At 45.9% G+C, this 288,358-nt stretch overlaps 2 protein-coding genes across 2 annotated transcripts; both read right to left on the bottom strand.

Annotated features, from left to right (window-relative positions):
- Window positions 1-17,235: 17,235 nt before the first annotated feature.
- Window positions 17,236-83,978, bottom strand: LOC310922925 (glypican-4-like). Its single transcript, XM_083883899.1, has 9 exons — window positions 83,585-83,978; window positions 53,278-53,436; window positions 39,254-39,645; window positions 27,858-28,023; window positions 21,901-22,031; window positions 21,553-21,699; window positions 21,027-21,163; window positions 18,663-18,838; window positions 17,236-17,824 (listed from the first exon to the last, which is right to left on the bottom strand). Exons 1-9 carry the CDS (start codon window positions 83,961-83,963, stop codon window positions 17,616-17,618), a joined length of 1,896 nt encoding a protein of 631 aa, XP_083740025.1. The 5' UTR covers window positions 83,964-83,978; the 3' UTR covers window positions 17,236-17,615.
- Window positions 83,979-101,441: 17,463 nt separating this feature from the next.
- On the bottom strand, window positions 101,442-236,082 carry GPC3 (glypican 3; the record flags this gene model as incomplete). Its single annotated transcript, XM_083883198.1, has 8 exons — window positions 101,442-102,513; window positions 127,372-127,531; window positions 143,696-143,816; window positions 154,468-154,593; window positions 157,664-157,797; window positions 177,890-178,584; window positions 233,905-234,069; window positions 236,049-236,082. 8 exons carry the CDS (start codon window positions 236,080-236,082, stop codon window positions 102,338-102,340), a joined length of 1,611 nt encoding a protein of 536 aa, XP_083739324.1. The 3' UTR covers window positions 101,442-102,337.
- Between the last annotated feature and the right edge of the window lie 52,276 nt (window positions 236,083-288,358).

Below are 288,358 nucleotides of genomic sequence, written 5' to 3' on the forward strand. Positions count from 1 at the left end.
GAGGAAAAAAAACCTGTTGAAAGGACCATTACCACGCGCACCATCCCACAACCTCCGGTGGCACTGCTGTACTTCCCAGCCTGTTCTTTCCTCTCCCCAAAGGGAAGTCACAAATAAGCAAACAAAACAAAACAGAACTAAAACGAACAGGCAGTTTATTAGGCAGAACCAGACTAGTAGGAAAACCCAAGGATGGATTCTGTTTGAGCTGACTGGCTGGAGTTCACTCAGAACGATTTTCTTAGGAGGATTTTTTGCTCTTAGTATCTGATCCTGCTCCAATTAAAGTCAATGGAATTGTAGTTATTAACTATCCACAGCATTGCAAGAGGGTGAGATGCCTACATCAAAGAGACCTTGGCTCTTTTTCACTTTATAAAGTCACAAAACTCAAATGGGTCATACTCAGCCTTGCTTTGGGACAGCACAGCAGGATGCCAGTCAGCAGGAGGAAGTGGTATTTCCAAATATCCAAAATCCCAGTGGTATTTCCAGCTGCAGGAGCATAACTGTTAGCTTGTTCACCATCACACTCGCCTCTGGCTTTTCAAAACCCACTCATCCATCATGAAAACTACCCAGAAAGTGTCTTAAACCAGCTCTGGAATGCCCCTGCTCTCCTCTGGGTATCCAGGGCAGGGGATACTGGTCTCCACAAGGTAGTGCCATCTTGGGGCAGGTTCAGCAAAGACAGGAAAAATCCAGTTATGATATGCTCAGCCTCCTGGAATGAGAGGCACTAGGAAACCACCAGCAGTTGTCACTGACAATAGACTTTATTCTTTTCCTATAATACTCCTTTTAAAATAGGAAGTGGTTTTACAACACACAGCCAAAATATTCCACAAGTAGACATGGTGCTACATAAGCCAAAAAAGCTATGCACTGGTGAGATTTTGTGGTCTTCAGGCTGAGATTCCTAAGCAGCTATTTATATGATAATTTATTTTTTAAACCACAATGACTCAAGGCTGCCCTGAATGGCAGCAGATTCATTGTTAACAGTCCTTCTGTGCCATCTCACAAGGTACTAAATAGCTCAGAGACAACTGAATCCCAAATATGCCTCAACACCACCCTGCTCCCTGTCTGGGAATGTACAGCACATCCCTGATGATAAACTTGGCCTAAGGTTTTCCTCCAGCTATGTCCAGCTCCTCCTGCTGTTATTTATTTACCCTCAAGTAACTCCCTTTGCAAGGCAGGGGCTTTGCTTGCTACACATCCCATTTTCAAGACAAGGTGAAAATGTGTGAAATGGAAAGAGAGAAAGATAGATGTAGGCCTGTTTGCAGACACACTTACAAGAAAAACAAGGAGACCTGTGAACAGTTAAACTTAGGAAACCCAGTTTTCTGCAGCTTTCACCCGTGGGTTTTCTGAAGGCAACTGTAGACTCACACTACAGCCTTGTGCACCAAGGGTCCGGCTTGAGCCCTTCTCCACCATTCTGCTGCTTATTTTCATAAAATTTAGAAAAGCTTGATCTCTTTGGGTTAACAACCCACTTGTCAAACAGGGCTGGAATCAGGCAATTGGGCTGAAAGTGTTGCCTTTTTTTATCTAAGCACTGTTTCCGTATGAAAACAAATGAAAACTCCAAGTCCCTTCCTTAGACTCATGAGGAAGCATCACACTGTATCTTCATGGAGTCATTGGCTAGTCTCTGGATCCTGTGGGCATGCAGAGCTGCTGTACCTACTATAGGTATGGAGTGTAGAAGTCTGTCCTTGCTGCAGTGAAGAGCACAAGGAGCTGGGCACCATGCAGGTGTTTGGCTGTCATGGGGAAATGGGTGCTTTGGGAGGCAGGACACACCCACACCTTTCCAGACCTCTGAGCCACTGCTCACATCAAGGCCCAGTGGTATTTAATGCTAATAAAATGCAGCAATGCATTTAATACCTTTTTTTTTTTTTTTTCTCAGGCCTAAGCTCTGAGCACTCCCACTGGACATAAACCCAGAGCACAGCTGGGGCAGCATGAGAACCGCTGAGAAGAAAATACACGACGACAAACAGCATCTCCTTGAGGAGCTTGGCAATACTCAGAGCTGTCTTTTCCAACATCCTTGTGTTCCAAGAATCTGGCCTCCAACCCAGGGGGTTAAACCCAACTGTGCCTGCACCAGGGCATTGCAGGTGAGAGCTCAGCACTCCCCCAAGCTTCACTTTGCCCATTATCTTGCCTGCAAGCCCCAGTCTCTGCAGTATTTGCGAGAGGAGAGCTGGGAAGTGCTCATTTCTGGTCAGCAGTTACCAAATGAAAATACCTCAGATAAAAAGAAAGAAGCACTGTACTAACACTGTCACTCTGAAAGATAAACAGCAGCCTCTGGAGTCCTCGGGGGCTCTCAGTTATCTGGTTAAACAAACGGCCCCACCCCATGTGCCGAGAACAAAGCGGGGTGCGCGGTCCCGGGGCGCTGAGCTCAGCCTGACACCCCGCCAAGAGAGACCACCACACCCAGGAGAGGCAAAACCCTTCAGGAAACATGATTCTCCTTCACTGGATTTTTTTTTTGTTTTAATAATTTGATTTTGTTTCCATTTAGCTTCCCTGCCCTGCCAGCAACACTGCAGGGTCAAATCTGTTTTCCCAAAGCCACCGGCCAAAAGCTCCTCCTTCTCTCTCGCTCCTTCCTCCATATCTATAGATTTATTTAAAGAAGGGGGGAAGACTTATAGCACAAGATAGCTTTCATTTTAACGTCATAGTCAGCACCATACACAGCTATTTTGGAAAAGCACAAGGAAATATCCTGGTCTTCATACTTTTGCCACTGGACCCCACTGTCACCTCATCCCACCCGAACACCATGAGCTGTCAGAGTCACACAGTGTTTCATGATCCTTTGGTGGAGCCAAAAAGGGACCTGGATATGGCAAAACATCACACCCATGACCTCAATCTGGCTGGGCTTCTGGGCCAGGGACCAATGCCCAAGCTCAGCAAGCTCCTTGGTCCCAGCTGCAAATCTTCCAGAGCATTAGTCTTTCTCCTTCACTAATACTTTTGGCTGGATTTGGACTACAATATTTTGGGTTAGAACTAAATATGGCAAAATTTTAGCTCCAAGGGCCAGCTTCTCAAAGCAAAACACACATGCCAGTGGACACAGAGGGAGGCCACAGTGAGGACATCAAAATCTAGCCAAAGGGGGTTTCCTTGGCTGGAAAGACACCACCAGCCAAAATGAGTACTCAACATATTCCTTGCAATACTTCTTAAATTTTTCTTCTATCTTTTTTAAATGTGGTGATTTTGGGGCATGGGGAAGGTTTGCTATCAAAGTCCACCTTGGGAATCCACCCTCATTACTCCTGCACATGTGGCACAACACAACCACATTATCTGCACACAGGAGAGCATCTCTGAGCCTGGAGTGCACAGAGCACAGGAGCAGCCATGGGAACTTCCAGCAGCTCCATGGGCCTTGGGAGAGCAGCTTCACAGGAAAGGCTCCAGCTGAGCACACAAGATTTTCCTCAAGACAAAATGCCTTTTTTTTTTTTTTTTTTTTTTTTTTTTTTTTTTTTTTTTTTTCTTTCTTCCTTGCTGGGTTGATGGGAAACTGTTTGCAAAACTAGAAATATCCCCTATGGAAAAGTCTGCAAGAACTCAAAAATGAATGAAACAGCTGCATTATTTAAAAGTCACTGGAGTGGAATTTGATGGAAGGTAAGGTCTACACCATAGTGTTTTCTAATGCCTTTAAGAATTCAGTGGCAGAGATCTAATTTTCTGTTAAGTTCCACAAGGAGGTTATGAACAAAATCCATTGAGATAAAACTCAGTATCATATGTTCAGTATCATATGCTTAAGTTTTTGGGGTTTTTTTTTCCTTTCTTTCTTCCTAGATAATCAAACCTTCACCTAGATTCTAAACTGCAGAGGTTTAGCTGTAATTCTAAGATAGAGCTCACACAGTGAAAGACAGATCATGTCTTGAGCATATTCTGAAACATACTTTTAGGTATTAATTCTGTCATGAAAACACTAACATCAACCCTTAAATTCAGATGAAGCTGGTTCTCACTTACAACAGAGTTAATCACATTGATACATGTGAAAAAAAAAAAAAAAAAAAAAAAAGGAATACCTTCTCCAGGCATATGGCATCAGGAGCCTCCAATTGCCAGTTTGCAAGCTGGACTTGCAGGTTTGCTCATCACTGGGATAATTTAGGCCTTATTGCTTCATTTCTGGAGATTGCTTTTAGAAATTAATAGTTTGTGATCAGACCTCTTTTCTCTTTAATTTTAGTGCCAGAAGGGCACAGCTCTGCTCTAGTTCCCCCATCCAGAAACTCTGCCCATAAGGGTGGGAGAGATGGAGGGGGACATTGTGTACTAGCAAATGGACACTATTCTTCAATACAAAATCATATCCATAGCAAAGCAGTGACTTTCTTTTTTATCTTCTGAGAATGATGCACTTTTTTACACTTTCAGAACAGCAGAAATGTAATGGATCACTAAAACTCAGTATAAATAAGCCTGTGCTATAGAACAGTGATACTACTGGGGAAGACCATACTGGGAATTAAGCAGGAAGCTTAGGGTCAGACCCTTGGGAAGAGTTTCTAACCTGCTTTTCCAGATGAAGACACATGTGGTCCTGACAGCTCCAGGGCAAGTCTCATTAAGAGATTTTCTCAATGAGTAAAGTGCAAGGAAAGTCCAGCCTGGCAGAGTGAGGGCCAGCTGAACACTCAGGCAATTTAAATTGTAAATATGAGTACCTCACTTGTTATTTACCTGGCAGATGAACACTTCTTGGAGTGCCTGCAGTAATCAGAACGTTTGGAGACTGGCATTCCCAGTCTTGCATGTGCATAACCAGCTTCTTTAATAAAGCTGATGAATGAATAAATCTCTCTTACCCTCCTACTCCAACTGCTCATGCTTAGAGTAGTCTCTAGGATTGTGTCCATACATATTCTTCCTAATTCATCCCATTAAGAAGGACATTACAGATGCTGCTGGTTTATTTTCATTGTCTTAAAGATACAGGCTGTGCTGCTGGAGGCCTGGTTTGCACAGGAAACATAACTGGTTTGAGATCACATAAATCTAATGAGATTTCTTTCCTATGTGAGCAGTAAAAACCACACATTTCCTGTCCACCTCACAGCCTCTGCTACAGATGTTTGGTTCTCTCAATACACCCCAAAACACAGGTCTGCAGGAACACCAAGAAGTGAGTTGCATTTCAGGTTAGTCAAAAAGATTGACAACTTTTATAAAGTCAAATTTATATACATTATGATGGCAGAATTTTTGGCTCCTAAAACAACGCTTGCCTAAAACTTAAATTCTGCTCAGCTTTATAATATGAACTACCAAGTTTTTACTCAGCATCCCAACCACAAGACCTGGCACACAAGGGTGGCTCATGTTGACAGGAGAATGGCCATAATCCATCAGAAATGTCAACACATGGCACTGGTGGGGCTGCTGGTGCAGGGCAGTAAATCAGAGGGTTAATGGGAGTAGAGAGTCCTGCAGCAGCACTTCCAGCTCACAGCTATCTTAGTTCTCTCTGTTTTACATCTGTACCTCTCAGGGGGTAAAGGATAGAGAAGAGACTTGCCAAAGATCCTACAAAATATCTCATACAAAACAAGGCACAAAACCAAGAATTGCTGACTGACAGTCCTGTGATGGCCCAAACAACACACTTGGGCCAAGTCCTCCTTCCGGGAGGCTCAGCTGAGCACAAATGCTTCATTTTCTAAGAGCAGCTCTACTTCAAGCCTTGCATCTCCCAGGCAGGAAAGGCAGCCAGGTCCCTCTCCATGGAAACTTGAATGCCCAAAGTGGTGTGAGCAGCTCTCTCCGCAAAAAACCTCTTAGTTACATGCAGAGAGAAGTATTCTGAAAGGGAAGCGTTGCATCATGAAGTCTCCCACATCACCAGTTTTTTAGAAGTTTCCAGCAGGAACCAGGGGGAGATTTACCCTGAGCATTTTCCATGAGCATTTCTGCAGTGCCAACGTTGATCACACAGCCGAGCAGCACGGAAAGTCACAGGGAGACTTTGAGATGCTAACACAACACAAATAGTATTTTTGCTGATCATTAGATCCGTTGGCAGCCACACACCAGTGCCCTGAAGGACACCCCAGGCAATGGAGGGGAACTCTAAATGAAAAACAAGCTGCCAACCCGCCCGAGGACACAAGGTGGAGACGGCAGACGTTTCTAAGGGAGAGTGTCCCTCACTAGCTGCCATCTGGGAAAGCAGGAACTCTGTTTGACTTGAATGCTGCTCAGGATTTAGTTTTCAAGAGAAACTGCAAGGCAGGGTAACAAACAATGGCACGTTTGTCCCAGTGAAGCCTTGGGGCTGACACTGGCAGGGCAGGAGGTGCTCAGAGTCCTGGAGCACAAGAGGGGCACCAGGCAACCCCGGCTGCTTGTTCCCACACTGTTCAGCATTCCAGAGCTGCACAGTGGGGTAGATGCCCTGAAGAACCTGCCCTGGGGTGGGTTTCCTGCTTTCAGGGATTTGACTGTGCTGCAGATCCAACACAGGCACTCCTTCTTGATTTTTATTGACTTGGTGAGCTCTCTGCAAATGGATGTAAGGCTATAAAAAAGCCAGCAACATACCTTTGGCCTTTAAAAAGCAGCTCAGAGTTCAAGGAGCAAGTGACAGTTTAGGAAGGCTCCCCGGATTACAATTCCTCCATTTTTGGCATGCTTTCATGTTTTTCAGGCATTCAGTGCCAGCTGCTGTGGACAAGGAACCAGGTCACAACCTCTCAGGTGCACCCTCCTCCCACAGCTTTCTGCTCAGCTTCAGTGTCACTGATCCCAGCCCAGAAAGCGCAACCAGGGGAGAAACTGGGACAGGGGCAAGGCTCTCACTGGAGACAACAGAAGGGAATAAACAGCCTGAATGGGGAATCAAGAGGTGCTGCTGAACTCCTGATACCTCTGGCATTCAGGTTTCTCCTCCAGATCGCACAGACCTGGCCTTTCTTGTATTTGCCTGCCTCACTTGTGGCGGATTTTGGCAGCAGAAAAGACAATTTCTTGCTGTGTGCTCAGCCCGTGGCCAAAAGCAGGGTGCCAGGCTGGACCTTTACTAATGGGGACAAGCACAAGGAGGGCTCCAGACATGCCTGCAGTGGCAGCAGTGCCCAGGCACCGGCACCCGAGCTGCCCATGCCAGACATGCCGCTATACCGTGCCCTCCCTAACACAGAGCACGTTAAAAAGTTAAAAAAAAAAAAAAAAAAAAAAAAAAAAAAAAAAAAAAAAAAAAGTCACAAATGATCATCAACAGTCCTGCAGATGCTCCCCGCCGGAGCCCACGGGGAGCCCACAGTCCCTCTGTAGCCAAGTTGGCAATGCCATCTAGTGCATGCAGGCAGAAATAGCACAGAGCCACAGGTGGGCAGGTGTGCACGGCCCCAGATGTGCGGCCCAGATGTGCCCCCGGCCAGGGCAATGGCACCAGGGTACCCCAGCCCTGCACATTGCCCGCTCCAGACTTTTCCCACCCAGAAAGAGCTCAGCCTTACTCAGATATCCCACTTGCCTCCCCTTTCCCCAAAGGCTTTCAGCTGAATTTTTCCAGCTACATCAGCCTGTGGTCATTACTGCCAATACAGCTTCACATTTTGGCTCTCTGGCGTCACTCAAATGTAAAACATCTCCCACACAAACATTTTTTTTTTTTTTGGAGGAAGGCAAACACTCTCTCAGTAACTAGAACCATTTCTCCTAAACATGAACAAAGGGTGAGGTTTCTTCAGACAAAGGAGCTGAAGATTTCCTTTTAATGAGAACATTCTCTGACGCAGACCAAAATCTGTGGCATTCTAAAGTTTGGTGTTTTTTTTTTTTTCCTGAATGCCTACTTTTAAAAGAATTATATCTAGGCTGATCAGTTGTTGTGCAACTTTTCTGTAATTTCACCAGTGATTTAAAACTTTTCTTTTTAAAGGGGAATAATTTGGCTTTTAAAAATAATTTTAACCAAAAAATGATACGTCTTTCACTAAAAATGTGTGACCTCTACAAGCAAAATATTTCAACAGCTATTGAAAACAGATATTTTGTTAAGAAAAGAATAAGTTATGCCTTTTGTGTTTTGTTGAAAAATGTGTCAATTTCTAGCTCTTTAAGATGCAGCTCATTCTCCAACTGTTATTTTAAGTTGTTCTTCAATCCAATTTAAAGGAAAGAAATTTTTCCTCAAAGCTTTCTGTATTTTTCCATACTTTTAACAAAACATTCAAGAAGACTCTGTTCCTCATTACAAACCCTTTGCCTTCTAACTGCCTTATACATTTAATAGGCATAAAAAGTCAGAGGAGGAGGGGAAATGGGTCTACCTGGGCTTAATTTAGAAACAGAATTTAATATATAGACCAGGTCCAACCCAGTCACTGCTGCTGGGTGTAAGAGCCAAGATCGACTGGAGGTAGAGCAGAGGGGATATTTCAGTGGCTGCTGGTGTGCTCCAGGGGTTAAATCCACCCTGGCCATGCAGGGACATGTAAAGCCTCTCTGCAGCTGAAGCTGAAGCCGCTGGGGCTGGATGAAGCAGGACTGGGGCAGTTTGAATCCCACTGCTGCTGGAGTCAGCAGGAGTCACTCTGCAGGCTTGGAGCTAAGTCAGAGCTTAAATAGGAACTGGAAGGATAAAAGCTTGTGGGATCAGGCCTTAAACCAACAGCTCCCGACTCAGTACAGCCTCAGAGAATATCTAAAATAACCAGTACCGTTACGGGCCTGCATGTTAAAATAAATGAAAATCAATAATGTTAATAGACATTAATTCATGCTAATAGAATCACTGCTCCAAAAAGCAGAGTTAATAAGCCCAGTTAGACCACTACCACTGGCTACATATTAAAAAGTTCCAAAATATTTAAATATTGACGACATTCCTTTGAAATTAATACTATTTCCTTCGGATTACGCATTGATCTTGGCTGAGCTGTGCTCGACATCTGGAGCAGTTAAAATAGCAACCTGAACAGCCACAGTCTGCCACTAATTTTTAAAAGTTAAAAAAAAAAAAACCTCAATTTTAACTTTTGTGCTCTCATTAAAACGACTCTGCAGCGCAGCGCCCAGAAGAGGAGAGCCATGGATACACTGCATGGATTAGCTGAGGCACTGCCAGTGCCACCACAGCCCTGATTGCCCCAGGTTAAACCCCAGGGCTCCTTACACAGGTCCTGGAAATCCCTGTCTTCCTGGAGGAAAGGGACTTTGCACAGAGTCTGGATTCTCTCTCATGGTGGAAACATCATTTCACTGCTCATTTTCACAGAAGGAGTCTGGGTTCATCCCAGCCAGGACTATTCCTGTGCTCCAAGCCATGTTCCTGTCTGCTCCTGGGGATGTGCAGCCTCAGCACAACCTTCATCATTGGTGGGCTGGAGGGTTTTGGGGTGTTGGTGGGCTTTTTTCTCCCTTTAATGCTTTTGAAAACCAAGGGTGGAATCCATTGCTTCCTCCATTCGTTGAGATAGGATAAATATATAGGTTTGATCCTGGTTTTACTCACATTTTCCATGCACCCCACAATCATATGGGTTAAGCAACTCCTCACAGCTGGGATTCCTACGTCTTTAATGTTCCATGTGTGAGCAGCAAGGACAGGATAATGAGGAAGGGAGCAAACCACCCTCTGCAAAGCAATGGGGACAAAATTGCTGGGGGGAGGTTTCTTCCTTCCAGAGGCTTCAAATTAATTTCTGATTCCTGTGAATACCTGGACGATGCAGTGCAAAACTCACATACAAACCTGGCTCCTCTGGCTGGCTGATCCTGCATCAATCTTCCACCCAGGCTCCAAAAATCCTGCTCTGCTCCCACTCTGCAGCAGGACTCAAACACTCTGCAAAAAGCTCTATGGGGTGAGCAATGGGCTCTATTGGGAGGGTGACAAGCAAGCACCTTTGCAATGCTGGGTTATAAAGGTGGTCAAAAAGCTGAAACCCCCACTGCCTTTTGATAGAGAAAACCAGCAGAGGAATGTGGGATAAAAGATGCTGCTGCCAAGCCCCTCTCAGGAAAGGAGCAGGGGCTAATGCAACCACCAGGAGAGGCATCTAATGCACTTTAAATAACAACAGAGTGAAAGAAAGGACAGGAAACAAGGATGTGGCAGTGATACAGCTCGAAGCGCTGCTCAAGGCACTCCTCTCCTGTCTCTCTCTCATTTCTAACCATCACCTCTTGGTCCAGCACAAAAACTCTGTGAGTTCCTGGATGAGCCTGCACCAGTACGATGGAGCACACCTTCATTGAATGGAATTTCTGCCGTTTTTCATCACCAGTTTGCAGTCAAACATGCTCTGAGTGGCAGGACATCCTCACAGCAGGAAGCAGGGCAGCTCTGCCCACCCACCATCCCACTGGGGGATTCACCCCCATCGCTCTGGGAGCACAAGGCTCCCGACAGCTTCTCCTGCCTGTTACTCTCTGTGCAAAGAACAGCCCACAGCTTCTCCCCGGGTGCCCCCTCCCAGGGACAAAGAACAAGCTGAGGTATCTCTGTATGCACATTATCCCTTTCCCTAGGAAGCCAAATGTCAGAAGTACTTAGCACGGAGCACACCTAATTTATTTGGCTAATTATTTTCAGACAGCTAGGCTCCAGAAGCCCTCTGAAAAGACAACAGCTTCTTTGTAACACTGACTCTCTTGGCCTCTGGCTTGCTCAGAGCCCTCGCTTGCCCACATAAACACTGACCCCCAACCCTTCCTGCTCAAAACTGAAAATCCCACCACTGTTTTGTAGCAAATTCCTGTTCAATACTCAAGTGGTTTTGAATGCACAACCATCCAAAGAATTTAACAATGAATAAAGAGTGATCGTGCTTTTGGGTTTTTTCCCCCCCAAATTTGGTATTTTTTTTTCTATGAGAAAAACAAAGGAAGAAGGTTGTGGCACACTAGCTAAAGTCTCCACTTGTCCCAAAACATGAAAGGCCCTGGAGCCATTCAGAAGTCATCACCTTGTCTCATTCTGTGAGGCATTTTACCTGAAGCATCTTCCTGGAACGAAGCATGGCCTATGTTAGTACACAGGAAATTCAGAGCAAACAAGGTCACTTACGACTGTTCAAGTGAGAGTCACTTAGTCTCTTACTCCACTGTCCATTTATAAGGGTGCCCAGCCCCTCACCTGTAAATAAGGCAGGGTGGCTGCTCACCCAAAATCAGAGGGGTGGCATGAGGACTCATTTATTGAGAGCAGCCTCCAGGGCCCTTCCACACAGGAAATGATGTTTTTAGGATTGCACATACCAGCTCCAATACAAACACTCTGAGGACAAGCAAAGGCAGCCATAAAAAAAAAAAAAAAAAAAAAAAAAGAAAAAAAGAAAACTCTTGGTTAAATCCAAAATGTGTTTCTGGTGCAGGAATCCTGTGGATATGTACCTGCGACCTTGCTTCCATCAAAGAATCCCTGGAAATGCAGATATATCTGCTGTCAACACCAGTGAAATGCCCTTCTGTGGACCAAACTGTCCTCAGATCTGTGTCTTGCACAAGACAGCAAGTGGTGTGTGGTAGTGGCATAGGGGAAATGGCTGAACGTGTACAACAATTAGCTTTAAAAATGTTAAGATTCCGGCTATTGTTTCAGTTGCCTGTCCCTGGGGATCCTCAGCAATGCTGTATTATTGGTGATGCTAAATGAGGTTTTCAACAAAGCTGGTCTGAAGGCTCATGAATGCCAAAACAGCATTGCAACCCATTAAACTTCACAGACGAAACAATTTCTTCTAAAAATAATCATCAGTTCTTCCCACCAGAAAAAATAAAAGTCTGGCCAATTCCTACTGTGCCAAGTTTTCAGGCAGGCTTGATTTTCATGGCTGAGCTTATTAAGCTCTGAAGAAAAGCAGGTTAATAATGGAAACAAACCAACAGAGCCGAGCTATAGGTGAAAGAGAAGCCACCCTACACAACAGAGCTGCCAGGAACTGCAGGCAAACTCATTCCACCTTGCTAATCCTGGATTTTCCTGTTCAGACGAAAAGATGTCTTAGCTCCTGCTAACATCCTTGCCATTATGTTGGTGCAAATACAGTCACGAGGCAATTACCAGCCCAGCCAAGGGCCAGCCATTGTAGGGCTGACAATAGCTTGTCAGAGGAGAAAAAAATACCCTCAACCTTCTCCAAGATTTTAAGTCTCATTAGTATAAATCAGCAACCCAATTAATGAGGGGTTTAGCATATTGATTTGCATCGGATTACAGGAATTAACGACACACGTGGAGGGAGACAGTGTGGCAGGACAAGCTGGGGAGATAAGCAGCTGTGTAGGGGAATTGTGTTGCTGCAATACATGAACGAGGGGCACAGGCACCCCAGATTTTGTGAGAGGAATGAAGCCTCTCCCACTCAGCTCCTGTGAAACCATCAGGGAGACAGACATTACCTGACTGTTGAAATGAATCATAGACTCGTTTAGATTGGGAAAGGCCTCTAAGAATATTAAGTCCAACCCTTAACCCAGGAATTTCAGGTCCACCACTAAACCATGTCAGTGACTAACAAGTGGAGCAGGCTTGTTGATGCAAGTAAGAGCTGCTTTTAAAATCAAAACTTCTGTTTCGGCAGTTGCAGCCATCTCTGGCTGGTGTTGAGTGGAGATTGGTTTGCAAAGGAGACCACCAAGGTCCATGGGTGAGATACATTCCCACACTGCTCCTGCTGGGACACAGGCAGTGTGCAAGAGAAACCACTACAAAGAGCAAAGGTTTGGGAAAAGGGAGCCAGGGCAGCAAGGAACTACAGGGCCAAATTGCAGTCAGCAGGCTGAAAGGCAAAAGGGTCTCCTTTTGGTCCAGGCAGAGCAGGTCCAGGGAGGAAAAAACATCCCCAGCAGTTACTCACCCAACAGCATAGGGATAGTAAGCAGAGGAAGGCAACACCACATCAGGACTTGCCATCAGCATCCCCCAAAACCTTCTGGGTTTTAGCAAAAGCCTCTTTGGCACAGCTGCCTGCTCCTCCTGCACCCAGCTGGGTCCCCAGCTGTGCCAGGCTGTTCAGCCCCTGGAATCATGAAAAGGGCAGCTCTCCCAGAGAAGAGGGACAAAGGGACCAGCAGTGCCCAGGACACCTTCCCTTCCTCCCAGGGCAGGCAGCCCCTCCTTGCTCCAACAGTTATAAAAGGGCTCTCAATCCATGTAATCCATTAGATACAAATTACAGCAATTTGAGCACACTTAACCTAGAATTACAGCAGGCCCATAAAGAGCTGTGTCTTCCCAGGCAATTTACACTGCTACAAGTGATCAAACAAACCACAGCAGAGGATTAAGCAACGAGAAAAGCAAACCAAACCCAGAAAACCTGATTCCTGAAATAGCATTATGAAGAAATGCAAACTATGACTATGGTTAGTTCACACTCAGGTGGTCCTAAAACCACCACTATTGCATTATCTCTAACCAACCTGTGTCTTTCAGTTATCTTAAACCATTAAATCCCAGCAATTTGAAAGATGCCATGAAGCACAGCACACTTTGCCATTTGGGATCAGGATTGCAGTGTTTCTGCATCAATTTCCACCCCCTTCTACACATTTTTATATTTTTTTTTTAAATTACCACCAGTCCTAGAGAACAGTCTGAGGAAGAGAAGCAGCAGAGTCAGGTAATCCTCCTGCCAGCCTGGCCAGATCTGCAGTGCTGGCTTATGAACCACTGCAGGCAGGTATCCTCTGGCCATCACATCTGGCAGAGACATTGCAGTTATCCAAGTTGAGCTTACATGGAAAAGGAAAGCCATCAGCATTAAAAAAAAAAAAAAACCCAAAAGTGCAAGTAGCTTTCCTCCAATAAACAGCTGGATTTATCCAGGCTCTGATTTCCTGCAGCAGCAATACCCACCAGCTTACACACTCCCCCAGTCCTTGGTTCTCAGGGTCCCCAGGATGCTCCAGGCTTGTCTGCACAAACAAAACCTGGTGTCTCCAGGCTGTGGAGATGTGCCAGTGGCATGGGCTTCCCCAGGGACAAGAGAAAATGCCATGGCTTTGTGCTGGCAAGTGAAGGGCACAAGCAGCAGCTGTCACTGCTCTGGTCACTGCTGTCACCAATGGCGGACTCTGCCACATTCACACAATGGGCTGGACGTAGGAGGGAAGAGGGTGACATTGTGAGAAAGGTGACAAACACGGCTGGCAACTACTGCAGGACAAATAATAAGTAGAAGCATCCATTTTAATGGAGGGGATTTTAATGTGCCATCCTCTGAGATGCCCAGCACCAGATGCTGTGATGAGGAAGGAGCCAGGACCAAACCAGAGGGCTTGCCTGATCCAGCCAGGCATCTATCAAAGCAATTAGGGGGTGGTGATAGAAACAACAGCACAATCTGGTCTAAGAAATGACCACTGTGCTGAGAGGTTGCACCCTCCAGAATTAATATGCCACCTTGCCTGTGAGGACAAATCCAGGTTGGCTCAGCCAGGACCCTGGCTGGAGTGTGGAAAGACTCCTCTTGTTGCTCTGGCCATTTGCCCTGACTTGGCAGGGGGGGCACCAACAGAACACAAAACATGAGACTCTGATCACAGAGTCCCATTACATGCTCTCTTTTTTTACTCTCCTTTCCCCCTCCACGTGTCAGCTGTGAAGCCATTTCAGGACAGGCACTGAGCTGTTAAAACAGGTCCTGTTAAGAGCTGCATCTTTTCATTCCAGTGCTTTGGGAGAGAGCACCTCCCATGCTGCCAAGGACACCACCTTTCTGCTTCATTTTGCATTTGAAGCGCACTTACCAGCTCCATTAACTTTAATAATTAATTCTATATATGGGAATTTTTCTTTAAATCATGCTCATAATGGCACTGGTCATGTGGGGAAAAAACAAAACAAAACAAAACAAGAAACATCTGAAAGAGGGGAGCACATGCATTCCCCAAAGTGAGCAGGCAGCATGTCTTATCCCTACCCGTATGGTTTAGTTTACAAGCTCATGTCAGAGAGCCAACTTCACACACAAACACAAAATAAAAGCAGGAACACAACTTTTGATCGTCCTACATTGATGTTTACTCTTGTTTCCTGCAGCCCCAGGTGACAAATCTGTCCTTTATAAACTGGAAATCTCTTGTGCTATGAACAAAGTAACTGGACACGCTTAAAAATGACAGGAGGTCTTTGCATTGGTGACTTGTACCAAACTAAGGAATAATTAGTGAGTAATTAGTTGTAAAAGGATAAATACAAATTCAGAAGTGTTGTTTTCTGAGCAGAAATGCTCAAAACCAGGAGAATTTACAAGCAACTTTCTTACACATGAACACTTATGCCAAGAAGGGAGATGTTGGAGCAGGCAGCCGCTCCGAACATAAGGGCTTTTGTTCCACCAATCTCAGAGCTCTGAAGAAGTTTTATTTTTTTATTCTTTTTTTCTTCATTTAACTCTGCTGGCCTGCCAGCTGGGTGTGAGCCAGAAGGGTTATCCAGTCAGACCTTACTGTGATATAATTTACAATGGTAGTGCATCTAAGGTTTGTTTATTTCGGGGTTAAAATTCAAATGGCTCGAACCATTTAAATAATTAAAGGGCAATCAGAAAATGCCATGAAACCAAACAAATCAGGAAAAGTCATGGAAACCATCAGCAATATTTAATTCAGAAATTCTCTTTGTTAGGGAACTTTGCTGAAAGAAAACAGCTGGATGTAGTTCAACCCTCTAAATTAAAAACAATCTAACAAGGTCTACAGGGATAACTCTTTCAGCTACATATTGGAGACCAGATTCACTTCTACCAAGTAAATGCAATAGCACTCAAAGCTAGAAAGGAAATTCCTCAGAACTGAGGTAGTTTCTAAGTATCAGCACATTTTCCAATTCCTCGCAAGACAACTTAGCTATTTACAATCCATTTTTTCCCACACATAAATTTATTTTTTTTTCAATTTTATGGTTCCATGATTTATTTTCTAAAGAAAAATAATCTAACCAGAATATCCCTAACTCTACTAACATCATGTTTTAATAAATAACTGGCTACTTCTAGTAAAATTAAGCCTCCAGGATTATTTATACCAGCCAAGAATACTCTGTCTTTATAGCTTTGCAGAAATTTGGTGTGAAAATAAAGTTGAGTATAATGCTGACCCTGAGCTAAGAAGTAATTAATGCTTCAATATAAAAATAGAAAATTATCCTTTATGACACAAGGGTGGAATAGAGCAAACCTTTTCTGGATTGCTCTCCTGGCCAGATCCAGGCATCCAGCCAGACCTAAAGGCTATCCAAAGCAGGAAGAGACGTGCAGAATAATTTTGAGTCTTTCAAAGATGTTGCTTTGGCTAAACTCTTTTAAAAATTATTTCATCTCTTTTCTTAAAAATATACATTTCTTTTATTCATGATTTGCTGTTTACCGTGACATTGTTCCAACTCCAACAGCACAGGTAGAGTGAGGGTATCTCAGGTGGTGCCAAAAAGCTACAAGTGGTGGGCATCAGCTCCCAGGAGACCAAACACACCCAAAATGAGACATCTTCAGCCCTGCCAGCTTCTGCTTCCATGTACTTGCAACAGTGCCTGCTCCCTCTCTTTTGCCCCCACCAGAGCAGAAACAAAACTCTTGCAAGAACAAACCCAACCCCTCCCCACCTGCCCTCCCACACAGGATTCCTCAAAACCAGAACCGAAATCATTAAAAAAATCAATCCAGCATTCACCTAACACACGTGCAGACAAGATACATGTTGGCATTTGGATCTGCGAGACAACAAGTTGTTTCCAACTGAACAAGTTTAATGCCTCATCCCCATGGAGGATGCACATTGGGAACTGACCCACAGAAGTTACAGCTAATTGCAAGGATCTCAGGGAACAAACGACAACTCTTCTCAGAGTCTGCAGAATGGGAATTCTCTGTAGTCCCTTCCAATTTAACCAAATCTCCTGTAAAGCAAGCACAACCTGCTCCTGGCATGGATGCCCTATGCAAATGGGGCCCTTGGCACGATGACCAGTTCTGCCTTCACCTTCTGTTTTACCGCTTAATAAAGACAAATCACTTCCACTTCCCTCCAGATAAGGCAACTAACATAATGTGGATAAATGGGAAGTTAACTACATGAAACATTTTCTGCTTGTTGGGCAATTATTTTTTCCTTGTAAGATAACATGATAAATAAAACCTGCTTCTGTACAGATATTTCTCATTTCAGAAACACATACTTGTTACAGGCCAAGAGAAGACCCTGGGGTTTTTGTTTTCTTAAGAAATACAGTAAAAGGAGAAAAAAAAAAAAGAAGTGATAAAGACACAAATGCAGAGCTAACTACAGGCTTGTATATACATTTTTGTTATCCACCTCTAACATGGACTCTTGGTGAATGGGATAGACTAGTACTTCCCATTCCCGTTATCCCCACAATAGCAAGGAAAAAAAAAAAAAACAACAAAACAACAGTATCTTAAAACCAGTGGCAACATAGTAAAAACTGTACACTGTTGTCCATTAACTTAAAAAGCAAAGTCTCTAGATGGTATAAAAGTGAAAGCAGGTGCCTTCTACCTTTGATAATAAAAGTCTTTTCCCCTCCCCCTATGCTGCACATATCACCATTATCTCCATTATCTCCATTATCTCCATTGTCTTTGCATGGCCAAGAACAAAACGCTAATGAGCAAGGCTGCTTGTGATAGACCACTTCTGGTGGCAGCAGAAGTGTTCACGGTCTTGTCACTCTTGTTGGAGCTCCCAGTGACCTCGGTGGCGTTGAACTCGAACTCCGGGGAGCACTGCTGGAGCTCGCAGCCGCTGCCGCTCTCCTCCCCGCTGCTCTCCTCACCTGGGGAAACAAACACACCTGCTGTCCTCCTCTGCTGCCTGCACGAGACAGCTGGGGGAAAAAGGGAAGAGCGTGGCTGTTCTGGTGTTTGTGACAGGTAAGTGCGGGTCCCCTGGTTAATGTGATTTCTGCGTGCAGTTGTCACGTCTGGGTGATGGTTGCAGCCCAGAAAGTCAACCACATCCTGGGCTGCACCAAAAGCACTCTGAGCTGCAGGTCAAGGAAGGGAATTCACCCCCTTTACTCCACTCATGAGACCCCACATGGAATTCTGCATCCAGCTCTGGGGTCCCCAGCATAGGAAGGATTTGCTGGAGGGAGTCCAGAGGAGGACACAGAAATACTCAGAAGCTGGAACACCTTTTTTCTGAGGATGAACTGAGGGAGCTGGGATTGTTGCATTAAGACAAGGGGTAATGGTTTTAAACTAAAAGAAAGTAGATTTAGATTTGATGTAAGGGAGAAATGGTTATATGATGAGGGTGGTGAAACACTATGGCAGAGGCTGCCCAGAGAGGTGGTAGGTTCCCTGTCTCTGGAGAGACTCAAGGTCAGGCTGGTTGGGCAGGGCTCTGAGCAGCCTGATGCAGTAGATGATGACCCAGCTTATTGCAGGGGTGTTGGACTAGATGACCTTTAAAGGTCCCTACTAACCCAAACTACTCCATGGCTTTGTGGGAACACCCCTCCCCACACAGCCTTGCCAGAGACGCTGGTTCCCGCCCTCTTCACTAACACGCTTACCCACAGCTGAAGCTTAACCAGCTACCCCTGTTAGCATGAAATCCAATTAAAAGGGGAAAAAGAAAAAGCAAAAGGCAAACAACAGCAAACATACTTATGTCAATGAAGTCGACATCATTCCCACTGTAGGCATTCTTCAGCTTGTTGGTCATCACCCGCAGAGCCATGATTTGCCGGCGAATCACCATGTCTGGCTTGGTAATGTCGACTTCAACCTCTGGGTTATTCACTTGACTTGCTAAGCCATTTCCAGTCACTGCAAACTCATACCTGAAAAGAAACCATTCCTTGCTGGTACCAGAGTCGCAGCTTGGCAGGGTCCCGTGGCAAAGGGTGACACCATGGGAACTCTGCAATGCCATCCCTTCTTTTCAAGTCTGGGTGATATTCCGAGCCCAACAGCTTCTTTCCACATGCTAAACCTCACATCCATCTCCCTGGTTTACCCCATCTCCCTTCCCTGCAATCTCTGCAGCACGTGGAATGAAGAAATGTTTTCATTTGCACTGCGCCACAAGGGCAGGGGAATGACAATTTTCTCCCCAGCTTGAAAAGAAAAGAAGATCTAGGGTTTATATTAATAATGGCTTTCAACAGGATAAATCAGCTTGCTGCAGGCTACAGGGCAATACAAGGTGCTGAGATGCCTTGATGCCAGTTAGATGACACTTTTGGGGACACAACCTCGGAGACCATAGTTAGCCCAGAGAAACCTATAGTAACTGTTGGAGGCAAGACTGTCATTCTAGCTTTCAGTAATGCACCTTAACCATCAAGCTGGGATATTGAATGTGTGCTTCTCACCACACAGACATGAGATGCAATTTCCCTAATAACCCCAGCAGGAGAAACATCTGTGATGCTGAAGATTAAATTTTGTAGCCCCACACATCAGAGAAGGGGAGAGCCAGTATGTTCAGCTTCAGAAGGTGTACATGCTCAGGTCTGAGCACATGCATAGCTTCCTGGTTTAAAAGACTGACCAACAAAACCCAACAGAATACACTTCCTGACACAGGTATTTAGATGTCATCTTACACAACAGAGTTAGGACACATTCCCCTTCCCTTCAATTACCTGACTTGCTAGAAAGATCAGTTTAACAGAATAAAACATTACTTTTCTTAGTTAAGATGCCAATATCAGTATCACAAGAGAGAGAAAAGCCTTTAGCACAGTCTACTGATTCTGGACACCAGGCAGTGAGTGAGCTGTAATCACACTCTGAAAAGCATGCTCAAACCCTGTCCTATATATGAGAGTGACAATGATGATGATAATTAGTGGTGACAGTTTTGTTACTATTTGTGATCAATATTGTATGTTTCAAAGAAGTCTGAGACCAAAGTGTGTAAGACTAACAAACTTCTACCTTATTGGAGTCATGGAGAAAATAGTAATGCAAATACTCTTCCCAACCCATAAAGGATATCCAGCCTGCCCTGTCTCCTTGCCAAGTGCTGCCAAGTCTTCATCTCTCCTTGATGCTGATGCCCCTGCACACATTAGGGGTATCTACTAAGAATATCCCCTAGAAGCTGCTGACAAACAAGATTTCAGGAGGCAGAGTCATTTCTTGTCACATACATCCAAAACATTGCCCTAAAAGTATGACAGAGTTTTAGGCACACACAAAACAGTGCAAAAGTTATGGGACCTGGCTTAGTGCCGTGGCCTGAAACTATCAAGGGCAGAACCTGCTGTAACTTAGAACCCCAGACAACTGGGGTTTTTTTTGGGTTTTTATTTTGTTTTTTACGGAACATCTTGGATTGTGCTTACTTCCTCAGTAAGCAAACAGGAAAAAAAAAGAGAAACTTTTATTTCCAAAATAAAAGTTAAACAGTTACATAAACCATATGACAGAAAAACTCTGTCTTACTCATATGTTGGCAATTTCTTCCTTACAAGAGAAAAAAAAAAAAAAAGAGTTTTGAAACTCTTTTTTCCATAAAATGTGTGACCTAAACCATTGGCCCCCTTGTGCCACTGACCTCAGCAGCAGAGAAGGTCTCCACCCTCCATCGCCCCTGCCCTTGCTCAACAAATAAACCAGTTTTTGGTGGAAACACCAACTGGGGGTACTGGGACAACAGCACAGTCAGACAACACAAGCACCTCTGCTCTGCGGCTGCAACACAGGATTTTGCACAGATCATCTCCCCAGTTCCATAAACAACTAGTAAGGGGCTTAAGTCCAAGGAGAGATTGCCTATTTGGGTATCTACACTCTGCTCCTTCCTCTAAAAGAAACCCCCCACACAAAGCTTGGACAACACTTTGGTGTTACATTCCAGTTCTCCCATCTACGAAAACAAAAGGAGTAATGGCAGCAGCCTCTCTTGGGAGAGCTGGGGTCACTCTGTAGGAGAAAAGGGCTCAGGGAGAGAGGTCAGGACACAGGGAAAGTCTGGGGTGAGAGGGAAAGGGTTAACCAGGGGCAGCAGCATCACCAAACCTGCTCTTGGCACTCCCATTCCAGCACTCGTTCTCATTGACGCTGCCTACAGACATCTTTTCATCATTGCAAATGTTGCCAGGGAGAGATGACCAAAATTTTTTGGCTTGTTTCAGCTTCTCTTTCACATCAGTAACCTATTAAATAAAAGAAAAAAAGGAACACAAGACATAATCCAGAATACCAAATACTCAGTAAAAGTGAAGTTGGGAAGGTATTTTGTATCACAACAGACATGTACAGGCCAGATCTTCCGGCTGTGAGTTTTGATGGTTGATTTACTTTTTTAATACAAAATTAAACACTGCTCCTCAAACACACATTATTCATAAGCCAAGCTTTTAACACAGGCACTCCTCTGACACAGAAGCATTGAGGTAATTAATGTCTAGAGCTATGGGCAGATTACACCCCTTAGAGAGTTTTAAGACAGCCAAGGAATATTAAGAAAGCCTATCAATTAAAAATGGTGTATTATACACTGTGGTACCCGAGTATGAAGCCCCTGTGTGGCACCAGCACTCACCAGTCGGTCCAAGCTCGTGCCAGCAGCTGTTGTTGGTCTCTCCTCTGGGTTGTAGGGTCTGAAACGAGCAGTGAAGCCACTTTCAGAGACAGAGCGAGCAGTCCGGCCTTGAGCGAGGGTTTTTGGCTGGCCACATCCCTGGAAAACCTATGTGAGAGAAGGAAAGGATTTTATGAAATAAGGTCATAAGAGCCTCCCTTTTCTAGGCTCCAACACAGCCCCATCCCAAAATAATACATTAGCTTTATAGATACTTGAGAGAGCATTCAAGAAAAAACATATTGACAAGAATAGGGAAATAAAGCACATTAAATAAAAAAATCCCAAGCGTCCTCTGGGCTCATTTACCTTCTGAGACACCTGCATGCTGTTCTCCTGCATATTCATGATCGCATCAGAAATTTTCACATCAATGGGATCCATGACAGACTCAATGTTGAAAGGTCCCTCCAGCCTCTCTGCTACCAGCAGCATTGAATCTAACAGAGAGAGAAAAACAAAGGTTTGTAATGGAGCAGAATCTAACACAGAGAGAGAAAAATTAAAGTTTTTAATGGAGAAGCTTCAGGAGAAAGAGTTAAGAAGGATAACAGTTTGAGCACATGGATATTAACCACTGCAGTGTCACCTCTGACCAGCACACATCTCCAGGAAACATTTTGCTCAGTTCCCAGAGCACACACCTTCACCAGGCACTTAGATGCTGCCAGCACCAAACCACAGGCTCATGTACATCAAAAGCCATCACAGCCTGCCAACAGCAGCCTGTAATCAGCTCCTCCCATCAGAACAAGCATTACTAACACTCTCCTTTCCATGCTCATTTATTAAAGGTTGCCTTGTGTCATTTGTTTTTCAAGACTGCTTTCAAAGCCATCAGCTTCCTCATGCTGGCTTTGAGCACAAGGCAGCAACATACAAGAGGGTCCAAAACAATCCCTGATACCATCTTTCCCTTATGGACAGCTACAGGCTTTTTCCTGCCTGGGAAAGCCAAGGGATTGCAACTCCTAGCATTACATGGACAATTTGCAAGAGGGAGGGAGTCTGTGTGAGATCAGGATGAATGCTGTGCACTTATGATGTATTTGGCACATCTCTAAGCAAGGGGAGATGGAAAGTCTCTCAGCCAACACTGGGTCACTCCTCCTGTGCCGACATGCACGTCCTCATCAAATGCATCATTAAACAGCAGCTACTGGACCATCCACTGCTTCCTCAGGGCAATTATTACTGGCATTAAGGCTTTCACCCTGCACTGCATTTAAGCCTTCTCCCCTACAAGGTGCCTCCAGGAATTCACCTGGCACTAAGCCCTTGTCTCTTCTCACCCATCACAACCTTAATTCACTGTTAGCTTTCCTTGTGGTCCCTCAATCCCAAAGCATTTGCTGATCTCTCCTCTCCTGCATCACTTCATGATGCTCTGCCACAAACTCATCTTTTTCCAGTTGCATGTAAATTCTTCAATTTTTCCTAGCCTGAGTGATGAGGACAGAACAGCCCCTTTGGCCCCAAGGAGCTCCTCCCTGCTCCTAAGATATGCCTGGTCCCTTCCATTAACGAGAAATGGGTGTTTCACACTCAGTCTATTAATCTTTCTCATGACATTCATCCTCCTCCCAAGTGCAGAAGGTACTTTGCACAAACAGAAAACTTCTGGGGGCTCTGGCTATCTGGTAAAGTCCTATAAAGAAATTCTTCATACTGAACATATAGTAATAGCTCTGCCTTAGTGCCCAAGTCATGTTAAATAAACTACAATAAAAACCCCCACAAATTATGAAAAATATACAACTAAGCTATTTGAGTATGTAAAGTTATTATTATTATTAATAAAAACAACAACAAAACACAAACCCTACAACAATAATAATAATAATAATAATAATAATAATAATAATAACCCAATGCCATAACCCCCCACAACATGAATTGCAGATGCTTTCCTGGCCTGTAAACCCACTTTTAAAAGAAAACTCAATATTCTAAAGATTCACTGGGTGTTAGTTAAAGGACTATCATTAATTAACCCCCTCTCACTCACTCCACCAAGGTGTGGGTGTTTAGGGAGTGAGCTCTGGTGGAGCTGGAGGCCCTAGGAAAGGCAGTCACTCTACAGACACACACACCACCAGCATCAGTGTCAGAACTCTTGCAGGGTATGGCTGGAATTTCACCGTCAGGAACTACAAACAGGTCTGAACTAAATGCATTTTTTAAAAAAAGGGGGAAAAAAAGAGGAAAAAAAAGGAGACGGTAATAACAAATGAAACAAAGAGTCTTAGACTGTATTGTGGTGGGCTCCAATAAAGTGATGCTTCAAATCTCTGAGTAATGACTGCTAGCATGAATATACCATTGTGCCGGAGGAGAGAAAAATGCTTTTGATGTGCTACCAAATGGAGACTTTTGTAAACAAGTGGAGCACAACTTAAATGTGTTCATCATTGTCAAAGCTTTTGGGGTTTTTCACGTGCATAAAGAACATCCCAGTGCAGTGTGCAGGAAGCCACTCATTTCAAATAAAAATATTATGAATAGACAGATAATAAAACACACAAAATGCACAGGAGTTTTGCCTTTTTTTTTTTAGAAGAAGAAAAATCATTCCATTTTGTAACTACTTAATTCTCTGAGTTGCCAGGAAAGGCCACAGATCAATAAAGTGTTTGTGAAAGACTGAAAGGAAACATAAACCCCAATTCTTCTGGCTGTTTGGCATCTTTGTAAACTTTGAGCCGGGCAGGCCATCCACAAGACCATGGGAATGTAGAGCGAATTGGGCCCTTTGTTAGCAGGGGTGCCATGGCGTTCCATGTATCACAGCCCAGGAATGCAGCCTCTGCTTTGACTGCCGATAGAGAAAATGCATTCGGCCTCCAGCAGAGCTGCCAAAGCTGGCAAGAAAAGATAAGGAAAGTAGTAATTGGAGTTGGGATTGATACTGGCAAGGAACACTAAACGAAATAAACTTTCATTAAAAAGGGGTGGGGAGGAGCAAGGGCTGGGAGGGTGGGGGGAGGGAGTGGGCTCTGCCTCATCCGCAGTTTTGATTTTGGAGGCATCCTGCAAACTTTTACCTCCCACCAGGAGCTGGCTGGTGTCCCCACAGCAGTGGTGGTGAGCAGTGGTTCCCTCTGGCAGCCCCATTCTGATGCTGCTAAGGCTGGCTGGGGTTCAGGGCACCGCCAGCACTGCTGCCTGCAGGAGGGGAGGCTCCTGCTCCAGCTCCAGGAACCAACCTTCTCAACAACTCATCTCCCAGAAAAAAAGATTTTCCATTATGGGGAGGGGAGGAGAGAAGAGCTGATTACAAATAACAATTATTTGCCCCAGCTCTCGTGCAAAGCAAATTATATTTATAAACCACAGTGAGGTGGCTCAGCTTTGCTTCACAAAAAAAACCACAACTCTGGTAGACTGAAGAAAGTACCCAGGCCGTGTATTACAAACACACAGCACGACAAAGACTGTCTCTCCTCCCTGTGATGGGGAGATAGAAGTGGATTTAGGTGAAAAAAAAAAACAACCAAGACATACCATCTAGCACCATCCCTTAAAGACCCTTTTCCTCTTGCATACATTTGTCCTTGCTACTGGCATTGAGACAATCCGTGGCAACAAAGCACCTCGCTCTCATGAAGGAAAGCAATTCTTTCTCATTGTGCCACCAATAATCAGAAACCCACATCTTCAGCCTCACTGTCTGACTTGAAGAACAAAAGGCAGTTTTCAGTCTTAACCCCAAGATCTGATTTAAAAGGAGAAGGAAGGAGGGGGAAGACCTTGACCATTCATTAACAACAATCTTTTTTTTTTTTTCTTTTTAGTGTGGGGGGGGAAATTCTTTGCACACAAAGTAGTACTCCAGATATGTATATGGAGCCTGAATTCAACATCTTTGAGCGGAGTAAACCTTTGTGGAGAAAAAAAAATCATGAAAAGGCACTGGAGATTAACACTGTTCATTCAAGAAAGCTTCAACCCCCCAACAGCCTGTTTGAAACAAAGTATACCCCTGTCTAATTGGTGTACAATTGTGTCAGGAATAGAGGGAGAAATAACTCAGATAGTTAAAGGGGAGAAAAGACTACAATTCGTTCATTATTTCATACTCCTCAGCTTTAAATGGTACTTTGGAGAAATAAGGAATTACAAAGTCTTCTTGTCTCAAAAAACCTACAAACTTTACATCCCAGCTTTACATAATTGACTTACTTATAGACCCACTAGCACACACAAATGCGTATTTCACATGCACCCACATTCATATAGACTTGCAGCACTTGCTACAAGTTCTCTAATTTAAGTATTTTTAAATTGATTTGATAGGTTCAAAATCTGGTTTTGACTCGTAGTAAATCATTGCCATAACTTACTTGGCACTTAAACCCACAATGCAGAATCTCACTGAGACCACGGAGGCGGGTTTTTGGGATTTTGTGAGGTGGTTTGGGGTGAATTTTTGGGGTGCTATTTCTTTAATTATTTAAACCTTTAAACACACACGCAAGATATTTGTGGCGTAATGCCCTGCCCTAAACACCAGATATATTTAATTTAATTTGTCTTGAGTAGCAAACTGAAAGAGAAACCAAAGTCTGGAACACAACCAGCACCTGTTCATTTATTAAATTGTCTAAAGAAAGCACAGCTTAAGTTTTCTGTATCTGTACTCCACTGCAACCATCAACCCAGAGTGCAAGAACCAAGCGAATACTGCCAATAAATGTAACAAAGCTTAATACCATACTTAAGTAATGAGTGGGCAAGAAGCCTTTTGAGGAGGAAGCAGTGCAAGAAGAAAGCTCTGCTTCCAACCTGGAATCACACGTATTTATTTTGTCTTGTTAAATAATCTTAATTATTGTATGCAGTCCCTGATAAGTCTCGTGTGACAGGGCTTGCCGGCTTCCCCCGAGGTGGCTTCCCCCGAGGTTCGTTTTTAGCCACATACCACCTACAGCAATTAGCTGCTTGTGCTTTTGTCTGTTTTCTGGCATTATGCCCTTCCCTTTCATGGGATTCTTCTTTTCTGCTTGGACTAGATGTTTGCAAGTCCCCTGGCTTTGAGCTATTTCAGCAACAATTGTAGTTGAAATACTTAATATTCTCATGAGAAAGGCGGCTGTGAGGAATGGGGGGGTGGGGTGTCAGCCTCCCAGAGAATGACTTGGAATCCTAACTTAGTGTCACATTTAGCTCCCTATATGGAATACACACACAAAAAAATGCCTTCTGAAAGTAACACCCTGCACACATTCAGTTGGCATGGGCAGCAAAGTGAAAATCCAGTGCACAAAACAGAGGAAAACAAGTTCTAGGACACATATGTAGCCTGAAATGTCAGCTCGCAGCAATTTCTTTTCTTTCTTTCTTTTTTTTTTTTAATTTTGCAACTTAGTGAAACGGAAATCTTTTCTAACTTTTTTTTGTTTCCACAAGTGGAATGGGAAGAGTACCACAGCCTTTTCAGTAGCAGCAGATACTTTACATGTGCACTTCATCACACATTAACTAGAGCGAAGCGACTGCTCCCCAAGGATGCCCGATCACAGATAAATCAAACCTCCTGGAAAAGCAGCACAAACGAAAACATTTAACATTATCTATTGCCTGTGCCCCAAAATCTGATGCACTGCCAATTCTGATGAGCCTTGACCCAGGGCAGAATTTAACATTTCAGTCTAAATTCTATGTATTGAATGATACCGTGTATAAGCACAGAAGAGAAATAACAAACAGGAGGAAGAGGATGGCAAAAATACTCGCACAGTATCACACAAGACCTGCTGACATCCCAAAAGGATGGTGGCCGAGCACCAAATAAGCCGCTTAAAAACAGATTCAGACACGTTCTATTCATTTTTTTTAGTGTAAAATCCAGGCCTACAACTTTTCCCAAAGCTCTTCATGGCTGGCAAGGAGAATCCCAGGCTGCTGAAGGAGAAAACTGACTTCAGAAAGGACAGCTGTATGGTGACAACAAAGTATAAGCAGCACAGAAAAACCAGCTTCTATACATGCTTGGTCCAGCAAGAATAAAAATTCCAAGCCTACAAGCCCCTGCCACCTCCATCCTCCTACAGCTTGCTGTAACAAAAGTCACTGGCACAACATCCTCACTTATTTAGAGGTTAACGTGAATGGCAAAGGGTGTGCTGTAGACAGAGGTGTGGAAGGAAGATACCCATCACAGATACCTGAAAAACCTGCTACAGCTCAGCACAGCCACTCACACTGCTATTCAAGTATCAGTATCAGTGCAGACTTACATGCAGTTTTAACTCATACTGCCTTACCTATAAAGATATTCCACTCTGCATCCAAGTCCCCTTGGTTGGCCAAGCAGCCTCTCATGACATTAAAGCAGTAGTTGTAGCAGGGCTTCACCGACACCAGCCCTCGGCAGTGTGGGCAGTACATCATCTTCAGCAGCGCTCGCGTACCCTGCGGTGTGGGGTTTACCTTCATGAGAGAAAAAGACAAAAGGACAAGAAAATTAGCCCTCAGCCACTAAAGCAAAAAACCCCACACAATTACCCCAAGGTGCACGGGACAGAGTTGTGCAGGAGACACAGCAGCGGGGTCAGCCATCGCTGTCTGGTCCCTGCTTATGTGGTCCAGAGATTTGGGAAACAGATGAAGGGGTCTGGCTCAGCCCCTTGGGTGTATCTGCCACTCCAGGGGATGTAGACAGCCCCTATCTCTGCAAAACATTATTTGCACAATGCAGTATACCCTGTATGATGTGGGACCTCTCCCAGGGCTGCAAGAACAGGCACCCCAAGGGGACAGGCCACACTCAAGCTCAGAGAAGGCAGTAAAATGCAGCCAAGTCAAAAGATGTCACAGAAAGCTGCACTCTCTGAGCCCTGCTGCAAACACATGTTGAAGATGATAATGCTGGGATTTTTCAGGAAAAAGTGGGATGTCAAGATGGGACGTCTGACATGATCCCTGTACCAAACCCACTGGGAGCATGCCCTCCTCCTCAGCAGAGCTGTGGCCCTTCCTGGACAATCACCCAGCAGGGCCCTCCAGCACAGAGACCAGCTCCTTTATATCACATTCAAGTCCCTCAACACAGCATTTACATGACAGATACCCGGGTTCATTTATACTCAGCACTCATCATGCTCAGTAACACCATTCCCCACACCAGAAGGAGGTGGCAGCTACAACCCTGCAGCTGAGGACAAGCCATGAGGACCCTCAGAGCCACTGAGCAGTTGCTGGGCATGTGAGTGGAGCTGTCTGCAGCAGGCACATCACCCCTGAGCCCTCAACAGGGCTGTTTTCCAAAGTGACTCATGGTCATTCATGTTTGATTCACTCTCTGGCCCAGCTTCAAAACATTCATTGAAACCATTTCCATCCAGCCAGTCCAAGGAGCATTAGCTCCATGCCGACCACATGGTGGGTCCATCTGAAGCACTGAACAGAGAAGTTCCCTCAAGAGAAAGTTTAAGCCTTAATTAGCCACACGTGAAAACAAAGAATTAAGATGCAATTTATCAGAGATACGTTGACAAAACCGAAGTGGTGTCTGGTGTTTTAAACAATGCACCTGAGACTCCTTGTAAGGCATTTAGGGAAGTGCTCTAAAGAGACTGTGATCCAAGATTGTGCTGGAGGAGACACACATCTCTGAGAAAGAGCAAAGTCACTCAACACAAACAGATGGAGATGTCATCTTGTGAAGAGGCCTTCACATGTCATCTGCTGGAGGTCTGAGAACTGACCTCATGGCAGAGAGGACAACAGGACTAAGGAGATGAATGTACATGAGGAAGATCTGGTACCACACATATGCTGAGGACCACATTATCGCCCATCTCAGTGCGAGGACTATGGAGAAACTAAGCCTCATCTTTTGGAGCAAAAACTTGTTGACAACCCATGAAACTAGGAGGAAACCGATTTTAACAAAAACAACCAGAAAAGAAAAAAGCATTACATAATCAGGCTGGCTTTGTTAATAATATCAACATATTTTTAAACCCTTATGGAAAGGCACATCAGATAAAGATCTGCTGTGTTTCTGACAAAAAACATGATTTCTCTTCAGCAGGCAAGTGAACTGGTTAGAGAGACAGAAGGACAATTTTCTGCAGCTGATGTACCTCAGCACTAGATTTTGGCTAGCCAGTAACATTCATAAGACAGCACTTCAACTTTCTTTTGTCCACAAAAAGCCCATTTGGCTGAGAAAAAGGAAAATCCATGTAGAAAGCTGTTTGTGGTGGCTGTGGAATCTGATTCAGATGCTCCAAAGCATATACACATTTTATATTATATATATATTTGGAAGGCACAGTGGGAGCAGGAGCCCCAGCAGAATGCTCCCTATTGGGACAGCATGGCTTTAAAGGAGAGCTGGATCAAATGCTAAGAGCTCAAGCAAAAGAAACCAACTAAATCAGATGATTTATAGTTGGAAAACTGGAAACAGACAAATGTAAAGGTATCATCTGCTATCCAGATGCTGCAGGCCTTTCAGAACAAAAAAGTGGCAGGGGGAACTAAATAACATCTCACACCCAGAGACAAGAGCTCTGAAGGACGCTCAAGTTCAGTAGTTTAGTTGTTTCTCTGATAAAAATCCCTTCCTGTGTCACTCAGTGGTAGGTGACAAGGCTTCCACGCTAAGTCCAGAGGTTGATCCTGGCATCCTAGCACTGGTAACCCTCAAAGGAGTGCCCTGTATCCTCCTCAGGAAGAAAAACTAGGAAAATGTTGATAGCATGAGCCAGGTGCAAGAGTAGTTTGATGTGGAATGAGGAGCAGGAGAATTCCCCAACCTTATTGTGGAAAGCTGCAGCTTTATGAGAGGGATTGCATGGCAGCATGCTACAAAATCCCACTCGCAGGGCCATGACCCAGGAGGCCCCTTCCCATTTTAGGCTCCCACCTCGCCCCACGGGTGCTGAGTGGCTGCAGCCCTGCAGCATCCCCTGCTTTGACAGCCTGTAGGGGTTGATTTTTACAAATCCCAGTAGATGCAGGGGAAACTGAAGCTGCTTTCCTGCATTCCACAGCAGGCAATATGCAGTGGTCCCTTGGATTAGGTGCTTTGAGCAAAGACATGGGACAATTTTAAAAGCAAGACAGGTTTTGCTTCCTTCCCCACGTAGGTTCGAGTCCTGCACAGAGCTGAGCAGAGGGTGATCACAAGGGGGTGATGGAAAAGTCAGCCTGTAGTGACTGCCAAAACAAGCCCTTTACTGATGGATGTAACCCACAGGGAAGCTGTTAGTGTGCAATACAGTTGTAGGTAAGGAGGAAGATAATGAGCAAATTTATCAGTCTAGAATTGGCATCTTATGGTGTCAAAATACAACAGGAAGGCACAATCAGAGATCACTCTAAGAGAGGGTTTTGGGGAAGACTATGAGCAATTACACCTCATTATAACAGTGATAAATGCTTAACTGCTGAGTATCACTGCAAGGAGACTCTTAACCCCTGGCACGGGGCCCATACCCAGTCCAGACCAGCTCTGGCTCTGTCAGTGGGGTGTGCCATATGTTGCATTGGCAATTCTTCACAAGCTTTTAATGTTGGCCCTGCCACGCCAGGTGCAAGCTCTTAAAACACCATTGTATGTAACAGTAAACCCAGATATGCTTTGTTCTGGGGTTGTGTTTATCTTGGAAAGCAACTCGAGTTCATTCAAACTGTACTCTAGAATGACCCTCAAAACCAAGTAATCTCCTTTCTAATAAAGCAGAGTACCAAAGAAAGCTTTATTTGCTGGAGGGGATTTTCTGTGGTAGATTTGAGCCCAGGTAGTAGTAGCTGCAGTGCACATAGCCCATAAAAGTTTCTGATAGAAGTAAATGCACTCCAGTCCCCTCCTTTTATCTTGTGAAATTTATTTCCTTTCCATGGCGTTCCACGCCACTGCAGCAATCCATCACCCTGCGGTTTCATCATGTAAATTACAGTTTGTCCATATCTATATGCTTTGTCAAATGTGAAAATTAAAAGCTGCTAACAGATGTGTTTTGGCACCAATCTTCATATCGAACTTGCTCCTTAAAAGTACAGATTTGCACACAATTCACAAAAATTAAGTGAAAAGCAAACAACTCAGGGCTTAATTGCAAACATTTTGTATTGCATTTGTTGGGCTAACATCCCAACTTATATTGACTGGTGAAGTAAAATCATGTTCCTGTAAAAATGACATGCTCTTTGCATAATAAAATCTGTTTTTTCTTAGTACCTTGTCATACCCATCCTACTTCAGAGTTTCACATGAGGGAAACTGTAACACCCTTTGCCTTTTCCAGCTTGCTGGCAATTGCAGCTGGATGCATTCCCCAGGCAGAAACATCATCGCTAAAGTACACACCTATGGAGTGCAATGCCTTATTCAAGGCTACCACAAAACCACCAAAACTCAAGATAAGAACTGATCTGTTCAAGCAGATGAAGTTCAGAGAAGCAATCAGATTTTTTTTCACCTCCTTCCCAAGGCAAGGAATAGCTGAGGAAGGATGACAGAGCTCCAACCATGGACAGTCCTGCAGGGAGCTCCCACCAGCTGTCAGACAGCCAGAGCTACATTACATTCTCTCATTCTACCCTCCAGTTAACATTAAGAATGTTAATAATAACATTTAAAATCCTGTCAGCTTTAATAACTATTTATAATAACACTGATAACTCAGGCTCTCTTATTTTCCATGCTTGCACAACAACAGCATTGCCATGCCAGCAGCACAGCTGCCAGAAAACATAAAACCCTAACAATCTGAAAATAAATGCAGTGAAATTACTTTTGTTTTATACTGTGTTTTCTTTGCAAACAAATGATGGCAATATTGGCTAAAAGACCGAAGGAGTAACTTCTCAGTGACATGGAAAGATGATTTCAAAAACATACTCTGAAGCTGCCCATGAAATGCTCTAGGTGAGCAGTCATCTTAGACAAGTGAGTTGTCATTGATTTTTGGGACCAACACAATCCTACTTGCATCATCTTTTCCTTCTCTCAGTGTTGTGCAAGAGCATCATCTTGGCACACACTGGTCCTGACGTTCAGCTCACTGTGAGGCAGAACATCACTAGGGAGGCTCCTAGTTTGCTTCCCCATCCCAAATATTCCAATATGAGTGTTTTGGAATCAACTACATATTTAACCAATTTTGCTGGCCTGGTGCTAGAGCATTAATAATTTAAACAGCATCTGGTTCAACCACAGATTTGGACCTCCGAGGTCTTGCATAAGGGAACACATTTAGGAGTGATTTTGGGAACTACATGACTCTATCTCAACACTTGCTACCCACAGCGATGTCTGCTGCAGCCTTATCTCGTGCAAGGAAAAGTTCAAGAGTACATTTATGCTCAATTCCCTACTTAGACCGTGCTCCCCCCACTGCAGATGTGACAGTGCCAAGAGGAAAAGCAGAGCTCCTGAGAATCACACCACCAGGCACTCAAGCTGCTCAGTCTCAACATTCACATGCTTGTGTTCCCCACCAGCAATCTCAGCCTACAAGGGCATGGGGGACCTCAAGGTGTCAGCCAAGTGGATGCCTTTCCCTCTGAACACTTACATAGCAATGCCAGGCTCAGCATCTCCTGCTCATAGTCCTCGTGGGACCAAAAGTCCTTTCACATCAAGCTTGTTCTCTGCAGGAACAAGCCTCTCCCTGCCTCAGACACCAAAGATCATGAGGAGCATTCCATTTGCTTTAATGAGCAAAGCAGCAGGGGCATTTATCTGGGCATCTACAACCAAACCCATCCTTAATTATCCCTCACATTGTTTTCAAAATTAGCAGCAGAACCACAGTGCAGGGCAAAGAAAGAAAAAGCCAAAACCATGCCAGTGAACTGAAGTACTCCTGCATGACACCATTGGCTCCAAATCCACAGTCCTATCCACACACTCCCAGCCCTAAATCTGAGCTGACTGCTGCTTCAGCGTGCTTTGAAGGCCTAGCACAGGCCCTCAGATGGCTGGAACTGAGGCAGATGCAGTCACATTCTTGGCAGGTCTTCTCAGGGTCATCTTTGATGTGGAGAAGTGCTTGGTATTGTTTTCTGCATTGATGTTTGCCCCTGGTATGTGGAAGGAAATGTCCTTGTGCACGGCAGCCCCTTGGTCTGGCCTCGTGTCCTGCAACCTGCTGCCTGGACAGCACTGCCTCTTTGGAGGACCCTTTGCTACATACTAAAAAGGCTCCTTAGCTCCTCTGGTTGTTTCTTAGTTACCCACATAGCAGAAGTGTTGTCCCCTCCATCCCTTCCCAATGCATGCAAGCAACATATGTCATTTCTGTCACTTCCCCAGCAAGGCTGGCTCTTGCCCGAGTAAAGTATTTTAGCCTTTGGATATAGGAACATTAAATTCCTCCTGAAAGAGGATTACAGTTACATTCCCATTAAGTCAAACCAAGGGCAGAAACTGCACAGAGGGAGGATGCACTTCTGATTAAACTTCTAGATCCTCAAATGGTAATTACAAGGGGCACAACTGTCACCAAAACCAGATATCAGTGCTGTACTCTTTGTGATGACACAGGCCTTAATTCTTATTCATTCATTGCTTTTTTTATTATTTTTATCACTGCTTCTCCTAAGGCAGTGGCTGGTCCATATTCAGCACCCATGACAAAAATCACACGAGCCATAGTTCAGCTTGCTCATGCAGACCAGCAGGTCAACCAACAGCTCAACTTGTGCTCCACAAGTGTCTCATTCAAGATGAGGCAGCTCAAAGCAAAAAGGGGTAAAAAGCCACTGGGTTCCCACTCCAGCTTTGGAGCATCTGCAGGAAAGCAATCACCTGTCCCCCTCTGCAATTCTCTTCATAAACAGTTTGAAGGAAATTCCCTCCTCGACTGCTACCATTACACGTCACTAGGGCAGAAATGGCAATCCAAAGAAAGCTGACCTTCTCCACCCACTGAGAATATCTCCAGCCAACTCCTCTTGATTCCTAATATCAGCAGAGGACAGCAGATGAGGAAGTAGGTGTAATACTCATACAAAATTGCATTACTTCGGTTCATAACACCAAACTAAACACCAGGTGCTTCCAAACTAAACACCATTTCTTGCATATAACTTTCAAGCTGCTGCCTTTCTCAGGGTTCCCAAGGACAGGCTGGAAGATCCTTGCCAGTGGCCCCGATGCTTTGGTGGCAGTTACATCTCATGTGGCATTCAGCACACAAATGCTTGTTGAGGGGGTGATTTGAGAGCCTCCTGAGCTTCCAGCAGTTCTGCCTCAAATTATAAGACAGAAGGGTGAGAGGGAAAAGTGGTAAAAGAATCCCAAAACAACAGCTTATCAGTATAAATTTCCTGGGGAGCTCCAGGAAACTCTCACCACCACTGTCAAGTGCAGGAGGTCACATCCACACATCCAGGTCTGCAGAGAGATGGTGACACAGACAAAGGGATTCAGTGCTGGGTGGCTGCATGCTTCAGCCTTCATGTGCCTCTGCTGCTGACCTCCAGCCAGACCTCCCCTCCCAGCTCCTCCTGACCCTACAAAATGCTGTCAGGGAGCCTAGCCCCTGATTTCACTTCTTCCCTCACAAACAGGGACCTCCACTCCATACCTGTAGCTGACCTGCACTCTGTAAGCCCCAGTGCACTTCACCCTCAAAGGTGTCATGACCCACCTCATGGGTTTAATGGCATCCAATTATGACAACATCTCAGCAGCCTGAGAACTGCTGGGTTGCAGGTTCTCATCCATTTTCAGTCACTCATGGCTCTGGCTTGTATTTGTTCCTTTTTTCCAGCCCTGGCCAGGGCAGGAAATGTCACTGCTGGCAGCAATTTAACTCGGCTGATTTCAGTGCTTGTCCAGGGCTTAATAACAAGAGAGTGATTAGGGGACAGGCAGATTTCCATCTCCTGAAGGCAGGGGCAGGAAGGTCAGGGAGCAAGCACCCAGCACCAGCACAGAGAGGCACTGGAGGCCCTCAGCCCCTTGCACCCAACCTCAGAGGCAGAGCACATCTCCAACAGGCAGAAACACCATCCTGTACAGATCTGCTGTTCAGAATAGATCTAGAAAATATTGTACTTTTTGGGCCCAAAGAAGGGAATTTGAGGGGTGAAGACTTGAGCATTGAAATTGTGGGGTTTAGACAGCTTGAAAAAGTCTGTGCTTTCTCTCAAAACCATACAGCTTTCTCTCTGTTGTGTATTTCGGCACAGTGGTACATCTTTTGATCCATTCAAGGCTGAATTTAAAATTATTTTCTAGTATTCTGGCTCAGAAATCAAGCGTACTTACAGCTTTTCAACAATATTCTTTCTTCTTTTGCCCCTTTATTCCCAAACTCACACAAGAACATGTATCCTTCTAAATGCAACTCCCTAGTGAAGATGTAAAAATATCTATGATCATTAAAAAGCTATCAAGGCCATTGCACTGTAGAGTGCTCTTTGCTCTCCTGATAGTATCCCGGGAAAGTACACAGCTGAGCCTTGCAGTAGTTTGTATTTCTCCACCTGAAGATTTTCAGTTAAACGTTTTTAACATACTAATCACAAAGCACATTAAAAGTAAAACTAATTTGCATTCCTTTGGACATTTTTTCATAAAGAAGAATGAAGATTTATCCCCCAAGTTAATCCCTGGTATAAGCAGTCATTTCACTACAACTCCTGAGTAAAACTAATAAGGAAGAAAAGTCAATGGAGTCATTATATAGAGCTCAGCAATGTCAGGCTAATCTATATGTAATGCGGGAAGGCCCAAAACACAACCACAGAGCAGCAGGCATAAAAACATCAGCTTTTAAACTCCCATCTAGGATTTCCCATTGTGTCTTGCAGAAACATGATGTTAGATTCCCACTGAATGAGATTAAAACACTACACTAAAGATTATTATTCCTTCTACTGCTGCAACTAAAACTTAGGTATTCAACAGCAGGGAGTTTCCTTAGTGCTTGGAAAAGTCAATCCGCTTTTGGATTTCCAGTGAAACTTGTGAAATTGAAGTGGAAAGTAGAGCAACTGTGATTGTCCACGGCATGTGAGCTATTTTTGCAGCTGCGTGGGACTCTGGGTAGCTTTCCACACTCATGCAATTAATTCTAGGGTTGAAGGCAACTCTACACTCAAGGATCTTCAAAAGGGAAAGAGAAATCACGACGCCACCTCGGGTTCACGACTGATTCATAACAGATGCAGGGACCGTAGCCCTTGTGGTTCCGTGTCAAGTCTGGAGACGTTTTGATGAATTCTGAGCAGATGGAGCATAAACACGATCCCTCACCCATGCACGTTTACTGCCTATCAAGTAATTGCACCGTACACAGGCTTAATGGCCAGACCTCCCACCCGAATATTTCATCCACACTCTACAGCAGTGAAAACCCCATCCCCTGACCACAAGAGCTGCCACAGCCACAAAACAAGGGCCACCAAATCTGAAACCACAACCAAGAGTCAGCAGGCTTGTCTCTGGCCTGGCACAGAGACATTTCATCTGCTGCCACCCCTCCCTCCCACCAGGACAGCATCCCTGAGGCTGAAAGGTTTTGTGATCTCCTAAGAGTGACCCCACTTGTCACACACAGAGCTCCACATACCCATCCTCAACCAGCAGCACATTAATCTAACGTGACAGTCGTCTATATTAGGTGGGGAGTCAGGGTGTCCAAGGACCTAAACCTGTCACTGCTAACTTACAACTCACTCCTGGAGTCCGGGTATTTTAGTTAAGCAACTCCTTCCTTGCTGATATTCTCTGCCCTTCCATACAAGTTCAGGCCTATTGCCAGCTGTTTGCCTCATTTCTCTTAATGAAAAATTAACATGGAAGCAGACTTCTTTTTTCCCCTATCCTCAGAGACAGTATTTTAATATTATTCCCATAAGTCAAAGAAATCTGAATTATTATCTCATTTAAGAATGCTGTTTGTGCTGCCTACAGAACTGCATTCTGCTTTTAATAGTATCTGAACAGCTATTCTTTTTTTTTTTTTCCTGGCACTTGGGGTGATTCAAACTCCTGCCTGCTTTTTCAGCCTCATGTTTTATTACTCTATAACCAGGTAGAGAGAAAGTAAACGTCTCTCTGCCCAATTAAATTATTGCAATAAATCTTCCACAGTCTACAGGAAATGAGTTGAGTTTTTTAAAAGGAAATCACTAGTATTTGTTATCTTACATAATCACTTCAAGGGGATTATTGACTGTTCCCTAAATCATACAACTCAGACTAAAATTAAAGACAAATCTCAAGTCAAAAAAGCAGTCACCCCACTTAAAAAACTGCACAGTGATTTATATGAAGAGGGAGGTAAACATTTAAGTGACCAACACATCACAGCTGTTTTATCCCCCTCAAAAAGTGACTTTACTATAAAAGTGTGAGATCTAACTTGTGCTGCACGTGTGGCACCAAGTACAAGTGGCTTCTGCCCTGTGCAGATGGCTCTAGCTTTCTGTTATCACAGAAGTGCTGTTTGCTCATGTGAACTGCCTCTCCCCATGCCCTGGAGCAAGGAGCAAATCATCAGCTGCTCCACAATAGATGCCTGTAGCATCCGTGACTCACTGTAATTTAAAGGCAATATTAAGAAGAAGATATGGCCATTACACAAGCAAACATGGTTATTTCCACTGCAGAAGGCATTTAATTTCCTGCTGTTGTCGTTCCCTAGACAGGAGGAAAGCATCCATCTGGGGATCTGGGCTGCAGCACTGGGCAGTGGTGTCCTCAGAAGGTGAATCTATCACACAACAGCACAGATGGAGCATAGATGGAGCTGGGTCCCATCTCTGCTCAATTACCACCACTGCCTTTAGGCACAGGACAGCAGGGAGAAAAGCAAGCCCACCATGGGCCTGAGGGACCCTGTCGGGAAAGATGGGACAGGAAGGACTTATGGATACGATTGTCTAGTAAGAAATACTACAGATATAAAATCTGTGAGTGAAATAGAAATGGAAAAATGGAAGCCAGCTTTGAGATGTAGGCATGGGAGGCAGGAAAACGATGATTAGCTGGAGATAGGTTGAAGGACAGAAAAACAAAAGGACTCAGGAATGTAGCCTCTTTCCACCCTGCCAAGGCATCAGGGAACAAGTACATAAGAAAGTAGTCTTCAGAGTTTAGAATATAAAATTATACGGTAATATAGCAGTTCCCATAGGCTGCATGCAAAGTTTGTAGGTTTTGTATCTTGCGCTGGTTGGTCGCTGTAAATTAGAATATTCAACACAAAAAGAGATATAACGTATTGTAACAAGGTCCTCGTTCTCTCTTGCCCTCGCTCTCTTGCTTGCTCTCTTCCCCCTACTCTTGCTCCTTTCCCCCAACTCTCTCTTATCTCGCTCCTACCCCTCTCTTTCTTTCTTTTCCCCCAACTCTTTTCTACCTCTTCTTCCTCTTGCTTTTACTCTCTTCTATCTCTCTCTCTTTCTTATTGCTCAGACCCCTGCACTCTTGCTCTTACCTCTCCCTTTCTCCTGTTAGCTTTTTTATCCCTCTCACCTCATGCTCTCTCTCTCTCCCTTTCTCTTTTGGGGCTTTGCTGCTGCCAAGGCTGGTAGCTGAAAGCACGCCCTCTTCACCCACAACCCTTGCAATAAAACCATGTGTTTCTAGAGTATCCCAGGTCTGCAGAATTCCTTTCTCCCTGCCATCCACGGATGCTGCTACAGGACACGGGGACAACAAACAGCCAGGGGGGACGGAGCTCACCGCGGACACTTTGCTGACGACATCCCTGGCGACGGCCAGACCCTGGGCGAAGGTGCGGGCGGCCACGAAGGCCCGGGTCACCTGCAGCTTGAGCTTCCTTGGCACGTCCCCGAAGGGCTTCAGCTGCTCCGTGTACTTGCTGACACACTCCAGGTACTCGTCCGTGAAGTGGTACTGGGGGTTCACCAGCCGGAACATGCGCTCCAGCAGGCGCGCCCAGAACTCGTTGAGCATCTCCTCCAGGTTGACGTTGCCGCCCACGTAGTAGCGCTTCAGCTCCACAAAGAGGTCCTTGAAGAGCTCCGAGTTCTGCATGTACAGTCGGCCGTACGTCCGCACAAACATGTCATTCAGGGACTTCTCGGCGTTCTCCAGGAGCTCTTTGAAGAATTCTAGGGAAGAGGGAGAGATTTGGTAAACACGGGCGCTGGGTTGTGTGTTTGTACACTCCTACAAACCACTGCTTAACTGGAGGATAACACAACGAGACCGTCATCAAATTGAAATGAAAAAATTAAAAGACTTCCCCAGAAATTTCTATCGATGTCTATATCTCAAAATTTTTGATTACTCTTCTTAAATCAATCCCTGAAACTCTCTATAGACTAGAAGACTTGTATGAACGAAATCTCTCCTGATACAAATATGAATATCATGATTAAGAGTCAGCAAAAAGACAAAAAAAGCACAGAAGTTTCTGATGTTTCCATTTAGGCATCTTAAAAGATGTAATTTCAAAGAACATATTGGAAAGACAAAAGGTGATTTTGTTAAACAGACGTTTTGCACAAATGAGTCCTTCTTTCCAGTTCTTGACAATTCATTTTCCAAGATGATCATAAACCAGCCTCAAAAATGAACAGATTTTAATACATTTAAAAAATCTACCTGTGGGTTCTTTCTCCCATCCTGCAAGCTCATAATTTCTCAGGGCAGGGCCTGACCACTTACCAATTGGTCCTGACTGCAGAAGGGGCTTCAGATGTTTGTGGCAGTGTGAAAATCCCCACAATTATACCAGAATTTGCTTAAAATCTAAGGGCTAAACACTTGGCACAATAACAAGAGATTTTTCAAATGACAAAGGACAGATAGGGTTTGTGATTTTTATCACTTTCTAAAGGCAAATCCCCACTTTGGTTCACTCTCTGGAGTTCACTCATTGAACAACCCAGAGAGTGGCTGCTGCCATGTCATAGCAGTGCCACATGTGTCTTCAACTCTGATAACAAGCTGACCGATGATGATACCACTGCAGAAGCAGTTTAAAGAACACACCCTCCAAGAATGCATCACCACAACCTTGATACGTGGGTCTAGGCACAAGCCACCCTGCCACAAAGGCTTTGCCTTGGAGATTGGCATAGATGAGATAAAATAAAACAAAAAATACGGGAGGAGTCCAATAGGCCACAAAAGCACTTGGGCCATTTTGGAAAAAACCTCCCTGCTCTATGCCCCTGGGGACAGCTAAGGAGAGCCAGGTAGGTGACACTGGGACAAAGCCTCCCGTGCCTGTTTGTCCAGCCCTGCAGGGAGCACTGGCACCCTCAGGAGTGGGCACAGCCAGTTGATGACACAGATTATTTTATGCATGCCACCAGCAATTGAAGATTCTGACCTCTGCTTTTCGGTGACTCATATTCAATAAATACATTTTAATAAAACATGCCTCTGTGGTTCCCTAAATCCTCAAAGGAGCAATGCTTAGAGCTAGAAGTTGTTATAAAGGGGGGGGGGGGATGGAATATTTTGGCCCAGTGCGAATTTAAACCTTGTTAAAAGACATTAAAAGTATGCTGAAGTTCAGATTTTCGTCTTCAAAGTGCTCCAGTACAAACAAAGCCTAACACAGAAAACATTTTCTGGAAAAACTGAAACATTCCATGAGTTCCTGACGAACAAAGTCATGGGGTTCAGTGCCTGACATGGCTGTATATAATGTGGCCTCTTAGGAGCACAAGAGAAATGATCCAGGGAAGAGGAGATTGATTTCAAACACCCAACACGTCCTCTGTCCAATATCAGCAGGAACCTCCACTTTCGTTCCCATGACTGGCATTTCCTCTCCAGGAAGATTGTTTTTCTGTTGAGTTTATACTATAGAGATTAGCTTGGTGTATATTAATTTCTAATTCACTTAATCATTCTGAAGGCTCACTTCCTTCCTTTGCTCAGACCTTTTAGTATCCCCAAATAAGTTGTTTATTTAAATACTTCTGTACCAGGCACAAAACCTGCTAGATGTGTCAGCAAACTCTTCAAAAAGAATTAGATTTTTGAAATTATCTTGATAGCAAAGCTATCAGATAGCTCCAACCATCAGTCTAAAGAATTCAAAGCAATGTTTTAAGCCAAGAAAGTTATCTTAATACATTCATATTACCATAAACAATTTATTCTCCTGCCCAAACTCATTTTATCCGTTACGTTCCAAAGCTGAATAAACTTTGAAGTTGAATAAACTGTATCCAGGCTTTAAAATTCTTCATCTCTTAGCAATTTCTCATGTGGGCTAGAACCAGGTATGTTCATTAATTACCATGAAAAAAACACTGCAATCTAATTAGCAGCAAATACCAGCGCACCTGCAGCCTTCCAGCCAGCAGCTTTTCCTTGCCCGAAAGGAACGTAAATAAAGGAAATGAAAACTTCCCACCAAAACCAGGCACTTCCAAAAGCCCAACACAGCACTGCTGAAGGAGGCAGCACGCAGGCAAAGCGCTGTTGTCTCTGGCTCAAGCTTCAACCATCATTTTCATGAACAGAAAACTCTGATTCTCAAGTGCCACTTCCCAAAGAAGAAGGGGAGGAGGGCGGAAGAGGCTGTGTCTGCAGCCTGGAGTCAGCATCCTGCCAGCACATGCCTGTATCCCTGAACATGCCAGATGTGCCAGATGTGTCCTGGTGACCTGTGGCTTGGCTACTGGGTGTCACTACTGGCACCTCAAGGTTCCTGGGGTGGAGGTGAGGTTGGATGTTGGAGGGGTGATGTCAAGTGTGGCACTGGGGACGATGAGCAACTCAACACCAGCAAGCAAGGGATGGACTCAGCAGTGGGATGTGCATGGCATCATCCTCCATGCAACACACAGCACTCTTAACCTGGTCAGCAGCAACAATTAAATTATATCTCTAGATATATTTTAGTGTAGCTATTGGCACAGTGAAAGTCTGCATCCTCGGCTTCTATCTCCACATCAAGAAATCAGCTTGGGCGCCAGAAGGAACATTAATCTTTTTTCTGTGCAAACTATGGGCATAGATGTCTGCTAGGAAAAGAAAAAAGCCCGGAAGTCCTTTTTATGAGTTAAATGCTAATCTGACTAGTAATTCCCTATATCTAATTAGATACTAATTCTCTCCTTCACAGAAATGAGCTGATTAGCAAACACCAACATAACCCAGCATTAACCTTGCCACCACAAGAAGAAAAATGGCAGGTTTCCTCTCTTACGTCTTGACTGTTTGCTGGGTAAAATAAATGACCACCTTTCATTTGTATTAGAAGTTGACTTGTTCTCAAACAAAGCAAACACACAAAGGCCTCGGTTGCTTATTTTACAGCACTGTAAAAGCACGTTTTACAGCTGTGTTGCAAGCAATCTGTACTCATTAAATTATCACTCTGACAGGCTTCCTGTGAAAAGCTGTCAAACGCAACCATTTCTCACACACGACAAATCATACTTTGCCAGTGCTCTCTCAGACACTGCTATCTGGAGGGAAGGCAGGCTCTCTTTTCCCTCCAGTTATCTTGTTTAAACTCCTTGGACAAGGCCTGGCCCCTCTTGTCGACAAACAGGCACACACACGGTTGGAGAAGGGCTTCACAAACTGACCTGAGAGAGCAGCACGTGGCTCCAAAGTCTCCCTGGTTCTCCTGAGTAAGAGCAGAGCCAGCAGAGAGGGCTGGGTTACACAGAGAGGATGAACTACACACAAGGCCTTGGGAAAACATGGCACAGCCAGCTCTGGTCCAACCTGACCATTTTGTACTTCTTCAACACACCTCAGCCAAATCCTGCTGATGCAAAGTCACCTTCTCACTCAAGGTGATGCTCAGGAGGACGAGCTCCAGGCTGAGAGAACCAGCACTGGTAGGACCAGAGCCACAAAACCCTTCCTAACATCAAGAAACAATTTTTAAAATTGTCTGTATTGCAAACTAAATCCTGTGCATGCTATGGGCTTTGATGCTCAAAGGAAGATGACATTTCCAATGCCATTAACTTTAAGAGGCAGAAAAGGCAGTAATCTGCAGTCAGGAAATCTCCAGCTCTGGGCTCTGTTTATTCTTTTAACATTTTTGAATTTCAGGGTAGAATTTCAATGTCCACCACTTGGTGAAAGCCTAGAGATGTCATGAAATGGTAAGAGAGAAGGGATGTGACATATGTGCCATCTCTGCAATAAAAATCCTGGGGAAAGAAGTCTCTGCTTTTGAACAAATCTTTCTTTAAACTAGCACATTGAGAAACATAACTATAGTTACTTGGCAATTTCCTTTTTTTTCAAGTAATAAGATGTATTACCTCTTTGCAGCTTGAGGGCAGACCAGCCCTGCCAGTAACCCAGTGCAAGAGAGCATTTCATCTCCCCAAGGTGCTTCCACATGACATCAGATTCCACTGCCAGAATAATTCAAAACAATCTTTCTTCCAAATTGCAGATACATGAGCTAATTGAAGAAACACAATCACTCCACCCACTGCGAGACAGAGTAAATCCCACCTCCAGACAGCACATCTACTTCTTTTGACTTTCAGACCCAATATATTTTTGATCTTGGATTCATAGGTGTCACCTGAAAATATTCTCTTTTATTTTTTTTAAGTAAGAAGGGATGCAGTGTTTTCCTATTCCTTGTGCTAACATTTTCAGATATCTCAGCTGTGGGATTTTCATACAAGAGGGCCTTCCTAAAACAAACCTAAAATGAAGGCAGCTCCTGGAAATGAGATGAACACACCAAAGGGGCACATTCCCCTTCACCCACAGACAGGTTTGGCATTTCCATACATGTGCTGGCAACAAAGGAAAATGCAGCAAAAACTGCCTTACTGCACTGCCTCCTGCCACCACTTGCCCTGTGTCAGGACCTGAGCACTGGTGTCCTCAGCCGTCAGGGCTGAATCCATAGCTGACCACTGCCAGAGTACAAAGCTGTGCTTTCAATTTCTTTATCTTCAGGAGCAAAACACATTTTTTCCAGGGAATACTTTCCAACAGAGAGGCACAGTGCTCCACAGCACCACACTTACTCCACTGATAGCACTGGGAAGAGTCAAACAATCAGTGACCCAGGGCTCAGCACCTAAAACCCCCACATTTTATAGAACAAAGGAAACCTTAACTGCAGTGCAAAAAAAGGTCAGGTCTTACCCAAGAGTTCAGCAAGGCTTGCTACAGACACACATCTGTTGGCCATGTTCAGGTGTGCTGGTGCCCTTCCAAAAGGGCACCAGGGCTGCCACACACCTTTCTGCTCCCAGAAGCCACCAGACATGCTGCATTTCCCATGCACCAGGTTTCCTTGGTTAAGAGCTGAGTTTCCAATTGGCCTTTCTCTGTTTGAGGTTTGCAAATGAACTACACAAACAGTTCCCAGGTAGATGTGCAATTACTCAACCACTTTAAAAAACAAATAAAACCAGGTTCAAGCACACATATGGAACATGCTGAATTTTTATAGGCACAATTAATTAGTTTCAGATAATTTGCCACCCAGCTTTTTGAGCATACTTTTAATATATTGTCCAGATTATGGTTAATTAAGGACCGTCTGTCTTACCAAAACCTTTAATTTGCTTGTCTGTATAGACAATTATGCTTTCTAGTGTGAGAACACTGCCACAAAGAGATTAATTATATTTTCTCTTTAAAAGGTCTACTCATAAAATGTCCACAACATCAAGATGGATTCCCAGACAAATGCTCCTGCTCAAGCCACAGCCCAGTAGGCTCTGTCCCAGCATTTTCCTGAGGTACATCTGCAGATCCAAACTCCACCCTGCAGCTGCTCCTACCATGTGAGGCAAAATTCAATCCAGACAGATAAATGCAATTTGGGAGAAAAGAAACAAATGTTTCACAACTCTCTTCACCTGGAGGCTGAAGCCATCCACAACCATGCCACCTAGTCCAAAGGGAGGAAAGCAGTTATTTTTTTCTGAATGCACTTCATTATTTTTAATATGCCTTCACTTCCTTTATTGCATATACAGCATTTGTAATTTCCACCAGGGAAAACCAAATCCTAGCTTAACAACCTTTTTCCGGAAGTGTTGAGAAACCGATGAACACATAGTGTTAACACATTTATTGAATATGAACTCAGAAGGGCAGGGCAGATCCACAAGCTGTTTATCTGTCCTGTTTTCAAACATGTGTTAGCACTTACTGACATGGGAAGAACTCTTTCACAGGGCTTGAAGAAGAACAGGCTTAAATCTTGCCAGTGTCACAGCAACAGCCCCAATATGAACAGTGCAGAGCTGGGAGGAACAACATCTCCCTAAACTTTGCTTGATTAGTGAAAATCAAGACAAGGAAAACAACTGGGCCACACCCTCATAGGTTGAAAAAGAACCAAAACCACCAAACTCCAAGATTTTTAGAAGTGCTGGTTTCTGGAGCACTGTGGGGCTGGTAGGAATCCAGAAGAGCAAGGAAGAAGGCAACACACAGCACTAGGCAGCACCATCACACTGAGACTGAGCTTGTTAGAAAATCAGGAACAATGAAGGAGGAGGACAATGTGGAGATTGCTGTCTGTATCAAGAAACAAACAGCAGCATATTGCATCCTGCTGTATGTACCAGTCATTCCATGAATTAGGAAAACAGTGAGAAATGCCCTTGGTCACTTCTTAATCCATCCTGCTCTGCCACATCCCATGCAGCATGATGAGCCCAGACTTTGCAGCCTCCTCATCCCTGTTTCAGGGACTGTCACTGCTCACACACCCCATTTTCTCCCATAGCTGTACTGAGTTTTCTCCCACTGCTTCCATACTGCCTCCTCCCCAAGCAGCAAGTCCATCATTCCCAGCACTTCCATCCCCCTCCCTGCAACAACTCTTCCTCAATGCACCTCTCTGCAGCTGTTTCTTCTTCCTCCACTGTTTGCTCTTCCCTCTATTCCCCCAGGTCTAATTTTCACTGCACTGGTTCCTCAATCTCTTCAGACACACCTGTGATTTCTCAGGTTCTTCAGCTTTTGCCCCACATCCGTTTGGTACCAATACACCAAGTTCCCAGCTCCTTCAGGCTGCCTCCCACATCCTCCCAACTCAAATGAACTTTCTGGGACACTCTCTAAGGTATTTCACAGGTACATGTTTACCCAAGCCTCCCTTCCTACTGCTGTTACAGTGTGAGGAGGGCCTGCACTACTGAACAGTGGGGATGCCTCTCGTTCCCATTACCTCAGTTACCCTCATCTCATTACACTTGCAGGGAGAGCTCTTCCAGCTGGGGCTGCCTCTTATTTGTTCAGCCAGCATGTGAGTGGCTGGACTTTAAGATATTACAGCACATTAAACACTAACAAAATAGCTCCAGCCCTGCACCAGTGGGTTATCACACCCCCAAGCCAAACCACCACCACCAAAACGGGCATCCAGGGGAGCAGCTACCAGGACTAGGCACACAGGCTTGGTGCCTCCTTTGTGCAGAAGGGAGGAAGAGAGAGTTAATTTTAAACAGACAAACAATAGCTCATTGACTGGTTGACAGCAATTAGTAACCAGAGAGCACCACGCACATTTCCTGTAGCCAAGTACAAAGCCTGTTGCCCGCATCTTTGCTTTTGGGGAAAAACCCCAAAAGGATAACAGCAGTTTACCTGTGAGCTTACAACAGGAGAGACCTCCAGAACTGCTTTGACCTGAGATAACATAAGAGTGTTTGATCCCTCCAAGCCCATACACAAACTGCTTCTGCCCCTTGCTGAAGTCTTTGCTAAGTTACAAGATCTGGTATATATATATATATATATATATATATATTTTTTTTTTTCCCCTAATCAACTGGGCAGGAACCCCCTTCACCAAGCTCCATGAGATTCCCTACTTCTGAGGCAACTTTGACTTCAGGATCTTTCCAAGCCTCCCAAAAGAGAGGTCTGGTTTTCACCACTGTCAGACAAGCATCATCCCTCTCAAGACTAAAAATCACGGTGGTGTATGTACCTCCTTAAAAACATCCGGATGGAAAGGAGCCAGCTGAGCAAAAACAAAGAATAAACAAACTTCCAAGGCACAGACAGCAGACAATTTGTTTCATTGTTGTTGCATGAAGAGGGAAAGCACAAACAAAAACCCACAAGTGGGATTTTCTAAAGGAAGCATGTTGGTGGTTGCTCCCTCCAGCTTCTCCTCAGTCACTCCCTCCCTATCCTCAGCAAGCACCAATCCAAAACCAAGTCCAAAGGATTGCCTCTCCACAACAGCTTCTTTGAGGTATTTATTCCAAACATTTTCTGCCCTGGTTGGTATGAGGTTAGGTGCCATCCATTTCTGGAGAGGGCAGAACAAGGCTGTGCCTTCACCTCAATGTCAGTGGCAGAACAGACCAAACCACCCTATTATTTGTCCCTTAAAAATGTCATAGTCATCAGTGCACTCTCCTGAAGGCGGGTGGCAAGGGGAGAGCTCTCTCCACCACACAGGTTTATTCAGAAGCTCAAACTCCACACAGCTATGGCACAGCAGAAATCCATCTGGTCTGTACTCAGTGTTCCAGCTGTGCCAACACACCTGGAGCTGCTTCCTGCAGATACGAATGTGCTGGCAGCCAGCATTGACGCCATGGGTGCCATGGACACAGGGAGACACTGCCAAAGGAGCAGGATGAGAGCCCAGGTCTCTCCTCTCACAGGCAGTTTCCAGCAAAAGAGTTAATGTGAAATGAAGGTCCCCAAAGGGCAGTTATTTTGGTAAGGCAGAGCACCTCGATGGGCTGCCAAATTCTAACTATAGGAGCAGCAGGCCGGGCACCTGTGGGGCTCATCTTTCACTGTTTGCCTCCACACTGCCTTGAAGCAGCAGAAGGAGACTACCAAAAGCTTTCCCTTGTCCCTTCTCTGTCCTTCCCAGTTACTAATACATCCCAGCTATGCATCCCACTGCACCAGCACACCTCCCTGATAACTTGTACCAGCAAGCTGGAAACAGCATCTGGAAGCAAAGGGTTATCTGAACAACAAAAACTAAATTCAGAAATGAATTCCAGGTTTTTTCCTCCCGTTTCAGCAGAGCTGGGAAGCTATCCGGCCAATGTTCTCCTGGCCAGTCTCTCAGATTCAGCTGCAAGCCAGATACTGGAAGAAATTCATGCACCCAGAAGTAACACAAAGCTCACACTAGAAGGTCAAGGGCACCCTGGGATGCTTCAAAAATGCTCATCACAACCACACTGTGTACCTGTAGCTACCCTGTCCAATACAAACATGGAGCCCACAAACAGGAATCCCTCTCCAGCCCCTCTGCCTGCTTCCTGTACAGCAGAGGGGTTGTGTGCACCATGGACTGGGGGACCTCTGGCCACCTCTTTCTTCCTGGATTTCTTTCCACTTATTGCCCCCAAAGGGCTTCCTTTTACACTTCTGTATTTGTTTTATCTTAAATACTAATGTAAAATTCAGGGAGAGTGGATCAGAAATGGAACTCTCGACATTTAATCGCTTCCCAGATGCTGACTCGGGCTGTACCATTTGATACAAATCCTTCTGCCATCTGGGCATTGGGAACACCAAACCTACTGCCAGCCCAGCCCAGGCACACACTTCCCATCTCACACACTTCCCTCCTGCACAGTGTGGGTTGCAGGAGTTTGCTGCCTTGCCTAAGTCTAGAGTGCACAAAAGAAAAGGACACAACTTGGTTTAAGTGCAACAGCAGAAGTGCTTGTGCAATACAGGGGCAGGAGAAACAAGGAGCCTGTGGGACTCAGCAGCCTCTCTATTCTTCCCCCCAGAGAAGGGCTTGGCACAACTGTTACACCTTCCAAGAGATTCAGAATGTGCCTTTAAAAAGTAAAAAGTAGGAACACCTTATCTAGGAAGCAACAGAAGAGCGGAAACACTGCGGAAGAGTTATGGGCTATGTCCTGTCCTGGCTCCAATTCCTCAAAACAGCTGAGCAGTTTCCCCAAAGCAATGTTGGCTAGCACAGACCCTGGCGTGGAAAACTTCAGCCTCAAAGGGCAAAAGAGGTGAAAGTTTGAATTTAATACATGAAACTGAGCTTTTATGCAGTCTTAACGTCACCATTAATTCTATTAACGTTATTAATCCCCGAGAGAGTGAAAGGGAGGGCACTAAGTTGTGAAGATAAGACAAGGCACAAGACATTTTATGAAAAAAAAAAAAAAAAAAAAAAAAAAAAAAAAAAAAAAAAAAAAAAAAAAAAAGGAGGGGGTATTGAATTCTCTGACTGGTATAGGCTGCTTCTGTGGCATGAGATGTCACCACACTCAGTTACAGCTTTCCCATGAATGTTATTGTCATGGAGGGAGACACTTACATGGCCAGAAAATTTTGCCCATTCTCAGTGAAGCTCATAAACATATCTGAGATTAACCAGCAAATCTTCACCTCTAAAATCATTTAGCAATGATGAATCCAACAACTCACAAAGTATTTTTTATTTTAACAAAAAAGCATTTCCCTTGCTGCTGAAAACACATCTCTTACTGCTACGCTGGCATCAGGTTAGTGGTTTAAATTACAACAAGGGAGACCTCCAGAAGCATACATACCTGTACTGTAAGCAAATATTTAGACAGGATATGTAAGATATAGGACTCCTGAGCTCACAAGTTTTCCCAGTTCCTGCAAACCAAATATGCACAGGAGGATCTGATGCTGTCACATTATGCACTGGGAGCCGAAATGACTCCTGGTCAGCCCTTTTGGGATGGATAATCGGCAGATTGTTCCGTGCTCCTGATTAAAGAGGAGATAATCCATTTCTGTACGGCTTTGGTGTCAGATCAGAGCAATTCTGGCGACAGTTCCAACAGCACACAGCGCTCCAGCAACAGCTGATGCAAACGCTCCAGAAGCCACAGGGCATCCCAGCCTCCATCCAAAGGACATGCCGCCACTTGGACTGTCCTTCTGCAGCAGCAACTGCTGCAAAGGTCAAGCACATAACGGAGGCAGGACAGGTTTGCCTCTCCTCCCAGACCTGAATGTCAAGGCTGGGAGATTAGCAGCCAGAGAACCCACAACAAACATTTCCAAAGGGCTGGAGGACAGGGTTTGCTGTTTGGGCTGCATCCTGGAGTGGCCAATCACAGCCTGGGGATGTGTCACCCCACAAGGGAAGTGTCCACTCCACTTAAAGTGGATTTGGTCTCTGTAATAACTCATCCTGCCTACTTAGTCACTCTGCAAGGCTGTAGCACAGAGGATTTCATGTTAAACTAAGGAAGGTCTAAAGCTCATTTTTGCCAGTTTTATTTCTATTTGAATGGATTTGGCTACAAGTGATAAAGAAGCCCTGAAGAGCTGCAAATAGTAATATCAGAGCTTGGGCCTATGCAGAAGAGCACCTCTGGAAGGGATTGTGTCCTTTCCAGTTTCATCCCTAAGGATCAGGACAAATACATGGGTCTCAACTGCCTCTCCTTCCTGTAGTCTGGGTACATTAGATCAAAATGTTGGATGAGTTATGCTGAGCAAGAGGCACTCAAATGTGCAAGACTCAACTGACCGCAGCTGATCTGATGACCAAGCACCAAGACCAAAGGAAGGAAATCCCACAAGCAGCCAAACATTCAACAGCAGTCTTAGGGCATGGAACTATAACATTTTTGCAGAAGAGTCTGAGAACCTCAGCAGGAAGACTCCTTAACCTGCCCCAGCAACCAGCAGGAAGGTGTGCCTCCAGCCTGCAGGTGACTGGGCTAGAGGGAGAGAGGCAGTCATGATTAAAAGCCGCCCAAGAGGTAAATGATGGAGGGTGGTAATCAGTTCATCTCTACTTCCACCCCAGGTAAGATTTAAAAAATCCCTAAATCAGCTTTGTCTGCAGCAAATGAAGATTTAGCTTTGATATTAGCACTCAAAGACAGAGTCATTAGGCTTTGGGACAGGCTGAGGAGGTAGCAAATTCTCCTTCATTAGTTTCACATGAGGCAGAGACACACCCTTGAGGGACAGGCCGGGCACAGTAAATCCAGCTTTCAAAAACAGCTGGACAACATCACCCCCTTCCAGACTTGCCACTCAAGGACTTCCCAGTCTGAAGTGAGAGTGAGACCAGCACAGAGGATGCTCTGAGGGGCTGACAGGAGAACCACAGAGCACAGACAGAACAGCTTGTGCAGGCTGCCTTCCAAAGCTCACCTATTTTGAAGCCTTGTCCTTTGACGGGCATCCATCTCAGCTTGGTTTAATGACCCCCTGCCCTCTCACCTCCCTGCAGCCATCCCTCCCCCACAAAGGGGATGTCTGCTCCATGTCAGGGATGCTAATGCAGAGACCCTGTGCATGCTCTTTGTTTTCAATGCAGCATTTCAAAAAGCCTTGTCGTTCATTTAAGGTGAAGCAGATGCTGCTCCTCTGGTCTCTTTGAACAAGCTTATCTATGGGCTGGATTTCATTAAGTGTCTTGTTCTGCATTTAATAAGCTTGCAAGTCTAGACACTTTGGTTCTCCCTCTATCACCCCTTTGGTGTACCAGCAGGTAGAGACAACAGAGGTTAAGAGGGAAATATTTAGCCAGCAGATTTAGATGCTATCAAGATGATTGCATAATTCTACTTTGACTCACTGCAATTTCATACCCAGGGATTTTTTTCTCTCACCCTAGTGCCAACCCCTTTTGAAAGCAAGAGACTGCTACCCACTGTAGTGGCGCAGAGGAGGTTGCTGGAAGGTTCAAGGCAGAGACATTGGGATATTCATAGAAAACTCAAGTTGAACCAATGACCAAACAAGGGAACAAATGTTCAGAGGAGCTGCATGGGGGAACCGTCCTTTACCACAGAGTGTGACAGAGATGTACAAGCAGAACTGTGTGAGCAACCCAGTCCACTTGAAGTATGTCAGATACTTCCATATGCAGCTGGCTGTCACCTCACTCCCCCAGCCAACAAGGACAATCCAAGCAGCAGCCTGACATCTTGTTCCTCCTCCCCAGGTGCCCAGGCAACAGGGGGCTGCAGCGTCTGGGAGCACTGAGACACCTACAAAACCCCACAGGAACCAACCAAGAACTCAAAAGCAAGGCAAGAAATGCCCTAGGACCTCAGCCAGCTGCTGTGCCCAGTGTCTAGGCATCAACTTCAGCTGTTTGCAGAGGTGCTGTCAAAGGAAAAGCACCTGGCTGCAAGGTGGGCAGAGCTGGCTGTGTGCCAGCCACCTCCAAAGGGAGCTTCTTCCTGCAGCTCCCATGAGCTAGGCTTGCCCCATGGAGAGCCAGTCTGACAGGACACAGTGGACCCAAGGGCAATACCCAGACCAGCCATTTGCTTATCTGTCAGCAGTTATCATCACTTCAGCGATGGGAACTCAGCCGAGACTTGTTCATTATGGTTCTGACCCTGCATCATACTTGAACCCTCAGCCTCCACACAAAACCACTCTCTGTTTATCTGCTGTTCTGCTTAGCCCCAAAGGCTAAAAGTGAGATGGATACAAATCCTGTGGGTTCACAACATGCTGGGAAAGATCAGCATTGTTGTGGATGGGGGCTGCAAGATGTGCACGTTACAATTACTGCAGGGATGTACCAACAAAACCAACTGCAATCTTACATTAGAGCAAAATGGCTTTTCAAAAGATTAATCAGAAAGAAAGATCTCTCTCTTTGGGAAACAAGCAGCCATAATCAGCAAATACTTCTCTCTCACGGGATTGCAAAACAAGGCATGCTCTGCCCCCTGAGCCGAGTCATGAACTTTCCCAGCAAAGAGGGGAGAAAAAGCAGAACAACTGCATAGAAAACAACAGGATGGGGATTTTTCACATTTTTATCCCAAGGAGAGAAAGTCTGAGGTCTCTGCACTTACCATCAAACTTCTTGTATCGGGAACTGAACATGTTTTGTAGGTGATTGCTAAGCTCTGTGACAGCGTTTCTGAAGTCGTGTTTACTCTGCTGACTGTACTTCTCCTCCATTTCTTGAGAGCAGCACGTGTAGCCTTGCGAGCAGACTTTCAAGTGGTCACCTGAAAACCAGAGAAGAAAAAAATCACAAGTTAAAAGGATTCTCTATGCCAGAGAAAAGAGGTCTCATGAGGCAGGGCGTGTGAAAGTTTGCAACACCATTTACTGGCAAGGAGATCCCCCCGCTGCGAGTGCTGGACCAAGCACATCATAACCTGATTCCTTAGAGAAACTTTACAGCAACACATGTAAAAACCTCTTTCTGTGAGAACATTAAAAAGTGTCTTCTTACTTATTCAGTTAATAAACAGAATGAACGGATACTCATCCTGTAGAGTGTAATTTGAAGAACCAGAAAATCGAACTATATGTAGATATATTGTATATGGGTAACTTGCATGAAGTTTTTGCTGAGTATTTTTAATACTTCCAGTTCATTCAGTTAATACACAACATCAGTGGCAATGGCCCTTTTTGTCCAGATATGTGCTTTTTTCTTCACCCCTCCCCAGTCCAATTATCAGAGGAGAAGAAGTCTCTCTCAGAAGCACAGTTATCGCTGACACTAAATTATACTTCCTTTATGGAATGGCTCATGAAAATGCTTCATGTTTCCCAGCTCCTAGTGTTGCAGTTTTCTGTCATCATTCTGGAGGTAACAGGAGGTTTGTTTTTGGAGACTTCAAACAGATTTTTTTTTCCTTAAGATAATTCTTTCCTAAGAGACATCTGGCTCAAGCTGGCTTGGTCAGAGGGATCATCACCAAGTGTTTCAGCATCTGCAACAGCTCCATTTCAAAATCTCACAGACAATCTGGACATAGGATCTGGACCCATATAGTTTGCTTTTAGATGCCTTGCAGCAGTGTGAGATGAAGCTGTGGCCTTCCTGCACCACCCAAAAAACGCCATTGCCAAGTTTTGTGGACCAAGAGAAACCCTTGGCACAGCAGTCCTCAGCTCCAGCTCTCTGACAGACCCCACAATACAGCACCAACACCAACTAGGTGGGCTGATGCCAAAGTGGTTCAAATTTAGGCAAACTGTGCAAATCTTTGTCAACACAGAAGATATGATCAAAACAAGAAGTCAGAATGAGAAACCCGTATTTACAAGTCAGATGGTATTTTAAAAGACACAGCCAACATGTTAGCTGCTGCCTTCTCTCCTATTTCACACCCTGCTGCCAGACCTTGTCCTTCATTCTAAGGAAACAGATGGAGAAAGGAAAGCTCTTCCCTGCCTGCTCCCACCCTGGAAGTCACCAAGGACCTCCAACCACCGTGGAGGTTCAAAGACTCACTGTCAGAGCTGCAAAGGACTTGTCAGCCCCCACGCAGAAAATAACATCTTCCTGACAGGCAGTGCACCACACGTTTAAGGAAGAGCCATCCATTCTACCTGCTAGAGCATCAGAACTGGGTTTAGAGAAACAAAAGCAGGTTTTGTACAGTTCAAAGCCTGCCCATGATTAACACAACAGGTTGATGCTCCGCCTGCCTTGTGCAAGATTTCTCAACAGTGTCTTCTGCCCAGGTGGTGCAAAAGACAAAGGTGCCCCTTTGTATTACTTTGCATGACTTTCTAGTTCTTTCTAGCCATTACTTTGCACGACTTTCTAGCCCTTTCTAGCCATTACTTGGCATGACTTTCTAGCCCCTAAGGTTAGTGTCTCTCCTTACAGACAGTTCAGGGCCGTCTCAAAAAATGACATGAATATTTTTATCTCTCTGTCTATATAAAGTTCCTGAGAACCTCTCCTCCTAGAATCTATTTCCCTGTTGTGCTACAGGGTTTGTTTGTTTTCTGTGACATTACACAGAGACCTTGACCAGCAGATAATTCTGACATGGCTAATTTATTGCACAAGACCATCCACTGCTCTTCAATTATGGAAAGCTCAAAGTCTGATACGGGAAACAACACTGCTTAAGCACAGCTTTCAGAAAACACAGAAAAATCTCGCTGACTCCTTACAGATATATCTTTTTTCACAGACAATTTCTTTCTGTCTCAGAGGAGCACCTCCAGCAGCAAATATACAGCTCTAAGGGAGGCAGCTCCAGGTAGCTTTGTAAGTCATTTAAACAAGTGGAAGCAGTGCACCCCCATTTTCAGATCCTGCTCACTGAATACATCCTGGAGTATGCCTGGGAACTCCTCTCTGAGCCCACCTCACCAGCAAGCCTCAAAAGAAGAAAGTGCCCAAGCATCACTGCTTTGTTTCACCTTCAATCTCTGCTCCAGTTCAATTCAGGACTAAGGACTCTGACACAACACTAACCATGAATCGCCACAAAGCAAATTCAGACCTACTGATATAGTGGGATTTCTTTTCCTAGTTACACTTCATAAACACTTCTGAAGTTGTCCATAGATGCCCTACAATCCCCAACACGGTGGTTTTAACAATGTCTCAAATTTATTTATTATAAAAAAAGCCCACTGTATTCCACAAATACAGGTATCAGTTTCATATCTATTTACATTATTAAACTTCAGTTACTATCCTGCCTAATGTTACAAAGCAAAATCATTTCCTCTAATCCCCTTTGTCCCAGATTTGACAGTGCCTCCCCAGGACACACGTGCAAAGCCAAGCAAGAGCACTACTGACAGTAAATCAAGCTTGCACAGATCCCATTTGGTTGATCATTAAGAAATAATGCTCCAAAATGTAACTCAGACATTCAAAAATGAATGACCAAGCAATCTAATTATGGAAGATATTTCTCAGTCATGTCAGCACTATGTGGTCTTGGCTCATGATCAAGAATTAGCTCTGTCTGGAACTGAAGAGCTCTGGCTACTCAGTGCTAATCATAGGAGGATGTACTCTGCTACCCCGCATTTAAAAAAGAGAAAGTTTAGATCTGTGGGCTGCTTTTCTTGCAGTTTTCTTATGCCAAAGTGGGAGATATCACTGGAAAGTCACTGGGGGTCCCAGTTTTCCCACACAGAGGTTTGTCCTTAGCACAACCGCATCCCTAAGAATACATCCAACCAACACCAGCACAGTGTGTGAGAAATCTCATGTCTGGCCTTTTGAATCTGCTAGCAGAGCTGATCCATTCAGGATCCATCCATGGGACTCATCCCACAAAAACAGACCCCGATGCAAGACACCATCAAACAGCTCTCAAACACCATGGTGCTAAAACCAGGGGAATGGAGGGGATGAAGGCTGGAGAGCTCCATATGAGTATGGACCAGTTATGCACACACAAACACTGACCTGGAGCCAAGACCAAAGCCAAAGCCCTTTGTCAAACTGGCAGTGAACTCCTCTCAGGAAAATGAGTGAAAAATATGTGTATTTAGGCGTACTTAGCAGAGATCTAAAGTTTATGTATACTATGTAGGGAACACTCATGGTGTGCACTCTCTGTCAAGGACACATTCGGCAATAATTATTTCCCAAGCTAAAACTCATCAAGCAATGCCCATACAAGGAAACTCTTCATCTACTGTTGAGTGTGAAAACCTCGGCAGCTTTTGTAATTTATCACCATGCGAGCGCAGCAAAAATATAACTCTGCCACAGCCTCCTTTCAAGTCAGGCTTTTTATTGAATTGTTTGGCAGGGTGTGCAATCATCACATCAGGGGCTGCATGGCAAAAAGAGCTCAAGTAGCAGAGATTGACTCCAAATATCTACTGCATGTGCACAGCATCACCGCAGCTTGACATGGATTTGCAGCAGATCTTTCTCATGGCCTGTTGCAGCAAGACTTTTACTTATTTTAAGATACATGTGAGTACAGAGAGAGAAATGAGGGACCAAAAATTATGAAAGAAACTTGCTCCTTGGCTGGTTAACAGCACAGCTCTGGGGAATGAAGGTGGTTGTTTAAAGACAGAAATGTGATGGTACATGATGTTAGCATCTGCACATCCAAACAAATGCACTCAGAAAGGTAATCTTGCAAAATTATGATTTAAGCCATTACAGAAACACTGCATTTAGCAGACTCCAGGCACACAGAGTTTCTTCTAAATTAAGTAACTATTTTGCAACGTGTTGAAAACAAGTTTTCACTAAATAAGTGAGCAGTTCAAATTCTGGGGCTACACAATACTGAAAAGCAGTTCTCTTTACCAAACAATTTTCCAAAATGCTGTTTCTGGATCTCTAGCACACCTTCCCAACTTCCTCCTCACCTGCCCAAGTTCATACTTTAGGGAGAACTAACTGCAGAACTAGCTAAAGCTCCAGGAGAGGTTTACTGGGAGGTAGGGGATGAGTATTTCTTTAAAAGGCTCTCCCCACACAGCCCAGCCCTTCACTGGAGCTCAGCAAACAAGCCAGAAGTGGTTTACGGTCTGAGACGTTACTGCTGGACTTTGCTCCCATGTGAGAAATTAGGCTGGGGTAAGGTTGGGTGGTGGAGGAGCAGGAGGCAAACACTGCTGAGGACCTGAAATGAGGGCCAGCATTTCAGCCTTTGTGCTCTGCCTCTCCCCTCTAGCACACATGGGCCTGTGTCATCTTTAAAGGAGTTTTATGACTTCCTCTGAACCAACTACCAAAGGAATCCCGGACTGTAATGCCGGACCCTAATCCAATTTCACACTAGACTTGCCTTCTAATTATCACAGAATATTAGGCTTCCACCCATCATATATAATTGACATGCTACCGAGGCTTTACAAAACCCCCAACAAAGATGACAAGAAACACTAGCATCACTCCTGAGCACAGCTCCACTGCTCTGGCCCCGCATTAGCAAGGGGCAAGAAGAAGAAAGAAAAGCATGAGCCTGTGAATGACTCTGGCCAAGTCATTGAGACAGACACATCCACCAAACTGTCCACTCAATCCAATCACCTTTGATTTATCCAAAATACCAAAAATGCCCCCTTTTCCTGGCTATAAAATGATCTGGGGATGCTCAGAACCTCTGGGAATGGACCATGAGCTCTTGTCCATCTTCAGTGGTGCTGCTGTAATCCCTAGAGGATGTTGGCACAGCCACAGCATAATCACTGCTTACACGTTGTTAGATATCTGCTAATGAAAAGCACTATGAAAATGCAGAGAGTCTTGGCATTTAACTGTTCGCAGGTGAAATTACACTACGCTGTGAACGCCAAAGGGAGAAAAAAGGCTGCTTTTGCACCCCCAAAGCAGCCCTGTTGCCTCCTCCCTCTTCTGCCACACACACACACACACGCTGCTTCAAGGCATGCTTTCTTCCTGGCAGAAGCAGCAAACTTGAATTTTTAGTTGATGCCTCTTATCAGAACTCTCCTTTTTCACTGGGTGGTCAGTGTTCTCCGCTTGCTTTAAAGCTGTGGTGCTGCCGGCCTTGTGTTTATTTTACTGGGGAGAATACTCCTGTGGAGATGGTCGCGTGCCAGGAAGGAAGGGATGTAAAACAGCATTGAAGTCCTGCTAACAGTGGTGACACATCCACCAAGGGCAGCAGTTAGAATTCTATATCTGGGGCTGTACTTCCCTTGATGCTGCTGAGTGCATGGTGTTACAACCATCTCAAACCCTTATTGCAACTACACACTTCCAGGAGAAGCACTTTATGCAGCAGCTCCCTACAGCTACCCCCAGACACATAACAACATACCCTCCCTATTTTCCAATGTGAATCACTTCCCATTCCCATTCTAAAGGCTCATGAACCATTGTCAGCTTTCCTTTCTTCCCTCCTTAAAACACTAGTAACTCCTGTTGGGATCTCACACCTAAAAAGCACCAGAAGAGTGAGCACACCCCATGTTCCCTAATTCAGGTCCTCACCATCAAGGTAAGCAGCCACCACCACTCTCCATCCAGGCATGGGGCTCCAGCCTTTGATCTTGGTCCTGGATTCAACCACCATGGATTCTCATCCCCACCTGAACCATTTTTTCCAGCCACACGGGATTTTTTAAGCTAGAAGACATCTCCACCACGTAGCCAGCTCCCAAAGCTGACTGGTAGGGTTATGAAACTACCACAGTTTGGCACCATGTGCCAGCATGCAGCATATTTAACATCCCACCCAATTAGCAACCATTTTATATAAATGGTTTATTTGCCTTATTAATGTTAAAGCCACTTGTTTCCCCTGCACTTCCACTTAGGTTATTAATCAATGTGCATTTCAGTCTTCTGCTGATTACTCTAATGGCACAAAAAAATTCCCCAGACTCACAGAGAAAGCTCATAATGGTGAAATGATTTTTTTTTTTGACTTGTCAAGCAGTCAAAATACACTCTTTGATACCCAAACCAAAGCCCTTTCACCTAACACTTAACAACAGTGAACTATTTTCAGTTGAGCTCTACTGCATCTGTTAACTCAGCTGCTAATCCATCTTGCAGGCACAGGAATGGCAGTGCACACAATACCTCAGTGACATACCTCCCTTCAACACAACAAATAATCCTAATTATTTCCATAGTGTGTACCTACAGTTACTTAAAATATCGTATACAACCGAGGTCTGTCTGGCTTCTATTTTTCCATTTTGCTTTGTTGACAGCTTTGGGTTCCCAAATTTACTGCCAAGAGGGTCAGGGAGTACAGAGAACAAGAGAGATTTATATCCAAGTGTGCACATTAAGCCAAATGCACATTGAGAAACTTAATTTTCTACTAGAAAGAGCAACTTAGGACACAAAGAGGGCTCCTGCATCCACCCACTCAGGTTCAAATAACCACTGCAAAGCTCATCCTGGACCTGATGACAGAGCCAGCCCCTGAAGGACCAAGTCTGGGTATCTGCTGAGGTCAACCAGAGTGATCCTGGGACATCCCTCCTGGGCAGGGATAGACCAGGAGAGAGCCCTTCCCACACTCCTAACCCAGCTCTTCAGCCCAAAGCAAAAGTTAAAGATCTGTCCCTACTCTCCACAGCAGCCCAGAGAAGCATCACTGGTCAACTGAGATCCTCTCCTGCCCAGATCTCAAACTGAGGTTGGGGCAACAGAGGTTCAGGTGGGAAGACCCCAAGGACCAAACCCAGAAACCCTCTACAGCATATCTGTAGGTGATGTCTAAGCAAGGAGGATGCAGGATCTTGCCTTCAGCAAGGTTTAAAGAGTTCATTAAAAGCTGAAACTCAGCTCACCTGAGGAAAAATACCATCACTGCTTCATTTCCACAGCACTGCCAACAACTTCCTACCCGACAGGGTGGCCCAAATACTGCAAGGTTTTACACCCTGGAAAAATATGCCATGATAAAGCCTGCTTTCATTCCAACAAACAGGATATTGAGTCAATTAGTGGCACACCAAACACAAACCAGACAGATGAAGATAATACATTTCTGCAAACATCAAAAGAGAGAGAAACCACACAAAGACCTGAATATACAAATAAGGCAAGGGGAAAAAAAGAATATTAAAACATTACATAATTAAACATATTATTTAAGCAAATCTGAAAAGGAAATAACTCTGGCTAACTACAGGATTCTCCCTGGCTCTGGCTGAGACAGAAATCTTCAATGAAAACCAAGAGTTGTTCCTTAATTAAAAAAACAAAACCAAAAAAACCTCCTTGGTATCTCTGAGTGAGAACTTAGGAAATGCAAATTTTCTTTATTATCACTAAATTCTTCAGGCATGAAATAGTTTTCATAACATGTCTCTGCCTACACGCACTGAGTGAGTGGTGTTATACAAGGGTCAAGGCATGCTGAAAATTACTGGGTTTTTCTCACTTCTCTGGTGGGGAGGTTGGATACAGATAACAGACCAACTCACCTCCAGGATGACTGAGCTCCTCTATCAGCTACTAAAGAACACCTAAAAAAGCTCAATACCTGCAGTCAGTAACTCTTACCTTTACCTAAGGATAAAAGTCACAGGAAAAAGAAGTTGCATACAGCCAGTAATTAGACTTCAAAATCCAACAGAGATTGGCCAGCAGATTTTACCAGGGAAATCCAAAATACTTCACCAAGTATAATTTCATGCAATTAAAGGGGGCAAAAGGGGTGGCAGGGAAGAGAATCCATCTGGAATGGCAAATATACAGAATTACTGAAGCCTCAGGCACAAGAACCAGCAAATAGAAGAGCTGTGGCTGGGAGACAGTTACTTTTGTTGTGAGACTTCTCATTTTTTTCCTCAAATTCCCCATTAAGAAGGCAAAACAAAGCCAAAAAGACCTGCATGTTTGTAATTTTTTTTTTCCCTAAAGCTTTCGGCTGTTTGCCAGAATAAAGCAGCCTTTGACCAAAACTGATTCCATCACAACTAATGTAATTTAAATTGGAATATTTTTCCTCCTTAACATTTTCTCCCTCTGCTTTCGGCCCCTCTGCATGCCCCAGACCTTCCACCAAGCACCTCCACGGATGCTCACACCACTGTAGGGTGGCACCACACATGGGCAGGAAAGGAAAAAGCAGAAATATGCTGATGGCAACCACTTTTCCAGTATTTTTTTTCCTTTTTAACAGTGTCAATGCACAAAAACACATTTCAGAGCCACACAGTAAGTTCTTGTGAGATGCACCCAGGCTCACCTATTTGTGCCAGTGGACTGGTCAGCCACTGGCAAATCCCAGATCTGGCAGTAGATGACCCTTGTGATTCTGAGAATTGTGCTTTATGTGGGAAAATATCCCCAGAACAAAAAAAAAAAAAAAAAAAAAAAAAACAAACTCGGAAGGATGTAAGACATCCATGGTTTTGTGGATGTACTCTGTAAGACAGATCTCCTCAGAGATCTGCACTAATCATGGGAAGCTGCTGTTGTCCCAGCTGGTGGCACTGGCACATTTCAAGGCCAGCACCACTGTCCCAAGGCACTGGAACTGCGGTTCTGTGTAGCAAAACCCACAGAACAACCCCCCTTTCCAATGTTATCAGCTACGAAGGGGCTCAACAGAAGTGAAGCTTTCCTGCTTGCACAAGCAAAACCATATGTGCACCACGACACAAAGCAGAGCCACCCTTTCCATGAGTTCCACAGCAGTGAGAGCACTAAGGGCATGTAAACTGGCAGCTGAGACCCGAGCAAAAATTTTTTAAGAAACCCCAAAACCTAAAGATGTTTTTAATTCCTCAAATAAGAAACAAAGCTTGTGGAATTCAGCCGCAATTTCCTGTTTTTGACTTAAAATAAAATTAAAAAAATGTCCCAGGCTTTATACAAACAATAATCTAATCTACAAACTGGAGCACAAGAGAGATGTTAATTAACTTCCAGTGAGATTAATTCCCTGTTGCGGGATCCAAATTCCCTATGCGGGATCCTACTGCAGAACCTGCTGCAATTCTGAGACCAACTTTACACAGAAGAGAAGGGAAGAAAAAACAAAACAAAACAAGAAACAAACCAACCCAAACAAAAACACAAGACCAACCACAAACAACTATATTAAAGGGCAGTGTAGTAATAAATACACAAATATCTGGGAAGTAGCAGGGCAATATTTTCCACTTATAAGGACACTCTCCTTGGGTGATTTTGGGCAGGGAGAAGAGAAAGCTGGATGCAAGGGCTCAGCAAAGAGCCAGGACTAGCCAGGGCCACCCAAAAGTCTTAAGTGACATGGACAGAACTGCTTCTACTCCCTTTGCTTTGACAGCAAAAGCCATTTGAGCTCCCTGTCCCACACAGCTGCCAATGGCAGGGCTCTCTTCCAAACAGCACAGGCAGCCTGGACTACAGACCAGAGCATCAACTCCTTATCTCCTTCCTCCTGCATGCCACCAGCCATCCCCACTGCAGCACCCACTGATCCCAGGAATCCCACTCAGGGAGGGAGCAAAAGCAAGCCCAAGCTCCGCACCAAGGAGAAACACCCTATCTTTTCCATTTGCAAGAGTATTGCTTGCTTGGTGTTTCTAGGGGTCAGGACTTAGGACTTGTGGTAACTTGGAAGTATAAATGAAAAGACGGCAAGCTTTAAGGGTTCAAGTGTGGCAAAGTCCAGCTGTAATCTAATAACAGTTGAGAAATCAGGCACCTCTCCCCCTGTCTCTGCATATCCCCAGTGTCACCCAAGGCACCTCTGTACAGAAAACTGATCTTTGGACTTCCTCTATCAGGAACAGCTAAAACTCAAGGTCCAAGGATGAACGAGTTCACTTGGGTAACTTGTCCATCCACACCTGCTGGGAATCACAGGCTCTGGTGTGCCCAGACCCCACTCTGATCCCCTCCCTTGACACAAGGCAAATAAACAGGGGTTTGCCTGCAGGGTCCTGCAGCCTTGAAGGGCATCATCTCTCCATTCCCTGGCTGGGACACTTGCAAACTTCACTTTCTTTCAGGCAAGGACAGATCTTCCCCAAAGCACAGAAATACGATGGGAATAACTCTTTTAGGTCTGGCTGCCCTCTACTACCACTTGATGATGGATGGTTGGCTCCAGACAGCATTTCACACACTCTGGCTCGCTGAAGACCAACCCTGAGGGCTTTTGCTTCTTAAATCCCCCCCTTATTCAAGCTCAGAGATACCCATGGCCTTTCTGCAAGACCTGATAACCAGCCTGACCTACGAGGGGAGGCAGGGTCCTCCTCTAAACACCTCCAACAGCATTGCTCAAAACAAACCCATTGGCACTCAAAGTCCTTTGGAAGGGGCTCCTGCCAGCCCCAGGACGAGCAGCCGGGGACATCCTTTCCCTGCACAGAGCAGCATTTGTGCAAAGCCAGCAAAAACACAGCCGGGGCTCGCCCAGAACCAGCCATTTGGATGGAGCATGCAGAAATATTTGCTCTAACAGCCTTGAAGTCTTTAAGGGAGTGCTCAACTTTTTTTTTATTTTTATTTCCAATCCGCTATTTTCCGTTTCTGCGCGCAGCAAACAACCAAACCAACCCAAACCCACCTGAGCCTTCCACCAACAAGCCCCTCAAACCACCAGACCTTCCCCCCTCTCTGGGCAAGAAACAGAGTCGCTCCCCGCAACGGGGCCACATCCTGCCGCCCCTCAGAGGACAATTAGCCTTAATCCTCGTTAGTTCTGTACGTTTTCCTTTAAATCCTGTTACCGCATTCCTCCGTGCACTGGAGCGCGGCCCGGCCCCGGCCTCTCCTCCGCGGCGGTGACGGTGACCCCGCGGGGCCTCCCCGGCTCCTGACCCGCCGGAGCCACAAAAATGCTCCCGGACTAATCTATCTTCACTGATTAGTTCTTAATCAGGAAGGCAGACGTGAACAAAGGGGGTGCGGATGAAAAGAGGAACGGGGAAGGCGGGGTGGGGGGGTTCTCTTCAAGGAAAGGATCCCCCTTTCGCTGCAACTCGCTGGAAACCTGGTCCCAAAAAAAAGCGGCGTTTGAAGTGGAGCTAACTTTCGTATTTATAAAGTTTGAGTCACTCCAGAAAATACACGCCAAGGCAGACCAGAGTTGGGACTACTGCAGTCATTTATTTTGGAAGTTTATCCAAGCCTTGGTTGAAGATAAACAATGTGCCTGGATGTGGAAGAACATCAGAGCCAAGGTTGCCAGAGCAGCAGGGAGCTTTGATAGCACCAAGGCATGGGATGGTATCAGTTCAGCCCAAAATGTACTTACTCCTTCCTGCAGATCCATGGGGAAGTTCTTGTTTGTCATTGGGAGGCGTTCTGGCCATGCTAATGCTATGCAAAGATTCAGCTTAAAAATCCCAGGCAACAATCAAGGCATTTAGACCCGACTCATTAATGGCCAAGAGTTAATAGGCTGGAGCTGTAATTCCTCTGTCTGGGGACTTGAGGGTGTTTAAGCCAAATCCATAAAATACATATTAATATATATTACAGCTGCACTGTTGAACTGTTACTGAAGATAGGAAGCGCCTCTACGTCCAAAACACTCTGAAAAACAGAAGTAAACCAAGACTTTTCCAGGTCTCCACTGATTTCCAAAGCCACCATCAGTCTTCCTGCTTCCTAAGTAAACCTGCTTCCTAAACCTGGGAAAAAAGTGATCAGCAGCACAACTTAGCACTAAGTAAGAGTCCAAGGAAAATCCTCCATGAACCAGAAGTTTAACAGAACATAATTACCTCTAAAGCAGCACTTGAATGTCACAATCACAAATCAGTCTTTGGAGCTTGCAACCCTCCTTTCCATTCAAAGTTTAAGGCAACACCAACACACCAAAAACCAAGGTCTTTCTTGTGAAAAACTGATCTGCAAACACATGGCCAACATATTGCCAAATTGGAGAGACACCTCAAAAGAGTGACAACGCGAACTTTTGGGACTTCAAATAAACAAATTTGAACTAATCAATCTGGAAAGTCTGTTTTCTATTTTGTGGCTTTGGATTTGCTGTTTTATGTTTCTTTCTTTGTCTTAGCTGTTTGTTTGCTTTCAATTACGCAGGCCCCTCCTTATCCTAACCTCTGAATCTCCCTGTGCCTTGCTGGCCGGGAGGGAAGCAGCAAGTCATGGAATATCAAATGTGAGTTAGAGGATAAGGCCAGAAGAGGCTCCTTCTTCAAAGGCTGTTTGCTCTCAAATCAGCATTTTTTTTTGGTGCTTCCCCTCCACGACACCAAGGATACGGCACCAATAGTTGTCCTTTCCTCTAGAGTGGGGGCTATTTGCTGTTTCACAGGTCATCAGGAGGTAGCAAGCAAAGTTTACCAGATGTGGCTTTTATCACCTCAAGTGGAACTATTTTCTTTATGGGAACCCTGGTTTTTAAGGTTTTATCAGATCACTGCGATTACAAAAGCCTCACTTACATGCTCGAAAGCTCCTATAAAACCTGTAGTTCAAGGTTTATTTGGTCTAGGTGGTTTTCAACTTGGGGGAATGACTTGCAGATACAAGTAATTTGTCCTATAAGCTTTGAGTGACCAGTTACAAAGTACACTCAAACTGCGCCTGCCTCCTGAGCAAAATTCCATCAACTCACTGACCAAAAGATGTTCTTTTAAGAATATTAAAAAAAAAAAAAAAAAAAAGAGGGAAAAGAAGGGGGGAAAAGGGCTTGCAGCAAAAAGGAAGTTTCAATTACTTTGTGAAATCAAGCAGAAAAATTAAGATCCAAGCAAACTTTATTAGCTCTGACAAGCAAATGCTGATGCCTTTGTTTCCTATGTGCGCAAAACTTTTACTAAGGAGGGGTGTGTGTGGTTTGGGGTTTGATTTTTCTTCTTTTTAAGCCACAGAAATATGCTGCCTTTTTTTTTTTAACAACATGCTTTGCTACAACTGGGTTTCGTAACTATATTCGAACGAGGGAACTGGCACAGAGCTATCACGAAGCAGCTGATCCTTCTCTAAGCATCCACCAACATTTCCATGTGTCAATAGTACTTCACAACCACATTTATCTATGTAAAAACCCACATTAATAAGCCCTTCTCCTGCCTCCAGAGCATGCCAAGCAGAGTAACAGTGCAGATAACATAAGAACATGGAGCGGGTTAAGAGGCTCCAGAAAGAAAATACACAAAAGGCCAGATTTTTCGAATTAATTTTGCATCCACACATTTTTCAAGGCAGTTTGGCTCCTATTAAGCATTTCATATTCAGTTTGTAGTCTGCAGTCTGGGGGGTGACTGGAGGGGTCTGTGGGAGCACAGCAGTACCTTGAAGGTTGCAATATGGGGAGCTGTGATCCCCTGAAAACCAAGATTTTAGAGGGCTCACAAACTGCCCACTGCCCCACTCAAGCCCTACAGTGCTCCTGCTGAACAAACCATCTCCTCTGCCAAAACCCTCCACCGCCTGCCAGGCCCCTGAGGGCGGGTGGGCTGCAAGCTGGTGGAGCAGTTATTTCCACCGCCTCAAGGACCAGAAAGTCTCATTTGCTTAGAAAATAAAATTCGGGCCAAGAGCAGGTCCTGGGCAGACATAAATGAGACTTCAGTTCTAAGTGGAAAGTTTTCCACAAGACATTTTCATAGCAACACAGGGACTGTTTTGGCACCAGAGGGAAGGCTGAGAGCACTTCTGCAGCTCTACAATTCCAGCTCCCTGGTTGTCCCCCCAGTTTAGCTGAGTGCAGGATGACCTTCTCAGCCCAGACACAGGCAGTGTCCCTTCCACAATGAGCCAGTTTGGGGCCAAATATTCTGGCTGTGCAGCTCCACTGCAGAGCAGCTTTCCAGTAGTCTGGAAGAACCACTGTCATCACCCCAGAAATGCTTAGCCAGAGCATCACAGCCACAACTCAATTTTGAGGAACCCATGCTACATCTCAGTACACAGCTGCACACTATGAACATCCAGTAAAGCAGCAAGCTTCTGGAATCCTGCATTTTCCAGCCTTGCCCATAAAGCCACACAAAGGCCTTTCTTGCTTCATCAATGACCCCAGGGATGCTGTCAACCCCTTGATCCAGCCTGCCTTCCTGGGAAGAAAGATGATGCTGCTCTGCCCCAGGTCTTCGCTCTGCTCATGACTGTACAAACAGCTGGACCAGAAAGAGCCACCAATTAAAGAGGTTTCAGAAATAATTAGCTCACATGAATCTGATGCAAAGCAGGGTTGGGGAAACAAGCCCAGATGAAGGGCTCTGGGACGGATAACCAGCAGAGCCTAATCTTGCAGCAGCTCTTCCACTGCAGATGCAGGACCAAGGCACAGAGCTGTGCATCCCACTCATCCCCTCCCTTAGACAGAGCTCCCAGGGGCTAACTGGGACATGTAATAGGCTCTCTGTGGCTATCAGGCTACCTTGGCTTGCCAGGCCATCAGAAGAATGGCTACATGGTAAAGTAATGAGCAATCTGTGTATCTGATATTGCATCGGGAAAAAAAACCAAAAAAACCAAAAAAACAAAACAAAACAAAAAAAACCCACAAACAAACAACAACAACAACAAAAAAAGAAAAACACCATTAAAAACAAAATCATACACTGCTGCCTAGAGCAGGACACCACCATTTGATGGGACTTTCCAATTTAAAAGTTAAAAAACACACATCATGAGTTACTGCAAAAGGCAGGAAAGAACACGTTGCTAAAGGGGATGCCAGCACTGAAAACGAGGAGGTGGGTCAGGTTTAAATCTAAACAGGTCCACCGCACATCCATCCTAGGGCCACTGTTTATAATCACAGAAAGGCAACTTTATACACAAAGATCACACACTAGTGGTTCCTGGCTGTTCCCAGGAAAAAAAAAAGCTGCTTTTCAGCTGCACTTTCCGAGAACTGTTCATGTAAATAAGACAAACCTCCAGAAATGTACATGGCCAAGGCTGAAGCAACACATGGAGAAAGGCAAATAAGCAGCACAACAGGAGGCAGGGGATGTCCAGTGCCAAAAACCCAAGGTGCAATTTGCCCAGGACCTTTGAAACTCCCTGAAACTGGGCTACCATACAGAGGGAGGGTGTCAGTGGAAATCTTCCCTCCAGCCAGAGGCAAAGCTCCAGGTTCCCCCCCCCGCCCAAAAAAAAATCCCCCTGGAAAAAAAAAAAAAAAAAGGAATGGTGCCTGGAGAGGCAAGAGGCACCAACCCCAAGCACAGAGCAGGACATTTGCCCAGAGATCCCAACAGTGGAGTCACTGCCTCCCCACCCAGGGAGCAACAGCTATGGCAGAGGAGCACAGCCTGTGCTCTGGTGACATTCAGAACCATCCCCCATCTCCCACCTCCCTGCTTTATCTCCCCTTGGACAAAACACCTCAGAGCTAAGACCACAGCTGAGTTTGTAAATAAAATTTTTTGACCTGAAAAACGTGCTTTTAAGCCCTCGACTGCTGCTCCTACCAAGTGTTACTTTTCCAACAGCCAGGTATCCGTTGCAGAAGCCACCCAGCTCACACAAGCACTGCACTGTGCTCTGCTAGCACAACACCACCTACGTCCAAAAACCCATCCCACTGCTGAAACAGACTCCCAATGTATTCCCAGGTCTGGAACCACCAGCCTGCCAGTGTTTGTGGAAAAGGCGAGGCTGAGCAGTTTAACCTACCCTGGACGAGGCAAGAAGGAGGGTGGCAGAGAGGGGAGAAAGGATTAAGATAAGGATATCGCAAAATTAAAAATTCCTCCTTCTCCCCACTCCCCAGAATGCCCTATCTTTGCTGCTTTCCTTGGCGCAGCTGTGAACACCAGCCTTATCTGCTGCCAGCTTCACACAGGCACTCCTCCTCCTCACCACAGCACAGATAAATCCCAACATCTCTGCAACAATTCCCAAGCCAATTTCTGTGCTGCCACCTTTGTTCAAGGAAATGCCTCCCAGGAGTGCAGGGGGCCACTTCAACCTTTGAAAATTAAAGCTTTTTGAGCTCCCTACCCTTCTTCCAGATATCTTTTACAGTGTGTAAGCATGCGCCTTCTCATTGCTGCTCCACATGGGAACACAGCACAGGGTTATGTTTTCTTAGGTATTTTGGAAAAAGCAAGTTTAGGAGACACCTCAGCCCTGGTGTTGCGCAGACTGTCCACCTGCAGACCCCAACTCTGATCTCTTGTCTTGAACAGCAGCTGGGCTTTGGTGGGATGGGGAAACAACACACTGGGCTTACAGCACCCACCTGCCCCAGGGGACAATTGCACTGAGGTTTTGCTAGCAGGCAGCAAAGGGATTTATTTTGTCTTCTTAAGCACAGTCCTGAGCAACCTGCGGGGAGTAGGCAGTGCAAACAGGACCTTTGCCATCCACCTCCCAGGCAGGACCATCGACATCCACCAGCAGGAAGGTGAACAGCCCTGGCACTGTGAGCCCGAGGGAGAGGATGGCTGATTAGAAGGATGGGATGGATTTACCAGATGTGTTAGTCTTTCTGAAGCAGGAAGAGGACCTCCTCTCCCTCCCAACAGCCACTGCTGTGTTCTGGCACTTTCCATCAGCAAAAATACTCTATGAAATACACTTTGCAGCTAAAAAAAAAAGCCTGGAGGAGCAATGGGCAGCCCCTGCAATGGAGAGGCACCAAACAACCCGCCAGCTACATAGGGAGATCCTGTCAGGGCTGAGACAAGGCTTTGGTGGGAGGGCTGCCCTCTGTGGCAAATCCATTGGGTTGGGTGTCTCCAGTGGATGACTGTGTTGTGACCAGAGCAGCTTCACACTGTGGGCACAGACCTGTCCTGGGGATGCACCCAGACTAAACAGGCCAAGCAGCACACAGACAAGGGCCTGCAGCAAAGCTGTGATGGCCATGCTGGTTCAAATCCATGTGCTTGGGGCTCAGCCAAGGAGATAAATGCAGGGAGCAGAAAGGACACAGAGGGCAGAAAACCAGGAGCCAGCAACTGTCCCATGAGAGACCAAGTGCTGGCCACCACCCCCCGTCAGTGTTTCTGTCCAAAAGCCAAGACTTACTTTCCTTTCTAAACTCTATCCCTCCTGCTTAAAATAGAAAACTAAAAAACAATAAAAATAAAGTTCCCCATCCTTACACTGCCAAAGAAACAGGCAGGAATGGAAGAAGTATAGCCCTCCTAGCCTGAATACCCTCAGACAAAAATCCAAGCTAACACTTAAGCCTTGAAGCTTCACTTGAGCCCCCAGGTAAGAAGAAGATTTCCAAGACTGCCAAAGGCTTAGGGACAGCTCCCCTCCTGCTCTTGTGCTATTTTCAAACAATGACATTTCTTCCAAAACAAAGTGTTTTGCAATCCTTGAGCAATTCTTTCCTTTTCCAATAAAAAGTGAAATTCTCTTCGTTCTCAGCCAGTCGAGACTCCCAACCACAGGCACAACCACCAGCTCCAAATCCATCCACCCTGCAGATGGCCACGTCAGAGCCCTCACCCCAGGCTCCTGCACTGGGCTGGCTCCAGGCAGGACTTGCTGTACCACTGCTCACAGAAGACTGGGAAAGGTTAAATTTTAACTCGAAAACTCCTTCCCTAAACTGCCTGACTTGTCTTCTGAACCTCCCGCCTGTAATTGAAGGATTTCACTTAATTTATTTAACTTCCAAGTGTGCTCCTTCTGCCATAACTTGCTTCCCCAAAAAGAAATTGCTTAATGTCTTGCAATATTAATATATATATATATATATATATATATATAACTGAAAATCTATGGAGTTGAGTATGACCTATTTCTCATAGCAATGTAAGTATTTCCAGGTCCTAGCAAAGGCACAGTAAAAGTAGCTCTACAGCAAAATGAAACTGAAGCCAATAAAGAGATTTGCTTCGAAAGAAATTAATATGAATCAAATCCAAGAAAGCAGATTTCGTGGCACAATCTGCCTATGTTAACTGCCCAGTAGTCTCCCTAGCTGCCAGTCCAAAGGCAACACACAGTAAAATTTACATTCTGTGGTCACTCAGACAGACATCTGGTGCAAAGGCTTGCACTTTAAAATAAAAACCCATTGAAAGCACTTCTTAAAGAGCTTTGCAGTTTAAAAACAACACCTAGGAACTATGTGGGACTGAGCAATTTAATCCCAAAAGAAACACAGGGAGTGCCAGTGCTCATCCCTGGATCCAGCTGGGAGAACACAAAGGGTTAAACATGCAGTGAGCTCTTGCAGCAGGAGCATGAAGGGCCTATTTAAAAAGAAGAACCAGAAATAAGGAATTTTGCCAGTTTTTACCCCTGATAAATCCGCATTCCAGTCTGTCAGCTATCTTGTTATCCCCAGAGCTGCTGAAGTGTCTTTGGCTGTAACTATGCATGACTCCAGCTTTGAGTAATGGAAATAAAGTATGTGCATTGCGACTGCAGCGTTCCTTTCCCAACCCCAGAATAAGAAAGACAGAGCAGGAGGAGATCCTAGAGAAGCTCAGGAATTTTGTACAAAGAAGTTGTTCACACCCTACATCAGCTGCCCATTTCACCAAACCTGCCTGGGGAGAGATGCCTACAGCTTGTACAGGAGACGCCAAGTTTTAGCCTAACACAGCAGCTCTTACTGTCTGCAATAACAAACAAATAAATACTCTTCCAGATTCACAAGTCCAGTTTAGCTCACAATTCATAGTCAGCAAACATTTGGAAGCAGTATTGTAAAATTAAACAAAGCTATCATTTACAGGAAACCCTGCCTCAAGTACAAATTATAGAGTTGTTAAGTTTATCTGGGAATGCCTTGCCCCTGAGTGCTGTATAATTATTCCTAAATCTTTCAGGAAAGAATGCAAATATTTTCAAGCCGTAATTCATTGACGAGAAGGAAGTCTCATTTAACCTTGTGTGCATATTTTGATACATAGAAATTAACCCTTACTTTTCACAACTATTTTTCAGGATCCTACTGAGCCAGCTGGGCAGCAAGTGGACCCACAGCCCTTGTTTTGGCAAGGCTGGACAGGAGCATCAGGCTCGCCTGGCACCTTTGCCCGCTCCCAGACTGCTACAACAGCAGCTTCAGGGCTGGTTTGGAGCAGTGCCGTGCCAGCCAGGCTGCTCCCCTCACAGAACTTTCCCCATAAGGAAGGCTGCTGAAAAGACTGGCTGTTCTCACAGGAGTTACGGCAAGAAGAGGTATAAAGGAGCCTTTAATAATGCGGAGAGCTGAGTTACGTGGAGTTTTCACTAGCGAGGCGCCTGCACCAGGATCCCCTTGGTGGGCTGGATTCAACAAGGCTGAGCAGCCCTGAGCTCTGTCTCTTCCAGCCTCCTCTACCTACCAAGCCACAGCTCTTCAACCAGCCCCAATTAACTCAAGATAATTAGCAGAAGCCACATGGCCAAAAGCAGTCGCGCCTTTCCCAACCTCCCCATAAAAGTGTTTTGTGTTGCAAAGGTGAAGAAGGTCAACTCATCCTCTGCTCAGGACCCTCCAGCAGTGGAAACCCTAATCTACCAATAGCAACAAATTGAGGCACATTTCTAAAGAAAGCCACTTGCAGCCAAAGGGGAGAGGGCATGCATCCCCCAGGACATCTGCAAAGCCACGCACACAGACCCCCACACTCCCCGTGGCACCCCTGGGTGAGCACCCACTGCTCCATGGGGACCCATTCTGCTCCAGCCCAGTGCTGTGCCAAGGTCAGCCACGTCCTGCCTGCCAGCACTCGGCTGCCCTGAAACCCTCATGCACCCACTACTACACTACAAAGGAAAAAACAAACCCGCCCAACCAAACAACAGCCAGCCTTACCTTCTCAAAAGGTAGCACTCACACTATTATGTTTTCCTCCTAGTGACATTATTAATTTAAAAGAGATCAGCAGTAGGTGTTATCTCACAGCAGCTCCTTGGCACAGCAGCTGGGTGCTGCAGGAGGCAGGCACTTGCAGCCCGGGGAGCATCGCCACCGTTCACAACTCCTCAAACGTGGAACGCAAACAAATACGACATCAAGGTTAGGCTGCAGCAGCTACAGACAAACAATATCCATGGTGCACATCCACTGTCACGGATCAGTGCTTCTGATATGGTGGAACTTGGAGACAAAAGGGCCTGGCTTCTTCCTCTGGGTGGAAGCAGGTCACTGGATTCCCTCCCTCGCAAACAGGTAAGACCAAGAGTTTTCAGTACAAAGATGAGAGAACCTCATGCAAAATGGATTTAAACCCAACTCCACTAGGATGCCATGATGCTCCAAACCACTGTGATGATGCTCCAAACCACCACCTGGGTCCCAGCAGTACAAAACCCCTTCACCTCCTCTCCTTTCCAGGGAGCAGTTGTGAACTTTCTTCTATGCCTGGAGCTGGGGAAGGGGAAGCCAGGCCAGGCACAGAGCCCTTGCACTCCCTCCTCATCCCACTGCCAGGCTCGGGGAGCAGGGAGGCAGGAGCATGTAAAACCAAACCAGCAAGTGATTGCACTGGAAGAAAGCAATCTCATTATGAGAGCTAATGAAAGCGAACCGCAATTATTATGTAAACAGCACTGAATCATTAGCAGACGCTATTAAAGCCATTTTTCCCCCCACGGAGAAGAAAAGCGTATGGCCCTATGGCACCCTCAATTTTGTCTCTAAACGGAGCCAAAACTCTGGAGGAAGCCTGTTTGTTTTCCTCCAGTCCAAACTAAACCAGCAGCACCACTCTGACCCCTGATCTGCGTGCCGGGTGTTTGCCAGCTGCTCCCAGTGCCTCTGCCCAGGCAAAGGGACATGGGCACTATTGCCTCACTTCCCTGGCTCACCAGGCACCCTGTGCTCTCCCAGGACTGCTGGCCACCACTGGCCACTGCTTAGGAATCCTAAGGTTGGCAGGTACACAAAAAAAATCCAGCCACACTCTTCAGAGCAAAGGCAAAGCCCACCTGGGCGCCCATACATAGCTGGCAAGGGATTGATTTTCCATCAGGCTTGTAATTGTGCCCATTTCTTTGATCACATAAATGCTCTGTCTCTCCCATGAGAACGGGCCAAGGAAAGTCAAAGAGGGTGCAGGAGATTATTTACTCCCCTTACTGCATGGCTCTCTCGATCTCTAATTTCTTTCCAATAGCTGCACTCACCAGAACTGTGTGAAGGTGCTTGGTCTTTAATCCTCCATGGGACACAGCTACCTTCAAAACAAACAAACAAACAAACAAACAAGCCAGCTCCCTTGCAAAGAGGACACTGCCAGCCAGTTGGCTATAAAGACACTCAAACAAGATCCTCATGTTTGTAGGAGAAGCAAAAAACTCATGTTTGTAGGAGAAGCATTTCAGCCCAGTAAAAATCCTGGCTCCGTCTTTATGTTCCAAGAACGCTGAATCAAAACAGGCTCAACTCTTTAAAAAGAGGGAGTACAAAGAGGCAAAAAGTTTGTATTAAAACCCATGTAATCTTTTTAAAACACCATTATTGGAACCTGTAGTACCAGCCAAGAGTGATTTATCACCCCCTGTCATCACAGCCTGCAACACAGAGCTTTTTATACCAAACTGTCAATGCTACAAAGCTAAAGCCCCAGCTCATAATTTCTTAAAGCTGGCCCTCTGCTGCCAGCAAATCCCCTAAACCCCAGGATTTGGGGGTCCAGAGCACTGCTGCTCCTCCATCAGTGCCACGCAGGGCGATGTGACCCAACACAGAGCATCCAGCACAGGTTCTGCATGGTGCTTCCAAGCAGGAGGATGTTTTAAGTCAGTGTAGGTAAACAAATCACCCAGGGTTGTTTCAGCTTCTTTCAAAAGGAAAGTCAACGGGCCATAAAGGCTTTAACAGCATTTTCCGATGCAAGAAGGGACGTACCTCGAGGTGCCTGGTTTTCACAAGGCAAGCGGTCAGAGCTCTCTGAAAACCAGACACCCTGACATTTGGGGTTTTCCTGTGAAGTTGTTACTCTAACACACCCCAAATCACCAGTAATTTCTAGAATAGCACTACAAACCACAAGAGGTTAAACTGACTGCACATTACTTAAACTAACCTGAGGGTGACCCCTGGAAAGGAACAGCTATTGGATGTTGTGGTTCTGTAGAAACTCAATTACCAAAGCCAATTTCCTATGAGCATTTTTAAAAAAGGAAAAAGAAGGGGGGGGAAAAAAGGCAGCAACAATGCTGACAATGTGTAAGGGCCACATATTTTCACCTCCCGAAAGCTGCAGCCTCGGCTGTATAAGAACTGCTCCTATTCCCACAAAAATGTTCAAACATATTTTAAACATTTCATCATTGCTTGCTCCCATCTGAATTTGCTTAAAATCCAGACAATTCTCAGCTTCTAAATTGGAAACATTAAGAGAAACACTCCTTCAAAATCCTTTGCTCAGGGTAGCCCCTCTCAGCCATCTACATACCTTTCCAACACCAAAGCTTGGAGAGGGAGAGAGAGAAGTCCTTCACAGGGAACTCCCACAAATCCATCAGCCACTGGTTGTGTAAGCCACAGAAAATAGGAGTAGAAAGGAAACTAACGGACTTTACTTCTCTGCTTAGAAGATGGACAACAAAAAAAGTATTTCTAAGAGTGTTTTTGGGGAGGTGGGGAATCTGGCAATGCTTTACATTGGGAAAGAGGTACTATAGTTCTAATTTCACATTAAAATCAACACTGAGTAGCCTTTAATTAAGATTGATCCCATCAGCTGGTATCGCCCCACACACTTTTTAAGCACCATCTCCATCCTTTCAAGCACTTTGCCAGTGAGGTGATGCACTGCTGCCCTTGAGGAACATCACCCCATCCCACCTCCCTCTTCTCCCAGGACCCACTCCCAGGGAATGAGAGGTGACAGATTGCCAGGCATGAACTAGCAGGGAAGATGATTGTGCCAACCACGACCATTTTCAAACAGAAAACACCATCCTAAGAAAACTACCACAGCCACAGGCAAAGCCTGCCAACAGCCCACATGGCTGCCACCAGCCCTGCACACATAAAGCCTCCAACACTTTCTCACCAGGTCCCCTCTTCCAACATGCTATTTTTATCTGAGCACCTTTCCTGGACCAGAAAGATGTAAACAAGAAAATTCTCTGGCATAAACATGGTGCTTCAACCACAGTCTCTGCAGGCTGCACGTATTCTGCACAGGCAAAGAAAAACACAAAAAATCTCTCCTAGAAAAGCAAAATAGTTTCATGAAAAGCTTCTTTAACAAACCAGGAACCAGGTAAGATGGGCTACAACAAAGTAGTAATCTATTTTAATTAAAACACTTGGCAATGAAAAAAAAGAATACACACAGCACACTTTCTTCCTGAGATGCACAAACCCCAATGCAGAGCACCAACTGCACCTTGCCAGGCACCAGAGGGGTTTGCCATGGGGCATCTTGAAACACACAGGGTAATTTAGGGAACAAGAGGGAAACTTACTGGGTCCTCGAATTGCTTAGCAATGGGAGAAGGAAGTTATCTTCATAATCTCAAAAGAAAGAGAAAGCAGGAAGAATGTGAGGAATGCAAGGAGGTTATTGCCCGGGAAACTGGGACTGGCAGCTCACACTCAGCCCGGCTGCAGAGGAGACACACATCCTGACCTCTCTGGCTAACAAGAATTTCCTTCCCCCAACCAAAAAAAAAAAAAAAAAAAAAAAAAAATTGAAAAAGTCAGGTCCCTGAGGATTGCTCCTCTTCTGGGAGGAGGCAAAGAATTTTACAGCAGACTGAATAATTCCGATTCTCCATCCTGGTGCTGCCCACAGCCGTGGGAGATGTCAAGGACAAAGCCTGGGCAACTCAATACACATTCACATCCACAGAAATCCATGGGAATGGCTATGTGTGAGAAGAGGACAGGAGACAAGAACCACACATCTGACACCTCTTGAGAACCACTGGCAATCCTTCCCCATCCATGCAGGTTCCAGGGCTGGCAATCCATTGCACAGAGCCAGACAGTGGGGTCTGCACAAGCCACCATCCAACATCAAGAGCAGGCTAAGACCACAGACATCCCCAGCTCGAGGAACTGGGACCTTTCCAGCCTCCTGACAGAGGTCACAGCCCTATTGGGCAGATGCTACCTGCATGTCCAAGACAGAAAATGCTCATCTGGAACCCTCTCCCATTGGAGCCATCTCACACACACAGCAGTGATGCTTCATCCTGAACTTCCTTGGCTCCACAGGTAGTAAGGAAATACCATGGCTGAGAGGAGATGCAGGGACCCAAAACAGCGCCTCGCTGTCGTGTTGGCCCTGCTCTGCTGCTGTTTCAGCACGAATAAAAAGCCTGTTGACATACGAAAGCCACAGAAAATCTCCCTGAAACTACAAAACAGCACTGAAAACATTGCGCCGCTCGGGCCTTCTGCACAATGTACACACGCCTATTCAGCCTCTTAAAAAACAGCTACACGTCTAAGGAAACATCTGATAATTAAGGCAGTTTTAACAATAGATAATAATTTGACTACGAATTGTATGGAATGTAATGACTGCTTATTCTGGCAGGAAAAACAGAACTTTCTATGAAGTGTCTGCCAAGGAAAACGATACTCCCAACTCAGCCCCCGGACCACTGCAAGCAGCCGCTGCTAAAAACCACATGCTTCGCGCTGCTAGGACACGGTACACCGCTGCAGCCGGACAAAACCCCGCGCTGCACATTCATAGAGAGAGAGAGAGAGAGAAAGCAGCATCCCAGGCGAGCGGCGGCTGGAGCCGTGACTCAGCCAGGAGCCAGCCTTTGCCAACACTCCCCAAGCCCCACGGCCGCCAGTGCCGGACGCCAGCGCTCGCTCGTCGGTGGCCTGTGGGCAAACTCGCACGCTTGCCAGCTCTCCTCCCCATTCCCTCCCGCTGTTTCCAGTTGCTAAATGACATTAGAAGCGGCTAAAAATACTTCAAGCAGCTCTCCCGTTTAGTTTTCCATGCCAGCAAGTTTGTGTTTGCGAGCGGGGATGTTCTGCAGTGGTCACTCCGCCGCCACCCTTGGGTGGCCGGGAATCGCTCCGTTAAATGCGTGGAGAAAACTCCCTGCCTGCCAAGGACTGCTGCCTTCGCTGGACAGGAGGCATGGCAGATAGGTACAGCTGGTGGCCAGGTCTCTCCAAACAGACCTCAAGGATGACCAGGTGTAATCTGGTACTTCTCATAACACAGCAAGTCCAGAGCTGCCTTGTGCAAACCGACTGCAACAGGCTCAGCAGTGCCAGACAGCCCAGTAACGTTGGCCTGGAGGGGATCCAGAATCCGTTTCTCAGTTGGAAGGGGCCACATGGAAGAGAAGCCTGTGAAAAACTAAAGCAGCATTTGCTGGACTTGACATGTAAAACAATGGGCTGGATTTGGCTGGAGTAGAGTTAATTTTCTTCGCAGTGGTTAGTATGGGACTGTGTTCTGGATTTGTGCTGAGCATAGGGTTGATAACCCAGGAAAGTTTTTGTTATTGCTGAGCAGGGCTTACACACAGCCAAAGTCTTTTCTGCTTCTTGTACTGATATGCTGGCAAGGAAGCTGGAGGTGCACGGGAGATTGGGAAGAGACACTGGGACAGGTGATCCCAACTGACCAGAGAGAGATTCCAGACCATATGACATCATGGTCAGTATAGAAAGTGGGGGGGAAGAAGGAGAAAGAAGAGGACATTTGGAGTCATGGTGTTTGCCTTCCCAAGTCACTGTTATGTATGATGGGGCCCTGCTCTCCTGAAGATGGCTGAACACCTGCCTGCCCAAGCAAACGGTGAATTCCTTGCCTTGCTCACATGCTCAGTTTTTGCTTTCCCTGTTGAACTGTCTTCTTCTCAATCCACAAGTTTCCTGCCTTTTACCCTTTTGGTGCTCTCCCTAATCCTTCTGGTAGGGAAGTGAACGAGTGACTGCGTGAGGCTTGATTGCTGGCTGGGGTTAAACCCCAGCAAACAGCAATGCAAACAAAGCAGCATTCCTGACTGACCAAGGGCAGCACACCAAGGCATCTACTGACAGCCATAAATACACTGGGGACATGTGAGCAGCAGGACATCAGGACACACCTGCCCACAGTTACTTTGGGCAAAGTCCCAGAAGTCCAAAAATCAAGGGTCAACCGATTTCCTCTGCCATGGGGAAAAAAACTGCTCTAACAAATAAACACAGCTATTCAAATAGTTTGGTTTAAATAGAGATTAATTACATTGAACACTTCACTAAAAGGCTGCTTGCACCCAGCTCCCTGCAAAGGCAGGCTCCAGGTTTGCTCTGCCAGGACAGCAGTGCCAGGGAGAGCAGGATGACACTGCTGCACTGGCTACATATTCCACCAACAGGCAAGATTTTTATTTTTTTTTTTCCCTTTTCAATCCAGGAAAAGAAACATCTAGTTCTTCCAATTAGCAGGAAAAGGGAAGGAATTTCCGTCTGTTTAACACCTGAGGGCAAGAAGCAGCCTTTTGAAAGAAAGGTTGGGTGAGGGCTTTTTGTTTTTCAAATCACAGCCACCTACTGTGGGTCTCCAGATGCCACCTTTGCATTTCATTCTGCAGCCCCACCAGACCAACCAGGGGAAGCAGCCCCTTCAGATGGTCACTCCAGGGAGTTTGGCCCCATCACCATGACAGCTTGGAGACACATGGAATCCACAAGGAACAGCACATTCTGGGTAGGGTTTGAACAAAGCCGGTGGCTCTGGGACCCAGAACTTCCCAAGACACGACTCATCCCTGGGAAACTGTCAAAGTCATCTTAAAACCAGCAGTTACAGGCTGGTGCTCTGCCCACACCACCTACTATCTACACACTATCAGGAGTCAGGTTTCACAAACCAACTGTGCAGACATCAGGTCTAGGAAAGCACTGACCTCTCCAGCTGCAGCAAGATTGCATCTCACCACTGCCAGGAGCTGTGCCACACACACATCACAGGGCTACAGGGGCAGCAGCAGACACTGAAGAATACTCAGGTACAAAGCAGCACCAAAGGGACACGGATTATTAAAAACTTCCACACAGATTCATAGCAGTAGTTTGCGTTTATACCTCTAACACCAAAGCTACATAAAAGGAAACAAGTTCTCTGTGTCCAACACCACAAATAACCCATTTTACACCTCTTATCAAGCAAGCAGTGAGTTGAGCAGCTGTGTGCTTCTTTCAGAAATGCCTAGATGCTTCAGCAAGATATTAACCTGTTACTTATGCATACTCTAATTAGGTCCTAAACCTGGTCTAAATAAATATCCAAGTGAACTTCTGGGCAATTATGGTGAAGGAGTGGCCTTTAATGCCACCGAAATAGCAATGATACAAGATAAAATGCCTGCTGGGATGGGCATTTCCTTGAAAGAAAAAAGTTTGCATATCTACTGCTCCAGAAGAAAATAAATGTGGCCAAAAAAATCCACATGAGATGCTATAAAACCCCAAATGACTCCCAAGCCCTTCCAGTGAGGATGAGTTTCACTTACTGTCACATAGCCCAGCGCAGGGACACATCTGCCTGCACCACACAGCTGCTTCACTTTGACAATTCAAGGCCAACATTTTATAGGATCAGTAATCCTCAACAGCAAAGAAATCACTACACTTACAGAAACAACTTTGCCACAGCTTTTAGGACACCTTTTTACAAAGATGCTAGGAAGTTTCTGTCTGCACTGTGAGCTAAAGCAATTTGCTAAGAGAATGTGAGAATAAAGCATAATCCATCAAATCAATACAAAAATCTAACAAAGAAGTTGATGCACTCCAGACATCAACAGCCATGTGTCCACTCATCATTCCATCAGCATCCATGATTCCATTTGTTCTACTAAAGCCTCCCCAACCTGTCCCCCACCAGTTCTGTGAGCAGAGAGGTGCCCCCAAGCAGAAATCACCAGTTTCCCCCATCACCCCAACGGGATACTTGTCCAAGCACATGGCCCATTCCCTCACACACATTTATCTTATTCCCACGGATAACCAGGCGCCCAGGTAACGGCCTTTCCAAACCACTCACTCTCCTGATGGAAAACACGCCACTTATCACCTGGAACACCGACTGAAATCAAAGCTTTGGCAAGTGACTCTTTTCTGGAGACACAATACACACCACAGACCTCTCACCCTGGTGCCAGACCTCAGCCTCCAGCATTATCACCTGGCCCGTGGGACTCCAGTGCCCTGTGCTGATCCCACGGGGGCAATTCCAGGTGAAGTTCTCCACTCTGACAAAGTTCTACACCAGAAGTGGGACTGGTGGTCACATCTGTGCACACCAGCTGAGCAGCAAGAGGGGAGATCTGGAACCTCTAAACACAACCCATGCCAAAGCCACATGAATTCACAGGGGGAAGGTGAAACTGCAGCAGGTGTAGCACCCCACTCCAGGTTTGATTTTAAATTCAGTCGCACTTGAGGTACACCACACTTTAAAGCCGTACACAGCACGCCTCCTTTAAAGACTTCCACCACCCTCTCTGAAATACCCTGCACAGCAGGGTTACGTTTAAAACTCAACTTTGCAAGACCTGTTGCTTTCCAAGCAAGGCCAGACACAGACTCCTTGTGCCCCTGGAACAGCAACATAACCCAGCTGGTATTTTCAGCTTGTCATTGCAGAAAGCTCTTCTTTTGTCAAATAATCTTACCTTGCTCATCACTTTTCTCCAACAGACAACAGCCCTGTCAGCATGATCTACTCCTGACATTCTCCAAAGCTCACCAAGTCATCTTAAACAACAATATATAAAATAAGGACTGGGTCAAACCTTCCCCAATACTGGACTTCAGAGGCAGTCTGCTCACATTTTGACCCTACACTGATGAGGGCTGGGCTCAAATGCAACACTATTTATTAGAGACCATTTCACAAAGCAGGCAGAGTGAAGGGGAGAGAGAGTATTTTAACTGCAACCAGTCAGACGTTTCTCATTAAAATATTTCTTGGAGAAGTAAACGGGCCTGCAATTTTTATTCAAACAGATGTAGGCTAAATGCATATCATTAGTCTGACAATACAAAAGCACAAGCGGCTGAAATGATTTTAATTTTGTCAGTGAAAAGGATAATGTATGCATATCTGGAGGGCAGAGCAATGGTAAAGATTACCCCCAGCTTCTATCTGAGCCGTCTAAAGGTATTTACTTGGGGTCTGTCTGTGTTGTGACAGTGTCCCAGACCGAAATGAATGCCTCCAACACTCCACATTTTTGAGCCATTCAGTCATGCATTTTTGTTATTGTTGAAAGTAGTGCGAAATTGCAGTGCATGAGCTGGAGTCCTTGGTGGTCTCCGAGGATTCCAGCTAAAAAGGCACTTCCTTTGTTCCGCGGAGAATGCGGTCCAGTAGGTCATTCAGAAGGGGAAATAAAAGCAGCGGCCCTGGGAGGGAGATGAAGGATGAAACAAAAAGAATAAAATGTTTTGGGTGTGAGCACATTAGCTACCATTTCCTACTGCTTGCCGGCTGCGAGCACTCCTGTTCCCCGGGATGCGCCGGGGACGGAGGTGGAGGGAAGGAAAAAAAACAGAAAGAAAGAAAAAGAAAGAAAGGAAGAAAAAGGAAGGAAGGAAGGAGGGGAGGAGGGAAGGAGGGAAGGAAGGAGGGAAGGAAGGAGGGAAGGAAGGAGGGAAGGAAGGAGGGAAGGAAGGAGGGAAGGAAGGAGGGAAGGAAAAGGAAAAAGGAAAAAAAAGAAAAATAAAAAAAAAAGAAAAAAGAAAAGAAAAAAAAAGAAAAAAAAAGAAAAAAGAAAAAAAAAAAGAAAAAAAAAAAAGGAAAGAAAAAAAAGAAAAAAAAAAAAAAGAAAAAAAAAAAAAAAAAGAAAAAAGAAAAAAAAGAGCCATGTCTCAGCCGCTCCGCCAGCCGCCGCCGGGCACGGGCCGGGCCGGGCAGACCGGCAAACCCAAGGGCAGGAGCAGGAGCGCCCGCCCCGCCGCCGGTCCGGGAGCGGGGCCGGCAACAGGCGCGGTCCCGCCCGGCACTGCCCGGCACGGGGGGCCCGCCGAGCTCCAGGAGCCGGGCCGGGGGGGAGGGAGCCGGGCCAGGGGAGCCGAGCGCACCCCCGCTGCCCGGCGGGGCCGCCCCGAGCGGAGCCGAGCGCGCACAAAGGCTCGGGCAGAGCGCACGGCCGCGACTCACCGCTGATCTCGTGGCTGGGCGCCTCGCTCTGGCTGAAGCCCTTGGCGGCGTAGAGCCTCCGCACTTCGGAGCAACTTTTGTGCCGGGGCTCGGCGGCCAGCAGCAGCGGCAGGCTGAGCGCGGCCAGCGCGCAGAGCAGGGGCGGCAGGCGCCGCGGCATGGTGCGGGCGGGCGGGGGCCGCCGCGGCCGGGCCAGCGCGCCCCGAGGCTGCAGCCGCCGCCGCCGCTCCGCCGAGCCTGCCCCGCCGCGCCCCGCTGCTCCTGCTCCTGCTGCTCCTGCTGCTGCCGCCGCTGCCCCGCGCCCCGCTCCGCCGCGCCTCCGCTCCGCCGGCCCGCCCGGCGCCGCCGCTCCGCCAACTTGGCCCGGCAGGAAGCACATGGGGTGGTGGTGGTGGTGCTGGAGGAGGAGAGAGAGAGGGAGGGAGGGAGGGAGGGAGGCGGGGAGGGGAGGGGCGGTAGCCGAGCGGGATGGCGCAGGGCCGGGACAAGCCTCTGCAGCCCCCGGGAAAAGCAGGAGCCGGGATTCGCCCGCCCAGCGAGGCGGAGCGGGGTGCGGGGCTCCCTCCCGCGGGGAGACACGGCTCTGCCCCGGCACAGCCTGCCCGGGGAGTGCCCACCTTCCCACCTTCCCTCCCACCCAGGCCAGCTCCCGAGTGCCCCGCCAGGGAGAGAGAGATGCCCCGGAAAGGCTGGGATGGCTCCCGGGCTGTGCCTCCCGAGCTGGAGCTGTGCAGACACGGTCCAGCCCTGCCCCAGGTTCAGTGGGTTCGCTGCGCTGATGGGTTTTGACACAGCTGTGACAGGTCTGAGCTGTGTGCGTGGAAGGCTTGTCAAAACCGACGTTTTTCCACCAATCTTGTGTTTCCAAGAGTTTAGCGGGGCGAAGGCCTCGGGAGCAGTGACATCAAAGGTGCTCCAGTCACTCCCCTCCACACCCAGAGCAGTGCACAGATGTAAACACGCCTTGCTGGACCCTTGGACCAGAGTCCAACAGTTGCTCCTTGCTTCTGTTGACTGAAAAATCACAGACATAGCATTGCAAGAATGACAGGCACCATGGTAAATTCACTGGGCTGCGATGTCACTTAAAGCAATGTCTGCTCAGCCCTTGCTCCCTGTCTGGCATGGTGAGGTCTCCGTGTCCTTGTCCCCTGGGTGTCCTTGTCCTCCGTGTCCTTGTCCCCTGCATGGGGAGCTCTGTCCTGCTGCAGTGTCCGTGTGTCTGTGCTCAGGGCTGTGTCTCAGCACAGATCCATTTGTCCCAGGACAGTGTAATGGCTTGGTGATAGCATAATTTAAGATAAATAAGTGTGCAGTGGTTTACTATACAATGCTCCTCTATGAGCTTCATTTCTCTCATCACCACGATGGGGAAGGAAAAGCTGGAACAACAGCAAAGGAAGTTGCTAGCTTCACCCCCTTGCTACCAAGCTTTTGCTACCAAAAGTCCAGGTGGGTCCAGAGGAAAAGCTCCACTGTTTATTTCCCCTGTGAGAGCAAAGCACAGCCACGCTGTCCTCCTAGGAACAAGATGCTCATCCAGCTCTGAGCTTTCCAGCAGCAAAGCTGGCAGCTCACCACAGCCTTGGGGCAGCACAGGCTGCTGCACTCAGGAATCACACCAAAAGCAGGGGAAAACCACATTACCACAGCCCGGGCTGCGCCAGCCACGATGGAGAGGCTCGTGCTGCAGCAGGGCTTCCCTCTGCCTGGGTGCAGGGAGCATCCCCTGCCTGCACAGAAAATGGGCCACACCATCCACAGGGCAGGAAAAAAAAAATTAAAAATAGAATTTGCTTTATCATGGTTTAAAAAGTCTCCATCAGCCATCCTGATGGAAAGCAATCTCAGTCATCCTGCCATCCGCTGGGGCCACTCACACTAAGCTGGTGAGACAAGCCAGGCCAGAAGTTCTCATGAAGTTATAAAGTGTCCTGAGAGAGAATAATCCTCTAGGATCTGGCCCTGCAATGTATGACTGAGTTCTGGTTTTCAAAGCACTACCTCACCCTCCCAGCCTTTATTTGAAGAGACAATGTGAATTTTAAAGAGAACTCAGCAGGGAGCACTGCATTTTTTATTCCAAAGTGAGAGAGAAAACGAGAGTGAGAAAGTCTGTGGGGTTAGAGACAGCTTGCCATTTGTTGTTTCTCATAATCCCATACCTCGGTGGGATTTAAGAAACCTCCTGAAAAACACGGAGGGTTTTGTCAAATACTTGCTCAAGTAGTTAAATCAAAGGCTGAAGCAAAACAATGGAACTGCCTGAAAATTTTCATGAAAAACTCTTTTTTTTTTTTTTTTCTTTTTTAAGGAAAAGAAAAGTAGCCTCTCTCAAAAGAGAATTTTTTTTTCTCTGAGTTTTTTGCTTTCTCCAGCATTTTTGCACATCTGGCAGACCCTCCCCAGCCCCCTCACCCCAAACTGCTCAAGCAATTTTCCTTTCCCAGGAGAAAAAGATGGAGAAAAGCAGAGGAAAAAAAATTTGTGGTTCAGTTTTAAAAAGACTGAAAACTTCTGACTTTGTGTGTCCCCCAAAACTCTTTTCACTCCATTAGTATTTCTGTCCCCAGACTCTGTGTTTCTTTTCCAGCTCTGCCTCAAGGCTGGCTTTGGTGACACAGGACCTGGGGCCCATGTCTCCATCTCCCCTACCTGGCAGAGAGTGCTGCCTGCAAAACTTTCAAAGCTGTTTCATCTCTACCTGCTCACACTCAGCTGTGAGTTTCCTCTCTAATTTGGGAGGATCCCAATGTGTCCCTGTCACCAGTGCAGGCGCCCTGGGCTGGGCAGAGCCAGCTGCAGTGAGGACCTGCTGGCACAGCCATCACTGGTGACAAGGTGACATCACCCACATTGCATCTGCATGGAGCCTCTTCCAGTGTAATGCCATGCACCTTGCACCACCTGGCATTTCAAATTTCCATCTCATTCAGTCAAAAAGTTCCAGCACCGCCAGCTTTTCAGAGAGAAGGAAAGGCAGGGAGGGAGAAGCCAGAGAAGACATGTTTCTCCACAGTTTCTTCTCACCTTCCTCCCATGTGCTGCCTCTCTGTTCAGCTCAGACCTCCAGCTACACTGCTCCTGCCTGGGCCTTCATCCACACAGCAAAGTTATGTTGTTTAATTAATAAGTTATGTGGTTTAATTAAAACCACTTTAAATCCACTCTAAGGGAATCAGCAAAAACCCTCCATGGGGGTGTGGTTAAATCATGATAAACCTTATTGGTATCAGCTGAGTCCACATCAGCAATGTACAAAATTTGATACAAATAATTGCCAACTGCACAGGATTCCCAGGATCAATTGTAACTTCAGGTTGGCAGGAGGGAAGCAGTTCTCTAGCACTGGCAAATCTTGGCAGCATATAGAACACCAAGCCCAGCTGCGGCACCAATTACATCCAAAAATCCCTCTGGATTTATATGAGGGCTTAAGCTTTTGGTCTGATTTAATTCTGGTCCTGGCCATAGGTCTGCCACAACCCTGCAGTGTTTCCAGTCATTTGTCAGGGAATTTACTGGGGTGTTGTATTCGGACAAAGATTTCAGATATAGCTGTTCAGGAAAACCTGGCTGAATGCTATCCTTGGCCTGGCTATCATTAAGGATGATTAAATCCTACACTCTGGTAGGAAAGTCTGGGCCACGAGGAGGTTAGAAAGTGTTGAAAGGGAACTGGACAAACACGTCTTCCCAGCTCCAGCTCATCAGCAGGAGATGGCTCATTGTAAACCCGAACCAGGCGAGTTCCTGTGGCAGAGCAGCCAGGCTGGAATGAGGGATGCTCAAGTGGGAACAGTCTCCTTTGATAAAACCCCAGATACCACAAATTCAGGGGTGCTTGATCCAGGGCATCTGTCATGAGGATGGGGGATCCTGCTAGTTGCAAAATGATGGTCTGAATCTGGTTTCTGAATGTCAACAGCCTGATATTTTAGGGCGAGCCGATCCAGTGTTTTGGCACGGAGTGATACCTCTATTTATTTTTATCACCTATTTTTATCCAAGGGCTACTTCACCCTATACAGAAGAATAGAAACCTCCTGCAGTGACTTCTCCACTCTGGGGCAAGGGGTGGTTTAGCTCCTTGTTGCCTTCTGTAAATGGGCTGATGCTAGCTGGGTGCAAGGGGCTCTACACACTGAAGAAAGATGGAAAAATGCTGAAAGGACAGAGGGATCAGGCTGGCTATGCAGTGAAGCTGCTGCCAGAGTGTCACTCAGCTTCCCATGTCTGAAACCGCTTGCATTGCACTGGGGTTGCTCTGCAGAGCTCAAGACCATCTCCATTTTAGGGAATGCAAGAGTTTGTCTCTTTCCCAGAAGGACAAGAAGCCATCCCAGCCCTGTCCCCAGGCACCAGAGGGAGGAGACCTGGGGACACACAGCTTTGAAGGGCAAGGGAATGCACTCACTTTCACATATTTTCATGCCTGCACTTCCTAGCTCTCCCAAAAGTGACTGTGTGGCAGATGGCCCTGACGTGTAGCACACTCACACCCAGAGGATAAAAATATTCCCCAACAGATTCCTGGCAAGTGAATGTCAGTCACCATTGCTCCAGAGCTGGTCATGGCTTCCTCTCCTCCTCAGTCCCCCATCTGGGGGTGCAAAGAGGATGCCCAGGCTTCATCTCTCCAGTGGCATCACACAGATTGATGCTGGCAGCTGGGCTGACATCCCAGATCCATGCTGCCTCACCTGCACGTCTTCCACAGCACAGCATTCCTGGGGATATGTCCTCATCCTCCCTGCCCCAGGTGACCTTACAACTGGCTGCCACTGAGGAGGGGTGAGAGTTGAAATGGGACCCTGTGTCTGCCTCACCCAGGCCTTTCTCAGGCCGTGATGTTTAATTCTCCATCCACACTCACATAATCTTCCTATGGCCATGAAGTGGGGCTGGAATGGGGATTGCTTGAGGCAGGGGGATTGAGAGGGACCAGTGGTTGCAGGGCAGAGAAGAAGATGGATAGCATAATTCAAGGATGACAGAGGAAACAAACCCCCAACTCATTCTTGCATTTTCATCCCTTCCCAATAGCAATCCCCTGCTCAGCCCTCCCTCGGACATTCTGAGCTATATTTACAGCAAGTATCACTGCCTGGGCTGATTTATCTTGCTTTTATTCCACTCCTAAGAATTGGTTCAATGCTGGTGCCAGGCTGGGACAGGGTGGGCACTGGCAGGGCACTGGCAGAGTGAGGTTTGTGGGTGCTGTGAGCAGTGGCATGGCCAGCCCACACACTCCAGAATGTGCAGCCTCCTGTTCCACAGATAAGCTCATCACCCATCTGAAGGGGTCACAAAACTCTGGAGCTGCAGAGATCAGGACTGGAAAAAGCATCAAACACCTGATGCCTTCCTCCCTGACCCAGAAAAACTGACCTCAAGCTGTCCTCTCCCTGTAGTTCTCAAAATCCCTCCTCAATCAAGACTGCAAAGTCTGTCCCAGCTACTGACTCTGTATTTCATTGCACAAAAGCATTTCTTAATGGCTAACCTAAACCTCCCTGGCCACAATTCAAGCTGTCTATCTTTTTCCTCCTATCTCTTGTACATGGAGGAAAACATACTCTGCTATCAGCAGAGCCCAAAGCTCTGGGCACATGTGGCTGGCACAGCACAGTGTGGCTGGAGATGGCCCCTGTTGCTGTTGGTGGCCCCACCAACTCTGGGCCTCAGCCCCTGCAGACCTGGGGCAGAGGGAACAATCCCAACCACTATCCCAAGCAGCAGGAAATACTCTCCGACATGGAAAGAAGAGAGAGAGGGAAAGGCATGTTCAGAGCAGCAGATAACCCAGACAGTTGGCACTACTTAAAAATGAGTAATAGGTACGTATCACCTGAACTGCCTTGTGCCAGCTAAAACACTGTGGAGCAGAGCCAGGAGAAGAGGGAGCCTGTTACCCCATAGTTGTCAGCAAGGCCTTCCCAGTCCCCTCTGATGCTGGGCAGCACCACTGATGGCAGTTTTTACCTGTGGGCAGGCAGCTGGTTTCCACCAGCAGCACTGGTTTCTGTGCTCCAGGCCATGCTGTGCTCATTCAAGGATGGAGCTGCACTGTGATGGTCAGCAGTTTTTGAGAACTTGGGAAGAGCACTGTGAGCTTACCAGGGGGAGCTCCAGAGGTTTTAATTACTGCAACCAGCACTTCATCTGGGGCCTTTCATTCCCCTCAAAGCACTTCCACCTGGGCACCAGTCCAGCAAGTGTTTGGTTTGTAGACACCTGCCTCGTTCCAGCAGGGATGCGCGTCACTGCCTTTGAGGTTTTTCTTAGCAGAGGGCAGCAGAAGTGGCCAACCCCTTTAATATCACCTGGAATGCAGAAGGTAAAACAGGTCAAAGGAGAGCAGAGGGAGCATCAGCTCTGAGTGGGACATGACCCAGTCCTGTTCTGTACTGGGCTTCAGTATCAATAAAAGAATTATATATTAAAAAAAAATTATGAAACAATTTTTTTAACCCTCAGGCACTATTTTAATTCTGTTTATAGGCTATTTCAAAAGAATTTGTAAACACAGAGTGGAAAATGTGTGTGCTACACAGGTGGAAGTAAACAAAACCTGCTTAAAGCACCCACTGCTGCAGGCAGAAGATACTTGGCAGCACACACTGCTCACCATCCGGATCACCTGGCTGGACAGGCTGATGTGGCTCCTCTTCCCAACAATCCACTGCTGGAAGCAAAACCCATGAAGGAGCAAGCTGGGAGACTGGGATGCAGGATGAGTGATGGCTCAAGTCCTGCTGCTTGAGAGGACTCACCAGACTTTGCCTTGGACCAAAGTGGTCACAGCTCCCTTCTCCCTCCCAGGTTCGATGCCCATCAGAGGGTATAATGTGCTGGCTCTCCCAAAAGTGACTCTGTGGCAGATGGCCCTGACATGTAGCACACTAATGTTGGTCCCAGAGGGTGTGCAACCTTCCTCACCATGCCAGTCCCTAAATGGATTAAGCACCATCCATACCACAGCAGGGATGTACATCCCTTGCCTTTGGCTCCATCCTCCTTGTCCAGCAGGGCTCGGCCAGCTGGACATTCATGGTTATATCATAAGTGCTTGAAATATATATTTTTTTAATCTTCTTTTTTCATTCTCCTTCATTCTTGCCTCTCACTCCCCCTGGTTTAAAGTTTTCAAATTAAAATATGCAAGTTGTGACTTGCAGATAGTGAGTCGGGGCTTGCAAGGAAAGTGGGAGGGAGGAGGGAGGAAAAGAAAGAATGATCGTCTCAGAGTGCCAGCAATTGTTTTTATCCTTTCCAGATGAAGGAAAAAGATCATGTTATTTGTTCAGCATACAGTTCCAGATTTTCAGGAATGAAATCTGAGAGCAACATGTCAACGGTCTGTCTTGAGAGCTGGGGTGGATGGCGGCCTTTGTGCTCCCAAACACCAGGGCCAGTACGCTCAGCTGAGGGAAAAAAAAGGCTCCATTCTCACACTCTGAAGTGGTGGCATTAGATATCAGCAAGATAATGGGCCCAAGGCCTAGCCCTATTTCTTCTCCCAACTCAACAGCCCCAGGCTGCTGGCTTTGATGTGTTCATTTATTTGCCTTTTCCTCTCACAGATGATATTTTTAACCGATATTGCGGTTTGGGCATAGACTGGGGAGAAAGGAGGGGGAAAAAAAATGAAAGTCATTTTATTGCCACAGCTGATCAGGAGGAAAAAAAGACAGAAAGAAAAAAAGATGGGAAAAAACCTCCCCCAGCCATTGGTCACCCTGCAGGTCGATGTTTCCTGCTGTAAATCAGCCAGGACACGGTGGGCTCACAGCTGGAGGGAGATCCCACATCAGCCCGGGTAGACATGGAGGGCTGAGGCCAGTGCTAGGGGCTGTACAGCCCACGGCCCAGGGCATTTGCACTTGAATCCCAAGGGAACAGGAGGAAGATAGTGGGGTCAGGGAGGTGGCCAGTGGCGAGATTCAGGCAGGGCTGATTGATGTGCAAGGCGGTGTGGGTGGTCCTGCGCCACGGGGCCGGAGCGTGCCCGCATGGGATGGGAGCACCACTGTCCCTTGGATGTGCCCATCTTGTGCCTTCCCCTGGAAATCCAGCAGCACCCATGGCCTTCAGACACATCCAGGGCAGGATGGAGTGAAGAACTGAGAGAGGGACAAAGCAAAAAAAAAAATTAAATAAAAAGAAGAAGGACTTTTCTTGATACCGTATTCGACTTCCTACAGTCTATGTAGGAGCAATGCTCAGCATCCCCATGTGCACAGGCTGGGAACCTCCCAGGATGACCAGTGCAGGGCTGGGCACAGCCCCACATCTCCTTCCTTGGGAAAAAGATGTCTTGGAGGAGGTGAAGACTTTGCAAGGAGTGAAGACTCTGCAAAACACCCTCTACAGAGCCCTTCACTGGAGGACCTGGCATCCCACTGGCTGGTATGTCCACAATTTTCACTCTCTTGGCTCAATCTTGGTCTAAAAGAGCAGCTCCAGGAATGTCCTCTTTGTGCTGTGCTCAGGCCTCGCTTCCAAAAACTGCCTCTGTGCAAGATCACCATCTCTCCTCCTTGCAGCACCCTCTCCTCCTTGTCACCACCCCAAAAAACAACCAGCTCTCGTGGATCCCGTGCAGATGCTCACCACAGATTCTTGTACAAGAGAGAGGAAAAAAATCCCACTCAGCTGTTTTTGCTATTAATGGGCAAAAAAATGTTCCCTGTGGAAAATTTCCTTGTGACTCACATCTCTGTTTCAGTTGAGAAAGCAAAGCATCAGGTAGCTCTGTGCCTGCTCTTCTCCTGTGCCATGGGTCTTTCTGCCTGAAACTAACCGTAAGCAATGCTGAGATCCTGCAATTTTAGGTTTCACAATACTTAATGTAAGTGCCCAGCACTTGAAATTGTTGTCTCAGCTCTTTAAAGAAGTTTTGTTTGTTTGTTTTTTTTTTCCAAGTCCCACAGCTGCAGTGGGAAAACTGAAAACTCTCACCCAAATCATGAGAAAAAACAGATGGAAGGAATGGAAATCCAAATTCATTATTTCTTAATTTAAAAATTCTTTAAATTTTAATTCCATTTCTAAGGCAGGCCTGGCTCATTCACCAACTCTAATACTGCTGGGATAACAATACTGTGACATTTAAAATGACACCAGCTCCTATGGCTGTTTTGTTTTTTTTTTTTCCGGAGCCTCTTAGCTGGCACACATGTCCCATATACACAGACATGCTCCTAAGTCACCTAAGCCACACCTCAAATGCAAGATCTGGTGCAGAGTGGGCTCCTCCTTTGCTGGGACATGGTGCAGCCTCAGTGTGTCTCTTGCCAGAGGTGGGTTATGAAACGGCAATGCTGGGGTAGGGGATGTTCTCAGCCTCCAGAAGAAGTATGCTTCAAAAGCAGGAGCATCTGGCCCCTCTCAGAGAGACATTTTCTAGTGGAAAAAATATAAAAACAAAGGCCTAATTAACCTGGACATCACCATTGGTACATACCTGCCCAGGATCCCATAGAGGAGAGTCAGCTGAGGGGAAAAAGAGCATGAGAACATGACAGGAGGTGAAGCATCAGCACCTTCCCTCTTTGTGAGTACCACAGGGCTCATCACACTCAGGAACACTGAGCAAATTACGCTTTAACACTTTGTCTGACCATGACTGTTTTGGGATGGAGCACCACAAACTGCACAAATCCCTTGGCCAAACACTACCCAGGGACAGGTAGCATTGGTGGAGACCCCTTAAAAGAGGCAGAGCAGGTTTGGCTAGATTGACATGCAGAGCATTCCCTCATCCCTTCCTGCATGCTCCAGACACCCTCTGAAAAGCACTCTGGCCATGGCTGGCTCTGACCATCCTTTGCACCTGTGGTAGCAGTGTTTTCACTGCCTGAGTCCCTGCTCGTGCTGCCAGCTCTTCCCTTGGGTTTCACAGTGATATCAGGAACAAGCCAGGAGCTCTGGAGCAAGTCCCTCTCCAGCAGCCCAGAGCCCATCCAGGCACTCCTGACAGCCCTGCAAACCATCCACACACCCATCCCACGCTGTCAGGAACAAAACCAAGAGCAGAATGTTGACCAAAATGGCATGTGAGGCTGTGTAAAAGAGGTGGTAAAAGGGGAATCCACTAATCCCACAGTCAGCAGACAGGAACGTCAGGATCTTGAGTTACTCTTTTAGAGATTGGATTAACAGGTCAAGACCACAATGACCAGGAGCTTCTGCCAGACAGTCACCAGAGATGGAGCCTGGCAGTCCATCAGGCAGTGGGATCAATCAGTCTCCTTAAAAATAATTAAATGATCTGTCTATATCATGCTTAAAATAATCACTCTGCAAAGGCTGTAAAAACAAGTTTCAGGCAAGAAACATGGAAAATGCAGAGTTTTGAGTGAGTGCTGGACGAGCTACAGAGCAGTGGTTGTTTTTATTATGTTGTTACTATCATTACAGCTATCATTATCATGCCCTCACATAGAAGGGCTCTTTGCCCCCCTAGGATTGAGTGGCTGTTATGGATATCTCTGCAGAGGGAGGTGACACCAAGACTGTCCACACACAGAGCAGTTGGGGATCCCCTCCTTCCCTTGGTGCTCACACCCACCCTGCACTCTGTGCTGAGACCTCTCAGTGCTCCTGCCTCTCCCTCATCCCTTGCTTGGCTCCCCAAAACTGGGGACTTCAGCTCATGCCACCTACAGCACCCTCTGCCATCTCCCCTCTGTGCCTGTCACCTGCACCCCCCGAGGCAGTGGCCCCACAGGGGGATGAGTTAGTCCCCAACTTCAGTGGGCTTCTTTGTCTGTCCCTGGAAAAGACACAAATTATTAGTGGTGAAACCCTTCAGCCTTGTGACGCAGGAACAGCATGAGGGGAAGCAATAGCTTCCTCCTGAGCATTGCCACAGAGCTGCAGCTGGGACTCTGATGACGAGAGGTTTTTTTATCCACTTTTCTGCTCTTTTTTACATTTTTCAAAAAAATGGGTTTTTTTGCGGTCGCACATTTGGTGTCTGCAGGGTGGTTTCCATAAACGTGGCACAGCTTTTACAATACTAAATAAAGCAGCATGCAAATCCCATCTCTACATTTGCAGACTTGGAGTGTTTAAAAGGTGCAAGACCCGTGTCTCTAGTTATTCTTTCACCAGCAGATATGCTGCTGCTAAACATTTGTCTCCAAGCTGTGTGACACAGCCACCCCGTTGCAGCCAGGCTCATTTCCCTGTTCAGTCTTTCTGCTGGATCACCTCCAGCTTTAAGGCAATCCCTGTTATGTTAATGAAATTTCTTCCTCCCAAAGTAGATTTGTTATGGCCCTCTGGACTGGTCAAGCCCCCAGCACTATCCTCATATGCCACAGCAGAGGCTGGTGCCACAGATTTCTTCCCTATTGTGACTCTCAAAAAGACATTATCTCTATCATTTTCTAAACCCAGACCTTGGTGTCCCTTGCTCTGTGTGGGAGCATCTCAAGACAGTGAAAAGGCAAGAACCTGAGCCCACACAGCTGCTATTGCCCCTCACCCCCGTGCCATGGGGAAGGAAGACAGGGCTGCCCTGTACCCCAGCCTTGGGCACTGAATTGCATCCAGCTTAGAGCAAAACACCTCCTGTTCCCCAGACTAGTGGGAGCTCAGGGCAGCAGTGCCCTGGATCCTTTCAGAGCTGTGCCTTGGGAAGAGGCAGCAATTAAGGAAAGAGTTGCTGGTGACAGGCACAGAGTGGCCCCCTTTGCTGCCACAGGTCCTTCATTAACAAACCAGTGTCACCCCACCGGCCTGGTCTGACCCTCTCTGCAATTAACCAGCCCAATTAGTGCCTTTACTCCTCCATAAGACAGCATCTCCCTGCCCCAGGCTGCCCTGCCTGGCCCTCTGAGCCCCCAGCATTTGCTGGAAGCATGGCCAGGGCTTCCATGGCCATTCAGGTGGCAGTGCCCAGCCTGGGCTTGCAGGATCAGCAAGGTGATGAGCAGATCCTTTGCAGGGGGTTTCACACCACCAAGAGTGGTGACACCAGTGGAAAAAATCCCCTTCCCTTGCTCTCCTGTTCTATCATCCTTGTCATGAGCAGAACAGTCAAGAATCTGGAGAAAGGCCCTACTAGAATGGTTCAAGAAAGCAAGATTCTGGTGCTTTGATGGGTTGGAAATAGTACTGCCCTCCTCTGAGGTGGTCACAGGAGGCTGAGCACAGCAAAGCCATCCCTGATGCCTGTGTGGCACTGCCATGGCAGAGTGTCTGTGCTGGTTACCACATTCAGGAGATACTTATCCCACACATGGTGACAGGCAATAGCAGTAACTTACACCATGGATCTGGGACCCTAGGCCAAATCCTGGATTGTTCCACAAGTTTCAGCTCAACATCATGAGTCACTAATGCCACCATTCTCCCCCCCCCCCCCTTTTTTTTTTTTTCCATAAAACTTTGTTTTTCCATCAAATGGGAACAAATACACCCAATACCAGGAATTTTGCTAGATGGAGTCCAGATGACAAGTTCTCAGAAAACTCTGTCAGCTGCTGAGATTCAGATTCAAGAGAGACATCATCCAACATTAACCATAAACAACAGGGGCAACAAAATGTCTGGCAGATCTTGAAGTGACATGAGATGCCTGAGCTCCTCAACAAACCCGTTTCACACCACAGGAAAGGTCACCACTTTAATCCACTTCTGGGTGGAATGTACACAAACGTCATTCCTCCTCACATCTGTAATTAAACAGCCTCTTGCTTTGCGATCCAGCCCCTTGTTTATTTTCCCAATTGCTAACGTGGTGGATGGTAATATAATATGACACTGAAGGGATGCAGGCTGTTACAGGCAGGCTTTCCACTTCTTTCTAGTGATTTGCCTGCAGAGAGCTGCAGGACTGAAGGGTGGTTGTGCTGCTGTGATCCAGCAGTGGTTTCCTTTCTGGATGTGCAACATCTTTGCACACTGAAATAATAATAGCAGAAAAGACAGTGAAAGCAAACAAAAACAAATGGCAGAGATCCCCAAATGTGTTGACTCGTTGCAAGAAGTTGCTGAGGTCTCTGCTGGGCTCCTACAAGGGAGAAGACAGCAAATAAACTGGGAGGTTGAGGCTAAATCTGTACTTCTGCTATGAAAAATCTGGTTTTCAACACTGGTAATGTGCTGGGAGAAGTCTCACTTGGGAGAAGTCTTCCTTCTCTCTGTGGCCACCAAGGAGGATCTGAAATAATGCTGGATAATCTCTAATGGGGCACTTCCTTCCTCACAAAGGGCTCTCGGGTACCAGCTCCAGCTCCTGCCCCACCACACAGCTCCCAGGAGGAAAAACCCCACTCCACCAAGAATGTTTTTTCCATCTCCAAACCTTTTGGGCTGCAGTGCAGTTCACGGGGAGCCTCACCAGGATCTGGACATGCCATCTTTGCAGGGAATGGCCTTATCTGTCAGGAAGGACTGTGGGACACGTCACTTTGCAGCCCCAAGGCATGGCCTTCAGATCCCAGCGCATTCTCAGAAAAACAACACCAAGATGTTTATTTTCAAAAGGATACAATGTCTGACAAAATAAATGATATTTGATTAATACCCACTGCTTTTCTGGGATTTTTTTTGAAGGCAGTAAATTTGCTGATTGTATAAACATGCCACAGTGCTTCATCTTCCTATGCCAAAATTTCAGTTACCTCATCTCCAGGGAATGCCCTTAGTAACGTTGTGACAAGCCTATTTAGGGGTTTGTTTTGGATTTGGGTTGCTTTTTTCCCCCAGTTTTTACTTCTTAGGGAGGTCTTCCATGAGCAAGCCATAGGCTGAAGCTGAGCAGAATCCACCCTTTCTCTTCATTTAGGGATCTTCACCATGTCCTGAAGAGAAAACCCAAATTCCCACACTAAGGACCAGCAAGCATCCTCCATTGTCATAGTTTCACCCAATTCCCTTCTGGCTGCAGATTTCATTGCCCCAGTACCTCCATACCTAACTCCTTGCTAAGGGAACAAATAACATGCTGGGACAATTTGTGATTTTGCTGGTGCCCAGCTGTGGAGCCCAAACTTAAAAATCTCTGGGTTTCTGGGAATGGACACCTGTTTCTAGGGGGTGTGGTGTGTGATCTGGTAAAGTTTTAGCAGCACTTGTCAATCATTAAGCTGCAGTGCTGCTGGAAAGGTCAAGGAAATTCCCACCAAGGCATCCACGTGTTTGGGAACCGAAGGATATTTCTGGGCTGCTTTAGCTTAGGTGAGATGGAGAGCCTGCAGGGAAGGGCTTGTCTGGTGGGCTTGGCCAGTCCCACCACTGAGCTGTGTGCTCCAGCATGGGAAGGAAGCATCTCAGCAGCACACCTGGCTCTTTGAAGCATTTTAAGTGTTTGTGTGGTTTCATATATTTGACTTCAGAGATGTATGCAATATCCCATGTGTGTTCCCTGCTGCAGCCTGCTTGTCTCCCAGCTCCCTTGGCACCACCACCTCCTTCCACCCATCTCACCATGGACCAGCAGCTGCCGACGAGGCAGAGCAGGAAGCAGTGCAAGACAGTCACCTCCTCCCTCCCAGCACAGCAGTTCCCAGTGTGCCACTCCACCAGGACCCTGAGCCGTCCACCAACCGAGCTCCCTCCAAGGCTGAGGAGCAGCTGGGAAGTGCCCTTTTGGTTGGTGGCATCTCCTTTGCTGTGCCCATAGTTCAGCATGCACTGGTTTGGACTGAAAAGAAAATCTTGACAGCACAGGATTCCACGTGTCCCCCCTCTGCAGACCCACAGAAATGTACCCACCTCCAGCTGCCAGGTTTCTCTGATGGTGCTCTCTGCATCCTCCATGCGAGGGGCATTTTGTTTCAATTGGAAGCCCCAGTGAATCCAGCCCTGGATCCTTGTTAGGCCCGTGCTCCAGAGGGCTTGAGGGCTTTGCTCATGGAGATGAATGAGGAATTCTGAAAACCTCCCTGAAAAACTAAACTGAGACTCTCTAGATTTCACTTCCCCAAACAGCATGAGCCGTAAGCACCAGCTGTTTCTAGCAGCTGTTCAGTGTGTTAGATTTTACCATTCCAGCACTAAACTATTAGTCAATTGATTAATGAACTGGAACTTCCCATCCAACAAAAATATTTTGGTTTTAAATTATAATTTGATGCGTGGTTAGTGCAGAAATACATTACACATGCTAAGCACATGTTTGCATCTCATCACCACCCTTAGACACAAGGAAAGGTGTCAGCTCTGTCACCTTTTTAAGGCTGCTTGCAAACCCCTCCAGGGAATGCAGTTTTACCTTTAATGCAGTTTTTTATTTTGCAGAATACACAAGGGGTGATGCTGCTCAGTCCTCCCCACATGTGGGATGTGCATGGGGCCAGCAGGCTCCTGCCACCCCACTGCTGCCAGTGGAGTTTATAGGAGCTGCAGAACTGGCCAGGAAGCATTCAGGTTAACTGGCAGGAGTGAGGGCTCAATCACCTGAGATGGAAAACATTCCCAAGGTTGCCAGGCCTTTATCTGGTGCCGGCACAAGGTCCCAAGCCCACGAGGCACCATTAGGACACAGTGCTGGCAGCTGCATCAGGGAGTCCACGGCTCTGCACAGGGTAATGTGGGGACTGGAGTCAGTGACAGCTCAGGACTGGCCCTGGGTTTCATCACAAAGCTGGAATTTATCTGAAAAGGAATTTTTCCATTGTTTGGGTTTTTTTTTTTTTAAAGAAGTACCTTCATGCCATAAACTCCTCTACTCAGCTAAAACCCCAGGTATTTCTTCTGGTGACACACTTTGGTAGCCAGAATTGGCCACTACCTGTGGCAAATTCACATCACTGTGTTATCATGGTGCTGTGTGCACAGCTGAGCTGCAGCCCTGGCATCTGCCAGCAGCTCAAAACTCCCTCCTCCTAGACTTATATGAGCATGTTATCAGATATATGATATGTATGCTCATTATTAATATATAATAATATCAATGATGAAAAAAATTGAAATAATCTTGACTGTATATTAGCAGTTAAACCCTGAGACAAGGTTTGGAGTTCCAGGCACACATGGCAGAGGGGAAGAACAGTGCCCATCTCCTGATGGAGGGGCTCCATCCCATGTCAAGGCATGTCACAGTACACAGAACAGAGAAAAAAAAAAAAAAAAAAAAAAAAAAAAACACCAGGGGAAAAAAAAATAAAATCCTTATTTCTTGTGATGGGAATGAAACACTGCCCAAAACTCAACATCAGCTGTATTCCACCTTGGTGGCCAGAGCATTCGTTACAAACTCCCAGTTAAAACATGTGCACAAACACAGGGCAGGGGAAAATTCAACAGCTGCTTTTTCAAGTTACAATCTGCTATTTTAGAAACTTGGCAGGTAGTGGGCTCAAAGGCTGTTTTTTATGATCTCTGATCATAACAAAGTCTCCAGCAAGCACAGCTTTGCTAAACAGCGAAGGGAAACCAGGCTCAGTGTGCCTCAGAGGGGTCTTCTGCTGAGAAGCATCAGCATCGTGCTGTGGTGATGCAAGTGGGAGAACCCATCAGGCTTTGTGAGACACAGCAAGGCACAACCAGCTCCTCAGAGAGAAAACACACTGGACTTGTACTGAAAAACTGCTGCCACCCACCCATCCTGCTGCTTATCTAAGGAAGCAGCAGCACACAGAATATTTTTGACATAACATTAGAAGAGATGATGTCCCTGCACTGGTACCAGTGATACCTGGCGAGGCAGAGGCAGCACATCATCTCTGAACAAACCCAGCAGCCCACTTCCACCCCCAGCACTCCCAAGGGATGAAAGGAAAATGATCAGAAGGGAAGAAGCGATTCAAATTCAAGTGGCGCTAATAAAATATTCCCTTTGGTGGAGCAGAGGCTCATGGGCTCAGCCAGCTGCAGCACGGAGAGCTGGGATGATGCAAAGAGCTGGGCCAGAACAAGAGCTGAGCAGCAGGAAGGTGAAGAAATGCCTCTGCCAGCAGCACCATTAGCTCTCCCTTGCACCTCCCCATCCAGCAGGACCCTTCTGACCCAGGGGTCAAAGCACAGTCCCAAGAGACAGAGAGGATTGCAGTTTGGTTTGTGAACATGTGAAATATAAAATACAAAAACATGCAAAATGCAAAAACGCCTGACGGTGCATGGATGGAAAAAATCAGCCCTTGCAGGAATACCAGATGTCACCAGCACTGCCCCAACACCCCCAGCACTTGCCCTGGTGTGGATGGGATGTGAGGATTCTGAAACCCAGAGGACAGATCTCTAACAATTACCCATCAGGTCATGCCATGGGTTAGCCCAGACCTGCTCCTTTGCATCAGGAGTGGTCAATTGGGAGTTACCATCTCCATGCAGAGGAGTGGGGGAACAATCATCTCGCCTTCTGCCACAAACCCAAAGCACTTCACACAATTCCAAGGCTTCAAATCAGAGTCAGACAGGTCATCCCTATCACTTAGACTGGGTAAAGCTTCCACTCTCCAAACCATCTGACTGTATGGCTTGGAATTATCTACGTTCTCCTAAACATAAAGCTGCTGTGAAAGAGGCCTGATGCACACAACTATTTGAAGCATGCACGTGTGTGTGAGGGGGTGTATGCACACGTACGTGCACATGCTGCAGCTTAAGATACTGCAGATATAAACACTCTAGTAAAGGCAGTTCTTAAACAGAAATATGCAACCATCTTGGCCAGAAACCAAACCTAACCCAGCCCAGTCATTTAATCAGACCAAGCCAAGTCTTTGCCTGGTGTCCCTGAGTTGGGCACCATTGGTGTTTCCAGGCTCCCCACTCCAGTGGAACATAAGCTATTGTCACACACACTTCCAGAGCACCACTTATAGAGCAACCAATCTTTATTTTAGTGATAGCTTACGTAAGGAACATGCAAAGAAACACATGAGTAAGAGTCTCATCTGCCTCAGGCTCCTGTAAATCCTTTTCTCTTCCCCTTTCACAGCACAACACATTGGACAGCCATTGTTCACCCTGCAAAGCAAAGCGTGTATATCCCCATTTGTCTGTCCTTTGGCTGGAGCTGTGTTTGCAAGTTTCCCGTGGGAAAGGAGGTGCTTCACTTCTGAAGAATGAAACCAGGTTGTTGCATGTGCCACAGGGATGCTGGTGGTGATCAGCCAGCTGCACTGAAGGGCTTCAGGCTGGAAGGTGAGCAGCAAAATCACCTGCAACTTGCTATGATGCAAGTGGGCTTTGTGGCCAGGGGAGCACATCTCCACCACAATCCCAGTGCATGACAGGTTCTCTTCCACAGCATCTTTCCTCCTGTCTGATCTTCTCTCTCCCCTGTCTTCACATGCTCTCTGTTATGTCCTGACTAGATTACCAGGGGTGAGACTTGAATTTGGAGTAAGTACAAAAACTGCTCAAGCTACACAAAAAATCTGTATTAAGTCAACTAGGATCAGGGGTATGATATTTGCTGAGAGTATTTCATAAACCCATAGGTGTTCTGTACCCCATGCATGTTCAAACAACTCAAAATAAAATATGGCCTTCACCTTAACAGCAAGGGAGAGACCTCAGCGTTCAAAAACTCTGAGGAACACAATTTAATATGAACCTGCTTATATAAAACAGGATTATCTTTTAAAAGCACTGTTAGATATTTACTAGTTTGCCATGAACCAATTTTTAATTTGGGTTTTTTTTTTCTGTGAAGAGTCTTGAGAAACTGACTCTGGTAATTTGCCCTGCTTTTGGAAATGTGCATATATTTCAGAAGAGGTTCCAATATCTTCCTCACTAAAAAAAAAGGCATGGAGAGACACGGAGTGATGCCACCAGCACTGCTCATGGCTGGTGGCCCAGCAGCAGGGGGAGGACCAGGGCAATGGCAGCAGCAGGACTGGGGTGGGTGGCTGCACTCCCAGGGTCACTGCTGGGGACTGTAGCACCATCTTTGCTTTGCTGATTCAGAAGCTGCTTATTTGCAGAGATGTCATCCATATCCAGGTCATACGCCAGCTCTGAAAGCAGAAGGAGAGAGGAGGTCAGTAACAGGTGATGTGTGTCAACGTTTGGATGCACAGCACATCCAGCCCCCCAAAAAACTGGGGTTCTGGGGGCAGCTGGGTCTGGGTCCAGTCAAAGGCATCATAGGGTTTGATGGGCCAGAAGAGCTTAGCAAACATCTTGTCAGTCATTGTCAGTCCTGCACCCACCAGTCACTGTACCCTGCACCAAATGTTATGCTCAGAGAGACCAAAAAATCACAACTGTGAGGTGGTCCAGTAAGAAAACAAAAGAGAAAAGGGATGCACCTTACTGTGGAGCTACTCCCAAAGAAAACCAGCTGAGCTTTGGAGGGGGTGTTTAGCAATGCAAATTGTGTCTGCTCCCCAGGCACAACAAGGATTGGTGCAGGAGTGAGGAAATCCTGGCGAGCACTTAACACTTCCCCAAACCCAGAGTCAGCAGAAGGCCTTGCTCACCAAAGCCTCCTGGCAGTAGGACCTGAGGAGCTCTGCATTCCTGCCATCTTATGTAAGAGGGTGCAAAATATGCTTCTTGCAGCACTGAGAACACATCCCATCCCTGGTCCGCCTCATCAAAGGAGGGAATGTGAATGGATCATGCACTCTGGGCATGCTGGTGTTGCAACACGGAGACTTTGAGATGAAGCACATGTGGGTTTCAATCCAGGAAAATATCTACTATAAAAGTTTTTACAGTCCTGGCAGAGGAGCATGAGGGAATTAACAGAGGCAAAAGCTTGTGGCAACCCATCACTGGCTGCGAGGGACCTGCTGAGCAGCAACTCACAGACACCTTTGTCTTCCTGGGTCAGGGAAGAATAAGTAAGTCCAAATAGACAATATGGAAAGACAAGACACCAGCAAATCTCAGGGCCAAGAACAAAGAGAAAAAGGTGTTTTAAGATGCCCTTAGCCAGATCTACCTGGGGCATTTGAACCTGTCAATCAGCTGGACTGAGTGGGTGCACCCATGCTTGTCTCAAGGCAGTGGGGCCCTTGCTCCTCTGCTTTTGCTGCTGCCATCTGCTTCTGGGGGGTCCAGGTTTCTCACCTAAATGGGAATCAGTTGAGCCTGTTTGTCTTACCCTCAGAGTCTGACCTTTGGAGCTGGAGGAAACTGGTGGTTTCCATCAGAAAAGACCCTGGCTGCAGCCTTTTACAAGCCTCCTGGATCACTAGCATGTTGGAAAGGTTTGGATCATCCCACCCCACCCCTGAGAAAGAATCCAAGAGACTGAATAAACACTCTATCTAAAAAATGCCACATCAATCCAATGAACACCACTGCCAAGGCAAACAGGCAGTATTTCTTAATCAAAAAATACCCAAACATTGCAAAACCAAAGCAGGACGACCTTAGCGTGACAAGTGAGTCATCCCAAGCCATCAAAAGGGGTCAGAAATGTATCAAAGGGAGCAGTTATCCATCCACACAGAGGGCCAGGTGCAAGCAGAACCCTCCTGGTAAAATTAATTCTGGAGTAGGTTCCCAAAAAATACTGCAATTCCTCTTTACCACAGCTTTCCTGCTTTTTTTTTCTAAATAGTATAGATACGCTGCTGTCCTCTGGCGCAGCACACCCACGGGAAGAGCAGGGGAAGAAAGGTGCCACCTTGAAAGGGATGTGCTGGGAGACTTTCCAAGCACAGAAAGAACAAGTCCCTCTGGCACAAGGCATGCTCCAGCTCCAGGGCAGTTTGGGAGCAGCCTGCCTGCACCACCTCATTTTCCCAAGCTCATTTCTGGGAAAAAAGTGAAGGGATTTGGAGTTAATAAAATCATAGCAGATTATTTCACTGTTGGTTGTTTGACACAAGACTCCTCAGCTAGCACAATGTTGGATCACAACCTGCCCTAGTGTGTTTTGGAAGGTATTTCCACACATTACAAAGGCTCCTGAAATCTAAAAGATGCTCTATGGGTCACTATATTATCAGGGACCCACACGCTCTCAGACCAGTGATCATGAGAGTGTTTGGAGCAGAATATTCTCTTATTGGACATCCTAGCAAAACTAAAAAAGTCCCCAGGAACTGAGTAACTACTCTTGCCTTCCCTATAGAAAAGAAATTTGAAACAAAAGAGTGTTTCAGCAAGGTCTTTAACAGCACAAAGGGTTTTGATGGCCCCATTTACAGTCTTGTTCTAGGATGTAATTTATGAGACTCGAGTTCCTGCATGGTCTCAATGCAGCAGCTGAATCCCGTTGGAAATGTTCAGCCAGGACGTACCAAAATGAGTGTTCCAAACATATTCTTTGCGTGGGAAATTTTCAAATTCCGGGATTTCACCTCAACTTGAGTAAGGGTAATTTTTTAAATCACTGCATTTCACCCAAATGGGGATGGTGATCCTCTCGCTATTCCCTTCTGGCCAAATTAAAGAGCAGGGAACAGAAACCCTTTTGTCATCAGAGATTAGAGTGCTATTTTCCTCACCTTGTTTAACTGCTTCAGAAGTTTAGAGCTTGGGTGTGCCGTTTGTTTTCACTGTTCCTTCCATTGTATCCTACTCCTTACTTGTGCCCAACTGTATTTTTAGGCGTGATGGATTTAGCCAAACATCTTTTATTTTGTATTAATAATGGATCTGTAACCCTTGCAAATCCCTTTCACTTAACTTCTAATGACCTTTGCTACATCATAGAAAAATAAAATAAAAAGCATGAGCCTCTAACAGACCTCAGCCAGCTCATCCAGGCATTAACAACATTAAAAATACACATCACAGAATTGGTAAGGTTGGAAGGGATCACAGTGAGTCATCTGGCCCAAACTCCCTGCTCAAGCATGGTCATCCCAGAGCAAATGGCACAGGATTGAGTCCAGACATTTCTTGAATATCTCCAGTGAGGGAGACTCCACACCCTTTCTGGGCAACCTGCTCCAGTGCTCGGTCACTGCACAGTAAAGAAGAAATTTCTCCTCATATGTAAATGGAGCTTCTTGTGCATCAATTTCTGCCCGCTGCTTATGTTATTGATAATAACTTACTGCTTATATTATTGATAATAAACATATTTCAAATCTAAGAATCCAAATTAGCAAATGTTCCTAACCAGGCAGTTCTTGAGAGGGCTCCATTATGATTCCCAGCTTCTGTTAGGATCCCCGGTTAGACCAGGTCACCTCTACATCCCTGCACCTCTGTTCCCACGGGCTCCTGGAGTGAAAGAGCCTTGGCATCAGGGATGGAGCTGCAGCACAGCTGGTGGGGTAACAGAAACTAGCCTTCCACATACTCCATTTTGGCCACTTCAACCCAAAACTTTGTCTTTATGCTGCAAAATAACCTGAGAGAAGCTACTCCCCTGCCTCCCCTCCACCTAGCCACCTTCTGCATTAAACATCTCCATCACTCCAGCTCTGATCACCCAATTCACTGGCATCAGTTTCTCAGCACAAAGTGGCCCTTTGGCCTGCGAAGACTTTCTGGGGAGGGCAGGAAACTAGAAAAATCTGTTTCTGTTTATAATCAGAGTCCAGGGGGGTATTGCCAACAATCTGCACTAATTACAAATTCAATCTTCACTCGTTTCGGTCCCTCTCCTCCTCTGGGCTGCGGATTAGATAATCCCTTTAAAATAATAGTCAATCATTAGCTCTGCTTTTTTTCCTCCCCCATCCTCACGCAAGCCGAGCGTGCCGTGCCGTTTCCCGGAATCCTCACACAGCTGGTGAAAGGTCTCCAGCCGCACACAAGCCGGTCCCTCCGGAAGCATCTTTTGTAACCAAAGCCCCTCTAACACAAAGCTGCTGTGCTGTGCTCCCAGGACAGCAGCAGCCTCAATGGCCTCGCAGCGTGGAGGACAAAACCCGGCGCCAGCCCTACGACGCGCGCTCTCCGCATCCACAGAATAAAGAGGAGGCTTTTTCCCATGGATTAGGGCTGGAATTGGGCATACTGACTCTGCACAAGCAGGAATCATTGGAAAGCTCTTCTTGCTGAGCCACACCAGCTTTGGAGACAGATACAAAATGTGGCTGGGCTGGGAGGAAGTTGAGTTTGTGTTGGGATAAAATGTCCCACAGCAGGTGGCACAGGAGGAGCCTGGAAGAAGAGGACTGGCACTTTCCTCTGCCAAATCCAATGCTGCCCACCAAGACACCCCTTTTCACCCCAAAAAGGACAACATGGCCTTGAGCAGACAACTGCCAGCAAATGTCTGGCAAATGACCTCCAAGAGCCCTGCTGCTGCAGGCTGGTTCAGCTGCTGCCCAGAGCCCAGAGCCAGGGAATGTCATCTCCCAGCCAGGCATCTGGGCTGCCTGCCTGCCAAGCCTGCCCCAGCAGATGGTTCCAGCAGTGGACCCAATATAGTAACAGAGCCATAATGGATGGCCAGGCATGAAAACTGCCTCCCCCTGGCACTTGATAGCTCTGCCAGTGCAGCCGTGACGGGTGTGAGGGGATCCTGACACAGGTGAAACCACTGAGTCCAACACAGTGTGTTCAGCCAGCAGGGCTGCTGTGGTGATGGGCCTGGTTTGCAGATGATGGAAACACTGTGGTGTGGAAGGAATGGAGCACGTTTCCAGTGAGTGTAAAACACATCAAGTAGAAGTGTCACAGACAGGTAGGGCAGTTGGCAAGCTTCTGCATCTGCCAGCATGTGCCTGCATCTTTCCTTCTGGACTGTTTTTCCTTAGGAAAAGGTGGCTACCATTGCCACTGAAAATGACAATCCCCAGAGTGAGTTGCTTTGTTTAATGTTTTTAAGCATCGAGCAGCTTGGAAGAAGTTGCCAAAAGATGCAATAGACTGGCTATCTCAAAACAGGACAGGATTTCTTAAAGGGAGAGAAGTTTGAGTCAAGCCCAAACTGTTGACTCATTACAAGGTGAAGCATAAGAGCCTGTGATTCCATAGACCAGTCTGCCTGACCTTGGCTCCCAAATCTCTCCTTCTGTGCAGCACCAACCATTTCACTCTCACAGGTGTTTGCACCTGAAATGTAGAAGAACAGTCCAATTTCATCCCAAACGTTTCCTGCTGGAACACCAAAGGTCTGCTCACCTCAGCCTGCAGTTATCTGGTTTTCTCATGCAAACAGCTCATATTACAAACACACCTCTGCCTCCCCAAAGACAACATCTGAAACCATCCCTTGGGTTACACGGCACCAACAGACACAACTACATGGACGCAGCCGAGATTCCCAACATTCCGCTTCTCCAAAACACCTTAAACTCATCCAAACGCCTAGCCAAGCATGGTTTCATCTCATCAGGGAGGTTTTGCCCTCTGGCTTATTACCATTAAAATCCTGGAGCACCAACAGGTTTGCCAGTTGTCTTCTTGCACAACGAGCTGCAACAGCCCAGCCGTAGGTGCGGCCGCGCCAGTGTGTAATTAAAGCGCCGAGCCAGGGCTGGCCGTGGTGCTTTTGTTGGCACAAATCACTGAGATGGATGTGCAGCATGTGCATGGTCTTGTGCCTCTGCTTTTCCACCTCCTCCACAGCAATTTAGGAGGTGCGGCTCTTGGCAATACGGTTTGGAACAAAAAAAAAAAAAAAAAAAAAAAAAAAGAAGAAAAAATCCAGCTCAACATCACCTTGCCGCCGTTGGCAACATGGCCAAGAGAGCCTGGCATGGCTCAGCAGCGATGGGTAAAACCAACTTCCTGGGCAGAAACCCAAAGGAATCGGGTTTGAGATTGCTGATTTGCAAACCGAGACTTTTCCGCCGTGTGCCTGTTTGCCACCTCTTGGCTGCTGGTGTGCCACCAATGGCCTATGGTGTTCACCAGCGACCCAGAGGCCACAGCTACCACCACAAACCCAGGACTGACAGGGGAGGAAGTTCCTCCTTTCCAGTTGCTCTCTGGAAGCAACATTAAATTGATTTTGGGAGATCCAGACGTGAGGAAGCTCCATCTCAGTCCCACGCCTGGGGTGTAACCAGGTGCTGTTTGGCGTACATGAGGCAATGAGCTCTGAGAGGCAGCCAGTATGCACATCCTGGCTCCCCAACCTCCAGTACTACCACAAAAGTCTTTCCACACATGTCTGCAAGATTTTGATGGGCTGAAGGGACAAAACACCCTCAAAATCTAACACAGTGTACAGACAGAGGGGCTGCACCATGACCCCAATTCCAGCAATTGCTCCTTCCTCCCACCTTGGCCAGAGGCTGGTGGCAAGGAAAAGCCATCATTTAGGGCCTGGGCCTATGTTTACTTTGAAAATGTACTCATTACATTCTTCTTTGTTCCTTGTTTTTTTCCTAGATCTACCCTGAAGAGAATGTGGCATCTGCAATTGCATTCCTCGTTTTCCCCTTGGCAGAGCGTGAAAGAGTTTCTGAACTGCACTTATGGAGGGGAGCCACAAAAACATGTTTAGCAAAATGCACTCATGTAATCTATTAAAAATTAACAAATCTCATTAGCATGATTAATTGGAAGTGCCAGAGTCCTTGGACTTTGCTGATGAAGCAGCACTACCCTGGCCTGATATCCAGAGATACAGTCCAGAAAAAGAGCTGCTACCTAAAGGAGCTTAGAAAAAAAGCACTGAAAAATGGGGAGCTAAACATGTACAGCCAAAAACATCTATAAAGACAGAAGTCAGCAAATAAAAAGAGGAATAGCTGGAAACAGAAGAGTATGAATAAAAGTGAAATTATTTAAGTGGCAGCAATACAGGAGTGGATCAAGCAATGGTCCTGCAGATCCCCCAGTACCTCAGCCTATCCTGATGTGGAGTCTTCTTCTTCCTGCTCGGAGACCTTGAAGATCTAATTCCAAAGTGGTCGCTTCTGATCACTCTGCTGTCACCTGAGACATCTCTGTACAGCCTTGATTTTGGGAAGTAAGGTTCCCAATGGTAGCCGAGCAAAATTAAATGCTTCATATTCCCTCTAATGACAGAAAACCACTACTCCCATCTAACTGAAATTTTCTCCTTCATGTTTTCTTCCCCAAAAGCTCTTGGATGTGACCAGGAGAGGAAGCTCTTTCTTGCTGGCCTTTTCTATACTGGCCTTCAACTCTCTAAGCTCAGGACATTCAGATATTAGCAGGACCTGACAAAATGCATTCTTAAGGAAAATGCAATGGTCGCTGCCTTCCAGATGTTAGCCACTAAAAGCAGCCCTCAAGGCAGAAGGATATTTCTCAATGCTTGGTTAGAAAGCTCGTGGTGGTGTTATGGCACCCAGGAACATCTGACACCTTCTTTTGTGACTCACCATATGTGGAAACAAGACCTGGAAGTGCCCAGGACACAGAGGCCAGGGGTTTGTGGCATTCCTGCTTCAAGTAGGCAACACAGAATGTGCCTCTTCAATCAGAAGGGACAAAGACTTTGCGCAATGTCTACACTCAGTGAAAAACTCCTGGACATCCCCTAGGCTACAACTCATGATGCCAAGGGAAATATGTCAAGTGAGATTTCAGGTCAAAACCCAGGAATTTGGGTTGTGCATGGACACAGCTGCTCAGCCCACAGTAGAGCTCAGGCATGGTGATACTCCATGCTCCTCTGCTCAGCCTGCCTCTGCTCCTGGAGAAACTTCCTGAGGTTTTGTGCTCTGACACTGCCCAGGATCACCAGCATGGATGGACAGCGAGCTCCCCCCATCCATGCCAGGGGAATGTTTGCATAGAGCAGGAGCTGAGGTGAGAGAGCTGCCAAGGGAAGGGAGCCAAGTGGCAACAGCATTGCCTGGCTTTTTTCATTGTGTTAACCTGTATAAATACACAAATAATAAAAAAGAAAAAAAATTCTGGACCTGCATTAAAACAACATTAAAGTGACTTCAGCCTGTAAAAATGGGGTAATGCAGAAGGTCCTGGGAAACATCACCGTACCCAACTTTTCCACTTTATACAGAAGAAGGTTTGGGTTCATAGGCTGGAACATTTTAACAGCTTCAGGACATGTTTCCTGCACTGCAAGCAGACCCAGGAGCAGCTTCTCTAGTCTGAAACCAGGACCTGGCTTTGCACTACATGGCTGTGGAGAAAGACCCAATTTAAACCCAGATGACACAAACCCTGGTTGATTTCTGCTCCCTGCCTCCCTCCCAGGCCAAGAGCAAACCCTGACCCCAGAGCACTGGTGGAATGATGGTGCTGAAAGCTGGATCTGAATGGTGGTGGGGGAGAACTTTACCTGGCTAGGGTCAAAGTCCAAATCACATCAAACTTACAACTAAAAAACCTATGAGACAATTTCAGCACCCCCACAAATGGTGGTGGCAGTTCCAATGGGAACTCATCCCTGCTGAGCATCAGGACACTGTGGCTGCAGTGCTCAGTCTGTGCTGGACTTCTGCCATCACACTTACACTTTCCTGGGGGCACAGGGCCTGGGACCATGCTGGAGATCAAGGAGACCACCTTGACTGCTCCTACTCCAGAAGGAGAGAGCAAGGGATGGAGGGGATTGGCCCTGGGCTTCTGCCTGGCCCTGGATCAGTCACAAGAAGGTGTCAGGGACAAGGACACATGTGGGACAGTCCAAACTGTTCTGGGGATACCTTCACTGACCCCGCAAGCAGTGAAACAAGGTGACAACTCAGTAGGGGTCCAAGGTCCAAGCTCACAAATGCCTCCTTCTCCATCCTATCTGAAGCAATCATGGCTTTCTCTTAGGAATGTCACAATCACAGTGGAAAATCAAAATAAAAAGGCTATGTAATCCAGTTTGTAAATCCCTTCAAAATCACAAAATCCTCTCTAAAATGGCTTACAGAGATTAGAGATAAGAGTTTCCTAGAAATCAAGACTTGCATTTCTGCCTCCCCCATCTCTTCACTGCCTCAGAAAGAGTCTTGATTGTGCCCCCCACCCCACCTCACTCCTTCCCAGCCATTATCCCAGCCTTGGAGACCAAAAGCAGCTCCCTGCAGCCCCTAAAAACAGCAGAGCTGTTTCTATCTGATTCTCCCATGAGCAGAATTTTGGGGCACAGTCTGCTGCATATACCTGAGCCTGTGGACAGAGTGCACCAGTGGTAGGAAACCTGCCTACAACAGGGAAAGGAGGGGACAATTGCCAGGCTCCTGCAAGAGCTTTGGTCCTTCCCTGCTCCAAACAGGCACCATGCGGTTGTGCAAGGTGCTGCCATGGTTTTGTGAGCTGCAGGACTTGCACTCAGTCCTGTGGGTGCCCAGCAGAAAAACGTCCTCTTAAATCAGGGTGTCCTTCTAAAAACCACCAATGTGCCAGTGGTGGCAATGCTACCAAGAAGAGAAAGGCCAAACACCCATGTGGAGACGATATAAAATTATTTAGCAGCCATGCAATTATTATTCTGATAGCTTAAAATCACCATTTTGTTTAATATTTTGACTCGAGCATCCAAGCCAATGGCAGGAGGACAGTTTTCTTTTGGGAATTTTTATTTCGTGAGAGTTTTTGTCCTTTCCTTCTTATTTGGAACAACAACAACAACAAAAAGGGATTGCAATATTAGCATTCCCGGCAGAGCACACATTCAAGTTCCTGACCTGTTATTGCTCAAGGACTTCTGCAGCTGCAGATGCCTGTTTGGAGCTACAGTTAGGTCACTTTGAATGATGCTCATAGAATAAGGATCAAAACACTCACAGCTTGATCAAAAGGACATTTTATGAACATTGCAGCCTGAGTTAAGTGCTGATGTGAATACTTAGGTTCGCCCTTATATTACCTCAGCTTGGTTCTAATAAAATTAACACCCTTTTAAATAATGCACTCAATTTTGTTTCATGTTATTGTGCCTTATGGCTTTGAAAACATATTCTCAAAACCTTCCCATTGTACTGGGAATGTTTAGCTGCTTTGGCATCTGCAAATCAACATCTTTGTACAGAGGAATAATGAGGGCTGCACCTTTGTATCATTTTTCCACCTGCTCTAACCTGAATTTATCCTCCAAAGGTTGGGGTTTGTTTTTGTTTTTGCCCACAAAAGAGGGTAACCAGTCACACTCTTTCTTCTCCCAGGAAGAATTACCACCTGTAAATAAACAACTAAAAACTGAACTACAAGCACCAGCAGCATGAATTCTCCTTTGTAAAGAGACAACAGGAAAAACAAAGCAGGGGAAAAAAATCCAGTCTCTCCTCTGTGTTTCACTTGCACATTAGAGGCAAAATGAACTCGCCAGTCCAGGACAGGGGATGTCTTATTGATGCAATACAGCCGCTTAACTGTTCTTTAGAGATATTCATCTCAAAAGCCAGAACAGAAAGAGCATTTTCCCCCCTTTTATTTATTTATCTTTTTTCTTTGTGCCAACTCACCTTAGCTGAAAAGCACATTGAGATTGTAATTATGGGAAGGCCTCATCTAGTAGATTTGTAAACTCCACTATCGGCTTGAATTACTGGAATTAGCAAGGCTAATTTAATGTCACTGTTCAAAATAGCTCAGATTTGGAATTTCTTAATGGCCATAGGAAAAGGAGTCTTTATGCATACTGCAATCTAGGCTTCATTCTTAGACTAAATTCCTTCTCATAGATTTTGTGAATGCCCTGTTTTGTAGCCAACACAAACTCTGTCCAGTAAAATAATGTAAGGACTCAGAATGAAAAGAGATTAGCTGTTCCCTGCTCCTGTTATTTTAAAGCAGAAATAACTTTGGCTTCTACTGATTCATAGACAAAGCTTGAAATGCAAAGCATGCTCAACTCCAGATTCAGCATGAAAAGGACCTTAAAATATTCCCGAGTGCAAGTAATGGACTTATTAGAGGGATGAAAAGAGGCACTTTTCACAGAATCCCAAGCTCTTTAGTCCTGTCCTATCAATAATCTTGCTTAAGAATTTCATTCCTTTTACATTTCTTTCCCTTCCAAATATCCTGCCTGACTCCTATGAAATACAACATTTACGCTTTTAAAGCGTTAATTTATTTCTGTTAATGCTTGGTGGTGTAAAATGTCTGTGGATCACCCAGAGCGTGAGCAATGGCTGTCAGGAGGGGGTGGGACAGGGAGAAATTCTGTGCAATTATACACCTGAAAACTGCTAAATGAGGAGGGAATTTTAAAAGACTTGGTTAAGAGCATCTTCTTTAAATAATGGCAGTTGATTGTGCTGGAACTCGACATACCTGCAATCTGTTGCACTCTCCTTTATGTTCATGTTTAACACACACAAAAACAATGCTGGGAGTAAGGAAAAAAAAAAAAAAGCTTTATAGATATCAGGAAAGGAATTTGCCTAGCTCTCCTAAGCTGCCAAAATATATCAATTTTTAACCCAGTTTGCCTAGACTTTGAAAGATGGCTTACTCTAAAGCCAGCATGAAGCAACTAGTGATAATTTTCCCTCTTTGAAGAAATTGCTGAAAAACAAAGGGAACTCAGGAAAAGTCTGTGCGGACATAGCAGGGAAGGAGACAGAGGTGCCCTCTTTTTAAGGAGTGAGGGGACTTTTTGTTTTCCATTTGACTCCCTGCCCTCAGGACAATTTGCACTGACTGGGGTGCAAATTTTTGGGCTACATCTGCCCATGGCCCTCTACAAGGCAGCACCAGGAGACCAAAAGACCCCCCCAAGACAGGGTGACAGGATGAGTGGCCACACTGAGATGGCCATGCCTGGCGTGTGGTGCTGGCCAGTGATGATTTTCATAGACCAAACCAGATTTCACACTGCCCAAGGGTCTCAAAGCACACCACAGGCATTAATTACACCCTCCACTTTGAAGAAATTAATTAAGCACTGAAACCTTCTGGTCCCTGAGAGCCAAGCACAAGCCTCCATTCACTAATGGCTAAAACTGAGCCGAGGCTATGACTGACAGGAGAGCTGAGGAAAGCACCTCTGAGTGCCCTGAGCCACCCTGAAGCAGCAGAATCCCCCCTCCAGGATACTTCTAATTCCTCTGGACACGTCCCAGCAGGTCCCCCTGAGAAGGGCAGCCATTTGAGGTTTTGAATCACTCCTTATGGCAAGGCATGGGAAGCTGACACACCAGGGAGCTGGGAGGACAAGGGGCAGCCCCATCCCACAGCCACCCTTCAGGGCATCTGCTCAATCCCTGTTTCTAAGTCTCCTCAAGAGTCTCTGACATTAGCATGCATTTTTTTCTTGTAACAAACTGGACAACCCTGATGGGACATCCACATGCCAAGGAGCAGCAGGAGCTCCTCACATTGTCCTTGTTGCTTCCTTGTGTGCTGCTGGGCTGCTGTGTGACCAGTTCCTGGGTGAGATATCCTCCAGCTCCACCCTCCCAGCTTCTCCAGCTGCAGGAGGCATCCCCAGCAGACCCATGGGAAGCAGATCAATGGGCAGACATCCCAACATGCAGGGGTGCTCCAAAATGCCCCAGAAACCATCCTCACTGAAGCACTTGCTGAGCTGGTACCTTCCACTGAAATAAATCCACACATTTGACACAGCCTTGGTCACTCTCCTGCAACGCTCTAGTAAAGAAACAAAGCCCTCTCTGCCTCCTGATTCCCCTCTCTTGCTCCATTCAGGCTTGCTGGATGCCTCCCCATCTTTCCAGCTGCCTGGATGACTTTGTGTCCTCTTGGAAGCTGGACGAGCTATTTGCCCAGGGCACTCACAATGGATTTAGAGGAGCAGCCTGCCAACCCACAAACATCTGCTGTCACTGCTACTTTTGCAACGAACACCTGGATAAAATAGGTGACAAGTGCATTAAAAAAATATGATACCTGTGCTGCGAAGAGCTGGAAGGCAAAGGGGGATTTCCAACCCCTGCAGCTAACAAAGAGTGGTGGCTGTGCTGGAGCTGTGGCCTGGGAAACACATTAAGACCACATGGGGTGTCGAATTGTAACAGGAGAGCTGGGCTTGCAGGGCAAGCAGGAGCTGGGCCGGAAGCAAATTCAGATAGACCAGAACCAACAGGAGTTTCTCAGCACACGCCTGCCTTTACCTTCCCAAAAACTGGGAGGAGCAGGTGAACAGGCACAGCTGAGCTGCAGGTCAGGCAGAGACAGTATCCCCCTGTGCATCCCATCCTGCTGTGGGGAGATGTCCAGTGAGAGATCCCTCAGAGCAGGGCTTGCTCTAGGGGCTCTCTCTGTTAGCTCTGCTTTAGGGTTAGTGCCATCCTGCAGCCATCCAGTCCCCCAGGGTAGGTTTCAATGGGATGGAGGGGACTTAGGAGCCTCCACACAATCCCATATAGTGGTCCCTGCTACCCTGTATCCTACATAACAGGAGCTGGTTAAGTATTTTCACAGGCAGGTTTCCGCTCCTTAATGTATGCAACTGTCAGGGTGAACCTTAGTTGTAAAGCAACCAAAATCAGGCTCTAAGTTCTTGCTTTCCACCCCAAGCACAGCAGTAATTTCTGTTCAGTGTGTAGCAATACTGCCTTGCTATGTCCTTATTTTGGGATTTTTTTGGGTACACAGAACCATTTTTCTTTTTTCCACATTTTCTAATGAGTTCTGGCGGTAGGAAGTTGTTTGTAAATCACACAAGTATTTGTTTTACTGGAAACATCTGCTTTAACACATTTGTCTTTTTAAAAAGGCCAATTTTTTTTAAACAAAGGTATTAAGCTGCAATGTAAATTGGGCACATCTGTTTATGAGTCACTGCAATAGCACTGCCTCTAGTGCACCAGATCACATGGATCTCCAGGGGCCTGATCCAGCAAATTAGAAACTCACAGTTTGCTCTGCTCCCTTTTCCAGCACTCCTCTTCTGAGAGCACTTCTGCCTGATTTAATAAATTAAGGCCACTAAATAAGAGAGACCTATTTAGTGTCTGCTAATAATATTAGATGTCTGGCCCAGCAGACACTTAAGTATCAACAAGAGACACAAGCTGGTGCTGAAGTCCAAAGGAAACCAAGGGCCAAGTCCAGTGCAATTATTTACACTCAATATTAGTGTGCAAATATTTACAGCTGGGAACTCCAGCTTGCACCAGACCCACTCTGTACCACCTTTGCTGCCTTCAGCTGCTCAGGGCTGCCATAAAAAAAAAAAAAAATTAGAGAAATCAAGTAGAGAGAAAGACATCAGCTGAACCTCCAGGATCAAAACCTGACCCACCAGCTGGTATTTATTCACTGGAAACAAGAGGGTCAGCAGATCTGGAGGACTGGTCTGAGGCCCAGGAAAAACTGAAGTGGCTGGAGAGCATCCCTGATGATTCTGGGGTAAATAAAGCCAAGGAGGGGTGGGAAGAGGGGAATCCAAACCAGCACAGAAATGCCTGGAGAGGGCAGATTCAGGACCTCCATCCCCACAAGAGCTGCCAGATTCCAACTGTCCAGGGCAAAGCTTTCTGACTGTCACCAAAGGCCACACCTAAATAAAGCTACAAGAGTCAGGAAGGGACATGGTGCATCAGATGCTCCCTAGGAACAGGTACTGGAGCACAAGTGGGGAAGTTTGCTTTTATAGGGAATGGGAGAGGAGAGTGCTTTGGTATAAATGCATTCTTTCACATTCTCTGCACATGCTTTAGCAGTGATTTATGCAGACAGGGGAAGAGATACTGCAGGCTGTGTTCTGTGATGGCTTTGGGGAGCACACAACATTTTTTTATATTTACTTTTCACTGGAATGATCTACAGACAACCAGAAGAGGACAAGCAAACATACCAAAGCTGCAGAGCAGCCAGCAGAGAGTTATCAAGGAGACAGAGGATATTACTCAGATTCTGATAATAACCACCAGCTCCCACCTGCCAACTGCAGGCTGTCTGATACAAGAAACTCCAAAAACAGGCTGGAGCAGATGTCTGCCTCCCTGTGCAGGAAGTGTCTCCAGTATCCATGAGACACAAGCAAAACAGCTTAGAGTCCAGCAATTTTACACAGACTCAAGATAACTGAATTCAAACAGGAAGGAGGGAGAAAAAAAAAGCAGCAAAGCAAAAGGATGTGTCTCACATTGCAGTCGTAATTTACATTTTAGAAATCCTGCTGGGACTCCTGCACTGGACTGAGGCAGTGACAGATGCCCTGGCAATCTGTCCAGCTGCCAAACCTGATGCTCAGCAGCCAGCAGTACCTGCCAGTGCAAAACATCCTTCCCCACACATCACAGAGCCACCAAGGGATGCAGCAGCATCATGGGGACTCAGGGGTGCACAGGGTTCCTCAGCACCCAGCAAAGATTCAGCCCTAAGGCAGCACTTCAGGCATCAGCCCCCACCTGCCTGGAGATGGGATACACAGAAAGGGCCCTCCAAGGAAGGAAGGAAGGAAGGAAGGAAGGAAGGAAGGTGTAGGAAAGGGAAGGTGCTGGTGGGTTTGCACTCAAGCTCTGTGGTGGGCACAGCCCCAGCCTCTTGCAGGAGGGAAGGACAGAGCATCATCCCAGGTCCCATGGGAAGCAAAGAGCAAATGAAAAGCAGGAACAGACAGCAAGATGTCATTGAGAGCTCCAAATACCACTGAAGACACTTTGTGAAACAACAGAAGCTGGTCAACATGCCAGATTTCCATTCCCATAAAAGAAGGGGAATGTGCTACTGCTCCAAAGCAGAACAAAAGCAAAACATGTCCAAATTTTTTGTTGTTTAAATAAAAAAAAAAAAAAATTAAACAGGCAAGTTGACATACATCTCCAACAAAGTCCAATCAATTCATTTGTTTTTTTGGTTTTTTTTTCCTGTGGTATAATTAAAAACGCAATTTCAAGCAGACTTTTAGACAAGAAGCTGCTGTGGAGTGAAAGCAGACAGCATTACCTTGTGCTTTAGGCTGCTGCTGCTTCACTTCCCTGCTGCATGGGCAGAGAGAGATGTTTCAGTTTGTTCCAAAACAAGAAAATCCCATCCAAAACTCCAGCATGCTTCACTGCCTCCCAGTTCCAGCAGAGGCAGTTTGCAACACTAAGTCTCCCATCAGAAATTTTCTGGCTGGCCCTAAAAGCAACATGAGGGGAGATTAAAATTTAAAGCCAGGGCACTTTTGCCCCAAGGAAGATGCCCCAGAGACCCAGAAAAGCTGGCAAAGCTGACAGACTCCAGAACCACTTGGTTGCCTGAAATTTGTTCTCAGAAGAAACCCATCTGGGCCCTCCTTGGGGCTGTGACAGCCCCAGGGCAGGAGTGGAGGGAGAAGGCAGAGCACATTATGTGGCAGCCACTCCGTGGGAAGGAGGACATCCCTCCTCCAGCTCACAGCTCATCCATCCCAGCACGAGGGGTCAGGGATCTGCTGGGGATACACCTGGGAATCAGGGGAGCCTGTGCTCAGGCAAACACACCTGGTTCAGTTCATGTTACTGCTGGTGTCAGCCCCAGCAGATGTGTGTGCACAGCTCAGGGCTAATGCACAACAGCCGAGGAGAGCTCCTGCCTGACAGATGATGGATCCCCTGTTCCTGGAGCACACGGAGCAGTGTTGACTCAGTAATTGATCCTGTCCTGGTAATGCACAGACTGATGAGTGATTTGCAAGCCAGACCCAAATTCATACCATTTTCACTTGCAAAGAGAGGGGTGAGAAGACAGAAAGAAATGAGGATGAAAACACCAGGGTCCTAGGAGGTTTCTCTGGAGAAGCATCCTTCTTCCCTTTTCCAATACCTTTTTGGCAAGAACTAAAAAAGAAGCTGCTTTCTGGGCAAGTCTTTGTTTCTTTCTTCTGGAGACCAACAGCAACCAGCAACAGGCTCTGTAGTCAGGTCTGTGCACAAATCCAGCACGGGCTGTACATTGATTTATTTTGAAAACCTCATCCAGGTTACATCCAGATCCCAGCATCTTCCAGATATTTAACTCAGAGCTTCATTTAATCAGGGTTGATTAATTCATACTCACATAGATTGATATTTATGGAAAGACGTAAAAACTAATTTTCAAAATGCAATTGCTGCTGTCTGCAGCATGTAGGGACCTGTTGGATCCCAGGTAGGGAGATGCTGCCATGCAGACTCTCATTCAACCACATCTAAGTAAACACCAGCTCCCCAGAGCTCCTGGTTGCTGCCACAATGTGATGCTGCAACTTGCACTGCCAGGTCATTGCCACAATAACCACCTGCACAAAAACAAACACATTTGTTCAAATTTGAAGAGGGGAACCAAGAGGTCAAGCTTTTTAAGGCAGCCTGGAGAATTTGAGCATTCTTCCCTACAGGGCTGAAAAAGTGCTCTGAAAGTTGTAGCCAAAATGTTTCCAGTAAATGAGGGTTTCATGATCCACCTGACACATCATCCGTTCTCCTGGACATCTTCAGGGCAAGAGGATGGACAGCAGTTCAAGATTCCACAGCTGAGAGACCAGGGCCTCCTCCTGTGCACTTTCAATGAGACAAAGGCCACCTGGCCCAGTATTTGTCGTGTCTTCAGCTATTGACATAGTTGTATTTCCCCTAGACACTTTCTGGGCAAACTTGTTTTATGGTCCTTGATGGACCTTGGTGCTGTAAACTTCTCTTCTTTTGTCACTGGAAGGGACCTTAAAGACCATTTAGTTGCACCACACTTGGCATGGACAGGGACCTTCCACTAGAGCAGGTTGCTCTGACCCCCATCCAAGCTGGCCTTGAGTGCATTTTCTGGGAACAGGAGTTGCAGCAGGCACAGGAGAGGGATGGCCCAGCCCTGTGCTGTGACATTTGTGACATGCTGTGCTGTTTGACAGCTGAGTGCTGGCACACTAACACAAGTGCTGGGCACACACATCAGCCAGGACAGCTGGGACACACTCCAGGGCCAGAGCCCTCTCCCACAGAGCTGAGCAGGGCTGTGCCCAGCAGCCTCATTTATTACATCCCCATAATCTCTCTTATCAGCTTACCTGCAGTAAGGCATTAGTAAAAGCCAAGCCACTCATGAAAGGGGCACCCTCTTCTATGTGAAAAGTCAATCAACATGTTATATTGTTATCAGGCTCGCAGACAAACCTCTCTTTGTACAACAAAATGTGCAGATAGGGTGCCCTGGCTATCAGTGTAAGGTTATCTTGTTGGGCCTTTGGCAAGTAGCACCTGATCTGCTTCTGTCTGAAATACACCTTGATTGCTGTCCCTTAAAAAGAAAACCAGTTAAATTATTTTGCCTCTCCACACGGAAAATCAGGAGAAAAAAAAAAAAGCAAGACTGTATCCGAGTCAGGAATTGTGTTTCCCAACTTCATCAGAATTCGTGTGTTTTCAGCCACAAAAAACAGATTCATCATCCTTTAAAGATAAATATGGCCATCACTATTGCAACTGGGCACATTTTTGCATACTTGAAATTGTTTTGAGGCGTTCAGTCATGTAAGATGCTGCGCTGAGTAACAATTTAAAGAAACATTAGCTCACAAATTACACTGTTGAAAAGTACCTCCTTAGACACCCTGGCATAGTACAAACTGTTATTCAAACATGCAGCCTAACTAGTGGGTGAGCCTTTTGCCAGCAGACTGGTATTATAAACATCTGGGAGTGATGAGCAGCCACAGACTCACAAAGACCTTGGCACATTTTTACAAGTTACAGCAAAAGCACCATCTCATCTGACCTTTAGTGTGTTTTCAGCCCACCAGCCTCACCCAGTCACCCCACACTGAGCCCACAGACCAGCCTCATCTTCCAAAAGGAGGATTTAGATCAATGTCTTCTCACACTGGGAATGTGATGCATCATGTGGTTTATGACTATCCCCTCCCTCTGATTCAGCTTTTTAAAAAATGGTAAATCATTCTTAGCTTTGGGTCAGAATGGACCGAGGAAGAGGAAGTCCTAAAAATACCAGATATAAATTGCTCAGATGGACTTGGATCTGTTAGCACAGCAATGAAGAAGTTAAAAAACATTTTAAAAATTAAGTGAAACTGAAACAAACAAACAAAAAATAGAATAATGCGATTAATATGTCCAGTGGACAATTTACTTGCTGATTCCATAGATGGTTTTTGCACATATGTAGCTTTTCTCAAAGTACAGATTCTGATAGATGACTTTCTAGTTCTTCAGTTATGAAATTAGTGGGTTTTTGGAGGAACTTGGGGCACAGAGGTCACAATAATCCTTCAAAATGTACACAGAGTGTAGAGTGTGAGGCCTGCAAGAGTCACAGGAGCACAGCCAGCTGAAGGATGCTATGAACAAGTCCTTCTCCAAACGCCACTAATAATTTTCCCAGTCTGTCAATAAAGAAAATCATTTTTTGCTGACGTCAAAAGTAAATTAACGAACTTGCCACTCAATTAGAGGGTCAGTCAACTGCTACATGTGACTCCCTCTCCATCTTTTAGTTTTTATTTAGATGATGATGAGGAATTCTTGACTTTGAACCAGATCCTCATTAAAAGAAAACCTCAATAAACACAAACATTTGAAACAGAAAAGCAATAATCAGGCTATTGCACTGTTTTGGTCGGTACAATTCCAGCTCTTCCATCAGGATAATCTAGCTGACATTTGGCCTTATCATTTTTTTCACTCTGGGACAGGATGAATGTCTTGTAAAACAGCATGTTTCTGCTATCCTTGCTTCAGTCAAGCACTCAAGAGCACTCTCTTTGGAGAAAACAACAAAAAAAAGAAGTGAAGTAAAAAAAAAAAAAAAAAAAAAAAAAAAGAAAAAGTTTCTGCTACTAAAAGGACAGTTAGAAGCCCTAAAGCTTTTAGCAGATAGAAAAGCCCATGGGAAAGATGCTGTGTCAATCCAACCCTGCTCACCTGGTGCCTGAGCCAAGGACAGGCCAGCCAGCCCTGCTGAAGGCTGAGCAGAGCCCGTGCACAGTAAATATTGGTACTGCACACATGATATTTGTCAGGAGGGCCATCCAAGCCTGCAGGCTGTTAATCAGGATGGGACTGCAGCCACGTGGCCCTGCACTGTCAGCAAAACCCACACAGATGGGGGTGTCTCCCACCTGTGGAAGGAGAATTTTAGAGGTCATTTGGGTATTTGAGAATGCCTGCCTCAGCAAGAGGGATGAGCAGCCCAAGACCCAGCAGTAAATGGAGCAGAGCAGGATCAGCAGATACAGGTGGTGGGATAGGGGCACCCTGGAGGCATTGGCAGAGCAGTGATCACTGTGATAAAGGATGGGAATGCATGATCTTGTAAATATTTTAACTAGTGTTGGTCTGTCTCCCAGCACACACATGGAGCGAGCCTCGGCAGACTCTGACTGTATTCCCAGGTTGGGAGCATCCCCCTTTCCAGCACAAATGCTCATTTCTAAGGAACTTTTCCCACAGAAATGAGCAGCAGAAACCAGGAGGGAAGCACCTAAACCAAAGCCTCCCCTTCTGCCATTCCCAGGGAAAACCCCTGGTACATGTTTGACCCCCAAAATGAACAGCCTCAGGGAGGGAGCTTGGATTGATGGCACCCTCCTGAAACAAGCCTGGGAGAAGACAGGGTAAAGGGAGGAAGGTTGCCTAAGGCTGAGCTGCAGGAACATCTCAGCACTGAGACCTCTAAGACATGGAATGCTTTTCTGGGCATTGGGAGCTGTTTAAAAGCACAACAGGATGACAGTTGCCACTCACAGGGGTTTCAGAGCAGCTTCCAAAAACATGGTGTAAGACAGAAAACACAGGGGTCCCACTCTGTGCCCACACAAACACAGAGACCTCCCCTGCCCTGTGAAATGCATCCCAAATTCCCATTTGGAATTCCAGTTTCCCCAAAAACTATGCCTTTGTAACATGGAAAAAGGGGTGACCAAAAAACAGCCTTTCCACCTGGGAAAACACCCCAGTTGGCCAGCTCAGAGGCAATACTCAAGGCTGCAGTTTGGTGATGAGAGCACACAGAAGAAACCCTGCCAAGAAGATAAATCAGTGGCAAAGCAAGCTAGAAGTTACTAAAGAGTTACAGATCTGGGTGAGTCAAGGGGGAGACTGTGCTGATTCTTCAAAAACCACCTGGGTATGGCATGGATTGCCAGAAACCCACAAAGGGTCTGGCAGCAAATGGGCAGGGTGCAGGAAAGCATGGGACTTCCTTGGGGGGCTTAAAATACAAACTCCCTCTCCCCCTTAGAACTAGACAAGGGACAGCCAAGAGCAAAACTAACTGCAGGTTATTGCAGCAGGAGCAGCCAGGCAGGGGAGCTGTTTCACACACAAACTTCCAGAGCCATCTTTATATATTTTTATTGCACACATCTATCCTTACATATCTCATGGGATGAGGCCAACTTCCCTTCCCAGGACAAACTATTTCTACTTAATTCTGCCAAATCCATCTGTTCCCAAGACAACTTTTGTTGCTGCCTAACACAGATATTTTGAAAGAGTAAATCTTCCCCTCAAACTCCCAACCCCTTCCCAAAATTGCTGGATTGTTCAGAATGTTCTCTGGGTGCTTTAGCTACTAAAACAGATCTTTTCCTCCCAGCAAAGCTTTTAAGAAGCCCAAGGGCACAGGTGAGCTGGAGCAAACCACCTTTGTAAAGAACCTGAAACACCCACACCTCCTCTCCCCCAGCATTTGATAAAGCCCACACAGGACACAGGACCCTGTCCAGCATCCCTGTTTTAATTTCAGGCTCCCTGGCAATGACCTCTTTGGTCCCAAGTGGCATCTGGAGTGAGCACACCCGAGGTGAGCTAATTAGTGGGTGTCTGTCTGGAGCATCAGCAAAGCACCAGCCACCCTGGGTTCTTTTTCGTTTGGGTGCCTGGTGCAGGATGACTGATCCTAGCAGGCTGGGAACATATGTTTGCATCACAGAGAGCCTGGAAGACATTTGCACTGACTCATAATTTGGGGGGAAATACTATAATTCATTTTCAGACATGATTTGCCATTGGTGTGGCATAAATATATGTGTGTGTGTGTACTGAGCTCTATTTTTAGAGCTGCATGGCCAGGGTGCCGGCTCCATGGGTACTCCATTGACAAACAGGATGCACTCTTCTCTGAGCTGGGAGGTTTTCTGTCCTCCCCCTTATTGTAAACATCATCTGCCTTCAAAACCCTTAATGTGTTGCAGATGTGACAAACAATAAAAGACCTATCATAAAAAAAAAAGGGCTGCCATCTCCGTGTTTCCCACTGGGGCAACATAATAATGAATTTATTAGCATATAGGGCTCACCAACATATGTTTATAGTCACTCACAAACTTTTGACTTGACAGTTTACAAGTATGTTTAAATCATTAAAGTTTAGGTTGACTGTCCAGTTATTACAGGCTCATTATAAATAGGAAACAAAGGTTACATTTTATACAACAGGCGATAAATCAAAACTAGTCTGTATTTTAGTCTGACTTTTTTTTTTTCCCCCTCCTCTTTTGCTCTTTTTTCATCCCCTTATTTTCAAGACCTTCTGAGGGGACATCTTGGTGAGGCCAGTGCTCAGCAGATGTTTGCAGTTAGCTGGCAGGGCCAATGGCATCCACACCAGGGAGCAGGAGAAACTCTCAGTGCATCCAAGAGATGCAAAGACCTCAGAGGTGGCAAACTCTGCCAATGTTTTCACTCAACCAACAGCCAAAATCACTGCCAGCCCGAGACACGTCTCCTCCTCCTCAAGGCATCACCAAGTCTTTCTCCAAGGCTTGGAAAACCCTTTGGAAGGGAGGAGCTCTCCACTGTCATTTTCCTCAAGCTGAACAAAGCACCTGAGAAAAGGAGGGGAAAACCACAAAGTGTGTTCCCTGACTGCAGACCTCAAGGGGCAGCAGAATAACTCAGACATGCCCAGAAAGGGGCTTGGGTTTGACCACTGCACTACAGCACAGCCTGCCATCCATGTTCCTGCCTTAAAACTGCAGAGAATCCAGCAGGGGATCAAACCAGGGGCTCAGTAACACAACCCCAGCCACTCCCAGTCCCTTCTGCCTCTATTACAGGGTAACCACCTTGGGAAGGAGAGAGATAAAGCCACATTAAATGCAAAAGTTCATTTTGTAAACTATTTCCAGATTTCAAAGCCTGGCATCATTTCAAATTGACGTGCTACCCTAAAATTTACAATTTTTGGAAGTGGAGGGGTGCAATGTGGAATGGTTTCTGGTCCCTTTTATTTCTTGCTATGTACATGTGATATGACGGAAAAAAATTAATTGAAAAATACCCTTTCAAAGTAAAAAGAAATATCATTCTCAAAAATGTTGAAAGTGAGTATTTCCACACCATCAGCAACTTTTCCTGGGCTGGTTTCCAACATAAAACTTCAACCGAGTCACAGTTTATATCCAATCCCAACCAAATAGGATTCTGTCACTGTCATATCAGCTTCACCTTTCTGCTCAAAAGGAAAACACAAAAAAAGGAGCATACAGCATAGGCAAGCAAGGAAGAAGGGCTGTCTCCCTGGCAGCACAGCTCATGCCCTCTGAGCTCAGTCAGTGCCTTAAAGCCCTGCTGGACAAACTCCACTCTCTCAGCAACCTGAAGGACTTTACCTGCCAGGAACCCCATGCCCCAGAGACACAACTGCTTTAAAGTTAAATATTTACCCAGAGCAAAGGCAGCAGCAAACACCCTCCACAGGAGCAGCACAGGAGGACAAGTCCTCTTTTCCTGCTGCACGTTCCTGCACTACAGTGACAAGAGGGGTCTAAGTTTCCAGGAGGGCAAGTTACCAGGGAGATCAATACAGTGATTAAAGTAGCCCAGATAGGCAGAATAAGGCAGAAAGGATCATATATCCGACTTCAGAGATCACTGACGATAGTGTGGGGAAGGCTTTACGAGGAAATTAGAAACACATTAAAAATAGCATCAAGGTGTGACACAAAGATCATGGAAAATGAAACACTTATCTCTGCTCTCAGCACGGGACGCTGTGAATAACCCATATTTTTTGAACATAAACTTTGTTATTTAGTTCTTGGATGAAATTGTGTTTTATCCCTCTCAAAATTCTGTTTCTCTTTCAGACTTTGAGTGGAGGACTTGAAAAGTCTTTTCTTTCCCTTACTTAATATCTGAATATATGTATTTCATGCATTTTACATAATGTGTCAATAATCTTTGATATGAGACTGGCATTTAATATTTCAGCTCTCACTTCATTAAGGATATTTTAATTATCCCAGACCAATGGGAGGGAATTTATAAGCATCTGTGCTTCGTTTAGGAGCCCAAATTTGCCTTTTAAACTTCAAAGCTGCAAAGCTGATTTTATCCAGGTTCAGTTGTCTGGTCTCTCGAGGAGCACTGTGTAGCACTGGAACCAACATTAACTGGGCCAAGCCTCCAGCCCACAGAACCACATCCAGCACTGCTCATCCACACTGGACACAGCTCCCAACAGCCTGGGCTTGCTCACACAAGCAAACCAGATGATGCTGCTGAGCTCCACAGAGTGGTCAGTGGGTCTAGGAGAAGGCCCACACCAGCAGCACGTGTGACTGCCCAAGTCACAACTGGTCTTTTGCTTTCTCCTCCCAATGGGTGACCAGGGGCTACCTCATTAATAACATCAGGAGTGCCTCAGGGCTGTTTTCAGAGCAACCAAAGACATGACTCACACTGGCAAGCAAAGCAATTTTGAGGCTCTCAAGTACCTAAATTGCTTCTGCAAAATGAGCCTGAGGTATTTGCAAAAAATCATTGGGGGCTTCTAAATCCTACATCAGAAATAACCATCATTTGCTGCAGTCAAACAATCCTTCCTGACTTTCTGATGCCCTCCCAGGAAGCTGAGAAATTAATCTCAAATCTCAGGATTGTGGGCAGCAGTGGAAAGAAGAGAAGGGGGTCACCCTGGGACCTACATCAGATTTGCAACTTGCCTCAAATCCTCTCCAGTGGGCTGCCCTCGGTACACCCCTACAGAACCAGCCTGGAAAAGCACAGACATTTCCCCTACAGCTGCTGCCTCGACCAGCCCCACAGCCAGCCAGCACAATTCCAGGTGTCTGTGGGCTCTGGGTGTGGAGGGCACTGGGGGTGCCTGCAGTGAGTGAACCTCAGCAGACCTCAGGGAGCAGCTCCCCACACCATCACCAAAACCTAGAACCCACAGAGCTGCAATCCCACCAACCCCATCACCTGCTAAGAAGCGGAGCTGGTTCCTCACTCGCAGCTCTCCATCCCCAGAGCCTCCACCGCACTCGTCCTCATCGTCGCAGTCTCCGCTCTCCTCCTCCTCCTCCTCCTCTGCCGCTTTTCCTGGAGATTTTCGGCGGGGCAAAGTCATCCCTCTGAGCAGCTGAAAGACATGAGGGGACACAGTCACTCAGCTGCTTCCCTCCACCCTCCCTGCTGCTTCATCCTGCACCCTCCCTGCACTCACTGGGGTGACACGAGTGGGACAAGACCCCAACACACTCCTTGTGCCAAAGCACTGAGCAGCTCAGGTTCATCCGTGGACAAAGCTGCACACAAAACTTCAGTGGAAGAAACAAAAGGAGGAGGCAAAACCACACTGAGTCATTCTGCCCTTTGGCTTCTGCCTAGTGAGAATCCCATGAGCCCTGCAAGACCCCAATGTCACCGAGGCTCTGGGGTCAGCTACAAAACACATGTCCAAAGGTAGGTCAGACAGGGGAAAAAACAGCAGCAAGAGGAACCTCTGTTCAGGTTCAGGGAATCTCACTACTTTCAAGGACTCTCTCCCATTTTAGGAGCGACACATGAAAGGAAATGGCAGAATTCCCAGGTCTGTATGGACCCCATGGACATAACCTAAAAATCTTATTTCTCACTCTTGAAGCACAGAGGATGCTAGTGAAAGATTTTTGGGGTAGCCAAGTGACAGAATGAAAACATCTTTTAAAGGGTGTTTTAAAACTGAGTCCTAAGTAACAGTGAGAGTTTGCACATCCCTGAGATGAGGACTTGAATGCCTCCCCTGAGCACGGGGTCAGGACCACTCTCCAAACATGGGTGGGAGCTCCCCACGCTCCTGTCACAGCACACAGAAGGGTTAGACGCATTATAAACTATCAGCTTCCTCTCTTCACTGACTTTCCTCATTTTGCTGTTGCTGAAAGCAGCTGGCTACTCCATCATAAACCCAGATCCCCTTTGAAAAAGTGTGAGTCAGCTAGTTAATATATGCTGAAAATTTCTATCACTGCCACTCTGCTGCTAAAAGCTTCTCGAATTTAATCTCAGTGCTAAGAAGAAAAAAAAATGAAAAGGGTAAGTAACAGAGAAGATATTGCAAAATGGGAGCTTTCTGCATGCTTCAGGGGTTTGGTTAGTTCCATCTCTTGCAGCAATATGCATGCCTTGCAAGGCATTTTTTAATATCTGGAATCTAGGTTATATTTTTAAACTATTAAGCTAGCCTTAGAAAACAGTTTCTAAAATATTTATCTCCTGAAGTTTATACAGCCTTGGAGGAATGCCTTTGGCATCTGGCTCGCCCTGTCCACAGCAATGTCCACATACCTTAGTGTTTATATTAGAGGAGCATAACGTAATGAAAAACAAATGGCTCCATGTGAGACCCCTTTGGGTTCCCCAGCTGCAGCAAACCCTGCAGCAAAGTTCTCCCTGGCACGTGCCAAAGTCTGCCTGGTGTGAGAACCACACTGGGTGAGCCCCACATCCATGGCAGGCAGGGAAATGCAGCTCATCTCCTCAAAACTCAGGGGATGTGCTTTCGTGGCCTCCAACAGGCTTTGGCTCAGGCTGTTTAAGTTCACTTTTCAGGAATTTTACTTTGTTTAGACATTTACAGGCCTCCCTCAGAACATGGTTCAACCACAAAAAAAAAAAAAAAAAAAAAAAAAAAAAAAAAAAAAAAAAAAGGCAAGTGTGGTGCTGAGGGTAACTCAGGGAAGACCTTGCCCAGGAACTGAACATGCCAACCACCTAAGCCTTTACACCATCGCTTGTACTTCGCCCCTCCAAAGAAAGTCCCCAGCTAACAGCAGTCCTCAGATGAGGTGGAATGAGGGTCTCCCATGCACAGCAGCTAATTAGCACACACACCCCAGTTCAACCCCAGTGCCACCACCGCCAAAAACCCAAGCCCATGGTGCTGGAAGGGGTGGCAACCCTTCAGCAGCAGGATCCTCACTCCTCTGTGGGATCCTTGCTCCTCTGTGGGATTCTCCCTCCCTCCTCTGTGGGATTCTTGCTCCTCTGTGTGATGGATCCCTGCTCCTCTGCATCCCAGGAACAGAGCAAGCCAGACAGGACCCCACCGCGCAGCCCGGGCGACACAACTTTCATGACTTACCCAAAAAGAGCAGAGAAACTTTCTGGCAGAGAGAATTAAGCTTTGGGATATTTTCAGATTTAATAAGCTCGGTGGGGGGCAAGGGAAGATCAGAATTTTTCAGTTGTGTGTTTTCAAACATTAAAATAACTGAGTGTTTCTTGTAGTACTACTTCTTTCCTTGGCACGCCATAAATTACAGCTTAATTTCTATGCCTTTGTAGCCACAATAAAACAGGAACTTTCTGAGAAACGTCATGTGGGCCCCAACTTTGGATCAAGTGAACGTGACATCCCTTTGCCACACTGCTCTTTCCTTTGCCAGGAGAAAAGCTCCATCCTCAGGCACACCCTCCCCAGCTGCTGATAACTACAGAGAGGTTCAATTAAATTTGCAGCTCCCTGTGGGAGAAATAGAGCCCAAGACACAAAACCAATGGAAGAGTTAGCAGGAGACCAGGCATGGGGTGGAAATCCCACTCCACTCCATTGGTACAACCAGACCCAGGAATGCTGCTGGATGTCTCATCTTCATCCAGAGCAGCAGCCCCAGTCCCACTCATCAACCATTCCACAACCTCCCTGATGGTTTGCATGCTTTATGAAATTATATTTGGTGTACTGAGCATAGATTCCCCATCCTTAAATAGCAAGCAGAGCTGACTGTACCCGAACATTACAGTTTATTCATGTCCTGTGGTTTAAAGCCCATGGTAAGAGGCAGGAAAATACACAGTCTGGTGATCACCAAAGTAGTATGCAACAGAGAGATAGCTTTAACTTAATCACAACTCACCCAGCTGTAAGAATTTACTGTCATATCTGCTCCTCTTTGTTAAACCATAATGGCAAAAATACACTGCATTTACAGCGTAGCCAAATGTAAACTGGAGCACTCTTTGTGGGAGGCCAGGCACACACATCCACGCACCTCCAAGGGGGCTGTGAGGCTTTCCTCCCACAGCCATGACAAGAAACTCCCTCTGCTCTTCATTACAAGTTCTAACAGATCAGGTGTCCATCAGCTAGTTCTGTTTCCAACCCCATTCCTTTTAAGCCATGACCCTTGGGATGGGCAGTGCCAGGGCACCAGCAGGAGGGACTCTGGGCAGTCACATCTGGTTTCCATGTCCATCTTCATTGTTTGGCTTTGTCTTGTGGTCTCCCTACAGCCTCAAACACAAGGCAGATGGGAATGGTGTGCTGAGTCTTCCTGCTAAGAAAGCTCCCCAGGGCATCCCACCATGATTTACACAATTATTCATAACTGTACAGTGACCAGACAAAAACAGATGCAGTGACGCGGGGTAATGACTCAGCTTGTCTTGGACAGGCCACTGTATGCTGAAATCTTTTTAACTCCTCATTCTTTACAACCACTTTACTCAGAGCTCCCCATCCCACCAGCCCACTGAGCCACCTGGTCCTATTTTTCCAATTTTAACATAAACGGTGGGAGCTGCAACATACTTTTTATCATTAATCTCCCATCTCTGAAAAGAGCCCAGCATCAAGTTTCTTGGACTGCAGTTTAATAGCTGTTTTCTCCTTTTGGAAATAAGCCCACAGTATTGCAAATATCAATTTGAGCAATACCCAAAATTGTGCCCACAAATTCAGATTAAATACTGTCAGCAAGCTACAAGCACTGTGCTCCTTTAGGGCAGAAATCATCCCTTTCAACACACTTCAAAAATATGTAAAGTAAAGAGAACAGCCAAAGAGGTTATTAAGGGGAATAAAAGACTTTTAGAAAAACATTTAATTCCTTCATGAGTTTAGGGGAGAAGCTTGATTGATATTTGTAATCTTTTGGTGGACAGAGCTGTCATTTAATTTAGCTTGCATGACTGAAAGAATTTAACAAAAAGTGTTCCAGAGAGTTTCGCTGGGATTCTTTGCATGTTTTTAGTAAGCCTCTGGAATACGATCAAACCTAAAAAGCTGGAGAGGATGGAGACTAAACTTACAGCTAGAATAATATTCAGAACTGTAATATATGCTTAATAATCAAGTATTCACATCCAGCAGAAAAAGTGCCTCAGTGCACAAATTACTCTGGAGCCCAAGCCATGTGTCCATGTGCTGCTTGGCATCAGGAAGGGAACCCTGGGAACTCATCCTAGCAGTGAAAAAAACAGCTCCTGGCTTTGCTAGAAAACTCCCAAAATTCAATGAATTTCACCAACTCACAACTGCTTGCAAAGCCTTCCCTCAGGAGCCTCGTAAGGAAGAGTTTTGGAAGAGCAAAGGTGTTATTTTTCCTTTCATCACTCCAGTCACCCACTCCAGCCACACACTTCTGACTACCTGACACAGGTACTGAGGTACCTCTCACACAACTCCTGAGATTCCCAACACATCAGCTTTTTCTATTTTAAATTCCACCCTGCTAAAAACATTGGGGTTGGGGGGGGTTGGAAAACTAGATCTTATGTGGCCAATCCTGACCTTGAAATCTGCAATGCCAAATAATTTATGTGTGGCTTTTGAATCAGGGCAGCATCATGGGAAACGTGCAGATTTTCACACGATACTGTTCCCTGTTAACAGCTCATTACAATGTACAGAAGTATATTCCCATTATGAAACACAGCTGGGGTTGTTTTGCTTACGAAGGTCATTATCTGATCACAGGCAAGAATCAGGGAAAGGAACCCATTTTATAAGGCTGAAGTTGTGGACTTTTTCAAAACTCATGTGTTTTGAATTTGGTGGCCTGATCATACCCAAGCATGCAACAGCAGAATCGATTCTCTCCACTTCCTCTGCCTATTAGCCCTGGAAATAGCATGGAAAAAATTATCTTTTATTAGCAAATACTTTATTATTTAACCAGCCCTCTTGAGAGTGCTGGTGCCCTCCACACCACATTTCTATTTCCCAGCTCCCTTGGGTTTACCCACTCTGTGGAGAGATGCCTTGGTGCACAGGAGTGTGCACCAACACAAACTCAATGCACCATCAACAGCATCATTCTTTTCATTGCTTCTTTCCAAGCTCCAGAGAGCCTTCCCCCTCCTGGGCAGCAGCAAAATGCAACACATATTTACAGAAAAACTCAGTGTTCCCTGGGACCAAGTACCAAACTCTATTTGAAAATAAGGATATTTAAAACTTTAAAAATGTATCAGGATCTGTACTTTTGTCTAGCAAGAGTGAACACACGAGTGTGTGCACACCAGCAGGCATGACTGCTCTTCTCATCACAGTGTTGGCCCATGGACAGAAGAACCTATTTGGGGAGGAGAACATCTGAATTGTGGTTTCCTTATGATCCTTCCAGTTGGCTGCACCTTGGCAGCACAAACATGGAAGAGAAGAAACCTGTTCCTCATTGAACTCCTACTTCAAACTCAGCAGAAAAAAGAATGATCACTAATCAAAAGTAAATAAAGTGAAAGCAGACTTTGGAGATGCAAATTTTAGTGCTTGGAAAAATTATGAGTTAGACATGGCCATTTTCTCAGCTTTTCTAAAGGCCAGTCCTGCATTTCCCAGTACTGCCTCCTTTAAGATATAACAGGGTTTGTGCTACTGGAGCTGAACTCAGCAGAGCAAGTCCCAGACAGCATCTCCTGTGTGCTCTGAGCACCATGAGCAAAGGATGCTCCTGGAATTCCCTTCCCACACATTGATCTTGAGCCACTCTTGCTTTGTGGCTCCACACCAGTCCATGGTGATGGGTGTCTAAAGTTGTGAACCATAGCTCTGAACTTATATTGTGGCTTCTTAGCCATAAAAAATATTTTAGTCCTTAATTCTAGCACTCAAAATACCTGGAACAGGAAAAATCCCAACCAAGCATCACTTGGGGTTTACCAGCACAGCAGGACCCATTTTACTGTCTTCACAGGCTCCAGAGGAGATGCTCTTGGCTGCCAGTAAATCAGTTTTTCTGGTCACTCTCCTCATAGCAAAGAAGCTGGTGACAGCAGTGAATTATTGACCAAAGGGTGGCCCTACTTTATGGATCATCAGCTTGATTCCAGATTAGCTATCCAAACTGACAACATCCCTATGGGTAAAGGAAGACAGATAAAGACTCCTAAGTGCTGGCAGTAATTAACACGAGTCTGCACTGGACAGTAAATCTCTTTTGGCAGCAGAAGGGGCTACCACGGCATTATGGATTGCTCTGGTTTGGTGAGGGCAGGGTGATGCCCAGGACTGGATGCTCCCATGGAGGTTAAGCCCTGGCTGGCACCATGGGAGGCACAGAGACCAGCTCCTCTTCTGCTGTCCCCTAGGCAGGAGAGGTGTCACTTCCCTGGCCTGAACAAAAGCTCATTCATCACCGGGCACATGTGAAAAAGAGATTACTCAGGCTTTACGATCAGCTCATTCACCTTATATCCAGTTCCTCCCCCTTCCACCTCAGCTATTTATACTGCTGCTTTTTTTGCAGCAGCAGTAGGAAGGAACAGGACAGTGTGGGTGCTGAGTAGGGCTGAGGTGTCCAGCCCAGCCTGGTAGCAAGTCCTGGGCAGTCCCTGTCTGCTTCTGGCTCATCCCCTGAGCCCTACATCAATGCCAGTGCTGGAGAAATGCTGCTCTCCTCTTTGGGCTACTACAGCCCCTTCTCCCATTTTGACTTTCCAAGCCTTAACTATCGCTGGCCCTTCAGCATCCCTTCCTACATTTGCTTCCATCAAACACAGACATCCCTCAAACTCAAAAAACCCAGTAATTAGACCAATCATCAAACATGTGGTTGGACCAGCAGTAGAAGATGCCTTCAGCACTTTGCTGGAGTCTGCCTCAGCCAATTCCTTCTGGATCAGAAAGACTTCCATGAGCTACCACTTTCTTAGAAGAAACATAGGAATGCAGCTATTTGCTGCAAACACCCCCTTCCAGCTCTTTTCCACTTATCAAGCACATTAACTACCCACACCTGCCAAGAGTGGTGGAAAAGTTTTTGAAAAGATGCTTCTTTTCTTGCTGCCTGCTAGAGCATGTCTGTCTTGTCCCCTTTCCACACTGTTCTTCCTCTATGGCATCATATCCCTCCTGCTCCTTCTCCCCACAAAGTTTCTCAGTCTCCTGCCAGTAACCCCAGCTGCCTTCTCCTCTCATTTCCACTCGCTCTGCATCACTAGAAATGAGAACCTGGACCAATTTCTCCACTTCTCAAGCAGCCACCCCTCAGGGCATTGGCAGCTGAATGAAGGAGGGGCGTGAGAGCCTACGTGGGCCAGGACCCATCACTGCTGTTATCCATATTTTCCATATTTTGTTTAATTTTGTTGGAGCAGAACCCCAAACACTACTCAGGAAGGCCTAAAGTGCACGTCACCAGAAGATGAAACATGAGACAACAAGCAAAGTGGGAGTATAAGAAACAAGACAAAATGGGCAGAGGCAGAGCCATCAACCACCTCAGTGCCATCACATCCTTCAGACATTTGGGATGGCTGGATGCCAGAGCACCCAGAAGGACGTGCAGGTCTCACACCACCTCGAGCCATTTGCTATAACAGCCCCAGGGCTCTGTTAAGGGGATCAGGTGATCAGGCTCTGTAGAGGTGACCCAGGCAGGGGGGTTACAGCAGCCAGGGGCTCCCACAGCCTCCTCCTGCCCAGCCCAGCCTGTTGGAGCAGCTGGGAGATTTCCTCTTGGCTCAGGCTGTAGTACACGTGGCTGCTGGCGATGTCTGCAGGGCTGCCTGCGAGACAAACATCTCGTCCTTGGCACCAGGTAGGAAACAGCAAGCTGAGACCTGGGCAGGAAGGATTTTTTTTCCCCTTCCTCTTCTCCTTCTGCAACACAAACCCCTGTCCCAGCCGCTTTCCTTTCCCCCCTAAAAGCTCCCAGTGGAGAAGCACTCCTCAAATCATGTATTTTTTGTGCGTGGTGTTGTGTTGCACAGAGGTTTCTGCCAGAACACCTGAGTTTTGAGGTTTGAGTCACCCTGGCTCCATCCTGCCCTCCTGGGGGCTGCTCTTTACTTTTGCATTCACTTCCCCTTCAAGGCTCTGGAAGCCCAAAAAGCAACTACAAGCAGTTCTGATGCATGTGCCCTGGTCCACAGAGCTTCACAGGGAACTGAACAGCTGCCTTATAAGCCAATTATCTCCCATCAGACAAGACAACCCCAGCATGGGGTTAATTATCAAGCTGTTGGTTTCAGCAGAGACTTAAATCAGGCAGAGGGAGGAGGACTCCATGGCAAACACCCCCAAACCTGTTAGCTAGGCAGGATCAAGCAGCTGGTCTCTAATTAATGGCCAGTGACTGGACTGGCTCCTTAGCAAGGTCTCAGCTCTCCTCTCTGTTCAGAGTATGGATGCTGCTTTCAAAAACCAAAAAAATTCCTTTTTTTGGGACTTTTCCATATATGAACTCCAGGAACACAACTTTTCCATATAACATATTTCCACAAATATTTTAGTGTCAATATTGGCACCTAGGATGGGTCTACCAACAGGATAAGGAACCAACCATATCCAGGCTCCAGCAGAGGCACTGCTGACACACAGGGCTGCAACTCATCACTGAATGTACCCAACAGCAAGGGTCAGGAGCTGCAGGCAGGAGGAGCCCTGCCTGGTGTGGTTCTCCCACACACAGATGCACAGACACCAACTGAACAGCTGAAGCAACTCAGTGTTTAAATTAAGTTCAAAGCTGGTGACTTTATACCCTCCCTCAGTGAGACACAACACTCACAGAGGAAGCCCTGAAATGCACCTATATGAATCTCACCCACAGCTTTTAAATTATGTGCTGCAGGAAAAGGTCAGCAAACTCCCTCCCCACCAATAGGCAGGAGGCATTCAAGGGGTCCTGCCAAAAATAAAAGATAACTTCCTCCCCACCACGGTATTTGTTGATGGCTCTAACACCCACCCACTGCCAGCTGCCTCCCACTTCCTTGCTGACCCTGCTGCATCAGCAGCATCTTCTTACACATGTCCTCAACCAAGCATATTTCCCTCTCTTAAATATCACCCCTGGAAATACAGCCAAGAGAGGCAACAAATCTTGCTGCAACCCAAGCTTCTCTCTTTGCTCACAGTTTGATGTGCTGCAAGGGCCATCTCTCATTGCATAGGTAATGAAAATACAACCCAGCCTCTGCAGCCAGTTACAGGTCAAAACCAAGCTAAGAAGTTTAATGAGCAATAGCATTAACCAAGAGTCTTCCTGAGCCGTGAGGGGTATTTACACCTGCCCCAAATGCAGCCAGGTTAAAAGGGTCTCACTGACTGGGAAAGAGGTTTTCCAGCACAGGGGAAATATCTGCCAGGAGTGTGCCTTGTTCCCCCTACAGGGACAGGGCTTGGGTGAAGTGGCAGAATTGCACTGGGGAAATTCCCAGCACACAAAGCAGCTCAGGGGGAGGTGAGAATCTCACAGGCGTTTGTGCCACACTGCCTGTACACCATGCCAGAGCTGGGCACCACATTCCCACAGCATAGCCCAGCCTTGGAGAAGGAAATTCTTATCAGAGCTGGCCCTCTCTGCCCACAGTGGGTCTGACAGTGCTGCCTTTTCCTCCTGCCCCTGAGGACATCATCACTAAGCAAACTGGAATCAAAAGTAACATTATTATCAAGGCTTTTTTTGGGAACAAAAGCAACTGGATTTCTTCTGCAGCTGAGAAGACCAGAGGTTACCTTCTGAACAATGAAGACAGGCTCTTTGAATCCCAGTCCCCAGTCAGTCTGGACCACATTTTAAAAATCTTGACGCTGAGTCAAAATTTGGAGAAAAACATGAGAAAAGTACCCAACTTCCCAGACATCTGTGTCCTTTGTTACTGGGCCCATCAGGGAGGACACCTACCTCAGACTTCTACTGATTACATTGCAGCCTGAGTCACAGCACAAGGCGACACTTGATACAATTAACCAGGCCCAGAATAACTGTAATTAACTGTTAATCTGCTATCAATAGCCGGGGTTTTGCTGCACAAGGATTCCTTCAGGTTTGTTTCCTCCACAACAGGATAAACTTCAGCTCTGGTACAGGATATCTGGTGTTTGTTTTAAGGCACCACTGAGCATCAGCTGCATATTCTGGACACAAAAGCAAACGAATCTCCTTTAAAGGTGTTGGTCTGGCTTTTTCCACAGCTGGTTTCCACAGCACTGTTTGGAGGATGGTCCCTGCAGGACACACCTGAGGCACCTGTTTCCCTGCCAGAGCTGAAGCCACAAGGACAAAGCTGAAACCTTTCACACATATAAGACCACTCCAGGACCCAGCTCTGTTTGAAAACAGGCACACAAACCACCAGGTACAAACAATCTCTGGTTGTTTAAAAATACTCATTGTAGGTGACCTGTGGGTGCAGAATTCCTTCAGCAATCCCAACAAACCTGCAGGTTTGCCACAGGTGATGTTGCTCCGGGCAGGTGCTGGCTCTTGCTGAAGAGGGAGAGAAGGGGTTTGGGTTTGAAAAGTCAGCTGATAGTCAGATACCTTCAGATTTAATCACATTCTCATTACCGAGGGTCACTCTTCCCCTGATTTAACCGCCCTGGCAAAATCCTGTCAGTACCACTTGCAGACAGAGTGGGAGAGCATTTACCCAGCATTAATGGGAGCCAAGACAGAGCTAAAAGGACAATGGAATTAGTACTTAAATACCAGGCCTAGACTCGGTGGAGCTGTAGATTATTTTGTGTACTAAAGAAGAATTAACTGATCCGTTCGAAAATGCATTTATCATTAAAATAAAAATCTTCTGTCATTTTATTTAATAGCCTTAGTAAAAAAATAATTGCAATGGCTGGTTGCTTTTCAACAACATGTGGTTTTAATATTTTAATTGTTACAAACTGTTTAATAATGATGAACAAAAGGCGTGTCCAAGTAATTATTGTATTTATTAACATTTCTTTTGAGGACGTGATAGATTGTGTTGCACATATACAGCACTTCAGACATTGTAGTGCTAACTTATTAAAGGTGGAAAATGAGTCAAAAGTGACTTGCTTTGGTGCAATTTAAATATTGTATTTTCGAGTGATTAGTGTTGTGCCTTGCATTATTTAACAATCTGGCAGTTTGCACATTTTTCTAATTAGCATGCAGCTTCATCTGATCGGGGAATTAAAATACAGTGGGAATAATAAACCTCAGAGAGCCTAGCAGGCACAGGGAAACTTTCACCAAATCCGTCAAAGTAATGGATTTTTCTGAAGGGGGTGATATATTCCTGAGAAGTCTCCAGCTCCCCAGGCTCTCCCATAATAAACTTCATATTTCCCTGCCCTGAGCAGGGTCTGGGTCCCTTTGCCACCCTGAGCTTGTCCCCCTGTGGTGGGGTCAGACCCTCCTCACTGGTCCCTGGTGCTCCACCACTCTGTATTTGGAGCCAAGAGGTTGCAGGGGACTCAGGCACAAGGGCATCACACCGTTCCCAGGCCTATTTTGTTTACATTTGATTCAATCAAGTTGTGGCCTTTTGGCCTCTTTCCAAATTAACTTCTGGGTGACCTCCACCATGCCCTCTCCCAGCAGCCAGGCCGCCGGGAAACAGCCCATTAAACCTACAAACAAATATGGGACATATTGCTTGATCAAACCAGCTTCAAACACAGTTCTGGAAATGCCAGGACGTGCCTTTTTTTTTGCAAACTTCAGGTCTATTTTGTCTTCGGTCATTCACACCTCTGGGCCTCCTGCCTTTTTTTTTTTCTTTTTTTTCTTTTCTTTTTTTTTTTTTTTTTCCCTTCCAAGTATAGCTGTGTGTTTTACTGCCTCGTAAAACTTCTAAATTTTGTTCTCATCCTCCTGCAAACCCCTCTAAGAGCAACATGAGGCTCTTTCACATGAGGCTCACTGCAGGACTGGGTCTTTACACCGAGCACATGAAGAAAGGCAGCAAGACCCTGCTTGGGGAAACAGCTGTAATACTCCAAGAAATTGTGTCTTCCCCTTATTTCCAAGGAAATAAATCAAAGGAAGTTTCTCAGGGTCTGTGAAAGCATATTGCCTGGATTCCCATCCCCAAAGGGTTTATTTTTTCAAGAGCTTATATGGTAGTTAGATTTCTGGCTAGAAAATATGCAATATGATAAAAACACAGTCCCTATATGGGGCAATAAATTACAGATTGTTTGATGTGGAAACCAAAGAACTGTCAAACTCCAGTATATCTGAAATATTCTAAATGAGCCCTTAACTCGAGTGTCTGGAAATGTACAATATGTTTCCAGGCCATTCAATTTTGTAAAGACACATCTCCCCCAGCTAAGTTTCCTTTTATGGATTTTACTATTAATTTTTGATGTGGTTTTTTCCCCTCCTTTCCTTAAAAAATTGTGCTCTTCTTCCTCAAGACAGCACTATGATAAAGCACCAGGATTTACCTAAGCATAAAAAAGAGACTGCAAGTGGGCTTAAAGAGGTTATGGCATTAAGGATGAAGTAAAGCATCTGCTGCAATGGTGTCAGAGCCCCAAAAGCACTGCAAAGGACATAAAAGTCACTTCAGGACAAAGAGGGACAGGAGGGAAGACAGAGAGTGTCATATCAACCAGTCTGGTACCACAGATCCCTGCTGCATCCTCACTCCAGCATCACTCAGGTCCTCTCTCCAGAGCTTTCCATGGGGGAGGATGACCAACAGGAGGTCACCCTCTTGGTGGCAGGGCTCCCAGGACGTGGAACATGTCACACCACACCTCCCACCTCCATGCATAGCTGTTAAAACCTGAAGCTCATCCCCATCTGTCAGCCATTCAAACATCCCTGTGGCTGGAGGAAAATGGAGTGGCCAGAGGAAATGGCTCACCCTGCACACAGCTTCTGCCTGGGGATGTTACCAAGCCACAAAAAATCTGAGCGAGACCCTGTGCTGACACTGAATAACCTTTCAGTTTCAATATAGTTTTACTCAAGGGATGAGTGAAAACCCTTCTAGCGAGAAACAGACCCCATCCACTCTGGGAAATAAAAGTTAGGAACCAATTCCAACTCATTTTCCTGAAGGTGACCCTTAGCCTCCCAGCTGAGATAACAATGCTAATATTTATGGATGGGCTGTTCATGCCTCTGGGCACACAACAAAAATAACTCAAATCAAAACTTGGTAGACATCTAACAGAACTGAGGGGGGGAAAAAAATTCCAATATGGCAATAATAAAGCATCTCACCCACCAATGCACAAAAAATAGCATCAGCCACAATCACACGTTTGGGTGAAACAAAAAAATGGTCTGATGTGATGAATAGGCAGCACTGAGGGCGACTCATCCAGAAAGGGCTGACTTGAGACAGCACACAGCTCAGGCACTGTGCTTTATTCATTTATTTATTTTAGGTTGATAGGTGCCCAAAGCAAAAAAATGCAGTCTGGAGCACTTTCCCTTTTCTCTGGGTTAGGTTTTCTCTACTTCTTTCAACCACCATGGGTTTAATTCTAATACACAAACCCCATTCTCATTTCAAACTGCAAATGTTTGATGAGAATTTCTTGTGTGAATGTGTGTGCATTTACCCAAATTAGGTTTGACAAGACACGAACTAAAGAGCAAGCACAATTTGTACACACAACACTGAAAGAAAAGACACTTCCAGCAGCAAGAGCTTCCTGGAATAAAGGCAAAGTCATCAGCAAATTACAGATATTTAGCAAAAATCTCCAAGCAAAAATAAAAGCTGTGGACCTCTACAAAAATTGTACAGCAGCATGGTTCCTGAGTCTGCCCACACCCTCAAAATCCAGAGTGTAACTCCAACACAACACTGGAAGAAAGCCACAACATTGTACAGGAGTCACAATTTACAGGTAGTGACATGGGAATCCAATTTACAGCTCTGAGCACCACAAAGATGGTCTTTTCTCCAAAAGATCCTGGATGTCTGAAAATCCTTAAAAGCCACACTGTTGGCTTGAGCTTGTTGGATAAAGAGATTTTCAACCCTCTCCAGCTCAGGAGTTCCCACTGCTTCCCAAATCTGAAGCCAACACCTGAAAGACACAGCTATAATTCATCCAGAGCTGCTGCTCCTTCCACATTTAATACTCTTTGGCAATCAAGATGCATTCCAGATGTGAAAGAGAGCTCAAAACTTCCTTCAGCCAAGAAAATAAGTGTGATGGTAAGCTCTGACACCCCAAATCCCAAACTTAAGTAACCTCCACATTTACTTTCCTTCTATATAAGCTACTGACCATGGACTACAGACTCTCCATAGGAATAGAATCATATCATAGAATTACAGATTGGTTTGGGTGGGAAGGGATCTTACAAAACATGTAGTTCCAATCCCCTGCCATGGGCAGGGACACCTTCCTTAGACCAGTTTCCTCCAAGCCCCATCCATGAACTCTTCCAGGAATGGGGCAGCTACAGCTTCTCTGGGCAAGCTTCAAAACTAATTTGCACAAATCACTTCCCTGATTTCCTGATTTTCTCCTGATTCTCTTTCTCAAACACAGCCTTACAAGAGGGTTTGACATTTTTCAGGCTCTTACATTTATGCTGCTCAAACCAAAACAGCTTTCTTGCCCCCCACAACACATTCCAACCTGACACTGCAAGGACTGGGGGGGAAGCACTGTAAGAGATCGTGATTAAGCTGACCATATTCACCCCCTCACCACAATTTTTCTCTGAGCAGCAGCTGACAGAGACACTCTGCTGCTGCAAACAGCTGAGTTGAGCACAGCAGTGTTTACCCAGGGTCTCCCACTCCACAGACCCTCCACTCCTCAGAAGCCCGAGCTGTTCAGCAAAGACCTAACTTGACCCAGTCTGGCAGCCAGCATTTCACAACCACTTTATGTCAGCAGTTTCAAGTACATAATAACCATGTTTTGTTCAGTGCAACTTTCTCACTGTGAATGGCAAAATATCATTATCACCTGCAGGTTGAAGCCTGCCCTCTACCCCATTTAATAGGGAGCTGATTATGCTATTCCCCCCGCTTTTCCCCTTCTAATAATTATGGGCTGTTGGCAGATGGCACAGGGAGTGTGTGGGAAGGCAGAGCAGGCTGTAGGGCTGCTGCCCATGGCAGCTCCTGCATTGTGGGGTGCTCCTGGAGACCCCAAATCGCTCGCTGCATCCTGCTCCCAGACAGCACCTAATGAGGCATGCCTGCATTGGAGGGCATGGGGGTTAAACTGGGAATGGCTGTGAAAACAGTCCCTGGCAGCCCTGAAGCAGGAAAGCAGAGGTTAGCAGAAAAGTTGCTAAGCCAGCAGCTCCAAACAGAGCTGCCCTCATGGCCCACCCGGCTGGGAAGCAAAGCTGGGCTTAACCCCAGGAACCCACTGCTGCTGCCCAGAGCTTCGTGCCAGAGCAACACTGGGCAAGGTCCCCACTGGGAACAGCTCTCCCAGGAGGGATGGGGCAGCTCATCTGTGTTAACAGAATTTCCACCTGAGGATTCAACCTGTGAGGTCCCAGTGCTGTGTCCTGGCAAAGCAGCAGGTCCAGGCCATCTGCCTATGGAAAACATCTCCTCTAGGAGTCACTGGGACATCCACACTCAGGGACACAGAGGGTAGAGCAGAGTCCAGAGCCAGACCCCAGCCCCTCTGGCCCAAGGCAGTGCTGGGGAAGACTCAGGCACAACAATTCCCTGCAGAGCTGCCACCTAATTCCCTGGCAGCAGCAGGGCTCATTCACAGGCCCAGCCTGGCATGGCATAATGGGTAGAGACAAGATACCACCTGTCCCAGGAAAGATGCCAGGTCTGAGGCAGTGGGAAGGAAGCTTCCTCCCCAGCAGTAAGGATCTCATCCAGCTCTGCCATTTCCCCACTGAACAGTAACTTGTCTCCATTACTGACTTGGGAGAGAATGCCCAGGGAGTTAGAGCAAAGAAAAAAAGTGACCCTTTTATTGCCAAAAGGAACTCCTCCAACCATGACCTTTTTCCAGAACATGCTTGAGGGCACCCCATCAGCTCCATCTTTTCTGGACCTCCACTGCCAAGGGCATGGATGCCGAAGATAACATTTTTGTACTGCAGCTGTGCATCCACACATGACCCAGGCACAGGCTGAGCCCTGGGAGGCTGCACCATGCAGAACCACACCACACCACATATGTGCCCTGTGGGCCTGGTGCTGTGCAGGGACAGGATGGCACCAGCTCTGCACAAAGAGCTCCCAGAGCTGATGGAGACTCCTGGGATTGTCTGTCTGAGCCCAGGGAGAGTGAGGGGGAGGCCAAACTGATTTGGAAACCGCCCACTCTGGAGACTCCCCTGCTGGCACGTCTGCAGCAAACCTGGTTGATGTGTTTCAGCTTGTCAATGATCTGGCTGATCACTGGCTCTGGGCCTTTCATCTTCACCTCATGGTTGCCAGCCTGAGCTTTTGCTCCGTTCCTTGTGATCTGGGGACTGTACCTGTAGGAATGAGAACAGAGAAGACCACATTGTGATGGGCTAATAGTGAGGAGAACTTTAAAGTTTGGTATGAACATAAGAAATCCCAAGACAGGCACCAGCCCTTTCCAAAACAGAGCAGACAAGACAGTTTATAATGACAAAGAAAGGACAGAAGATTCCCATAAACATTTTTGCTCTGACTTTGCAAAGCAGCAAGATGATGTAGTTGTATCACTTGAGGACAATGAAGTCCTTTCCAGTCCATTAGTAACCAAGGAAGATGTTAAACAGTATACAATAGAGATAAATATTTTCACATAACTTGCACCCAAGAGTCCTAAAAAAGCTGGCTCAGAATTTCTGGCTTGCTCATGTTTGTTTAAAATAAATCTTGGCAGACCACAGAGACTCCAGTACAAGAGCAGTAGTGTTGTGCCCACAGCCAAAAAAACGAGTGGGATGACCCAGTTAACTGCAAGCTGATTAGCATAACATCAACCCCCTTGCAAAATAATGACTATCACTGATGTGTGATTTCAATAATAAAGAATTAAAGCATCAGAATATAATTAATGCTGTCAACATTGCTAATGGAAAATAGGTGTTGTCAAACAATCCTGATTTCAGTCTTTGATGAGATCCAGCCTTAGGGATCAAAGTAACTGCTCAGACAGAACGTACCTTGACTTTGGTACAGTGCTGGGCTCTGCACCACAGGGTATCTCGACTTACATGGGTACCATGAGAGCCAGCAAAGTCCCCACAGACTGGAATAAAATGCCAGGGCAGCTCTGCAGAGGAGGGTGGCCAAGGTGCCCTCAGCTTTTTCATCGGCACTTGGGAAAGAAATATACATTCACTTGCTGCAGGATTTATGGAAAGACAAAGTTTACCAGAGTAAACCAGATTAAGGCAGAGGGAGGAGAGAAGAGGGACACAACTGCTGCATGCTTGCCTTTGGAGGAACATGTGACCTGGGCAACAGCTGATGATGCTCCAGCATAAGAGAAGCACCAAACTCAAACTCAGGTTTGGGCCAGAGCAATCTGCTGCCAGCTACAGCAGTGGCACAGAGCACACCAGTGCCTTCTCAGGCTCTGGGCTGCTGCCATTCATCACAGCCCCAGTGATGGGCTGTGGTGCTCCACAAGCACAAAACAACTCCTCATCTCCAAGAGCTGGCAGCCAGCACAGGCACTACCAAACCCCAGTACAGCCTCCGAAAGTGAGATCACAGAGATAACACCAGCATCAGTCTGCTTTACTGAAAATCTGTTTTTCCAGTGCCATGGGTAAACACCGTGAATTTTCCTTCCTGCATTCATCTCCTACACATCATGTTTTCACCCAGCTCCCAGCACCAGCCCTAGTCCTTCCTCCCTGTCTGTCAGCTCCCTGCTCTCCTGCCCAGCTAATCTTCCATCCTCCTGCTGCCAGGCAAACTCAGGCAATCACAGTGCAGCCCATTTCACATGGGTTTTGGGGAGAAAGTGGGACTTTAGCATACATTTAAAGAAGGGGAGGGATGGTGGGGCCAACTCAAGGAGGATGCTTTGCTAAGGTAGAAAGAAAGAGGCATGTGGACATTTGGCAACAAGAGCTATCGGGGCACACCGAGGGCTTGGGGATATTCAGGTGCTTGGGTTAAACTCTAAACTAGAGGATGAGAACTACTCAGACACATGGGGATGCAAAGGCACCCCAGATCTATACTGGTGCAGCAACAGTCTCCCCTGACCTGAAACACTCACTTAGTTCAATTACAGAACTGAGGCAGATTTCCACTCCAAGGCTATCTCAGAGCAGGAGCTCCATGCATGGGAGCTCTCTGCACCTCCAGCTGGGTCCCCAACACCAGGCATTCCCCATGTGCATCTCCAAAAATGGCTGGCAACCCTGCAAGAGGCTGCACTGAAGAGATGACACAGGAAAAAAGGACAGGAGAAAGGAGGTGTTTGTACCTACAACACAGGAACACACGCCTGTGTATATTCCTTTTCCAGGCATAAGCAGCTTTTCCAGGTACAAGGCATCACTGCAAAGCAAATCCACCAGCTTGGCTCTCCCACCAACTCCTGAACAGGGGGGCAGCTGCTTGCACAACCACCCCAACCCCTGCCTTCAGCACCAGCTCTGTGCTGCCCCTGGGGCCACCCATTAGGATTTAGCATTTTGCAAAACGCCCTTTTTTTTAATAGTTGCCTTCTCCTGGGAAGCACAAAACGTGGCTGCACCTGAGACACGGTCGGTCCCAGTCCAGAAAAGCCCTCACACGTGCAGCTGGAGGGCCGGTGTAGGTTGAAAGCTGAGTGACTGTGAGAAGGGGCCAGGCTGGGGGCCAGGCTCCTGGCACAGCCCTGCATGCTCCCAGCACCATCTCGTGGGAAGAGGCTGCTGCTGCTGCAAGCACAGACCTGCCCACCTCTGTCGAAACTTGGGCTGAACTCTTTGCAGGGGGATAGAGAGCAGTGTGAGCCATTAAATCCTGCCGCTTTAGTTGTCACACAGCCACTTATAGTGCCACCGTGCCGACCTGACAAACACATCTGGAGACTGCACGTAAACATCCACAGCACGCACGGGTTTTCAGATGACAAAGAAATTCCTGTCCTTGGTGTCACAGTAAATTTAATTTAAAACACTGGTGGAACTCAGAAGTACATTGCTGAAAGGTCTCCTGTGGTTTCAGAGATTTAATCAGGAAACTCACACAGGTTTTAGCAAGAGCAGAACCAAGCCCACTTGGTGCATCCCTAAATTAATACAGTCTCTCTCCTAAACAGTTTTATACAAAGAAACACAATAACTCAGGTTTGAGTGGGCGAAATCCCTTCTGAAATCCACACAACGGCTGCCAGAGGAGATTTCTGTAGCCTTCACAACGTAGTACAGGAGGGAGGAACACAATACTACAGCAATACTATACTGTAACTCCATGTCAAGAGACAAACTGTTCTCCAGAATATTCTGCTAGGATGGTGACAATCTCAGATCAGCCTTCTCAGGGGAAAAAAAAGTTTACCAGGGGAGGAAGCAAACCTGAAAGGATCTGCAGAGGGATTTCTCCCTAAAACAGTGATGGAGTCACAGTGTCACCTCCTGGTGCTTTCCACCTGGCCAGATAAAAGGGTAGGGACCCGACCCAAAATGAAGCATTTGCCCCACTCCAAAAGTCATTTGAAGCAGCAAGGCAATGGGCCCTGCCAGCTGCACATCTTTGAGCATCTATTGCAAAAAAGGAGATGCACAGGGACCCACTACATTCCACCAGCCAGAGGCATGGTCCTGCGGTACTTGAGTGCTTTGGGGGACACCTCCTCAAGCGGATACCTCCTGGTGTGCTCAGGTACAAAGGGAGGCACCAGCTCCTCTCAGCTGTGCCCCTGTCTGCCCCAGCAGCAGCCTGGAGTGGCCACATTCAGGCATGTGGGATGCAGCCAACCAAAGGGTTAAAGGCTTTGAAATGTAGCTTCAGTGAGAGACCTGCATTCCTGAAATGCCAGAGAAGCTGGAAAAGGCAGCTGGCACCCCTCCCTGCAGCTCGGGCCAAGCAGCCAGGCCTTAATATTGCAGAGAGATGCCTTTGCAGCCCCAACAACCTGGGGGTCCAGGACAATGCCCATGCAGGCTCCTCTGTGTCCCCCCCAAGCTGAAGGGTTGGGGAACTCACAGGCAAAAAAAGCCAAAGCATCACTTTCCTCCAATGTTCTCCAGCCAGTGCAGAAAAGGAGAAATCTCTGAGCTATCTCGAGCTGTTCTCAGCTTCTGCCAATAAAACGTTGCCCTTCTGCAGGACACTTGTGCCACTTCATGAAACCCATCCCATGCCTCTGCCATGGTGATTGATACCAGCATGGAACAGCAAATATGCACAGTGGATAAAGTCCCCCACCCTGGTCCCTGGGGGTCTCTGTGTGGAAGGGGTATCACTGTTGCAACATGAGCATGATCTGGCTCACACTTCATAAGCAAAGCCCAAAATACTTTTCTCTTTGACGTGTCTCCACGTCAGTCAGCAGCATCTCCTTGCCTGGGCTCCCTGGGTGTAGGCTCTTGCTGGGGACATGGTATTTTCCAAACACAAATGTCACATTGTTACATGTGCTGATTAGCAGCCCTCATTAAAAATTACTTTAAAGACAGCCACCTTACAAAAACACCAATAATCTGAAGTTTTCTGTGGTCTGTATTGCAGACCCTTCCTGCTTCTTTCCATCCACCAGACATAAATGCCCAAGTATGCTGTCAAATTGAGGGATTTTCCTCTCCTTTCCTCTCCACCATCCAAAAATGTCTCCTGTGAATGTTTGGTTATTCTAGTCTAAATGTAGTTCATTTCAGAACAAAGAAGACAAGGTGACAAATGTTATTTAAATACGTGGCAATGAGTGCAAAATGTATGTTCATATTACTCGGCCCTGCTAGGCTTTGAGATGAGTTAGCGTGACGTGTGATTTAGAGAAAGTAATCCTGAAAGTCAAACATAAAGAATTACACCTTTTAGTAAAAGGAAAGTAAGTATGTCATTCAAATAACAATTAATTTATGCCTGCCTTCCAGTTGCAAATTATTTATTCAATTGCATCTCCAGTTTAAATAGCACAGTATCCCTCACAGGCTCTCTCTCTACTACCTGTGTTCACTGAATTATGTTTGTCAGAGAGAGTGGGTGGTGGACAAACACAACACAACACAGAGGTTTCATTGCACAAGAGTTAATAACTGAGTTTGAGAGAGCAACATTCCCCCAGACCCCCAAAGCTGCTCTTTATTTCAAGTTGTGACTTACTACAGATCATGTGGACTGGTGACACCAAGTCCTCACCACATAGGAGGCAAAAGGGATGAAAAAGGGGAGAAAGAGAAGAAAAGTTTTGCCTCCAACCCCCCACCCCAGGAATCCAGCTCTTATCTCCAGCTCATTTTCACGGGTCAGTAAAGGTGGGTGCAGTGGTGAAGCCAACATTTTACTCTCTGACCCTGCTAATTTCTGGTTTAGTGACACAACCTCAGTGTCACATCAGCACTGGAAGCAGTGGGGGCCAAAAGGCTTGAAAAGCTGTTTCCAACCCACTCATCCTGCCCTGCAGTCAGGGTGTAGCTGCTGGATGTGCCCACAAGCCTCCAAGAAGAGGTGACAATTCTTTCCCTGAGAGTCTCCACTCTAAAGACACCAGACATGGGCTGGCTGTGGGGTGCAGGTCCACCCCAGCTGTTCTCCTCCATATGGGGTGCCTGTCCCCACCATCCCATGACCATTTGCAGGCGTCTGTTTCATGGGAGTGCAAGAGGCAGGGGAGGGGTGGGGTGTATGGCTCTCAGGTGCCTTCCTGGCTTTGTTTGCTTGCTTGCAGAGAGTCCTTGCAGTCACTGCAGAGCTCCTGATGCCGCAGTCAATTTACACCACCACCAGCTCCAAACAAGCTGCTTCAAAAGCAAACAGGAGGATCCAACACTCTCAGTGGGGAGTGTTCTCACCTAATGAAAAAAGGAACCATTTTCTGCTGGATTTCCAAATATCAACACCTGGAAGCCTCTGAGAGCACCCTCAGATCCTGCTGCGTAAGTTCCCTGCCAAGAGAAGTGCTGCTTCTTCCCATTTGCCCCACACAAAGCTCTACAGCCAGTGACTGTGCTGCAGATGATGGCTTGGTCATAAATGTGAGGTCTCAGGTGATCACCTGGCTCTGGGAGATGGGACTTCAGAAGGAGCAGCAAAAACTGTGATATTCATAGCAAAACAGTGGGAGTTTATAGACAGCCTGAAGTCTCCCTCTATTCTTATTTCAGTTCAAGACAAATAGATGGTGGAAAAATTAGTTAAACCTGAGACCAAGCAGCAGGATAGAGGAGGATTCATGATCTTCATTTCTGAAATACTCTGGAAACAAACATGGCCACTCAATAACCCACTGAATTTGCTTACTATCCTTTCATTATAGCTAATACTTGCTACAAAGCTGTGTTTTATGGGCTTGGAAAGTTATACAGCCCCCTCTTTGGGGATTCCATTGGATCAGATATTTTGCAGCACTGCCAGAAATAACCAAACCCTTTGTGAACTAAAGGGTTATTGCTGGCATGGAATTTCCTTTGTTCCAATTACAGAATCTCATTTTTCTTTCTTGCTTCCAATTGTGCTTTCATTGTTTATGGTTTGTATGATTAAAACAAACCACAGTATGTTGGCAACAGCAGGGAAATACGAGACTTCTAGCTTGAAGAAGAGAATCTGGCAAGGTGCTAAAAATATATTAATTCTGAATTGGTACAAAGAAAACAAGAGTTATGCTGGTGATCTAGATTAATGTACGCATTTGTCTTGAGAAATTTGGAAATGGCAGCATCTAAGAGTAAGGCTTAATGTGCTTACAAGTTTTGCAGTGGGCAGATGTTGCTGTCATTCTACTCAGAACAGCTTGAAAAGAATATACTCATGTAAGCAGATTATTAAACTCTGAGACTCTAGATTTAATAGGCTTTTAGTATTAAATGCTGCAAAACCCCGATACTATATATACAAAGTTCAAATCACCTTTGAGATTCCGACGCTGAGCTCCCATATAAACTGAGGTGAGTTTGATATCTCAACACCTACTTGACTTAAGCTGAAGGCTTTAAATGAGCTAATTACTCAGCCAGGACTTGGGTGATAAGAATCGACCTCTGTTTTTTCTCTGCTTGGGATGGAGATAAGGATAAGAGGGGCCGGACAAGATTTCACCACCTAACACCACCAGCAGGAGGTCTGGTGAGAGGATGGGGCATGAAGACAGAGGAAAGGAGGGGCATCACAGAAACCCCTCACTTAGGCAGGTTTAAGCTGTTGCACACCCACCCTGCCTGTCTGTCTCAGGGCAGTGCCTGGAACTGAGCCCAGGAAAGCTGCAAAGAGGTGCCCAGGGATGCACAGAGACAGAGAAGATCCAGCAGATCTGGTCCCCAGCTACCACAAACTCCCAAGCACCCTGTGATCCCTCAACAAGCTCTTTGCAAGTGGTGAAACGTGGCTTTTGCTATGAACCTTTGTGGCATCCCATAAAAGCAGAGTGTGTTTTTGCACACTCTGAAGAGTGTGAAAAGCACGGATGTGTTGCCTTTTATTTTTTTCTTCCCACTTCGGCTTATGTTCTTCAACCACTCAAAAGCACAGCAAAAGACACAAGGCAGTGTTCTGCATTACAGAAAAATCAACCTTTCTTGTGTGGTTGCCACTGTTTGCAAGCAGTCATTTCAAGGCACCACATCCTAAATCCACAATAGGGACGACAATCAAACTATTAACCCACAGGTTAATACCTCGGGAAGGAGAATGAATTCTTGGTATTAGATGGGCCAACATGGAGAAGCAAATGACCACAAAGTAAGATTCAAAAAGATGAGGGATTAAAAACAAGATAAAATACTCCAGTCAGCAGCATTGCACTGGAGCCCCAAACATGCCACCTTCAGTCAGAGCAGAGGGGCTCAAGAGCAAGGAGGGAGCAGAGGATGGTTCAAGGCTCAAACCGGGAAGTGAGTCCCATTGGAAAGACATTGAGCATATCCAGTCCACGGGGAGGAGAGACTCTCTCATTGCCTGTGAGTAACAAAGCACTGGGATAAACAGGACAGAGGAAATACCAAGCCAGAAAAACCACAGGAGAAAGATTGCAGGGTGCAGAAGGGACTCTTTGCACCAAATAGCAGGACACACATTGTTGGTATTATAAAGTTCTTGGGCTCACTGGCAAGGGCTGTGAAGTTGCTATTCCAGGCTTGATTTAACATATTATAGGAAAAGGGCTTAGAATAACTAATGAATTTTGTCGTGAGAGGGAGGTCTGGGAAAATGGATACATCAGTAGGGCTCTTTTCTAACTTAATGAACACACAGGTACTACATCAGAAATGCAAGAGGTAAATAGGCACAATCCCTACAAGAACATGATCACATCCTGGACATATTCATACCGACCTTACAGACCCAACAAAGTTCAGTTATACCCACTGCCCACACAGCACCAAACATGGAAACACATGGAAGCATCGAATCCACCCAACCATTGCTTTGCCTTGGTCTTCATGTGACCAGCAGGTTCAGTAGGGGCTTTCTAGTTTATCCAGGAACACAGGTATTGCTTATGCTGTGCTGTGTTGTTCCTACAACAGAGACCAGGGTTGAAGCCACTCATGAGGACCAGGGCTTGTGAATGTGAGGCTGCTACTGTCTGTCTATAAAAGACCTCAGCTACCCAGTCTTCCAGGTAGGGTGGCCTGAAGCAGAGCTAGACTATAACATCACCTGTCTCTGCCCTCCCTTTAATCCTGACCCAAAAGCTCTGGGTCAGCTCCTCATCCATCCCCAGGTGGAACTCCAGGCACTCCAGCTGGTCACTGACACAGACACCCCATCCTTGTCTCTTCTGCTCGTCCTTTCAAAGAGCCTGTACCTTTCCATGCCAACACTCCAGCCACAGGAGCTGTTCCACCATGTCTCCACCATCCTTGTTTCTGGCATATGTGGGATAAGCACCAGGACATCACCCTGAAATTAACACTAGCTATTCAAACCACACCAAATTTCTTGCAAAAAAAGTGGCAGGATGCAGTCTGATCACCAACAGACACACACCAGTCCAGGCAGGAGAACAGAATTTCTCCAGTACATACCACACATTCTCAGAACAGCTTGAGACAGAGCTGCTACACCAAGAACAGCTGCTTGGCTCCCTCTTGGGGAAAACATTGAAATAAAGGAACTGGCAGCTTGGGGTAGTCGAATGCTGTTACCTTATATGCTCCTGATTTTCAGGAATCCTCCCAGAAGCCCTGAAAGAGATGCCAAGCTGGGAAGTCCAAGCACATAAAGCAGCCAGTGTACATGTTTGCTTCTATTTGAAACAGTCTGCAAGTGGATCCTGGGAGAAGAGCACCCTTGACCATTATCTTAGCTCAGCTTTATTTAGCTGAGGTCTCCCTGCTCACAGCAAAAATCTCCAATATCTGCCTGCAAGGGAGTTGTCACTAACATTTCACTGGCAGAGCAACAGATCAGAGAGGGCAAGGAGAGGAGTGGGAAAGCACTTTTCAAGCAGTAGAGGATTTATTCCTGAACTCAACAGCCAGGGGCTGAAATTTTGGTGCCCCCTTCATGCACACAGACTTTATCCTCTCCCTGCCCTGCTCCCCTGCATGCCATGGCACCCACGTGATGTGCCATATTGTGCCCACCACAGTCCCCTGGTAGTCTTAGCAGAAAGCTGAAGGTCATCTATCACCTGAAGTCATGTTTAATCTGCAATTAGCTCTGAGCTTACATTTGCAGGAGGATCTGGACTCAACACCCTTCCACTGCTACCACTTGACCCAGCTGTGGCATCAGCAGGATTCAGACCAGGGCCAGTGGCCATGACCCCAGTGAACTGTTATAAGCCAAGACTTTATCCTAGACCCCCTTTCCAGAGCTGCAGTGTTTATAGTCCTGCTTTAGGAGTTTTAATTAACAATCAGTGAGACAATATTGAAATAATATTTTTCTTTCCAATTGAACATCTCAGTTAGGCATGGAAATTCAAAATTTTCCAGACATAAGTACCAATAGAGGACACATTTTTCTTTAGGCAATATAAGTACATTTTACTAAGCGTGTGATCTTACATGTTGAGTCTTTTTTTTTCCCCAAAATAGAGTTTGATGTTATTTTGGTCTATTCGGTTTTTCAGGTCAGTATTGCAAGTACAGGCTAATTACCACCTGAAGTTACTGATCAAGAAGTCATAATTAATATCTCAACATTTCACCACTTCCTGATTTTATTTCTATTTCTTTCCTTATGCAAACTACTTAATAGCAAAGGATGCATTGCAAAGTAGAGTGATTAGAGGAGATTTATGTATAATTATAAAAAACATTTCCAAGTTCTATTTCCACATTATTTAACGTTCCCAAGGGGCATTTTTTGAAAGAAAAATCTGCATTTCTTTTAACACTTCTTTCCTCTTTATGGTATGAATCCTGCATGTGCCTGCCTCTGTTAACCTCAATTACCACCACTATACCCTCTGAAATGGAGAGTGAGGCAGGGCAAAGCAGCCACAGCACAGAAGAAGCTGGACCTTGATGGGAATGGTTCCATCCAGAGAGGACAGCCAGGACTTGGTGGTGGGAAGGTGGTCAGGGGGCAGCAGTGGCACCACCAGAGTTCAGTGGTCCTCACCTCCTCCAGCTGAGAGCCACAGCAAGGAGAAATTCAACAAGAGAGTCCTCCTTGACCCTCCCTGGGTGGGGCAGGGGATGCCAACCATGCTGTCCTGCTGGAGACATTCCACCCTGTGCAGTGCACGGGGGCAATGCCCGTGCTGCTGCTCCCCAGGAGCCATCCCTGGACTGTGGTGCACTCTCCCATGGGAACAGTGTCAAGCTACAGCTGCTCTGCTGTATCTGGCCTGTCCTGACCAAATCCCACCATGGAATTTTTACTACACAGAGAACTCAGTGGAGGGCAGCACACAACCACATCTCTCTGTGCAGACCTCGCTCATCCATCTGAGCTGCAGCACAGCTGGACACTGGCTCTGCACAAAGTCCTTAAGGGAGCAAGTCATGTCCTGATCAGACTTCTCCTGTGCCTGGTTAACAAAAGACAAGCAGGACAGGGCAGAAGGAGGGCAAGGGAGATGGGATTCACCTTTCCACGACTTCTTGTCCGTTCCAGCAAAGGGTGTCATTCTGAACAGCAGAGCTGTGGTTGCAGATGTACTCTGGCAAGCTGTTGTAAAAATTGCTGTGGGACTTCAGCTTTGCAATCAGTTCCCTGGAAGAAAGGAAAATAAAAGGGTGCTCAGTTAAAAGAAGAAGAGAAGACGAGGCTGGTGCACTTTAACCAGTGGAGGTAGTCACACAAACACAATATTAAAGCAGTGTGGTGCCAACAAACCATGAAGCATCAGTTTTATTTCTGAACCAAAGTAGCTTTTTATGGTTTTCCTTCATGTTATTCAGTCAAAGACTGAGGCGTGTTTCTCAGAGCAAAAATGCTGGTGATGGGGAGGGATGTGGAGGCAGCAGAACCTCAGCCCAACTTTGCACCAGGCAAAAGTCAGACAGAGTCTCTGCACTCTCACAGCACCTGAGGAAAGGTGCCACTGGCTCAGGCCATCCATCCATGGGGTACAGCTGAGCAGCCAGGGCTCAGGCTGTAGTGTCCCCTCTGCTTTGCAGAAGGCAACAAAGGCCCTTCAGGGGCTTTGTCTGGCTGACATTGACCATCCAGCATTGCTGCAAGGGCAGGTGACATTTTTGGTGGTAGACCAGAGGTGACATTCTCAGCACACATCTGCACACATGGCTAAGGCTGTGTTTCGTGCTGCACCAGCAAAAGGACATGATTTCAAGGGATGCACTTGTTTGGCCATGGGGTCACAGTCTGCATTCAAAGGGGCAGGTTACACTCATCAGAATGTCTCTGTTGCAGGAAGGCAGGAGATGCTGCAGGAGCAGTGCTTGCACCACACAGAGAGGATGTGAATGAGGCTGCATCCCAACCCTGTGCCCTCCCTTCCCAGCAACAAGGATCTCCAGCTGGTCACCTGCAGCAGTGGTCCAGAGGGCCAGAACACAGGCTGACCATGAGATCTCTGATGTTGCCAGAGAGGGGACAAAGGCTGTGGGAGTGGGATGTATCATCCCCCCAGCCTAGGTCTGATCCCTCAGGGACACTCAGCAGCTGTGACCAGTGAATAGAGGCAGATTTAATTAGGTAAATAGCACCTAAAGTAAGATAATATGAATAGCAAGGACTTGGAGCTGGTGAGATTTGACCTCCCAGTTGGTCTTGTTTGGTTTCAGCATATTTTCTCCCCCTTTGGCAAGGGGTTATTGCTCAGCCTCCTTGCCCCCTGGGAGGAATGATGAGGAGCAGGGAGCACTCTCAGGAGCATTCCCTGCATGCTGTACTGGGGGTTCTCTGTGCCCTGCCAGCTGTGGGGAGCTCCCTGCAGTCTTAGGTAGTTTGGTGTGCAGAGGGGTGTCCAGTCCCTCCATCCCTCTTTGCTTTGGGATTCTGTGAGGTTCCCTCTCCAGCCAGAGCCCTCGACAGCCAGCTGGGGGCAGGCGACACAAAGAGAAGGAAGCCTGTGCTCTGTGCTGCCTTTTGGCTGCCGAGGAGCGAGTTCCTGCCGGGCTGGGCTGACACAGCCCCCGCAGCCCCTGGAGGGTCACTCAAGTCCTGCCTCTGACCACCACAGCTCATCCTTGTGGGGAACTGGCAGTGGTCAGAACATAGATTTTTAGGCTTCAAGCAGAGCCTTGAAACCTGTGAGAAAGCTGGGCACTTAACACTCTCATTCTGGCCTGAGAAATCCTGGGAAATTTGGGAAGAGGAGCCCAAAACAATCCCTGTTAATAAACCCTGTAGGCCGCCTCCTCCTGACACCTGGTGTTTTTCTAACTGGTTTACTGGTAAAGATGTTTACAAGAAGGTGGTGCTCTAAAGGACCAATCTTATTCACTGTACTGAAACACTGTATAAAATATTCTGTCTTTCAGTAAAGTTTGCTATAATGCCCCTTGAAGAACTGGAGTTCTACATGTTGTTAATTAAGCCATCCCAAATCATAACAATACATCCTGCTCAGGTATCACATGCATTTCCCCCCCTGTCACTGCCCATGCAAGTGAACAAGGGTTTGTCTGATGAGCCAAAGCCCCTCCAAAGGGAATTCAGCCCCCTGCACAAATCTGAGGGATGCTCCAGGCAGTCGGCTCCTGCATGAACCACCTCCTACATCCATCACCTGCAGCAGGGCAGAGGTCCAGCTAACACCACTTGGAAAGCCAAAATGAGGTGAGACCTGGATCATCAGTTATGGCAAACCCCAAGTGGAAGTCTCACTGCCCATGGCACTCAGCTCCTTACATCCTAGTCCCTGCCTTTTTCCTCTTCCACAAACCCCAGCAGAGCTGGGGAGAACAGGCAGAAGAAAACTTTCCTGGGGAGCAGAGCTCCCTGCAGGGCAGGGAGGAACTCCTCCCTATCTGCAGGTATGAACCCATGTAATTCATCTAGGCAGATTTCATTAGCCTTCAGAGTCTTCAAAGGACATCTCTGTCAGAGCCTGGGCTGCGTAACCTCCGACGTGTTGAGACAACAGAGGAATGCAGGCCCTGGTGCTGTATCTCATGGGAACTGTATCAAGAATGTGGCCCTGTTACTCTTCAGAGAGAAATCCTCCCAGCTTAGTCTATCGCCAATTTCAAAAATTGCCAAGCTTGCTTGTTTCTCCTCCACAGGGATTTTTATTTTTTTCAAGAGAGAAGTAAAGGCACGGTGTATCTCTGGGTGTGCTTTCAGATCCGGAGGGGAAATACTGCTCCCTAACACATCAGTGTGAGCCCACTTAATTACAGCTTCTACTTACATGGGGAAGGAAGCACAAGGTGCAGTGCCAGCAGTGGAGGCACCTGCTTCTTTTGAAAATATTCAGTAAAAGGCTGTTAACATCTCTGAACTATCATAAAACACTACACAAAAAGCATGAAACACATTCCCCTTACCCACACACGGTGTAACACATAAAAATTCAGGCTGGAGTGACCATTTCTATCTGTAACTACACCTGTAAGTGCTTCAGACACTATAGCAGTGCCCAAGAAACCCAGGCAAGGCATTTGGTGTATTAACCTGGGTGCACTAGGTGAGAAAACCCATGTAGACGCCTCATTGCACTTCAGAGCCCACCACAGAGCAGCTCTGATGCTCAGAGCCAGGTTTATGGGTAAGGGAAATAAGGAGCTTTCCCATCTGCTTCCACAGGGCCATTCCATATGGTGGCTGCTGCTGCAGCCTATCCAGCAGGCACCAGATTCAACCTGAGCATTCTCACCTCCTCCTGCTCGACAGAGTTTCTTCTTGCTCGATGTGAGTCACTTTCAGGACTTTCTTGTCAATGAAAAGGTCTTCTGGATAATTAGCTGATCGAATCTGCCTCTGCTGAGCGTGGCCACATAACCGGCTGATCTGGAAAACACAAACACAGCAGAGTGAGGAAGTGTTGGGACTGCAGGGGAACAGCTGAGATGAACACTGGCACGTGAGCTACTATCATCCTGTCACCCCCATCCTGCTCACAGCTCAGCAAGCACCTGAAGGCAAACTTCTGTCCTCAGGTTACAACCTGGCTTTTGTATAAATATCCACCTCCTGGGAAGGAATGCAGGAAGTTTCAGGCAAAATATCAGGCACTGAAGTGCCCCTGTGGCTATCAAAACCCACGAGCTGCAGGTGTGACAGGCAAATCTTCCTGTGTCAAGTTAAACTTAGGCTGGCAGGAGGGGGCTTGAGATGTTTCCTGCTCCTTCCTTCCTGAACACCACAGCATCTCAAGACTCTGCACTCTAGCTCTGTAGTCAGGCTTTTAAGAAACACCTCCCCTCTGAAGGAAAATCCTATGACTCTTGTTCTGCATCTTGAGGTATCTCAGCATCTGCACAGACTGCACTGCAGATGCCCAGGGACAAGCAGCATACACATCACTACTAATTAAAAAACCCAGGGCCCAAAATACAGCAAGCATTGGGGCCACAGGCCAGTCATATTGTGGGAGGCTCTGATTAACAGGGCTCTGCTAATGGCACAAATTAGCTCATTAGCATACAGATGATTTGGAACTGGTTGCAGCAGCAAGGGAATGAATCCAAAGTGCCTCTTTCAAGCTCCCTCAAGTCCCGAGACTCATCCAGCAGTGGCCACCTCTGCAGCCCCTGTTGTGGATGGGCTTGCCACAATTTCCTTCCCTGGGACACTACCAAGAGACATCTGACCCCTTGTGGCACCACTGCCACTGCGAAAGCCTTCTTTTATTTCACCCTGTGCTGCTCCTGCAGGGCTCATCCATGCTGGGTTGGGCAAGGAGCTTGGCTGATTGCTGGGACCACGAAGGCACCACAGTTAACACCACCCTCACTTTCTCTGAGCCTCATCCCACCACCCATATTCAGGCTTGGGACCAACCACACACCCAAAAAATGCCCATTCCTTGCAGCACCTCATTTATCTCCACACCACACTGAACCAAGGCAATCCCAGTGAGCTGCACACCAGAGGCTAAAAGCACACTCACCGCCCAAAGCTACAAGCATCTGATGTGTAAAGAGAAGAGATTAATTCTGTTCTATTACATCCTACATTTGGGTGGGCAAATAAATTAGTAATGTCACCTCTTTCATTATCAAGAGCAGCACAGTTTGTTTGCTCAGGCTGCCATAAAACAAAGAGTAAAATACAACCCCCCTGGGAGCTGGGCACTGCAGTTTCTGTTCATATCACAGTGAGAAGAGATGCTGCCACTGGTCCTTCTGCACCTTCTGCCAAAGCAGTTCCTCCTGCAGCTGCCAGGGGAGCAGTTTCTGCAGCATCTTACCTGGTTTTTCCTCTCCTGTCCTCCCTTCGGCTCTGCCTCTTCTCTGCCTTGCTAAAACCAAGTTTTGCATAAAAATGTATCAGCCCTACTGCCTTCCCGAAATCATTTGTCAGACTTGAAAAACAGGGAGGGAGGGATTCAGAAAATGGATCACATTTTGGGCTATTTTCTTTGCCTTTTGGCCTTTCTGTTAGCACTCATCCCTCTCATGGCATTTACAGGTAATCCCCTGATGGAAGCAGACAGGAATAGGAGGAAATCACAGGACAGCAGGAGACCTGGAGAAGGGCATTTAGGATCTGAGACCCCCTCCTACTGTGGAATGGGTCTGGATGTCCCATGCTCTATCCTGGCTGGTGCCACTGTCCCTGTAAAGGGCAGACCAGCAGGAGACCATCAGGGAGCTCAGAGGTCTGTGGGCTTTTCCTCTGCCCAAGTCAGAGATAAGACCTGCCATGAAACCTCCTCCAGGGAAATACAAGATACACAAAAGCTCCAGGACAGTGGGCGTAGAGGAAGCAATACCACAAAGCAGCATTACTGCATCCACGCTCTGCATGGACATGGAAAGTGGAGGAGAGAAGTGGGAAAAGGTCAGATATTTTAAGCTGCTGTTTGTGATGACTCCCTTTGATTCTCCCCAGCTCTGTGAAAATCCCCTCAATCCCTTTCCAAAGCCCAGCTTTCAGCTGGCAAAACCTATCAAACCCTGAGAGAAGAGCAAGTCCAGGATCAAGGCTTATTTCCCAAGGATGAAGAGAGGAGCTGAATGGGAGGGGAGGGTCTGAACGACATTGTGAACAATGGCAGCACCCGAGAGAGTGCTTCAAACAGCAAAGGGACCTGGCAAAGTGGGGATGCTTCATCTTTCACCCAGCACTGGAGCAAGCTCAGCCCCTCTGCTCCCAAGTCCTGCACAGGAGCTGCAGCTCAGCTGCACCCTCACAGCCCTGCACAGCACTTGGGTACCAAGGGTCCAAGATTAATTGCATCAATAAGGCTGGAAAAGACCTCTACAATCATCGAGTTCAACAGTTGGTCATCAAGTCAAATCACTGATCACCGGGTCCAGCCATCCCTCCTGTGTGGGATGGAACCACAAACAGGATTGTGTTAGCCATGACACGGGACAGCAGATGAAATCTTCACGGATAGAAGGATGCACCGTTCAAACTTTCCACCAAGTTTTTACTTATCTATTTATTCAAGCACTGACTAACCTTTTCAGGAAAAAAGCCCAGCCCTGCTGCCCATCTTGTGAAGTCACAGTGAAAGAGTTGTCACCGTTTGTCAAGCAAAAACCTGGCTGAGATTTGAACTTAAAATAAAGTGAGCGAAAGTAGAAGTAACAGATTGCCTGCTCATTTGCAGGGGCGGCATCATGTGTGCTTTTTGGGGGAGGGAAGGATTTCACAAACCATCTGCCAAAGTCTGCTGGGCCACAAGCAGTCCTAGGACAACAGCTCAGAAATCCTATATCAATCTCTCCCCCTTTTTGACTCCACACTGCAGGCTCAGGGACTCATGAGCACAGCTTCCCAGTCTCTTCCTAACCATTGCCATTTTAAAGCAGGCTCCAAAAAGAGAAGAAAAATGCCACTATAGGGCAGTCAGAGAAGGGACAGATCCAAGCTGAGACCTTGAGGAGATGTGATGATTCAGCTCTCCAGGTATTGTTTGCTCTGGTAGGAGCAAGGACAGTCAGCTCTCCAGCACGGTGGTGTATCTGCAAGAGGGAGAGCAAAAGGAAGGGAGCATCTCTAATCCAGTTGCCAAACTTTTATAAGCAACAGTGTTTAATATGTCTTTTCCTCCCAACACACAACTATAAATGTGAAATTCAAAGCAAATCGACAGAACAGAACCACTGGCTCTTCTCCTCAGGCTCCTCACACTCCCAGGGGGATTGCAATTATACACCAGCCCTTATCTAAAGTATAGTCAGTGCAAGAGCTGTGCCTGAATTCAGAATAGCCTGAAGTTTGACACATTAAGCCACAAAAAAAAAAAAAAAAAAAAAATTACTAAGTAAATCAAATGCCAGTGTGTTTTTTAGGCAACAGGAGTTGGACTTTATTTTTAAAAGAATCTGCCAGGCCACTGAAAAACTACAGCAAGGGGACACCAGGCAAGAAAAACCTTCCCAAAGCCCTGAGCTTATACAAACCCCCAAAGCCACCGACACTGCAACAGCCCAAGCTAGATTTCCCTGCCCCAACTCATTAACAGACTCACTAATTACCCGATTTAATTAGCCTCCTCCATGCCAGTGTGACCCAGGCCACGAGGGGAACACTTTGCCTTCTGAGAACCACCACCCCCTGCCCCACTTCTTTATTCCAGGCACAGGGAAATACCCCACCCAGGCTGGGCAGAGCCCCACACCCGATGGGGAAGCAGCTGGTTCCCAACACCCCTGGGGGCTGCAGGCCTGTGATGGCCTCGATTTAGGGGGAACATTGATTTGAGAGGAGCACAGGGACAAGGCTAATGGAGTAGCACTATCAGCCCACTTTAACGCTTCCCCATTAATTTAAGATAAGAGGTGCCTGAGGACTGCAGGGAAGGAGGCACTGCCAACAGCCAGGGACCGGATCCACCACGGCTGTGTTGATGCAAGGGTGAAAAGCACATCACTGATCCACGTGGGTACCATGGAAACTGGGATGGTTAGGGTTAATTATCAAAGAAATAGTGACCACAGTAGCAGGTCCTGTGCAAAGCATCACTAACATCCATGCACCTGATGGAGGGGCACCTCCAGCCTGGCTGTGGCAGGGTGGCTTTGCTGACACCACTGAGGCTCCTGATGAGCCAAGGCATGAGGCAGCATGGACACACGGGCAAAAACATCTTACCTTGCACATCAGCAAGGAAATCCAGGAGTGAAGGGATTGGAAAGCAGCACACTGGGATCCTTAGTGCCAATCTGAGCCTCACTTTTAAGGGTACGAACATTTTAAAGGTAATTTTCTAGATGATTTAGAAGGGGGGAAAAAAAAAAAAAGGACAAAAAAAAAAGTAGCTAATCAGCTTCTCCTTGGACAAGAAGAGAGTGCATTAGACACTGCTGGATACCTGCTGCTGCCACTTCTCATTCAGCCCAGGAGCTCCACTCTGCTCTAAAGGAGAGTTTGCTATATCTGACCTTTGCTTAAACTTTCCATGGAGTTTCCATTTGTCTTTTCTATGAACTCTTCTGCTTATAGATTCATTCTCCAGGAAGACACAGTATTTTTTCCCCTCAAGGGGATGGCCTCATTTTTTGAAGATTTCCTCCTGCAATCTCCTTTTGCTCTCTGGAGTTCACATAAGTCATTTTATACATATCCATGTGCTTCCTTTGGGAGAACCCACACGTTAAACTGAAAAGAGATTAGCTATTATAATTGATTTGAACACAGCTTCTGAGAGGGTGATTAGCTGCAGTATGCACAGAACATCAAGAGACCACAGACATGCTGTCTTTGGAGGAACCAAACAGTGCCCACAAAACCCCAAGCATCCTTCAGTGATGGAACCCAGTTTGACCAGCCAGGCTCCTCCATGAGGCAGCTGCTTCAATTGGTGCTCCTTCCCCAATTCTTCTTAACAACCTGCTCCACTACACATCACAAGTCTTATTAGCATTATAAAGATTGCGTTTGTGCCCCGTTTATCTTCAAAGTCACCATAAAAGTGAACCTGAAGTCTATTACTCAAGCGGTGCTACAGAATTCCGCTTAATTAAATTCTGAAGGGCTTAAACCAAAAATATACATTGCGATGATGTGGGATAGAACATAAACTTTTTAATAGTAGTAACCAAGCGCATTTACCATTTCTACAGGTGTAATAAAAATGCTAATATATGTTAATGTTTAGTCTGTGGTTAATGTTTTGTCTTGTTAATTTCCCCAGGGCTTTTATTACTGATTTAAATCTGCCACACTGCCCCAGTGATTGCATCGCCTTCCACAAACGGCACCGGGCTCTCAAATGAACGCTGATTAACAGGAGTGGAGAAACATTTGGCTAGGACAAACACTCTTACTATATGCTTCTAATCATTAGATACATTTTGTCAGGGAGATAGGAAAGAGACAATTCCCAGCTCCCTCCCTCTCTCACAGCAGAAAAATGTGATTATGGGCATAAAAGTGAATTTACAAGCCTTTATTTTAGGAAGCACATAATTATTAGCTAAGTAATGATTGTTCTTCTGGTTCCAGGCACTCAAGCAGAAAGAACAAACTGAGTATGGTAACACAGATGCCTTCAATGAACACTCCAACAATATTCCTCATTAATGGAGTACTAAATGTTATTAATCAGCTCTATAGTACTACGATCTCCATTATTCACACTGCAAGGATTACATAAGAGACAGCATCCTAACTCACTCACCCAGAGACAGGAATGGGAGGAAGTGACCTACTCTCCGTGCTGAGGAGAGTGTTTAATAATGCATCACCCTTAAATAATGCAGAGCTATAATGTGTAAAATGCACACAAACACTAATGCTTAAAATAACAGAGTGCCTGTCACACCAGTGCCCGCGGTGACGCCCAACACATGCTGCAAACATGGGCTACAAATGCTCAGGGACCCCTGCAGCCACCACACCAGGTTGTGCTGAAGGCCATCACCACCTGGTTTGAAGACCAGGTCCTTCAAACTGCTACAGAACCACACAGGCATTAAGGAGGCATTTTTCAAACTAAATATAACTTAATTTTTTCCTAGAAGGGTTTGGGTTGGAAGGGTCACCTAGTTCTAAATCCTGATTGCCACACTTCATATAGAGGATCACAAAAGGTCCTCCATATAGAGGACCACAAAATACTTTGCAAAGGGTCAGTGTCATAGCAGAAACAGGGCCTAGAAAAGACTGATGGGTCTGGTTCCCAGGGCAAGGAGCAGGGTGTGCTCCACACAGAGCCAGAATTGTCAGAGGATGTGACAGAGCTGACACAGCAGCTGGCAGGTCTGACACATGGGCATGGTTTACATGATCATTCTACCCTAGAGACTGCATAAAGGTGAGACCTTTATCAGGAATGGTGTGGCCAGCAGAACCAGGGAGGTCATTCTTTTCCTGTACTCAGCACTGGTGAGGCCACACCTTGAGTGCTGTGTCCAGTTCTGGCCCTCAGTTTAGGAAGGACGTTGAGACGCTTGAACGTATCCAGAGAAGGGCAACAAAGCTGGTGAAGGGATTGGAAAACAAGCCAGATGAAGAACGACTGAGGGAGCTGGGGTTGTTTAGCCTGGAGAAAAGGAAACTCAGAGTCTTATCACTCTCTACAACTTCCTGAAGGGGGGTTGCAGACAGCTGGGGCTTGGTCTCTTTTTCCAGGCAGCAACTGGCACAACGAGAGGACACAGTCTTAAGCTGTGCCAAGGGAAATATAGGTTGGATATTAGGAAGAAGTTTTTCACTGAAAGAGTGATTAAAGCCTGGAATAGTCTGCCTGGGGAGGTGGTGGAGTGACCATCCCTGGATGTGCTTAAAAGGAAACTGGATGTGGCACTTGATACCATTACCTAGTTGAGGTGCTGGGCTGGGTTGGACTTAATGATCTTGAAGATCTCCTCCAACCTACATATACTGTGATTCTGTGCACCAGCTCAGCAGAGCAGTGGGGAACACAAGGGACTTTTTATGGGTTTCAATCCTTGGTGCTAGTTGCTGAAGCTGGATGATTTCCTCCTGCACATCCCTCTGCTGTGTCAGGGTTCACATGCCTTGAAAAGGAAAGAGACAACCACTGCAGCTCCAACCACTGCTCCCATTAGGATACACCACCCTGTTCCCCACGAGGATATGATGGCCAATGCACCACACACGTGCTGCAGCACACAAGGCACCTCCACAAGTGCCCCCACCATGTCCTGACCCCTGCACTGACCCAGCTTCTCCCAGAGCAGGATGCCCTTTCTCTCAAAGGAACCGTGACCTCAGCTTGAGTCCAGCCCTTTCAAACCTACATAAAATAATGCAAACAAGATGTTTCTTCTCTCTGGCATCCCCAGCATGGAGTGCTTAATCCACAAAAGAAAGCAGCTTTGTGTTTCAGCAAAAGCCTGTTTATTGTTATTTACAGGTAGAGAGGAAGTCAGACTAAATGATCACAGTTGTTCCTTCTGTCTTTATAATCCTTGACATGTAGTTAAAGCACAACTTCTCAAGTCAGCCTTTCCCTTCAGTATTTTTGTAAATTTCATATTTAACACAAAATTTGGTATTTCAGTTGGGGTGGTTGGACCTTGGCAGCAAACTGAGAGGTGGGCAGCTGTAGCCCCAGCCAGGGCTCAGACCCAACTCAGCCAACCAACTGGGGGAGTCAAGAAAAAAGGATTTGCTTAATTTTTGGCACACGCTTAAGCAGTTTTCCCATTTGGAGACATTTCCTGGAATGGGGCCCTGTAGCATACTAATGCACCACTATGGTTTTAAGTTAGATCTGTGTAATCTGATATTTCTTAGACAACCAAACTTGGACTTTATTCTTGGAAGGAGAAGTCAGCCTTGCCTGGAGGGTTACAGCAGAGCGAAAGAGAAGACGGAGCAAAATCCAGAGAAAACCAGAACATGTTAGGCTGACTAAAGCCAGGCTCAGAAGCAGAATGTGGCAGTACCCAGAGTCCATCTCCTGGTGAAACCTCATGTCCCCATGAACATGCTTCATGGCACAGCAGAGGTGGGGAACACAGCTGCTCCTGACCACAGGCTGCTGCTCTGCCTTTGGGACTGATTCCCCAAGGAAGCTGAAGATGCTCCAGATTCAAACAGCTGATTTCAACACTAGCACTGATTCATCTAACCTGACAGAAAGTTAGGACTCAAGGCAGCAAACCCCACTTCTGCTTTAATTATACAACTTTATTCTGTGCATGCTCTAATACACAATTGCTACCATGGGTCCCTAGAAGACCCTCCTATTCCAGGCAATTAAATCTACCCCATCCCAACAGACTGAGAAACAAGGAATTGGTTTGAGGGATCACCAGTTTTTTTACGAAGATCTTAAAAAAGCCCTCACTGGGCAGAGCCAGGCAGCACAACAGCTCCAGGCAATTGCCATGCACTTGTTATTTTCCTTCCCTGGGTTAATCGGTTTCCTTGGCAGATTTCTGTGGGTTTTAATGTTGCACCGTGTTTGTGCCTACGGCACTACAGAAAGGAACAATCCGAGAAAAATAAATTCCTAGCAGCTTAATTTAGAGAGGGAAAACAGATACCTGCCATCAGTCTGGAACAGAAGCCAGAGCCAGAGCCTGTAAGAGGGTATTTAACGGCAGCTGTGTCAGCTGGGTTGCAAATGTGGTCAATACCTACCAGTCTCTCTTCCCCCCTACAGCCATGAGCCCAGATTCAATTATTCTTTGAGAAATACTTTGTTAAATAATTAAAAAGTTACTGCATTACTTTTCCCCTTTTTTTTTTTCCCTTATACCAGACAGATTCAATTTTGGAAGTATAAAGCCATTATAATGTGTCAGCTAGCAATTAGCTACTGTACACTGTTTATTCTTTAATATAATCTTTGAGTAGAAGGGCAATATTCTCAGAAACGCAGCATTAACTTGTTCCTCAATGACTTTAATATGGCTCTTTTCAAATTACTGCTCATAAAATCTCAGGGAAGAAAAATTTAGTGATGATATCCCATCTCCTTAATTAGTTCTCTCTCTCTTTCAGCAATCCAATAGCAAGTGTAATATTTATTTAAAATGGAGCGCACAGGGCTTACCACTAAATCTGCTGTAACTGGTGATATCAAAACAAGCAGGTAAAAGGCAATGCTTGTTTTGCAGCCTGCACAGAACATGCTCACAGGTACACACAGCTTTTCAGATTTATATTTCCATAAATGCTCGTACTGAAACCAACCCAAAGGTTTTTACACCACTAAGTACATTTTACTATAAAACACCCTTCTCCTTTCCTGTGGTGAATGGAAACCCTTCAAAGGGCTTGGTACTCACCATTCCTTACCGTCACCCTACTTATTTTAATTTTCAGATAGGAATAATCGCCCCCAGCAGCAACTTTTTTCTCCCTCCACCTACCTTTTCTCTTTCCAAACACCAGTCACTGCTAAGATAGCAAGGCTGGAGCCACCAAAACTCTCCAGACCATTTCAACAGTTAAGTTGCTGAATTTCTTCAATAGAAAAATTACAAGCATTTGTTTTCCAGCAAGGCTCAGAACAACCTCACTCATTATGCAGCTCCTGGCAAGGAGGGCATGAGGCTTTCCCCATGGCCATGCCATGGACCTCCCCAGTGAAAGTCTAAAAGAGAAGTACAATAATTATCATTAAAGGAAAATGGTAAAAGTATCTTTCTGCAGCAGAGATTAGCTGCTGGTAAAATTAATCCATTCGAGGCCAACAAAAGACTTGGGAAGACCCTGTGTTCTTTTTTTCTTTTTTTTTTTTTCTTTTTTTTTAATTCATCTGTTGATTTTTTCCTTAGTTTTGAAGCTAGCAGATTCACACCAATTTTTTCTCCCTGACAGTCAGGCCTAACCTAATCCAATTAAGGGTCAGCACCAAGATAATATATCCAAAACATGGCAAACAAGGTAAAAAGGCTCCCATTAGATTTTTGCTCAATAAAGTAATTACATTTTTTTCCCAAAGACAAATAAGGCTTATTGAAAATGTAAATCATTCTTTTCTATAAAGATATAAATACCTGCAGGGCTTTTTTGAGACTTTGTTGTAAGACATCTTGTTTTTACATGTACTGTGGTTAGAACAATTGAATTACAGAATTACTTACAATGTTAGATTAGTTTCTGCCTGATTGAGAATATCTTTATAATGGAAATCGGTGTGCACTTTTAACCTTGTTACAATGTTATATGTCTGATTAACGTATTAAAGGGACTCATTCAACAATAGGTTTTGCAGACAGAAATTAAATTAATTCGACTTTATCACAACACTTTTATTAACAGCATCAAAAGGAGGACTAGTATTTGATTATGAGAAGCGAATTTCAATAAATTGATATAAACAACAATTCCAAAATGAGTAGGAGAATCATTAGATGGGAAAAAAAATTGACTAAACACTTGTAATGCATTTTTGTTTATTGTCATTACTTTCCACTCACCTTGCAAGTTGCAAGCTGGGCATTTCCCCAACTCGTGGAAAAGATATACATCTTGCACCAAAATCTACAGGCTGGAGAGTCACCAAATTTCCTTCTGGCTCAGAGAAGGAAAGCAAGGCTCAGAGATGACCTTCCTGGATGTTTTTTAGCTTCTGCCAAGCAAACCATTTTAGGCTCATCTGCACCAAGCTCGTGGTGCCATTTTGCTCATCAGAGCCACCTCCTGCAGCCCCCACTGCCCTCAAGTGTCCTCTGCTCCATGGCTTTTGGGCTGTCCCTCAGGGAGGAAACACAGAGTGGATGACTTAGATATCAGCACAGGCATCTACAGGAATACCTGCACCCTGCTCTCTGGAGAGCAGCAGTATAAGGTTTATTTGTACAGTGATTCAGATCAATATGTGCAATCCAGGAGTTAATAAGCTTTAGAAAGACATAACTTAGACCACATCAGTTCACCCCCAAGTTTTCCTCAGCAACCACCAGGCTTCTCCAGGTGGTTCTCTCCAGGTCACTGGCTCAGAGCATCCTTTCAGCCTTTGCCAGTAGCATGGAAGAGAATTGGGTGTGAAAAATTATTACGTTAGAAAGATACACGTGCATAAAGAATTGCAAAATTTGCCAACAGCTGCTTTGCTTTTTCTTTTCTTTTTCTTTTTAAACAGAAATAACTCTGCCCAAGTAGCTGTAGGCTATCAGCACAGCTTTCTGCAGCCAGGCTGCTCTTGCTTAAACAAGTCTTTGGAAGAATAATGCAGTTAGCAGCAAACTTCACCTTCTGAAAGCAGGCTCCGTGCCCTCGGGGGCTCATTAGTGGGGCAACACCACAGGTAGGGATGGAAAAGGCTACCAGCTCTTTTTGCAGTAGCTTGATAAGGCAGTGAGGACCCAGCAATGAGGGGTGCACTGCTGCAGCAGATGGATGAAAAACCTGCCTCAGTTGTTTGTTAATTTTTTTTTCTTTCCCCAGTGAAGCGTATTTAGCATCTTTCATGCCTGGTACCTCAAAGCCACTTTACAATAAGATGCAAAAATGATATAATTCGCAGCACCACACACGGGCAGAGAATTCAAAATGAAGCAAACCACTCATTGCAACCCAGCCCCTCATCCTTCTCCAGCTCAAAACAAAACACCACTGCTCCGCCCGGGCAGCTCTGGGCACTATTTCTGCTTTGCAGAGGGTGGCTTTTAAGTTTCTGGTTTGTTCTTGGCTCATTCATCAGCATTGCTAATGGGGGAGATAGTTCTGGTTTTAAGGCAGCAACACTCACGGGGGTTACTGTCACTGGAAGTAAACTCAGCACTGTTAAGATGAAGGATGCCCGGTGAATGACCCCGGATGGAGGTCTGAGTGGAAGCTGCAGTCACGGATAATGAGGCCAAAAGAGGGTTTAGCGTAAAAAGCACAGAGAGATGGATATTGGTGAGCACCACTCTGGTGTTGCAAAGCTGCGGGTCTAAGCAAGGATAAAATTCTTCAGGAAAGGAAATGGGGCAGAATGTATTTTGCTAATAAAGCATCTATGTTAATAGGGGTTGCAGGAGGCTGCAGCAATCTGGGCAGCAAGCAGGGAGCCACGTCTGCAGGGCTGATGCTCAGGGGTTTTATCTCTCTGGTAAAAGAAAATGTGTGGGCAGTTTCAACAGAGAATTCCACAGGCAGCTCCTCCATTCCACAATAAGTGTTCAGGGCAATGGCACATCTGGAGGGACTGAGTTTAATAAGAATAATGGCAGATCATGCCATGGATATCACTTCTCTGCAGGCTCCTCAGGAGCCGGGGGGATCAGCCCACACCTAACAGTCTCCTGCCATGCACCAGCTTGTAGCATCCTTCAGTTAACCAAATCTGAATCTCAGCAAGGACCCAGAGCATGAGGCTGGTTTATCTCTGAAGGAAGTTCAGCTGCAAAGCTCATTTGCAAATACAGCCCCAGTGAAAGGGCTGTGCCCCAGCCCTCCCCTTTCAGAGGGGCAGCTCCTCCCTGGCCACCACCTCTCCTACAGTTTTTAATGAAGATGAAGCCTCAAGACATAAGGAGGGGACTTTCTGATGCTGTGATCTTTCATTCATGAACGAAACACTTTTTTTTTCCTGCTTAAATCCAATCTATTTCAAGACCTCCCATTCTGTCCTTGACCATTACAATTTATTTAAAAAATCAGACAGTCTGAAAGCTTGAAGCTCAGAGGTGAAGGAACAAGCACCCCATACATCCCCTCCTGCAATGCTTTGCATGGCATGACCACCAGCTCCCTCCTCTCCTACATCCCAAAGCATCCCAGATCCTGGTGTCCAACCAAGCTGTGATGCGAGCCAGGAAAAAGAGATGAGGAAGAAAAGAAGTTTTTCTGTGCAGTGAAGAAAGCTGCAAAACATTGCAAAGATGTGTACCCTAATTTCCAGCTGTTAGGACTGTATCCTGCCCCACTAACTCTGGGAGTTCTTTGTGCTGATGCCAGGGCATCGCAGAACCAGATATCTTTTTAAACACTCGGGAGCCAGTTGCAAAACAACAAATTAGCTCCTCCACTAAAACAAGGAGCACGCCAAGCCACAGTACATGCAGACAGCTACACAGAACCAGTAATTAATCTGCATGAGGCCTTTAGGCTTGTTCTGACTTCAGCTTGGAAAAGATGCAAGACATCCCATCACACGCAAACCAGCATGCATCTCACTTGCAATGCAGCCAGCGTGGGATCTGAAGGGAGATCAAGCCAGGCTCAGTGGGTGCTCTGTGATATTCCCACCCACAAAATGCAGAAGCCTTAAAAAGCTCTTTTTAAGCCACAGAGCAGTGAGGATGAAGTTGCCACCAGCTGAGTGATCTGTCTCAGGACTGAAGTCAACAAACAGATTCACGTGATCTTCAGTGCAAAGTTGGGTTGGACACCAAACACACTGTCAAAGGATGCTCCATGTGCTGCCATGTGTGCATGCAGGGAGGCACAGGCACTGCCAGCAGCTACCTTCTACTTTTTATTTTAAAAAGTGGCCTCACTGTAAATTCCCTTGAAAGGGCACATCTCAGGGGACAGAACACGTCCAGTTAAAAGGACAAAGGGAGAACAAAAAAGAAAAGTATAATATCAACATTTACAAATAGAAGCAAAATGTAATATTATTTTTAAATTAAACCTCTGCTGACGTCCAGTGCCACCTCCTCTGGCTTTGCAGTGACAGGTTTGAGCATCACTGGCCACTGTTTCCACCCAGCAGCTCTGCAGAGCCCCACTCACTCAGTCAGTCTGCTTCATCCAGACCCAGTCCAGTGACAAACTGACCCAAAGCCTTGCCATGCCACCAAGGCAAGGAGGAGGGCACACTCTGCCCACACTGGAAAAGAATAATCCTGACCAAAGACATGTACCTTGCATCCTCACAGGCAAAATTCTTGCTAGCAGTGAATTAATTGATTAATTGTGACACCAGTGGTCTCCCTCCCCAGGGCAGACAAGAGGTAAAGCTTCCACTAGGCTGAAAATAACCTTTGACTCTCACTCCCCCAGATAGACAAGTGATGGTCAAGAGCACTCATGCCAAAGTCCCTTCCAAGAGTAAGATTCAGGTCCCTAATTTGCTACTGCATATTTGAATACTAGACCAGAGATTTAAGACCTGCAGCAGTGTGCCAAAGTAGCTGGATCAAAATTGTTGATAATGGGTTACAAAAGTGCAGGCATGAATAACTTTTTCCCTTATTCTTTTGGCACTAGCCAAGCCACCAACTTGGAGATTTCTAGATCAAGATCAACACCTTGAAATTCAGTGCTTTTCCATATGCTTCCCCAGGTGTCAGAAAATCTTTACTACCTGAAACCTCTTCAGACAGCTAATCACAGTACTCCCAAGGTCTTTTCACAGCAATGGGAATGCTGCTGATACTGTCCTCATAATAGGGCTTATTTTCATCCTGCAGGGGGAACAGATGCTTGCTTTAACACGCTTATCAGGCACCTTACACTGCTTATCACAAAATGGATAACAAAATACACAGTGCACACACCTTGGGATAGTTCTGAGGGAGTTTGAGATCACTGAAAACCAAAACTTCACCTGTATTCCTAGCTTTAAGTGAAAAATGGAGCTAGCAACCAGTGAGTATTAGAGAATAGCCTGAGGATTAAACTTTGCCAATAAAGGACTTGAAAATACAGAGGCTGTACATCCAGCTGACTCTCCCAGGAGTGATGCCAACAAAAAGCAACCCACATTAAAAGTACAAAGAAACCCATCTCGGCATCTCAGAGGGAAGGACTTTGCAAACAGCGCTGTAATTTCAAAGCTTTCCCCACAAATCTCTTGCCAGCTCTAGTGCAGACAGAAAAACCCATTAGCAGTTAGGAAAACTCACCAGAGCTCCATGCTGGTGCAACCTGCTGAGCAAAGCAGCTTCCAGCAAGTCACCAGGTGAGATGGCCCCAAAAGCAGCTCCTGGGCAGTATTTGGGGAAAGCCAGCCTGGTATCACTGTGCTGACAAATGTTCTAAATCACTGTGTATGGCAATGGGTGGCATTTTCATTCCTGGATGCCAAAAGTTCAGTTTATTTGCATATTCTTGATTTTCAACCCTGTGTATCTGCTGGAACTGCTATTTTGAACCCACATTGCAGCGATGTTTCTGTGGTGCTACAATCAACCAAAGTACCTGGTTATCTTTACAACATGCTCATGACTTCCCTGCCAGGATTCCCTAAAAATCTAGGGAAGGAAGGGTCCAGTTTTCCTGACTGTGAGGCTTGCCAAGGCCTTTAGAGCTGGGTTCACACCAAGCACTGTCCCTGAGCCAGGTGAGGTGAGCACTTCAGCTTTGGGATAACATCAAACCCAGCCTGCCCAATGGCATCACCTCCACAGCACCCGAGCTGTATAACCTCGTTAACCCAGGCCTAAACAGTCTTTTAAAGGTGTTTGCAGGGAAGTAAAGCAGCAGGGATCTGCTCACAGGACAAGCACATTGGGAATTGCATGCTGTTCCCATACAGCACTGGCACCTTTCTCCTTCCCTCCTTCTGATGAGTGCAAGTGGTTGAACAAAGCTCAGGTTAATTTTGCAATTTACTGGGATTTTCTACAAACTCAGTCATCAGTTCTGAGTGAAAGAAAGAAAGAAAGAAAGAAAAAAAAAAAAAAAAAAAAAAAAAAAAAAAAAAAAAAACCCACAACTTTGCTAGACTCCCTGCTCTTTCCTTTCTAGACAATGCCCTGCAGGTGGAGCTGAACTAATGACTGCAAGGGGAGCAGCAGGAGCTGGGAAACTGGGTGGCATCAAAAATGGGGTGAGCAGCAGGTTGAGGGAGGGGATTCTGTCCCTCTGCTCCACTCTAGTGAGACCCCACCTGGAGTATTTCCTCCAGCTCCAAGGCCCCCCAAGATAAGAAGGACATGGACCTGTTGGAGTGAGGGTGGCAAAGTTCATCAGAGGTCTGGAGCTATGGAGACAGGCTGAGAGAATTAGGGTTGTTCAATCTGGAGAAGAGAAAGCTGCCAGGAGACCTTCCAGTGCCTAATGGGGCTCCAAGAGAGCTGGAGTGGGACTTAGGACAAGGAGGAATGGCTTTTAGCTGACAGAGGTTTAGATTAGATATTAGGAAGAAATTGTTCACTGTGAGGGTGGTGATGCCTTGGCACAGGTTTCCCAGAGAAGCTGTGGATGCCCCATCCCTGGCAATGTTCAAGACCAGGGTGGATGAGGCTTGGAGCAACCTGGGACAGTAAAAGGTGTCCCTGCCCATGGAAGGGGAGTCAGAACAAGATGATCTTTAAGGTCCCTTCCAACCTAAACCATTCTATGATTCTAACCTCAGAAGAGATCAACTTTTACCTATGTAAGACCCCTGACTGTCTCCCTTGTAATTCCAGTAAGAGAGAAAGCACTAACTTTTGGAGGTGCTGGGGTTGAATATTTTATTAAGCTTATTTATACTGCATCTCTCCCAGTTGTCTTGGTTTGTGGTAAAAAGAACAAACAGATTGACTAAAATCATTCTTCCCTACACTCATGATTAAAATATCTACAAGAGGTGGACACACTAGGCCGATTTTCAACCAGGGAAAAGGTAGGAGATTAGAAAATTAATATAGATATAGGCCTAGACAGCAATTTTTTTCCCAGTGTGCCCTGAGAGTCAGCCTCCTTGATAAAGTATTTTAATAGCAGGTTTTAGGGGTGAAGTTTTTAAGCAGACAAATTGTAGAAATAATAAAGCCCCAACACACACCACAGCTGACAAATTAGCTACTAAAGCAAGGCTTGGGATGGGAACTGTTTACTGCCACATTACTGAATTCACTCTTCTGCACTGCTGTTTACAGACCAGGAACAACACACAGGCTCCCATTTAAATGTATGCCTGGAGGCACAGTTTCCAAAAGCAGATTTACAGCAGTATGACTTCCTCCTCTTGGGGACTGTAGAGCTCCTCAGAAACCTACCTGGAGGCTCTGCAACACCTCTGGGGCTCAAGTTCCTGCGCCCTTTGTAGCCAGGTCTGTTCCAAGCTACAAAGGGGTCCAGGTCTGTGTGTGAATGCTCACACCCTTATTCCCAGCAGGGGGAATAAGGAACAACCACATGGAGAAAAGGTGCTCAGCCAGGTAACACGCCTGAGGATCTGAAATACCAGGAGGCAAAACCACTGCTGCAGAAATACCAACAGTGGTGTGAAAAAAAAAAACCACACAAAAGAAGCCCAAAGGACAGGCAAGTGCAGTAGTGTTGTTATTCATGGTACAATCACTACGGGCATGGAAGATAAATTTTCCATAATTCCAGAGGATTTTAATGACAATTAAATAACCTGTCATTATTCTTATTATAACCTTAATACCATGCAGGCGAACTGTATTTTGCCTACAGAAGCAGTGGTGGCCAAGGTCAGTAATAAAAGAGGTAAATATGAGAAACCAGGGCGAGTGTAAAAACTCACATTTTCAAAGACAACCCCTGTGGCATTTCATACTTTGGTACGACTACAGCGTCTAAAAAGAATCATATTTACAGAATAACAGTAAATATAACTGCTTGCTTCCAGGTATATTCTTTGAAACTCAATATGTGCTGATCAGTTTAACAGAGAAACTTTCATCATAGCACAGCTAAATAAAAAAACTTGTATTCTATCATTTACAAAGTGATATCTTACAAAGATATTTACCCCAGATTACCCCAGGTCCTGATCCAGCTCAGCTATTAGAGCCAGCCCTCCCAATACCATAGTTAAAGAAGTCAGTGCTTCCATTATTGCCTTATTTCTCCACTGACCAGCTCATATCCTCATTTGTTAAAAAAAAAAAAAAAAAAAAAAAAAAAGTTGCTCTGGGCTCAGGTCTGACATAAAACCCTTAGCTGAGCAACATCAGTGTTTTAAAAATGAACTTCAAAAACACAGTGGCCATTATTTTTTAGTGACAATTGCCAGGCAACTGGCTTGTTTGGCTTGGATTTTTTTCTTCTTCACTCTAATAACACAAAAATGTCTCTAGAGCAAATAAGTGAATCACTGAAGTATTAAATAATAAAGAAGAGTTATGTTTAAGTAAGAACCTAGCTACATATGGCACTAATGAATTCCAACAGCTTTACCAAGTACAAAAGCACTGAATGGTTTTGTAATGCCCAGTAAATTTTTGTTGTAAAGGAAGCAATTTATGTTCTGTTTTGGCAGAGGGTGGGGAGATTGTAGTTCTACTTCTTTGTGTTGACTTTAGTGGCCCTACATCTACTTGTCCTCCCACAAGCACATTCTCTGTGGACAGATCAAGGTGTCAATATTCAGTAATATAAGGGAGAGTTGTGTTTGCTCACTATATACATGGACATGTCCAAGAAAAAGTGCATATTTGGTTTTGTGCCAATAAAAGAAAGATATGGGAGAACAAAAACTGATCCTTTCAGCACTGTATTTCTGCTCTGCTTTGGTACCCACAAGCATGGTGGGTTCACTGATGCAAAACATGTTGGATGCTTCTGCTCACAGCTGAATATGTCAACAAATCTTTTGAGATTAAACAGGCTCACTCTACATATAGAAATAAGTTTTGTTTCTTACTGTCCTGGAAATTGCAAATGAGAATTCTTACTTCCTGTAATTCCAGCTTAGAGTTGAGCTGGGTTTTCTCTTGTTAGCAGCTGTAACACAAATCCTCCATTTCACCTGAACTCAAGGTAAACCTACAGTTACACCTCTGCTCCTTTGCTGTTCCAGAGAGGGTTGACTGATGGTTCTGGCTGGTGTAAGAACAACCTCCCCTGGCTCTGTGGTAGCAGAGCTGCTGCTCCTGACCATCAGCTGGAACCTCCCTGCACAAGTAGAACACGGCAGGCTGCTGTAAAAGAGTGATTTTCTGCAGGAAGGGACTCAGGCAGGTTAAAAGCCAATGTCCTACACTGTACCCTGGAGCTTAACATGCTGCCCACAAGTCCTGCATGGGCCCATCTGCTCAGGTGACCAACACCCAGCCCAGCCACAGACTCCTCCTGGTCACTGCGACACAAGAGCAATCCAACTCAATGTGATTTGCCCCCTAAACCCTTTTTAAGCACTGGAGAAGGCTTGGTCCATGTGAGCCAAACTACCTGGGCTGGGAAACCACCTGACTGCCACCAGGTTATTTCACAACCTGCACAAGTGTGGCTGAGCAAAGCCAGCACAGAGAACAGCACAAAGTGCTGCTGGCTCAGTGCCACACAGCCCAAAGCTCATAAGCTGATACATTTCCATGGTCCCCACTAAAAAAGATAAGAGTTACTTACAGTGCAAGTAGTACAGTGACCTACACGAACACAGTTCTTTTGTAAACAGGAGTCAAGAATGGCAGGAATAAGCAGCTAACAGGGAAACGTGTCAGATTTTAATCATCTTTGGGCTTTAAGCAAACTATTACAATACTCCCACACCTTTGCCCCATCCCCAACTCTTCCCTACCTACATGGAGCTCAATTGTGCCTCAAGAAAAATCTCCTCTGCAGAACAAGCATCGTAGTATCACAGGATATTTGCTCTTGGTGTTGAAATGGAACAACAGGATTTTCAGAACAAGACAGCCTCAGTTTCTCAGGAAGCTCAGAAATTCACACAATGTGTTTTTAAAGAGTCAAGTAAAAGTAAGAAACAATCTCATTAAATGCAGCCTAAAACTGAAACAAGTTACTAAAAGATGGAGAAGCAGCTCTTCTTTGGTAAATCAGGGGATGCTACAGCACATGCCTCTGCTTGGCATCTATTTGAAGGTATATTTTTGTGATGATAAAGGAGGCAGGAGACACCTGCAGAGCAGGACCAGCCTTTCAGAGCAGGGCAAGCACAGCACTCAGGGAAAACTGAAGATGCTGGGATATCTCAGCTCCCAACCTCACACCCCAGGGCAAGTCCAGACCCTTCTGCTCTGACAAACCTGAAAAGAGGCAAAGCCCTTAATGGAAAACTCAACACTGTGAACAGGAGTTTCAAATGCTGCCAAAAGTTTTTTGGAAGATCAGAGAGGGCAGGAAGGGGGCTGGCAATTGGAGCATTTGGGTTTTGTTTACAAAGCACGGCAGAGAGCCTGGGGAACTGCAGAGAACTACTCACAGCTGTCGAGAGCTTCCCTTCGTTCTTCTGCACATGGACGATGGCGTCACGCACCACGGAGAACAGGCTCAGCAGGACATGCTCCATGTCATAGATGCCATGCATCCCTCTGGTCAGCCCCTCCAGAGCTCCAATGTACTCCTTCCAGAGGTTATGGATCTCCAGGACGCCCGCCAGGCATCCCTGCATCACGGCCCCACAGTAGCTGGCACAGGGCTTGGCCACGAGCAGCCCCTGGCAGTGGGAGCAGTACCACATCTTCAGCAGTGCCCGCCCACAGTCCTTGCTGAATTTCAGGTGGTCAGTGGTGTTTATCACCTCGATCCCCAGGTTCAGAGCCTGCAGAAACACTCGTGTGGCCTGCAGGGACTTGGACACCTGCGTCATCATGGTCTTGGGGTAGTTCCCAAAGACTTTGAGGTCTCTCCTGGCCGCCCGCAGGCATTCGGTCATCTCCATGGAGGGATCAGGGAAGCCGGGGTTAATCAAGTGAGAGTAAACCAAAGGGAACAAACTGTCAAAAAATTCATTTATCATGTCATTGACGCTGATGTCAGAGCCCAGTATGTACAGAGAGATATCAGTAAAAAGTTCTCCAACAAATTTAAGGGCCTTGGGCCCCATGCTCTGGTAGTAGGTCCTAAACATGCTGTTGGTGAAGTTTCTTGCATGCCGCACTACAATTTCAAAGGCTTCTGCAAAACAGAACAAAAACAACAACAACAAAAAAAATGTTATTAAGAGATGGTGAGCTCAGAAACAGGGAGGATAATGTTCTGCCACATCACTGCTGCCAGGGCTGGCCCCATCCTGCCTGCCTTGGGTCAAACACCTGCTGGCAGCCGTGCCTGCTGCGAAACACCAGCATCAGCAGTTTCCAGGGGAAATGCATAAATTCTTTAAACAGAAGCTACATTTCAAAATGGCAAAAAAAAGAACTATGATCTAGTTAACATTTCAGCTTTTAAAGAAAATATTGATTCAAGAAAAGGGCTAGACTGCAATTTCTTTCTTTCCTCCCTTTCATATTGATTTGAAATTAACAGGAATTCTATCCGCAGACTTAATTTAAAGCAGAGATAAATGTTTGACAAACTGTACAGTGTTTAAAATCAGGAAACAGTAAATGCTGACATTCCATTATAAAAAGGAAAATACTTAAACAGGAGTTTAATCACAGACAACATTCTGACTCAACCCCCAGCAGGTACCCTGCACCAAGTGTCCTCAAAGACACTGGGAAAGCCCCCACAGTGCTGCAGTTTTCCCAGATGCACCAGGCTCACTTCAGCATTTCACCTGCATGTGTTTCATTTGACCTGGATGTGAACTGCTCTGTTGCCCAAAGCAATGCTGAGAGCCAGTGGTGCCATGTCCACCTGTGGGTGCCCAGCCAGGAACACTCTCATACCTACCAGGTTGTCCCACACTGTCCCATGAAATTCAAGTTTTAGACAGAGACTGGCATTTTACTAGGAAAAATCACATTTTCCCATCTCCACCTTCAAAGACCTTAGGATCCTCAGCCCACGTCTCTTCCACAAGGTGAGCAGGGAAGCACCCACAGTCACTGCACAGTCATTCTTTTAATGATAGTCCTCCTCATCAGGAGGCTTCCAAAATAACCATACCTCCCTATATAAGGACAACATACCCACACACACAATTTTGCACCTTAAAGCATTAGAAGGGGAGACCATCAGTGCAAACTAAAGTCTTTTTCTTTGGCCAGCTTGCTCCACCAGCCTATATCCCACCCTCCAGGGTACTATTCATAAAATGCCTAAATTAATGAACAGCCTTTCAGTTCACAGGTCACTGACACCCCACGATGTAACTGCTCTAAACTCTGTCACTCTGGAAACACACATCCTGGCTCAATTTGCATGAAAATTATTCATGTTCAATAATTAAAGGGAATGTTTAATTTTTAAAGCCATAAGAGTTATTTCCCCCATTTGTTAAGGCTGGAATGCAGCTGAGCATGGCCTGACACATCTCCACAGGAGTTCAGTATCAACACTGTCACAAGCAGTGCTGGGCCTTGCTGCTCACCCTGCATAACCTCTTGCATTACTCAAGAGCTTTTAAGACCATCACAACTCCAGGACTTCCAGCTCTTTCCTCCTGGGTGTATCCTATTCAGGGATGCCTGGAAGAACAGGGCACTGCTGCTGCACCCCACGCCAGCATGCAGAAAGCTGTGGTGTAAACAGTGATCAGAGCTAACCAGAAATTACTGATATACTTCTGCTAACAGTGTGTCCATCCCATCTGGTGCCTGCACACCTCCCAGGCATGCTGCTGAAGCATTATGTCCACAGTGAGCTCCAGACACTCACACCAAGACTGTCCCAGCAAGCCAAGAACAACCGTCTGTGTTCCCAGGTGACAGCAATCCCTCCTTCCTCACAGCACAGACTGAGGGATGCAGAGGTGCAAGGACACAGGGCCCCTCTCTCCCTGCCTCTCTCACCAGGACAGCCAGCATCCCATTCCTCACCCCCAGACAGAGGATGTCTGTCATACAATAAGTGTGACATAGACTGGGCTCTGCAAGCAGAGCAGTTGCACTATATGAAATGCTGATTGCACTATTATTAAAAGTTTTAAAACAACAAAAAAAGTCTTTTTAAAGAGGACACATGGATTACAGAACTTTTTCCCCCCACCTCTTTATTCTCAAGAGCAGCAGAACAGCTTTTGCCTCAAAAAGCACAAAGAACTTTTTGGACCAGTGGGGTTTTTTGACAGCAGTGGAGACGGTGCCAGGATTTTCATGCTGTGCCTCACCATTCGCCTTTACCCTCTTCCCTGTTAGTTCCCTTCAGTAAAAGTCATCACTCTTCCTCTTCTGTGCTTTGTCAGTTATCATCAGAGCCAAAAGACTCTTCGCTGATTAGAAAAATATTCCAAGCTCCTATGCAAACCTCCTAGGGCGAGAAGGGCTTCAGAAAGGGATGGAGAACAGTGGCCTATCAGAAGAGCATGCACACACAGTCCCACTGCTTAAAGGTCATGACATGCACATAATTTTTATCGTAATAACTGGCTGAGAGTGTCTATTTTATGTGCCTTGGAGCTTTTGCATATATCCATTAGAAAGCGCAACAGGGATTATAAAAGCACACGGAGACTCCTGCTGCCCTATTAATAGATGCAAGAAATAATAAAACTTTGTAAAAAAGAAGTCTTACACATCCAAAATCTCTCCCACCCAGCTCCCACAGTGGTTGCTTATTCTGAAATATTCCTTGGGAAGCGCTGGCTGCAGGAATTACAAATCCCCAGCTGCCAGCAGCTGCAGTGACCCTCAGCCAGGCTCCAAGTGCTTCAAAGGGGAGGAAACTTTGTGGGTCAGTCTCCTGTGCTCCCACGAGGGAACGTCACAGGGACACAGGGGGATGCTGCATTACAGACGTGACACAGGCTTCTGATCCCTCATAAAACCCAACATTTGGATAAAACCCATGGATTTGCTGCTGGTAAAATCTGCCCCACTCATAACACGGCATTATTGAAACTCATTGTTGGAGGATAATTCAATCTTTTCTCTCTTCTATTTTTTATTTCAAGGATATTTTCAAAAGCTGCCATTTAAGGGAGCTGTTCTGCAGGTCTGGCTGCAGCACTGTGAATACAAAGCAAAGCATCATACTTACCCCTAACTTCAGCAGGGAAAAACACTGCACAGCTGAGCAGGGCTCACATTTTTCAAATCTCCATCACTATAGAGTACACACACAGATGCAGACACAGCAGAGTATCAGACATGTTCCTTTAAATATATTAACAACAAAAGAAAGGCTCAATATAATCTCTATCCTTTATTGGATGCAGGGAGAAACACAGTGACAAAGAATGAGGAAAAGGCAGAGGAACTTAATGCCTTCTTGTTCTCAGTCTTCAGTAAAACCAGATTTTCTCCAGGTACTCAGCACCCTGAGCTGGAAGACAAGGATGGGGGGGAGAACAAAGTCCCCATAATCTAGGAGAAAATGGTCTGGGCCCTGCTACATCACTTAAATACACACAAATGGGGCTGGATGGGGTCCACCCAAGGGTACTGAGGGAGCAGGCAGAAGAACTCACAAGGCCACTGCCCATCATTTACCAGCAGTCCTGGTTACCCAGGGAGATCCCAAGTGACAGGAGGCTGGCAAATGTGCCAGTACCTGGGAGGGTGAGATCATCTTGAGTGCAATCACGTGGCACATACAAAACAACCAGGGCATCAGGCCCAGCTCCATGTGGGTTCATGGTCCTGCTTGACCAATCTCATCTCCTTCCATGATAAGGTGAGCAGCTTGGTGGATCAAAGAAAGGCTGGGGATGTTGTCTACCAGGACTTTAGAAAAGATTGGCACGATTTCCCACAACATTTCTCTTGGAGAAACTGTCTGCTTAGACACCTGTCCAGGAAAGAGAAACTAAGGGAATATTTGCAGGATGAGAGGCAGAGCATCATCACCAACCAAGCACTGGTGCCCTGGTACTCAGTCAAGGGCAGTTTATCAGGATTCCCAAGGATGAATGAAACAGCTGAACCTACTCTAGACCACAGACATCAGTCACTAGTTGAAAAGCACAGTCTATTACTTATTTTTCAAGCTGGACTCTTGCTGAAGTACCTGGAGAGAATTGCTGCCCGATTCCAGCAGCCAGAAGGGAAGGACTAAGCTCCTTTCAAAGTGCAAAAATTCTCCAGAACAGAGCTCAGGGAGAGCTGCGTGGCCACTGCAAACCAGCAATTAGAGAAAATAAATTGTAAAAGAGCATAACAGTGCCCTGAGTGGGGATTACTGGCAGGAGAAGGAAATCGCTCCGTTCTCAGCCCAGATAATAAGAGTCTGCTGCTTAGTAAAAATTCCTGCTTTCCTGAGAAAGCTCGTTGGCTCCTAAGCTGCAGCAAACTTCAAAGGGGCCAGAGGAGCTCTGGATTAACCTACTGGCTGCCCCAGGCTGCAGGAGGCTCCAGCCCAGCCTGCCACTTGATGGGTTTATTTAAGAGATTATGTGATGCAGTTGCCCGAGCCACAAGGAGCTGGTACAAGTGACCCCAGCAAGCCATTCCCACACAGCATCCTACTGGAGGGGGGAGAGCCAAAACCTGATGGCAGCTGCAGAGCTGGGGCAGAGACGTGCACCTCCAATTCCAAGCTCAGCAAGGGATGCTTCACAAGCAGCTGAAGGTGTTTGGAAAAGTGAAATAAGGCCTGTTGTCCTCCTTCTGCTTCCCACACCAGCTCACCAAAGACCAGCACCACACAGAGCCACCTCCACACACCACTGTGACCACTGGGAGGAGGGACAGCAGGGTCCACTCAGGCACCAGGACGTGCCATAGGCTTCATGCTGCCCCTCCAGTGATGTGCTGCTCTGGTTTTGCTGTAAAGACAAGCTTTCAACAGGGACAGCTGCCCTTCTCTGGGTGTCACACAGCACAGCAGTCAAGTCCTCTTTGGCCAAGGCTCAGCAAAGGTGAAGGGGCTGCACTCAAAACCTGCTGCACCAGCAGCTCATTGTCCATGGGCACCTGGGAAGGGAGTAAAGACAGGAGGAGGTGCAGGACTGTGTGACCCATGGACCCTTCAGCACATGCTGAGTATTAGAAGGCATTAGAACTGCACCTACAACATTGATTTTCCTGTTTCTTGACATCTAGACACATAAATCCTGCAAACATAAACTCTCTCCGAGCAGGAAAGCTCCCACCATGGCTACTCTTATTTACCCTCTGGAGCTGAGCTCACAAGTCCCATTTGCACTTTTGTGAAGGACTGTTTGCTTAAAAACTTGCCTCCCCACACACAGTCTTATCTTGACCACAAAGATATCTCTTCACAGTGGAGGAACTACAGCCTTTGTTATTCTACTACCAAGAGCCAGTAACAGCAAGGCACAGAGGTTTTTGAGGGGAGAAAACCAGGCAAGTAATTCTAGACAAGGTCATGGTGTCACCACTGTTTCCCTACACCCTCAGAGAACTCCAGGGCCATTTCCTCCAGGAGTGTGTGGCAGAGTGGTGAACCCTCACACACTATCTCAAACTGTAAAATGAACAGAAAACTGATTTCCATGCCACAGAAACCTCCCTGGAGGTCAACACAGATCACTGGCAGTCAGCTGAATTTCCCTCTGCAGATGATGATGCATTTTGTGATTTCCTGCACCTTCCCCAGGATGCTGCTGCTATGGAGCACTACAGGCTGCAAATGTGGCACACAGTTATTGCCTGTCCTACACATGGGGCCATTTTCAAATCTTACCAGCTCCACAAAATGCACTTTAAATACCTTTTATGTATGAATGTGCTCCTCCTCTCACAATGAATCTCATCTATGATGCAACTACTCCAGGGCAGCAAGTGACCCAGCTCCTGAAGCTCAGTGAATTTGCTGAAGTCTTTCTTTTAGGATTTGATGGTTCCCCTCATGTTCTGGGTTTTCTCCCCAGGCCAGTCCCTGCAGGGTCCCTGCTCACCGTGACATCAAATTCTCTGCACAAGGCACAGCAATAACTTCAGGGGTCAGAGAGCCTCTGGTCCGGCCAGACTTCACCTGCCTTGGCTCCACCTGATCTCTGATTCCTTGCTGATGGCAAAACTTCTTCCTTTGCTTCTCAGGATACAAATAATAAACCAGGAGAGAGCTTGGCACTGGAATCTCTCAGCCCATGGGAATCATTTTCACCCTGAGACAAAAGCATGGGTGTCCAGGCAGGACACTGGAAAATTAATCAGTTCATTAATCTGTTCCCAATGCAATCACTGCATTTCCTGCAGGTCCAAGGCTCCCAAACCTTTAAAAATCCTTTACATCTAAAAGCCAAAACTGCTCAGCCCCTCAAAAACACCACCAACCTTCATGGACTGGAATTCAAATGTTCATCAAGGAAATGCTAAAAGTTTGGGTGTTTGTAAGCTCAAACAAGTATTTTTTTGACCTGGTTCTTGCTGTGACACTGCTCAGAAGTGGCAAAAGAAGCCAGAAGAATTCTCATGTGAGTGAGCTCTAAAAAGAGGAAATGCTTCTTTAATATCTCCAATGAATCAGACAACTTCAGCCCCATCACAAGAGCCTGTGTTCCCAAAACACAAGAGAGCTCACCAAGGGGGGAACAACTGTTTGCAATAATGTCCTGGCTGCCACAGGCACTACTGGTGAGATCAACCCCAAGTCATTTTTCAAACAGCAGGTAATATTTATTTACCAGCTTGGAAAAGGTTTGCAATATATAGAGCAGAAAGGAAACAAAATCTAAGAGAATTTCCCCTGGCAGCAATGAGAGCAGCCTCCAGATTTGTTCCGTTATGATTTACACTACACTGCAAGTTTTTAACAACATTATCTGGAGACAAAAGCTCTTCTAAGCAGTATAATTACTTTTGTCTATGACATTACAAAACCCATCAGATGGTGCTACTGCTGCTCTTACAGGGTTTGTTTCACTGAGCACATTTGGGTTTAAAGCTTAGGAAATGCTTTTTTTTTTTCAACTAAGATACAGCCTTTTGGATTACTTTTACAATATTGTCACAAAAAAATTATGGTCTCAAGCTCCCAAGCTTATGAGATTAGCTTCAAAGCATTAATAATAAAAAGTAGAACAGTTTCATTATTCTCTCTTCTTAATTTTAAGCCATCAAGGTTTGCACTTTTTACCTTTGCTCCATCAGCACCAGTCCAAGAGAGCAAAGGTCCAGTCTTTAAATGAGACAGGGCTCCTTCCAGCTCCATGCCCACTGCCTTCACTCCCACAGCAGCCAAGTTACAAGTTTCCAAGCCAGTATTGCTCACCAGCCAATGCCAAATCCTTTTGCTTTTGTCAAAAAAAGCATCTTCTCCTAATTATCTGTTTCTATCAAAACGCCAAGCTCCAAAGCCATTTATTTTTAATTGTTCATCTTATGTAGTGCCCTGGCAGTTTGAAATACACTCCCTGAAGTTTCTAATAAAAATACTGTATGATCCGTCTCATTATACCCACTCAAACTGCCCTGAAAATACGCTCCTGTTCCAGTCCAGGTAACAGTCCAACTGTTACACAATTAGTCACACTGTGCTTCTCCCATTTAATATTTATATCCTGCACACAAAAATCTTTGTTAATGCAGACAGCAGAGCTCACCAACACAAGCTGCTACCAGCCCAGAAGCAAGGAAACAAGAAATGCTGGTGCTCACAGCTCCCCATTTCCAACCAGCCCCTCACCTGGACCAGAGCACCTGGAGGGAGCTCAGTGCAGTGCTCTGTAACCCAGACTGGTATCCACAAGTCATGACAGCAACAGGCAGGGTCAGGGGTGCTGGAATGGACCACAGACAAGCAATATATTTTGAGGGGTACCAGGATGCCTGTAGAGATCCCTAGAGACCCTTGGGAGTGCCCAAGTCAACACAGGAAACCTACACTTCAAGTGAAAGTTTGAAAATAAACAAAACAAAACAAAACAAAAAAATCTCACAGCAAACACCTCACAAGAATGACTCTGCAGTAAAAATCTTTTCTGGGGCTTCATGACTGAACACATAGCCTTGGCATTTTTTGATTAAATATTGGTTGCACATCCCTTGTGCAATTTGTTTTCCTGAGCATCAAGAAAGATAACGCTTCGTGCCATGACAGATGTGTGAATGCTTAACAGGTTCCTGAAAATTTAATAAAGACAAAGTTAAAAATGCAAACAGTCGAGGCTGGTGCAAGTGGTGGATGAACACAGTTCTTTATCAAAATCAACGGGCAAGAGGAATAAGGACCTGGAGCAGCAGGCTCAAATCAAGCCTGGGAGCACAAGCTGGAAAAGTTGAGAAAGAGGGTGCAAGAGGTTTCTGCAGCTAAAAGGTCACTCTGGTAGAGGTAAAGGTTGTCCTGTAACCTGTCAGATGGGAGAAATATGATAATCTTCCCTCCACACCTCCCATGCCACCATCCTGATGCTGAAACCCACGTAAGGCCTGGGGTTCAAGTTCAAAGTTCACTTTCACCACTTTTTTATCCCAAATACTTACTTTCTTTGCTCCCAGTCTCTCCAATTTGCTGCAGAGACAACAGACTCCATCTATAACACTTATTTCAAGCCAGGTGCTCAGCCAGGGAGCACAGCCTTGTGCAGCAGGAATAGCTACAAAACCTTGGGAAAGACCTCTCTGCCCTGGCTAACTGAGCAGATATCACACACCCAAGCACTTCACCTCTGCAAAAGCACATCTAGGATTGTTTTGTTTTAATTTTTTAACACAAAGCAGATTTCCGCCCAAAAAAAAAAACACCCAAACAAACAAAAATCTCTAACAAAAACCAAACAAAAAACCCCAAACAAAAGCCAAACAAAACAAACAAACCAACTGAAACAAAACAATAAAATCCCATTACTTGGTCACCCACACAGCCTTATTTTACTAATTGGAGGCTGCAACATCCACCTAATGGGGTTTTCAAGATATCAAAAAAGCAGCATACCTCTTCAAAGATGAATGACAAGCCACACATATTGAGCAGAGGGCAAGTGATTTCATGCACTCCCACCCAAATTTACAAGCCAAGCATTTCTAAAGACCAGGACACCAGTTAGCATAGTTCTTCCATTTATTTTAAACTAAAAGTTACAAGCAACTTCTGAAAAAATGCAAGCCTAGCAAATTCCTTTATTCATCAGAATAAATGAAGATGAAGCAAGCCACCAGGTCAAGTTGAGCTTGTATTCAAAGAGTCGAAAAAAATTCTTTGGAAGTGCATTGGTCTCAGTAACTTTAGAGCAAGGCAGATCTGAGATGGGCTTTCCAGGCTCCCTTTCATTCCAGAGGGCTTTTATCAGCCTGTTAAGTCTCCAACAATAGAGAGCAGACTATTTATTTAAGCAGCAAATTCCTTCCTTAATAATCTCTCCTGGCCAAATTCTCTTTAAAGTTATCTCAACTGACTGATGAAAAGCAAATGGCAGAAGATCACTTCTTGATCCCTATAGTAACACGTAGGACTTGCACTTATTTCAGGGCACCTGTTGACCATCCTTTAGTCACTCCAGCCCCTTTATTTCCGTTATCAGTTTCCCACCTGTGCCGTCAGAACTTGGAAAAGCCATTTACTCAGTGACATACAGCAACCAACATGGTTGTAACTCTTCCCCCTAAGGAGCGACTGTTTCCAAGACATAGAACAATGTCCAGATTCTCCAAAGTAATTTAGTGATTTTCAAGCCAGTTTTGTCTCAAGACACTCCAGAGAAAGACAGAGGTTTCCAACATGGTAATAAGACCATGGATTTCCTCAGGAGTACACGAGCAACCAAACACTGCAATGCTCCCTGGCAGCACCTGGTCCACTGGGCATATAAAGAATATTTTAGAATATTTTAGCAGTATCTTGCTCGACAAAAACTAGACCCAGTTCTTCTCTTCCTTCCTCTGTGGTACCTTGAGTGGAACCCCCCCAGAATACCCGTGGTTTTGCTGGTGGGATGCTGGGTACTGTTTTGTTTGTTTGTGAGGGAGGAGTGGTTTGATGGGTTTTTGGCTTGGATTTTTTGTGGGTTGTCTTTGTTTGTTTGAGCAGGGTTGTTTGCTTGGCTTTTTCAGGGGGTTGCTGGTTTGGGGTTTGTCTTTTTTTTTGTTGTTGTTGTTTTGGTTTTTTTGTTTTCTTTCTTTGATTGGTTTTTACTTTGTTTTCTAATTTGGGGCATGGGCAGGTCCCAGCCCAGGGAGGAAGCAGAAGATGGGACATCACATCCTGGTGGCACCAGCTGAGCCCATGGCTGGTCCACACCCAGCATCCCACATGGCTCCTGCATCCCGCTCCGTCCTGGCTCAAAGCCCTGGTTTGATTAACACTCATTTTACAAGGAAGATGTTTTATCATCTCCTTATTCCCCCCTGTGAGAGCGAGGCAACCATTGTAACAGGAGCACGAGATGATAATTTGGCTCTCAAGAGCAAGACTCACAACCACAGCTGCCAGGAATCGATCGGAGGCTCCGCTGCCTGCTCCAGAGAGGCTTTCCTTCAAGAGCATGAATAATCCTCTGCAAAGTAATGGCACTATTCATCTCTGGAAAGTTCCTCACAGGCTTAAATCCCTTGCTGAAACACGGGGGCCACGTGTTCCGCTGCGTTCCCAGTAAATTAAAATTCAGCTTGTTCTTTTTTTTTCTGAGGAGGAACACGGAGAGTATCGATCGATAAATTTACCAAAAGTTTTATGGCAACTGCTTTTCCCCAGTAATAGAGCAACCACTGCTCAGACATGGTTTAACGCATAATCTCCAGATCAATATAGCTTTTGATTTATAAATAATGCTAACAAAAGGAGCAAGGACAAATATGCCTGGGAAAAAAATAAACAGCTTTTCCAAAGGGTACTTCCATCATAGTCCTCTCAAAATAAAGATCATGTATTTCAAAGGCTGCATGTGGAAACCAACACAGAATGCATAACCTCCAAAGCTGAAGGTTCATCTTTATCATTACACTGTTCTGACTTGTCTGCTCTGCAACTCTTGGCACACGTGACCCTCTCGGTGGCATTTGTTAAGTATCAGCTGCTCATAATTTCAAAATCCCCTTTTTCCCAAGGAAAAATTGCCACCCAGAGAGAACTCCTGTCTGAATACAGCCACAAAGGGTCTATGTCCATACTTCAAATGTTATGTCTATTATGGAGTCTTTCTTAGGTATGATAAACATAGGTCAGAAAAGACTGTAAATCTTGACAATTTTTTCAATTACTGTGCATGTTAAAACAATGCTGCCACAAATAGGTTGCAAGAGATATGCTGGAAGATCTATTAACTCACTGTAAATCTATTTAAGTTGGGAATTCATGCCTTGCAGAATTTTACCATTAGTCCTGAGAATTAGTTTATTGCTGGACAGGGAGGGCAGAGCCCATGAGGGTCATTTCAAAGACACACTGCATCATGACCTGTCTAAAATGGCCCCTCTGCAGTTATTTTATTTTTTAGTGAGCCTTTGAGTAAGTGCTTGCACACTTCTCTCTACAGACATCCTCTGCTGAATAAGAAAAGGCATCATCTTTTTCTAAAACTTCACATTGCTTCTCCTCCCATCCATAATCTCCTCTGCTTGTGGAAGCACTGACATATTTGAGAGGTTATAACAATTTAGGTGCAATTACTCAGTTGCTTTGGGAATCAACACCTGAATTTTTTGTATCCATGGAGAAAAACCAAGGGGGAAAAGAGCTCAGGCTAAAATACAGAGAATTCTGATCCAAAGACAACTGCCTTTCCCTACACCAAGCCTACCACTGCTCCTGCCAGAAGAACAATTCCCTTTGAAAAACCATTTGTCTTTCAGTTCTTGTCAAGAACCAAAAATTTCATTTCCTGTCATGTTTGCACTTAACTGACTGGCTCAAGCACGTCAGAAATGGATCCTTTTTGATAACAAAACAGTTGGAGTTTCAACAGCCTCTAGAAATGAAAATGCAGAGCAAACCCATTTTCCACTCTCTGCATTGATCATTTGCTGCTTGTGGGAAGTGGTGGAGCCATCATCCCTAAAGTGTTCAAAAGATGCATGGGCATGACACCTGGGGACATAGTTGAGGGATGAACACGGAGGTGTTGGGTAAATTGTTGAACTCAATGATGCTGGAAGTCTTTTCAGACCTTAATGATTTTGTGATCTGAGTTCAAACCACCAGACCCCAAGACAGAGCTGAGCTCCAGCACTACGCAGCACCATGGGATGGAAAAGATCCTTGGGAAGAGAGAAGGGGAGACCTGCATGCTTGTTCTGGCACCCAGAAAAAAATTTAGTTCTTAACATGGGCAAAGAGAGGTAAGCATCCTCTTTGCAGACAGTATCCCACATTTACATCAAAATCCAGTTTCCTGTTTGAAGTAAATAGCATTCCAGAAACATTCTGTCATTTTTCCAAGGTTTTCAGCTTTTTACACAAGACCCGAAGACCTTGGAAAGTCCCTTTCCCAAGGACCTTCCCAAAGGTCCCTTAGAAAAGCCTGACCCTGAGCCAGGGCAAAAAGAGCAAAGCACCAGGGCAGTTTGGCCACAGCTGATAGGCAGACTACACTTCCATCTAGGGATATCCTGAGCCCTCAGCAGAGGGACCTTTGGAGGCAGGGAAAGAGCTGGAGCCAGCAGAAGAGCAACAATTCTCTAGGCATCCCTGCATCCCCAAAAACCCTTCTGGAAAACGCTCAGCCACAGTCACGTTGCAGCACTGTGGCTACCCTTCGTAATTTCCCATTACAAACACTTCACAGATTCCCTGGAACTCGAAGGCAGCTGAAAGCAGGTGAAGAAAGCTGAGACAGGCTCTCAGCAGGCTCAGGGAGGCTCAGTCCATGGCTCAGTGAAAAGCTGCCAGCGATCAGACGGGACGGACTCGCTCCACTGCTGACACTCCTCTCCAAACTCAGTCCACTCACCGTGACAGATTTCAGAAAAGCTCCTCCTGATGTCCAGAAGCAGCAGCTCAGAGCAGGCCCCCACAAACACACACCCAGCATTTCTTTAAAGGCTCCAGAGTGGGGCACAAAACAACCTTTTGATTTCCCCTCATACGCTCTGCTCCTGCTGAGCCCAAGGCTGCGCTGCAAACCTCCCTCCTCCTCCTCCTCCTGTTACCAATTTGACAGCATTTTACATGCTCAAGAAACCTGAAGTGTGATGAAACCACAGTGGCAAAACTCAAACTGGCAATGGAAAAAAGCAGTTTCCAGCCCAGGGTGGCTGTGCAAGGAGTGTGTTAAAAGCCTTCTGGAGCAAGAGCCATTAAATTCTGCAAACATACAGCTCTCTGCTGGACTGCCCCAGACATCAACCCCCCCTCTGCCCAGACAAAGGCTCCATGGACGCCAGGGCTGCAGAATCTCCCCATAAACACTTTCATTTTAAGCCAGTTTAACTGGGAAAAGGTCAACACCAGTAACAGCACAACATGTGTTATCAGTTAAACAAAGTTAGCAGCTATCAGTTAAACAAAGACCACTTAGACAAGCCAAAGCAAAGATCCTCTGTATTCCAGGCACCCAGATGCATCTCTAATACCCTACTAAGCCTCTGTGTTTTATGTGCAGTCTCCAGGAAGTCTGCATTGGGTGTTTTTAATTGCACATGAATGAATTAACCATCATTACCATGAATTAAACAGGCTACAACTTTAAAAAAAAATAAAAATGGTAACAATATAAAATGCTGGAAGTGTCATCTACGTCTCTGCTGCCCAGAGCCACTGCTGTGCTGCTGATTTGCCACCATCAAGCACTGCCTAAATTATCATCCAATTTGTGTATACAATCAATAGTGTATTTTTCTTGCCCAAAAAGATCAAACAGAGATACCTATTAAACCGACCTTTAGTAAAAACGATTGCTTTTTGCAAGGTGAATATTTTCATACCTTATCATTTAAGGGACATAAATATCATCTGGGCTCCAACTGGCACGCTCCCCGCTTCAGTAAGTGGCATTTGTAGCAAAGTTTCACTTTTGACAAAGGCTGAATATATTCCCAACCACTGGAATTGCTCTCAGAGCTTGCACAATCTGCTGTTTTCTTGCAGCCCCAGCTTTGGAGAGAGCAGATTACATAAAGACCTCAGTTTACAATTAAAAACCAAAACAATCCAGCCCTTGCTGCTGTGGGAAAAGGCTTGAAACTGTGACCTGTAGCGCTGGCAGACAAGAAAAGTAAATTAAGGAAAACCTCACAGTGTATCATTTTTCAAACTTACCAATTTTAATTCCGATCACATTGTTCTTAGGGCTCTAATCATGATTTTGTAATGCCTCGAGGTTATGGGAACTGAAAACCACATGCTTCCACTCAAGTGAGACAGCAAAACATTTTGCAAATTCATCTTTCCTATGAAGACACTCATGTTCCATCCTCATCTCTATTTCCCTGTTAAAACAAAAATATACCCAAATCTTCCAAAGACTGACTAGCTTAAGATACAGTGCCATAAAACCCCTGAGCATTTTCACTCCTTTTCTTTCCAGGGCATCAGTATAACCCTTCCCTGATTTGAGAGAGTCCCAGCCTTTTTTACCTTTATATATTAACAAAGCCAACCAGTTTTAAAACATGGGCATCTCACCCTTCCCCATTTCCCAGGCTGACATGCCATTTTCCCCCAGACCTAACACGGGGTATATAAGCACAAGATGCCATTCCAAAGAGCCCCAAACCACAAATGATTCCTCCCAGATGGAGGAGGAATGGAAATTCAGCAGCACTGGAAATTCAGAGGCATTTTCCCCACGGGCTGAGCAGCACCAGAGCCGGGATCCTGCAGGGGCTGGGGCTCCCCTCATCCCCAGCACTGGGGTGTGATGGCACCCCAGAGCCAGAAAGGAAAATTAGGGAGAAAAAGCTAATTTCCTTTGCTCTTGGATGAATTATTAGCTGCAGTTCCTGTCATAAAACAAAGCATTTCTGTTGGCTTAAGCAGCATGAAAGCACTGCAAACTGAATAGGAAAAAAAAAAAAAAAAAGAGTAAGTGGCAGGTTTGTGTTTAGCAGTGCCAGTACTTTGACTCTCATACAAGAGGGGAAAAAATAAGAAAAAGAGTATTACAGGAAATATTGAGGGCTTGTCTCTGAGCTCTGCCACCCTCACTTAACAAACAGAACATAATTTTGATTCCTCACTGTTTTTTGTGAAAGGGGACTGGGAGTCCCCACAGCTGGTTTCTCAGCACGTGCATCCCAAAGTTTTTCTCTCCATCAAGAAAGTGAAGTAGACAGCAACATCAACTAGATGGTAGAAAGTAAAAATTAAAGAAGCAGAAGTTAATTTGCTTCTTGTCCTTCCTGTTCCTGTGCGAGCTCACTCCTGCATCAGTCCACTCTTCCTCCAGCCCAGACCCGAAGCCTTAAAACCCTGTCTGCAGAGAGAATTAGCCTGGATTTATTGCAAACACCTCCTCTGGACACTTGTAAAGCAATCTGAGAGCACCTAATGGATTTAGGATTTAGCTAAATTGGTGAAACACAAAAAAGAGATTAAGAACACAGTCAATCACAAGCAATTGAATTAGCACATCTTTTAAAAGCTACGGCCATCAGCAAGGTCCAGGAATAACTAGCAAGCAGGGGAAAAGTGGAGCAGAAATGCAGGGCAGAGAATGGGGTTTCAGCCAGCATTGCAGGGACACAGAGCTCTCAATTCTTGACATGGGAAACCCTTGGCACAAGGAAGCAGTTGGTCCAAGCTCACCTATAGAAATGAAAGCTCACATTACTACTGTCCATTTAACTTTGGAAAATGTATTCAAAGAGAATGAACAAGTTTAAAATAGCACATTGCTGGATGCAGAGCCATTACCATAGGTGACCATCCACATGGATACCTCCAGGATCCAGCCAAGACCTTAAAGGATCATCTCACAGCCTTATCTGACCTCACTATGTCTCACTAAATTGTGTCCCAAAAAACCCCCAAAACAACACCACATGAGGCTGAGTCCAAGAGTTTCCTGTGCTCTGAATGTGCAAGGTCTTTTTGGAGTGTGGCAAGGCACCTTTTTTCTCAGGTTTTACTGCATCTTTCGATGTGTTTCCCTGAGTCTTCTTCCTCTCCATCTCCACTCCAGCACAGTCCACTGGGGGATGAAGGGGAGCAGATTGCATACCAGCTTCTCTCCCTGCTGGCACTTCCTTTCCAGCTGGGCTGAGACATGGTACAGAGAGGTCTTTGGGTAGCAGAAATTGAATCAACTCAGGGAATTTACAGCAGCAACTCCATCAGCTCTCAGATGAATGGCACCACCTTGCACTGGCCGCAGCATCTTCCAGCCTAACCCCCAAGAAAAGGCTCATGAACAGATTTACCATAAAACAGTCTTCTTTGTAGTCCAGAAAAAAAACATGAACCATATTCTGGTTTCCTGTTCACAGAGACTCCACACAGGAGCACAGCCAGTCTCTTCTTACCATGCTATCAATCACATTCCTTCCTACAAGATTTGTTTCCAAGAGAACAGAAACACTGATAACCTTCCTGCTAATGACCTGGACCTGCACATCTTCAGTTCAAACAAGTCCTAGACTATTTCTCTTAGTCCTCACTAACATACCTTCATTTCAGGAGAAGCCATCCATACTCCTCAGTCTCAGAATAATTCTTCTTCAAACAAGTTGCAATAAAAGGTTTCCCCCCAGCTCCAGTACCATGTGAGAACACAAGTATCCAAATATTTTGGCTGTTGGAATTATATAATGATAGCCTGGCTTATTGCTTCATCTTGTATCAAACTTAGCGAGGCTTCCAGGCATTTACACCGCCAGCAGAACTTCCCTTACTGTAAAATCTTTTTTATTGACAATTCAATCATGTCAGGTTTGGAACAGCAGACGCACTGATTTGATCAGCTATCATTGGATTTACAATATATAAATGACAGCATCATATCTGCCCCACGTCGCAAGCAGCTGCCTTTTATCGATTTATATTCTGCTAGCAAGGAAGAAAAATTGCAGCACAATGTAGTGGTATAGTTTCAGATCAATACCAATTTTTTTCTTAATGACACGAAGGCCAAGATAAGGACAGCATAAGTCAAAGCCAGACAGATCAAATTTCCCCGATATCCCTTTCAATTACTGAGGAACATACGCAGGGATATGTAACATTAAAGCTGAGGAGAACATTATCAAAACGCTTTAAAATTACAACAGGCTTACAAGGCTGCCTAACGTCCCCACAGTCCCTGGGAATCATGATGGAGGACCCTGGGCTGCCCAGCTCCATCAGCCCAACCTGCTGCTTTGCCAGCCCTTGGAGCCTGAAGGCTGAGGCTTCCCTGGAGAATGTGCAAGACAAACTCTGGCTCCACATGGAAAGCGACTCTTCTCTGGTACTAAAAAATGTCAGCAACAATCGTGGTTCCTGATATCTGCTCCGTGGTCACAGTGTTGGCAGTGCCCAGGGCACCAGGGTGCTGGCATGGGGGCCCTGGTGTGCTGGGTACCACTAAAATGTTACCAAAGAATAGGGCAAAAAAAGCAGCAAATGGCATTTGTGTATCCTTCCTGTCTCCTCTCCTTGGTTTAGCTCCTCTCCTCTGGATAGCCCAGAGGCAGCAGTGATGGTCTTCAGTGCCACCTGCCCACCCCTCAGCAAGTGGTGCTCCTCTCCCCTGGCATCACTTCTATGGAGTGAGGAGGAGAGAAAGCAGATTTAGATCCTGTCCCACACTTTGTCCCAGCCAGCCTGATCCCTATTGGTTCACAGCCTGAGGATGTGCTCCTCTTCCCAGCACCCTGCACAGCCCAGGCAGGCTCCACATGCACCAGCACAGGCTTCAGGATTGGGACTCTTTGAGACAATGCATCCCTCTTTAAGAGTCCAACTCATCAATAATAGAAAACTCCTAATTATTCCACTAGTGCCAGTATTTCATAAATCCAGTTGTTGCTTAATGAGAAGTTATGAGCAAGCACTTTCTTCATTAACTCTTCTGCAAGACACAGAAACAGAAACTTAAACCCTCCACGCTCAGGCAGCTTAAATTCCCATTTTTAATTGGCAGCTGGAAAGCAGCACCGTCATGATTTATACCTCTTCTGTACTCCAAGTTTTGATAATTACAAGTTCTGCATGGCTTGTGATTAATCTATTTGCTCTGTATGAATTACAAACCCAAACACGTTTGGAAATGAAAATTCATGTGCTGGCTCAGATACAGGCAATGGTGACAGTGAAGTGACGGAGTCAAATTGGCCTAAGGCTGTGGCTGAAACAACAGTGCCCAGGATCAGCCCTGAAAACTAGTTTGGGGGATTTCAAAAACAGGAAAAAAAGAAAAAAAAAAAAAAAAGAAAAAAAAAGTTTTTTCCCTCCTCACTTATTTTCTGGAGGCAGAAAAGGGCGGAAGCGCTTAGATAATTATTAATTTATATGACCTTGCTGTGTGTGCATTCCTCAGCTCTTTAAAATGCATTTAGAGCAGCCAATGTAAAGAGTCATTGAGCCAAGAGTGTGCACAGGCACACAGTTGGAGAGGTGACACAAATGTAAAAAGGTAAGTTGGAGGAAATCAAACGGTTCCCTCTGATTATTCCCACAAAATTAAATGCCTCTCCCTTAAGTGCTGTGGGCTTTTGGTCGCAGTGACCTCACACAGAGGGCTGACCACTCCAGGCAGGCAGGACCACAGAGGTGACCAGCCCTGGGACACCTGGGTGACACATTCAGGATGCCCAGAGAGGGGCAGGGGCCACTCACTGCACGGGTGCAGCAGAGCCCATAAAGGACCTGCTGCTCCCACTACACGATATTCCCACCCAGGCACACACACAACAGGTCAGAGCCAGCTGTGTCATTTCACAGCTCAACATGGTGACCACTGTTCTGCTCCTTGTGCTGCTCCACAGCCTGCAACACCAAGGCTTCCAAAGACAAACAGGACACAGGGATCAGGAGGCACCAACATTCTTTCCCAAAACCCCAGAAACAGGTCTGTAAGTTCTTGTGGCAGGTGTGCCTAAGCCAGTCATGTAGTATATGCCAACTGTATTTGAGATCTTGAACCTCTATTCACATTTTTTTCAGAGCTTTAATTGGTTTACCTGGCTTATAAAATAAGCCTCATTTGAATATATTATTTGTCTCAATTTTATAAACCTCCACAGCAATTTCACACCTTGAGTAGATGTGACCCAGCCTCAGCAGTCACCATCTGCCCACCTGGAGACTACAGACCCCAGTTTCCAAATTCTTTTTCAGAGAACAATTTCACATTTGGGTTGACTCTGGGAGTTTTTTCCTCCCGTGCATTTCAAGATCATTACAACCCATCCTATAAATCAGCCTGTCCTTTTAGTGCAATTGTTCTGAAAAAAAATGTCATCTAGTTGTGAAACTTTTCACTCAACAGTGGCCAAGCTCCAAAAGCAACAGGAAAAATGTTACTTCCACTTTGAAAAACAAACATTGATTTTTAATTACCTAAAAGGATGAGACAATTTCCAATTCTGTTGAGAGATTACTTCTTTGGAATAAATATTTATTGATACCTACATCTCACCTACTTAGTCATTTACTTTCTTAAAAATATGCACATTTTAAAATGGGTTTACTTTTTCCACCATCATAAAAAATGCAGGCTGCATTTCTCATTCATGAGAGTTTCATTTTTAATCTGCCATCTCAGACAGGTTCAGGCTGCATTTGTGGCGAGGACAGGCATGAGAAAAATAAAACTTTACTTTTAGAAGAAAGACTGGGAAAAAAAAAAAAAAGCTGAAATAAACTCTCAATCTCCCCATTGTGTTTGCCTCAGAGAATCCCACAAGTCTTTGTGGCAGCAGATGCAATTTGATGTTCATACCGGGTCCTTGAGTCACGCTGTTCCCAGGGCACATTAACTTGACATTTAGAGATACCGGGTTTTAAAGCCATTTGACTATTAAGTTCCTGACTATTTCTGGTCCTCAGGGCAGTAAGAGGAGCAAGGGTGGTAATTAATTTCTCCCCCATCAGAGAGAAAAAAAATTCAACCTCAAATAAAAGCTTTTCCTGGAAAATGACAAAACACATCCCACAAACACAGCAGCGGAGACACAGAGCAAGCACCATCAGCTACATCAAACAGCCCACATGGAGCCTGCTCCAGGTTTTTTGAGTGCACCTTTCATGCAGAGCACACTGGCTTGGGCTCCACTGCTCAAAAATTCAATGCAGCTTGTTGTGTAAAGCTCTGCTAAAGCAGCACAAGAACCAGCAACACTGGGCACCTCAGCAGGGGCTCTGTCATCATCTGCTGATGGAAGGAAGGAGCCCAGCCCATCACCATGGAAGGGTTTAGTGACATGCTTGAGCCTATTATTTTTAAAGGATTTGTCTATTTTTTGGAACTGCTGTCCCCCAACACCAGGAAAACAAGTTATGCCCCATTTATTACACTCGAGAGAGCAGTCAAGCATGTGCTGTGCCAGCTGAGGGCAAAATGATGCCACCCATGGAAGGCTGAGAGGGAATTCACTGGTGCACAGAGCAGTTAATTCCCACAGGACTGCACTGCAGGAAGGGCTGATGGTTTATTAAAAGCTTTCACATGATTTCTGGATTCTTGCTTTCCTCCCCAGGCACCCTGTACCAGAGTATTATGGATTAAAGTTACAGCTAAAAGAATTTATTAACGAATAAAACAGCATTAAAACAACTAATAGCATATTGCAAGAGTCCTGGCTGCCTGATGATAATATAAAAATCCCTCGATGTGGAAGGCACAAAGTGCAAGCTGGGACAGTATCCTGAGGCTGAGCCAAGTCTCAGATACATCCTCAATATCTGTGCCAGGACTTCAGCCCATTAAACTCAGAGCTCAGTTCCCAACCTGGGCAGCCACCACGTCCATCACAGGGCATCTGTGACTGCCAGCATCAGTGCAGGAGAGGCCAGAAATCATCCTTCCTGACTCATGCAGGAAGATCTGCCTGATGATGCTCAGTTGCATCCTTATCCTCTCCACATCATGCTTCCCCTGTGCTGGTAAAAGGAAATCCACCTGCCCAAGATCACCCACCTTTCTGCCCATCCCTACCATGTGCTGTTTCTGTACTTCTCTCAAGGGCTCAATTCAGAAGCAATGCAGAAAACTCTGCCAGGAGGAATAAGAAGAGCGTCTTTTGTGCTCTGGCAAAAAAAAAAAAAAAAAAAAAAAAAAAAAAAAAAAAAAAAAAGTCTGGCTCCTGTGTTGATACAGGTCTCAGGTACCACTCGTCCAGTTGCCTTTGACTGCTTCATTGTCAGGACTTTCTGAACAGGAAAACAGTGACCCAACACCACAGGTAGCAACTGCAGATCTATTGCATTGAGAAATAAATGTTTTGCAGTCTTGCAGGAGAGATGTGATTTTATCCAAGAATGCCCAGGGCTAATAAGCTGCTAAGAGGAATGCTGGAAACCTGCCTATGTAAGAATTTCTTCCTCAGCTCTTCACAAGGAGTTCATGGATCAAAGGCATCCTCAGTGTTGTACAAAGTGGTCTCCAGTACCATTCTGGTTGCAGAAGGGACCTTCTAGCAGATAATGCAATACCTCACATCCCGCCCTCAGCTGCTGTGGGGATTGTCAGCCATCCCAGCTGCAGGGGCTGTGTCCAAAACCCTCCATCCTGCAGCTGGTAAGAGCAACAGGAATGGGGCACAACATCAGAGCAGCTCCTACAAGGGGCTGAACAGAAGGAGGTGAAGCAGCAGGCCAGCAGTTACTAGCCAGTAATTGCTAACACTGGGACAATTTTATTTTTTTTAATTTTTAAATGTCTGAACTGTTGGGCTGTGGAGCACATCTGTCCCACTGCAGTACCCACGTTCTGCCCCTGGGACACCTTCAGGTTAGCAAAGGACCAGAACAAGAACCACCAAGGTGCCTTCAACAAAGAGGTGAGGACAAGAGAAGAGCAAGACAGCAGTGGGTGGGTACAGGGCAGAGGTGAGCAAGGGGAAGGACCAGCAACACGAACTCTGTGACCTGTGACTACAACTTATAATTGTTTCCTTTGTTTTGAGAAAGAGTTGTACCAGAAACTTTTATATGAGGGTTACTAATTTCTGGCTTGTCAGTACCAACTGACAGCTGAGCCCAAAAAACGCTGCAACAGGCACATGGTCTAGTGAGCCCATCCAACTGTGCCTGGGGAGAAATATATTTCCTCCCTTTGCATTCTTTGCAGAATGAGGCATGAGCAGCCTTCACTCCTATCTGCACACACCACCCTGCTCACAGCTAGTTTAATAGCATAATTCCTAATTCAGGCACACGCATGAAGAGTGAAACAGATCCTGTGTGCAGAAAAGTGGTATTTACTGATGGAGATCATTTTTGCAGCTGATGGACTAGAACTGTTCCCACTGTGTGCTCTAATGCTGTACTACCGACAGAGCAGGCATTTTCTTGCTTTTCCTATATTTCCTCCAAATCCCAAACAGATGGGTTTGTTGGACAGTTAGTCACCCGAATCTGCCACTTTAGAAGCAACAGGAATTTCCACCCAGCCCAGCAATCCACCTTGTCCTTTACAAGGTTTCTTTCAACAGACCCCCAGGATCCACTCCTAATGCTGACAGGCGAGCAAGGCAAGACAGAAGAGCTGTCATAGATGTCATGGGGAAGAGTTATTCAGAAAGACAACATGCCTTCTTCACTTAAAAACAAATAAATGCACAAAACTCATTCAGTCCAATAAACCCCATGTGCTGAGTTCCATCAGTACCTGCAAGTTCCCAAAGCCAGATCCTCTCCAAGGTATTTTCACACTTCAGATTTGTTTTCCTTTTAGGAAACTAGTGATCTAGGGCTAAAGCAGACGCTTGGCTGCCAGCATTGCTTCTGTGCTCTCCATTATCAGATTCAGACACTTTTTTTTTTCACTGGGCTAAATGACAAACAGAATATCTGCGATTGCCAATACCCCATCAACTAGTGCAAACACCCAGCACCACCCTCCTGAGGAATATGCTAATATCTGTCATTCAGCAGAGAGGAAAAAGGATCTAAAATGTTATTAAGAAAGAACAGCCCTGGCTCTTTGGAGGGGAGCTGAAGCTGATGACTGACAAACAGCCGGCTACAGAAACACGTCGAACTTATCAAGACAAAATGTGTAATTGCACACACATGATGCCACATATGGGGCATTCCAGCACAGCAAGCCATCTGCAGGAAGGGAATATTTTAAAGTCACTCAGGAAAAAAAAAGGGGGGGAGTGGTGGGAGGCATTTTCTCATTTCCTCTCTCTAATTTTGGTCCTTTGCATCAATTTTTACCAACAATCCCACGAGGGATGACATGTGCTCCCTGGTTTGAAAAGCCTTCAAGCTTTCTTCATCTTATCTTACTGAAATGAGGGGTTTGTTTTTTTAAAAAGGGAGCTGTGATTTTGGACCAACACAGCCCCATAGCCACTGAGCAGCACAGGGCACAAGACAGAAGATGCAAAGTATAAGCAACAACTTTGAGACAAATATTCTATTTTAAGCTCACGATTAGTGGGGCAAGTTCTCTCTTCTCAATAGTTATTATTCAAACATGTCCCATACACATAATTCTGTAATGCAAAACATAAAGGGAAGAAGAGAATGCTGCTGATTTAGCTGGCATCTGTCTTCATCTGGTTCAGTGTGCTGCCTGGTCTGTGAATAGCTGCAGCCCAAATTACAGGCTACATTCTGCTCTCTTACACCAGCCACATGAACATCAGCATAAGTGGTATTTTGGGTATAAAACCAGGCAAAGTTTGATGGAAGTTTCCCAAGAATCCCACTTTAAAGTAACTTTCCTTTCTTACTCTTTCTGCTCTGACCAATCTCAATTCTCCACAGAGATCCAATTCTATTTCATACCCGCTAGTCAAAAAAAAAAATTTCAAACAGACTTGAGTTAAACCCCTGTAATTAAGCAGCTTGCTCAGGAAGCACGACTTCAACAGCAGAAACAGCAAAGTGAGTGCCTGCAGACCCTGTTAAAATTAGAAATGGCTATCCAGAGAGAAAATGCTGCCCAGGACTGCTGATTCCTTCCCCCACCTCCACCAGCCGTAACAACCCTGCCAAGTTGTGCTATTGGGATTTTCCTATTATTTTAAATTTTTTTTACATGATACCTCAGTCAAAATGTAACTACAGCAAGTCCATTCATCCCGTGAAGTGCAAACATCTGTCAAAGTGACAGCAGAAGCAGCACAATCCTCCTCAGCCTGGATAAACCGAGTTACAAAGCACATGGCTCCTGGACACAGCCAGCTCTGCTGTGCCAGCACTGAGCCAGAGCTCCTGCACGGCCAGCCTGGAGCCAGAGGGCAGGAAGAGAAGAGCTGCACTGTTCCCAGGAGCTGTCACAGCACTTGGAAGGGCACACAGTGACACAAATCTTGCCATCTCTCCACCTTCCAAGTGCCAGCATGTCCCATGCGCACACAGGGAAATTTGGCAGCAGGCTCAGGAAGCTGAGAGGGAGAGGCAGGGGAGAGTCTGGGGGCAGAGCAGAGCCCCCCTCCAGCACACCTGGAGCCCCTTGGCCAGCAGTACACACAGGGATGCTCCTGAGGCACGTTTAAACCTTACTCAGCAGTGACAAGATGAAGGCAAATGGAGCAGCAGGAAAGGCAGCACAGAGGAGAACCAGGTTTGAGACAGACAGGGACGTGGTTCTGTAGCAGAGGGTTTCTGGTCACCACAGCCTGTGCTCACTCTGTGCCCACCCAAAGCAATAAAAATAAATTAGGTTAAAAATCAAGGGCATTTAATAAAAACAAGGCAGACTCGTTTCATTTGTCTCCTGACATAGAGTCTAAGGCAAGACCAGGCTGGGTTTTCAATCTTCTCCCTTCTGTTGCCCAGGCTCACCTTTGTTTGAGGTGAGAAAAAAAAAAAAAAAATTAAAAAGCAAACTCTCTTCCTTGTCTAATTGTATAAAACTGGGAGCAACAAACTTTCCCTTAACAACATACGAGGTGTAAGAAAGCCACCACTCCTGTTAACCAATAAGCTCTCAAGTGTCCAAATGGAATTAAACAATCTCTTCAACAGCTTAATTCACAACAGCACCTGACTTCATGAACAGTTCTCTAATTTCAGGAGAAATACTTAAACTTCTGTGCAACTGCAGGCTAGAAAAATCTTCTGCACTGTTAGGAGGCCATTTGGGACTTGGTGTGCAATCTGCATTTTAAAGCATGGGAATGACAAGCTTTGCTAAACCCTGACCTTGACAGCCGTTGTGTGTTCATAAGGGATTTTATCTCAAATGTCATTTAATGCTCTGTAATTATCACAGCATTCAACAGCACCCAACTAGTTACTGTGTTTGTTTGCAGCCTTTACGTTAGAGAACATAAATTTTTGGGGTCTTAGTCCTTCAATATGGATAAAGAACAGCAACACCTTCATCTACCTGCAAACCAAGATAAAAGAGGAGGCAATAGAAATACCAAAACCCACACCCTCAGACCACCAAGAAGAGGAATTACATTATTAACAGAATTTCATTTCACACTGGTCTACATCCCTTAACTTAAAGCTTTTCTTTTCATTGCAGAAAATATTAATGAAAACTCACAAGCGTGCGTAACCAACTCACTGGCATGTGAAAAACTGCTGCTGAACACACAGTGCCCAAATCTCTGGGTGGTGATGATCAGTGTCACCTTCTCATATCTCCATGGAATTTTCTCCAGCTCCTCCTGTCCCCCACACAAACACTCATGGAACACCCGACGTGCTGATTGCAGCTGCAATGGCAGGCAGGGAGACACTGAACACACAGATTTTGGGAGCTGGGAGCCACATCCCTGGGCAGCCATCCCTGCCTCCACCCAGCAACAGCAATTATTTCACATAATTGGGTTTAAGTGATATTTATGGGTGGAGGGTTGGGGAGTCACCTCCTCAAGCCCACTGGAGGCTGTGGGAGAGCTGCTCAGTCACAATGCTGTGGGATCACACAGGGCTGGGTGCCAGCTTTGCTGCTCCATGCCAGGGGCCACACGTGGATAGGTATGGGACATCTGCCTGAGCAACAGTATAGAATCAGAGGGTAATTTTAGTTGGAAGGGAATTTTAAGACTGAGTCTATCTGCTAACCCAGCACTGCCACATTCGCCACTAAGCCATGCCCCCAAAATACCACATGGACATGCCTTTTGAACACTTCCAGGAATGGTGATCCCCTACTTCCTTGTGCAGCCTGTTCCAGTGCCTGACTACCCTTTGAGTGAAGAAATTCTTCCTAATATCCAATCTAAATTTTCACTGATGCCACTTGAGGCCATTTCTCTCATCCTGTCCCTCGTTACCTGGGGGGAGAGCCCAACCCAACCTGGCTTCACCCTCGTGTCAGGTGGTTGTAGAGATCAATAAGGTCACCCCTGAACCTCCTCTTCTCCAAGCTAAACAACCCCAGGTCCCTCAGCCATTCCCCATCAGACTTGTGCTCCAGACCCTCTTCCAGCTCCACTGCCCTGCTCTGGACTTGCTCCAGCACCTCAATGTAGTGAGGGGCCAAGAACTGAACCCACAATAAGGGTGCAACCTCACCAGTGCTGAGTACAGAGAGATGACTGCCCCTTCAATCATATCTTATTACTCCCTTTCCAACAAAAGAGACACATATTTTCACATATTTCTTGCAGTACAACTGAAAGAGACAGACTGAGCCAGTGTTGACTTCTTTGTCAGTTTTCCCCAGCAAAACACAACTATGCATGAAATACAATTCATTACACGGACTCTGAGCTAGGCCAGGAGGCAATCACGAGGCTTTACTCTGGGTTGTGACTGAAGTCCCTTCAGTGACAAGCCAAGACAGACCCACAGTCCCTTCCACAACAGCTGCCCTGGGGCTGGGAGCAGACATGAGCTGGAGGGGCCCAAGCCTGAGATCAAGACAAGTAGCAGCTCTGGGAGGCTGGGTGGGTTTTGCCGCTGTTATGTGTAGTGTGCTAAAAAGGTAGGCAAATATGAACACCAATATATTTTGATCATGAATTAAACAGAAGAGGAGATGTGTGCTCCTCAAAAGGGAGTGCTACAGGAAAGTAAATAATGAGGCATGTATCCAGAAACAGGCTCAGATCAAAGAGAGGTTTACAGACAAACCAGACAGTTCAGTGCAGATAACTGTAGAGTAATGATGACTTTGATGAGTCTTTATCACACATGCCTCTGTGTCAATGACTGCAAGAAATAACAAACACGAGAGGAAGGCTCTGCTGACACTTGTGTGCATCATTAATGAAGAATGAGGAACTGAAAACACAAACTTCCCAATGCTGAGAACAAACACAAAGAGGCTGCATTTGAGGAAACTCCGAGGTAGGAGATGCACTCCACAAAGCAGACAACCCTCAAAATGTTCATACATCACCTCAAATATCAAACACTTCTGCATTAGCATCGTGCCTGTTGGAGGCATTGCTCACTGGAGGATGGTGTCAGAGAAAGAGATTCATCACATTTAACGATGCCATGACCAAGCTTAATATTTCACAGTTATGTGCAGTTGGACATTACTACACCCCACGAGCCCTATGAGCTCTAAATAATTTTTGTTAACTCGTGTATTCTGCATGTGGCATTGGGTAATCATTTCAAGCTGCTTCTATTGGTTTAACTGGTGCCTCCTATAAACTCAATGACCCAAGTTAATTCAGTATGTTGAAGAGAAAAATTCATGCCCACGAACAGCACCAGGTAAATCAACAGCAAATCACCTCTTCATACCAACCCTGCAACTCTCGTGTGTGAATCAGAATTTAAGGAGAAGGCATCTTGGAAAACAGCAACACACAAAGGCAGAAAACCAGCAGGACTAATAAACAGAGAGACCATGAGCAGAGAAAGGGAGCCAAATGCAGGCAAAGCTCACTGGACTGGGAGATATCAGCCCCTGGGCTGGGGCAGTGCTCTGAGCTGCATAGGCAACTTGGAAACTGCAAACCCTGCCCTGGGGAGGCAGCTGGACCAGATAAGCTCCAGACATCCTTAACAGCTTAAATTATTCAGTGAACAGACTGGAGAGGTCAGACCTAGACAGCAGGTTCCCAATGGGCAGATTTTTTTCCCTCCTACACCTCTGTTGAAAGCCCAGTGAGGCCCAGAGCACTCGGTAACTCTGTACTCCTCCAGCCATTCACTAAACTGAATTTCTTGCACTGTCTCCCACATTTCACATTTTTTATTCACCACATGAATGTTTTAGTCTCTCCCACCACTGATTCATAAAGCCCAGTCCAGGTTAGGCCACTTTGAATCACAGGTTTCATTTGTATGTGCAAACATGAAAGAGAGGTCTGCCAAGGCACAGTCACCCCTGAGACCAAGCACAGCATCAGGCACAGCTCTTCTCAGCATCCCACATCATTCAGTTTTCTGCACATTAAAAATAAGAAAAACTAACACACACAGCACCTGGGCAGCAAATTTATGCCAAGTGACAATCCAGTGGTTTTAGTTTCACAGCTCCTTCAGAAGCAGACCCAGGATGGGGTCTGCAGATTAAAACTCCTGGCTTTAGACAGAACAAATCCAAGGACATTTCTGCAGACTGGCCATTATTTACACATGAACAGAGGCACACAGGAAGCCTTAGAAAGGGGCAGCAAGGCTGACACATTCCCATGGGACAGAACCCCAGAGCAGGGTGTGAGCACACTGAGGATGCTCTGGTGAAGGGCACAGAGCTGGCACAGCATCCCACACAGCATACTCCAGCCCCATTGGGCAGACAGGGATGGGGAGGACAGCACAAAACCTGAGGGTCATTACTCTCTATATTAAAAAGGCCATTCTTAGTTAACAGCATTAAAGGAAGGAAAGAAAGCAGACTGGGCATAAAACAGGAATTTTTTGCAAACCATCTTTCTGGTCTTATTGCTTAATACATAACAGACACCCAAACTATGTGTGGTTTTAAGAGGCACTGCCACTTAGGGGAGGGGCACAGCACCCCAGGCTGTCTGGGAACACTCCTACTTCCCACTCCCTGCTTTGATGGAAAAGGGAGCTCCCCTAGGACCTCACTGGAAAAGAGATTAAAAAAAATTCAACCAAAAAACCTCCCTCAAATTTCTGGAAAATAAGACTACAGACTTCAAGATCTTATGACAAATTGGAGAAATAATACAATTATCTCAACCAAAAGCCCAGAGATGTCCTCCACCAGGAGCCACATGGACAAACACACCAGAATGGGCAGGAGCACAGCAGGAAAAGCATCCAAGGCTGCTCAAATGGCAAGAACAGGAAGGAGTGGTGATGCCAAGTGCCATATATAAAACAGGAGAGATTTGTTCTGCCCCATGTCATCAAATGCTGAAATAATAACTGGATGTCAAATCCACTCTGCTGTGCCAGATGTTAAGAAAGATGCAAGACAAATACAAGAAATCCAGAGGAAAGCTACAATAGTAAGGGCTGGTGTTGGAAGAAAAATGTATGGCTCATACTAGAATTCAGTTTGACTAAAATAAAGGTAGTTTGAAGTCTATTGACAGGGTTCACCCCATCTTTTGTATGGCTTTCCATTGAGATGCAGTTCTAAACATGGTTAAATAGATGCCTCTCTACCCCAGGTCAGCAACACATCTCTAAATCAAGCTTCTCCAAACTCATCTAGAGCTGTTTTTAATAGTCATTAGGAAGGGGAAAAAGGAAAAATGTAAGGGGTGGGGAATCCAGAGCCTAGGAACCCCAAAATATCACTTCTGAGACCACACTACCCCACCAGTCAAAAAAAAAAATCCTTTCACAGACCAGCCTATGAGCAAGTCACCCATGACTAGAGACCTACAAGAAATAATTCTGGCATGTAGCTTACAAGACATGAGATGCAAGGCAAAAGATGATTTAAGTGAAAAAGGTGATTCCTGCTGCATCTCTTCATTCCCCTCCTCAGTGGAAGAGCATAGCAGGGAGCAGGCTGAAGCACACAGATCTCCATCTCCTGGGACTGCCAGCACAATGCCCAACTGTTGTATTTCCTGACCAGCCTGTGGTAGTGAGGGACTCCTGGGACTAAGATGCTCATCTGGCAGCCCAACTGCTCCCTGGCAGCCCCGAGGGATCACTCAGTGCAAGGAAGTCCCTGGAACATCCTGCTGTGCTCCTGGATATCACTGCTCTCACAAAACAAGGCAGAAAGGTCAGGATGTAAAAACCCATCCCAATGCAGCCAATACCTTGGGGTCTCAGGAATAAAACTTATTAGAAAGCTACCATGTGAGCCATGACAACCCAACGTTTGCACTGTCTTTATACACTGATGGTTGCTCCTTGGGAGAGCAAAAAAACAACCACCACCATCATTTTAGGGCTAAGCTCTACTGAGCTTCTCCAAACCCTGTGGTCCTCCCACCCTGCTGGGTGATCTGAGCCACAGAACCAGCCCTGGTGCTTGTGCTGAGTGGGGCAGACTGGCCACCACACCAACCCCTGAGCAAGTGCCACTCCTGCTCCAGCAACTCTGATCCTCCCCAGCCCAGGGACTGAGAACAAATGAAGGCACTGAGTAATACTGCAAAAGCAATACAGGGAGGAGTTAAAAAATAAAGTATCAGCATAGGAGCACCCAGAGCTGTGTTTCACAGGACAGTGACCCACAGATGAGCACTAAAGGGCACAGCCAAAAGCCCAAAGTCAGCTACAGAGCTCACATTTAGACATATTAGGCCATTTATGGCATCGCAACAACCCTCCCATAGCCACAAGGAGGAGGCCAGGCAGGCTCTGCCTCATTGGTTTTACTGTCTTTCTGGTGGAAAATGTTGTTACAATAAAGTCTGGGGGTGGTTTTGAGTGCAGTGTCAGTAGGTGTCCAAAGTAATAGTTACTTGTCATACAAATTTCCTCTGAGCAGCAGCACAGTAGCATTTACCAGCCACAGACTCCCCTGGAGATGCACACACAGGTACGGCAAAGTGACACCTGTAATCTGAGCTGCTTTGTGCTCTCACTTATAAACATTAAAATCCTGGAAAACAGCTCATTTGTCTTCCTTATTGCCCAGCTGCAATGGACAAACAGAAAAGTGACCTCATGTTATGCTAATGTAATCAATATTTCATGCAAGGCAGATACAAGTTTAGATGGTCCGTCCAAATGCAAATTTGAAATAAAAAGCAAAGTTCCCTTCAGAGCCTGGCATTAGGAGGCTGTTTCACAAGGAAGAGAATTTTCAGTAAATTGCACATTTAATTTCCATGTTATGGGAAGTGGCTTCCTTTAGCTCTTCCAACAGTCACCTCCTGCTATTAATGACCACAAGCAAAGCAGTGACCCTTATAACGTCTGATTTCACAGCAAATATTTTAATTTCCAAAGGTGAAATGTGAGACATACTCTCCTATAACACTTATCTTTATGGCTCTCTTAATTCTTTAGGATTTATCGTCTCCACTAAAAGCACACAGAACATAATTGAAATAGATTTTCCAAGATATATCTGAAGTATTTTACACCTACCTTTCTTTGTTAGCCTTTTATATCGTGTTATTCTAACACAGGAAAAAGAAAAACTCTTTTCACACTAAGAGTTCACCGGCAGGTCCTTAAACTTTAAGAAAAGGGAAAAAAAAGCTTAAAAAAAAGAAAAAACAACCCACATTGGATCTGGCAGCAAAGATTTTCAGAAACCGGAACTCGAGGGAGGGCTTTACTCTCCTCTTTCATACAAATGGATGAAATAAAGGCATTATCAGTTCTTGAAATGTTTCAAAACAAAATGCTCAATTTCAGGGATTCTAGAAAGATATGGACATGACATTGCAAAGAATCTCCAGCATATGGAGAACAACTGTGGTCTGAGCCATCCCTGAGGGTAGGAAAACAGCATTTTCCAAAAATTTTTTCCTGCTTACAGGAGTCCCACTGTGCTCCGGGAGAGGCTGCCACACCTCCAAGTTTGAGGACATCAAGACCAGCTTTGTAGCCCACGAAACTTCTGTTTTTCATTGTTGTTTTATGTGGGTTTTTTTCCTCCAGAAAAACAATACTGAGACAAAAGGCACAGTTTGAAGAATGAATGCCTTTTCCAGTGTTATCACTGCAGCAATAGGCACATATGGGAACTCAAAGCAAGCTGCATTCTGATTTATGTTTGATATTTCAATTAATTGAATTTTTGCAAGAAAACTGGTTTCATTATTGAGAAATGGACCTCCCATCATGCAAAGAGGGGGGGAAATCAAATGCTTAAACTCTGTCTCATTTAGCAGTGACAATTTCAGGAATGAACAATAGCTTTGTACATAAATTTGCTTGTTTGGCTGCCACAGATATGAATTGTCAGGGCATTTTAGAACAAAAGAAATGACATGTCAAAGCAAATCTATAGTTTAGCTAATCAAAATGCCGTGTTTTAAACATTCAAGCTGTTTTACACCAAAAGGTGGCATTTATCAGAAAGCACATAAATTGACAGGAAATATAAGATGAAAGTGGGAATGCAGACAAAATAAGGATTTTCAGACATGTACAAGAAATTTATTTCTCTGCTCACTTTATCAACCAACACCTTCCTCCTAAAAAAAAACCAAAAAAACTCTAAAACCAGAACATCAAAAAAGCATATCCTCTGCCTCTTTTAAGCAATGAAGACATTAAAGCCAGCTAAAGCAATTTAGCTATCAAAGCTGGTTCAGCGTTTGGCATTGCTCAGAGAGCCCTTGCTAGAACCAAGGGCTGAGCTTCTTCACAGACTTTCAACTGTGTTTTATCCAGGCACGTTGGGTATATCTGCAAAGCTTCAACTTGTCTTCTGCAGGCAGCCTGGGGAGGAGTGTGAGGGGACTGTGTTTGGATGTGTTTGGTGACTCTCACACACACTCTTTTTACCTGTAAGCAGGTAAAGGCACGTAGACACCTCCGAGGGTACTGCAGCAAAAGCTTGCCTGGCTGTGAAAAAAAAAAAACCTAGAGGAATGAGGCATAAATTTGCTCATTTTGTAAGTCCCCTGCAGGACTTTTCTGCTTACAGCCAGCCTCCTGGCACCCCCTCGGCACAGATTTCATCGAGCCCTGCTCCCCCCTGGACCTCTCTGCTCCTGCCAGCCCTCTCTGAAGTTACAGTAAAACTTGTCAGATCAAAAACCTTATTATGTAGGCACGACAGCTCGCTGTGCTTAGCTGCTCCCAGCACAATGCCCAGTTGTGGAAGCTTAACATTATCTCTTAAAAGTTAAGCCCCGTTCGTTTATCATCTATTGCCAGAATAGTTACTGGGTTGCTAAGAAAACACTCCAAAGGGAGACTTTTACAGCAGTTGGTCTGTTCCCTGCTTCCCTGTGCTTGGGAGGTTTAGTCCGTTGCAGGAGTTTTGCCTTTGCAACACAAACATGTTCCAGAGAGTGTAAAATCCCCCTAAGCCCACCAAAGGTGTCAGTCCTGTTGTGGATCTCACCACTGCCCGTGTTCCACAGCCTACAAACCTGCAGATTTGCTTCCTGGAAAAACATTGGCTCTCTCCCAGTCTGCCACAGCACAGAGAGCTGCTGCATCCCAGAGGCACAGAGAAAAAGCCACAAAAGGGCACAGCCAGGCTTGAGGAGAATTTCAGGAGCTGAGCTTCACAGTCCATTAACGAGCTGGGAGCCCAAGAGATGAAGCAGAGCTCAGGAAAGCACAGCTGGGGCCCTTCTCCAGGAGGATGAGGCATTAACTCAGTGCAGCATTGTTTGCCACCAGGAGAGCACACCATGCCATCAGATAGCGTGATTCCATCATCAGATAGAGAGGCAGTGCTCCTCTGCCATCTGTCGCTCTTAGCCCATCTTCCAGCAGGTCCCAGATCATCCCTCTACCAGCTTCACAACTGACTCTTCATTGCACAGGAAAAAGAAAGCATGTAAATAATTCCATTTACCAAAGTCCCCACATAAGAGAGGTTTTTGCCTACCTGCCCAGGATTTATGCTCTGCAGCAGGTACAGCACTGAGTCTGGAAGGAGGGGATTTGCACAGACCACAGTCCTCAGCCCAGGGACCAGCAGATGCAAGAAGAGCTGCAGAATGAAGCTTCAGAAGAGGCAGCATCTGCCTGCAGAGGAGACACTTTTTTTTGCTGGGCTAAAAGACCAGGGTGTTTTCCTCAAGAGGCTTTATTTAGGGTCACTGCATTCTTGATTCAGCAACAATAATTTGTGGCAGCCTAAACTCAGAGACAGCCAAGTGACTTCATCACAGAAAGGCCTTGCTGAATCTGCAGAAAGAAGAGCTCTGCAGGAGCAGTGTCACCCCCCTAATGCCAAGCTCCTGCAGCAGCACTGCAAGTTCCTGCTGATTTCCTGAGAGGCTGAACTCCTGTGGCATTTCTAGTATGTGGCTGGACTGGTAAACATTTAAGCTTAAGATGAACACCACCACCTAAAGAAATCCAAAGATATTGCTGTATTTAGTGCTGCTGGGCGATGATGTCAACTGGAGTTGAAAACAAATGGCACCCAGAGCTGTGTGTACAAGTGTCTCATTTCTCTGACTCCTCAAGAAGCTATCCCTTAGCAATCTGACAAATCTGGTGATTCCAAATGACTAAGCACTTGCTGATCCCTTCAAGTGACAGCTAAAAAGCACCATCTAACACTTTGGGGCTTTACTTCAGCTATAGCTGCAAGAAAAGCCATTCATAAGATCTTAAACTGCAGTTAAGAACCCTTTAAATGTTTCTTCTCAACAATTTGAATAACCAACATTTCCAGAAGAAAAGCACCTCTCCAGCAAGGGCTCAGGCAGATACTTGCTCAGAAGAAGCTTCTATTTTCTACTTTGAAGAAGGGCACAAGACTGACAAAATCTCTGTTCTCTGCATGCCCAGGGCTCTCCTGCACTAAACCCACCCTGCCCAGTCTTCCACCACCCAAACCAGGTGCCTCTGCCTGCAGCACCATCCACCCAAACAGAGCTTTGAGAGGTGAAACTGCTCTGGTGGTGATGCATAACAGAACTTCAGTCAAAATGCAAAATCACAGGCTTCCAACACCTGCCATGAATATATTGCAGCCTTTCATTATCTGCACATGGCAAGAAGGGCACCATCACCAGATGCATTTCACTGGTGTTCTTGATCTCCCATTTCAAATTGCTAGAAGTTCTCTGTTACTGGTAACATCATCATATTTTAGATTCTGAGCCTGTCTCCCACAGAAGGAGTTCAGTAACAAAGACATTGCTGTAAATGTGAAGCTACAACACAGTCACACCTCCCAGACTGGACTGGGGTTTGGACAAAAGATTGCACTCACCTAACACAGTGAAGCCATGCTACATTTGGAGACATTATTAGACTATTTAGTTCTTTATTAGTAGAGCCATCGAGATTTATAGCCTACAGAAAAGGGTTGTTCAATCAACAAGAAGCCAGTGAAGTGAAAAAGCATTAATGTTACCACTGAGGCAATTATTGCAGCATGATCACAATTCCTATGCATCTTTAATTTTTTTGCTAACACAACAGATTTTCTAATACATGGATCCTTGTTCCATTAAAATAATATTATTTGTGGCAATAATATGAGGTGGGTGAAACAGAATCCAGTCTCTTAACACTTGAGCACTGCTTTCCCTTGGGGAATATCAGTAAACAAAGTGGGGGTTCCAGTAAAACGCTTGTAATCCCAGAAGCTGGTGCACCTATTAAACACTTAGCAGGGCTCCAGCAGAAAGACAATCCCAGAGAAAACAGTCTCAGCTGAGACAAAAAAAATCCCAGTCCTGGCTCTCAGGAGCAGAATGCTGCTTTAGCTCCACTTAACATCTTGTCTATCCAGAAATTCAAACAGGCAAGAAAATGTCATCACCCTCCAAAGAACAGGGCAGTGATTCCCTGACCCCACACAGCTCCGGAAACACAGGCTTGGGCAGGTGACCAGTTTGTCATGGGAAACCAATTCCCAGGAGCCAGGTCTTCCTGCCACATTTCTCCTGTTAAGGGGTGATGCTTTCCTTTGGTAGTCCTGAAATGCAAGGAAATTCCCATCCAAAGAGATGGGAATGCCTTGATACAATAAACCAATCTGAACTACTGCTTCAAAATTTTGTGGGGTATTTTTTCCCCTTCTCCTTTTTGGGGAAAGAAAGGGAAAGACAGAAACAGGCACCAAGAAAACAGACTGTTCTAACTGGAATACAGAAAAAAGGAAGATGATTTCTACTAATGGAAAAGTCTACTGCACTGTAATCATTGCTTTACTAAAATATCAGATCCTATCAGGGCACTGGTTATATCCATTCATCTCCCAGTACAAGTTTATCTGAGGACTGTGGAAGATCTGGTCATGGACCCTACTCCTAGCACAGCACAGAGCTTGAGACAAACTTTAAAACTCCTAAGATTCTCCATTTAATATTTCACCAGGTTGTAGGAAGGACCCAGCCTCATCAGGAAAAGACAGAACAGCTGCAGCAGAGAGAGGAATGTTTGTGCTGTGTAGAGTCAGAGGTGTGGAAGCCACAAGGCAAGATTCAGAGCAGTGTAAAAGAGAAGGGAAAAGTGAGTCCCTTTCAAGACCACTGCTGAGCTCTACATGGAGGCAAAGAGGGAAAAAAGAGTCATTAAAAAAATTTAGAGAGGAGATGAAAAAATTCAAAACACAATTTTCTCATTATGCTTTAGAGTGAACATGTCCATTTTCGTGCCTCAGGGCATCTGCTGACTCTGTCCATGCCAACAGACCCCTGCCTGCAGCACCACAACAAGTGAACAGGGCCCTGTCCCATCCCTCTTCAGATCCCCTCTTTGACACCCAGACTTTTGCCACATGCACACCTCTGACATGCTGCTAGTCATGTACAAAGCCACAAACCCCCTTAAAATTCACACCAGTGCCCTGGCACTTGCTTTCAACCCCAAAGGAAAGAGCAATCAAAGGGACAGCACTGCCTGTGGAGGCATTGTCCCCTTCACAACACTTCCAGAGGGTACCATGCAACAAAGCAAGAAAGGAAAAAAAAGAAACATGCACAAAATTCAGCCTCAAGGAAAATTGTACATGAGTCAAGAACCCAGGCAAGAGTCAAGTACCCATCCACAGACCTCCCTTGTTTCATGACAGCAGAAAGGTGACAGCTTGGGCTTATGAAAAATGGAAGCTGTGACATTTGGGTTTTTTCTGAAACAGATGTTTTTAGCCAGCATGCATTTTCCTGTCCAGCTCTCAAATTGTTTTTTTTTCCCCCAGATTCTCTACACAGTGCCACTGTCGCTGCATTATGCACTAAAAACACTTAAAAAGACACCAAAACTAACTCTGGGCAGGACTTTGGCAAACAGGGGGCAGAGGGCAAAAGAAAGCAATTCTATATTGCTTTCTTGTGGAGAAGAAGCTGCTTCATTTCATTGTAATCAAAGAAACAGAGCAACTGGAAGACCAGCTCTGAAGTCAGATAAGATGAATGGTAACCACAGCAAGGGCCATAAAAACACCAATAAAAAGTAAGTTGCCATAAGGGAAATACCCAGCTCAACACCTCTCCAACAAGGTAAGTATAATAAACTCACTCCTAACATGGACACCAGTTTATTTTTTCAGGTGCAACCTAAATACAAAACCAGGGAGAGATGCAGGAGAAGCAGCACTTAAATTCCATCTGCTATGTAAATAGTCTTGCTTGTTGATTGAATTAGTTGCATGATTTAGATCAACATAATCTGACCTTAAACAATGAAATTAACTCCAAAAGCCAATGCTGCTCCTTCTCTGGAGGCTGTAGCAGTTTCTCTGCAAATCCCTTTCTCAGACCCTCAGAGGAGAGATTCCTCCCATGCTTGTCTTGGCATCTGTCAGAGACCATGTTTTAGTTTACTTTGCACCAATGCAGAGAGATTCTAAACATTCTGGAATTAAAACAATCACAAAACATGAAAGTGCTTATAAGGCATTTCCACATTCTCCTCTGGCAAGTGAGTGGCTGATTTACAAGCCAGCTGTCAATACAGAACAATTGCTCACCTCATTTTACAGGAAAGCAAAAAAGTACTTAAAAAAAAATACTTGCAGTGCAGAATACTATGAAAAATTGTTTTTTTCCAGCATTGCAATCAGCAGTGTGTGTTCACTGGTGACCTGTCAAGGAGAGATGCTTGTTTAGCTTTCAGATGAGCACCCAAAGAGCTGGGACCTACTAAGCAAATAACCAGAGACAACCCCAAAACTTCCCTCCCTGCAAAGCAATGACCAACCCATCCCTACAGCTGAAGGCCAGCCTCTCCTCTGACCAGCTGTAACTTGTGTCAACACAAAGCAGGATCCCACAGGCTCCATGCACCCTAAACCTCAAAGGGAAGATAATCCCTGCAGTTAGTGTTTATCTAGGCCAGCACAGCTCTCAAAGGGAGACTCTGGCTTGGAAGTGTGAAATGTTAACGTCAGAGGGTGGATGGCAAATGCTTTGCTGTATTTGGATGTAACCCTCACAGAAAAGGAAAGGGAATATAAAAACGGTGCCCCATGCACCCAGGGACACTTCTGCAGTTTTCCTGAAAGAAGGAATGAAATGAAAGCAGAAGAACTGACCTTACATCTCTCAGTTGTCCCAGCACAAGACTGATTGCGATACCACGGCAGATGGTATTGCTCTTTCCTTAAAGAAAACATGCATTCTTTAGGGAACTGTGTGCAACATTACTGCATCAAGAAGGGCAAATCGAGCCTTGTGGGAGACAGGGAGCTGACTTTTAAGTCAGTAGCTCCAAGTTTGAGGCATCTGGCACTTTTCTGTACAAGGAAAGCTCAGAACTGCCTCCTCACCATTGGCTATGCTGCTGTTCCTGAGTGACCTGAAACACAGCCACCTCAGTGCCAGCCTGGGCAGTGCCCCAGAGCAGCCACAAATGCCCATAAAATGTCCTGATGCAGTGACACAGCAGCAGCAGGAGATGGATGACCAAGGTTTACCACACTGCTCATGGAAACAAGCAGCTCCCAGTTACAGCTACAGCCTCTTCCCCATCTGCATCCACTGGAGGTACTTGCACAGGTCTTCCCTTCCAGCTGGTCCCTGGGGACACCAGACCAGACCTATCCTCATCCCTGACCAAGCACCAGCCTCACAGCTGCTGATATTGTTGCCAAAGCTCCCCATTTTGGAGACCCCAATCTCCAGTAAAGTGGAGATTTCTTCCTTTATTCCTTTCTTCCTGAACTGATGTCTGCAGAGAAAGAGCCCACCTCAGCTACACACCTCCACCATTTGCTCTTATTAAAATCCTGACATTAAACTCTGTAAGACAGTACCCCAATGCATTAAAGCTAGAATTACCCAGTAAGGACAAGGCAACTGCATTTTGAAGGAGCAAGTATGACTTTAGCTTAGAATGTCATTACTACTAGGAAAATAACCAAATCAAGGACACTTCATTCTATACCATTAAGCATTTCAAAGTATTTGGGTGACACCACTGTACTAAGTAACAGACCACTCACTTTCCCATGTAATTTGTTTAATAGGCAGATGAAAACATTAGAAAGACAAAAGGGAGTTTTTACATTCTGATCATTTCCATTTTATCTACATTAACAATCAAAAGCATCATAAGCAGTGAAGGGACTGTTGTCAGATACTATTTTGATGACATGTGTCCTTTTAAGTGTATCCAGTGTTCCTCATATCATTAGAAGCAGGGGAAAAATTATAGAATACTAATGGCCAAGCATGCTCTGAGTACAATAACTATTCCTTTTTGCTGTTCATGTTATCAGCCCATATTTTATCTCCATTTCTTCTAGCAGACCACTTGAAGAAACAGAATGGAAGTTTGAATATACTGTCAGAGGAATTTTTCTCCCATGCTCCACTACACCTGAAGAGCTACCAGAACCATGGGCAAAGCTACTCATTTCTATACATTCAGGTTCTTCCTTCCCACCTTTGTTTTTAGGTGGTTATTTTTGCTGTGATGCTGAGATCACAGCTCTTTCCATCCTCATCAATACACACCTGTTTCTTTACATCACCTCTTTTGTCTACACTCAGCTGCTGTCACCTGTTTACACCTGGACTGCAAACCCCAGAGAGAAGCAAGACCAGACACATCACCCACCCCATACAGGGGCTGGGTAGAGACACTTGTGTGTGTATTTATAAGCCAATGCTACCTCATTGCAATTCATGTGGACGAGCTGCCCCTAATCCCAGATTTCAGCAGGAACTTGAATTATCCTTTCCTTAGTCCTACTGTGAAGCTCCCTGATGATCCCTTTCTTTCAAAGGACAAAAGGAAAACCAACACTGAAAAGGTCACAAAGGATCAACAGCACAGCCCTTTGGTATTTTGCCTCCTCTTGTGCTTTTTACTGGATCTCTAACTCTTAAGAAGTGCACACATGCACCAAACCCAGCTGGTTTTCCCCATTTTACTCCCACATGCTTCCCAGGGCAGCACACAAGGAGCTGTACATGCTTTGCTGCACGAGGTGTATCTCTGCAGAGGGGAACAGAGACACAGAGAACACCACAGAAGAGCAGAGAAAGTCACAGTCTGTTAACTGTAATTAGAGAAAAAACAAATTTATGAAGCAAATAAACCCGGATGTGTGTTAGCTCTACACCATAAGGGCACAGAAGGTAATGCCTTCTGAAGAGTTTCCACCTCTCCCTGATAATCCATGGTTAATTAGATCTTTTTGCCTTAATGCAGATTTCCTCTCCCTAATGTTCCTGCTGTCCTTCCACCCCTCACCCTTGCCACCTTATGTCAGTGGCTTTGTCCTCTGACAGGAGCCCACCACGATGGGCAAAGTGCCAACATAATTAATTTTTCAGTAAAAGCCAAGTTGTTGGTTTTGTTTTTTTTTTTTTTTTCAGAAACATTTTGCACTTCAGAAAACGTTAGAAATGTCAGAGTCCATAAGCAGAAACAAAATCAGAGATCTGCTTCCCTATTAATACTGCATGACCTCCTCAACCATCTCACTCCGGGAGAGGGAGACAGGGCACTGACAGGGAGTGGGAGGGGGACAGGGAGCCAAGCAGTGTCAGCCACTGGCTGGTTGGAAAAGCAAACAGGAATTAAATATAAGGAGCACCAAACCAAATGCCTCTGCCTTGAGAGAGGGCTGAAAAGCTGCATGCTGCTCAGAAGAAGGGCCATGCAAAGCCCAGAGGAGAGCAGAGTGGCAAGGCTTGATCCTCAGCTCTCAATCAGCCTTAAATCCTTTCTTTGACACTTCTGCATGCAGAGGTGGCAACCCAAAGTTATATCTGTCTGTAGAGAGGATGGAGAAAAGTGCTGTGTGGACTCTGCTTGTCCCTCAGAGGGATCCCTGAGCCTCCCCTCAGTGCTTGCCCAAGACAAGGCAGGAGGTCAGGCTCAGAAAAAAATACGTGGGAGTCCTGATTTCTTGTCCCCTTTCACCCCTGAGCTCAGCTGCTGCTGTTTTACTGCGACCTCAGCTCCAGTACGTGCACAAACACCCTTCCTGAGGCCTGCAAATGCATCACAGTGAGTTATGTGCACTTTCAGACCTCTGCAAGAAACACAAAAGGAGATATATCTCTGCTTCCCCAGGAGAGCCTCGGCAGAAAGGCTGGGACACAACGGGCACTGCACCAAGCCCATTTCCACAGGAGTTTTACAGCCCTAAAGATCTGAGGGCTCAGGTCACCACCCAGTCTCATCGTTTGTTGTGGCTGGTGGCCAGTAGCACCAAATTCTGTATAAACAGGGCAGACTGGCTCTTACCCAGAGCAACTCAACATTTTGGTATTGCCGAAAAATCACAGAACTACAGAGCCATGAGTTTAGGCTGGAAAAGCCCACTCAAGATCAAGTCCAACTGCTGAGCCAGCAATGACAGGTTCACCACTAAACCATGTTCCCAAGCACCACATCTACATGATTCTTAAATCCCTCAGGGGATAGTGATTCAAACACTCTCCTGGACTACCTGTTCCAAATGAAACTTTGCCCCAGACCCCTCCACCTGGGGGTCCTTACACTTTTTATTGTCCCATGAACCACAAGCATCAAGGTTACTGACAGAATTTAGCACACTTTTCTCCACAAAAGGGTGACATGAGGCTCCACTTGGGCTGTTGCAGCATCTTCTCTGCAGTTCCTGTTACAGATAAAATCACATCTTTTCTTTCTTTCTCCATTTCTCCTCTCCTGTGAGCATACTAAGGAATTCTAAACATTTTCTGGCACATTCATAGTGCGCAGAGTCAAGTCCTTGAACAGGTGATCATTTCTCAGCCCATGAACTAAGTTTCCTTGCTGGGTCAGTCCCCAAAGGATTTAGAAAATGGTATTGACTGTAAAAATATCCACACATGCCTTAATATGTTTACACTGACTGCTGCAGCATCATGAACACAAATGGAAAAAGAGTCAGAGCTATTTACAAGATCAGAAAAAAACTTTTCATTACAAATGCGTCAGCAAATGAGTAATAAACTCAAACTTATGAAAGATTTGTTTATGATCAAGGTTTGTTTTGTTCATCTATTACACAGACTGATTACAGGATGAATAAAACAACAACACAGGCACCTGAGTTCTCCATGGCCACAGCAGGTACAGCTCAGACAGATCCAGCTGAGAGGAAATGACACATTCCTAACCTCATACACCCAGGGGATAAAAAACCCTCTCACATTCCACAAGCAAATTCACCTTAACTGCAGCTTTGAGCACCTTCCAAATCTCTGAATGAATGATCACACTTCAGAACAGCCTAAGAGTTTTCTGCAAGAGACATTTAGATTAAATATCATAGCTGATTACAGGAAGAGCTGGTAGCCCTGTTTATTACAGTTGCCTAATGCTTCTGATCTTTAGACCCTCTTCCTACCTACCTATAATTTTGCCCAGCTCTAGCCATCTGGACTGCAACTCTATGTGCCTTTTTTCTGCCTCAGGCACATTTTAATTTCAGCCAAAATTGTTCGACTGCTTCTAGGAACAAGGCAGAGAAGAAAGTTTTATCTTTCCCTTTTTTTTTGCCTACAGTAAGAAATCCTGCTGACCTTTTCTTTAATTAGCTAAAGCACTTACCAGACTTTGAAACAGAACTGAGCTTTTGACAGGATTTTGTTCAAGTCTGTTTAAAACATGAACTTTTTGGTCACAATTTGGAGGTGTGGTCGAGTTTGGTACGTTTTTGCTGTATCTGCAGGAACAGACCCAGACCTGAACAATTTTTGCCTTGAGAGGCAGGAGATAGAAAAAGAGTTGATTTTTTAAATATATTTACAGCTTTGAAAGCTCCCACTTTTAAAAAGAGAGCCCAGGGTCTGTTGCATTAATGTTTCTTTTTATTAACTTGAAGACCAAGTGGAAGTACTCAAAGCTGGACACTGCCCCTCCAGCTCTTTGCCTCGCCAGTTTCAGAGGACAAAAGGTGTGTGGTGTAAAAGCTTTAACCATTCAGCTTTAACCAAAGAAGCTGAACTCAAGCCCCAGACCTAGAACTTGAGTATCTATTGTTACACTGCTGTGAACACAAACTTCAAATTTGGTCTTCATTAGGGTCCTTCTGAATTCTAATTTCTGTGAAAGAAACGTGCTTCTGCTCAGTACTGAGCATTTAGAAGCAGTGTGAAAATAAAGTGCTCACACGTGATTGAAAATTTTGAATTCTATCTTTAGGTGTAATTTAAAAGTATTCAAAAATAGACATCAAGCAACAAGGAGAAAGAAAACTACTCATTAAGGGACATTCATTCAGTGCCTTTACACAAGGGAAGAAGCTTGTGGGAAAACACATGGTGCTATAATTAAAGGCTGTATTCCAATGCACAAGAAACTAAATTGAGGTTTCAGAGATTTCCTGATTTGTTCACAACCTTTATAAACTTTTCACACTCAATAATGCTGTACTGATGTAGCTCCCTGCACGAAATTTTCTGATCTAGCTGTTGGTGTGAGACGAATCCAGGAGGACCAACATGCATCTGGGAGAGGTTACTTTCTTCCAGCTCTGTATCTTCAAGATGCATTTCAGGACCAAATATTTACTTACTAGTGAGTCTAATTATTTTTCATGCTTATGTCACAGTGAAGCATCACAAGCTAGACAAAGAAATGGGTTTCAACCTCTCTCCAGTTCAAACACTGCCTTCTCATTTGATGGGAAGCATTTGCTTTTATTTAACACTCGTACTGCAGTGCACTTTATAGAGCATCTTCAAGGTAAAAATCTATGCAACCTAGTAAAAAATAGCATTATACTGTCCATTAGTTCAAGAAGCAGATTCTGAATCACATCCCTTAGAAAATGAACCATTTCCTCAAATGTCAAATTGTTTACTCCTCACTGGTAGCAAAATGTGATGTACAAGGTTACTAATATAATTTCCAGGCCATTGTCTAAACAAACACCCTATGAACAAAGCAAGAAAGGGGGAACAGTAGCTTATAACCTCCAGCTTTAAAGCTGCTGCAAATTCCAACATACAAGTGCCATCTCTCAACAAACACAAGGGAGCTGCTCAGTACAGAAACATACATTTTTTTTAGTCTTTCCTCAGAAATCACAAAGCTCATTCCCAAGGACAATAAAGGCTCCATCAGCACAGTGCTGCTCTTCAACGTCAATCTTTCCCTCTTTTCAAGGCTACCCTGCTAAATGCAGGCACTCTCTTCATTTATTCAGGAGCAGGAGTGTGAACTCCTGCAGTGTGTGGTTTTCCCTCTGTGCCAGCTGACAGGAGCACCTCAGCCCCATCCTGGGTCCCAGATCCAGGGGAGGGATCTGCCAGAGGAACCCAGCACAGCTGGGCAGGTGTGAACCTACACAGCAAGCCAGGAGGTGCTGGGCTGTTCCTGCAGGCACCTGCAGAGCCTGACAGCGTTCAGGCCACCCCTCAGCAGCACAGCAGAGGTTGGGCATCCTCCTCCTGCTGTCCCTCATTTCCACAGAGGGTGATGTCCAGCACACAGCTCACCAAGCAGCCACACCATCCTCCTCCTGGACCACAGGCAGGAGTAACCACCTTTCTCCCTAATCTCCCCCAAAACCAGCCCTCAGCTTGAGCTGGGACAGCCGTGGGTCAGTCTCACACATGTTGTCCATGGCAGTGCTTTGGCAGGGCACATCCTGATGGTCAAACACCATCCTCCCTCCAAGCAGCCCACACAGCTCTTCTGCAAAGACAGAGAAGGTCACCAGCCATCACCCTGCCCTCCACAAGAAGCTGAGCACAAGACCACTATCCACTGCTGGGCTCCTGTATTTCCTCAGCCAAAAAAAAAAAAAAAAAAAAAAAAAAAAAAAAAAAAAAAAAAAACCAGTCCAAGTTTTCAATGTGTCTTACTGACATATTAACAGCAGTGGCCAGCTCCTCGTGGCTAAAGTGTTTGCTGGAAGCAGAAATGCTGTGCAAGAGATCCAGCACTCCTCTTGTCATTTTTCTCCTTAGACAACACTTGGTTTTATTTTTATTTTCTATGTCTTATCTGCACAAGAGGAGGCTTAGCTGCAGAAACACTCAACAGCTGTTCACCACAGCCCCACTGAGGAGGGGACAATGCCTTACATCACATGTGAAAATCCTTCTCAGGCCACCTCAGAGGCCTCCATCCAGCTCTCACTAAGTACAGATCCATTCCCAGGGGTCTCATAAGAAGGTGGATCACGGCTGTGCAGCTGGACATTGGAGACCAAGGGCTCCCCTGACAAACTACAGCATAAATAACAACCTTAAAAGCCTCGTCCAGAGGGAAGCTCTGCACCTAAATCAACCAGCACAGATTTCCCCAGTCAAAATGACCCTGTCATGATCTGGGCTGGCATTCTCAGCTGAAGGACCAGGGATGCTATTTTCTTCCATTTAAAGAACTATTTTGAATTTATGAGCCAATATTTAAGAACAGCTGATAGCCCACTTACATGGCAGACTCAAGCAGATTGAAATAATTTGATAATTAAAAGGCAGTAAAAGCATGTGTGTCATTTCAAGATATTTACTATAATTCAGTAGCAATTTGATTTTATTTTTTTAATGAGATAGATTAGAGAGTATGCATTGATCTGATTAGTCTTCACATTCTTTCCTCCTTTTAATGTAAACCAATCTCCTTACATGGATTACTAGGCCTATTTAATTTCCTTTCCCTAGAAAAAGTAACATCATTTTTCACTGTGATCATAATAGGAATTTGGGCAATACAAATACACTGCATTACTGCAGTTCCTCACCAATTTCCTTCAAAAGGACTGAATTCCAAAGCTGTGAGCTGCAATCCTAGAGGCAGCCTTACTGTTCTCTACTACTTTTAAAATTGCTTCTTTATGGCACTCAGCCATGGATTTTTTGACTTGAAGATGACAAATTTGGGAAGAGCTAATCAGCAAAAGAATTAATTTGCAATTGATCTACACTGTTCTTTGTTTTGCCTTGTCTCAGAGTGTTTTTTTTAATCTTCACTTGCTAACCAACAGGTTTGTGATTTTTTTTTCTCCCAAACACACGTTCAGATGATTTTTTTCCAATTAACTTTTGGGGATTTTTTTAATAGTAGCAGATTAAACATGCAGTGCTTCCTACATTTAATCTGTCATAGAAGACACATTAATTCCTAAATGCAATACTTCATGGAAATGGCTTTAGTTTCACACATTAGAATTTTCCCTCATCTCTTGCGCATCCCTGGCTGTCACATGCAAACCCAGATGTCCTTCTCTGACCAACCAGTGTCTCACAGGACACAATCCAGAAGCCATCAAAAACTTCTAAATAAGCCCAGCCACTGAATTTGTGACTGCTGTGGTGTGCACAATCTAAAACTCTCTGGAAGTGTTCAAAAAAACCACATGGTTGTGGCACTTGGGGACAAGGTTTAGTGGTGGGCTTGGCAGTGCTGGGTTAGGGACTGGATTCAATGAACTCAAAAGTCTTTTCCAACCTAAATGATTGCATGATTCTTATGACACCTGCACTCTGAGGGCTGCAAGTAGACACAGCCCCAGGTGCTGCATCTCAGTGTACCTGGATGGAAGGAGTTTTTCCAGGTAGTCCTAACCAAAGTCCAGCCTGCATTCCCTTCACAGCTGCAGGATAAAAACCTAAACTCAAACATTCAGACACTGCTGCTACAGAAACAAACACAGATCCCAAATCCCTCAGCATCTCTCCACCATCCACGCCAGATGTATCTGCTTCACTTTCTAGTGAGCAGTAATGCCACAAATCTGCCACAAGCACTTCTTTGATACCAAAGGCAACGTGGGGAGCTCTGCCTCCTCTGGGTTGAGGGAATAAAGCCAATCTCAAACTCAGTTTCACACGTATGACAAAAAGTTTCACCAAGGCACTGCTATGCTTTTTTTGAATGTTTTAAGGATAAACCCCCGTGCTTGAAAACTGGATTGTCAGTGCCTCCAGAGTGTCCAAAAGTTACACTGATTCCATCCACCAGGTAATCCAAGAGACACTGCCAGCCATACACAGACCCATGAGGAAAGCTGTCATCTGTCCTCACTGTCTGAGTGGTGTTTTTCACAGATTAATATACTTTCACACTAGAATGAAAGATTATAAATTGCGAAAATTGATTTTACATCAGTGGTGAAGTCAGAGTGAGTAACACACCTGAGGTGACCCAGTCTGCTCAGGGGAACATGAAACCACAGTGTATTGACAGTTTAATTGGTTCAGCAAGAGTTCATTTCCCTCAGATGAAATGCACCATTGGCCATTTTATCGCTATATCTTATTGCTGCTTTAAAAGTGAAGCAGATGACAATCTAGGAAAATGTTTTTGTTACAGAGACAGCCCCTGTCTTTATTGCTGGGTGCTGGCTTCCTTCCCCCTTTCCTCCCCAGAAAATGCAAACTACCTCTTGTTTGCATTTTAAGCACTTTGCAGGATGAGAATGCCTCTATATATCCTTTCAGGACAAGTGATGGAAGATGCTGCTGTGCCCATTTCTGTACTGGAACTACAAAGGATGAAACACAAATATTCAACAGCACCAAGCAGTTCTATAAATACCACATTCAAGGGTAACATGACATTTATATCACCTTACTGCAAGCTAAAGAGATGTCATTTGACTGCTTTATAGCATTGGGAGGCATTTAAAGAACGTTAGTACTTGAACTATCAAAAGATGATAACTTGGAGCTCCAAAAGGTAATTACAGAAAACAGCCCACTTGTGGAAGCAGGAGACACGAAGGAACAGGGAGGCCTCACTCCCTGGCTGTCTCACAGCTCACACTCAGAACATGCAGGCAGAGCATTCTGTTCTGCCATTCAGAGCAGATGGGACAGAGGCAGCACCACCACACAGGTGTGGAGGAGCTGCAGCAAATGCCACAGGTACTCCAGCAAGGCTGTGACACTCCTGCAGAATCCCCAGCCCAGACACCTCCCCATCCAGAAGGCCTACATTCCCTATGGAGCTGCAGCTCTAATTCCAGGGAGCAGCCCCAGGTCACCCCTCAGGAAAAGCAGGAAAGGAGCATCAGAGCTGGCAGAGGACAGTAGAAGGCACAAGCACCCAGGAGTTCCTGCACACACTTTGAACTGGGGGCCCCAAGCCCTGACACCAAGTGCAGTGCTTAAAACCTGCTGAAGCAGCACGCAGGCAGTTACAAAAAGCCCCTTATTAACCTCCAAGCTTCATTTCACTGATGAGGGGAAGGACATCAGCAGTGCTTAATTGCAGGGCAGAAACAGAGGCAGGAGCAGGGAAGGATCTCGAACACACACAGCTCCCCACTGCTGCACCCCTCAAGCCATGAATGCCTCAAAAGCAAGGACTGGGAGGACAGGGGTATCTCCTACAACACATTTAACCCCTCTGTGGACCTGCCAGAGAGTTGCTGCTAACTCTCAGCAAAGGGCATAACACAGAATCTTCCTGCAGCAGCCAACAGATGGATGGAAATGCAGGTGGGAGCATGAGAGGCCATCGGTGTGGGGATGGGATGCAGAGCTCAAAGGGGGATGCAGGGGAACAGCAGCAAAAGCCAACAAGGTCCCTCCTGCAAGGAGACACCCCAGAGATATATGCCAAGCTCTCCAACTATGAGCAAGGCTGTCCAAGGTGCACCAGGAGTTTGGGAAATCATGGAAAATGGGACCACTCTGGTACTGGCTGAGGTAGGAGAGAGGGAGCCCAGGCAGGAAGGGAGCCCCACAACTCAGGCTCAGTATCTTGAGAGGCTCCTCTGAGGGAAGACCCACCCAGCACTCGCAGAGCTCAGTGAGCTGCATGCCAGAGCTGTGCTAGCACTGCAACTTCTGGCAATAACAGCAAGAAACAAAAGCAAAACCAAACATCTTTCAAAATATCCCTTCCCAGTAGCATGCACTGTCATGCAATTCTTCCAAAGCCATGGTTTATGTGGCTCAGGAGGGCAGTTTCATGCCCTAACTCCTGCATGATGGATTTTACAATTTGTTAAAGAAACTCATCAATCCTCAGCAGTCATTTTTAATGCCCAGAGCCTCCACAAACTCCCGCATTTTGCTGATCCCCCAATTTCAAATAATTTGAAATTGCTGCTACTATTACAGCTCTGCTCCTAAAGCTAAGCATTATGGCACACTCCAGACTTCCAGCTTTGTGTGCTGGTGTAATAAACAGATTAACTGTGATTTATGAACAATAAGTTCTGGTTATTTGAAAGGAAACATTACCTCCCTAGACCAATTCTGACAACCAGAGATCTCTCATTATGCAGACATTATTTCCACCTACCCGTAATCATTGGTTTAGAACATCGTTTTTGACCTGGTAAATGCATCACCATAGCTTTCCACTACAAACTTTGTGCACCCAAAGCATCTGGCAAGAAGCCCCACCAAAGGCAGAATACCAGCTTGAATTGACCCAGTGAGACAATTCCTATTTTAAATTCAAGTTATTAATAAAAGAAAATATTAAAGCAACAACAAATTAAAAAGCTTTTGTAAGGAAGGCCCACCTTCTATCTTTGGAGATAGATGCACCACAGAAGGATGCAGCAGTACTCCAGTGAGCAGAGGACTAATTAGGAAGAGGAATGATAAGATGATACAGAGATCTGTTTCTTGACCTTATTTACTTGTAAAGCCTAATAAGAGTTTTAATATTCTCTTCCAAGAAATGTATCTTTTCTTTGAGCCCACTGTAAAATGTCAGCTTAATATTTTACAAGCCCACAAGCAGGAGCTGACATTTTCACGTGCACTTTTCACCTGAAGCTACTAAGCTGACCATCCCACTCAGGACACTTTCAAGTCCTGCTAAGCATCATTTCATACATTTATTCAGTTAATTGTAATCACTTTCTTCCTGTTTAGAAGAGCTGTGCAGCCCTGCACACTGGTTAGACAGCCAAGCCCATCCACACACCAGAGCTGTAACCTGTTGGTCACATCACCCCTCTGCAGGGCTGGTTAAACTCCAAGGCCTCCTGAGTCCCAGCACCTCTCACCTCCACATTCAGAAACAGTTATTAATTTTCCAAGCTAGAGACTTCTCCCACTTGCCCCAGATCATCCCCTCCCTCCCCAGACACACTAAGGGCAACAATCTGCAGAACAATGCAGTGCTAAAAGCCTACCCAAGGCTCTTCCTACTGAAAGACCTTCCTGAATTATCAAAACTTAATTGGCTTAAAGACACTGGAGACTTAAACTATTCCAAATGATAAGAGACAAGCTCTGCTGGGCAGTGCTGGTATCAATGGACCCCTCTGGGTAATTAACGTGCAAAACCTCCCACCACACAAGCCCATCTCTTCTCACCTAATTGCTACCTCTATCTTGGATTTACCTGTGCAAGGCTTAATTAGTAAAGATAAAATTTTTCATACACTTAAACCTCTTTAGTACAACAAAAGAAATCTCGGCTCCCTCACCTTGACTCTAAAGTAGTAACAGAGGCTGGTGAAAAATGAAAAGCCTTGAAGGATTTGGAATGAGAAACTTGGAGAGACAATCGCTAATCTTTTATCTTCTAGACTTCAAGCAGAATCAAGTTCTTCAAAGAAAACCCAATAAAGCCCAGACATTTTCATCATAACAAAATAAATAATTCAGTCATACTTTAGAGGACTCCAACATTAGGATCGGCTATTTGATATATTTGTGGCTTAGGTGCCTCTAAACTGATTAAAGATAACCTGATAGAAGCTTGCAATGTCAAAACTGCCTTCATTCCTGACAGATATGAATGGATAGTGTAAATAACTATAAATAACCAAAATGGCTGCATTTATGCCTAATGGAGGATTTACAGCCTTCAGAGCTGTCTGGTAGGACTAAGAGTTACAGCTCTGCCTTTATCCTACCACAGCACACAAGAGGAGAAGAATCCACACTCTCACCACAGCACCTGCTCTGCCAGAACCACCAAGGGCCCAGAGGAGACAAGGAACAGGATTCTCCCAGGAAGAAGAAAATAGACATGTACAGGCAGGTTTGTTGGCATTGATTCATTATGGTCTTCCTAGAAACCACTGTGAAACAGACATCCCAAAATCCCCTCAAATCTCTGTAGCCCTTGCAAATTTCCCCTGACAGAGGTTTTATTGTTTTCCAGCTGCCATCTGCAGAAGGGAAGATGCTATTGCCTTTCAGGGAACATACCAGCTCTTCATTTATCCCTCCAGGTCTTCACCAAGGGCACCTCAACTGCAGCAACCCCAGTCAATCTTTCAGTTTGGGTTACTGCACTCCTATCATCCTGCACTTCCCATCATCCAGCACATTCCCAAAACTCCAGCAGCAGGGCAGCCCCACAGGAGCTATCTGGGCACTGGGTGGAGGCAAATTCTGCACCCACAGAAGCATTGGGGCAGCTGGATTCAGGGTCAGGAGCAGCCACATTGTGCATTTCATGACTCACATCACTGCCAAGAGATCACAGAGCCACTGGCACACTCCAACAGCTCCGTGTCTGCACCACGTGGAAAATTCCCTCCTGGAATCAGGCCTGGCATCAACAGAAGAAGCTGCAGAGAGGCAGCATGAGATCCTGCTGCTCACTTATTTAAGCAATCATTTAAAACACCAAAAGCAGCTCTCCCCAGGAGCTCCCTGTGCAGAAGCAGCCCCTCACAGTCAGCTCTCCTGTTCCTGCTCCTCTCACTTGATGGAGGGGGGAGATTATCAGGAAATCTGACACAAAGAATAGGCGCAGATGCTTCTCTCAGAGGTCCTTCTGTGCTGAATTGTGCCACCATCTTTCCACTTTTTAAAGTACCTTTTCCCTTGAGCAGAGAACTGGTAGGAATGTACCACAAAAGCTGCAAGTGAGAAGTTGCTAAAGCTTTAATTTTCTGTTATCCACAGAGCAACATGGGCAATATGCAGGGCAAGAAATTAAGTGAGCATTCAAAAGTAAATTCCCAAACTTGGGAAGCAGGAGGAATCAGGCTGATAAACATGCACACAAGCCAACCCTAGGGAATAGAATTGTTTAGTGAGGAGAAAGAGACAAAGAAGAACCACACTGGTATTTTCCTGCTCAAGTTTACCTTTCACAAAGCTGGGCTATTCAGATTTAATATTTAGGAAATCAGCAGAATCCATCGAGGGATTTTTTTCTTGTCATTGTTTCAATAGGAAAAGACTAGATGGTGGCAGGGTCAGAAAATCCCCCACTGAAAAAAAGCAAAGATCTAATATCAGAAGAAAAAGAAGGGAGAAACCAAACCATAAGCAAGTTTTTCACTGTTCTCTCCAGCAGGTGAGTTGCACTTACCAGGTAAGTACTGGTTAGTTTTGTAATACTAAATGTCACAAGACAAAAGATACATGAGCAGTTCTGAGGTGATGGGGCTCATCCCAGCTTCAGAGCTGAGAACCCCAAACAGGAGGTGTCCACACAGGCAGGTACCAGCATGGATACACCAAGGGAAAGTGAAAAAACTGCTCACAAAAAAAAAAAAAAAAAAAAAAAAAAAAAAAAAAAAAAAAATATCCTGAAATAAGATTTAACTGCAGCTGAGGCAGCCACAATCCATTTTAACACTGTCAAATGCAGCAAGTTTCCAAAAGATTAAATCACTACTTAAATCATCTTCATAATTTTAAAAAATGCCTGCAAGATAAGACTAGGAGCTAATTGTACCATTTAAATTTAGTAGAGAGAGGATTTTTTTGGTTGGGATTTTTCCTTCTTAACTGCAATAAAGAAAAAGCCCAAGGGTCTAAAACTAATAATCTAATAAACTTTGCTAAGTGAACATTGTAACAGATAGGCCTGGATGAGATTTCCTGTAAATGCCAGACAATTTCCCTTGATCTTTATCAGCAGAGATGCTGCTCTAGCTTCAGCAGAAAGAAATTAAATTTGGTTCAAAATAATAACATCTGGGTGAGATCCTGCTTGTCAGACTAGCAGTCCCTTCAGATGCCAGGGTGAAAATATTAAAATTAACTCTGAAGGTTTTCACATTTGTGTTTTTAATATGAGTGGCTGGGCTGTGTTTCCATACCAACACATTTCTCCCCTCTGGAGTGAGGTGCAATTATCCAATCCTATGCACTGGGTCCCCAGACTGGGGGTCTGACCCAAAGCAAGACATATTGGGAGCTCTCTTCCCTGCCAGAGCACATCTCAGAGCTGGCACTGCTTCCACCTATTCCATCACTGCACTCTCACAGGGAATCTGTCCCCAGGACCTGCAAGAGATGTTCAGGTGCCCCAATTGTGGTCACGGGCTCCTCCTCCTCTCTGACCACTCCGGCATCCTCCCAGTAGCTGAGTCCCCTGCACAGCCCCAAGCACAGCCCTGCCAGGGGCATCCTGCACAATTTCTGTAGCTGGAACACCCTTTGGCATTGCAGCCATCAAAATACTTTTAAGCAAGCAGCAATCAAAAGATCAACCTATTTTAAAGAGTGTTCTTCTACAAACTTTCAGACTAATTTTAAAGATAACAAAAGTAAATGGTGTTCAAAGTCAAATGAATCATCCTTCCAAGTCCAAAACACTTTGTACAAGATAATTAAAATGAGCTCCTCAATGGTTCCAGCTAGGAATTCCTCCTCTGTAATGGGATTGCAAATGATTTTTAGTCACTTTAGAGGGTTTTTTTTATAAGCAGAAGTGGTCAGAAACTGTTCAATTAAATGCTTTTCTTCCCCACCACCAAGAATGGCAATTCCACATACCAGGGCTTCTCAGAATAACTCCAGCTTCAAAACCCCTGCACGGGTCTCTGGGCCAGGGTGGAAATAAAAGTTTTTAAAATTTTGGGGGGGCAGGGGAAAAAATAAAATCAAAACAAGGGATTCAGCTCTCTCCAGAAGTGGCAGAAAGTTCAGAACCAGAGCACCCAACTGCTGTGAGCAACCTGCAGTTCCACAGGGTGTCATTCCCACACACAATAAAAACTAATGTTGCAGTTTCTATCAAATGGGAAGGAGAGAGGAATACACTTTGTATTCCACCCAGGTTATTCGCCATTTCTGAAACTGGCCCACATTTCCAATGCCTAGGAAACCAATCTCTCATTAGTTTTACTCCATTCTGGTTATTAGAATTGGAACTTAATGGTAACTGCATTAAGAATTACTGGGGGGGGGGGGGGGCGGAAATTGTGCTGTTATCTCCTCAGCAATTCATTTGATCTTAGACTGAGAAAAAAAAAAAACATATTAGACTTCATCAGTCAGTTGTGGCCCAGAACAGATCTCTGCCCTGATCTCACAGGCTTCAGCAGGCCTTGGGTCTTGCCATTAGTGAGGCATAAACAAAAATAAATCAATTATTCTGCAAAAATATCATCATGAAGGGAAAAAACGCTTGGTTGCCCACGACTTCTTTTTTAAATACAGGCAAAAACACCATTAATACAGGATGATGGAACCTCAATAGGACAGCACTCAACAAATAAGCAATCATTTCACCGCACATTAACCATAAGGCCCTAAAAAAATGATTGCAGATTTAAGTGGCACACACTAGTGTGTATCCACACTAAAAAAACATTTGAACATCCATTTTGCAAATTAAAAAAAAAAAAAAAAAAAAAAAAAAAAAAAAAAAAAAACCAAAAACATCATTTTATCATTAGAAGGAGAGCTGCCCCAGACAGCAGGGCACCAAACACTCAAACACCCCATGGGGCACCAGGGACCACATTTGGGAACCAGCAGCCTCTGCCACCTTTCCCATTGAATAAACAACTTTCTTGTGCAGTGGGTAACAATAACAACACACAATACAGTTGAGGCAGATCTTGCCAAGCACTACACTGAGGTGACAACCAGATCACCTCACTGTAACCCGTATTTTGGGACTGACAGAGTCAGACAGGACAATACTTGCACAGATATTTTAATTCTTGGAGAGCTGATTTGTTTTGTTTTGGTTTTTTAATTTGCACCTCAAGAAGTTTAGCCTTTAAATTTTCATCCATTCTTACAGCTGCACAAATATTCAAGACAAGCCCTGCAGAGCACCCACATAGCAAACCAGGTATTATTACTAACCATAAACAAGCACACACAGAACATCTACAAACATACAAAAACAAAGTGAACAGAAAGCTTCCAACCCCTTGCATTTCCAACCTCCCAGTGCTGAGGAAGAGGAGCAGAAATGCTGCCTCCTCCTGCAGGTGGCTGGGACAGCCCCAGCACTGACCTTGGAAGACAGCAGCGTTCTGGATGACGAGGAATTTCAGCTCCATGCTGGCAGACTGCAGCAGCTGCTCCATGTTCCCGCGGGCGGTCGCCTGGTACTTCTCCTCCATCTTCCTGGAGCAGCAGGTGGAGGAGCCCTTGGGGATACATACCTGCAGATCAGTCCCTGGAGAGAGCACAGGGAAAGCAGACAATTCATGTTAGGAGGTGGAATTAGGAGAGAAAACCAACTCAAAGCACTAGGATGGGCACAGTCACCATTTGGGCAAATTGATGAAGATTCTGGAATTTGTCCTGAGCGAGCAGCTTGGCCAAAGGAAAGGACAGAAAAGGTAGATTGCTGGATTGCTGAGCAGTGGCCCCCTCAGAGCTGTGCTTGGCTGCCAGCACAGTGTTTGCTTCAGCTCCCACACAGGGATGTGCTGGTGCTGAGCAGAGCGATCCCGAGCCTCACCCTGCTGTCCCCTGCCTGCCCACAGCAGTGAGGAGTCACAGGCAGGCAGGAAAGATGGAGTGGGAGGTGGGAAACAGAGACAGCATTTGAGGATGTGGATTTATGGTGAATAGAGCAATGTATGCAGTACATCGAGGAGGGTATGCTGGTGATTTGCATAAAAGACTTAAAAGTAATTTGGAACATAACAGTGCTATTTGCCTGCAATTTCTACCCTTTTGTATCCCCAGCAACCACGGTAATTGCAGAAGGACACAACTATAATGATTTAGTTGGCTTTTTAGAGCTGACTTTTAAGTTGTACAAGCAGTGTCCCCATCCCATCCTTCCTCCATTGCAAGAGGCAAAGCACAAAGCCCATTGCTTCACTGGAGATATTGTTCTGCAGAGGGACAGATGCTGAGGAATGCTCTGGGCACTGCACAAGGCAAGAGCCTCTTCAGCAGCACCTTGATTCATTCACCAGGATGGGACAAAAGCCAGGAGACAAAAGCCAGAGGGATACCACTTGTTCTGGCATCTCCAGCACTACTCAGTGATGCTAAACTTCTTTTATTGACATTCCCAAAGCATCTATTCGTGGAAAAAGTAGACAACTTTAAGAAAAGTGTTGTTAGCTAAAAATAAATAAAATCTGGGGAAGAAAATAGAAATCTTTCTAGGCTCAGACAAGAGAAGATAAAACAGAAGAGCTGGAAGAAGCAGCAAAAAAAAAGTCTCATCTTCCATCAACTTTTAAGAGCAAACTGAGGCCCCAAACACAGAAGCAGATCAACAAGCTCGTATCAAAGCAAATAACTCTCCTCATGCAAAACACATCTAATCTGGTGCTCCTTTTAGATACTCAAACAGCAAGCAACAGCTCCATTAAAAATGGCTCTGCAGGTCAAAGAACAGCCAGCATCCACATTTCATTGTCTGCCACCCAAACTGCATCGTGCCCAAAGCAAAAACAGTTCTCTTCTAGGTGCAGCTCTGCCAAGAACTGGGATTAGGAAGCAGTCCCCGGGCCAGTGACCAAGAGCCCTGACAGAGTGAGTGAAGGCTCCTCACACCTCCCAGCCCTCACTCTGCCTTCCTTCTGGTTACAGAGGGTTTTTTCCTCAATAAAAGCTACTTTGGTAATTTACATCTTTGCTCTGGGAGGATTATGCGTCCTTTCAGGTTCCTGTCTTCTCTCCTTCACAAGAGTCTTTTACCACATCCACTCTCTCCCTAATTACTAGAAAGTGTCAAAAGTCACTTTTGCAAGCCTAGTCTAGAAGAACAGGATTAATATTAATGTCAGTTCAATCGTGTGCTTCCTGAAGAAGAGTCGTGCACGGTGCCAAGGGAAAACCAGCTGTCAGGGCTCAGGAGCAGCGACAGCAGAAATCCTCCTCCCTCCAGCCCTATCCCTTCCCCTGGCACAGCATGGGAAAAGGAACATGAAACACTTCATCTACAGCACGCATTGCATGTGGGGAAAGGAGATTTAACCAGTGCAAGCCCTGCTGTTGCTGAAAAAATACCTCATGCAAAGGGGGAGAGAGGGGTCCACGCCCCCATCCTGGCTCCATTGCTCCCCACTGCCTCAGTTTCCCCTTCTCCAAAGCAGGATTGCCCAACACAAGTCTCCTCCTGAAGCCCTCTGACACAGAGCCAGCACCACCAATGTGTAAAGCTCAAGCCTCAGCAGTTCACGAACTCACTGACTCCAGAGGAGCACAGCGACAGGTATTTCATGCGTTGAAAAAATAAAAGGGACCATAAAACCGCATAACAGCAAGATACTGCGTTAATGAGAGAAGCAGTTATATAACAGCAAGTTAAAGAGGGTTTTTTTAAAGTCAAACCCAACTCAATTTACACCACAAAAAGGCTTAGCATGGTCTCTTTAACACTACAATACGCCCATAAATTACTTTTTAATACAAAGCTTATTTCCTCCTACATTTATTATATTAGGACACATTTCAAATTATAAAATAAAAAATCGTTCCATGATTAATGGAAATACCAATATAGAAAATCTGAGACTTGGCAATTAAGAGGTCTTTGCAAGTTAAAGCCAAGGATAGGAAGCAGCAAGGTCATCTACTCACATCCCATCCGTCTTTTTAGCAATTAAGCCAACTTCTCCCCTTAAATGGATCTTTATTTTTGTGCAGTAAAAAGACAGATACATGCTGTATCAGAGCAATCACAGAGGAGGAGGAAAAAGCCTGGGAATTAGCTTAAAATGTTTTACAGCCAACTAACATGGTAAGAAACGTCATGATAAACACACCAGGACAGCACAGGCAGGGCAGGCTCTTGGAAGGCACCAGGGACAAGGAAGGGTCCTTCTTGGCACAGTGTTGCCACAGAGGCACAGGGAATAGGGGCCTGACTCCCATCTGCCAGCTCTTTTCTGTGCATGGCTTTCCCAGATGGCGAGCTGGCTCAAACACTCCCCCATCCCCAAGTCCCCCAGGAGCAGCAAGGACGGGAGGTTCCAATGCCAATCCCCCAGGAGCCACCAGCCCACCCCACTGACCCCAGCCCCAGCAGAAGACACAGATGAAACAGAGACAAAGCTTTTGACCTGCACCTATATTTATATGGGTTTATTCATGCCATTGCTTGAAGGAGTCCCTTCTGCAGTCAAGCTGCAGCAGCCCCAGGAGCCCCAAGGGCCGGGGGCTGGAAGCGTGAAGGATGCAGGGACACGAGTGCCTGGGAACACTCAGCAAGCCCACGGACCAGACACCAGCAATAAACGAACCAGGGTGCCACACGTTTCTGACTCCAAAAAAATGCACGGGAAAAGGTCCTGTGAGTCATCAAATCGTACCTCTGCCTCCCAATCCACCCCCTCTCAGCATTTTATCTAACACAAACACCTCCAGCGATACTCCGGCTTGTGAGATAGCAAAGCCCATTCCGCTGCCTAATGGCCCTTTACTGTTAAGACTGTTTTTATCTCCCAACCTACACAACCCCTTTTTCTTAAAGTTTCAAGCCATTACACCTTGTAATGCCAGTCTCAGCCCTTGCAAACAACCTTCTCCTCTTGCTATAAATCACTACAAACTCATTTTCGGAAAGAAACTGTCCCTCGAATTACTGCAACCGTTTTTATTAAATTGCATTTGGATGCTCACATACCAATCTTTGCAAGATCAGTGAGATGATGAGATGCCAAGCACAGCATCCTGACCCTCTTGACACCCAACTCCCATGGATGAGAAGGCACTGGCTGCAGCCCTTTCCATAGGTGCAGGAACGCCAGGCACCATCAGAGCTGTGCCATTTATGCCATCTTGGGGAGCAGCAGTGTAAATGCTCCAGCAATTTCACACACGCTCCCAGCTGACAGAAATAAACTCTAAAGCTGCACTAATTTCAGTAGCACCCTGCGTCTTCCTCCCCCTGACAGGGAATTTTTACTGACGGCTGGGTAGCAGTGAATTTAAACCACTACGTTTTGACTTTGATGTACAATTATTCCTGCAGATAGGTGGTTAGTACAGCAGAAGTGAAAATTATTTCACTGGATTAAATGTCAAAAATAAAAAACCTTCAAGATCATCTGTGGGGAGTTGTGGACTCCTTCAGGAGGCTGAAGGATTTTCCTTTGATTTTAAGCATCCCAGGATAGCTTCAACCCTGTCATCAGATACAGGCAGACAAGCTGTGCACACTGGGGCACACAAGCCTTCCCACCCAGATCCAATGGCAACTTAAATCAGATTAACATTCCCCCCAAATCTACCCCAGGCACTGCCAAAATAAGAACCTGTCTCTGCTTAACACCACATTCCTGCAGCCTCCTCCCCATGTGAGGGGGCTCTGCTACCCCATGCAGTGGCACCTTCGCCTTCTGCAGTCTGGAAGTGTCAGAGGAGTTCCTCCCACCCTCCCAACTCACCAGTTTGGTAATATTACCCACAAGAAATATGCTGGTTTGGGTCCATTTTCCTCCTCCAATTGTTTTACAACCAGCATCATGCTTTTAACAGATAAAAGCAGTGACTCAACATTTAAATATAGTGGATTTTCCCCCAGCTTTTTCAATACTTTTTATTAAGAACCTTTTAAATTTTGTGATCAGGGGCTTGTACATCTGGTGGTGCCTATTAATGCTCAGCACTTAGGGGGAGGAAAGTGTTTAGAACCCAGAACCCAGATTTAATGCTGATCTTTACAAATCTAATTAGAGAGATATAAATTATAAACCAACCTCATTCAATAGGTGATTTAAGTTGGAACAGCATGGGTACTACATGGGATATTTATTACTGCTTAATTATCCTTTATTTTCTATTCCATCTTGTGTTTCACAAGGCCCTCTGACTCTGGATTCCTCCCCTGGTCTTACAACGTTGGCCAGATGATTCTCATGCAAATCCAACACCCTATAAAAACACGTCTTCTTTTAAAAGAAGACATTACAGCGAAAAAATAGGTTTTTACAGAGTAAAAGTTTCCTCCTAACAAAGTACAAATGTATCAACACTACCATCAATGGAGTTAACTTTGGGCACCCACTCCCCACGCAGATTTGTTGCATTTACGTGCATACACATCCCATTCCAAAGACTGGGAAAAACACTGTTCAGGATGTTGTTAAAGTTAACCTCTGGGAAAAAAAAAAATAAAATTAATGATCTCACTATAAAACCACTGCCTGGGGAGGTTACTAAATTTTAGGGTTCTGCTCCTGCTCTCTTAACTATCAAGAGAGCAACTTGCAGGCCTGAAATAATTAAGAACAGAAAACTCAATTATCTAGTAAACTAAGCTTTTAAACTACCGTGCTAAGCTAAATGGAAAGGCTGCACAGGGAGGAGCATCATTAGTCCCACTCAGGAAAAACAGAATAAAAGAGCAGGAGTACAAAGAGAACCAGCTCATGAGCAAAGGCGCATCGAGACCAGCGGGAAGAGTTGGGTTTTTTTAATTTTTAAACCACACATTGGCACATAGCAGCTGCCAAAAAAAAAAAAAAAAAAAAAAAAAAAAAAAAAAAAAAAAAAAAAAAAAGAAAAAGAGAAAGAAGAAACCTTGACATGCTTAGCCAGCCACTTGTAAAGTGTTGCACCTCAACTCAAAAAGGTTAATCTCCTATTTTCTTAGGGTGAATCCATATTTGCTTCCATCAAAGAAAATGAACAAAAAGCTGGAAATAACATTTTGCTGTGGGAGAAGGAAAACAGACTTGCCAGCAGATATTTCTGTCGAGATAAATATTCCTCAGTTTTCCATTGTCCCAGAGCAGAAACATCCATCCCTGCTGCCCATCCTGACAAGGCACCAGCTCACCCCTTCCCCTCTACCCACAGGCACAAACCCAATTGCCTGGAGCATCACCACCAATACAGAGAAACCCAAATGGCAAAGAGGAGAGAAAAACAGACCAGGAGAAATGCAAATTCAAGCTGGTTTTTATAGATAGGCAAAACGATGCAGAGAAAAGACAGATGGAAGAAAGAAACCAAGACAGGCAACACAGGATAAAGAGAATTTAGTTACTACTGAGCATGAAGCTACCCCAGCACAGAACCACAGGCTGGCTCAGGAGCTGGAATTCAGTCTCATCTTCATCAGAACCCAGGAAAAGCACTCTCCCATCACCCTGCCTTCACTCCTCTCCAGCACAAGGTCTCTGATCCAGCTCCAGTTGAGATGCTGCCATGAATTACATCCTCCCACCCCTCAGAACAGTCAGCCACAGCTGACAGTAGTTAGGCTATGCTGTTCCCCACCTCTTAGCAGGCCAAAGCATGCTCCAGAGTGACAAAAAAAACCTGGTCCCCAGACTGCAGGACCAGAGGAGACCAAGCTTCTCACCGCCTGGTGCACGCCTGCAGCTAGAATTACTCCCAGAACATCAATACTGCCCACAAAACAGCACGACACCTCCCTCACATTTAACAGGATTGCCTTTTTTTTGGTTCGTTTTTTAATTAGAAGTGTGGTCTGTGTCTACTTCAGAGCTCTCCTACAGAGCCTGCTGTGCCAATGTCCCTCCAGCCCACGCACCACTGATGCAGCAAAACTGAGCTGTGGGACATTTCTCCTGGGTGTGCTGCAACTCAGCAGCACTTCCACTACTTACTCCTTCGGCAACCACTGCTCATAATGCAAAATGGAGCTTCCAGAAACAATTGTTTAATGTTTGTGTCAAAAAAAAAAAAAAAAAAAAAAAATCCACATTTTAAATAAGTTGTTTAGCTTCAGCTTCTCCAGGGTGGTGTGACCCATAGGGAAAGGTTCTCAGAATTGATTCCGCGGTGATTTGTGGCTGGGAACTCCAAAACTTTTTTTAATTGACAGATGTATGAAAGGAAGAAAAGCAATAAACAGATGCCTAGAAAATAGTCCTTGAGTGATGTTCCTCTATTACAGTGATTTATGCAGCTGCTACTATGAGAAGCAAGTGCTCTGAAGTGTAATTACCACACAGAGTCATGCAAGATGGGCCAGATCCAAGGTATAAGCAAGCAGTCATTGCTTTAATTATGATCAACTTTATGTACTTAGGCAAATGTAAAATCCACTTTCAATTTGATATGTGGGAACTTTATCATCATAACAAGCTGGAACCATTCACTTGAAACACCAGCCCTGTTACGAGGTATTGATCCAGCTGCCCACAGGCTCTGCAGAGAGGCAGAGGGCTCCTGACTCCTCCTGACTGTCAGGGATGCACCTGGGGCTCACAGGGGAGTGAGAACGTAACTGAGGAACCCCAGCAACCTGAACCCTGCTGGGAAGGGAAGATACCAGGGCAAAAACAGCCACTGCAATCACAGGCCAGGCTAGAGGATGCTACTGCTTTCTGGGGAAGGGCCAGCCACATTGCAGCCTGGCAGCCCCAGCAACCCCTCAGTACAATGGGAATCATTCTCCAGGAACCTATCACCCATCCCTCTATCACCTCCCTGGATGTGTAAAGACACACTCAGCAAAGTTACTTAGGAATCAAAGCAAGAATCTCACTGACTCCCAAAGAAACATCTTCCCTTCCTTCTGACAAACAGAATTTGTCCATTCAGTGGTGATAAGAGCAGCTCTTTCCCTTTCCTGCAACTCTTCAGGCAAACATTTCACTGGAAAGTATTTCCAGTGCCACTTCTTTACTGACCAGGATCCCAAGGCCCTGTGGGACAGAGAGAGAAGAGATGCTGCTCCTGCAGCTAGTCTGAAAGGAGCATTAAGTGCCAAAATTCATACGAGAAGAGAAAGTAAGGACAGGTAGGGATGGGAAAGGCACACTCTGACCAGAACACATGTCAAAACTCCTCTCATGTCTCTCACACCTCTTGATAAGCTGAGCCATTGCTGCAGCCCTACAGACCAAAAGACTTGGGATGTGCACCAGCAGCCACAACACCTTGCAGTCCCAGCTCTGGGCACCCCATTTCCCCCCGTGCTCCCCTGTGCTGCAGCAGGTCACTGCTGAAGGGAGCCTTGTGTTCCCGGCCTGTGCCACACCAAACACAACTCAACACATCCTTATTAAAGACAGCCACCGCCGGCGATGAGCTCATTGCACCTCCCCTGCCTGTCACGTTCGCCTGCTATCTCTCCCTTTTCATACTTTGATCATGAGCTTTCCAGGGCAGGCGTTCTCCTCTGTGTAAGGAACCCAACACAACAGCCCCTTAACGCAGCCACCAAACCTGGTCAGGCTGTGCACACACACTCCCGGCTCACAGCCACATACCTGGACCAGCCGGCATTCCCTAAGCTCCCAAAAAGCTGCCAAAAGAGCCTTCAAAAGGCAAGCGATTCCAGCGTTTCACTCACATTTTAAAATAGGAATGAGGCACGTAAACAGAAAGCAGCCTTGCCGGGCGTGGGCGGTGAGTTTTGGTGCGGTACCAGCCCGGCAGACACCTGTAATGGGAACTGCAGAGCAGAACAACACCTCTCCCAGACCCATCGCAGACCAAAAGACTTGGTCTGCCTCCTCGCACCCCGCAAGGCACCCGCACAGCGCGGGGAACGCCGCGGGGTCTCCGTCCAGCCCCATCCCCTGGAGCCGCAGCATCCCCCGGTCCCAGGCTGGGATGAGGGTTGGGATGCTCTCGGGGCAGCCCTACGGAGCGGGATCGCCTGGCACACCTCAGGCTGTGGGATGCGGCTCCGGCGGACCCGGGACCTGCAGAGCCGTGACGGGGGCGCGGAGCCTCCGCTCCCCGGCGGGGACACCGAGAGCTCCCGGGACCGCGCACCGGAGCCCGACAGCGGCGTGCGGTGACGGGACCGGCTGGTCCTCCCGACAGCGCTGCGGCTCTGCCCTACATCCCGAGCTCACCTCGGCCAGCAGGGGTGAAACATCCCCCGGACAAAGCGCAGTGAGGACCCGCTCTCCAGCGGGTTCCCATCTCCGCGACGTTGTCACAGGCTCGGTGTCATCCCCACACCCGGGGCACCCAGCCCCGCGCCCACCGGCAGCCCCCGCCGCCGGGGCAGAGAGAGAAGCTCCCCGGGAAGAGCGGGCAGCCCGCACCCGGCTCCGCACCCGCATCCTCGTCCGTGCCCCCGGCTCAAAGAGCCGCAGCCGCTCCGTCCCGCACCCGCCCGGCCCCGGGCGACCCCCGCCCGGCCGGACACACCGCGGGGAGGGCGGTCTCACCTGGCACGGGGCTCTCGGGCACCCACTTGGCTCCGGGCTGCAGCACCAGGAAAGTGGTGCGGACCAGGCGGCAAGCGGCTTCTTCCCCCGCCGGCGGCGCGGCTCCCGCGGCACCGACCAGCAGCAGCGGCAGCAACAGCGGCAACACTCCGCCGCTCCCCGACATCCTGCCGGGCCACCGGGGCGCTCCGCTAGGCGCGGGCAGCGGGCATGCCGTGCCGTGCCGTGCCGTGCCGGGATGCGCCGGGAGTAGCGGAGCGGATCCGACCCCAGCCCGTCCCAGCCCAGCCCGGCCCGGCCCGGCCCTGATTGGTGCCCGCGCCCCGCCCGCGGGAAACTCGCCCCGCGCACGGCCCCGCCCCGCCGCTGATTGGCCCCCGCGGGCCGGCCCCGCCACGCCCGCGCCACGCCCCGCCACGCCCCACACCTGTGCGCGCCCGCCCGCCCTGACCGGCACCGGCACCGTAACGAATCCCGGCACCGACCCCGACCCCAACACCAACACCGGCATCAATCCCGGCATCGGCACCAATCCCAACACCGACCCCAACACTGGTACCAATCCTGGCACCGACCCCAACACCGACACCAGCCCTAATCCCGACACTGGCACCCATCCCGGCACCAGCACCAACACTGGCACCGACCCTGACACCGACACCAACACTGACACTGGCACCAATCCCGACACTGGCCCCAGTCCCGATACCAGCCCCAATCCCGACACCGACACTGGCACCAATCTGACACTGACACCAGCACCAATCCCGACACTGACACCAGCACCGGCACCAACACCGACACCGGCACCAACACTGACACCAACCCAATCCCGACACCGGCACCAATCCCAACACCGACACCGACCCCAACACCGGCACCAGTACCAACACTATACCAGCACCAATCCAGCACTGACACCGACCCCAGCACTGGCCCCAACACCGTTACCAGCCCCAACACTGACCCCAACCCCAACACCGACCCCAACACCAACCCCAATCCCGACACCGGCACCAATCCCGGCACTGACATCGACCCCAACACTGACCCCGACCCGGACCCCAGTCCCGGCCCCGCTCAGCCACGGGCTCACCCCGCTCTGGGCGCTGTCCCCAGTGCCCCTCTCTCGCTGCCCGTGTGGTGCAGACCCCGTGGAGCCCCATGCGTGCACCTGGCGTGGAATGCGCGGTCCCTTGCGTGTTGCATGAGTTCACAGGGAAAGAATGAGACTGACCGCCAGTGAACGAAGCATCTCTGAAGCCCTTGCCAGCCCTGGCTGGGGCTGCAAGGGAGAGCAAAGTTCTCACACTGCACTAAACCCTTCCCGTCCCTTCTCATAAGGCTATGAGATGGAGTGGGACTCACCTGGAAGCTCCACCATGAGGGAGGAGTGGTGCTGAGTGCCCGGCTGTAAGCATCACTGGGGCCCCCTGGGGCAGCACTGGAGTCTGGATAGCCCAGAATGTCCAGGAGTGCCACAGGCCTGGGGTGCTGTTGGGTGTGCACAGGACAGATCACCAGAGGAGCTACCCTGGAAACAGGCGGCTTTACATGAGCAGGTTGTATTACACCAGCAAGACCATTCCTACACCAGTTTCCAGATGGAGTTGTTGGGAACGCCTCGCTCACTGAGCTGAAGGTCCCTTGGGGTCTCACAGGCCTGGTCAGATCTGTGTCCCCCAGCTGAAAGGACATTGCAACTCCATCTGACCAGCAAAAGACCCTAAACACCAACATTGCACCATCAGCTGGAAGGGGCCCACGCTGCTCATCACTCAGCAAGCAGCTGCACAAAGTGGGAAGGAAGAAGGTGGGGTGAGGAAAGGCTCTATTTAAAGCAGCAAGGGTCGTGTGTGAAAACCTGCCAAATTAGTGTTTGCCCAGGCAGTCTCCTCACTGCTCGCCCCCAGCCTGCACCATGCACAGAAAAACAATGACAGAGCAAGTACAAGCAGAAGAACAGAAGAAAAAAATCTATTTAAAATTTCCAGCGCAAATGCAGGATCAAATTATTGCTAATGGCTCGCTACCAGCCACTCTTTTTCACTCTGAAATTTTGAACAGGGGTGAAAAATGGAAGTCCAAACTGTGTATTTGTTCTAGGAAAATGCCTGCCAGGGAGAGATTGTTAAAATATATTATGGATATGCGTCTAATAAGCTGGAATGTGCAACACGTCTCGTTGGTTAATGGATTGTCGGAGCCTGTTGCTGTCCGCAGACTGCACTATTTATTATCCCTTTATTGTTTCTAGTAAGCATGACTGACAAAATTCCCATTAACCAGGCAGGCAAAAAAGTCCCGCTTTGCAGGAATTCAGAGAAATCCACAATTTTCATTTTTGTTCAGAGATGCAGGTGCTCCACAATGCAAATTGTGCTGGATTTCAGCAGGGCAAAGGGCAGGCTTGTGCTCGGTGATAGGGACGAGGAGCCATCCTTTACCCATTCCCATTTCTCCTGGTGCTTTACATGGAATACCAGCACACAGGCTGCGGCTGATGTGAGCCACATCACACCAGATAGCTCACACCACACCTCTTCTGCATCTCCTTCATTGGTTTGGTGATGGATTTGTTATGTTTATGCAACAGTTTTGGATACAGCATTGTGTTAGGTCAGGAATCAATTGGACTGAATTGCAGAACACAAAGGCTGGTATTTGAAGCACTCCTTTATATACAATATTGCAATCTATATTATGTTTATGGCCTGAATTACAGTTGTCTAAAAGGCATTCAAGCATCTCCTGTGTTCATCTTCAAACCTGCTGTGTGTATTTCATTTAAGTACAGGAGGCTTGTGCTGCTCCAGGTAAGTACACAGATATTGTCAAGCATGCCATTAGAGCAAAGAATTACACCCAGCGCCAAATAGGTGCTATTTAGGTATCTCTGCTCAGTCGAGGAAGTGCTTTAGGATTTCAAATAAATTAGAAAACAACATTACTGCTCTTTACTGGATCTGGCTTCACAGTGGGATCTGACATTATCTTGACAATGACTCCCTGCGAAAATAAAGTATATTTATCAACAAGGAGAAGTGTCAAAAACAAGTTAAAGCTTCTAGAAACATGCAACAAAGCCAAGTGGCAGCCCTTTCTTTCAGTCATGCTTCTGAGTTGTACCCAAAATCTGCTGGCAGGAAGAAAAAGAACTCACATTTTAACTGGAAAGTTTCCCTAATGGAAACTCATTTTCCCCAGTTTTCACTCCGGTATTACTGACTTTTCTTTGGGTAATAAAGTCTAGGATGCAGCTAAATGGAAATAAGGGGTGAATCTCGTCCCAACCATGGACCAACAATACTGTCATGTTCTGTAGCCCCTCCAGCCCCAAGCCCAAAGGATGCTCTCCCCCCAGTGTCTGCAGAAGAATTCCCAAGGTGACAATCACAGACCCTCTGACTTCCATCAGGACTGTAACATCAGCCCCATGAAGACCAGAAGCTATTTTCCTGAGCACAGGCACATCCATATGGCTTGTCCTTTTAATGTGAGGGTAGCAAATGCAGGTTTGTCCTGGAGGAGAAAGCAGAAGACTTGCTCCAAGATCAGACGCAAAGTCACTGGATTAGTTGTCTGCCAGCAGATGTAGTAAGAGCCAAGTCATTGTCTCATATCCAGGATGATAATTTCCCTTGTTACAACTGCTCACACCGTAAAAAATTCACTTAATCATCTACCTGCCTCAAGCCTGTGAGTAATGAGAGGCAGGATCGTGTGTAGCTGATTTTATCAAATGCTCTTATGAAGTTCTCCACTGGGAAAACCCTGAATCAATTAAAACACCAAGGAGAGATGTAGGAGAGGGATTCATACTCCCTAGTAGACGCTCACCAGGTTATAAACACATTTCACTTAGTCTGTGGATGGGATGGATGAGCTCCATGGGGACAAGGTCAGCTGACGCGTGCCTGTAACACAGGAAATAGCTGTGGTGCAAGGGAGAAAAGAAAATCCTGGAGCATCTGTTGGCACATCTGCATGGTTTTGGCACATACCTGGCAGTCTACATGGGTGTGTTTGGGCTGGATTTCTCATCCCTGCTGTGCTCCTGTTGTGCTGTCTACGGCACAGCTGCATCGCTTGTGGTCTTGTAGGTCCTGCTGGAACCTGGAGCTGCAGGCAATGACGTCTTCTCCCTGCCAGAATGACCCTTTCCAACTTATTCTGCACCCTGCAGAAGTTGCTCTCTCAGGTTTTTCATAACCATTTGTGGAGGAGAAGGGAGAAGCTCTTCACTATATAACAGTACTTGCACATAGCCTGATGGAAAAAAGAAAAGTGCATTTGCCATGGGGCACTGGGAGAAATGATGGATTGCCAGGTAGCAGACATCCCTCCCTGCTTTGGCAGGATATTGTATTCTGTGTGCCATACAGGAATGCTGATAGATCCATAAAGCATTAGCCTTTTCCTCACCCTAAAAAGCAGTGGCTGATAAATCACTCGCTCTCTGGAGTTTGTTGGGAGCAGATCACACAGCAGAAGCAGTGAAGCCTTCAGAGAGATACATCACTTAAAGACACTGCAGATGCCAATAGGGCTGTACATCAAGAATGCACAGACAAATCACTTTCCCTGTCCAAAATGAGATACTTTAGACCTAGAACTTTTTTCCAGGTAGGTACTGGGTTCAGTCACACATCAGAAATTTCTCCAGAGTCTTGGAAAATCTCTGCACTCCAGTCCTAGAGATCTCCTCTTTTATACAAAGGGTTTGATAAGTCTTCTACCCTGTTAAAGGACCCAGAATTGCAGAATATTTCATGGGATAAAATCCTATCCAGATCCAAACTTTTCCAAATGAGGCACAGGTTTTGCAGGGGACAGCTGGCTGTATAGCTAACCATGGAATCACCTGAAAGATTTTGCACATTTTGCAAAATTACAAGTGCATAGACACAGTTGGTGTGGCTCAAAAGCTCCTCCACACACCCTCCATCTCTGGAGAACCCAAAGCAGAGCAGGAAAACGATGAGACCTGCAGTGTGCTGGAGTTAGGGCCACACTGGTGGTGGGATGCAGCCTTCAGGGAGGAGGCATGCTCATAGCACTCGTCACCACTGCCCAAGTTGCAGCAGCATCCAGCAAGGGGGGGGCTGAACACTGGCAAAGCTCCTGAGTACAGAAGAATGACTTTAGACTCAGCTCTGCAAAGGGAATCAAACAGAAGAGATGGGAGAAAACTATTCGCCATGCACTGCTGCCACTGCTGGGAGAACAGAGCAGGCGTTTCTCAAGATGATATTTTCATTTATCATCTCCTGGTGATTAATCAACAGAAGAGACATCGCCGGGAGCCAGCCCAGAAGGGATCAGCCCAGAGCATTCACCTATGGAAATAAAGCACTGCCAACAATTACCAGCCCAGAGCTGCCACACCACAAGCACCCCACTCACACAGAGAGCTGGGATGTAAAATCACACAACTGCAGATCAGCTGCACACAGTGGGAGCAGCCTGACAGCTTAAGAGGAGGCACAGGGGGCACTCTGAATGTAACTCCAGGGAGGTGCAGCACTCCCAGTCCCTTGGACAGGCTCAGGAGCACAACACAAGCTCTAGAGTTGCTGGAGCAGAGGTGATGTGGTGCACAGTGCAGGGTCAGAGGGCAGAGACAGACTGGACCTTTGCAGTCTAGGCTGACCAGACAGCCCCAGGTAAGAGCTGTGAGGCTGCACACACTGACAAAGTCCCATTGTGTGATAAGTGGAGCACACAGCTGTGAGATGGGATTTACAGCAGAACCAATGGAAGTTATATTGAATATATAAATTGTTCCCACTCCAAAGAAGGCCACGATGTATTCAGGTGCAATTCCAGGAGTGCTTTTTTTCCTGTGCAGTGGCACTACAGTAAAACTTGATTTATGCCTTATTAAATTATTTTAATGCTTAATATTATATGCAAAAACTCTGTGAAGAGACATAATAGAGGACTATTTCTGCTGGGCTTATGCAGAAGCTGTCTCCAGTCGCATGGTAATGAGGCACTTCCAAAGGTATCAGAAGTGTTAGACTGCTCCTCAAACACCATTTTGTGGGTAAAAGAGTAAATGGGTGACCCAGTGTCAGCTTTTATACCCAATAATTCAATAAATTGTAGGGCCAGAGAGTTCCTCTCCCTCACCAACACAGATCAGGAGTCATTGCTGGAGCCAATGGATTTGGAGCAGCCCCAGCAAGCACCAAGTCCTGGCAAGGGAAGAGACCCTGGAACAAAGGAATGTGGAGCAGCACAAAGAGTTTCCATGCCAAGCAGGGTGGCTCTGGGGCTGCCAACGGGCTACTGAGGTGCTCAGGCACTGTGCAGCAGGACAGGCACCACCTCTGCTGGTTGGCTTTTCCCCTGCAGCATCTTCTTCTTCCCTCTCCCTCCCTCTCAGGCTTCTTCTCTCTCATTAAGGAAAGGTCACTGCACTCCATGGCAAGGAGAAAAAATTGCAAACCAAAGGAATTTCTGTTTTTACAGCCACTTTCTCCAAGTACTCACCAGGCCCCTGGGGTTTTTGTGAGCCTAATCCTGCAGAAGAGAAGTGCCTGATATTCCCCAGGTGCATGTTCTACCCGTGATGGGATACAGCACAGTTCTACCCCTCTGCTGCAGACACTTCCTGCTCCCAGAGGCTCTCTTGGTCTGTTGGGGCTTTTCCTGCTCCAGGTCTCCCATGGCAGATGCAATGTCTGTGCCCCAGAACACTTCTCTGCCAGGGAGGTGAGGGCTCCACAAGGTGTGCAGAGTTGTCCTTGCCATCAGCAGTTCCCTCGTTATCCATCCCTGCTCCAGCCCATCCCCCTGGGAGACCACAACCTTGCACTGACTATTTTTTGTCAGCTGCATTCATGGCCTGACCCTTCCAGAGGTGATGCCAGCAGCAGCTGCCCAAGAAGCCCATCCAAGTGCTCCTGGATGGCCAGGCTCAGAGCTCAGCACACCTCGGGCTTTTCAGAATCAGCATCCTCCCTTGCATTGTGAGGATATTAATAGATCTCAGAGGGCTTGGCTGTTAAGATTGCATCCTTCTTGCACAAGCCAGATATTAATTTAATAAAAGAACCCAGAAAGATTTAACACTAGTGCATTTGAAGGCATTTCCCAAAGAATAACTAATTATCCTGCTGGACGCTCAGGCAGGTTTCACCGCTCTGTGGAGGAGGACAGTTCATCGACAGAAGGGAAGTTTTGTTTTAAAAGGAGCCCCACTAAGTGTTCACATTTGTCTCATTTCCAATCAGTTAGAATAATGAACCACCTTACACAGAGAGATTTATTTTGTTTTTAAATGCTAAATCATTCCTGCACACAATGCATAAATGTCAAAGCTCTCAAACAGTTCTTCGGGGATTTGGTTTATATTATTACTATTAAACATGAAGCAGAAATTGAGAAGCAGGTAAGTGTGATGCAGAGGTATTTTCTTCTGATTTCCCCTATCCTTTAAATAAGACTGCAAAACCCACCTGAACTATGGGTGTCTCGAGTAGAAATTCTAACCAAATACAGAAATCACAAATAAGCATATTACAGGAACAGGGTAGGAAAAAAAGGAAGAACAAGTTACTGTGCTCAGTCCACTTCTCCATGTTGTGACTGGTGTAACAGGGCACTTCAAAGGTTTTCCATAAACTCAGGGATTAGTGCAATTAGGTCAAAACTTCTCATTAATGAAGAAGGAACAAAGCTGTTGACAAATGACTCCAGAGAGCTTGGCCAGCAATGGAAAAGGAAAACAGAAACAAGCCCAAGCTTGTTATTTTTAGTGCTTTGGAGTTGTTGAAATCATTCTCCTGGTGGTGCGGGGGACCTGAGTGGGCAGAGCTTGGAGCTGACTCTACCCAACACAAGATCCAGAATCATAAAACACAGGTGAGAGGAGCAGGGACTAAGGCCCTTCCTGGGGGGGCATCTCCAGAGGAACCCAGGTGCAAGTGGCATTTTAGGACATCATTTTAACCTCGGCCTAAGTGCAAGCATTTAGAAATAAAACTGACCACGATGTATTATTCAATGGTCTGTTTTAGAAGAGAGTGAATAATTTAAACAATACATGCTTAGAGCTGAGTGACTTTACCTTCCCTTACCCCCTTTTCTCTTGCTGCACCTTCTCCGAGGCCAGCAGTAAATATCCTGCTGATTTTGGCAGCGTGGAGCAAGCAGCATTCAGGTCTTACCCACGGCCTTTAGGGATTTTTCACCATTAGTGACCTGGGAAAGAATAAAAAGGAAGATCTTAGGGAGAAAGAGGTCTGGCTCTATTAGAAACTGCTCTCATAAATGAGAATTGCTGTCAGTCAGCAGTATTTAGTACTCACAAAGTGAGTGTGGGTGGCTTTGGTTTAGCTTCCCCTGGAAAGCAAGACTCTGATTCAGCAAGAAGAGGAAAATACCTCATTTTTGTGTGATACAAAGCACTGAGCCAATACAAGCACACTCTGTCAGTCCAAGCACCTTGCCAAGGCATAAAAGGTTCACTCTATTCTGCAGAGTTTCTGCCAGACCAGGCATTGCCAAGGGAACACAAACTTATCCTCACTCACAGGACAAGAATCCTGTCACAGAGAGCTCCCACTGCCAGCACAGCTCCAACACCCTGCACCTGGGCCAGCAGCATCCCACCCTTTGGGACCCCTATCCACAAAATGACAACTCCAAACTGCAAAGCAATGCCATTGAAAGCAGCCTTGCCTGCAAATCCCTGGCTGAATCCTGGGCCAGGACTCTTAGAAGATAAAAAACCTTGCGTACAAAAGGAGTCACTGATAATCTTGTGCCAGCCTCTTAAGCACCAGCAGGAGGGAAGACCAAGCAGAGGTGAACTTTGAAGTGTTGGGATTTAGAGTGCAGAAGCTCCACTCAGACAACCTTGGGAGCTCCTTCACTGCCCGGTTCCCACACTTCTCCATTTGCAACACGGGGTAATGGTTTTATTCTGCTTTACTGGGACAGTGAGGAGATAGATAAATTTGTAAGTAACTACACTGAAGAGGATCAGCAGTGACCACACAGAGGTCACCCTCACACCTTCCTCAGTGACAACCCAAATGGGCAGGGCCAGAGATGTCCCTGTGTCTTCCTGGGATTCACATCGATTTAATACCCTGGAGAAACTGCATCCTTAACAGCTTGTGAAAATAATGAAGATGGTCAGGTTCCTACCTTGGAAAAAGGCTTTGACAAAGCAGCTAATTCCCACTGGCTGTGCTCAGGCTGCAACTGCAACACCAGAAATCTCCAAGGTTCCGAGAGGATGAAGATGCCATCTTCATTTCCAAATGGATATCCACATTTATTAGATATTCCTGATAGAAATGTACGAGATCCAATTAGTTCATCTAATGGTCTTGCATGATGAGATTGGCCTAACTATCTGAGCACAGGATTTTGCACAAATGAAAGAGCATTCCCATAAAATAGAAAATTTAATTTAGCCATTTGGAAAGAAAATTGACAATCTTTTGAGAAAACTAATAGCTTTTTACTATGTAATATAAGCTCACCTATTTAGAGTGGAGAAAAAAAAAACCACATAAAGCATTAAAGAAACAACCTTACCACTAAATGCAATAATAATAAAACCTCCTCAAATTATTTCTTATTACCCTTCTTTGTTCATTTTCAGGCTCTCCAGAAAGAGGGGATCTCTGAGCTTCTGACTGATAATCTCAACAATCCCTCAGAGAGCTGAAAATGGCACACTCCCTGCAAGCTGCCACCCAAAAAAACAAAGGGACATTTTCTGCTTTGTCACCTAAAAGGTGGACCTGAGGCCCAGATCATGTCTGGTGTGAGCTGCCCAAGCTGCAATTTCATGGCACTGTTGGCTGAGACCAGGCAGTCTGTCTCTTCTGGAAATACTTAAAATCACCTGAGGCCTTTGTTTGAAGAGACATTCATCCATAATCTATCAGATCAGAAGTACTGGGTGGATTATCTTCCCTCCTGTCACCACAGTTTCAAATTGCCCCCTGTTGCACCTGTCCCTCACCCATTTGTGTTGGTCTGGAGGCATCCAAATTCAATCTGAACATGCTACAAGAGGGAGACCCTGGGGGTTCCCTCCCTCCCTCCTCCCTACAACCCTCCAAACCACAACCTTCCTTCCTCTGCTATCCATATCCTGCAAACCAGTGGCTCCAGCCACATCTCAGCTGCCCCTCTACCCCCAGGGTTCTTCTCCAGAGGCACAGGATGCACAGAGCTGATAGCCCTGGCAGAAAATACCTTTTGTGTTTTAGGCTGTCAAGCCACAGGCTGTGCACACAAACAACTGCTAAAGCTGTCAAGCATGGCATTAACATCACCTGCACCTTAGGCTCTCCTAAATCCCCATCTTTGCCATTGCTGGGGCCAACTGAAGCCACCCAGTGAAGTTCCTCTGTCACGGGCACAATGCCAGGAGCTGAGCAGATCAGGGGCTGTACAAAAGAAACCTCCTCCATCCCTGCTATCTCCCCCAAACCCCTCAGGGGCACGTACCCCTGAACCAGGCAGCAGGGCAAGATGCTCAGAAACAACATTCCACAGCTGAGCAGAGAAGAGTTTGCCTCTGATGAGATGAGGTGGCTTCAGGGGCATAGCTAGAGATCTCTCAAAAGCAGTGAAAAGTGCAAAATTAAAAGCTGTGCCAGTGTTTCTGCTCTGGATTTTGGGTTATGAATTGTTACAGATTAATCTTGTATCTGTAGTGGTTGGAGCATTCACATCCACATCCAGCTCATTCTTGAACACTGCTTCTCTTTTTCCAGGTTGCAACAAAAGCAGAAATACGAAAGTTGTTCCCACAATGTGCAAAATTACCAATTTCTTCAAAGAAAACCTCCCCCTCCAGCTGCCCTGCTTCTCTAGGCTATAATGTGTGGAAAGGGAATTAATTAACCCAGGCAGGCAGCTCTCTGCTACACACGTGAACTCACCGCAGCCCATGTAAAACCTGCTTGGAAATGCTGGCTTAGCAGGCAGGCAGGCTCTAAATACAGCTGCAGATGGAATCCCTGAACATTCCAGAGGTAGTTCTGAACAGGAATAACTTGACATTTAATTCTGGGACAATAGTGAAATGTCAACATCTGTTGTGGAAACACAGTATAATGATTAAATTGATACCACTTGCATCTTTTAAGGATGTGGTGGTCTTAACAGCACACTGGGATCTGCTTGGACAAAGCCATACTGAGCTTTTATGGTTTAAGTTAAAGAGAGCAACTGTCCAGGCTGGAGCAGAACAGGCCCTGCTCTGGGCAGGTGTGTTTCAAGGATGGAAATCCCACCACTCCAGCCTGCCAGCTCTGAGATTGCCATATCCAGACCATTGGATTGCTTCAGTCCCTAAATGCATCACCCAAAGCCCTTAGAGAGAGAGTCTGTAAATGCCATGGAGACCTCAGACCATCCCTTGTGACTTGCAAGAGCCTCTCTGGGGATACAACAGAACACACCAAGGCTTCCTCAGTATTTATTTACAAATCTAAAGTCTTTTACAAGGGTTTATTCAAGGATTTCACCTTTTCCTTCCTCTGATTATGGAGCAGGCTGATGTCCAAGCCCCAGAACTGTTGTGATCTTGGTTTGATGTCTTCCAAGTGAAACATCTCCCCACGCCACAAGGGTGTGATGGTGGAGGCAATGTGAGACCCCACAGAAGCTGAGAGAGCTTGAGAGCAAGAGCCTTCCAAGGCTCAGCACACAGATGGGGATCCCAGCAGGAGCTCTGCCACTTCAGTTCTCTACACCAGACAACAGCCGCAGGCAGTGCAGCAGCCAGAAACAGCCTGGAAAAAAAGGCAAATAACAGTGCAAGACACCCAAACCCCTCTGCACCACTCAGCCAGAAGCAGAGCTGAGCAGCTCGACCTGCTTGCAGGATTTTGTCCAAGAGGAACCTGTGGCTCCCTGTGCCCCTCACAACCCAGGGAGGCACCAGCCCAGGCAGCAGCTCGTGTGAGCTACATGGCATTGCAAAGATTTGTCAAATCAATCTTGCCCATCGTGGCTGAAACAGAATCACAGGACAAGCTGAAGCATCACAAACTTGGCACTGAGTGAGCTGCTTTTTATGAATTGGTCTGAACACAGGCCAAATCCCAAAGTACTCAAGGACATCAGTGCCATAGATTTTTTGATCTGAAGGGAAGTTACTGTATTTAACCATTATGGGGTGATGTTAAAGAGTGGTCACTAAAGCCAGACAGCAATGGGGCAGCATGTTAGCAATCCTGGCCTATTTAGAAGGCAATAAATATAAAAACTGGCCTTGTTTCCCCCTCCTGCAGTGGTCATGCATCTACAGATTTTTAAAAGAAAAGCCTAGGTCAGGTGGTTTGTCTCCTTGGACATTTTACACCATTCTGGAGGAGGCTTTTGTTTTCCCAGGGTCAGATGCAGAGAAGTGCTGAGTCTTAAATTTTAATTGTGGGTATTTTAAGGGTGAACTGAAAGCGGGAGAGCATTGCATGCAGCACAGCAGATCCTTGTTCCTGGCATCAGGCTGAGCATCCTGAGCCCACAGCCAGGCTGGTGCCAGAGCCACAGGGAAAAACCCAGAGAGGTCACCAGTGATCCCAAACTAGGAAAATCAAATGCAGCTTTGTTCCCATACCCAAGTTCTTCATTGTGCAGGGAGCTGGAGCAGGAAATCCAGCTTGTTACCTGTTAGTTACCACCCAAGGGAAAGGAGAAGTGGCTGTGAGCAGGGACAGCCTGTGCCAGAGAAGGGCTCAAACACTCTGTGCAGCATCCAATGGCACCTCAGCTCCTGCAGCAACCATGGCAGAACTGAACAGCAGCAAATCCAGAAGGCTGAACTCTGCTAAAACAGAGGTTAGTCCTCAGGTTACAGTGCTGGAAATGGGGCAATGGAGCTGGGCTCAGCACCAGCATTTTGAGCTTTTAATGCCAACCCAAATCCTGGCCCAGCTGAAGTCAGTGGGAATTTTCTCGTTGACATTCAGCCCCTGGATTTTGCAGAGGGCTGGATTTCCCTGCAGAGTAGCTGGAAAGTTTTCCTTCATTTCTACCAACATCACACAGCTCTGCAGAGAGATTTGCTCTGGATTTCCTTGGATTTGGGCTTGGAACCAGGTCAGAGACCTTGACACAGTGGCATTAAAGAACTACAGGAACTCAGCCCACAGAGCCAGTACCAAGAAATAGTGGAAATGTTGCTGTTATCCCACAAATTCTGGGACCAGTACAATACCAACTGCAAGCCAGGGGCTAATACCCATCAGTCCTGGGTTTTGTTCATTCAACTAGCTCATTCCTGTGCCTGCTGGTACCTGATTACATATTTAGCAGAGGAGTCTACTCACCATGAAAACAGTTTTTCAATTTAGTGCTCCATGTTTTCTAGGTGGTGGGGTGGACAAGATTTGGGGACAGAGGGAGCCTTCCTCTGAAAAGCTACTTTAACCCATAACCTACCATTAGCAGCCAGAAAGGGTGAGGAATTTCCTCAGCCAGCTCCAGTCCTGCCAGCAGACATTGGCAGCAAACCAACCACACATCACTGGGCAGGTCCTGGTCCAGGTGCTGGGACCACCAAGGAACACACTGGGAGGTGGCCTGAAATGGAGTAAAGGTTTTATCTCATCAGCTGATAACACCCACAGACCACTGACTTTTCTTCCCCCCTTATAAAGGAGAAATTATAAGCAGATTAACAACACTCATGGAGGGGATGGTTTTCTAAATTCAATCCTAAAACTCCGTCTTTACCAGTTTGCTGTTTACTCCTGTAAATCCACAGGGGAATGATAGCAGGGAAGAACCACAACTTCCAAAGATAAATAACATTTCTATCTCCACTGGGGCCGAGGGCCCACATCCAGGAGGCAACAATTGCCCACCTGGCCACTGCCATCCCCAGATGTTTTGAACTTCAACTCATCACACAACAGTGAGAAAAAAAAAAAGCCTGAGGAAACCACTTCTTCCCATCCTGGAAAAGGCCCAACATTTCACCACCAATTATTTATGTCCCTCTAGGTGGGAAAATAAAAAATCCATTTTTTAAAAATGCAGAAAGAGAGAATAAATTTGTCACTGGTCAGGGCAAGAGACCAGCACTTCCTCTGGTTCTGGCAGCCAGAAGCCCAGGATTTACTTGCCTCAGATCAGCAGTCACAGTGGCATAACTGGAGAGTGAGGATGAGCAAGAGCAGGGGTTGCCAGAAGTGCAGGTTGTGTTTTCCTGGCCCATCCTCCACCCAGGATACATCTGTGGCACAGGACACATTTCTCCCACAGAGCTGCAACAGCTCCACCAGATTGAAGACACTAATAAAAACTTTAAATGGAGCCAAGGTGTCCTCCCAAATGCTTCACACAGGAGGACATGAAAAATTATTTGAGAGAGCAAGCAAACCAGAAACACTTCTAGGAGGAGTTGACTGGAACAATCTACATTGATTTAAATCCACTGGTGCCTGCAGCTCTGCAGGCACAGCCCTGAGGGCAGGCAGGGGTTGGGCAGAAATCAGGTTTCGAGCAGCAGGAGGGCACAAACTTACTCACAGTGAAATATGGCCAGGGCTCCAACATCTTCTTGGACACTTCCCGCAGCAGCCACCCCTGGGGTTTTGGGGGGTTTGCTTTCTGCTGTCCTTCTATGGGGTTTTGGTTTTTTTTATTTCCCTAATGAAGATTTGAAAAACCTGGAAAAAGCAGCAGAGCAGGAGTGAGCAGGGCAGAGCCCCACTGAGAGGGTCTCCCATCACATTTCCCCACCACACGATTCTCAAGGTAACTGAGAGAGACTTGGGGATTATTGGGGATTATTGTGACTGACTCTTAGACATTAATAATATCCAGTAGGCTTTTGCTCACCAGCAATCACATTGCTTCAGCAAGGGGCTTGGGCTTTCTCCTCATCCCCGGCTGTTGTGTCACTTCCAGAGAGCTGCTCTGCCAACACTGGACTGCACCAGGAGCACGAGGATTCCCTCAGATACACAAACTGCAGCTGGTGGGAGAAAAGCTGAGGAGGGCTTTGGAGAGGAACATCTCAGAGGACTTTCCTTGGAGCCATTCATTGAGCTGCCCCTGTCCCACTCTCACCCTCTGTGCTCCTGCCCAGGGCACCAACCACAAAGCCTTCAGCATCCTCCCTTCACACCCCAGGAGTCCTTGCTTTGCATTACAGTCCACGGGTCATAAACCCATGGGTATTATGTGCTACAAATATACTGACAAATCCATATTGCTTTGTTCTTTAAGTCATATATTCCCACTGGGGATTTGCTGCTACGTGTTTATAACAAAAAAAAAAAAAAAAACAACAACAACAAAAAAATAAACAAAACAAAAAACCAAACCCCCCCACCCCACCCAAAAAAAAAAAAAAAAAAAGAGAGAGAGAGAGGCAGAAACTCAAGTCAGAGACACCATTAACAACTACCCAACAAACTCCAGTTAACTCTGAACATTTTTTAAACTACTGGAAGCTGTGTTAACTTGCAGAGCAGCCAGCAGGCAGAAGCTGTGAAGTCAGGTGAGACCATGGGGGTAGATCCCCACGGAGCTGGTTGGCAGCATCATGATGCTGCCAAGAGCATCCCTGCACTCAGGGGGATGTGGATACCAGGGCAAGAAAACGCCACAAACCTGGGGCTGGACGAGCAGCAGCAGGATGGGAAAGGACATTTATTATGCAGAGCTAATAATGCCATTAGAGTAAGTGGAGTTTGCCCAGAGGAATAACAAAGCAGTGAGATGGTTACAGGAGATGCTGGAGGGTTCTCTTGGGCACAGGGAATGATGGTGCTGGGGTGGATTCTGCACATCCAGGCCCTGGGCACGTCCATCCTCATTCCCCTTGGATTTTGGGGAACAAAACCTGGAGGGGGCTGCAGCAGTCAGCCCTCCCTGAGACAGAGAGAGCCTGGAGCTGGAGAATTTATCCACTGAGATAAAGATTTCTCGCTGCATTTTATTTAGAAACAGTCTGCCCTCATGTGGCGAATGAAAAACCAGGAGGCTGAAGGTTTTGGACTAAAACGGTCCAGCAATGTGTCAGGGCAAGGGCCAGGAGCCAGGCAAGGAGAAAATCCCTCACAGCTAAGTCACGCACAGCTTTTCCTCAGTGCTTTTCGTGCCTACTTCTCTTCCCATCTGCACAGCATCCACTTCTACTGGCCTGGTGATTTCCAGACAGCCCAAGGCAAGTGCTCTGACAGAGCCCCAGTGTGCCCAGCACAGCACCAGGGATACAGCACTGCTCCCCTGGCTGAGCTGGTCCCACAGCACGGGCATGAAGGGCTCCAGAAAGCCAAGGAAAGCCCTCTGAGGAGGCAGAGCACTGGGGCTACAACAGCAAAAATAAGAAAAAGCCCCATTTGCTGTCAGTTTACAGGCAGAACAGAAAGTAAGATTTTCTTGAACAGCTCCAGTGACAATTTCCATGGGGGTGCAGCCTTTGCTCAGAAAGGCAACTGCACTCACATCACATAAAGTGGTTTCTGGGCATTCTCTTGGAGCAGCCACAGCTTATCGTGACAGGGAATAAAAGTTTTACCCAGAATCAACACTAACCAGAATAAATAAAACCAAGGTGAGTAAGGGCCAAGAAGGTGTATTTTCCCCACCCAAACAACTTTTTTTTTTTTTTTTTTTTTTTTACATTAGTGATATGCACAAATCTTCCAAACCAGCACTGATGCAAGACCAGGCTCACCAAGAAGCATCTGGGACATTAACTCAGGGGCAGAGAGGGATGCTGCAGGCCAGGAGCCAAGACTGCCCAGTGAGACCTCTGGTATGGGGCTATGTTGGGAAAGATGGGACAGGAAGGACTTATAGATATGATTGTATAGTAAGAAATACTGCAGATGTAAAACCTGAGTGAAATAGGAATGAAAGCTAGTTTTGAGATGTAGGCATGCTAGGCAAGAAGACAGTGATTAGCTGGAGATGGGTTGAAAGGCAGGAAAACAAAAGACTCAAGAATGTAGCCTTTCCACCCTGCCAAGGCATCAGGGAACAAGTACATAAGAAAGAAGTCTTTTAGAGTTTAGAATATAAAATGATACGGTAATATAGCAGTTCTCATAGGCTGCATGCAAAGTTTGTAGGTTTTGTATTTTGCACCGGTTGGTTACTGTAAATTAGAATATTCAACACAAAAAGAGATATAATGTATTGTAACAGGGTGATCGCTCTCTTCTCTGGCTCCTCTCTTGCTCTGTTCCTCGGCTCTTTTGCCTCTCTCCTTTTTCCCCCCTACTCTTGCTTCTATCTCTCTCCCTCCCCATTCTCTCTTTAGGGCTTTGCTTCAGCCAAGGCTGGTGGCTGAAGGCAAAGCCCTCTTTACTCACAACCCTTGTAATAAAGCCACGTGTCTCTAAAACATCTCAGGTCTGCAAAGTTCCTTGTCCCCACCACCCACAGAAATTTCTACAGGGCTGCAGCCTATGGCTCAGACAGGACCCTCTGATATGCAAACAGGACACAGTGACTCCTGTTTGGGGCTTGCATGATCCCAAAACTCAGCGAGAAAACAAGAGAATGTACCTGCCCATCATCCCAAAAGCCAGCACACCCACAGAGCAGCCCCAGCCTCTGAGGAGACACAGGCAAAGCAGAGCTGATTCTCACTGCCAGTCACTTTTGAACAGCATGGGAAAAGCAGAACAGAATCCCACAGTGGGAAGGAAGTTGAAGCGAAGCAAATCCTGCCCAACACAGATGCAGTTTTGTCCTGGGGTCACTATGATGCCTGTATCCTCAGTTGTCTGTTCTGTGTGTGCTGTATGTTGAATTCTGTGCCTTTAAACTGCTTCTGAGAGGAGCAAAGCAGGGAGAGAAGCAGCATGCAGTTTATTTTGAAAAAGGCCTTCACTCTCTCCTCTTCACTCCATTTTCTCTCAAGACTCTGTGTTGGTCAGAAGTACAGACAGTGGCCAGAGAAAAATCGGGTTTTTTTGCTTTTAGTTAGTTTAGCTAGCTGAGGCAAAGAAGCTTCCTGGACTGGGTTTTTTTTTGTTTGTTTTTTTTTTTTTTTTTTTTTTTTTTTTTTGTGGTTTTGTTTTTTTGTTTGTTTGTTTGTTTGGGGTTTTTTTTTGGTTTTTTGTGACTGTTTAAATCTGCTCTGGACTGAAAACCCAGAGGGGCACCGAGGGCTGGCACCTGAGGCCACCAGGACCTGGACCACCAGAGGGACTGGGACTGGTGGGAGACTGAGGGAGCTGAGCTGCTCCACAGCAAGGACTTCCTCAGCTTTGCCATCTCTCTTTGGAGCAGTGAGAGGTTTTATCGTTTCACATTATTCATTCTTTATGCTTGTGGGCATTTTGTTTGTTTAAATAAATAAATAGGTTTCTTCCACTGAGGAAGTTCTTTTCCCAGCTAGAAGGAGGGGCTGTTTGGGTTTGCTCTCCAGAAGGACTCCATTCGGAGGTTTCCTCCCAGATTTGCCCTAAACCAGGACAAGTTTCTAACCCCAGGATCAGGACAGTCCCTGAGGTCTTGTGCCACCACTCCAAGACATACTGGGAGACAGCTGGTGCCCAGCTGAGCACCACAAGCTGATGTGGAGAGACAGGGGAGGCATCTTCCCACTTCTTCCAGACACCTTCATTTAATGCTCCTGTTTGTGAAACTCCTTGACTGCAAGTGCAAGCACCAACGACCTGTCCTGCCTCCATCTCACCTGTGCAGTTTCAAGGCCTCCCCAAAGGCACTGACTTATGACAGCCAACAGAAAAAAAGGAGAAATGCAAGGAAAGGCATCAGTCTGGATGGTGGTCATGGATTTTTTACAGCCTGGACAAGCAGCAGCTGCAGTTTCACCTCAAGATCTACACTGTACATGAGTTTCTCACAGCAGCAGGTCCAGCAGGCACTGCCTTCTTGGGGCACCCTGGGCAGAGCAGCTGCACAAGGAGGTCCAAGTGCACAGAGCAGGATGTTCACACAGATCCACATCCCAGAAGTTCTGAGACCTGCTAATCCCAGCCTTCTGCCAGCAACCTTCCAGCAGCTGGAGCACCAGCACTGCAACACAAACTGCCCGGGTGAGGAGCTATGAAAGGCAGCACTGCAGCTCTGCCCGCAGCGAGCGGAGGCTCTAATTCCATTTTATCTGCTTGTCATCACCTCCTAAAACAAGCCAGGCCCATGTTTGAGTTGGAGAGTGAGGCGTAACTGAGTAAAAGAGATTTTTGGTACATAAAAATAATTCCAAGCAGGTCTGTTTACGATAGGGCTGCCTCGGGAATGGCCCGTCAGCAGAGCCAAGGCAAGGCAGCAATCAGGGTTAACACCAGGGTATTTTGCTATATTTACCACACTAATAGAATTGCACAGGAAGGAGCAATGAATGACAAGCAATGCTCCTACCATCCCCACTGCTCACACATGGGATTGGTGGTGGAAGAGCCACGCTCTGCTGATGCAGCCCTAATTCTGTTAGTTTTAAATTTTTTCTTCAAAGCTAACTGCTGATTTTACTGCAGATGAAGCACTTACCTTGAAGCCTCCCCAAAACAGAGGGTGAGCACTATCTCATTGTTCTTTCTTATCTCATGATAAAAAGATACACTAAAACCTTTTTAGCCAATCAAGATCTGTCATACGTTACTCTTGTGTTGAAGGATAAGGCTTAACATTTTTTGGCTATAGGGTCGATTTATAAGGTTTTATAAGGTTTTCATCACCATCATCATCACCATTTTGTTTCAGTAGAAATTCGTCCCTTGAGGAAAGAAGTATTTGGAGGTTTGCATAAACTCAGAAAGAAAGCAAAGACTAAATTCTTTTCCCATCTTTCTTCATCCTTTTTACTCCATATCAATGCAAATCTGCATTTTTCACAAGTGAAACCAGTAAACTTCTGTTGGTACAAAGGACTCTTTTTAGTAAGGAAATAAGAAGTAGAAAGTTAAAAAGAAAGTGAGAAGCCATGTGAGATGCCAGTCCTGCAGCCTCTCTGAGGGAACAGCAATGTCTGGAGTAGATGGGCAGGGGAAACCTCCTGGCTCCTGGGATGGTGCTTCCCCATCAGTCCCCAATTCTTCCCACATCCCAGCTGGAAAGCTGCAAATTCAGCTGTAGGCAGCACCAGTTTGCAGCTGAAGGTCCATCAACACCTCCAGCAGCCAACCTCAGCACAGGGATCCAGGCTGGCATTTCCAAGCCACTTGCAGGGATTTAAGTGCCCATCTCCAAGCACTAAAAAATGAATACAAGTGGATGTTCTGGGAGTCACTGCTACTTCAAAAACTGCTGCTTATTAAAGCACCAACGAGCACTTGCAGCATTGCTTGGTATGGGAAGGGACAAGGGAACACAGAGGAGTGGTCTGGCCTCGGAGGAAGGAAGGGGGCTGTGGGTTCAAGGCAGGAAGGTCTTAATTTTCTTTTCATTGCTGCAATGAAGCTCTGGGCAGGCAGGCAGGCAGGCAGGCAGGCTGACAAAGAGTGGCCTTTGAAATCCCAAGAGATTTGTTACTTCTTTGAAGCTTTCAATCTGTCCTGCCAGCCATTTGCTGCTGCTGCTGCAGGGTACCTACCCAGGAAACAGCTTGGGTACTTCCTCCAGCAGAGAACAGCACAAGGATGGTACTTAGCACCAGAGAAACCATTTCCACTAGAAAAACAAAATAAAAAAAAGTTTTTTAAAAAAATTACTTCACTTCAGCTCTGTATCACCAGAGTAACAAAATGGTAATTTCCAATTTCCTCTTCTGCATTCACGTATATATGTGTGTGTGTGTAAAAACATTGATGGCTTCCCCTTTGATTCAGTAGAGTAATTCTCTACATTTTATAAAAATCTTTGGTGAAAGAAACTTAACCTTTACAAAGCAACACTTCTAGTGGGAAAGATAATTAGCCAAATAACTGGTGACTTATGACACGGCTGCAGCAGCCAGCACACCAACTGCAGAAGTACAGCAACTTAAATCCCTAGGAAGGTGTAAAAAGGCAAAAAGAACAAAGCATGTTATTGTGATGTTTTATCATAGGGATTTGGTACAAAAGCCAGGAGGAGACAAGGGCTGGTGCAGCACATAATCACTTTCTCAGCCAGCAGATCCTGGTCAAGAGCTGTCTTAGATCTGGATAACACTTGGTCCAGTGGCCAATATAAGCAAAATAGAAATACTTATTCCTCTCTGTCAGCTATGATTTAAATCTAATAACCTGTAAAAGCAAAAAAACCCAACAAAAAAACCTCTAATTTTTTTGACATGACTGTGATTACTTTGAAAAAGGTAACTTGGAAGCAACCAAAGATAACAGGCAGCGAACACACAGACCATGTGAAAAACTCACCAGTTAGAAATGCTTACCTGAGTGTACTGCACTGGTTTAGAGATGAACATGCTATTTTATAACCACTCTGAAGACCATCAACAGCAGAAGATACTTTTTTAAAAACAAGATAATTCAGAAGTATTATCTTAACAAGCTCTCCTTAAGAGAAAAACAAAGCACCCACTGGGTGCTCCACAGGATAACCACTGATTACAGCTGGGAATAACCACACACAGATTAAACAACAAAGTGTTGTGTGACAGGAAGGAGACTGAAATAATATTAAATATTCCGACTATGTAAAAATAGCCCGGGCACTCTGATGTTAGAAGCCCTCTGGAGTTTCCAGAACAAGAGTTGTCTCTTTCCACGATCAGTCCTCACGTCTCAGTGTGCCTGTACCTATTTATATACTTGCAGTAAAAAATTACTAGTGTTGACTCCTTTCTGGCATCCCACTCCCAGGAACAGCCTCTGCAACAGCTCCTGGAACAGCCTCAGCCACTTGGCACCGATGCCCAACAGCCACACCACAACTCCAGCTTCTCATGGGTTAAAAAAAAACGCGTTCAAAAAGCAGTACAGCTGCCCCTGCAATGCCACAGCAGCACTGCACGAGTGGCCAGAGGGATTCTATCCCTTTCCTCCTCAGCTGGAGCACTGGAACACCCAGCCCTGCACCCCACCAGGGCTTCCCATGGGAGAAGGGGCTGCACAGAGCATCGCAAAACAGATGGGGGAACCCTCGCTTCAGCTTCTCCAAATGCAGGGTCAGGGCAAGCCAAAAGGTCCATCAGAAAAGCCCAATATCCCATGGATTCCTCCCTTGCAGGGAGCTGGGGATAAAACTCCACAGCTCCAGAAACAGAGTAGATAACCCACTATACAGCTCTGCACATCCCATCTCTGCATCCTCCCTCGGAGTTCAGATATCCAAAATACCCAACCCACCATCCTCAGGCTGGTTCACTTTGGAGTAGAGCTTGTTTGTGGGGGTTTTTGTGTCCTCTTGGAGCTCCACCTGATCATACAGAGCGCCCAAAACCTCAGAATCAAGGGCATCTCCTGGAAAAGCTCCCAAAGCAATGCTCTGAGCTTAAGTCAAGGAAATTCTGCTAGTATAAAAACGGGTCATTTGTTGCTTCAAAACAGCAGGTTCAGCATTTTTAAATATTTGGAAACCTAAGTCTTGACACAGAGACTGGGGTAGTGTAAAACAGGCTGTAGGCTTGGCACAGCTGTGAGCAAGGCTGGGAGTTATCCTCAGAAAGGCAGTTCTGCAACGTGTAAAAGCTAATAGCTTATCCTCACTAAGAGGACAGGACAGAGGAGCTCACAGATAAAACAGATGCCTGGATGGGAGATGCAGTGATGAGTTAGTTCAGAACCAGCCGACTGCTGTCGCATGGAGCTCCTTTTCACACTATTTCACTCCTCATCAGCTTAGAGATTTGCTCAGGTGATAATAGGAGTATTTGACTTCCAAATCCTGCAATGCAAATACCCTGCGGGTTAATACCCTCCTCACCATCCCTCCATCAGCCCTGGAGAGGCACCACCGGCCCTGCTGTGCTCTCAAGTACCAGAGCTTGAGAATAAAATCAACTTACTTACCACTTACCGAGCATAAGCATCACTTTGCAGAAGCTGCTCCCAGGGAACAGATCTTGCCTCCCCCTGATGCCTGAGCTGGTTTACAACTGCAGGAACACTCAGCTGGCTTCCACATTTCAGCACTTTGAGCTGAGTCAGTGAAATCCACGCAAACCACCCAAACTGCACACCCCAGGCTTGTCACTGGGAGCAGATTGTGTAGACACACACCAGCACAGCACAACACCTACGCTGCTAAGAGAGCTTTCACTCACGGGAACAGACAATCCCCCTCACTCAGGAACTCCAACACGACTCCACTCACTGCTGGAGCCATCGGTGATCTGCCAACAGCTCAGCCTGGGTGAGGCGTGGTTTTGGGGCTCTTGTCAGGCTCTGGCCCACACACAGTGCTCAGAAGATCTCACTAGTGACACATCCCAGGATTGACCATACCAAACACTGGCTGTGCTGAACACACACACTGCTGCCACAGAACTGCGTCCTGCACCCACCCCATCAATACAACTCTGCATTACCCCAAAACCACCAGCAAGACCCTATCTGAGAGCAGGGTGGAGCTCCAGTATTAGTAATACAAAGCCAGGCTTGGAGCATCTCTCAAGAGGGCACCAACATCATAGCAAATTTGAATTTCACTCCCAGCAGACACATCCCAATGCCTTCCACCCAGCTGGGGTATGGCACACTACAGTAAATCACTAATAGCCTACACTCCAAACCATTGTTCCTCACTGTCACTAAGTGGTGCAGCCAAAAGGGCTCCAAACTTAGGGAACATCTTTGCCTCTTGTTTGCACAGGGATCTGAAGACCAGATTACAGCTCTCCGGGCATAAGGAAGATTACAACTCAGCCTCAGATTAAATTCTGGAGTAGAAAATCATCCAGAGACACCAGCTGCAGGGACACCCTTGTAGGAGCCCTGCAGTTGTGCTTCAACCAAGGAAAGTATTGCTGTGCTTGGCCTGTTGCCTTCTCTGCTGCTCACAACCACCCCCAGACCACATCTGGGCATGGGACACTGGGGACAGGCTTCCATCAGGGACCCACAGTGGTATCAGCCCAGCTGCCCACAGTAAGCCAGACCAGCAATAAGATTCTTCTGGATCTCTCAGGATTTTAGCTGGGGGAAAAAGGGTATTGAAAACTCGCTGGTGATGCCCACCCACTTCATAGACCACATCTGCTTGTGCCAAGGCCACTGCAGCAACCCCACACTGCAGTGCTGGGGCACATCCACGAGTTTGGCCACACAACGTGCATGTAACCACATGGTTTTAGGACAGGCTAGGAAAAACACAGAAAATCCAGAATACAAGCAACCCACTCAAGAGGTTCCCCATAGCAGATAAACCACTCAAAAAAGGCCAGTGGCAACCCGAATTAGCACAGGACAGCAATGAAGCAGCAGTCCCAACACCACCATATCCATCAACCATTGCACATCCACAGCTCAGGCTCAGCTCTCTCCCTTGCCAAAGCACCCAGATCCCACCACTCAAGCAGCACAGACTCTCCCAGCTCTTACATTCAGCTTCCACAGCAGCCTCAGGCCCACTTCAGGTCACACCATTCTGCCAGTTTCTGAAGCTGGGACAAACCAAGGGGTCCCCACCGCCAGGGCAGCAATTCCAGAGAGGATGCAGCTCCACTCCCAGCTTCAAGGCTGAGAGTCAAAGAGTTTAAAAAAAAAAAAAAAAAAAAAAAAAAAAAAAAAAAAGGGGAGCATGACCACAGCTTAAGGGTGATCACTGAGTGGACATCCCTCTGGCCTTGAGAGAAACATCCCCCTTCCTAGCAAAGATTCCCCCTGAAATAGCAGCAGCAAGATGCACCTCCTTTAAAATCAAGGTGGAAGAGGTTGTTAGAGACTGTAATCCACAGTCAGCAAAAAAAAGTCCTTTATTTCTTACTTGTCTACCGAAAGCAACCACACTTAGTGAAATCCATTAGACACAACTTTTCTTTTAAAATGTTTTTATTGGTAAATCCACCATAACTATTGACATATTACAGGACCAAACTCCCGAAATGTGCTTCCCTGGACCACATTGGGTGTTCCAGGGCGCTTTCAACTTGTGTTTTGGGCTTTTTAAATGATGGACAAACCTTAGTATCAAAGTTTTCTTTCTTGGTGTCCCTCGAAGCTGTGGAGCCACCAGCCAGGAGAGCCCTGCGAGCAGCCACCACTGACACAAGCCACACTGTCAGCGATGAAGGTCTTGCGGTTTACAGATGGATACCGTGCAATTTTTCTCCTACTAAACTAATCAAAATTGCATCGTGATCCACCCGACAACAGCAAAACAAGAAGCTTTACCAAGCTGGAAAAATTTGGGGCAGTTCAGCCTGATGACAAGTCCTCCTTTCCTCCACAGGCCGGGACAAGTGCAATACTCTACATACAGCTACAAGTAATGCAACAAATCCCCACCCATGGAGAAATCAGCGCAAGGCGTCTTCAAATCTTCCATGAAACAAAAAAAAAAAAGAGGGGAAGAGGGAAAAAAAAAGCTTGAAAACCCATTATTCACCACAGATTCACCACCACCACAGTCAGTTTTGCATGGATTTGCACAGCAATTTTAGTAAGCTGGGATGCAAACCTGCAAAACTGACTGTAATCAGCACCATCTTCTCCAGCAACTGGCACTGGCTAGGATGCACTTTATCTAGCAGTACTGTAAGTGCCCACATTACAGTAGGTCCAATTCCAAGCTACCTGCACTATGAGCACTTTGATACTGCTAGGACAAAACTACCTCCTGAGCAATTGCCTTCAATGGGAAAAAAAGCCCCTTTAACTGAAAACAGCAATCACTGAGCCAAAGCCAGATGGACGCAGATTTTTTTGGATGTGCAGGCAGCAGCTTGTGCCAGAAGGAGCATTTAGGGCAGTAGATTCTACGCTACTTCACTAACTGCACTAGATGCACCTTAACACAAGGACCATTTGTGATTTTAACACAGCACAACAATCCTGGTTCCATCCATGCCCTGCCAACATCATGGAATTGCCACAGTAATGCCAGAAGTGCTTAAACTGCAGTAGATCCTAAACTCTACCTGCACTGTAAGCACTTTTGCACAACTCGAGGCCCACCACCAGAGACAAATTCTTCTGTTTTAGGTTTTTGTTTCAGTGCAGCTGAAGCATCACAGAAGCATCTTGACTGAAGCAGAGGAGCCAACAGTACCTGCCAAGAGAGAAGACCTATATTAATGATGCATAACACAGGTATGGATATGCTACTCAATTTAGGAGAGATTTTTCTTATTAAAGCATAGAGCAGAAATAGGTTCAGAGTTTTGAGAAGGCAGTGAAACTGAGGGCACACCAAAGGTTCACAGCTGGTTGTGCCTTAAATTAGGGTAAAAATGGCTTCTTCCAGATTTTAATGGCAGTTGAAAAGCACCATAGTATCACAACATTTTAATTTCCTGCTCTCATGTGTTACTACAGCACAAGAGACATTTTAGTTGACCTTTCTCCTGGAGGGTCTTGCATCACCCAACCACCGAACATATCCCCCCCAGTAGCACAAGAAAAGTTCTGACACACGATCCCGCACCCCCCGCATCAGATAATGGAGTATCTGCACTTCAGATCATGCCTGAGCTGCGGTGCAGCACAAAAGCAACGGACTCTCCGCACAGGAGGGGAAGAGGGAAAATTTCCTATTAACAAATTTCTCTTCTCCTCCGCAGCCGCGCTGTCAGAGCCCGGCCCTACAAACCTGCGGGGCTGGGAAGGCTCTGGCCGGGGATGCCCCGGGGCAGCGCCCCGAGGGGCTCCCGGTGGCGGTGCCACGGAGGGCCCCCACCCCCGCGGGGAATTATCTGTCCCCGGACCGCCGTTATCTCCCGGCAGTGACCATCTGCTCGGCGGAGCGGGCACCGGGATTACTCGGCCCCGCTCGCCACGTGCACGGCGTCCCCCGCGCCCAGCGCAACCCGAGCATCCCCGGGGGCGCCGCTCGGCACCGGCACTTGCGGAGGGGAGCGGCGGCCCCGTCCCGGGAGGGGTCCCGGGGCGCCCCGCCACGTGCTGCCCGCCCCGTCCGGGGCCGCGCGCGGCGGAACAAAGCACGGTGGGAAATGCAGTTCTCCATTCAAAGCCCCAAAAACGCGCCAAGCCGCCCGCCCGCCCCCCCTCCGCAGCCGCCGCCACCGCGAGGGACCCCGGCCCGCCCCGCGGCCCCGGGGCAGAGGGGAGCGGCCAGCGCGGCGCCAAGTTGCACCGAGGGCGGCTCCGCACGGCCGCGGGCGGCCCCTTTGTCCCGGCCCGACGGGGCAGCGCGGCCGCCTCCCGCCGCCGCGTCCGCGCCGCTCGGGCTCCCCGCGGCCCCCGCCCCGCGCGGTCCCGCCCGGTCCCGGCCCCTGCCCGGTCCTGCCTGCGCGGGGAAGGGGAGGGGGATCTCGCGGAGCCCCGACGGCGGCGGCGGCTCCGCCGAGCGCGTGGTGCGGCTCGCGCCCGACCGCCCCGCTCCGCCCGCGCCCGCGCGCGCGCCGCCGGCCCGCCCCCGCTCCGCACTACAACCCCCAGCGCGCCCCGCGCTCTTCGCGCGTGCGCACCGGCTACGATCACTCCCCCCCCCCCCTCCCCTTTCCCTCGGTCGCCGCCGCCATGTGCTCGCTGCGCGCGCTCCCCCTCCCCCCTCAGCCCCCCCCTCGCCCCACGCGCACCGGCCACGCGGGGGCGGCGCGAGACACCCCCCCCCCCCTCCCCACACACACACACCCCCACACACACACACCTCCCTCAGCGCACGGGGGCAACACGCCGGGATCCCCCCCCCACCCAAGAAAAAAAAAAAAAAAAACAAAACCACCCCCGACTCCCCAATCCCCAGCCCTCCCTCCTCGCAACGCCCCGAATTTCGGCCTCGGTCCATTGTTGGTGCCGCGGGAGCCGGGCGGGCTGAGGGGGCCCGGCGGTGCGGAGGAGCCGCGGGCCCAGGCGGGACGAGCCCCGCGCACTCCTACAGGTGGTGGCGGCCGCCCGCCCCCCCAGAGCGCCGCCGCTCCCCGCACACAGCCCCGGTCTGGGGTGCCCGTCCCCATACGCGACTCCCGCCCCGGGCAGCCCCGCACTGATTGCGGCCGGGCTCGGGAAGGGTGCGGGGCAGAGAGAGAAAGAGGGAGAAAAATAGAGAAAAGCGATTAAATAAATAAGATTTTAGAAGAGGTGCAAAGCGGGGAGCACCCTTGGGCTCGGGCTGGGCTTTAGGGAGGCGAAACACAAAATAGGAGCGCGAAGTAGAGAGCGGGGAAAGGGGAAGATAAACACGGTACCTTAGAGCCGAGCTGAGCCCTGGAATAAAAAGGGTTTTACGAAAGTGGCGCGAAGACAATATCATGTGATCGGGCCAGGGCGGCTCCTCCCGCCCGGCCAGCCAAAAACGGGGAGAGGGATCGGGGGGAAGCGAGCACATCCGCTGCCCGCGCCATTAGCATAATTAATTGTGTCCTGCAGCTGCGGCCGCCGCTGCCCGGCCAATGGCAGCCCCGGCCGCCCCTTCCTCCCGCGGGGGGACGGCCATGGAGCGGACCCCGGGACGGGCAGGGCCGGGACGGGGCGGGCCGGCTGGCCGGCCGCGGGCTTCGGCGGGGATGGAGCGTGAGGGATCCCGAGTGAAGCCTCTGAGGGGATTTTGGGGGAGGCGGGGGCTCGCCTTGTCCCTCATGGAAGGCGACACACCGCCAGCCACCACGGGCACGCGTGTCCGCGGCCGCTGAGGGCCACCGGCGCTAGGATGGGAGGAAACGCTGGCCGTTCGCGGGGCGAAAGGCCCCGAAATGACGTGGCGGGTCCGAGCTGGGCTCAACAAGGCTCTGGCCGTCCACCCGCCGTGGCCTCCCAGCACCTGAGGGGCATCCCCAGGGCTGCTGCTGCCCCCCCAGCCCCCCGGGCTCACCCCGAGGGGTCTCCTCTCACCGGGGCTGGGCTGTGCTGGGGACCCCGGCCCGCGGTGTGTGTCCGGCCCTGGCGGGCGGCCCTGGCAGGAATGCTAAAAATGTGCTAATTGTGCCCAGCCAGCGGGCCACGGGTCCTCAGGGATTAGAAGTAATCATCTTAAAAAAAAAAATAAAATAGTAAATAGGCTAAAATCGATTGATAACGAAGGGTTTTGCCCCGCTTCCCCGCGGATAAAGCCCCAAAAGTGCCTCCCCTCATCTCACCCGGATCCACCGGGATCTGGAGTCAGAACAAAATGTCCCCATGGAAACCGGGCAGTATCTATCGGGACCGCGTTGGCGCACAAAGAGAAAAGGGCTTTTTTTTTTTTTTTTTTTTTTTTTTTTTTTTTTTTTTTTTTTTTTGCGTCGCCCCCGCCCTTATTTATTACAGTTTAATTTCTCTATTAGGATTGTGCGGCCCGGTTCCCGCAGGTCGGAGGGCGAGGCGCGGCTGGTGTGAGGCCTCAGACAAAGCGGCCGAGGCGGGACGGGAGAGCTCCGCTATGGCCCCCAGACCCGGCTCCTGCTGCATTTCTGACAGAAATGCCATCGCTTTCTCCATCTCCGGTGGAAATCCTCACCCGGGCTGCTCTCCCTGAAAACTTTTTTTGTGTTGTCGTGCCCGGGATTGATAGGGAATGTGCTGGTTGGGAGCTGCAGGGAGATGACGTGTAATGGAGGACGCAGTGAAATTCGAAATTTAAATTGTCTCTGGGTTAGGTTAAGAGCCTTTCTGAGGTCTCGACCCACGAATGGTAAAAGAGAGCAAAATGCTCAGCACTGCAGTCAGCAATTTAGCATGGGTGTGTGAATTTGTTATCAGCACCTTCTGCAGAAGCAGAATAGTGAATTGACACAGCAATGGAAAATGCAAAAGTGTCCTGGTAACTTGTATGTGCATAACAGGGAAAACATTCCCAAAGAAAAGATACTTCACATTTAACTCTGTAAAACAATTTTAAACTGCCAGCAAATAAACATGACACAGTCCTAGAAAACTTATTTATATAAAAAACATTTTATATGCTGTGCATTGATTTTTAATTCTTCAATACCAACATTTCTACCATAAACATATTCAAATCTTATATATGAATAAAGTTACCTGTAAGGGTAGGAACTTTTACTCACTTCGTCCTGCAAATTGATTATCTCTTTTTGACAGTTCAGAAATAAATTAGTCTTTCAACAAAGAGAGACTGAAAATGGTGAAATAAGTCTACATGAAGTGTTGCACAGATAAGATTAAATGGTATTTTTACATCCTCCTGCTGACCTTTGACTTGTGCTTTTGTGTATCTTAGAAGGGAATCCTGGGGTCTGCAAATACATCAGTTGCTAAAAAAAGAGTAATGGTCAAAGAAAAAAGTCTCAGAAGTTTTCTTAATATTTTAAAGGGCATTGTTTAGTGAAAGCAGTTCTCTGCCATGTCAGCTGGGCAGAGAGTTTTGATGGCCTTTTCAAGGACAAGGTAATTTATAGTTTGCAAGGTGGTGCTTGTAAAACACGTTACTGTGGGGAGGTTTTGGAGATCTGTTAGCAAAACTAAGCAAGGTGCAACCCATATACAGAGATGAGAGAAAAAAAAATTAAAATTACTGAAAATCACTTTCAGAGTTTATTCTGAAATTCCATACCTCACCCTTAAAACAAATATATTGAAATTTGGAAATTTTTTTTCTCTAATGAAACCACATTCATTCACAGGTGCTGAGAAGATATTTCTGTTTCCTTCATTGCACTTTTCTTCTCAGTGCTGCAGATAACTCTCTTCTCTCTCCTCTTGGTTACTGATTCATTCATACTCTAACAAATATGATCTAGGCTTGCCCTGGACTCTCTGCTCCACTTCTGCTCCCTACCAAAATCAGAATTGTTGTCTGACCTTTTTCATACTGGAGAAGGTACAGTGAATTGTGCTGAATAATCCAAATGCATAAAATAAATAAAAAACAGCTAAGAGGGATGAATCTTTGTGAAATAACAAATTTCTTTTCAAAACAAACTATCCAAAGATCAGTTCTTGTATGGAAATATTTCTGTTAGATTAATGAAATCTAACTTATTTCTCCAAACTTTGAGAATAGTTGAAAGCCTGAAGATCTTCTAAACTTGCAGAACACCATCACGAAATCAGTATCCAAACCTCTATTTTATAAGCAGGTTTGGAGCCTTTCAGACACCATAGTTTATACTTTTGGAAGAAAATGTTTGGAGAGATCAGGTCATCTTAAAAAGAAACAAACACCCCAAAGGCATATTTAAGAGAGGACACTTCATTCATTAGCTACAGAGTTATTTCCCTGATAAGAGGGAGGCTGCAAACTCTTTCTGTGAATGCTCCCACAGTCACAACTCTGGTAAATCTTTGAAGCAGTGGAGTTCCTTAAAGATCTGTCTTCATTTGTCTTCTGTACACTTTGGGTTTTTTGTGTAACTGTGGATTACCTGTCATGTGCTCCTGAACTGTCTTTATTTTAAATCATTCAGCTGAAAAAGATGTAGAATGAAAATTTTCCTCTTGTGAGGACAGAATAAAAAGAGGTATTTTGAGATTTTCCTCAGTGTTAATGAAAAATTTAATTCAGTATTAGTTTTCTGAGTTGTTTCTGTGTGCTTGCACTTGTCATGAAAAATGACTGATAATGGAGGTTTTATTAAAAAGATTTCACACTTTTGTCATTGTATTAGTAAGACATTTGAAACTGGCATTCACCTTTTAATTTCTATTTGCTTAATTTGTAAAACTATTTAATAGAGGAAAATGGGATACAAATAAGCTATGTTACCTTGCATTTTAGCTAAGTGAAATATGCCCATAAAAACACTAACCTCTCTCATAAATAAGATAAATCTATGTATAAAATAAGAAACAAGGGTGCAGTAATGTCATACACTTCATGTCTAATTTAATTTTTTTTACTATATTGATTGCTGTAATAAATAATGTAATATTTGCTGACATGCTGTAAAGGACTGCTGCATAACTTATGTCTCAAACCTGTCCTTTTAAGAGTTCTTTGACAATTTATTATAAACATATTTATTATAACAAAATTTAAATGTATAGAATGAACTGCCTCATTTATCTTTTTCAGTAGCTAAGTATATTAAAGTCTGCATTTAGCTTTCTAATCCTGTTCATTTATTATGTATCTGCATTACTTTGTAGCAAGCTGAAATTACATTTCTGTAAAGCTCTTTTATGCAATTTCTATAGGATTTGATTCTGTGAGTTGCCTCCACCTTCATAACATCATTAGAAGTTAAATTAACTCATCCTTTCACAGCACTCAGTTCTTCAACTATTTCTTTCCCATTTCTTGTGTGTCAAATCCTGAAAACTGGTTATAAGTTGTTGAATTGAAAGGCAGCTACTTGCATGACTAAATGAGCGTTTTTGTGGTACAGGATAGGGCCATGTGTAGTGCTGAAATTAGAAATGTTTCCCACATGAACTTGTGAGGAACAGGGTTTATATTTCTTTCATGTCAAAATCAGTTCTTGTAAAGGCAGGGTTTTGAATGCTGGCCATCTCTTTTCTGGCCATCTAGTTTCAGGTTTTCTGGACTGTCTGTCTTGTTAAACACCTTTTCAGACACCCCACACATCCTGCTGCCGTTTTGATAGTTCATGGATTGTACCTGTCCACACCACTGCATTAAAGTCTCTGTGGTTTGAGATTTGCCTTTCTCATTAGAAGGCTTTTGTTGTGTAACAACTTCTCTGCTTCATTTCACTCCAGGTGGGTGAATTCCTCTCATGCACAGGTTTCCAATTTTGGCAAATATTACAGGTATTTTGATGAGTTTTCTAAGTTGTGTATATAGCACAGCATTTTAATTCATGCTTGTGTCCCTGTATATTAATTCAGAAGTATAGTTTCTATTTTGTAACAGTGCACGACTTCCCTTTTTGTAAAATTGGTTTTGTTTTTCCACAGCTGGCAATCAGAATATTGAGGCAATGAACTCTCTAGATTTTCTGTAAATCTTAATATTTGGATGAGCTACATAATCCTATATGTTCCTAAGCTCTTAAAACTGTGCAAATAGCTTAAATGAAGAGTATGCAAATTTGGAAACCGTGAAAGCTGTGTCTTGAGGAGTTCTTTCCATCAAAGCAAGCTGCAAAGGCAGGCTGCACCATGAATCTGATCCTACACACTTTATGCACATGGTGGTTAATTTGGACATGAGTGCTCCTGTTGATGCTTCCACCCATCCATAGGTTCAGGAGAAATTGGCCCCAGCCCTGCACACACCTTTGTGCACTTTCTGAACTCCTCCCTCAGGGCAGGGGAACTAAACAGGACTGGTTTAGCCTTTTGTTCTGTGCCTAAGCTTAAAAATATGCTCAAGTCATTTCTAGACGAGACATGTCCTTCCAAAATACACTTCCCTTACACCACGTGGCATTTTAGAAATGAGTCAATAAATTACTGTTTTACTCCAGGTTACGCATAAAATTGTTATTTTGTTGGGCTCATTAACTGTTACTTCAGGAAGATGTACAACATTTCCTGCATTTTTCTCTGAAATCCAAATATATTACCAGTATTCAATGTAAGCACCTGATGAGAAGACCCAGGGACCAGACCTTGTCTTCATGTTTCCATTATGTCCTGTGGTTTGTATGTTGATCCCAGGGAAGACATGTACCTCTCCCCTGTTGATCAGATTGTGTGCACTCAGGGGAGTCAAGCAGGTATTAGATTTTGAGAGCTATTTCGGTCAGGCAGCCTCTAAGAAGAGGCAGAGGTTTGGGTATTGTACATGTAAGAAAACTGGGGGTTTACACACACACCTGATCTTTATGCACAGCAAAAAAAAAAAAAAAAAAAAAAAAAAACAAAAAAAAAAAAAAAAACAGCTGTTACTTTTTTCCACTCTTGAATTCCGACAGTTGCGTGCAATAGGAAATGCAATAGGAAATGCAAGGATTCCTCACCTTTTTTTTCAGCAGAAACATGAGCAAGTTACAGACAGACGCTCTCAAGTTGCCTGTTAAATGTACAAAACTTGTGCAGGTGCAGGGAAGGCTCTGTAAACCTGCAAGTGGCAGGATGCTCATCCTTCACCCAGCACCCAGAGCATCCCTCAGGCCCTTTTCTCTGCGCAACATCAGATTGTGCTTCAAGAGACTGGTTGGAGCAGATATCCGAGACAGAAATCTCTGTATGTGTTCATTAAATTCAAAATGTAATGAACACATTCACAATCATCAAAACTGCCAGTTAGGATGAGCTCCTTGGAGCAGGACAGTGTGAAGTAGTTTGTACATCCATTTGGGGGAGGTATTTCATTATGCAGCCGGTCAAAGTTTCCCTTCAGTGATTTCCCTTCCCAACAGTTGTGCAGGAGCTGGGCACTGGAAGGTGCATTTCAGAGGTTGTTGCCTCTCACAGGAGCATTTTGTAAATTCGGGGAACAGCAGAGTTCACAGGTTAGTTAAAACACATTGAGATACAGCCTGACTGAGCACTAGGATATCTACCCCAGCCTGCAGAGCAGCTCAGGATTAGAAGGACATAAAACCACCTTAAACCTGCTATTATATTCCCAGTTCCATGGCTACAGGCATAACACAGGATCTCACCTCTCATCCCAAGGCAACTCTTTTTTCCAGTGCGTGTGTGTCGTGAGTGCTTCAGATCCCTGCTAAGAAGATAAAATACATTAACAGTAGTTTAACACCATTTGGGATGTGCATACTAAAAGGATGATCCTGTTATCCCGAGCTCAAAATGTTCTGTTGGAAAAGAGCATCATGACAGAAGGTAAACAAATCTTACCACGAGGAAGAATGTGTAACTGACCTCAGTGGGAAAACGTGCTTGCTCGGAGTAATAAAGTCCACAGATCCAGCCCAGATGGGAAATAAGGCTGAGGATGGATACAGGCTGGAGTTCATATAAAAACATGCAAAGGTGGGGTTAAAAATAATAATAAAAAAAAATTAAAATAGTTTTAGGAGGGAAGTTCCTTTCTGCCTCAGAATGAGGTAACTAAATCTCTAACAGGGGAAAGGGGATGTTACTCCTCGTCCAGAACCTGTCCCAGCTGCAAAACCCTCCTGGAAGCGGCTTTTCCTGCTGCCGGCACCAGCCGGTGTGGCTCTGCCCCCAGGCTGCAAACAGGATGAAGTACAGCGCAAAGAAAGGAAAGTATTCCAAAAGACGGAATAATATCTACTCGCTTTAATAACAGGGAGGGACAGGGACATCTGGGGTGAAGTCAGAAACCAGGGGAAGCGGCTGGAGGTGGGCACCGCCGGCAGCCGGGACGCGCAGCAGCATCTCCGCGGTGGCAGCCCGGGATGCGGTGGCGGTCCGGGATGTGATGGAGTCCAGGATCTGATGGGAGCCCAGGATCCGGCGCGGCAGGAAAAGCTGCTCTGCACGGCTAATGAGATTGGCTCTCAGCGCCGGCGATCCGCGGGCGGACACACAGAGCCTTCCGTCCGTCCTGCCGCTGCCGCCTTCCAGCCGGGGCACAGCTCCTGCCTCCTCCGATGTGCAAAAAATCATCCGTCCTGGCATGGTCTTTTCCTGGTAATTAGGGCTGTGAGCTCGGGAAAGACATCCCTCTCCCTGTCTGCATAAATTTACTCCTCTCTCTAGCCTATTACAAAGCAACACTTCCGTGCTGTAATTTCATTAACCCACAAAGGGCACAAAACTGATGCGGACAAAAGGTATTTTTTTTTTCCATGTGAGTCACGCATCTCAAGACACCAGGTCCTGTCAGTGTTTAAGAACTGTTTACAGTTCCTTACATGCAAAGCTCCTTACATGAAATTATTTTCTGTTTAAACATGAGCCATATGCAACCAGCTATGGCAGATTTGCAGTTTACATCACAGAGTTCTCAGCTTTGCAGAAATTAGTGAAAATACAGATTATTGTGGTTCAGCCCTTGAAACTCATTATATTTTACCTTTAATAATGCTCCCCACAAGTTTTTTCCAGGAATGAAAAGTTAAAATTGGAGACAAAGTGTGGAAATCCTTGGAGGCAGAAATTCTTAAGGATTTGTATTAAACTGAGTTAATAAATAAATCATCTAGTTCTCACGTCCTCCCATTACATATGCCCCTTTATTAACTCTTCGAGATTAGATATGGTTTTCTTTAGATTTTTATGGAAATTATAGATCAATTCCAAGCACCTAAACATGCAAGTAATTTTATTTATGTGAGCAGATTTGCCCATGTATCTAAATATTTGCAGAATGAGCCTTTCAAAAGTATAAATCAACTAAAAATATTGATATCTATAACTTCCCTTTGTTCAATTAATTCTTGCTAGTGCTGACTAGCAAAACCTTGGCATTTGATAGTAAAAATGCCTTTGAACAGCAAAAACTAATGAAAGATTTGTTGGCTTCTGCCTCCTTCAGGATTAGGGTAGAATAAGGTGAGTTTAGTGCTACAGGCAGGACTCAATCTAAACTCAGATGTTCTGCAAATTACTTTGTCACCATAGCCACACTTATTTGTCACAAAACAGTACATTCTGAGATTTGAGTCTGTCACAAATATTTTATTCTCCCATGGAGTCATTAAAAGAAACTGAAAAGAATCAAGTCCAAAAAAAAAGTAATTGAAAGATTAAGAGTCTTAATACCAGCTTATAAAGCAAAATGCAAAATGTATACCAAAATTAATTTGCTATTGTTTTTTAAAGTCTCCAAATGGATTTATTGAAAAACTTGGGGATAAAAACTCAAAAATGCACAAAATTTAAGGGAAAAAACAAGAAAGCAACTAATATGCTGAGGTTTTTTTGGTTTTGGTTGTTTTTTGTTTTTTTTTTTAGATCAGTGTTTGTTCACATGGCAACTGAAATCCTTAAAAGATAACAGCAGCAATCCTTAACCCTGAAATCACATCCATGAGCAAGGAGACAGTTGTAGTAGGAGTTTTAGGAGCTCTGCAAGGAGTGGAACTCTAACTGAAATATATGTTATTATGCAAAACAAATGCCCTGCAATTTCACCTCAGAAATGCTTTTGAGGTACCTTGAGACAAGGCACTAGGGTCATGACCCAGGTCTTGAGAAGCCTGAGTTAGGAGATGTTAGTTTTCCTTGGGGCTTTGTTTACCCTGGACTTAGACATTTTGCATTATTAAGAATCTGTGGCTTATGAGGACATTCTATTTATCTTACCAGTCTTTTTTGATGGAAATGCCTGAATTTTCTTGGAAACAGGGTTTTTATTGTGTATTCCTGGTGCCCCTTGGAGAGGCTTATTTTTCTGGACAATAGTTTTCCTTAGTGTCACTACCCTTTTGATTTTCCAATGGTCACAGGCTCCCAAGGTCGTGCAAAGTGCATCCTTTTGTTATAATGGATGCAGAATTTTGTATTAAAAGGCAGAAAAAATATATCTGTTTAGTGATTTAAAGTATGTTTTCAGCCATGTACCTCTGTGTTAGATTTTGGCTGTTCTGCTTAAAAAAACTCCATGCAAATTGTTAATAACATAAAAGGTTTGAAGGCAAAATATATGACTACACACAGTATATATAGGAGGATTTTTAAATTTACATCTAAAATCAAAATGCAGATTCTGCAGCAGAATTTTCTCCTCTGTATAATTGAAGCATTCAGTGCATCAGAGATTTTTTTGTACCTTACACAGAGTGTAAAGTATTAAGAAAATTCATCTTTCTGTTTTGTTTATTTTGATTTAGCTTGACTTTTCCTTTCTGCATTACTCATTTAGACTGACCCTTTTCTCTTAAATTCCTCCTGATGAGTGTTGCATTAAAAAATGCTGATGAATGCCATGGCTTGTGGCATCACTGTAGTGTTCAACAGTGCTTTGCCTTGCCCAGAAAGGAAATAGTTCCTCTTTTTACTAACCAGAAAGCACAAAACTTTATGAAGAGTGAAGATTCAGTGAGAATAATACAGATTCTAACACGATTCCTGCCCCTGGAGATTTGCCTGTTTGCAATCTCCTTTCGACCGCCGCAACAGCAAGTTTTGATTAAATGCAAAAAAACCACACCAATATTTAAGAGCGTTTCAGTTCTTTATTTTCTGTCACAAGATTACGCAGAACTCAAGGTAAACTGATTCCTTGCTGTGTAGGAAATCTGGTAACTCACTTCACAAAGTGCTTTGCAGCCCCAGAGCGGCTGGGAGCGAGTGCAGTTTGTGTGCAGAGTGTGCAGGAGGCGAGAGGTGCCCCAGGGCTCCAGAGGTCACCGCTGCCTTCGGGCTCCTCGGGGCTTTGTCCTGCAGCTCCTCCCGGCTTCTGCACAACCAGTTCCAGCAGGATCCCGTCCTCCGCTTTCCCCGTCAAACCCACGACCAAAAAATCATTGTTAAAAAAAGATCCACGTGCATCAGCAACTTAAAAGTTACTGCCTCTAGGGCAGTTTGTCTTTCGCAAAAGTGATTATTTTACGTGTTTGTTTAAAGACAGCCAACGGCTGCAATGTAAAATGTGTCTGCTTTTAGCATCATTCCCTGTGAATAAATTGTCATAATTGTAAAAATATACAATCTTAAAATAACCTTTAAAAAAAAAAACCTTCTTCATTTTCCTGATACAAAAGCAAACTGTTAAAGCTACAGCTTTTTGAACTGTGGTTTTGTTTGTTTGGGGTTTTCCTCCAAATCTGCTGTTGCTTGCTTTTTTGGAAAGTCTCTAAGGAGAAATAAGAAAGATCTGTTGATTTCAGTTTTGCTTACAAGTAGTATCTGACCATTTTCGTTGCCTAAACTTGCTGCACTCACATTTCGTTCACTTTGCTCTGCAAGTACCTGAGTAACATTTAAACACAAACAAAAGTGTGGTAACTGCAAATTTTACACATTTTATTGAACAATTTTATGAGAAGAAAATTTAATTATAATGGTCTGCATAAATTACCAGGCAGTTCCCTGACAAAGGTTACTAAAGTCAATGGAATTTTTTCTCCTCACTGAATTCAAGTTGAATTAGAAAAAGTCTTTGAATAAGACTTAAACAACAACAACTTTAAAAAAAAATTCTAAAATAAATGACACAATAAATTATTTTCAGAGAGTGTAACATGAGGCTCACACATAATTTCATTTATCTATATTTTTTATTTGTTAATTTTCTATGTTTTTCAGTCTTCTGGGGGAAAAAAGGCTACTAGGTTAAATTGCAGCTTTGCTTAATTAAGAAATTAAGACCAATCCTTTTTTTCATTTCTTTCCCTTTTTTTCCCTTTTTTTCCCCCCTTTTTTTACTTGAAATGTTTTCAGGTCAAAGGAGAGCTCATTCTCTAATTAAGCTCTTACATGCTGCTACGTTCTAGTAAGGAAAGAAAGCAACAAATTCACTAAATTCTCCAGTTCTGACAAATCAAGTTATTTCCCATCTGCTCTTACTTGCTGGAATCACTTTTTAAGTCTACCTCTCCAATTCCCACAGAGAGGACAGGAGGATTTTCATTACCTCAGACTTACACATTTTATTAGTAAAAAAATGATGAATTCGTAACAGATTTTTTTCACACAGTTTTTTGATTTTTCTTTTTGAGAATATAGATTTTTCTTAGAAACCTGAATTCCTTTTTATTTTTTTGATCTATTCTTGAGCTCTGGATGATGCAAGCCATAGGCATAAACAGCTACACAAAGGAAACTGGGATTTTATTGTGCATTCCTGGTGCCCCTTGAAGAGCTTATTTTTGTGGACAATAGTTTTCCTTCGTGTCACCACCCTTTTGATTTCCCAGTGGTCACAGGGTTCCAGGGTCGTGAAAAGTGCATCCTTTTGTTCCTCCTAGCCTAAAATTTTGTATAAAAAGGCAGTTAAAGGACCTTAAATTTGGTCAAGGCATAGAGGATATTTCATGTAGCAGAACTCAAGTTGCAGGATTTGTTAAATTACAGGTAATATTGCAGTTCAAGAGAAAATGTTTCATTAAACACACAGTTCAATATCCAAATTTTAATAAATACCTATTCATAAAGTCATATAATTAATCCTGGAGTATTTCTTAGCATTCAAATAATGATTGCCAAGCAGCAAAAATTTAATATTATTTTAATATATAGCTGCAATTAAATTGCTTCATTAATTTTGTGCTGTCTTTTTAAGAGGACTTCACTATGTATTTTTAACTTTATTGTGAAGCACTAACAAATTATTTTCTTTATTATCTGAATATTATCTTATTATCTCTTCCAGTTAAATCATGGTTCTTAAGGACCTCTTACACTTTTAAAAAGACTAACAAAAACTAAATTTCAGACAGGAAATTTCCAGCCCACCTTTGAAATTTGTCAAGGAAGAAATAAGCACATTTCTTAAATATGTGTATTTCATCCTTAAAATAAGATTAATCATACTAAATAAATGTTATTTGCAATAGCCCACCTCTTTAACATCCTCACTTCACAACCCCATCCCTGTTTCAGCTTCTGTGTTTCTGATACAAGGTGGCTCTTTAAGGGGTGGTGCAGTCCAGCATTTAATTGCTGGAATTTGGGGCTCGAATTTTGTGCCCTGGGTAAAGTCAGCTCCAAAAAAGAAGGATTCCAGTGGTCACTCCCCTCCTTCCTGCACATCCACATCCTCTGAAGCAGTTCCCAAAGTCCCAACAACAGCAATAGAAGGAGGGTAGAGAAAAGGCAGAAGCTGGGTAAGAGCTGGAGCAGGGCTGCAAGGGATGAGGAATGATCAAACATGAGGTTGCATCCTGGAGGGAGATGGGCTGGGAGAGAGGAGAGTCATTCCCTGGCACTGGGGGCTGAGATAAGATTCCCGATTTATTTATTGACTCCAAGTGTTGGAGCCTGCAGTGCCATGTCAGGCTCCTCTGTGCTTCAGGAGTCAGGCTGATCCCATTCTTTAAAGATGGAAAATGAGTTATTTCCCAAGGCAAAGTGTTCCATGGAAAGTCTGTTATCTCCAAGCAAGTGTTGCTCTGTTTAGTTTCCTAATAAATAAAACAAAAAGATGTGTGCAAAACCTGAAACAGTTAATTCCAAAAAGCTTCATGGCACTTGTCAGTGGATTGCCACATGTTCTCATCTTCCCTTTTCAGCCAAATTCTCACAAGGCAGGCAGAAGCTTCTAAGATCCATTCACTTTTTTCTTTTTTCTTTTTTTTTTTTTTTTTGGGGCGGGGGGGGGAAAGAATCCATCAAGATAAGGACATTTTGTTTTGCCTACAGAAGAGCAGGATGCATTTCCCAACATAAACACTGCAGTTTGTAAATTTAGGGGTTTTGTACTGAAATGTATACCAAAGCCTCCCAAATATTCCCTGAAAAACAAGGTAAGAGAATCTGTTTAAAGCTGGGGTTTTTTGGATCCCCTGTAGTCCCTCTCCTTTCCAAGAATTCAACCCTGTGGTCTCAAGGTACAATGCTGATTTTCCTAAGAGCAGATGGAGTGCACCTGGAAATTGGAAGAAAAGGTCAAGTATCCACATCCAGAAGGCTTTTTCATTTGTGTTGTTCAGATATCTCATTTCTTTGGAGATGGAAGGTATTTCTAATTTACCAGAACTACATTAAACCAGTTTATCTATGGGTCACTTTGAGCCATTTTGAATGCTCAGATATTGGCTATGTCTCATCCAGACTGGAGAGTCACTTCAAGATTAGCAGCCTTGAATCACTGATATTTAATACTGGATGTATTTTGTCTGGTTGAATGTATGGATCACAGTCATTTATGCCATAAGATGATTTCCTTTGCAGCTGGTGCCTATGACATTTAGTGCATGAAGGTTTAACTCCTAATGAAGGAGCAATTCCTGGCTGCTCCAAACTGTCCTGTCTTGTTTGATGACCCAGTTTTCCAAAACTCAGCTTGCCATTTCCATGTGCTCATCTCAGCCAGGCACCTCCAGCAGCCTGAAGGGTAATTTAAAATAGGATTTCCTAAAACAAAAAGAAACTAATGTCAGACAAAAATATAGATTTTGGGGCTAAGAATGGTTTGTTTCTGTTTCGTTCAGTGCTTCCAATTAAGACAAGGACAGAGGCTGAAAGAACTGAGAGGAAGGTTTACTCCAATAAATGTTCATATATTGAGCTCTTGCTCAATATAGACCAAACACTCAATACTTATACAAATTGGATGTACTTAATTCTATCAAGGTGTTAATTACATCCTTGGCTTAATTACATTGAGGCTGAAGCACATAATAATATATGTCGCACATTTCCATGACATACTATATAGATGAACCTGCACCATGGACAAGAAAGTCACATATAAAATACACTTCAAACCATATAATTACGCCTTAAATATTATTTTTATAATTTCATGTTTAAAGTTACAAACTACAGGAATTATCATCCTTTATTACAAGCCTCGGGAATGTATTTATGTTTGTTGTTTTGATGAAAAGCAAAATACCTTTAAGAGAGTATGAAGAGCTGTAATTGCTCTCCTGTGTCCTTTCAGCTGTGAAAGGGCAATAATAGGCTCCCCACCTCCATTAACCCTGTCAGAGGTTCACACAGGGCTATTCTGCAGGAGGATGGAGTGCAGGATGGGAAACAGTTTTTTTCCAACCTTCCCTTGGACTTCTGCATCCCACAACCAGCACAACCCACAGGAATCACAGGTGTCAGGTAGAGACATCTCCAAACCCTTCCACTGCTCTCAAGGAGCACAGACCTGCTGGCAGGAGGAGAAATCTTTATTAAAAGGGGACAAAGAAAATTCTTCTTAATACTCAGTCCTGAACCTCCAGGAAAACCTGGGAACCTACAGAGCAATGCACAAGTCAGATGGAAGAGGGTCAGATAAGGGATACCTTCCAAATCAAAGCTGATCCTCCAGCCCAATTGCATTAAAATAAATTAAAAAAAAAAAAAAAAAAAAAAAAAAAAAAAAAAAAAAAAAAAAAAAAAAAAGACTGAAAGAGTGTGCAGTACCATCACCCATCACTCTGTCCTTAGATCTTTGGCAGAGGACTGAGGCAACAAGCTGGAGGCAGCAATATCTCTCCATTCACTTCCACAATGTCCTTGTCACTCCACAAATGCAGGGCTTGACTGTGGATGCACCATGTTCCTATAACATAATGGTGGGATTATCTATCATCCTCAGAGCATAAGAGCTGGTGTCTTCTGGGTTGTTGTGGTTTTTTTGCAGGACTGTCCATTTCCATGTCAGGGGGATTGGAACTAATTGATCATTAAATTCCCTTGCAGCCCAGATCATTCTGTGATTCTGTGACTGGTGGTGTTCTTTCCAGCTTTGATTGGCATTTCTCTCTGATTGCTCCTGCCCAGCTTTTGACTTACCTAAATAGATATTTCTTGAAGCAAATCTCCATCTGGCATGTAGGGCTCCCCTACCCATGCTGCAGGAAGCAACAACTTCCTCTGAGATCCGGCTGCAGCAGGAAATTTGATGAATTTCTCTTCCCCTCCTCTCCAGTGCCCCTTAGCTATCAGTTTAGCTCGGAGGTCTAACACATATTGCAAGGAAGCCCATTTTTAAGGCAAGACTGAGAAGACAAGCTTCCAGTCCCAGAGATTTTGTACCAAAATTGTTGCATTTCCAGAACTTTTCATCAGCATATGGCTGGAGAGCTGCTGCTTGAATGTGGTAAGCTCCAAAGGCAGGTATAACTCATGTCAGTTGCTTTGAATTTGTATAATTTACCTCTGTAGTAGAAGAGGAGTAAGATGCCAGAGTACGTGTATCCATTTGAGAATAGTGTTTTGGTAACTCATTCTGTTACTGTGTAATTTTTAATTGATTTATCAGGCAATTATGCCAGCACAAATTATTTTTGTAGGTCACATTGTACACTGTCTCACACAGATGCATAAAATCGATTTATCTGATGGGTATCCAAAGTTTTGAGATCCAGAGTCACGGTCCTGCTGAGGTTTCTGTGGCAAACCAGCTTGGCAGAGCTGGGTGGCTGCTTGGGGCAGTTCCTTGTGTGCCCAAGTTGGTGTTGAAGCAGGACAGAGGTACAAAGGGGACCCTCCTTCAGTCTCTCTTCACTGAGCTGAATTGGCTGATTGCAGCATGAAGCAAAGGCTGGAGTCTGAACAAGGATGCAGAAAAGTTCAGCTGAGGATGGTGGGAGGAAATTAGAAGTGCTTCTTTTGCTTACACAATACCATGTCCTTTGGGGTGTTTGAAAATTCAAAATTTCAGTGTCTGACTTAAATACATATTTGTTATTTGGTTTTACTTTCTTCATTTGCTGCACTGGAACTCAGCCTACTCCTATTATGAAGCAAATGTGTCATGGCTAATTGTGTTCATTGGTAATCTGGTCAGAAATCCTCTTTCCAAAGTTTGGAGCTGAGATTTGGGATGCACAGTTGGAATGAGTCAAAGGTTAGCACTACAGTGTATAAATAATAGCATTTACATTCTCTTTTTCCTTCCTTCCTTCCTTCCTTCCTTCCTTCCTTCCTTCCTTCCTTCCTTCCTTCCTTCCTTCCTTCCTTCCTTCCTTCCTTCCTTCCTTCCTTCCTTCCTTCCTTCCTTCCCTCTCTTCCTGTATTTTCTCTTTCATCCTGTCTTGCTTCGTTTCTTCCTTTTCCCTTTGTTCTTTATCTGGCTGTGGGTTTGTTCCCAACCTGTTCCATAAAAGCCCCACTCTGGCAAATTGCCATACAGAAGCCCTGAAAGGCTGCTCACTGCAGAACAGGCTGCAGATTTCTGTCATCTGCACTCTTAGTGCACATCACTCGTGTTGTAGGATGACTTCAGGGGAAGTTTCCATTCTCTTATGATCAATAAGATACTTCCTGTGTGACTTCAGACTCCTTTCCAGATTAATTTAGTCTCTGAGCCCAGCATGGTGCTGACCTCTGAGACAGAGGTATCTGCTTGTTTGAATCCGGGCTGAAACAACTGTGCTACTGTCTGATCACTGCTGGATCAGGAGGATCAAAATCCCACAGGGAAGGAAGACAGGTTCTAAGATTATTAATCCTCCATCAACTGAGATAGAAATTCAGGACTTCAGACTGCCTCCACTTCACACTGAACCTCCCCTAATGTCAGTGAGAAGTTTAAAAGGAAGCTGAAGTAGAAGACATCCTTTCTGCAGCACTTGTATTTCAATTTATTCATACTCATTCCACACAGGGGTACCTCAACACCTAATAAAGCATTTCTGAACTCACTATCGCCCAATTATTTAATTCTGGTTAAGTGAAATATTACTGCTGTTATTTAGTTAATACTTTCCTCATCCACAAATATAAACTCTGTGTCAAAAATCTTGTTTATGTCTCATTTATATTCCTTATAATTATTATAATTTTTCTTAATTTTAGATGATCCAATTCTGAGAACAAATATTTACCATAATCCTTCTGCAATATATTTCACTTATTATAGTTTTTCTTATGGGATTTTGATGTAAATCCAGATAAAATTTGTTACTTTTCAGTTTTTAACAACAACCGTTTTTCATTCCCTCAGTTCAGCAACTATGGTGCAATAAAACATACCTGAAAAGATAACTCTGATTAAACATAAAAATGTATTCCAAATTTTTCACTCTTGGAGGTTTTGATTCATGTCCTAATTTAGTTTCAGTTGACAGGGATTTGGAGATACCCT

Source organism: Zosterops lateralis (assembly GCF_965231275.1).
Source record: "Zosterops lateralis genome assembly, chromosome: Z".
Classification (NCBI taxonomy): Eukaryota; Metazoa; Chordata; class Aves; order Passeriformes; family Zosteropidae; genus Zosterops; species Zosterops lateralis.

What these genes read in the sequence shown, in the direction of transcription:
- LOC310922925 (XM_083883899.1), bottom strand. Translation starts at nt 83,963, where the DNA reads ATGTGCTTCCTGCCGGGCCAAGTTGGCGGAGCGGCGGCGCCGGGCGGG. An exon ending in GCATGCAGGTGTCTCAGAAG is followed by an intron (nt 21,700 to 21,900) that starts GTAAATGAGCCC and finishes TCTCTCACATAG; the next exon opens with GTTTTCCAGGGATGTGGCCA. An exon ending in GCACGAGCTTGGACCGACTG is followed by an intron (nt 21,164 to 21,552) that starts GTGAGTGCTGGT and finishes TTTATTTAATAG; the next exon opens with GTTACTGATGTGAAAGAGAA.